Genomic DNA, 288,358 nt, shown 5'->3' with positions numbered 1-288,358 from the left:
GGACTCTCCGGAGAGTGCCTGATGTATGACCTGGAAAGTATGGTTTATGGTTGCATATCGGGGCTATACCTGTTTGCCCTTATTTTGGGTCTATAGGTCATACGAATTTCACCGTGCTATATTTATAACAGGTGTTATTCGGGTATTACCATATATACCTCTAGGTATTTCTGTTATAGTTGCTATGACGGTCTATCTGTTAGTGGTTTTGGGCCGTCTTGCGCGGGCCTTACACATGTATCATCTATATACACACATTTACTGAGGTTGGAAGTGGTATCCTGCCTTATCTTTGGCGGTTGGGTCTTCTGCGGCGTTACCACTGGCACAGCCGTGTTTAGATTTTTACATCTTTACATGGGCGCTCTCTCTCCCCCTTTTTTTTCCCCCCTTTCCCCCCCCCCTTTTTGTGGGTGGAGTTATGCTGATATACCAGCTCCGGATGCACATTATGTGTTCCATCTTGGTTTCCATGGCGCCGTATCTGGCGTCTGTGCAGTTTACTATTGGGTCTGCACAGGCGCACTTGTTTTCTGTCCTCCTCATGGGGGGGTGGAGTTTTATCTGTGTACGCCGTCTTGTCCTATCAGCGCATCTGTAGTTCTGCGGCTGCGTGAGTCTCCTGCTCCTTCCGGTCGGCCGTGCATTCCACACCGGTATGGCATTGATGATTACGCTGTATGTATATAAGTCACATCTATACGTCTTCCTGCACATTCCCTGAGGAAGCCCGGTTCGCCGGGCGATACGCGTGGGATATTAGGGTCACATCAGGTTGTATGCTCATTTGAATCTTACTATGAGCTTTTTCTGTGCCGTGTTATGGGTGATTACTTTTACCTTATGTCCTGTTTATTACTAGGACCTTGGTCACCTATCTAGCTATGGCCTTCTATTTGTGGTGATATATTTATTCAGCCTTTTTTCCTTCATTTGGATCTGTACTAGTGGCTGGCTGACTTTGTTATAACCACATGGAACAATATATATGAGCCAGTTAGGTTAGATATTGGTGCTTACCCTATTACTAGCTGTACGGCTATTTAACCTGTGATGCATTGTTTTTGATGTTTTTTAAGTATGTTTTATATTGTTGGTGTGTTTTAGATGTGTTAATAAACTATATATATATTTTTTCTATATATTTGTTATTATTTGGATGGTGTGCATGTGATGCAGTGATGCTTTTTTCTATATATATTTTTTCTTACAATAGTGGTGTAGCACTGCTGGAAACCAGTAGCCGAAGGAGTACGAGCATGAACAGCAAGATGTTCTTGAAGACAGCAAAAGGTTGTAGGAAACAATCCGGAGATAAATGAGAACAGTTTAGGTAAGAAAGTTCGGGAGCTGAAGCTGGGAACTAGACTAACAGACACAATACTCAAGCAATGAGTGAGGGATCCTTGTGGCTTTAAGTAGGCCCAAACAGGAAACAAGAAGGATTCCACTAGTTCAGAATCTGCCATCTTAGTAAAGGACAATTGCAGAATACAACAGCTGCGTCCAGTGGTAAGGAGTGAAACTGGAAAAACAAAATCCAGCTCACCATACCGACATTCCCAGGAGCTCGGAGCACGGAACCGCTGTGTCAGGGCGTGGACGAACAGGAAAGAGAAGGAGATCCAGCTCAACGAAATAGTGAAAAATCCATAATTTATTTCACTCAAAATACAGTGAAAGGACAAAACATCAGCATACAGAAAAAATTATAAAAACAAGGTCAACGCGTTACCGGTGACTAAGCACCCTTAATCATCAGGAGTGAAACTGCAACACAATTATTAAGATGAACAAGCCACTAGTGGTCAAACTGTAGAAGGACAACAGGAAATCTGACAGTGGGGGTGATCTTACTGCCAGACTCCCTTTAAAAAAATTGGAAGATCCAGTTTTTCAATCACAAAACACTAAATTCATACCAGTAAAACATATACCGTAAATATTATTCTTAGTATTATGTCATTGTTTTAATCCCTCAGATTTAACTAATTGATGCTGTTCTGCACAAAATGTGATGTGTCTGCTGGCTGAGCATAGAGTTTTCCTAGAATACTTAAGACTATTACACTCTTCATTTTTATAAGATGCCAGCTTGTAGCCTGAGAGTTCCCACCAAGCTCTTACCCTTAAGAAAGGACACAAGTGGATCTCATCAGTGTTTCCAAATAAAAAGTAGTATGCAACTTTACTGTCAATGGCATTTTATAAGCGTGTCTGTTAGTAGTTTTAACTGCTAAGTGCTGGTAATAGTGCTAGATAGAGGACACGCAGAGGAGAGTAAATATACAGTAGCTGAGGTGGTAGTCTTGCAGGTATTTTAACACCCTGGCATTATGATTGCAAGTACCTATGAGACAGTGCTTTTATGTGCCCTGGAATCTCCCCTTTGCTCTGAGTAGCAGAGTCTTGTGTTTAAAGAGCACCTTCCACCAAATTTTTCATGTTGAACTGAACACATGATGTAATAAGCGTTGCATGCGGTGACGGCACTGGTCTCAATTTGTTGTACAATGTGTGTAACACCCCAGGGTCCTGGTTGTTACAGTGGCGTTGCTTTCCTCACGGGGAGATTGATGTCACGCTTGGAAGCTAGGGAAGATCTTCTTTAACAGGTAAACACAAACATGCAACATGTTCACACTCCAGGCCAGAAGGGGAAGCTCCGATCCAGCTTATGGGTGGCTCCCCTATATATATATTCCAGTCTGGAGGGAAAATCAGTGAGTTCCAGTCAGTGAGAGGAAGGAGTGAGTGCCAGACAGCAGACTGGAGCAGTCTGAGGCAGAGAGGAAAGCAGAGGGGCCGTGCAGCCAAGAGGGTGCTGCAGCTCGTGGACAGAGATAATATATCTAGAGAAACCCCATATCTAGAGAAACTAGAAAACCCCAAAGATCGACAGATCCTGAGCCGGTACAGACTGGGCGCCCACAGCCTACTCATCGAATCCGGGCGGCACCAACAGAACTACAAGCCCCGAGAGAGCAGACTCTGCCAGCAGTGCCACCAGGAGGCCATGGAGGATGAGGCCCACTTCCTGCTGAGGTGCCGCAAATACTCCGCAGTGAGGGACACTCACTTCAAGAGACTGTCTGATCTCCTCCCAGACTTCACCTCCATGGAGGAGGTAGAGAAACTGCCGATCATAATGGGGGAAGAGGAAAGTGCAGTGGCCGTAGCAGCGGAATATGTCAGTGCCTGCCACAGACTAAGAGGAGCCTGATATGTCATGGACTCCTGTACCCCAACACTGGACATATCCCTATCCCCCGACTATAGAGCCTGATATGTCATGGACTCTTATACCCCACCCTGGAAACATCCCCTATCCTCTAAAAGGAGTCAGATATACCCTGGACCTCTATATGCCTCCCTCCCCTACCCCCATATTTTTACCATATGCTTTGGCAATGCTAACGTGTACTTAGTCCTGCCAATAAAGCTCATTTGAATTGAATTGATAATACAGAAGAAGAACAGCTTGTAGTGAGCGTGGAGGAGAGCGGAGCACAGGAGAGTGAGACCTGGGGAGAATAGCCGCGACTGAGCTACCCCTTGGCAGAGCGCAGTCACCGGTAGCCGGAAGACTGGGATAGTGTCGAACTCCAAGTGGCACAGCAGAAACCGGCAGGACAGATGGACTACACATCATCTGTTCGCTCTAACACCTGGAGACACAGTGGCGCATAGAGCTCGGGTCGTGATAGAGTCCCTGTAAAAAGGCTCGAGCCACCTGTCATACGGGTTAGTGTCCTACCTTTTCAGGAGGACAGAGAGAACAGTGAGGACCTTGACAGAAGCCACAGGCAGCAAGGAACTACACCACTGCTCTAGTAGGAAGGCTTCTAATTCCACCTGGTAAAGTGGACTCCCAACTCGCTTCCAAGCCAGCTGGACCCTGCCTGTACCCGTGATCTGGAGCCCTGGACTGTGGTTGCCTGAAGTCTTCAGTAAACCAGGTAAAGAGACTGCAAACCTGTGCCCTCCGTTTCTTTCTACACTACCCACCATCTCCATCTACATACCGGGAGCCCTGTGGACCCAGCTTCACCCATGGGAAGTTATACCATCTTAGCTGCCATAACATCACCCCAGTGGACCCCTTTAAACAGCGTCGGTCACCTCTTTCTGAGAACCACAGGTGGCATCACGAACACAAACTTTATTCAAAACCCCTTTACGAACATTCCCTTTTACTTGGGTGCCCAGGGCCACGGACTGGGTCACGCCACCATGACATTCCCTTTAAGTACCAGACCCAGTACCGAGCCCCCACGGCCCTGGCAGGCATTCCATGTGCACTGACAGTGCGCTCTGTTGCCAGCTTGTTACTACTGATCTGCACCAGCGAGAGAGTGCACTGTCATTATGCACATCGCACAGTGACAGAGTAGGGACTAGCCCAGCCTCTGAAACAAAGGTCACTGATGAAGCTTTATTTTGAGAAGAGGGTAGGGGCTGTGGCAGTGACTGTAGTCTTGTCCCCGATGAAGCTTTGAGTATCCCAGCATGCACTGGGATTCCCAAGCAAAACATCATCAAAAAAAGAAGTTGTAAAAAAGAAAAACAGTTAGACAGTGTGGTTAGGAAAGGAGAGGGATTTTTTTTAAGTTAAGTTTAGTAGAAAATAGATTTGATTATTGCATGAAATAGATAGCCATTTAGGATTAAAGTAATTTGTATTTCGGACCACTCCTTTAATAATGATGTGATGACTATACTAGTGTGCATGTGTTTCAAAGCATATGAAATATGTGAAATGTTCATGCAAGGTGGAGTACAGAAGGGAATGTATAGATCTGACTCTATTAATCTCTGTAGTTAACAGCGCAATGAAGAGGTTGTGGCGCTCCTGCAAATGCCCTTTCTTTTTACAGACACGGTTGTTTGTCCATGCTAATGGTTTTGTCTGGAACTGAACTCTTATCAGTCACCTCAATGGTTCCGAGAGGTATGGACAAGCAATGATGTAAACCAAGAGGTCGATGTGTTGTGTTCCTCTCATTGTGCTAATTGTCTGGCATTCTGGAGGTCAAACCTCCACCAATCAGCCATTGCTGGACTATCCTAAGAATAGATGATCAATATTTAATGAGGATCTGCCACTAGAGTTTACAATACAATATTTCTACATTATTAATTTACTTTTACAAAGTTTTCTGGTCTAATGTTAAAATAAGTATTTTATGAGTCCAGCTAGAGACAGAAAGTTTATGACTCCAGCTTATTTCTGAACTAAACTCAATCTCCAATGATCCAGCCACTCAGACTGACAGCTCAGTCTTTACTGATAAGTGTGAGATCTCAGCAAAAGCCAAACAGGAGAGACACCGAGGAGCTATCAATCAAGGTGAATGGAGGCTGAGTTTAGCTCATGCTTACACCAGACTCACTGATTTTCTGGACTCACAAAATGCTCATTTTAATTTCAGATGGTTACATTTTCCAAAAGGATTATATATGGATTTTGAAACTTTTTATTATAAGGACATAAAGATCTATTTAATAATGTCTGCAGTTTGTATTTTAAAATGTAATGACAGATCCTCTTTAAAGGGAATCCTCTTTAAAGGGAATCCCCCTTCCCTTTCCCCCTCTTTATACCCCCCTCCATTCCCCCTTGCGCCGCCTCCGTGCGCACATTTAGCAGACGCCGAGCATTGATTGATGATGCAGTTCACCGATCAACACTCGTGATCACTTTCCTTTCTCACCCCCTTTGCGCCAACTCTGTGAGCACATCCAGCGGCCGCCGAACTTTGATAAGTGACGCAGTTCACTTATCAGAGCTCGTGCCTGCTGTTTTCCATTTTTCTTTCTCACCCCCCCCCCTTGCACCACCCCGCTTGCACAACCAGCAGCTGCCAGAGTTTGATAAGTTACGCAGTTCACTTATCAGAGCTCGTGCCTGCTGTTTCCCTTTTTCTTTCTCACCTCCCTTGCATCACCTCCGTGCGCACATCCAGCAGCCACCGAACTTTGATAAGTGAAACAGTTCAGTTATCAGAGCTCGTGCCTACTGTTTTAGACACTTTTATTTTCGCCACCTCTGTGCGCATATCCAGCAGCCACCTATCTTTGAATAGTGAAACAGATCACTTATCAGAGCTCGTGCCTGCTGTTTTAGACACTTTTCTTTTTCGCCACCTCGTGCGCACATCCAGCAGCGGCTAAACTTTGATAAGTGACGCAGTTTCTTTTCACAGGCATTTTTTTCTCACTGGTTGTGCTCTTTTTCTTTTAGCTTTTTCTTTTCAGATAAAACTTTACACCAAACAATATCCCCCCCCTCACACACACACAAACAGTGAAAAATAAAGTACTTGACACAAGCATGATATTCATAAAAAAAGTCGTCCTGCCAGTCACGTTCGTCCCAACAGCACTATTCAGTGGAGGAGGCACATGCTTTCCTTGCCTCCGACAATGATAGGGAGGGAGAGGATCCCACATTTCTTAGCTTTTCAGATTCTTCATCCTCATCCTCTTCCTCATCTTCCTCCTCGGGCCCACGCAGACGTCCCATTCCAGAAGATGAAGCAGCGCCGACCATTCCTGAAGATGAACCAGCGCACCCCATTGCGGACCCTTTATGGACCTCGCCCCTTGAAAATTACGAGCCACTGATTCCTGATTTTGTAGCAGAATCAGGAATCAAGTTTGACAACACCGGCCTTACAGAAATAGACTTTTTTAAAGTCTTTCTCTTTCTGCCATCTCGCGTATCCGCCGTACCTGATCTATCTATTATGGTAAAATGGCATCACGCTCTCTCCCGCACCTTTAATCTGCTGCCCCGGGGAAACTTTTGACTCTGCCCTGTCCTTCAAACCGAACGTCCAAACGCTTGCCACCTCCTGTTCCTAAAACTCAAAAATATTGCCAGAATCCATCCCTTCCTCAGCCCACAATTTACTAAAACTCTTGTGCGTGCCCTCGTCATCTCCCGCCTCGATTACTGCAACACCCTCCTCTGTGGCCTACCCGCTAACTCTCTTGCACCACTCCAGTCTGTCCTCAACTCTGCTGCCCGGCTAATCCACCTCTCTCCTCGCTACTCCCGTTTCTCCCCTCTGCAAATCCCTCCACTGGCTCCCAATTCCCCAACGAATCCAGTACAAACAAATAACACTGATCTACCAAGCCATCCACAACCTGTCCCCTACCTATATCTCTGAACTAATCTCCCAATATCTTCCCTCACGTAATCTTCAATCCTCCCAAGTAGAGTTGGGAGACTTTTACTTTTTTCGGATCGAGTCGGGTTTCGCGAAACCCAACTTTGTCAAAAGTCGGGTCGGGAGAAATCGGCCGATTATTGCGAAAAGTCGGGGGCCGACTGAAACACGAAACCCAATGCAAGTCAATGGGGAATCAAAGTCGGCAATGAGTGGAGGACAGGAAAACACCTACAGTGCCCATTTTAATGCCAAAAACATCAATTCTTATTACTTAAGCTTGTCAATCTTAATTTACTTTATAATAATAGTTAGGCATTGAAAACTGGGGGTCATTTCGCTAAAGTTGTGGGTGGGTGGGGCTGGATCAAGATTTTCGTGGGCCCAGGAAACGCGGAATACGTCACGGCAGTGGAGCAGGGAGAGGTAAGTATTTCAACTTTGCAAGTGCTGTGATCCTGAGCAAGCAGGGGGGGCCTACTCGTTGGCACAGGCACAGGGCCCCTCATAGTACAGCGGTGTGTTTGACGGCGGGTGGCGTCTCCCATTGGCAGAGACACTTTTGCGTACTATGAGGGGCCCTGTGCCAGTGATGTCGCCAACGAGTATGCCCCCCCACCTGATGAAGTAACCTGCACTTTCATCTGCATCTTCCTCTTTGTCCCCGTGTAAGGTGGTATACTATGCGGGAAGGGGAACCTGACTTTCAGCAGGGTCAGATTCTGGCTGTGTAGAGTGCAAGGGGAATGTAGTGGTCTGGGTCAATGTACCAGCAGACTCATCTAGCAGTGGCTGGGAAATGGGCAGGATGAGGAGGAAACACAGATATAGGCCCAAATAATAAAGTAGGCTAAATGCAGTTCAAAATTGGTAACAGGACTAAACAGGTGGCATTGCTTTGTTCAGTGGAGGACAACTGTAATGAGTGGCAGACACAGTTAGTAGGCCCAAATAATAAAGTAGGCTAAATGCAGTTCAAAATTGGTAACAGGACTAAACAGCCGGCATTGCTTTGTTCAGTGCAGGACAACTGTAATGAGTGGCAGACACAGTTAGTAGGCCCAAATAATAAAGTAGGCTAAATGCAGTTTAAAATTGGTAACAGGACTAAACAGACGGCATTGCTTTGTTCAGTGGAGGACAACTGTAATGAGTGGCAGACACAGTTAGTAGGCCCAATAATAAAGTAGGCTAAATGCAGTTCAAAATTGGTAACAGGACTTAACAGGCGGCATTGCTTTGTTCAGTGGAGGACAACTGTAATGAGTGGCAGACACAGTTAGTAGGCCCAAATAATAAAGTAGGCTAAAGGCAGTTCAAAATTGGTAACAGGACTAAACAGGTGGCATAGCTAGGTGTTGTGAATTCCGCTCTTGGGCTCCCTCCGGTGGTTGTAAGTGGCACTTTTGTGAGTTCTGCTCTTGGGCTCCCTCTTGTGGTTTCAAGTGGTATGGCTGCTCCTTGGAGTTAGCTGTCATCAGCTGCCTCCACTTATCGTCTCTTCTGCTCGGCTATTTAGGCCTGGCTCTTTCCTTCAGCCAGTGCCACTTGTAAATGGTTCCTGGTTGGATTCACATCTCTTTGGATTCCCCTGTTATCCTGATCAGTTCAGCAAAGCTAAGTTTTTGCTTGCTCTTTTCTGTCCATAGATTGTGGACTTATCCGTTCTGTGCTTTTTATGTTTGTCCAGCTTATCAGTATGAATTAATTCTGTCTTGCTGGAAGCTCTGGGAAGCAGATTTACCCTCCACACCTTTAGTCAGGTGTGGAGATTTTTGTAAACTCTGCGTGGATTTTTTGTAGTGTTTTATACTGACCGCACAGTATTCCATCCTGTCCTATCTATTTAGCTAGACTGGCCTCCTGTGCTCATCCTGGTTTCATTCTGTGTATGTCTTTTCCCTCTCCACTCACAGTCATTATTTGTGGGGGCTAATCTATCCTTTGGGGATTTTCTCTGAGGCAAGATAGCTTTCCTGCTTCTATCTTTAGGGGTAGTTAGCTCTCAGGCTGTGACGAGGTGCATAGGGAGAGTTAGGAGCATCCCACGGCTACTTCTAGTGTTGTGTTGAGCTTAGGGACTGCGGTCAGTACAGTTACCACTTCCTTCAGAGCTCGTTCCATGTTGCTCCTACACCACCGCATCATAACAGCTAGGTACAGGGGTGGGCTCCTCTTCTGAGCAGCAGACAGTGGTATTAGGCGCAAAGTATTAACTGGTCTAAATGGAGGCCAGGGCCCCTGTATATTTTAACTATCATCTATCATTTCAACAAATTTGTATTGGCAGTGCCATTGAAGGATTTAACAGCACAGACTACACAGTGGTGGAGCAGGGAGAGGTAAGTATTGCAATTGGTAGAGCACTGTTCGAGCTGAGGGGAACACTCTCTCATGGGTGGCGGTACTGGTACAGGGCCCCTCATATTACGACGATATGTCTGACATTGGTTGTGCACCACCACCGTCAGAGACATTTCATTGTACTATGAGAGACCCTGTGCCAGTGCCGTTGCCCAAGAGTGGGCCCACCCACCTGTCTAGGTAAACGGGACTCGCACGGGTGCTTGCGCCAGGTGGTAACCACGGCCCTGTGGGGGGAGTCAGCCCATTTAGCGATGGCCTATGGTGGACATTCAGCAGCTGCATATGGAGGAACTGGAGAAGTCAGTAAGAGGAGGCCAAAAGCAAGACATTTTTCTGGCAAGCTACGGGTCAGCAGGGGAAGATGGGGCAAAATAACTTGAAATCCATGATTGGTTCATTTTAATGAAGGTTAGATCATCAACATTCTGGGTAGACAGACGTGTCCTTTTTTCGGTCAGTATTGAACCAGCAGCACTGAAGACTCTTTCTGATAGCACACTAGCAGCAGGGCAAGCGAGCTCCTGTAATGCACATTCTGCCAATTCAGGCCAGGTGTCTATTTTAGATGCCCAGTAATCAAAGGGGAATGACCTGTGAGGGAAAACATCAATAAGGGAGGAAAAGTAGCTCGTAACTAGGGTTGAGCGACCTTCACTTTTATAGGATCGGGTCGGGTTTCACGAAACCCGACTTTTGGAAAAGTCGGGTCGAGTGAAATCGGCCGATCCTGTAAAAAAGTCGGGGTCGGGGTCGGCCGAAACTCGAAACCCAATGCAGTGCATTGGGTTTCCATGGTTCCCAGGGTCTGAAGGAGCGGAAACTCTCCTTCAGGCCCTGGGATCCATATTTAAGTGTAAAATATAGAATTAAAATAAAAAATATCCTTATACTTACCCTCTGACGCGCCCTGGTACTAACCGGGAACCTTCCTTCCTTAGAATCAGCCTTCCAGGACCTTCGGTGACGTCGCGGGTGACGTCGCGGCTTGTGATTGGCCGCGCGAGCGGTCACATGGGCGGCCGTGCGGCCAATCACAAGCCGCGACGTCACCGCGACGTCACGGCAAGGTCCTAGAAGCGCGGATTCGAAGGAGGAAGGCTGCCGGTTAGTACCAGGGCGCGTCAGAGGGTAAGTATTGCAATATTTTTTATTTTAATTCTATATTTTACACTTTAATCTGAATTCCGATACCAATTCCCGATATCTTAAACATATTCAAAAGATCGCCGACTTCATGGCCGACCCCCCACTGGGGTCGGGTCGGGTTTCATGAAACCCGACCTTGCCAAAAGTCGGCGACTTTTGAACAATTTCGACCCGTTTCGCTCAACCCTACTCGTAACCATACTGGACAAATAGTTACATAGTTACATAGTTATTAAGGTTGAAGGAAGACTATAAAGCCATCTAGTTCAAGCCATAGCCTAACCTAACATGCCCTAACATGTTGATCCAGAGGAAGGCAACAAAAAAAACCATGTGGCAAAGAGTAAGCTCCACATTGGGGAAAAAAATTCCTTCCCGACTCCACATACGGCAATCAGACTAGTTCCCTGGATCAACGCCCTATCGAGGAATCTAGTATATATACCCTGTAACATTATACTTTTCCAGAAATGTATCCAGTCCCCTCTTAAATTTAAGTAATGAATCACTCATTACAACATCATACGGCAGAGAGTTCCATAGTCTCACTGCTCTTACAGTAAAGAATCCGCGTCTGTTATTATGCTTAAACCTTTTTTCCTCCAAACGCAGAGGATGCCCTTGTCCCTGTTTCAGGTCTATGATTAAAAAGATCATCAGAAAGGTCTTTGTACTGTCCCCTCATATATTTATACATTAAAATAAGATCACCCCTTAGTCTTCGTTTTTCCAAACTAAATAGCCCCAAGTGTAATAACCTATTTTGGTATTGCAGACCCCCCAGTCCTCTAATAACCTTGGTCGCTCTTCTCTGCACCCGCTCTAGTTCAGCTATGTCTTTCTTATACACTGGAGACAAGAACTGTGCACAGTATTCTAAGTGTGGTCGAACTAGTGACTTGTATAGAGGTAAAATTATGTTCTCCTCATGAGCATCTATGCCTCTTTAAATGCATCCCATTATTTTATTTGCCTTTGTAGCAGCTGCCTGACACTGGCCACTGAATATGAGTTTGTCATCCACCCATACACCCAGGTCTTTTTCACTGATGGTTTTGCCCAGAGTTTTAGAATTAAGCACATAATTATACATCTTATTACTTCTACCCAAGGGCATGACCTTACATTTATCCCCATTAAAGCTCATTTGCCATTTATCAGCCCAAGCTTCTAGTTTACATAAATCTTCCTGTAATATAAAATTGTCCTCCTCTGTATTGATTACCCTGCAGAGTTTAGTGTCATCTGCAAATATTGAATTTCTACTCTGAATGCCCCCTACAAGGTCATTAATAAATATATTAAAAAGAAGAGGGCCCAATACTGACCCCTGCGGTACCCCACTGCTAACCGCTACCCAGTCCGAGTGTGCTCCATTAATAACCACCCTTTGTTTTCTATCCCTGAGCCAGCTCTCAACCCACTTGCACATATTTTCCCCTATCCCCATTATTCTCATTTTATATATCAACCTTTTGTGTGGCACCGTATCAAAAGCTTTTGAAAAGTCCACATACACTACATCCACTGGGTTCCCTTGGTCCAATTCGGAACTTACCTCTTCATAGAAACTGATCAAATTAGTCTGACATGAACGGTCCCTAGTAAACCCGTGCTGATACTGTGTCATGAGGTTATTCCTCTTCAGATACTCCAGTATAGCATCCCTTAGAATGCCCTCCAGGATTTTACCCACAGTAGAGGTTAAGCTTGCTGGCCTACAATTTCCGAGTTCAGTTTTTGTCCCCTTTTTGAATATTGGCACCACATTTGCTATACGTCAGTCCTGTGGTACAGACCCTGTTATTATGGAGTCTTTAAAGATTAAAAATAATGGTCTATCAATGACTGTACTTAATTCCTGCAGTACTCGAGGGTGTATCCCATCCGGGCCCGGAGATTTGTCAATTTTAGTGATTTTTAGACGCCGCCGCACTTCCTGCTGGGTTAGCAGGTGACATTTAATTGGGAATTTTTATCACTAGTCATTTTGTCTGCCCTGGGATGTTCTTTTGTAAATACTGATGAAAAAAAGTCATTTAGCATATTGGCTTTTTCCTCATCCTCATCCACCATTTCACCCAGACTATTTTTAAGGGGGCCAACACTATCATTTTTTATTTTCTTACTATTTATGTAGTTAAAGAATATTTTAGGATTATTTTTACTCTCTCTGGCAATGAGTCTCTCTGTCTCAATCTTTGCTGCCTTGATTTGCTTTTTACAGAATTTATTAAATTTTTTGTATTTATTTAATGCCTCCTCACTACCTACTTCCTTTAATTCTCTAAGTGCTTTCTTTTTGTCACTTATTGCGCCCCTTACAGCTCTATTTAGCCATATTGGTTTCCTCCTATTCCTAGTATGTTTATTCCCATACGGTATATACTGTGCACAGGTCCTATCCAGGATGCTAATAAACGTCTCCCATTTTCTTTGTGTATTTTTATGTCTCAGGATATCGTCCCAGTTAATTGCACCAAGATCCTCTCTCATCCGTTGGAAATTTGCCCTCCTGAAGTTTAGTGTCCTTGTAACCCCTCTATTACACATCTTTTTAAAGGATACATGAAAACTTATTATTTTGTGATCGCTATTTCCCAAGTGACCCCCAACCCTTACATTTGCTATGCGGTCTGGCCTGTTGGTTAATATTAGGTCTAGCAGTGCCCCCCTTCTTGTTGGGTCCTGAACCAGTTGTGAAAGGTAATTGTCTCTTATAGTTGTCAAAAATCGATTACCTTTGCTGGAACTGCAGGTTTCTGTTCCCCAATCTATTTCAGGGTAGTTGAAGTCCCCCATAATAATGACTTCCCCTTGAGTTGCAGCTTCATCTATTTGCTTTACGAGGATATTCTCCATTGCTTCCATTATTTTTGGAGATTTATAACAAACCCCTATCAGTAATTTATTATTTTTTCCCCCTCCCCTTATCTCCACCCACAGGGATTCTACATTTTCATTACATTCACCTATATTATCACGCAGGATGGGTTTTAAGGATGATTTTACATATAAACACATACCTCCCCCTCGCTTATCTGTACGGTCATTTCTGAACAGGCTATAGCCCTGCAAGTTAACAGCCCAGTCATGGCTTTCATCCAGCCATGTTTCAGATATCCCCACCATGTCATAATTATGCTCCAACAACATTAGTTCTAATTCGTCCATTTTGTTGGCGAGGCTTCTGGCATTAGTATACATGCACTTGATGTTCCTCTCTGTACCTCTATTTCTTAAATTATTATCTTTTCTAACCCTACCCCCCATGCCACCGCTACCCCCAACTTCCTTATTTGTGCCCAGGTCTCTATCTGCACTATCTTCCCCTTCTATAAAATGAATACCCTCCCCCCCAATTCCTAGTTTAAACACTCCTCCAACCTTCTAGCCATTTTCTCCCCAGCACAGCTTCACCTTCCCCATTGAGATGCAGCCCGTCCCTAGCGTAGAGCCTGTAGCCAACTGAGAAGTCGGCCCAGTTCTGAAGGAACCCAAACCCCTCCTTCCTACACCAATTCTTGAGCCACTTATTAACCTCCCTAATCTCCCGTTGCCTCTCTGGCGTGGCACGTGGTACAGGCAGTATTTCGGAAAATACCACGTTGGAGGTCCTTGCTTTCAGCTTGCGGCCTAAGTCCCTGAAATTATCTTTAAGGACCTTCCACCTACCTCTAACTTTGTCATTTGTGCCAATGTGCACCATGACTGCTGGGTCATCACCAGCCCCTCCCAATAATCTTTCTACCCGATCAGCGATGTGTCAGACTCGAGCGCCAGGTAGGCAGCACACCGTTTGACGATCCCTGTCTTTGTGACAGATTGCCCTATCTGTTCCCCTAATAATTGAGTCACCCACTACCAGCACCTGTCTGGCCTGCCCTGCGCTCCTATTTCCCTCCTTACTGGAGCAGTCACTCCTCCGGCTTTCAGAGGACATGCCTGGCTGCAGCAGTGCTACCCCTGTACTGGCACCCCCCTCATCTGCCAACTTAGCAAACTTATTGGGGTGTTCCAGATCAGGACTAGCCTCCCTGGCACTCTTCCCTCTACCCCGCTTCCTAACTGTCACCCAGCTTCCTACTTCACCATCCTGCAGCTCCATCCTACCATCCCCCCCTTCATCTATCCCATTGAGCGTCTGCTCCGTGAGCAGAAGACTCCTCTCCATATTGTCTATGGATCTCAGTGTTGCCAGCTGCACATTTAGATTCAGAATCTGGTATTCCAAATGTACAACGTGCTCACATCTCGCACAGCAGTATGCACCCTCTACCGGCTGCTCAAGGATTGCATACATGTGGCAAGATGTGCACTGGATGGCATTAACAAGAGTGGAGCACATTTCCTAATGGGGATTGCACCAGACAGAAAAGTTAAATAATAAAAAATAAATACAAAGTATTAATAAAAAACAGACAGCAATTCAGTAATTCCTCCCTTAGAAAATCCCTGAATCCAAAGTCACTGAATCACAAGTCACACTTACCGCCATTCACACTTACACTGAGCTCACACTCAGCTCGCTCACACTCGCTATGCTGAAGATTTATAGATTTTTTTTTCTCTAGTTCCCTTAACAGCAATCCACCTTGCTGTTCAAATGCACTTCCAAAATGCTGTCTCCTGTCACTTTGAATCGATGCAGCAGTACCTGTCGTGTCAGCGGTCATTGCGAAATCACTCCACAAACTGGTCATAAAACCCCTCTGTCCAACGCCACTTCGGATTTGTGCACCTCTAACACCTCTGCCATGTTTCCCCCTACGGCTCGTGTGAGAACCATCACCACTGCTCTGTGCTGGGAATGCCTGAACCAAACGGTCTACAAGAGTTGCTTGTTTGGTAGCCAATATTTGCTCAAAGTTCTCATGTGGCATGATATTTTGTAATTTTCCTTTATATCGTGGATCCAGGAGGTAGGCCAACCAGTAATCATCGGTCATCATTTTGATAATGCGGGGGTCCCTTTTTAGGATACGCAAGGCATACTCAGCCATGTGGGCCCATGTTCCTGGTGTCAATTCACTGCTTGTGCTGGGTTGAGGAGCATTTTCTTGCAAATCAACATCACTTGTGTCCCACAAAAACCCTGTACCTGACCTTGCAACGCCACCAGTTTGTATTGCCCCCTGAGAAGCATCCTCCTCCCATAAATATTCCTCCCCATCCTCCTCCTCCTCCTCCTTTTCGTCCTCCACCTCGTCCAGGATAGTTCCCTGAGCAGACAATGGCTGACTGTCATCAAGGCTTCCCTCCTCCTCGACAGCAGATGCCAGCTCCTTAATGTGCGTCAAACTTTGCATCAGCAGACGCATTAGTGGGATGCTCATGCTTATGAAGGCGTTGTCTGCACTTACCAGCCGTGTGCATTTCTCAAAACACTGAAGGACTTGACAGAGGTCTTGTAGCTTCGACCACTGCACACCAGACAACTCCATGTCTGCCATCCAAGTGCCTGCCCGTGTATGTGTATCCTCCCACAAATAAATTACAGCACGCCTCTGTTCGCACAGCCTCTGAGCCACGTGCAGTGGGGAGTTCCACCTTGTTGCAACGTCGATGATTAGGCGGTGCTGGGGAAGATTCAGCGATCACTGATGGTTCAGCATACGGCTGGAGTGTACGGGGGACCGGCGGATGTGCGAGCAAAGTCTTCGCATCTTCAGGAGCAGGGCTGGTAACTCCGGATAATTTTTGAGGAAGCACTGCACCACCAGGTTCAAGGTGTGAGCCAGGCAAGGTATGTGTTTAAGTTCTGAAAGGGCTATGGCAGCCATAAAATTCCTTCCGTTATCACTGACTACCTTGCCTGCCTCAAGATGTACACTGCCCAGCCATGACTGAGTTTGTTGCTGCAAGTACTCGGCCAGTACTTTCGCGGTGTGTCTGTTGTCGCCCAAACACTTCATTTCTAACACGGCCTGCTGACGCTTACCACTAGCTGTTCGATAATGGGACACCTCGTGTGCAACACTGGCAGCTGCGGATGGAGTGGTCGTGCGACTGCGCTCTGTGGATGAGCTTTCGCTTCTGGAGGAGGAGGAGGAGGGGTTGCGAACGCCTACAGCCAACTGTTTTCTAGACCGTAGGCTAGGCAGAACTGTCCCACTATGGGTGTCCCCTGTGGACCCTGCATCCACCACATTAACCCAGTGTGCCGTGATGGACACGTAACGTCCCTGGCCATGCCTACTGGTCCATGCATCTGTTGTGAGGTGCACCTTTCTACTGACTGACTGCCTCAGTGCATGGACAATGCGGTCTTTGACATGCTGGTGGAGGGCTGGGATGGCTTTTCTCGCAAAGAAGTGTCGACTGGGTAGGTCATAGCGTGTTACTGCGCAGGCCATCAGGGCTTTGAAAGCTTCGCTTTCAACAAACCGGTAGGGCATCATCTCTAACGAGATTAGTCTATCAATGTGGGCGTTCAAATCCTGTGTACGCGGATGAGAGGATGAGTACTTTCTTTTCCTAATGAGAGTCTCTTGTAGGGTGAGCTGGACTGGAGAGGTATATATGGTGGAACTAGCGGTGGTGGTGGATATGGCGGATTGAGAGAGGGTTGGTGATGTTATTCTCGATGTTGGCCTACATACAATGTTTCCTACCAATAACCTTGTGATTGCCTGACTGCTTTGGCCTTGCGACGATACCTCCACATTTGCTGCTGGTTGTGTCCTAACCGGTGGGCTTACAGTGAGGGAAGCAATGTAGCGTTGCTGACTACCTTCATTCTGAGCAGGTGCACCAATGATACGGGATGTTTGGTAGTTAGTCCAGGCTTGCAAGTGCATGCTGGTTAAATGTCTAAGCATGCACGTTGTATTTAAATTTTGAAGATTCTTCCCTCTGCTAAAGGTCTTTGAGCATTTCATACAGATAACTTTTGACTGATCATTCAGATCTTGGTTAAAAAATTGCCACACTGCACTCTTCCTACTATGGAATACCTTTTCAGGCATTGCACGCTGTGCTACTTTCACCGGATGGCGACGCTGTCCTAAAACTGTTTTTGTTTTTGACAAACGGTTTTGGCCTGATACGGGCCTGCCAGATGGCAGCTGTTGCGATGTAGATGGCTGCTGCGGATCATCCTCCTCCACTTCAGAGTTACTGGCAGCGGCACCCTCTTCCCCAATGGCTGCCAATCTGGGTCAACAACTGGATCATCTATCACCTCCTCTTCAATGTCATGTGCACCTTCCTCTGTGTCACCGTGTAAGGTACTAAAGCGTTCGGGACAGGGCACCATAGTCTCATCAGGGTCAGATTCTGGCTCAGTACACTGCGAGGGCAATGTAGTGATCTGAGTCAATGGAACAGCATTATAATCTAGCTGTGGCTGTGTATCAGTGCACTCCATGTCCGATTCATCTTGTAATGGGCAGTTAACAATTTCCCGTTCTAACCCAGGCACGGTATGTGTAAAGAGCTCCATGGAGTAACCTGTTGTGTCGCCTGACGCATGCTTCACTTTTGGTTTGGGTGAAGGACACAAGGAAACGTCTTGTTACTGACCGGGAGCATCCACTAACGACTCGCTGCTTTTATATTTGGAACTTTCTGAAGAGGAGGCGAAAGAGCTAGAGGCTGAGTCAGCAATGAAACCAAAACTTTTACCTGCTGCTCCGGCTTTAAAGGGAACCTGTCACCTGAATTTGGCGGGACTGGTTTTGGGTCATATGGGCGGAGTTTTCGGGTGTTTGATTCACCCTTTCCTTACTCGCTGGCTGCATGCTGGCTGCAATATTGGATTGAAGTTCATTCTCTGTCCTCCGTAGTACATGCCTGCACAAGGCAAGATTGCTTTGCGCAGGCATGTACTACGGAGGACATAGAATGAACTTCAATCCAATATTGCAGCCAGCATGCAGCCAGCAGGTAAGGAAAGGGTGAATCAAACACCCGAAAACTCCGCCCATATGACCCAAAACCAGTCCCGCCAAATTCAGGTGACAGAGTCCCTTTAAAAGCTGTTTTCCTACTCCCAGAAAAGGGAGCCTTTGAGGCCATGTGTAGCCAGACGATGACGCTGGCTCAACACCTCCAGCCTTAGGTGCTATTGTGCTTTTGCCACTACCACCAGATGCACCACCACCACCACCATCAATACCAGCTGGCAACCACCGCCCATGGCCTCTTCCACGAGACTTCCTCATTTTTTGGAAAATCTAACCAAAATAACAACCGTTATATGGTACTGTAAAACAAGGTAGAAGGTGTATATAAACTTGTTGAGACTGCAGTAGATCCACTTTGTGAGAATTTGAAACTCCCTTTTTTGGGGGGAGACTGACCCAAAACTCAGGTCCAGTGTATAAAACAACGCAATCTAAGTGGCAGAAAGTGACTGGCTGACATACACCAAACTAACAGGACTGCAGTAGATCCACTTTGTGAGAATTTGAAACTCCCTTTTTTGGGGGGAGAATGACCCAAAACTCAGGCCCAATGTATAAAACAACGCAATCTAAGTGGCAGAAAGTGGCTGGCTGACATACACCAAACTAACAGGACTGCAGTAGATCCACTTTGTGAGAATTTGAAACTCCCTTTTTTGGGGGGAGACTGACCCAAAACTCAGGCCCAGTGTATAAAACAACGCAATCTACGTGGCAGAAAGTGGCTGGCTGACATACACCAAACTAACAGGACTGCAGTAGATCCACTTTGTGAGAATTTGAAACTCCCTTTTTTGGGGGGAGACTGACTCAAAACTCAGGCCCAGTGTATAAAACAACGCAATCTAAGTGGCAGAAAGTGGCTGGCTGACATACACCAAACTAACAGGACTGCAGTAGATCCACTTTGTGAGAATTTGAAACTCCCTTTTTTGGGGGGAGACTGACCCAAAACTCAGGCCTAGTGTATAAAACAACGCAATCTAAGTGGCAGAAAGTGACTGGCTGACATACACCAAACTAACAGGACTGCAGTAGATCCACTTTGTGAGAATTTGAAACTCCCTTTTTGGGGGGGAGACTGACCCAAAACTCAGGCCTAGTGTATAAAACAATGCAATTTAAGTGGCAGAAAGTGGCTGGCTGACATACACCAAACTAACAGGACTGCAGTAGATCCACTTTGTGAGAATTTGAAACTCCCTTTTTTGGGGGGAGACTGACCCAAAACTGAGGCCCAGTGTATAAAACAATGCAATGTAAGTGGCAGAAAGTGACTGGCTGACATGCACCAAACTAACAGGACTGCAGTAGATCCACTTTGTGAGAATTTGAATCTCCCCTTTTTTGGGGGGAGACTGACCCAAAACTCAGGCCCAGTGTATAAAACAACGCAATCTAAGTGGCAGAAAGTGGCTGGAAGATATATGAAAAAAATACAAGGACTGTAGTACAATTTCAATCTCCCTACAATGATCTCAGGAAAAGTATGGCAGCAATAAAAAGGACTGTTGCACACAAAAGTGTGGACAAATAAACTAGAAAACTGTGCAGAAAGGAGCAACAGGATTTTTGCTTTTAAAAAAGCAGTTGGTTTGCACAGCAGCGTGCAAACAGCAATGCAGCTATCAGGGAGCCTTTTAAGGCAGCCTAATAAGCTACAGAGCTGATGCACAAAAATATAGCCTTCACTGTCCCTGCAAACAAATGGTGGTGTTGGACAGTGGAAATCGCTACAGCACAAGCAGTTTCGGGGGTTAATCTTCCCTCCCTAACTATATCCCTTCTTCTGATGAAGCTGCGGCAACCTCTCCCTATGCTACGATCGGCAGAAGTAAGATGCCGGTCGGCGTGTACGCCCCTTTACAGCCCCTGTGACGCCGCAGAAAGCAAGCCAATCACTGTCATGCCCTTCTCTAAGATGGTGGGGACAAAGACCTATGTCATCACGCTGCCCACACTCTGCTTCCTCCTTCATTGGCTGAAAAATGGCGCTGAAAGCATCCTACGAAACGCGACTTTGGCGCGAAGATCGCCGACCTCATGGCCGATCCCACACTAGGATCGGGTCAAGTTTCATGAAACCCGACTTTGCCGAAAGTCGGCGATTTTTGAATTTGTCTGATCCGTTTTGCTCAACCCTAGTGCTAACTATGTACATGATAGTTCTGACCAATCACTGTCCATGGCCTCAATGTCCTTTTGAACAAGTTAATTCTTTAGACAGGAACCTTGCCAAGTTAATTAAACTTTAACTGCTTACAGTCATAGTTTTATTTATAGTTTTATTAAGCTTGTTGTTTCCAAGATAATGCCTGGACATTGCATTCTCCTTGCTGGGAGTTCAGTCTTATCCCAGGTAAGGCGAAAAGCTGATTTGTTCCCACTATGGGGGTCTGAGAGCTCCAAGACTGCATTTCCACAATGGTCTGCGTAGCCCTGGAGCATACCACAGTCAGAGTTTTTTTTAGTTGCAGATACTGATGCTACCCTCCCAGGTAGTGGGACTGCACTGGTTTCAGGTGGATTGAGTACTGCTGTGAGTTGCAGCTCAGGATCACGTGTGGGTGGCCCGGGTGCTGCCCCTTTTGGTGTAGACTTATGGACAAGCAGAGCATACCACCGCTTTTCACCCCATTGTCGAGTGTAGGTGACACTGCCTCCTGGGTAGAGGTCCCTATCCGGGTGTCCCTCTAAAATGTGGGATTCTACGTCACTTTGGGTGCCAAAGACTTCTTCCAGCACCCCGGCTTCCTTAATGAACCCCCAGCCTGCCTTTATATGGAAAACCACCACTGTGCCTTGTCTCCGTGGGCCCCGTTCTTCATATTTGACCTTACGGGTCTGGGCCTTAGCTCGCAGGTTCCGTTCTTCTATGGCCCTGCGCCGGAGGTCCCGCTCTCTGTCCTTCTACTCCCACTTGAGCGTTTGATGATGGTAATACTCCTCCTTGCTAATGACCTCTTCCTCAGCCTGGGTCCCCCCGGGGAACCCCATCAGATCGGTGCCGGAGTGCTCCCACCAGAATGTCACCCATTCTCCACTCACTTCCTGTCAATATTCCAGGTTTTCCAAGTCACCTTGTGAATGATCATGCCCTTTGTTAAGATGGAGTTTGCTGTTTTTGTCTGCCCTACTTCCTGCTCATTTGTTTAAAACCCGGCTCGGGTGTCAGCTTCCTTGCTGGAGTATACTGCTTCCGTTCACCTTCAGCTCAGCTGCTTGTTCTTAGTTGCTTCTACCCATGGCTCCGGACATTCTCTGCATGTTATCTTTAGTCTGTTGACTTTGGAACTTAACCTTTGGTTCACTCCTCCTGGTAAGAAGTGTGTTTTTGAACTATGTTTCTGAACTGTGTCTCTGGACTGTGTGTTGCTACTTAATCCTTCATCACTGCTCCCGGTGGGAGCTGCTGTAACCAACACCAGTATAATACTTTATTGTGAATCTGTTTCTAGACTTACCCGTGTTCATGCCACATCTGGCATCAACTTGTGAACTAGTTTCTGGACTTACCCGTGTTCTTGTCATGCCTGGGATTAACCTGAGGACTTGTTCTGGACTTCCCTGTGTTTATTACATACCTGGATTTGACTCTTTCTGCACCGCCAGTGTTTTGATCCGCACCATGTCACCGTTCACACTCACCTTTGATTACCTTGCTGAGGACTCTGTCTTCAGAACTCCGCCGTTTTGCTGTATAAGTTTCAAAGACTTGTTTCATTGCAGGTCACTGCGGGTTATCAGTATATTGTTTTGGGTGTTATTTGCTGTTGTACAAATACACTATTTGCACTAAAGAAACCCGTCTCTGTCTGTTTATTGCCCCACGCTACCAGAATCCTTGAGTTCCTACAATACTATTACACTTCCGGGAGCTCCTTCCTCGGCTGAAACGGGGCTGTTAAGGAGTCTATTATGCCTGAGGATTGCTCCCAATCAAGGTGTCTATATATAACCGGCCGGGTGGTGGGGGTGTCGGAGCGCCAAAGGGTCGTATGAGGGTGTCCTCGGCTACCGGGGCAGGGTCGGTCTCCTTACCTCCCACTGCTGTGTCTCCGGTGCCAGACTCCTTCGTAGTGGGCTGAGATACTGGAAGCTTGGTCTTCTGCTAAACCATGACCACCGGAGCTGACAACATAGCTCCTCCATATCGGCTCCAAGTACCTCCGGGTTCGATGCTGATGGCCGGTCATCGCTTTCTCCCATTGGCTGGGGCAGCTTCCTGCTTCCTCCCCATCCTCCGTATGACCTCCACTCGCCATCTTGCCGGATGGGTTCTGAGCCACCCTTTCCTGTTGTTCCCACATTCTCTTCCATGGGCGGTCCCTTCTTCTCCACTTCCTGCCATCCCAGACCAGGAGGCGGATCTTTTTAGGCGACGAACAGATCTCTTTGACATAGTAGTATTGGTGAGGGGTGGTCATAACTTTTGCTCCATTCCTCCAAGCTCCACCTACAAAAACACACCCTGCTCTTCCTGAACGCCACATGGTGCTGCAATGGCGGCAGTTGTGCAGTTAAATGTTTTGTTAAACACAGTCTTTGAGGTGCACAAGACCCAGTTTGCTGGGTCGTCCATCTGGTTCGTGACGCCAAAAATGGAGCGCCTGCTAGGACCATGGGATACTCGGTACCAGATCCGGTGGTCCTTAAAGGGGTGGTCACGGTAGCGGTGACCCGATCCGTGGCCCTGGGCATCCAGTAAAAGGGGTATTAATGGGAATGTGAATAAAGTCTAATGTAGTAGTGTTCGTGACACCACCTGTGGTACTCGGCAAGGGATGGCTGACGCTGCTAAAAGGGGTCCACTGGGGATGATGGTATTGCAGCAGAGGTGGTATAGCTTTCCACAGATAGAGCTTAGTCCCCAGGGCTTCCAGTGCAGTTTGTAAGGATGATAGATGGTGAAGTGCAGTAAAGAATTGGAGGACACAGGGTTGCAGTCTTTTCACCTTTTACTGGTGAAGTTCAGGTACAGGTTACAGGTGATCTTTGGAATCCGGGCAGCCTGGAAGCAATTCAGAATCCCCTAGCCAGGTGGAGTTGGAAGCTTTCCCTACTGCGCTGTATTCTCAGTCCCTTGCTGCCTGAGGCTTCACACAAGGTCCTCTCTCAATCTGTCCTTTTAGGTGGACACTACCCGCATGGCAGGCAACTCGAGCCTTTTTCCAGGTGTCCCTTTCTCAGGGTGACTCCAGGCTCTAATCTGCTGCAGTGTCTTCGGGTGTTATTGTGACCAGGAGACTTGGAATATCCTGCCCGCCAGTTTCTGCTGTGGGACATACAGTTCCCCCACAATCTCGGACTAGACTAGAGCTCCCCCTTCTGGCCTGGAATCAGAAAAGTGTTGTATGTAAGTGTTACCTGTTAAGGGGATCCTTCTCGCTTCCAGGCATGGCATTACCCTCCCCGTGGCAACCGAATTCCTGGGGTGTCACAGTTGCCTTAAGGACAACTTTATTATCAGAAATGTCCTTGCCTGCAAGCCCTTTGAATGCAAACAATGATGACTGCACGTTTTTCTTTGGAGGTAACCATGGTTAACGGACGAAGACAAAGATTTCATGCACAATACCCCATTAACCCCTTTCTACCATTGGACGTACTATTCCGTCCATATGGGGTGGGCCCTACTTCCCAAGGATGGAATAGTACGTCCAGAGCGATCAGCCGCGTTCACGATCGCGGCCGGGCGTCAGCTGACTATCATAGCTGACATCCGGCACTATTAACCCCCAGCACACTGCGATCAAACATGATCGCAGTGTTCCGGCGGTATAGGGAAGCATCGCGCAGGGAGGGGGCTCCCTGTGTGCTTCCCTGAGACCCTCGGTACAAGGCGATGTGCTCACCTTGTACTGAGCGTCTCCTCCCTCCAGGCCTCAGATCCAAAATGGCCACGGGGCTGCATCCGGGTCCTGCAGGGAGGTGGCTTACCAGCGCCTGCTCAGAGCAGGCGCCGGGATGCCTCCCTGCTGTGCATGTCAAATCGCTGATCTGACACAGTGCACAGCAAAGTGTCAGATCAGCGATCTGTCACTTTACTGTGATGTCCCCCCTGGGGCAAAGTAAAAAAGTGAAAAAAAAAAAAAATTACATGTGTTGAAAAAAAAAAATTTCCTAAATAAATAATAATGATTAAAAAAATATATTGTTCCAATAAATACATTCCTTTATCTAAATAATAAAAAAACTAAAAAAGTACACATATTTAGTATTGCCGCGTCCGTAACGACCCGACCTATAAAACTGTTGCACTAGTTAACCTCTTCAGTGAACACCGTAATAAAAAAAAAAAAGGCAAAAAACAACGCTTTATTATCATACCGCTGAACAAAAAGTGGAATAACACGCGATCAAAAAGACGGATATAAATAACCATGGTACCGCTGAAAACGTCATCTTGTCCCGCAAAAAATGAGCCATGACACAGCATCATCAGCAAAAAAATAAAAAAGTTAAAGTCCTCAGAATAAAGCAATGCAAAAATAATTATTTTTCTATAAAATAGTTTGTATCGTATAAAAGCGCCAAAACATAAAAAAATGATATAAATGAGGTATCGCTGTAATCGTACTGACCCAAAGAATAAAACTGCTTTATCCATTTTACCAAATGTGGAATGGTATAAACGCCCCCCCCAAAAGAAATTCATGAATGACAAATTGGCACAAATGACAAAGTTAGAGGTAGGTGGAAGGTCCTTAAAGATGATTTCAGGGAATTAGGCTGCAAGCTGAAAGCAAGGACCTCCAACGTGGTATTTTCCGAAATACTGCCTGTACCACGTGCCACGCCAGAGAGGCAACGGGAGATTAGGGAGGTTAGTAAGTGGCTCAAGAATTGGTGTAGGAAGGAGGGGTTTGGGTTCCTGCAGAACTGGGCTGACTTCTCAGTTGGCTACAGGCTCTACGCTAGGGACGGGCTGCATCTCAATGGAGAAGGTGCAGCTGTGCTAGGGGAGAAAATGGCTAGAAGGTTGGAGGAGTGTTTAAACTAGGGATTGGGGGGAGGGTATTCAATTTATAGGAGGGGAAGATAGTGCAGACAGAGACCTGGGCACAAATAAGGAAGTTGGGGGTGGCGGTGGCATGGGGGGTGGGGTTAGAACAGTTAATTTAAGAAAGAATAGAGGTACAGAGAGGAACATCAAGTGCATGTATACTAATGCCAGAAGCCTCGCCAACAAAATGGACGAATTAGAACTAATGTTGTTGGAGCATAATTATAACATGGTGGGGATATCTGAAACATGGCTGGATAAGAGCCATGACTGGGCTGATAACTTGCAGGGCTATAGCCTGTTCAGAAATGACCGAATGGATAAGCGAGGGGGTGGGGTGTGTCTATATGTAAAATCGTCCTTAAAAGCCATCCTGCGTAATAATATACAAAAATACACAAAGAAAATGGGAGACGTTTATTAGCATCCTGGATAGGACCTGTGCACAGTATATACCGTATGGTAATAAACATACTAGAAATAGGAGGAAAATAATATGGCTAAATAGAGCTGTAAGGGGCGCAATAAGTGACAAAAAGAAAGCATTTAGAGAATTAAAGGAAGTAGGTAGTGAGGAGGCATTAAATAAATATAAAAAATTAAATAAATTCTGTAAAAAGCAAATCAAGGCAGCAAAGATTGAGACAAAGAGACTCATTGCCAGAGAGAGTAAAAATAATCCCAAAATATTCTTTAACTACATAAATAGTAAGAAACTAAAAAATGATAGTGTTGGCCCCCTTAAAAATAGTCTGGGTGAAATAGTGGATGAGGATGAGGAAAAAGCCAATATGCTAAATGAATTTTTTTCATCAGTATTTGCAAAAGAACATCCCAGGGCAGACAAAATAACTAGTGATAAAAATTCCCAATTAAATGTCACCTGCTAACCCAGCAGGAATTGCGGCGGCGTCTAAAAATCACTAAAATTGACAAATCTCCGGGCCCGGATGGGATACGCCCTCGAGTACTGCAGGAATTAAGTACAGTCATTGATAGACCATTATTTTTAATCTTTAAAGACTCCATAATAACAGGGTCTGTACCACAGGACTGGCGTATAGCAAATGTGGTGCCAATATTCAAAAAGGGGACAAAAACTGAACTCGGAAATTGTAGGCCAGCAAGCTTAACCTCTACTGTGGGTAAAATCCTGGAGGGCATTCTAAGGGATGCTATACTGGAGTATCTGAAGAGGAATAACCTCATGACCCAGTATCAGCACGGGTTTACTAGGGACCGTTCATGTCAGACTAATCTGATCAGCTTCTATGAAGAGGTAAGTTCCGGACTGGACCAAGGGAACCCAGTGGACGTAGTGTATATGGACTTTACAAAAGCTTTTGATACGGTGCCACACAAAAGGTTGATACATAAAATTAGAATAATGGGGATAGGGGAAAATATGTGCAAGTGGGTTGAGAGCTGGCTCAGGGATAGGAAACAAAGGGTGGTTATTAATGGAGTACACTCGGACTGGGTAGCGGTTAGCAGTGGGGTACCACAGGGGTCAGTATTGGGCCCCCTTCTTTTTAACATATTTATTAATGACCTTGTAGTGGGCATTCAGAGTAGAATTTCAATATTTGCAGATGACACTAAACTCTGCAGGGTAATCAATACAGGGGAGGACAATTTTATATTACAGGATGATTTATGTAAACTAGAAGCTTGGGCTGATAAATGGCAAATGAGCTTTAATGGGGATAAATGTAAGGTCATGCACTTGGGTAGAAGTAATAAGATGTATAATTATGTGCTTAATTCTAAAACTCTGGGCAAAACCGTCAATGAAAAAGACCTGGGTGTATGGGTGGATGACAAACTCATATTCAGTGGCCAGTGTCAGGCAGCTGCTACTAAGGCAAATAAAATAATGGGATGCATTAAAAGAGGCATAGATGCACATGAGGAGAATATAATTTTACCTCTATACAAGTAACTAGATCGACCACACTTAGAATACTGTGCACAGTTCTGGTCTCCGGTGTATAAGAAAGACATAGCTGAATTGGAGCGGGTGCAGAGAAGAGCGACCAAGGTTATTAGAGGACTGGGGGGTCTGCAATACCAAGATAGGTTATCACACTTGGGACTATTTAGTTTGGAAAAACGAAGACTGAGGGGTGATCTTACTTTAATGTATAAATATATGAGGGAACAGTACAAAGACCTTTCTGATGATCTTTTTAATCATAGACCTGAAACAGGGACAAGGGGGCATTCTCTACGTTTGGAGGAAAAAAGGTTTAAGCATAATAACAGACGCGGATTCTTTACTGTAAGAGCAGTGAGACTATGGAACTTTCTGCCGTATGATGTTGTAATGAGTGATTCATTACTTAAAATTAAGAGGGGACTGGATACATTTCTGGAAAAGTATTATGTTACAGGGTATATACACTAGATTACTTGATAGGGCGTTGATCCAGGGAAATAGTCTGATTGCCGTATGTGGAGTCGGGAAGGAATTTTTTTCCCCAAGGTGGAGCTTACTCTTTGCCACATAGGTTTTTTTTGCCTTTCTCTGGATCAACATGTTAGGGCATGTTAGGTTAGGCTATGGGTTGAACTAGATGGACTTATAGTTTTCCTTCAACCTTAATAACTATGTAAATATGTAACTATGAATAGCTGTTTTTGGTCATTCTGCCTAACAAAAATCGGAGAAAAAAGCGATCAAAAATGTCACGTGCCCGAAAATTTTACCAATAAAAACGTCAACTCGTCCCGCAAAAAACAAGACCTCAGATGACTTTATGGACAAAAATATGGAAAAATTATAGCTCGCAAAATGTGGTAACGCATTTGCAATAGAAAGCGTCTTTTAGTGTGTGACGGCTGCCAATCATAAAAATCCACTAAAAAACCCGCTATAAATAGTAAATCAAACCCCACTTCATCACCCCCTTAGTTAGGGAAAAATAAAAAAAGGATTTATTTCCATTTTTCCATTAGGTTAGGGCTAGGGTTAGGGCTAGGGTTAGGGCTAGGGTTAGGTGTTATGAACTGGTGGTTTAGAAACACAATGGACCTGGTGGTTAAGAGCACACAAAGTGACCTGATAGTTACTAATAACATAGGACGAGCTCTGAGACGTGGGAATTATCTTCCTGACCATAACCCTTCCACTTAACCAGGTACTGGAGTTTCCGTCTCGAAATACGAGAATCCAAAATCTTCTCCACTATATACTCCAACTCCCCCTCAACCAAAACCGGGGCAGGAGGATCAACGGATGGAACCACAGGTGCCACGTATCTCCGCAACAATGACCTATGGAATACATTATGGATGGAAAAAGAAGCTGGAAGGGTCAAACGAAAAGACACAGGATTAAGAACCTCAGAAATCCTATACGGACCAATGAAACGAGGCTTAAACTTAGGAGAGGAAATTTTCATAGGAATATAACGAGACGACAACCAAACCAAATCCCCAACACGAAGTCGGGGACCCACACAGCGCCTGCGGTTAGCGAAACGTTGAGCCTTCTCCTGGGACAATGTCAAATTGTCCACTACATGAGTCCAAATCTGCTGCAACCTATCCACCACAGTATCCACACCAGGACAGTCCGAAGACTCAACCTGCCCTGAAGAGAAACGAGGATGGAAACCAGAATTGCAGAAAAATGGGGAAACCAAAGTAGCCGAGCTGGCCCGATTATTAAGGGCGAACTCATCCAAAGGCAAAAAGGACACCCAATCATCCTGATCAGCAGAAACAAAACATCTCAGATATGTTTCCAAGGTCTGATTAGTTCGTTCAGTTTGGCCATTTGTCTGAGGATGGAAAGCCGAGGAAAAAGACAAATCAATGCCCATCCTAGCACAAAAGGCTCGCCAAAACCTCGAAACAAACTGGGAACCTCTGTCAGAAACGATGTTCTCCGGAATGCCATGTAAACGAACCACATGATGGAAAAACAATGGCACCAAATCAGAGGAGGAAGGCAATTTAGCGATCACAAACCACCCAAATGACCGACATCTTTTGAGAGACAGGGAGATCCGAAATAAAATCCATAGAGATATGTGTCCAGGGCCTCTTCGGGACCGGCAAGGGCAAAAGCAACCCACTGGCACGAGAACAGCAGGGCTTAGCCTGAGCACAAGTCCCACAGGACTGCACAAACGAACGCACATCCCGCGACAGAGACGGCCACCAAAAGGATCTAGCCACCAAATCTCTGGTACCAAAGATTCCAGGATGACCAGCCAACACCGAACAATGAACCTCAGAGATAACTCTACTCGTCCATTTATCAGGGACAAACAGTTTCTCCGCTGGGCAACGGTCAGGTCTATTAGCCTGAAATTTTTGCAGCACCCGCTGCAAATCAGGGGAGATGGCAGACAAAATTACCCACTCTTTGAGAATACCCGCCGGCTCAGGCAAACCCGGAGAGTCGGGCACAAAACTCCTAGACAGGGCATCCGCCTTCACATTCTTAGAGCCCGGAAGGTACGAAACCACAAAGTCAAAACGGGAGAAAAACAGCGACTAACGAGCCTGTCTAGGATTCAACCGTTTGGCAGACTTGAGATAAGTCAAGTTCTTGTGATCAGTCAAGACCACCACGCGATGCTTAGCTCCTTCAAGCCAATGACGCCACTCCTCGAATGCCCACTTCATGGCCAGCAACTCTCGATTGCCAACATCATAATTACGCTTCGCAGGCGAAAACTTCCTGGAAAAGAAGGCACATGGTTTCATCACCGAGCCATCAGAACTTCTTTGCGACAAAACAGCCCCTGCTCCAATCTCAGAAGCATCAACCTCGACCTGGAACGGGAGCGAAACATCTGGCTGGCACAACACAGGGGCAGAAGAAAAACGACGCTTCAACTCCTGAAAAGCTTCCACAGCAGCAGAAGACCAATTGACCACATCAGCACCCTTCTTGGTTAAATCAGTCAACGGTTTAGCAATACTAGAAAAATTATTGATGAAGCGACGATAAAAATTAGCAAAGCCCAGGAACTTTTGCAGACTCTTCAGAGATGTCGGCTGAGTCCAATCATAAATGGCCTGACCTTTAACAGGGTCCATCTCGATAGTAGAAGGGGAAAAAATGAAACCCAAAAATGAAACCTTCTGAACACCAAAGAGACACTTTGACCCCTTCACAAACAAAGAATTCGCACGCAGGACCTGGAACACCATTCTAACCTGCTTCACGTGAGACTCCCAATCATCCGAGAAGACCAAAATATCATCCAAATACACAATCAGGAATTTATCCAGGTACTCTCGGAAGATGTCATGCATAAAGTACTAAAATACTGATGGAGCATTGGAAAGCCCGAATGGCAAAACCAGGTACTTAAAATGGCCCTCGGGCGTATTAAATGCTGTTTTCCATTCATCGCCCTGTTTAATACGCACAAGATTATACGCACCACGAAGATCTATCTTGGTGAACCAACTAGCCCCCTTAATCCGAGCAAACAAATCAGACAGCAGCGGCAAGGGGTACTGAAATTTGACTGTGATTTTATTTAGAAGGCGGTAATCAATACAAGGTCTCAACGAACCATCCTTCTTGGCCACAAAAAAGAACCCTGTTCCCAATGGCGACGACGACGGGCGAATATGACCCTTCTCCAAGGATTCCTTTACGTAACTCCGCATAGCGGCGTGCTCAGGCACAGACAAATTAAACAGTCGACCTTTAGGAAACTTACTACCAGGAATCAAATCGATAGCACAATCGCAATCCCTATGCGGAGGTAGGGCACTGGACTTGGGCTCATCAAATACATCCCGGTAATCCGACAAAAACTCTGGGACCTCAGAAGGGGTGGATGATGAAATAGACAGAAATGGAACATCACCATGTACCCCCTGACAACCCCAGCTGGACACAGACATAGATTTCCAATCCAATACTGGGTTATGGACTTGTAGCCATGGCAACCCCAACACGACCACATCATGCAGATTATGCAACACCAAAAAGCGAATATCCTCCTGATGCGCAGGAGCCATGCACATGGTCAGTTGGGTCCAGTACTGAGGCTTATTCTTGGCCAAAGGCGTAGCATCAATTCCTCTCAATGGAATAGGATACTGCAAGGGCTCCAAGAAAAACCCACAGCGCCTAGCAAACTCCAAGTCCATCAAATTCAGGGCAGCGCCTGAATCCACAAATGCCATGACAGAATAGGATGACAAAGAGCAGATCAAAGTAACGGATAAAAGAAATTTCGACTGTACCGTACCAATGGTGGCAGACCTAGCGAACCGCTTAGTGCGCTTAGGACAATCGGAGATAGCATGAGTGGAATCACCACAGTAAAAACACAGTCCATTCCGACATCTGTGTTCTTGCCGTTCAGCTCTGGTCAAAGTCCTATCACATTGCATAGGTTCAGGTTTATGCTCAGATAATACCGCCAAATGGTGCACAGTTTTACGCTCACGTAAGCGTCGATCGATCTGAATGGTCAAAGACATAGACTCATTCAGACCAGCAGGCATAGGAAATCCCACCATGACATCCTTAAGGGCTTCAGAGAGACCCTTTCTGAAAATTGCTGCCAGCGCACATTCATTCCATTGAGTGAGCACAGACCACTTCCTAAACTTCTGACAATATATCTCTACCTCATCCTGACCCTGACACAGAGCCAGCAAATTTTTCTCTGCCTGATCCACTGAATTAGGTTCATCATAAAGCAATCCGAGCGCCAGAAAAAACGCATCAATATCACATAATGCAGGATCTCCTGGCGCAAGGGAAAATGCCCAGTCTTGAGGGTCGCCACGTAATAAAGAAATAATGATCGTAACTTGTTGAACTGGGTCACCAGAGGAGCGGGGTTTCAAAGCCAGAAACAGTTTACAATTATTTTTTGAAACTCAGAAACTTAGCTCTATCTCCAGAAAACAAATCAGGAATAGGAATTCTAGGTTCTAACATAGAATTCTGAACCACAAAGTCTTGAATATTTTGTACTCTTGCAGTGAGATGATCCACACAAGAAGACAGACCTTTAATGTCCATCACTACACCTGTGTCCTGAACCACCCAAATGTCTAGGGGAAAAGAAAGACAAAACACAGTGCAGAGAAAAAAAAATGGTCTCAGAACTTCTCTTTTCCCTCTATTGAGAAGCATTAGTACTTTGGGCCTCCAGTACTGTTATGAACTGGTGGTTTAGAAACACAATGGACCTGGTGGTTAAGAGCACACAAAGTGACCTGATAGTTTCTAATAACATAGGACGAGCTCTGAGACGTGGGAACTCTGCTGACCGCAATCCCTAATCCTATCACACCACACTATAAGTAGCCGTGGAGCGCTCCTGACCAGACCTAGGCGCCTCGGCACAGCCTAAGAAACTAGCTAGCCCTGAAGATAGAAAAATAAGCCTAACTTGCCTCAGAGAAATTCCCCAAAGGAAAAGGCAGCCCCCCACATATAATGACTGTGAGTAAAGATGAAAATACAAACACAGAGATGAAATAGATTTTAGCAAAGCGAGGCCCGACTTACTGAATAGACCGAGGATAGGAAAGATAGCTTTGCGGTCAGCAGAAAAACCTACAAACAACCACGCAGAGGGCGCAAAAAGACCCTCCGCACCGACTAACGGTACGGAGGTGCTTCCTCTGCGTCCCAGAGCTTCCAGCAAGCAAGACAAACCAAAATAGCAAGCTGGACAGGAAAAATAGCAAACCAAGAAACACAAGCAGAACTTAGCTTATGCAGGGAAGACAGGCCACAAGAACGATCCAGGAGAGAGCAAGACCAATACTGGAACATTGACTGGAGGCAAGGAACAAAGAACTAGGTGGAGTTAAATAGAGCAGCACCTAACGACTTAACCTTGTCACCTGAGGAAGGAAACTCAGAAGCCGCAGCCCCACTCACATCCACCAGAGGAAGCTCATGGACAGAACCAGCCGAAGTACCACTCATGACCACAGGAGGGAGCTTGACCACAGAATTCACAACAGTTAGGGTTAGGGTTAGGGCTATTGTTGTGAATTCTGTTGTCAAGCTCCCTCCTGTGGTCATGAATGGTACTTCGGCTGGTTCTGTCCATGGGCTTCCTCTGGTGGTTGTGAGTGGGGCTGCGGCTTCTGAGTTTCCTTCCACAGGTGACGAGGTTAATTCATTAGCTGGCTGCTCTATTTAACTCCACTTAGATCATTGCTCCATGCCACCTGTCAATGTTCCAGTATTGGTCTAGTTCACTCCTGGATTGTTCTTGTGACCTGTCTTCCCAGCAGAAGCCAAGTTCCTGCTTGTTTTTCTATTGTTTGCTATTTTTCTGTCCAGCTTGCTATTTTGATTTTTGTCTTGCTTGCTGGAAGCTCTGGGACGCAGAGGGAGCGCCTCCGCACTGTGAGTCGGTGCGGAGGGTCTTTTTGCGCTCTCTGCGTGGTCTTTTTGTAGTTTTTTGTGCTGACCGCAAAGTTAACTTTCCTATCCTCAGTCTGTTCAGTAAGTCGGGCCTCACTTTGCTAAATCTATTTCATCTCTGTGTTTGTAATTTTCATCTTTACTCACAGTCATTATATGTGTGGGGCTGCCTTTTCCTTTGGGGAATTTCTCTGAGGCAAGGTAGGCTTTATTTTTCTATCTTCAGGGCTAGCTAGTTCCTTAGGCTGTGACGAGTTGCATAGGGAGCGTTAGGAGCAATCCACGGCTATTTCTAGTGTGTGTGATAGGATTAGGGATTGCGGTCAGCAGAGTTCCCACGTCTCAGAGCTCGTCCTATATTATTAGTAACTATCAGGTCATTCTGTGTGCTCTTAACCACCAGGTCCATTATTGTCCTAACCACCAGGTCATAACAGGCTATGGTTAGGGCTAGGGTTAGGGTTATGGTTGGGACTAGGGTTACGGCTACAGTTTGGGTTGGGACTACAGTTAGGGTTGGGGCTAAAGTTAGGGTTAGGTTTGGGGCTAAAGTTAGGGTTAGGATTACATTTACGGTTGGGAATATGGTTGGGATTAGGGTTAGGGGTGTGTCAGGGTTAGGGGTGTGGTTAGGGTTACCATTGAGATTACGGTTAGGGGTGTGTTTGGATTAGGGTTTCAGTTAGAATTGGAGTTTTTTTCACTGTTTAGGCACATCAGGGGCTCTCCAAATGCAACATGGCGTCCGATCTCAATTCCAGCCAATTCTGCGTTGAAAAAGTAAAATAGTGCTCCTTCCCTTCCGAGCTCTCCTGTGCACCCAAACAGGCAATTACCCCAACATATGGGGTATCAGCGTACTCAGGACACATTGGACAACAACTTTTTATGTCAAATTTCTCCTGTTACCCTTGGGAAAATACAAACTGGGGGCTACAAAATAATTTTTGTGGAAAAAAAAAGATTTTTTATTTTCACGGCTCTGCGTTATAAACTGTAGTGAAACACTTGGGGGTTCAAAGTTCTCACAACACATCTAGATAAGTTCCTTGGGGGATCTAGTTTCCAATATGGGGTCACTTGTGGGGGCTTTCTACTGTTTAGGTACATTAGGGGCTCTGCAAATGCAATGTGACGCATGCAGACCATTCCATCTAAGTCTGCATTCCAAATGGCGCTCCTTCCCTTCTGAGCTCTCCCATGCGCCCAAACGGTGGTTCCCCCAACATATGGGGTATCAGCGTACTCAGGACAAATTGGACAACAACTTTTGGGGTCCAATTTCTCCTGTTACCCTTAAGAAATACAAAACTGGGGGCTAAAAAATAATTTTTGTGGGAAAAAAAATATTTTTATTTTCAAGGCTCTGCGTTATAAACTGTAGTGAAACACTTATGGGTTCAAAGCTCTCACAACACATCTAGATGAGTTCCTTAGGGGGTCTACTTTACATGGTGTCACTTGTGGGGAGTTTCAATGTTTAGGCACATCAGTGGCTCTCCAAACATGGCGTCCAATTTCAATTCCAGTCAATTTTGCATTGAAAAGTCAAATGGCGCTCCTTCCATTCCGAGCTCTGCCATGCGCCCAAACAGTGGTTTACCCCCACATATGGGGTATCAGCGTACTCAGGACAAATTGTACAACACCTTTTGGGGTCCAATTTCTTCTTTTACCCTTGGGAAAATAAAAAATTGGGGGCGAAAATCTCATTTTTGTGAAAAAATATGATTTTTTATTTTTACGTCTCTGCATTATAAACTTCTGTGAATCACTTAATGGGTCAATGTGCTCACCACGGGGGTCTAGTTTCCAAAATGGTGTCACTTGTGAGGGGTTTCAATGTTTAGGCACATCAGGGGCTTTCCAAACGCAACATGGCGTCCCATCTCAATTCCAGTAATTTTGCATTGAATAGTCAAATGGCGCTCCTTCCCTTCCGAGCTCTGCCATGCGCCCAAACAGTGGTTTACCCCCACATATGGGGTATTGTCGTACTCAGGACAAATTGTTCAACAACTTTTGGGGTCCATTTTCTCCTGTTACCCTTGGTAAAATAAAAGAAATTGGAGCTGAAGTAAATTTTTTGTGAAAAAAAGTTAAATGTTCAATTTTATTTAAGCATTCCAAAAATTCCTGTGAAACACCTGAAGGGTTAATAAACTTATTGAATGTGGTTTTGAGCACCTTGAGGGGTAAAGTTTTTAGAATGGTGCCACACTTGGTTTTTTCTATCATATAGACCCCTAAAAATGACTTCAAATGATACGTGGTCCCTAAAAAAATGGTGTTGTAAAAATGAGAAATTGCTGGTCAACTTTTAACCCTTATAACTCCCTAATAAAAAAAAATGTTGGTTCCAAAATTGTGCTGATGTAAAGTAGACATGTGGGAAATGTTACTTATTAAATATTTTGTGTGACATATCTCTGCAATTTAATTGCATAAAAATTCAAAGTTGGAAAATTGCGAAATTTTCAAAATTTTCGCCAAATTTCCGTTTGTTTCACAAATAAACGCAGGGAATATCAAATATTTTTTACCACTATCATGAAGTACAATATGTCATGAGAACACAATGTCAGAATCACCAGGATCTGTTGAAGCGTTCCAGAGTTACAACCTCATAAAGGGACAGCGGTCAGAATTGTAAAAATTGGCCCGGTCATTAACATGCAAACCACCCTTGGGGCTAAAGGGGTTAAAAGAAACCAGTCTGCTGTTACAATTCAGTCAGCAGAGTGATATCAGCTGCATTGTCCTTGTTAATACTTTAACCTAAGTTAATGAGAAGATCACTGAAATGATATAAGCAAGACATTTTTTTAGCAAGGTAGAAAATCAGTGGAAATTGTTTTTTTTGTGTTGAAGTTAATTTCACAGAAAAGAACAATTTTGCAATGTTTGCAAGTCACATGTTCTCTACTCATAACAATCTAAAGTTAATGCAAATTGCCAGTATAAAAACTAAAGTGGCAAACTTTATAAAAAAAATAGATTTTTGGTTCAAACGTTTTGGCCACTGCTACACATACAGGTGCTTTTCACAAAATTAGAATATCATCAAAAAGTTAATTTATTTCAGTTCTTCAATACAAAAAGTGAAACTCAAAAATTATATAGAGTCATTACAAACAGAGTGATCTATTTCAAGTGTTTATTTCTGTTAGTGTTGATGATTATGGCTTACAGCCAATGAAAACCCAAAAGTAATTACCGTATATACTCGAGTATAAGCCGACCCGAGTATAAGCCGACCCCCCTAATTTTGCCACAAAAAACTGGGAAAACTTATTGACTCGAGTATAAGCCTAGGGTAGAAAATGCAGCAGCTACCGGTGAATTTCAAAAATAAAAATAGATGCTCCATACCGTTCATTATTGCCCCATAGATGCTCCATATACAACTGTGCTATATAGAATGCTCTGCACCGTTGATTATGGCCCCATAGATGCTCCTTATAATGCTGTGCCATATATAATGCTCTGCACCTTTGATTATGGCCCCATAAATGCTCCTTATAATGTTGTGCCATATAGAATGCTCTGCACCGTTCATTATGGCCCCATAGATGCTCCTTATAATGTTGTGCCATATATGCTCTGCACCTTTGATTATTGCCCCATAAATGCTCCTTAGAATGCTGTGCCCCATATATGCTCTGCACCTTTGATTATGGCCCCATAGATGCTCCTTATAATGTTGTGCCATATATGCTCTGCACCTTTGATTATGGCCCCATAGGTGCTCCTTATAATGCTGTGCCCCATATATGCTCTGCACCTTTGATTATGGCCCCATAGGTGCTCCTTAGAATGCTGTGCCCCATATATGCTCTGCACCTTTATGGCCCCATAGGTGCTCCTTAGAATGCTGTGCCCCATATATGCTCTGCACCTTTGATTATGGCCCCATAGGTGCTCCTTAGAATGCTGCCCCATATATGCTCTGCACCTTTCATTATGGCCCCATAGGTGCTCCTTAGAATGCTGCTGGTGCTGCCATAAAAAAAAAAAAAATCACATACTCACCTCTCTTGCTCAGGACGCCGGCGCTTTCAATAATTACCTGCTCCTCGTGCGGCTCCGTCTCCAGCACTGACGCTCAGCAGAGGGCGCACACTGACTACGTCACAGCGCCCTCTCACCTGAGCGTCACTGCTAGAGGACGCTGCAGACGGAGCCGCACCGGAGCGAGGAGCAGGTAATTATAGTGCTGCGCTCCCCTTACCTGCTGCGGCGCGGTCCCTGCAGTCCCTGGCTTCTCCGGCGCTGCAGCTTCTTCCTGTAATTGAGCGGTCACATGGCACCGATCATTTACAGCAATGAATATGCGGCTCCTCCCCTATGGGGGTGGAGCCGCCTATTCATTTCTGTAATGAGCGGTGCCATGTGACCGCTCAGTACAGGAAGAATCTGCAGCGCCGGAGAAGCCAGGGACTGCAGGGACCGCGCCGCAGCAGGTAAGTATGACTACACAGCCCCCGCTCTTCCTCACCTGCCGACCCCCGGGTATATGACTCGAGTATAAGCCGAGAGGGGGACTTTCAGCCCAAAAAAATGGGCTGAAAATCTCGGCTTATACTCGAGTACATACGGTATCTCAGTAAATTAGAATAATTAACAAAAAAACACCTGCAATGGCTTCCTAAGCGGTTATAAGGCAGTCATTGACATACTCCATATGGAAAGTAAATTTTTCCTTTCATTTGGAAATCAAGGTCCCAGAGTCTGGAAGAAGAGTGGAGAGGCACACAAAGCAAGCTGCTTGAGGTCTAGTGTGAAGTTTCCACAATCAGTGATGGTTTGGGGAGCCATGTCATCTGCTGGTGTAGATCCACTGTGTTTTATCAAGACCAAATTCAGCGCAGCTGTCTACTACTAAATTCTAGATCACTTCATGCTTCCCTCTGCCGACAAGCTTTTTGGAGATGGAAATTTCATTCTCCAGCAGGACTTGTCACCAGCCACACTGCAAAAAGTACCAATACTTGGTCTAAAAACAACAGGATCACTGTGCTTGAGTGGCCAGCAAACCCATCTGACCTTAACCCCTGTAAGGAGGCTAACGGCCGTGTAGTCCATTGCAGGTATGTGTCACAGAGATGGCTGCTCTCTGTGATGTAACCCGGAGTATTTTCTCGAGTGCATCTGGGACAGAGTTGCGGGTAGGTATGAGAGATGGGCAGGTCTGGCTACCCACATACCTCACATCTGGGTGTGGTTAACAGCCTATATTATGGAGGCTGTTGTTTGGCACATGGTCTGTGACTGGAGGCGTGGAGGCCTCCATTGTGTGTTTGCTAAGACACTTACCTGAATGGGCGGACCCGCAGTGCTGTATGGACTGTTTGTTTTTCTGTTTGCTTTCACTTTGTGCCGCAGAAGGCCATCTTTTGTTTGCTTAAACTTAAGCAGGTTTATGGAGCAAAAATAAACCTGACTGGACATTTTATGAAAACTCCTTCCTGTACTTACCTCAACCTGCAGTGAGTAAAAGCTTTTGTCAAGAGGAAGGTATTGTCAAGAGGAAGATGACATGCCAGACCCAACAATGCAGACGAGTTGAAGGTTGCTATCAAAGCATCCTGGGCTTCCATAACACCTCAGCAGTGCCACAGACTGATCGCCTCCGTGCCACGCTGCATTGATGCAGTAACTTATGCAAAAGGAGCCCCGACCAAGTATTGAGAGCATTTACTGAACATACATTTCAGTAGGCCAACATTTCGGATTTTAAAATCATTTTTGAAACTGATGTTATGAAGTATTCTAATTTACTGAGATAACGACTTTTGGGTTTTCATTGGCTGTAAGCCATTATCATCAATATTAACAGAAATAAACACTTGAAATAGATCACTCTGTTTGTAAAGACTCTATATAATATATGAGTTTCACTTTTTGTATTGAAGAACTGAAATAAATTAACTTTTTGATGATGTTCTAATTTTGTAGAATACAGTTGGAGTATATCTCAATGTGTGCATTATTTCACATTAGTTTACAGCATATACTGTCACAAGAGCACCATCTAGCGTCAGTCTATGATACCTACACCAAAGTCATTAGGTAAAATATCCATTATCATAACAACACTTGTGTTGATACTGAGATTCAGATGCTGTCGGAGTAATGCTGCAGACTCTGCTGTTGCTTTTCTTGCTGTTAAAACACATGACAAACAAAATATCAGAGGGTGCCATCATATATGAAATTAGTTTTCTTGTTTTTTTAATGTCATTAAAAATTTACATTATACTCAGTCATTTGATCAGCAAGGTTGATGTTGATGCATGGTACAACTATTCTTCTTTAACTACATCTAATCTTGCTTTTATGATTTTCTGAAATATAATTACTTTAATATCGACTTTAAAGGGACTTTAAAGGGACTTTAAAGGGACTCTGTCACCTGAATTTGGCGGGACTGGTTTTGGGTCATATGGGCGGAGTTTTCAGGTGTTTGATTCACCCTTTCCTTACCCGCTGGCTGCATGCTGGCTGCAATATTGGATTGAAGTTCATTCTCTGTCCTCCATAGTACATGCCTGTGCAAAGCAATCTTGCCTTGTGCAGGTGTGTACTATGGAGGACAGAGAATGAACTTCAATCCAATATTGCAGCCAGCATGCAGCCAGCGGGTAAGGAAAGGGTGAATCAAACACCTGAAAACTCCGCCCATATGACCCAAAACCAGTCCCGCCAAATTCAGGTGACAGGTTCCCTTTAAATCATATAATAATGGCACTCTAATATATATTATACTAATATATGTTATGGTACATTTTCACAGAGGGGACTATATCCCTAAGGACATCTACAGAGGGTGCTTTACTTGATGCTGGACCGCACATATGTAAGGAGATGAACATACTGCCCACATTCCCCCTTAAAGACACATGTATTGCTGCAGAGCATTTTGATGTGTAATGTGTTTAATAAAGTTCATTATTAGTCATAGATTGTGCTCTGTCCAGCTGGAGGGAGTTAACAGGGATGGGCAGGGTTAATATATGGGACTAGCCCAGAGTGGGAGGGGCTAAAGTGAATGGACAGAGTGAGTTTAGGAAGTAACGAAACAATATGTGTAAAGATGTTCCGTGTGTTAAGAGAAATATCCATGAAGATTTGCATACCCTATCCTTTGTACATACTCTTCCCTGTGTTATGGTTCAGTAAAAGAGTTTATTTTTAAGTGGTGGTCTCCCTCATTGAACTCGATAACATCCTGTCCAGATCACCGACACCTTACAGCCTGCAAGGGCAAAGAGCCCTGTAGTTAAAGTCCACACACCCAGCCAGGACCTCCATTTTCATGTAGCGTGCCGGGGTGTGAAACAGAAGGACCTCGCCCACAGCTACCGGGCAGCGCTAAATTATACATGGCTGATACTTCATTCTGCTTGATCCATTGGTGAGACTGATAGGTGTTCTTTGGATTCAGAAAAACATAGAGGACTTGAAGTAGATGCAGCCTGTTGTCATAACATGAGCTGTTCATACTTGCATTATTGCAGAATAAAGGGGTATTCTCAAGTAGTTTCTTCAGCAGTTAAGAGCTATGCAGTTTTCTAATTTCCTTGTTGCTTGGTCGGGCAGGCACTGCTACAGCATATTAACACATTAATGAACTGTCAGTATTTGTTTTGAAGTCTACACTTATTACTATATCTACATATAGAGATAGAAGTTCATTTGAATAAGCACAAGGCTCAGGAAAGTGAGAGCTGTAATTTGGAGAGCTGGTCTGGAAACTGTCCATGCTGGGTAGTGGGGGTTTGTGATTATGCAGGACTGATAAGAGCTCTGTCAGGAGTTGCGAAGGAGGTGAGCAGCTATCTGCTCTATAGAAATCAAAGGGCTGGAGAGCGCTGACTGGGATGCTAGAAGATCTCTCCTGTACAGTAACTTCTACACATTCTCAGTCAGGCTCTGGTGGCCAAGCTTCATGGAAACAAGCTGTACACTATGTAAGGTAAAAGTTCTTATTGGAGGAGAATGAAAGCAGATTGAAAAAGCAAGTCAATTTTATATTTGCTTATTTTCATACTGTCAAATGACAACAATTTAATTCCATGAAAATATTTCTTTAAGTTTGCTATTGAAATGCCTTTAAAGGTGTTGTTTAGCGCTGGTGGGATTTTCAGCAAGTACTGCAGCTTGCCAAGTCCTAGCCGTGTGCATTATACAAACTTCTAGGATTTGGCTCTGTGATGAGGGAACAGTCGCCATCAGGGGCGGATTATAAGAGGGTCAATCTGTGTGGTAGCCCAGGGCCCAGTGGTGTGGGGGCCGCCGCCATCAGGGCATTACTGCACGTGCAGCAGGGGTGGGCAGGGCCGGGTTGCAGGAATGCATATGCCCCCCAGGCCGGTGTGTAAGCAGCTGCTGAGGGCCGCTGGAGGACCTGTACTGCAGTGCGTGATGAGCAGGAACAGGAGGGCGGTACACGCAGCCTGCACCTGTGGCTGGAGGCTGAAGCCCTGGCCAGCTTCAGTAATGTGCAGGCTGCGGTGAGTGGGGGCAGCTCCTGGCACACAGAAGAGGAGGATGGGTGCAATACTTACATAGTGATCGCACGCAGCCTCCTCCTCTTCTGTGTGCACTGTGCAGATCTGTCTCTGATGTCCGATCTGCCAGGACCTGGAGGGGGAGGAGCTACAGTGTGCAGAGCAGCAGCACAGGACAGGAGGGCAGGTGAAGATGAGAGGTAGGCAGCTCTGTGTGCCCACTGCCCAGCACATTCCAGCTAATCTCTCCAGCTGCTCATCTCAAGGTTTGCTGTGCTAAGTAGCAAGGGGGAGGGGGAGTATGTGTGGTTTCCTATGTGTGTTTTCCTGTGTGTGTGTGTGTGCAGGAGTGTAACTACACACTGACTGGGGCAATGCTGGAGACACTGGGGCAGATTGCTGGACACACTGGGGGCAATGCTGGAGGACACACTGGGGCAGATGATTGCTGGACACACTGGAGCAATGCTGGACAATTGGACATACTGGGGCAGATTGTTGAACACACTGTCTGGGGCAATGCTGGAGACACTGGGGCAATGCTGGAGACACTGGGGCAATGCTGGACACTGGGGAAGATTGCTGGACACACTGTGGGCAATGCTGGACAATTGTACATACTGGGGCAGATTGCTGGACACACTGTCTGGGGGCAATGCTGGACACACTTGAGCAGATTGCTGGACACACTGGGGGCAATATGCTGGAGTCAGACACGGGGCAGATTGCTGGACACACTGGGGCAATGCTGGACACACTGGGGCAGATTGCTGGACACTGGGGCTATATGGTGGACATACTGGACAGATTGCTGGGCACACTGGGGGTAATATGCTGGACACACTGGGGCAGATTGCTGGACACACTGGGGGCAGGACTGGAGGCATGGGCAGAATGTAGATACGGGGCATGATTGGAGACACGGGGCAGAATGAAAGACATGGGGCAGGATTGGATCATGGGGCAGGATGGATACGATGGAGACAGATGGGGCAGGATGGGGAGATCATATGGGGTAGAATGGATACTCATGAGGGCAGGATGCGAGAACATATGGCTGGAGCCAGGAATGAGATAAACGTGGCCAGGATGGGGAATATTATTACCATAGGGGCTAATTAAGGGATATTATTACTGCAGTGATGTATTTATTTTATTTTTTGAGTATACTGTTTTAAATGGGGGGGGCGGTCCTGTTACTGTGTAGAGTGACACTATATCGCCTTTTTTCTTCATGTGGTGTAATGTAGAAGTTGTGAAAAATTAATGTGTTCTGCAAGCGGAGCTTGAGATAACTGTGTTATTTCCTGCAGAAACGAGTCCTGGCTGGAAGAAATGATGGCGGTTTGTGCTGGATGAAAGATGAAGGACTTCACCTAGAGACGTCACTAGTGAGTCAGTGTTACCTATACACTGACACTATACACTGTATACTATATACAGAGGTCCTGTGTACAAAGTCACCAGTGATCACTGTATTACCTACACATTATATACAGAGGTCCTGTGTATAATGTCACCGGTGATCACTGTATTACCTGTACACAGACACTGCATACTAAGTACAAATCTCCTGTGAATACTGGCACTTATGGTGATAGTATTGTGTTTTTGTTTTTATTACTGATCAGTATTGTAGTATTCAGTCACTATGTGGTGGTAATATGTTGTCTGGAAATGGTGTTGTGGTATTTGTCCCTTGTATGTGCTATTTGGTCACCAAGAGGTGGTAATATGTGGTCTTGACATGGTGCGGTCGTATTTGTTCCTTGTATGTGATATTATTCGATCACTGTGGTTGTAAGTTGTGGTCTGGTCATGGTACGGTGGTATTTGTTCCTTGTATGTGATATTGGTCAAAATATACCTAAATTGTATTGCATATTTTAACAAATATTTAAAAGGTTACAGTAGAGTAGGGCCCGGCCATTTTTCTGGAATAATCTGGTTCAGGTATAACATGACCACCGTCACATGACCCCCCTCACATCACCCCTGTCACATGACCCCCGTCACATGACCCCCGTCACATGACTGGGGGGCCCACAGTGTCTGAACAGCCCGGGGCCCTGGCTACCCTTAATCCACCCCTGGCCGCCATCTTTGATATGGAGCATAATGCTGGCCTCCTATCTGAGATTGGCCTGACGCCATTTTGTCTCCTATCAGAATTCCCCTTGTCACATGTCTGCAGGGACATGAGCACTCCTAGTCCACACCTTTTTCCTACCTGAATGAAGACCCATTAGTATGGTAATGGACAAGGCAAGTGTAGCAGGCAGATGGCACTTCAAAGATTGAATGAGGAAGCCACGCCAGCAGGGTGCATGTAGGTCCCTGGGGGCTCAATTAAAGCCTACATGTCAGGTGGCTACAGGATACATGTCTATTGTCTTCCCAACCGGACCGTCTACAGCATGAAATTATGAATTATGGATGCATTGTCTGAGGTACAGGCTCATAAAAAATATCCTCATAGCCCTGAAGAAATTATGCATCTCACAGTGCAACTCCCGAGTCCGTAAGAGTTCTGGAACCTGAGATATAGAGATCAGCCTCCCACAGCGATCTAATGGGTCCAGGTTTGATCCCTGTGCGACCGGCAGAACAAACCACATGCGCTGGTACCGCCCGTGTACTGATCCGATTATCCTGAGAGAAGTTATTCCATTTATTAGATATTGGGAATAGATCCTGCAGGGAAGCTAGAGGGTGGAGATTATTAGCCCACCCAGGTGCAGGGCGGAGGTCACAGAAGGATTAAGAGCTGAGGACACATGGAGAGTGGACACACAACATGAGAAGATGATGATGAAATAAGGAACAGGGTATGCCAGCCAGAGGGGAGCAAGCACATGCTTTTTGGGGGCTGCCCGGCAACTAAAAGTCTTGTACCTGTGGAACGCAGATCTCACCAGCCTCCACAAGCGACCTTCAACCTGGTAAATTGACCTCCAGCTTTATACCTCTAAGCCTTGTACTATTATTGTTATATTTTACTCTGACTGTAACTCTTGGTATATTTTTCTGTATATTTCTTGTAATTACCTAGTGCGCAATAAGGCAATTAAACCATAATTTAATTTTGGGCTGATCCTTTTATTCTGATTGTGAATCTTAGAATACCCAGCGTGGGTAACAGGGCAGTCTCCCCGGCGGCCATTTGCTCTAGGTGCAGTTCCCTTATTGACCTGAGAGACAAAGGGGGCGCCGGAGAGCTGTGCCTGGTAGTTACGTCACGGATTGGTGATGTGGGAGGAAACAGTTTCCTTCACAGTGGTGGCAGCGTGGTGGGATCAGAATAATAGTGTGTGTGGGACCCCTACTCCCAAACACTAAAGACTACCAGCGGTAACTTCCACTGCTAGGGTCTTAAGGTCAGCCCAGCACTAAACGGTCACAGTGTAGATATAATAAGTCGTGTGCAAGGTCAGGGTTACAGCTGTGTCAGTAACCAGAGGTTCCAAAGACGGCGGAGAGCACCAGGAGTGCGGAGAGGGCGCAGGCCATGGCTATGGTCTATGAGGAGGTTGTGGTGGATGGTACCATTCAAGGCGAGGGGGAGCTCAGCCAGGACTCCCCAAGGAGCCAGCCACCAGTGCTTAGTCCCGCAAGAGACTACCCACCACATACCACCCTGTCTACATCAGCGGCCTTGGTGCAGCGGCAGTGGCACGTCTTGACGCAGGTAACGACGACGCCTATGTGAAACTCATGGCCGCTGCAGAGAAAGCAGTGGAAGCAGAGAGTGCAGAACGCTGTGAAGCAGAGGAGCGGGCAGAGAAAGCTACAGAGCGGGCAGCCAAGCAAGCAGGGGCAGAGAGAGCAGCAGAGCTGCAGAGGTACCCGTAGGCGGTAGCTTTGTCATCCATTCGGGCTGACAAAGTGGCCACTGCCTTACTGAATATCTTCTCCAGAGTGGGGTTTCCCCAGGAAATGCTCATCGACCGAGAGACCCAGTTCATGTCACAGCTGATGGAGTCTCTCTGTAAGCAGGTACAGGTGCAACATCTGGTAGCCAGCCTGTATCACCCTCAGACCAATGGCCTGTGTGAGCGGTTCAATGGCACCTTAAAGCAGATGCTCAAGATGTTGGTTGACTCCCACAGGAGAGACTTGGAGCGGTATCTCCCACACCTTCTGTTTGCCTACCGGGAGGTTCCACAGGCCTCAACGGGGTTTTCCCCCTTTGAGCTCCTGTACAGGCGACGTGTACGGGGGCCCCGTGCTCTGGTGAAGGAAGCATGGGAAGGAGATTTGGCCACCCCTGAAGTGTCGGTCATTGAGCATGTTGTGCGCTTCCACGACAGAATGACGGCCTTGACACGGCTGGTGCATGACAATATGGCCAAGGCCCAAGCTGACCAGAAGGGGTGGTACGACCAGAATGCTTGTGAGAGGACCTACCAGGTGGGTCAAAAGGTGTGGGTACTTGTCCCTGTACCACAAAACAAACTTCAGGCGGCCTGGAAAGGTCCATACCTCGGGCACCAGCAGCTCAATGCCGTCACCTATCTGGTCACCCTGGACCATGCCCGTGGAAGGTGGAAGGCCTTCCACGTGAACATGATGAAGGCACATCATGAGCGGGAGGCTTGTGCCCACCCAGTGTGCAACCATCCCGAGGAAGGTGAAGTAGAAACCTCCTGGAACTGCTCACCCAAGCCAAGGTGGGTGGATCCATCGAGGATGTGGGGGTTGGTCACCAGCTCTCAGAGGACCAACGTTCCCAGCTGGGGGTCACCCTACACCCCTTTTGGGAGCTGTTCAGCAGCCTGCCCGGAAGGACTGAGGCAGCCGTCCATGATGTGGATACCGGCATTCATCCCCCGATGCAGCGTTCAGCATATCGGGTCTATCTCGAGGTACAGCAGCACATGCGCCAAGAGATAGATGAGATGCTGAAGCTGGGGGTGATCCAAGCGTCCAACAGCGCGTGGGCTTCGCCTGTAGTCCTCATCCCTAGAAAGGACTGAACTACGCGGTTCTGCGTGGACTACCAGGGACTCAACGCTGTGACGGTCACCGATGCGTACCTAATGCCGTGCATCGATGACCTGCTCGATCAGCTTGGCAAGGCCAAATACCTTACCATCATGGATCTGAGCAGGGGATATTGGCAGATTCCCCTGACCCCTAAGGTACAGGAACGCTCTGCCTTTATCACCCCATTTGGACTGTACGAGTCCACGGTGATGCCCTTCGGCATGAAGAATGCCCCTGTCACCTTTCAGTGGATGGTCAACACGCTGCTCGAGGGACTGGAAGGGTATGCGACTGCATACCTGGATGACATTGCCATCTTTAGTCCCACCTGGGAGGATCACCTACAGCACCTGGCACAGGTGCTATGGCAGATACAGCGAGCAGCCTTGACCATTAAGCTGGAAAAATGCCAGCTGGGTATGAGTGAGGTCCACTACCTGGGACACCGGGTAGGTGGGGGAGCTCTGAAGCCAGAGCCCGGGAAGGTGGATGCCATCACATCCTGGCCCACCCCCAGGTCCACGAAGCAGGTGATGTCCTTCTTGGGGACTATAGGAGGTTTGTTCCACACTACAGTACCTTGGCCAAGCCCCTGACGGAACTCACCAAGAAGAAGCTGCCCGTCGCAGTCGACTGGACAGTCACCTGCAAGACAGCTTTCTGGATGCTCAAAACCGCCCTTTCTAGCTCTCCTGTACTACAGGCAGCTGACTTCACACAGCCGTTCGTAGTACAGACCGACGCCAGTGACTTTGGCCTCAATGCTGTGCTCAGCCAGGTCGACACTACGGGTCATGAACACCCCGTTTTGTACCTGAGCTGGAAGCTCCTGCTGAGGGAAGTGGCCTATTCCACGATGGAGAAGGAATGTCTGGCAATTGTAGGGACCCTGCAGCGTCTGCAGCCATACTTGTACGGACGCCAATTCATCGTGGAAACAGACCACAACCCCCTTAGTTGGTTACACACGGTCTCTGGGACGAATGGGAGACTGCTACGCTGGAGCCTTGCTCTCCAGCAGTATCACTTCACTATTCGCCACCGAAGAGGAAGAGACCATGGTAATGCTGATGGGTTGTCCCTGCAAGGAGAAGGTGCGGACGGGTGCATGGGGGAACACAGGAATGTGATACCCTTAGCGCCCTCTAAAGCAGGGAGGTGTGATGAGGGTACAGCCGCCATCTTTGATATGGGGCATAATGCTGGCCTCCTGAGATTGGCCTGATGCCATTTTGTCTCCTATCATAATTCCCCTTGTCACATGTCAGCAGAGACATGAGCACTCCTAGCCCCACCTTTTTCCTACCTGAATAAAGACCCTTTAGTATGGTAATGGACTAGGCCAGTGTAGCAGGCAGATGGCACTTCAAAGATTGAATGAGTTAGCCACGCCAGCAGGGTGCATGTAGGTCCCTGGGGGCTCAATTAAAGCGTACATGTCAGGTGGCTACAGGATACACGTCTATTGTCTTCCCAGCCAGACCATCTACAACATGAAATTATAAATTATGGACGCATCATCCAAGGTACAGGATCATAAAAAATATCCTTATAGCCCTGAAGAAATTGTGCATCTCACAGTGCAACTCCTGAGTCCGTGAGAGTTCTGGAACCTGAGATAAAGAGATCAGCCTCCCACAGTGATCGAATGGGTCCAGGTTTGATCCCTGTGTGACCGGCAGAAGAAACCACATGCACTGGTCTCACCAGTGTACTGATCCGATCATCCTGAGAGAAGTTATTCCATTTATTAGATATTGGGAATAGATCCTGCAGGGAAGCTAGAGGGTGGAGATTATTAGCCCACCCAGGTGCAGGGCGGAGGTCACAGAAGGATTAAGAGCTGAGGACACATGGAGAGTGGACACACAACATGAGAAGATGATGATGAAATAAGGAACAGGGTATGCCAGCCAGAGGGGGAGCAAGCACATGCTTTTTGGGAGCTGCCCAGCAACTAGAAGTATTGTACCTGTGGAACGCAGAGCTCCCCGGCCTCCACAAGCAACCTTCAACCTGGTAAATTGACCTCCAGCTTTATACCTCTAAGCCTTGTACTATTATTGTTATATTTTACTCTGACTGTAACTCTTGGTATATTTTTCTATATATTTCTTGTAATTACCTAGTGCGCCCTTAAGGCAATTAAACCATAAATTAATTTTGGGCTGATCCTTTTTTTCTGATTGTGAATCTTAGAATACCCAGCGTGGGTAACAGGGCAGTCTCCCCAGCAGCCATTTGCTCTAGGTGCGGTTCCCTTATTGACCTGAGAGACAAAGGTGCCGGAGAGCTGTGCCTGGTAGTTAAATCATGGATTGGTGATGTGGGAGGAACCAGTTTCCTTCACAGGCTCTGCTTGCCAATTCCAGCTATTCCAGTGCTATCTACTTTCTCACTTCTAAATGGTCTATTGAGAGAAGAAGCAGTCAAATCTCATACTTGCAGTCAGGTGATGATGACCATTGGAACCAGCAAGCTGAGGCAAGTCCTAAGGCAGGCGTCACACATAACATATGAAAATTGGTCGGTTTTTCACGGCCGAGAATCGCAGAAATGTTCCCTGAACAGTGATCCGTATGTCATCCGTGTGCAATGCGAGGATGCGATTTTCTCACATCTAAGCATCCGTGTGACATCCGTATGGTGAGATTTTCTCGCCAGCCTGCAAAATAGACATATATAGACATGGATCCCATCCCAGAGAATGAGGGCTTTGCTTGGATTGGGAGTGTAATAAAGATGGAAAACCTGTGTGTTAAATTATTTCATTAAAAGACTTTATTCTTAATGTGTGTATTTTTTTAACCTTTTCATACTATTGGATTAATAATGGATAGGTGTCTTACTGACACCTCTCCATTATTAACTGGGCTTAATGTCACCTTACAATAGCAAGGTGATATTAACCCATAATTACCCCATATGCCACCACTACAGAGCAATGGGAAGAGAGAGGCTAAGTGCCAGAATTGGCGCATCTTACAGATGCACCTTTTCTTGGGTGGCTGGGGGCAGATGTTTTTTTTTGCCAGGGTGGGCCAATAACAATGGTCCCTTTCTAGGCTATTAATATCAGCCCTCAGTCACTGGCTTTCCCTCTCTGGCCAAGAAAATTGCACGGGAGCCCACGCAATTTTTTTCCATGAAAAAATTTGTTAATTTAATACCTACATCTCCAAAACTTAGCACACATAGTACTAACATTATTAGTCAGGTACATATATGAATCTAACTGATATACAATGGCGAATTCAGTCGAGGGGTTCAAGAGAGGCCTGGATGTCTTCCTGGAGCAGAACAATATTGTATCATACAATTAGGTTCTGTAGAAGGACGTAGATCTGGGGATTTATTATGATGGAATATAGGCTGAACTGGATGGACAAATGTCTTTTTTCGGCCTTACTAACTATGTTAATATGTTATGTTACTATGTTACTGTATGTAAACCATTTGTCATATCCTGTTGGCTTCTGCAATGTTTTTACAGAAGCTGACAATTGAATTATCAGTTTTTCTGCTACCTAACTCGCTATGAAATATATATATATATATATATATATATATGTGTGTGTCAATGACATATATATATATATATATATATATATATATATATATATATATACTAGATTGTGGCCCAATTCTAATGCATCGGGTATTCTAGAATAGGCATGTCCCCGTAGTATATGGACAATGATGATTCCAGAATTCGCGGCAGACTGTGCCCGTCGCTGATTGGTCGAGGCAACCTTTATGACATCATCGTCGCCATGGCAACCATTATGACATCTACGTCGATACTGTGCCCATCGCTGAATCAGAAACGTGAGATGTCTACGTCCTTTATGACATCATCGTCGCTGTGCCCGTTGCTGATTGGTCGAGGACGCATCGGGTATTCTAGAATATGCATGTCCCTGTAGTATATGGACAATGATGATTCCAGAATTCGCGGCAGACTGTGCCCGTCGCTGATTGGTCGAGGCAACCATTATGACATCATCGTCGCCATGGCAACCATTATGACATCTACGTCGATACTGTGCCTGTCGCTGATTGGTCGTGGCGGCCTCGACCAATCAGCATCGTCGCTGTGCCCGTTGCTGATTGGTCGAGGCCTGGCGGCCTCGACCAATCAGAGACGCGGGATGTCTACGTCCTTTTTATTATTATTATACATTTTTATAGCGCCATTTATTCCATGGCGCTTTACATGTGAATACGGGGCAAATATAGACAAATACATTAAACATGAGCAGATAACAAGGCACACGAGTACATAAGGAGGGAGGACCCTGCCCGCGAGGGCTCACAGTCTGCAGGGGGTGGGTGAGGATACACTAGGAGAGGGAAAAGCTGGCTGTGCGGTTGTTCAGTAGGTTGAGGATCACTGCAGGCTGTAGGCTTGTCGGAAGAGATGAGTCTTCAGGTTCTTTTTGAAGGTTTCTATGGTAGGAGCAAGTCTGATGTGTTGGGGTAGAGAGTTCCAGAGTATGGGGGAAGCACGGGAGAAGTCGTGGATGCGGTTATGGGAAGAAGAGATGAGAGGGGAGTAGAGAAGGAGGTCTTGGGAGGATCGGAGGTCGCGTGTAGGTAGGTACCGGGAGACCATGTCACAGATGTATGGAGGAGACAGGTTGTGGATGGCTTTCTATGTCAGTGTGAGGGTTTTGAACTGGAGTCTCTGGGCGATAGGAAGCCAGTGAAGGGCTTGACACAGGGGAGAGGCTGGGGAATAGCGGGGGGACAGGTGGATTAGTCGGGCAGCAGAGTGTAGGATGGATTGGAGTGGTGCCAGAGTGCTAGAGGGGAGTCCAGAGAGTAGGAGGTTGCAGTAGTCGAGGCGGGAGATGATAAGGGCATGCACTAGCGTTTTTGCAGTGTTGCGGTCAAGGAAAGCACGGATCCGGGAAATATTTTTGAGTTTGAGACGACAGGAGGAGGCAAGGGCTTGGATATGTGGCTTGAAAGAGAGGGCAGAGTCGAGGATCACCCCGAGACACCGGGCGTGTGGGACTGGGGATAGTGAGCAGCCATTGACATTGATGGATAGATGTGGTGGAGGGGAAGAGTGAGATGGGGGAAAGATGATGAATTCTGTTTTGTCCATGTTCAGTTGTAGAAAGCGAGCAGAAAAGAAGGCTGAAATGGCAGACAGACAGTGCGGGATTTTGGTAAGCAAGGAGGAGAGGTCCGGTCCGGAGAGGTAGATCTGCGTGTCGTCAGCGTAGAGATGGTACTGCATACCGTGGGATTCTATGAGCTGTCCCAGGCCGAAAGTGTAGATGGAGAAGAGTAGGGGTCCTAGAACAGAGCCTTGAGGAACACCGACTGACAAGGGGCGAAGTGAGGAGGTGGTGTGGGGGAGGGAGACACTGAATGTTCGGTCTGTCAGATATGACGAGATCCAGGAAAGGGCCAAGTCTGTGATGCCAAGGGATGAGAGGATTTGTAGCAAAAGGGAGTGGTCAACAGTGTCAAAGGCAGAAGACAAGTCCAGGAGAAGGAGGACAGAGTAGTGTCGCTTGCTCCTGGCAGTTAGTAGGTCATTGGTGACTTTAGTTAGGGCAGTTTCAGTTGAGTGATGGGAACGGAAGCCTGATTGTAACCGATCAAAGAAGGAGCAGGAGGAGAAGTGGGAGGACAGTTCAAGATGGACGTGTTGCTCCAGCAATTTGGAGGCATAAGGGAGAAGAGATATTGGGCGATAGCTAGACACAGAGGATGGGTCGAGGGAGGGCTTTTTGAGGATGGGTGTGATCTTGGCATGCTTGAAGGATGAGGGAAAGACACCTGTTGTGAGTGAGAGGTTGAAGAGGTGCGTTAGGGTTGGGATGAAGACCGTGGAAAGGTTAGGGATGAGGTGGGATGGGAGCGGGTCAAGCGTGCAGGTGGTGAGGTGTGATCTTGACAGGAGGGTGGAGAGCTGATCTTCTGTCATGGTGGAGAAGCTGGTTTTGGAGGAGCAGGGTTGAGCAGCTAAGAGGGGCAGTGGGCGCTGTGGGCCAAAGCTTTCTCTGATCGTATCGATCTTCTGTTTAAAGAAAGAGGCGAAGTCATCAGCAGAAATGAGGGGGGAGGGAGGAGGTGCGGGGGGACGGAGTAGAGAATTGAAAGTGTTGAAAAGCTGTTTAGGGTTGTGGGACAGGGAGGATATGAGGGATGAGAAGTAAGTTTGTTTTGCGGCAGTGAGCGCAGACTTGAAGCTGGCGAGGGACTGCTTGTATGCAGTGAAGTGGTCAGCAGAGTGGGATCGCTTCCATCTCCGCTCGGCAATCCTGGAAGCCCGTCTCAATTCTTTGGTCAGGCTGGTCAGCCAGGGCTGCCTGTTAATTGTACGAGTTTTACTATGCATGAGTGGGGCGGCCGAATCGAGTGTTGTTGTTATTGTGGTGTTATAAAAAGTGGCAGCAGCATCTGTGTCATGAAGGGAGGCTATGTCTGTGAGAGGGAGAAGGGACTCCGAGAGTGATTGTAAGTTGAGATGTTTGAGATTTCTGCGAGGGTGAGTGAGTTTGTGGAGTGGGGGTTGCACACTAGGAGAGGAGAGGGACGAGAATGTCAGTAGGTTGTGGTCAGACAGGGGGAGGGGTGTGTTAGTGAGATTAGTAAGGGAGCAGAGGCGGGTGAAGATGAGGTCCAGCGTGTGGCCATCTTTGTGAGTGGCCTCAGAGGACCATTGAGTGAGGCCAAAGGAGGCAGTCAGTGATAAAAGTTTAGAGGTAGCTGAGGTGAAAGTGTCAATGGGGACATTGAAATCACCCATGATGATAGTGGGGATGTCAACAGAGAGGAAATGAAGTAGCCAGGTGGTGAAGTGGTCGAGAAAGGTGGAGATGGCTAGTTCTGGGGGGCGGTAGATGACAGCCAGCTGGAGGTTGGAGGGGGAATAGATGCGGACAGAGTGCACCTCAAACGAGGGAAGAGTAGCGGAGGGTGGTAGCGGGATTGGAGTGAAGGAGCAGGTGTCGGACAGGAGCAAGCCAACTCCTCCACCGCGTTTGTTGCTGGGGCGAGGGGTGTGAGAGAGGTGGAATCCGCCATAGGAGAGCGCAGCTGGAGAGGCCGAGTCAGAGGGGGTGAGCCAGGTTTCAGTGAGGCCGAGGAAGGAGAGTTTGTTGGTGATGAAGAGGTCGTGGATAAATGTCAGTTTGTTGCAGATGGAGCGTGCGTTCCATAGTGCTCCAAGTAGGGGGAGCTGGGGAGTGGGGGCTGGATGAATGGGTGAGGTTGTCGTGGTTGGGAAAACGTGCGGAGGATCGTGGCAGGGGGTTAGAAACGAGTGTGGGGATGAATTGAGGAGGGCCGGGATTTGGGGATATGTCACCAGCAATGAGGAGTAACAGACAGATCATTAGAAGGTGGGAGCAGGATAGGACATGATGCGGCCGTGTGTGTCTGGATAAAAAAGATTGTATGTGGAGGAACAGTTCTGAGGAGAAGGTGAGATGGCTGGGGAGTATGGAGGAAGAAATGACTAGTTCCTTACTAGGTGGAGGGATTGCAGGAGATTGTAAGAAGGAAAGTAGTATGGGGGTGAAAGAGAAAAGAAACCAAAACATTGTAGTGGTCGGTGTTCTGTTACCTTCCAGTCAATTCCAGTCCAATTCAGTCTAATTCAGAATCATAATTAAAAAGATGTAATTCAGTCTAATTCAGAATCATAATTAAAAAGATGTAATTTAAAAGATGGAAGTTAAAAGATGATTTGCAGCAGACTGAGTCTATAGCAGACTCCTGCATGTGAATATATCCCCAGTTAAGGGCAATCAGGTGTGAATGAGGGGGTGGCTGGGTATGGGAGACCAGATGTAGAGAGTTAAGCAAAGGTCATAAAGTGAGGGAGGGGTAAGACTGACCACTCAAAGAGATGCCAGGATCACACAATGAGATACATGAAAACAGGTCATGGAAAACAAACTGATAGGTAAGAAAGCATACTAAAAGGATTATATGTGCTGCACCAAGACACTCAGATCCAGGGGAAGCATAGAAAAGCCAGTGCAATATACAGAGACATTCAGAAGCCAGGGAGAGCTGGGTAAAGTCAGTGCATACCATGGAAAATCAATGCAGTATACAGAGACATTCAGAAGCCAGGGAGAGCTGGGTAAAGTCTGTGCATACCATGGAAAATCAATGCAGTATACAGAGACATTCAGAAGCCAGGGAGAGCTGGGTAAAGTCTGTGCATACCATGGAAAATCAATGCAGTATACAGAGACATTCAGAAGCCAGGGAGAGCTGGGTAAAGTCAGTGCATACCATGGAAAATCAATGCAGTATACAGAGACATTCAGAAGCCAGGGAGAGCTGGGTAAAGTCTGTGCATACCATGGAAAATCAATGCAGTATACAGAGACATTCAGAAGCCAGGGAGAGCTGGGTAAAGTCAGTGCATACCATGGAAAATCAATGCAGTATACAGAGACATTCAGAAGCCAGGGAGAGCTGGGTAAAGTCAGTGCATACCATGGAAAATCAATGCAGTATACAGAGACATTCAGAAGCCAGGGAGAGCTGGGTAAAGTCTGTGCATACCATGGAAAATCAATGACATCATCGTCACTGTGCCCGTTGCTGATTGGTCGAGGCCGCCAGGCCTCGACCAATCAGAGACGCGGGATTTCCAGGACAGACAGACAGACAGACAGAAAGACAGACAGACAGACAGACAGACGGAAAAACCCTTAGACAATTATATATATAGATGGGGGCTGCATTATATTCTATGGGGGGCTACATTATATACTATGGGGAGGTGGGCTGTTTTATATTCTATGGGGGGCTGTATTAGATTTTATGAGGGAGGATTGCATCATACTCTTTGATGGGGCTACATTATATTCTACTAGATTGTGGCCCGATTCTAACGCATCGGGTATTCTAGAATATGCATGTCCCCGTAGTATATGGACAATGATGATTCCAGAATTCGCGGCAGACTGTGCCCGTCGCTGATTGGTCAAGGCAACCTTTATGACATCGTCGCCATGGCAACCATTATGACATCTACGTCGATACTGTGCCCGTCGCTGAATCAGAAACGTGGGATTTCTACGTCCTTTATGACATCATCGTCGCTGTGCGCGTTGCTGATTGGTCGAGGCCTGGCGGCCTCGACCAATCAGACGCGGGATGTCTACGTCCTTTATGACATCATCGTCGCTGTGCTCGTCACTGATTGGTCGAGGCATTGCTGACTCGACCAATCAGAGACGTGGGATTTCTACGTCGATGCTCTGCCGGTCTCTGATTGGTCGAGGCCTGGCGGCCTCGACCAATCAGAGAGCCGGGATTTCCAGGACAGACAGACAGACAGACGGAAAAACCCTTAGACAATTATATATATAGATATATATACACTGCTCAAAAAAGAAAGGGAACACTAAAATCCCACATCCTAGATATCACTGAATGAAATATTCCAGTTGTAAATCTTTATTCATTATATAGTGGAATGTGTTGAGAACAATAAAACCTAAAAATTATCAACGTACATCACAACTCCCACGGAGGTCTGGAGTTGGAATGATGCTCAAAATCAAAGTGGAATGAAGTTACATGCTGATCCAACTTCAGTGGAAATGCCTCAAGACAAGGAAATGATGCTCAGTAGTGTGTGTGGCCTCCACATGCCTGTATGATCTTCCTACAATGCCTAGGCATGTTCCTAATGAGGCGGTGGATGTTATCCTGAGGGATCTCCTTTCAGACCAGCATCAGTCAACTCCTGGACAGTCTGTGGTGCAACGTGGCTTTGGTGGATGGAACGAGACATGATGTCCCAGATGTGCTAGATTGGATTCAGGTGTGGAAAATGGGCAGGTCAGTCCATAGCATCAATGCCTTCATCCTGAAGTAACTGCTGACACACTTCAGCCACATGAGGCCTAGCATTGTCATGCATCAGAAGGAACCCAGGGCCTACTGCACCTGCATATGGTCTCACAAGGGGTCTGAGGATCTCATCTCGGTACCTAATAGCAGTCAGGCTACCCCTGGCGAGCACATGGAAGGCTGTGCGGCCCTCCAAAGAAATGCCACCCCACACCATTACTGACCCACTGCAAAACCGGTCATGCTGAAGGATGTTGCAGGCAGCAGATCGCTCTCCACGGCGTCTCCAGACTCTGTCACGTCTGTCACATATGCTCAGTGTGAACCTGCTTTCATCTGTGAAGAGCACAGGATGCCAGTGGTGAATTTGCCAATCCTGGTGTTCTGTAGCAAATGCCAAGCGTCCTGCACAGTGTTGGGGTGTGAGCACAACCCCCACCTGTGGAGTCGGTTTCTAACCGTTTGTGCAGACACATGCACATTTGTGGCCTGCTGGAGGTCATTTTGCAGGGCTCTGGCAGTGCTCCTCCTGTTCCTCCTTGCACAAAGGCTAAGGTAGCAGTCCTGCTGCTGGGTTGTTGCCATCCTATGGCCCTCTCCACATCTCCTGGTGTACTGGCCTGTCTCCTAGTAGCGCCTCCAGCCTCTGGACACTGACAGACACCACAAACCTTCTTGCCACAGCTCGCATTGATGTGCCATCCTGGATGAGCTGCACTACCTGAGCCACTTGTGTGGGTTGTAGAGTCTGTCTCATGCTACCACGAGTGTGAAAGCACAACCAACATTCAAATGTGACCAAAACATCAGCCAGAAAGCATTGGTACTGAGATGTGGTCTGTTGTCCCCACCTGCAGAACCACTCCTTTATTGAGTGTGTCTTGATAATTGCCAATAATTTCTATCTGTTGTCTATTCCATTTGCACAACAGTATGTGAAATTGATTGTCAAACAGTGTTGCTTCCTAAGTGGACAGTTTGATTTCACAGAAGTTTGATTTACTTGGAGTTATATTCTGTTGTTTAAGGGTTCCCTTTATTTTTTTAGCAGTGTATATACCTATACTATGTGTATACATTTATTTTATCAGTTATATTCAAGTGATAACAATGACAGCAGGCGGCAGCAGATGGGACTATTACTCAGTTCAAGCTCAGTGACTTCACCGCAGATCACAAGGAGAAATTCTCACTGTGATCTGCGGTGAAGTCACTGAGCTTGAACTGCGGCAACCTCATCACTGGATTTTTCCCATGGTGCTGCAGTCACCGCAGTTTAGCCCTGCTGGGAATGCAGCCTCACTGACCGGCGGTAACCATTCACCAGTGGTTCTCAGCCTGGACTTTCACATCTTGACACCGTCCAGGTTGAAAGGTATTTATCCCCCAGACATAGATTACAGAGTGGGACAAAATGATGGACAGGTGAGGGATATTATTGTTTTTTTTATTTTTGCTTAATTACAGGATACGAGGGCTTTGGTGGAATTAGGCATTAGGTGAGTACAACTGTGTTTGTTATTTTTAAATAAAATGGAAATCTGTGTTTTGTTTTATTTCTTATAAAAGACTTTATTCTGGCTGTGTCTTTATTTACCAGATAACTATGGGATTAGTAATGGATAGGTGTCGTATAGATGCGTCTCTCCATTACTAAGCCGTGGGCTTGATGTCACCTAATTATACAAAGGTGACATCAACCCCACAAATATGAACCCCACTTGCCACCACTACAGGGCAAGTGGGAAGAGCTGGCAAATCTCCAGAATTGGCACATCTAAGAGACCCATCTTTTCTGGGCAGCTACGGGCTGATATTTTTAAGCTGGGGGGCCTATATCACTGGCCCCTCACCAGCCTGAGAATACTAGCCCCAGCTGTCAGCTTTAGTAAGGCTGGTTGTTAAAAATGGGGGGGACCCCATGCCAGGTTTTTTAATTATTTATTTAAATAATTAAAAAAAAAACAGCATGAGAACTCCTCTACTCTTGATAACCCACCTTGCTGAAGCTGAGGGTTGCAGCCCCAGTTGTGAGTTTTGCTTGGCTGCTTATAGAAAATAGAGGGGAACCCACGTGTTTCATGTATTTATTTATTTACATCACAGGAGCCGGCTGATGAATATTTTTATCAGCTGCTCCTGCTGTCACTGTTATTAGCGGCAGCAGGTGTCAGCTGATAGGAGTAATAGTCCCATCATCCACCGCATGCTGTCATTGTTCTCACTTGAATACTTGAATATAACTCATCATTCTCCCCTGCTCGCGCTGATCACCAACAGAGCAGGGGAGAATGATGAGTGTCGTCTTCAGCACCCGGCACCAGGGAACAGAGCTTACCATAGCGCTGCTACTCAGGCACCTAGACGTGTCACACATCCTAGTAGTGTGTCATCCATGTGCACATGTGCGGGACGTTTTGCGGCCGTGCTGCCGGTAAAAAAATGGACATGTCTACATCACACGGTTCGAGGAAACACACTGATATGTGCACAGCAACGTAGATTTCAATGTGTCTATGTGTGTTAGTGTCTCTGGTACATGTGAAAACTGTCACCACATGTACTGGAGACAGGGACGTGTGAACTGTTCATTTAAAACACTTCTTACGGTTGTTGATTTCAATTGTTTGTATCAGTGAGACTTTTCCAATAAAAATCTTTTATTTTATAATATATTCAGATATAGAATATCTAGCTGAACTTTTTTCTGGCATATGAATGTGATAGAATATATTGATATCAGCTATCAGGTGTATAGAGTCATTACACAATGTTAATAAATACATCCATTGCTTCTCATGCAATTTTACAAAAACACAAGAAACCAAAACTAGAGGTTGCCATACAGGAATTAAATATGACTTTATTGGCATGTTAATTATACACACATTTTCTAACATTATCATTAAAAAAAGCTATTGAAAAAGCAGAATGATGTTACATGTGTTTCAAGTTACAGAATTTAGCAGAAGATGTCAAAAAGGCCCAGATTGTCACTCAGAGCTCTAAGACAACAGCCAGACTTCACCGTGCAGGGGACTGAAAAAGTATAGTGACGGGAAGTAATGCAAATGCTGTGGAGCAATCCTAAATAACCATTATTGGTCATTAAACAAGATTCATGCACAGATATTTTGCTATGACTATAATTATTATCCATGCTCAGCTAAAGAAGAAACAGATCAATTAAATTGGATTTCCTTTGAAATAGAATTTCAGTTACAGATGAAAGCAAGGGCTCATGAACACAACTTACAAGTTGTACCCTTTGAGATTTTGGTTTTGGCTTTTATCCTTAGTCATATTACAAGGCTCGTTGGAGAGTCGATATTGACTTTGTTGATTGCTACTTCCAGTAGTTGGCACTAGAGGTCTAGTCCTCTTCCTCTCTTAAGAAACAATTTGCATATTTCCCAGAGGAGCATTGCAGCTTAAAAGTTTCTTCAACTTGGCATGTTTGACATGTCACTCTACGCAATGAGAAACGTAACCCCTGAATCCAAGTTGTACCCATAGAAGTCGATATTCGGTTGCTTCACTTGTCTCTGATTTCACATTGAGACATGAACATCTTCTTGTCCCTTAAATGCTGTATTACAGGGGGTTTTATCTTAGGGACATCGCTGCTAAAGTAAAATTTATCTGCAATATTCTTGGAGACACCGTACTGATGCACATAGAGTGCCGATGGCTTTTTAGTTTTTCGCTGCAGGGACTTGTTATGCTCCACGAGGCCTCAGGATGGTCTTTATACCATTAACATTTTTAGCACATTAGCAAATTTTCTATGATAAATTGTTGAAGACCACTTTATGTAGCCGCTGATGCAAACATAAGTACAGTTACAATTATGAAGACTGTGATGTTATAAAATAATCCTAATGCACATGGACGGTAGTCTGGGGTGTTGTGGGGCACAGTGACAGGTAGGAGCCTCTTTGTCATATTTGGCTTGTTTTGTGTAATACATAAACACGTTACCAAAAGTATACAATGCCCCAGGCCCCAAATAGCATAGCGTATATTAACATCGAAATTTGCTCAAAATGCTTACAAACTTCATTTGGCAAGTCCACTTTTTAAGAAATTACTGGAGAACTCCAAAACACTGAATTCTTTTCAGAAATATATATATGAAATCTTTCCAAAAGATAGCATTCACAAACTTTTTTTTAAAGCTTATGAAAAATTGCTTAATCAGCTTAGTTGCATATAAAAAGAAAGATAAGTGCTTGTGTTCTGTAGCAGCATTGGGCATATTGTTTTATCTTTTTTGAAGGAGGAACATTTTCATAGAATAGCACCAGTAATTTTATGAATTATGTAAAAATATATTTATGGCTGCAAATCTAAACATCTTGTAGAATAAGATGATGTTTTTCCATTAATTCATCAATGTGCTAAATCTTGAAACATTGTATGGCCACATGCACTAGAAGTAATAAGACGTAACAGAAAGCACGCAAAAAAGATAATGTTTATGTCTATGGTGAATGTTGGTGCCATGATTTAAGGAATTTCGAGAAAAAACTATTTAATTTCAAACAGACTATTATGGAAATTTAAGATAGATTCCACCATTTAAAGCTTTACCGATCAGCGATCATATCATGCTGCCGGTCACTCTATGTAAACGGATTTTCACGCAACAGCAATATTTATAACCAAAAACATATGTGCAATTTGCTTTCACACAACTATTTTAGATCTGTGATTTTGCAGTTAAAAGCAGCTAAATCACAAAAACGTTGCATACAAGTCGCAGTCACATGCATCTTGCAATCAAAGTGTATAGCATTTGCAACAGGAAATCCATCACATTTCAAACTGTCGCTGTAAATCACAGGTTTCGCAGGTTGTTTTTTCTTGATCACATTTATAAAAAAAGGTAGATTATTATATTATCTATACAAGAGATTTCAATACATCAGAACATTACTATGTGTTATAATAGACAAGGACGCAACTCGTAATCCAATATCTAATTTGCTATTTGACCATTTAAACCTGCAACATGTTATGCGTAAAATCAAGAGACGATGAGTACCTTTGTAATTACTGTGGTTTAGTTATTTTGCACTTATCACAAGCAAGGATTTTCTTCTGCATTAATAACTAATCTAAATTGACAGTTCTGTGGATCGCATGTTATACATGCCGTGTTGATGCGTGATAAATCAGGAACGCTTAATGGGAGCCTGACAGCAGATACACTGCCTTGTCCACAGGCAGCATGTAGCAGATGTTCGGCCATTTTTGACTCTCCAACGCTGCTGCATTTCAGAGAAGCACATACTTTAGAAAGTGCCAGTGACCAATCCAGAAGGGACACTAGACAGACAAACGGGTCCCCGGCGGCTTCTCCCTGTCTGCTGCAATGACTAAAAGGTATTTCCCTATTAGGTATTTCACACTCTATGGAAGTAATGGGCTTTGAAATTGTATCCCAACACTGAAGGAGGGGGAATTTTATTAAAACAATGTCCCCAGTTGAAAGCAAGTGGATTTTTACTTTGGATACCCTGATCCCTAGGGGACTAAATAGTGAACTTGAATTCCTTGGCATTTATTTATATTGACACTAATTGATTGATACTGGTTCTATAAAAATGACTCAGTCCTTCAGAGAGACCATCCCTGAAGAAGGAAACCGAGTTTTCAAAATGCGTAGGTTTTTGGTCGTCTCTGCCACCCATACCTCCATCCAGCAGCAGTCACGCTGCACCATGTGATCCATCGCGTCACACGTGGCCTGCTCCTTCAACACACCGAGACGCAGCCACCGACCAGAGTGACCGGATCCCCGCTGACCGCAGGAGCACTAGTCTCACGCTACATCATGGTACATCACTGCATCCTTCAGGCCTGACTCCAGGACGCAGTTACCAGATCCCACGCAGATCATTGGAGGCACTGTGAGTAGCTAAACCCGCACACAGCTACACATGGTGGATCCACCCTGTACTGTCTAGCGCGCATTTGGGCACGAGCCCTCTATTACTTGGAGAAAGTAATTGGAGTAGCTGTCACCGACAGGGGCAGCTGTCCCCACGACTATAAGCATCGAACTATCCTAATGAATATAGGTTTATATCACCATTAACCACGAACTAAAGGACACTATTGGATCTTTGATGCCAGGACTTATTGCTTATGACTATATTATATTATATTTAATCCACTTGTGTGCCTTTTATGTGCATTAACGCTATACTTCCTGCTGCCTCCTTTTGCAGCATCCAGGAGTACTCCATTTGGTTACATGTTTTCTCTCCCTGGTTGAATTGTTTTACTTACTATTTTAACTTATGCACTAAATATCTTTTTTTCACAGCCTTGCACCGGTCTTTAGCAGCTTTTAAATAGTTTTTTTCTCTGAAACGTCTCAGCACTTTAGAGCCAAAAATACTTGGCAGAAATCATGTAGCTAGTGTCTGATACACTCTTGTTTGTGGGTTGGGCAGCTTGTATCAGCTGCCAGGTTCCCTTTAACCCATTATCTACCAATGTCCTTTTTTTGGGACGCCTAATCTTTTGCTTCTAGCAACTAAGATTTTATAATTTTTATAATTAGGTCCAATTTTTTGTGTTGTGTTTGTAAAATGAAGGTTTTCAAAATAGGAAATCATGTCATTGTCATTTTTAATTGAATATTGGGACGCCCTTTTCCGAAAAATCCGTAAAATGAAAATTTCTAATTTGGCAAGTAATGGGTTAAAAACAATAACAGGTCACACCGAAGTAGAAATGTTGATAAATGAGTTGCGACTCTGATATCCTGCCTTTTATTTACCAGCCTATTAGTATAAGACAGGAAAAAGTGCCCCATAAATATTACGTAAAATTTGATAGTTACCTGTATAAATGTTTGTTTCCTTTTTAATACAATCTGCATTTATTTTGGCAATGCTGGAGTTACATCAGAAGAAAAGACAAGTACATTTTGTTCTCCCATGTATTACTTGTCATCTTAATTTACTCACTTCTTAATGTGCCTACTATTATAGATCTTCAGTTTTATGTCATTATTAAAAAGACAAATATAATAATGTCTTGTGAGATAGTTAGATGGGCCAATATAGATAGTATGTTGCAGCAGTGGCAAAGATGAGCCTATGGAACTCCGAAACTGACTTGTAGCTATGCGGTGTTGTAAACATTTAAGTCCCCTTTACCTGTATCTGTCTCCTGTACATGTAGCATCCGTTTTTACACGTATCCACATGTACCCATTATAACTTAAGAAGCTGCACATATGTACATGTTTTCACACAGACCATGCGTCTGTGTGATCCACACGTAGACATGTCCGTTATTTATGCCAGCACGGATGACAAGGGCCAATACAAGTCAATAGGTCCATGTAGATACATACCGGAATAGACTGCAGAATAGAAACTACAGATTTTTATATGTTAAAGATGTGCAAAGATAATAGATACACAGATAATGGATTGATAGATAGATAATAGATAGATAGATATATCTATCTATAATATAACGGTAGGAGCGTCACTCTGTCCGAAGCCTTTATAGACTGCGCAAGTGCGACGCTCCTAGCGTTAGATTATAGACACGGTGTCCGTTTTCAAGAAAAAATGGTGCCGGAAAGCACAGACTGCGCTGGCGCCGAAATCTGTGTCACAATCCCGCCCATATCACTTAGTTTCGACCCCACAGTGTCCCCACGCCCCCTGATTCCGTCCCATAAATGTCCCCCTGCTCCCGGAATCAGGGGGCATGGGGACACGGTGGACACGATCCCGCCTTCATGACGTTGCAGCAGATCATGCCACAGCAATTACTTAGGCCCCCTGATTCTAGCGCATGAATGTCCCCCTGCTCCCGGAATCGGCGCCTGCGCAGCCCGCGCTTTCTGGCGCCATTTTCTTGAATACATACTACAGTGTGTCTTCTAGAAAATGGCGCTGGAAAGCGCGGACTGCGCATGCGCTGATTCTGGGAGCAGGGGGACATTTATGAGCCGGAATCAGGGGGCATGGGGACACGGTGGACACGATCCCTCCCTTATGACGTTGTGGCAGTTCATGCCACAGCAATTACTTAGGCCCTTTGATTCCAGGGCATGAGTGTCCCCCTGCTCCTGGTATCGGCGCCTTCGCAGTCCGCGCTTTCTGGCGCCATTTTCTTGGATACTGCAGTGTGTCTTCAAGAAAATGGCGCCGGAAAGCGCAGACTGCGCAGGCACCAATTCAGGGAGCAGGGGGACATTTATGGGCTGGAATCAGGGGCCGTGGGGACACGGCGGACACGATCCCGCCCTCATGACGTTACTTACATCCATCTGAAGAGACACTGCTGCGCGGACTGCGCAGGCGCCAATTACTGCGTCACAATCCCGCCCTCTCATGATGTGGCATTTCCGCTTACATTAATGATTTCGTTACAGATATCAGGAGCATGTGTAAGAATATCTACACTATACAATACGTCAGCAAAGCTACCAAGTAACTTTCTAAAGAATATATAACACACGTCTGTGGAGCAAGGCAGCCACTTTCGACTCAATACCACCACAGTGTTGCCATCACTGATTAAAACGGGGGCGCAGGATGGGAGCAGCACATGACAGGATGGGAACCATATACCAATATAAATGCTCGCCACCCGGGTGTAGAACGGGTTCAATAGCTAAGATATATATACATATATATATATATATATATATATATATATATATATATACTAGATTGTGGCCCGATTCTAACGCATCGGGTATTCTAGAATATGCATGTCCCCGTAGTATATGGACAATGATGATTCCAGAATTCGCGGCAGACTGTGCCCGTCGCTGATTGGTCGAGGCAACCTTTATGACATCATCGTCGCCATGGCAACCATTATGACATCTACGTCGATACTGTGCCCGTCGCTGATTGGTCAAGGCAAATTCGCGGCAGACTGTGCCCGTCGCTGATTGGTCGAGGCAACCTTTATGACATCATAGTCACCATGCCTGGCGGCCTTGACCAATCAGAGATGCGGGATTTCCAGGACAGACAGACAGACAGAAAGACAGACAGACAGACGGAAAAACCCTTAGACAATTATATATATAGATATATATATACAGTATATAGATATATATATATATATACTAGATTGTGGCCAGATTCTATCGCATCGGGTATTCTAGAATATACATGTCCCCGTAGTATATGGACAATGATGATTCCAGAATTCGCGGCAGACTGTGCCCGTCGCTGATTGGTCGAGGCAACCTTTATGACATCGCAGCCATGGCAACCATTATGACATCTACGTCGATACTGTGCCCGTCGCTGAATCAGAGACGCGGGATGTCTACGTCCTTTATGACATCATCGTCGCTGTGCCCGTCGCTGATTGGTCGAGGCCTGGTGGCCTCGACCAATCAGAGACGCGGAATTTCTACGTCGATACTGTGCCCGTCGCTGATTGGTCGAGGCCGCCAGGCCTCGACCAATCAGAGGCGCGGGATTTCCAGGACAGACAGACAGACAGACGGAAAAACCCTTAGACAATTATATATATATATAGATAGATAGATATTGGATAGATAGATAGATAGATAGATAGATAGATAGATAGATAGATAGATAGATAAAAACATTGCCATTTAGGTTTAAAGTTCTTTTTTCCAAATTTATTTTTGGATTGGAGTGCTGCCTTCTTTCTATGATTTATATTAAGCAACAAATTGAACAATTTTTCTGAAGGCCTGGCACCCGCTGTGAGTAGACACTAAGTGGTGCTGCTCCATAATCTTGTCTAGATAGATAGATAATAATCCATGAAATAAATATATTATGCCTTGCATGTGTAGCTTACTGTACATCTTTTAATCTAATAAATAAATAAATTAAAACAATGACGTCGGGTCCTCCCATTTATGGTAAACAGGAAAGGTAAAGTACACAGCTGTGGGCTTATATTATATTTTATTAAGTCCTTCCCAGCCTAAAAATACCAGCCCATAGCTGCTCCAGAAGTGGAATGTAACATGAGATGCTCCAATTCTTGGACTTCTATTTAGCTCGTCCTGATGCCCTGGTGCATTGGCAATTGGGGTAATGGTGCTTGGTGTTGATGTCACCTGTGAAGTGTCCACTAACTAGGACTATGTCGGATCCACGTGCAATTTTTTTTTCTTTTTTTAATAATATAGTAAACTAGGGAAAGTGTTGGGGAGAATTTATTTAAATAAAGTATTTATTGTGTGTGTATTTCCCTTTTATTACTGGATTAGTAGTGAGGGTGTCTCTCCATTACTAACACCAGAGCTGGTATTTTTAGGCTGGAAAGGGCATAATAACCAGGAACCTTCCCAGCCTGGTAATATAAGTTACAGCTGTCTGCTTTACCTTTGCTGGTTGCCAAAAATGGGAGAACTCCATGCCATTTTTTTCATTCATTTACTTATTATTTATCAGATTAAAAGATGTATAGTAAGCTGCACAAGGGGCACATTATATATCTCAGATATCTATTATCTATCTATCTATCTATCTATCTATCTATCTATCTATCTATCTATCTATCTATCTAAAAAATCAGAAAAAAACAGGCAGCACTCCAAAAATCAAAGTGAAAAACCGTGGTTTTACTGATACATTAGCGGTAAGGTTTCAGCAGATTTTTCTGCCTTTCTCAAGCCTATCTATCTATTATCTTTGCACATCTGTAATACATAAAAATCTGTCATTTCTATTCTGCATTCTATTCTGGTATGTGCCACACGTACAGCACATGGATGTCACACAGACGGCACATGGATGGTACACATGAATGGTACACACAGATGGCCAACAGAAAACCACATGGATAGTAAAAATGGACAGACTCATGTGTACGTTTTTTAAGCAGAAGTGTAAAGGCGTCTTAAGGGAGATTTGTGAAAATTTGCACTCAATAAAAGTGAAGTAGTATCCATAGCAACCATTTTGGCCACTGCTTTCTTTATCCAAAAAGCCTTTACATAACATAATGTTGGAATTTGTGGTGTTGTTGCCATTTGCAACTAATAATAAATAGTTTTATTTTTCTAGCGGCAACAAATTCCGCAGCACTTAAAAATTCAGAATTGAACATGCACAAACAATATTAGATATTATAAAATAACACAGAATCCAGCAATACAAACAAGAGGAGTGAGAGTCCTGCTTGCAAGCTCGCAACCTATAAGCAAATAGGGATAACACAAAAGGTACAAAGTGCTTGTAGTGTGTGGTCTATCCATCATTATAATAAATAGGAGTATTCAAATACAGCTGCATGAATCAGCCACTATCTATGTAAGTACAGATACAAATAGCTATTAAGGGCATGAAGGGTGTGGAAAAAGATAATATGTATATAGTATACAAAATTAGGAAGGAGAACAGGAAATAGATTAGTGAGGTGAAGTGATAAGCCTGTCTAAAGAGATGTGTTTTTAGAGCAAGCTTTAAACTGTGCATACTGGGAATTGACTGGACTGTCTGGGGTAGTGTATTAAAGACAACTGATGCCGCACGAGAGAAGTCTTGGAGACAGGAGAAGGAGGATCAGGTTATAAGGGATGTTTTAGTCTTAGATCCTTAATATAACGGAGAGCACAGGAGGTAGGTAGTTACACAAACATCATGGGAAAGATTTAGGGTGGTGCCGAACTGTGGAGTGCTTTGTGGGTGACAGTGATAAGTTTACATTTTACTCTATAGCAAATGGGCAACCATTGCAATGACTGGCATAGGGTGAAGGCATCAGTGTAGAGAATGGACAGAACTATGATCTTGGATACCATATTCAGGATCAATTGGAGAGAAGAGTTTAGTATAAGGGAGACCAATTGATAGAGGCAGTAGTCGAGACAAGAATTAATCAGGCCAATAGTACGAGTTTTTGTAATGTCAGAAAGGTAAGAAAAAGTTGAATTCTGGAGATTCTTTGAAATGCATGTGGCATAATCAAGTGAGTGATTGGATATAGGGAGTGAAGGAAAGCTTTGACTCAAATATCACTGCTAGACAGCTGGTATGCTTCACGAGAGTAATAGTAGAACCACCCACAGAAATGACAATATTAGATTTAGGTAGGTTAGCAAACAGAGGAAACAGAAGTTCATTTTGGAAAGATTTGTTTCACATAGAGGGAGAACATGATGTTAGAGACAGCAGATAGTCACTGATTTTTAAGGTAATGCAGGATTGATGTCAGGAGAACACCTATTGGAAGTAGCAATCCAAGACACTTTAATGAGCCTTGAAATATGACTTAGGATAAAAGAATAATCAGAATCTCAATTTCTAGACACAGTGTTTCGGGAATTACTTCTTCCAATAGGTGGCACAAGAGTTTAAGGCCTCTTTCTCTCTGAAGAGACAATTTACATATTTAGAGTTATCTAGGGCAGCACGGTGGCTCAGTGGATAGCACTGCAACCTTGCAGCGCTGGGGTCCTAGGTTTCTAATCCCACCTTGGACAACATCTGCAAGGAGTTTGTATGTTCTCCCTGTGTTTGCATGAGTTTCCTCCCACATTCCAAAGACATACTGATAGGGAATTTAGATTGTGAGCCCTGTCGGGGACAGTGATGATAATGTGTGCAAAACTGTAAAGTGCTGCGGAATGTGTTAGCGCTATATAAAGATTATTATTATTTATCATATTTAATTTCCCAGAGGAGCATGCAAGGCATTTAAGTCTTCTTACACTGGAATGCCAAACCTGGCATGTCACTCTCCACAAGGAGAACCTTTAGATCCCAGTCTTAGTCTCTCACCTAGCCAAATCATATCTCATACTCTGTACTGATGAGGGGCAAATCCCCCCAAACACCGAGTCTACAAACTGATATTCTGATTTGGCTTTATCCTCAGTCAAATTTCAAGGTTTGTTAAAGGGTCGATAATGACCTGTAGGAATTCCTACTTCAAATTGGTGGCACTAGTGTTCAAGTCCTCTTCCTCTCTGAAGAGACAATTTGCATATTTGGTTCAAATGAGGAAAGTGAAATTGATGAAATGTGGAAGGGAAGGGGATTCATGCTGTTAGGGAATTGGGAGAACATTTCTCATCGGATATGGTTAATTTTTCTGTGAATTTAGTGACCAAATTGTCAGTGCTAAAGTTGGTGTTTAGGGCATGCAATTTAAGCATGAGGACGGAGTAAAAAGTGGTATTTAGGATTGTTGTGATAATGAGGTGATGAGGGTTGTGAAGTAGGCTTGTTTGGTGAAGTGAAGGGCAGAGTTATATGTTTTAAGTATAAACTTGTAATGGATTAAATCTTTGACCAAAAGGGATTTTCTCCATAGATATTTGGCATACCTAGAGCACTCTCTTAGAATACGTGTTTGCAGCATGTGTCATGGTTCCATCATCTGTGCTAAGGTGTTCAGTATGTACAGTAGGTGATGTGGCTTTATTGATACCACTTTGCAGTGTCTCATTATAATGTTGCAAAGCTAAGTTAGCACATGCATGAGATGGAGGAGATTGAGGTCAATGATAACTATAAATATTCCATAAGTCGCTGGATACTGATGGCATGCAGATGCAAGTGTGTCCTGAGTAGGTCGACAAATCTTGAGAGAGAAGGTTGTAGTCAGAGAGCGGTAGAGGGAAGTGAGTAAATTCATACACTAATGAAAGTTGGAGGAAGGCAAGGTCCAGTTTATTCCCATTTGTATGTATAGGATAGTTAGCAAAGTGTGACAGGCCTACAGAGTTAGCGATAGAAGACAATTGACAGATGGAGAGTGCATTTTCAATGGGGATGTTAAAGTCTCCATAAAGAGGATGAGAATGTCACATGATAGAAAGTGTGGAAGCCAAATGTCAAAGTGATCCAGGAAATGGTAGAATTGGTCCAGAGTGTGGTACACATCCGTCACTTCCAGAGAGAAGGTGGAAAAGACTGAACCTGTGCACCTTAAAAGAGGTGAACATAAGTGGTGGGATGACTGGAAAAGCACATTTTGATAAAAGAAGCATACTAACACCTTCAATTTGTCTGTTCTCAGGTTAGAAGATATGAGAAAAATGTAGTCCACCATACAAAAGAGTAACAGTGAAGGTAGAAGATTAAGAGAATTTGGAAGGAAGAAGTCATGAATGCAGGGAAGTTTGTTGCACCTTTACTGGGATTTCCAGAAAACACAGTGAAATGAGATAAGGGAAGGCATGAAATTATTGTTAATGAGATTAGCAGGGTTTCTGTGTTCAGCAGAAAAGGAGTTAAATGTACTAGTGCAAGGAGGGCAAGAATTAGGGGAGATATCTCCTGTTGCCAGGAGAAGGAGACTAAAGAGAGTAAGAAAATCATTCAGTGATATATGAGAGTGGATAGTGTTGAGTGTTGAATGAAGAATGAAGAATGTGATAAAGAGCATGTGAGCTATTCATGGGTAGAGGGGAGGAGAAAGGGACTGATGGGAATGCAATGTATTCAATGTATGAAATGGCAGTAAAATTACACAAAAGCAATGGCTAGAACATAGATGAAGTTAATAGGCAAGGAAAAGGCATTTTGCAACACAACTGAGCTAGAGACACATTTCTGTATTTTTCTTGTTTCACCTGTCTACTGCCCTGTCTAAACGCCATGTTCAATTGCAATGCACTTTTACCCCCAATGGGCCCACTTTTCATTTGCACCAACAAGCCATGTCATATTGTTTTCAGCACTTTACCTGCCACAATGGCATATTAGATGGCCCGACTTAGTTCACAAACCTGCTCCTGTATGTTTATTCAGAGACTGCAAAATCACTAAACTTAACTAGTATGCAAATTACCAGTTATGAGTGGTCATCCAGACATTGCAGCTTGTGGGAAAAGTGAAATATTCTGTCTAACTTCTTCCCTTCAATCTTGATTAAACTCCCCTACTACACTACCACACTACAACTCTGCACTCCTGGTCATCCATAGTGCAGTAAGGTTTACTGTGCATGGCTTCACTGCTGTACTGCACATGCAGGAATCCTCTACTAACAGACCGAACATATACTCATAAAAATGCTGCAGAATTTGCTGCAATGTGCTAGTTTTGAAAGTATAAGGCTATGGGGCTTGAGCAGAATTTTGAAGGAGGCAGGTAGTGATATAAGGATCAAGCTTTTCACTTCCTTAGGATTATCTACAAAAAACTTTTTTTCTGCAGACTAGCACAGTGCACTATGCCAATATGCTACAAGCACCAGATCACTAAGGTGTAAATCTTATTTTTTTGGTACTTTATCAAATGTACCCCATTAAGCAGAAAGCAGAGGATGAAATTAATATGTAACTAATACTATTGTGCTGATACGACATGTCTGCAAAGATCCTCAGTAAAATGTAATTCTGCATTAGCCTGTGAGCTGCATAATCAATATACATGCTCTACATTCTGCCATGTCCATAATCTACCATTAAAATTTGTAAAATAGCGAAATGACTTGTGCATTGTATATAAAAGCAATACTGCAAAACATTACCTTATCATTTAAGGTTGATGTTTGCCTTTTACTAAACTGTTCTTCATAGCTTTGCATTGTCAATCCAAGTCCCAATAACAATTTTCTATTGAAATAAGAAGCAAACACTTTTGCAACTTTTACAAAAGTTTTGACCATGTTTAACTTAGAAATAAATAGGTGATATACATGTATATGTGAGAGTTGACAGGAATTTTTATATACTCCTTGATGTAATGGATCATGGTCTATAGCAGCGACTATGGATTAAATGTTTTTTCTGGTCCAAATCGATAAGTCTACAGTCACTCTGTGTGCTGTACGCTGTGAGGACTCGCTAGTTTCTGAGTGGGGATCGGAGGGTGTGTATGAGTTTAAGGTTTTCAGATGTTTTTGCCTGATCCATCACTTGCTACTTTACAAAAAGTGGCAAAATTTATTGCAAATGTACTCCTGCTCCCCACTGGATTGATTTTATGTACGCCAGGAATTCTTCAGCAGTTTTTGCAACTTTTTGCTGTAAGAATCGCAAAAATGGTTAAAGACAGATAAAAGACCATTTTTGACTTTGGGCAAAATTCATGAACCATTGATGAATTTAGCAAAATAAATGTCAGTGAGTACAACAAGATAGAAAAAGAAAAGTTACTTTTAAAAAAAACGCAAATGATGATTCGGGCCCATGGCGTCTTCTTCTTTAATAATTATACACATTTACTCATAGAGGCTAAAGAATGATACAGGGGGATAAAAAGACTCTACCAAAAACCTGATCGTATCCCATTACCCTTTGACACTTGATTGAACATGTACAAACAACAATAATTTGCCCCATGAACTGAGAAATACAGATAATACAAGGACTAAAGAAACAAGGACTTGGACAAAATCTAGTTCGTATTCTGGGGGTTAGATTGTACCCTCAAGGGAGTGAAAGAAACTCAAATCTGCTGGGATTTACAGTACGAACATTATGCATGAAGTTTTCAGAAAGAACACGCTACAGAAAATATAGGCAGTGTAACGTGAGCAGCTGATTTGCAACAAGGAGGATGAAGTGTGCGGTATTTTAGCGATAATGTTTCTGCAATGTGGGAACATACTTCAAGTAAATGGAAATACCTGAGGGTATGTTCACCGATTCAGCTCGATTTTAGGGTCAAAAATCTGCAGAGTAATATAGCACCAGTTAAGCAGATGAGATTCTAACAAACCTCATCTATGCGTTGCACAACATTTATAGACAGTCGTTGAGATCCGTTGAATTTTTGAATATCAGCAGTAGGTCAGTTCTCTATGCAAAATCATTGCTCGTTTCATGCTTTGCAATGGAAAGGGAAAACTCTGCAGCAATTCTGCTATGTGTGAAAATCAGTAGTGATGAGTGAGTGTACTCATTGCTCAGGTTTGTGGACTCCGAGTATTTGTTAGTGTTCAGAGATTTAGTTTTTGTTGACACAGCTGCATGATTTGCGACTGTTAGCCAGCTTGATTACATGTGGGGATTCCCTAGCAATCAGGCAACCCCCACATGTACTCAGGCAGGCTAGTAGCTGTAAATTATACAGCTGAGTCAACAAAAACTAAATCTCCGAGCAGTCATAAATACTCGGAGACCACCAGGGCGTGCTCGGGAAAACCCGAGCAACTAGTATACTCACTCATCACTAAAAATCAGTGCTGGGTGCTGCAATGTCACGTGCTATGAAAATATAAAAAGTGTCAGCCAATTGTGTGACTTTTATTCCATGACGAAACAATTTTTTTTGCTTTGATGCAGGGAAAAGCTGTATTGTCACAAACCACTAAATTGCTGAGCAGCCGCAATATAATACCTAATGCCCACATTTCATTATTGTGCTTTCATCAGTGTTCTGCCATAAAACACCTTTAAAAGTCACATTTTTGCACGACGAGAAGTTGCACAAAAATTTAGCGACTTTTGGTGTTTTCATGCCAGTTCTGGCCAGCTTCACCAAAATTGGAACTGGGGCCTAAGTTTTTGCCTCTTTGTTTTATTGGTTACTTTGTTGCAAGGATCGTGATGGTCTTACCATATTACAGCAAGTCTATCCCCCCACAAAGTACGGGTTGCGGCAGGCAGAACATGTTCAGCTTGGCATGTAGTGCTTAATTCGATAGTGAACAGATTATTACGCTGAGTTTTCCTTATTAATGACACTTTTTGAACATGTTATATCTGCAGGTAAATTTATAAAGAAGAAATGCTGGTTTCCATTGGCCTTCTCAACCCTACGTACTCACCTGTCATCCATACTATTCATTAGAACCAGGTACAGGACACAGGGGAGATGACACATTTAAAGGGACCCTGTCACCTGAATTTGGCGGGACCGGTTTTGGGTCATATGGGCGGAGTTTTCGGGTGTTTGATTCACCCTTTCCTTACCCGCTGGCTGCATGCTGGCCGAAATATTGGATTGAAGTTCATTCTCTGTCCTCCGTAGAAAACTCCGCCCATATGACCCAAAACCGGTCCCGCCAAATTCAGGTGACAGGTTCCCTTTAATTGGCCTTTGCCTTAAATGGTTTAGTAGTTAGGTTTGGAAACACTCAACTAACATGTTTCATCCTTAGCAACAACGAAACTGAAAAATCTGGACCATTATATTTTCATCACTGATGTGTTATGTCTATGTGATATAATGGTCAGTATAGAAAGTGAATGTTAGTGTGAAAAACGAAATGACTTACGGTAATCTTGGTAAGTATCTACATTTTATATCCACTGAACTCTAACATTATTATTTTGGAAGCACTAATTATGGCTTTATTCACCAACTATGAAGTTATGCATAAATCTGAGAAGATTCAAAGTGCACAAATGCTGCAAGCTTCATAAATGTTATCTTTCTATCAGTATCAAAAGTATCATCAATTGCTCAGGTTTATAAAAATTGTGTGCAGACTTCATACCAACCCTGTCATACTAATCTGGGTATTTTCTGGCCAGACCTACATGGGTAACCAGCCTGGTGCAGATATCAAATATACACTATTCACAGCTAATATTGCCTCTAGGGTGAGTATCCTAGAATGGGAAGAGTTAATGGTCTCTCGCTGTCTATCATTAATTCAATGTTCTTTATGCTTACACTAAACAAAGGTAACTTTTACATGTCCAATGACAAAAGCACAGCTATTATCAACCCCAAAAACACTAAGATACACAATGATGAACTTCTTTTGGGTTTAAAACTGTACAACTTGATTTTAGTCATTATGATGGTGACATGTAAAGGTGTTATCCAGACCCTCTTATTTACATCGTGAGCTAAGAAGCGCTATTGGCATGACGTCTGTGGGCCACTTGCCAGGCTTGATACACAACCAGCAGGTAACGGGGACTTGTCTTATTATTGAACAGACTTTTTTTTAAAGGTGTTGTATCACAAAGATAACCCCTTCTCTAACAACGTTTAGGTGTAACTGCAATTTGGGCTTTTGTAAAGCATAGCACAACATTTTCCCTGCAGCATGTGCAGGATGGGCAATATAGTATAATACTGCCTCAGTTCGTATGAATAAATGACCACTATGGTGAACATAGAAGAACACAGCAAGGATCAAAACAGCTTCCCATAATATTGCCTAGTTGTGCCACCTGCAACTAAAGAATAACACAAATTACTTAGTTTGTTAATAACACAGAGCTTCTGTCCTGGGAAATATACTCCTGATTTCCACCACCTAATAGCAAAGGGGATGGAGCCAACTGCATAGGCTGAGGATATAATATGTACACCCTTCGTAGTTCATGTAATACATGTCCACTAGAGATGATCAAATAAATTCAATGTAAATCAAATTTGAGTCGAATTTTATAACATTGACAGGGAATTGAACAAGATGAGAGTAGTAGTCTGTGAATAGTTGGTAGACAGACAGAGATAGGAGAAGTGCTAGCAGAAACAGCAGTGCCCAAGTATCATTGATCAGCGATATGGTGCAGCTGGCATTTGTCCATCTGTATGTGAATTTCAATTACACTTTTTTCATAATTCTTAATGCACTGGAAAGCAAAAGCAAGATAGAACAATTGCTTAACAGAGAAATTCTGCAGCCTTCTGCCACATTTTGCTTTCTGTACATATACTTACCTAACATTTATTACGTCCTTTTTCAGCAAGGTGGAATAATTGGGATTGAAATGATTGGCAAAAGTTAATTTTAGTGTTGTTCAAAATGTATGGTAAAAGAAAAAGTGTCAATGGCAAAGGACATGCTAGTGTAACAAAAAAAACAAAACAGGCTAAGAGTGTGGGCGTCAGTAGCAGAAGCACCACCATTAGCACTACCAAACAGAGTCCACAATTTAACTTTGCCTCCAGTAAGTGTATTACTGCGGAGGAATTGGAGGGATTATGGAATATACGGTATATCAATTGACACCGTAGGATGATATTACCTCAAACAGCAATACCGTCAGTATGAGTCAGTGTTGTGTGAACAGTCTGCCTGATCACAAATATCTAAAAGGGCTAATTTTTTAGCCCAATTTTATTTAAAATGAATATTTTCTTAGTATAGTCTTTTAATACATTTGTTGTTGGTTAATATTGGGTTACCATCCATTTCTATGTTGAGAATAATTTGACATTATTTACGCTATGTTTACATTAAAGTGAGTGAAAGGGGTTGTATACAATTCTAAGAGGCCTCAGTGTGTTAAACACATTTTTTTCAGCTCAATTGGAGTACCCACAAAATGAGGGGCATTTCATTCCGGTGAATCAATTTTTTTTTAAAAATTGCCGGACTTGGTGAATTCGAATTTCATAAGATTTGATCCTCTCTAATGTCCACCATAGTGTAAGGCAGTCTTGCAAAGTGGCTCAGGCTAATAGATGGGGAGATCCCTAATACGGCCCAATAGGGCTTATGGGCAAAAGGATTCTTCATTAAACAACTGCAATTACATTGGAGACATACTACAATTGACTTTACAAATATGTCATATTTGTGATAATATCCAGTATTTACAATTTTAGTACTTTTTTTTAGTTTCCAACTTACTAGTATTAAGACTCTGAAGATGATACAGATTGTGGAAATTGGTAGTTCCCCAGGAAGTTGGAAAAGCACATTTTTTGCTCTGAAAAAGGAAACAATTGGCAATAGCCTCACTTGGGCTGTTAAGTCTTCTTCTGGATCAACACCATACGTATTTTTTCAAGTTTACTACGCAACACAGAAATATAACAGTCAGAGCAATCATTAGCTAAAAAGTTGCTTTCATTTTGTTTTGTTTCCAAAACAATAGCATGTTAAATGGCTTCTCTGCTATCTATATTTTATAGCTATATACAGTATAAGCAATAATGATGTATACTATGAGTTAACACTGTAAGATAAAAAATTGGTTCTAAAAAGTGTAGGGTTAAATACCATATGCTATAAAAGTAGCTTCATTTAAAACGATAGTCTTGCCAAAGACAGCAAAAGCATAGCACCCATATAACACAAACTAAACTTATTAATAAAACCGGCACCCATAAGGTCAAACGCTTAATGTGAGTGTGCCGCCCTCTAACTAAAGTAGATGTAACATCATTGAAAGCATTTCATTTCTACCACTGAATCCATGAATGTATCAGGATATGAAAGAACTGAAGAGGGAAATGAAACCCAAAAGTGGTCTACATGGTAAAACGGGCCAGAGCTTCGCACCATTGAGACAGAGCACCTAGGGAACACAGAGCCTGTTGCTACTGCTAAAAGTATTTATGCACAGAGATAGTCACCTCAAAATCTAGACTAATAAACAATACTGTATAACTACTCACAAAAGTGTCCGTGTACAAGATAATGTCAGGGGGACACGAAGTTTTACAACTCCAAAAAGAGAATATTTAAAATTCTAAACTCTACTTCGTAAATATAAGAAAGCTCATGTTTCAGCACAATCGTCATATGAGTGAGTCGTGCAGAATGTGGAGTCTTAAACATCGCTGTAATCTATACGTACTTTGTCATGCTGAGTAGAATGATTGATGAGCACAATACGGTAAGCATTGGTCAGAAACAGTCTACTGGCCAACTTCGCAATATGGAGACGAATGCACTAGGCACAAAATGTTGGATGTTCTGTAGATTCAGGAGGAACTGTGCTATGTTCATACTTGTGTGTCATGTGAGTTGTGCAGATAGCGTGTTGTGCCTCATTGTGGTGATGTTAGTTTGCGTATAACTATGGCATCATGTATATATGGCGCTCTGCATCTTGAAGAATTTCTGTGCTGTGTCACTGCAGTCCACAATCAGTCAGGGCCTCTCCTCAAACTCGGACACAGTAATACCACAGCGGCCGCCATGGCCAGGAGAAGGAGTGGATTCCATAAAGCACCCTGGGAAAAGGAGAAAAAAAATGGGACATTGAAAACAATTTACAGTGAAAGTGATTAAGGTTTTCTATTACTTTCCTTCACATTCATAATACAGCGGGTGAAATAAGTATTGAACTCGTCACCAATTTTGTAAGTTAATATATTTGTAAAGGTGCTATTAACATGAAATTCTCAGCAGAGGTAGGTAACAACCCATTCAATCCACACAGGCAAAGGAATCAATACAAAGATATCCATAAATTAAGTTATGTGTATGGTCATCTATGGTTGATTTCTCTGAGTGTGTGGATTGGATGGGTTGCATCATGTCAATAGCACCTTTAGAAATATATTTACTTAGATAATTGGTGTAGAGTTCAATTATTATTTCACCCGGTGTATGTGTGAGCTTAGATGAATTTTCTAGCATCAGATAATTTTAAAAGTAACAGAATGGCATTTGTACAGTTGTCATCATCAGTTGTCATCGTCATTTGAGTTTTACTGCACTGAAAGTATAAGGCTAAATTCGCATTGTAAAACCTACAAAAACCCAGCACAGGACCAATGTGAATGATTAAAATAATCTTTATTATATACAAGGTGGACAAGACACATTGATTAAAACCATATATGATAGGACAAACAAGATGTATAAAATGAATGCCCTGACTCCCTGAGGAAGGGATGTGAAACGTACGTTGGAGAATGAGAGGACAAGCAGTGCATTCTGGCAATATGGGTTTGTAGCCCTTTATTATTCTTACATTGATGTGAACCTTGATCCATTATTTTTATATATATTTAGGTTATTTATTCTTTCTATTCCATGATATATTATTTATTTAATAATTAAATAAGATCTGTGTTATTTATTGTGCACTGGCCCTATTTGTTTTAAATATGCATACATATTTTTACATGGTGTATATGGTTTTATTTTATGTATTATTGCACTTTGCACTTTTCGTGACTATTTATAGCTAGGGATTTTAAGCACCAAGCACTTTGGATCAAAAATGAGGATTATTGAGTTTTTATCTGATTATTTATCCTGTCCTTTTAATCGGGTCTTGTTTGTCCTATCGTTAATGGTCTTAATCAATACGTCTTGTCCACTTTGTATATACTTAATATTATTTTAATAATTCACCATTGGTCCTGTGCTGGATTGGTGTAGGATCTATTATGCTTCTATTTATTTCCAGTTGACTAACTTATTAGTCCTCAATATATATTACTACCCTCTTCATTAGTTGTTAATAAATTCACATTGTATTCGATGTTTGTTTTCCTAGTGCATACAATAATAGATAGCAAATACCTGCTATCGTAATGAATTGGAGATTGGGGCAAGTTTTTATAGTGTGCATTGTATTCTAGATAAAGAGACTCATGTACTGATTACTTGTCCCTACATTACATATTAAGAAAGATGTCCCTCTTAGGGTAATTGCCCCAGAAAAGAATCACTATCTGTTAATACGTATGAAGTGATGCTGTAAAGACCTGCTCCTGGTTTAGAAGACTAGATTAAATTGTTTATTGCATATGGGACAACCACAGTATGGCTAAATACACACATCCATGTTTTGTGGTCTGAGTATAGATCCCAATGAAGGGTCCAGATGTGGGTCTCCTTACCTGGACTTGTGTTCTTAATAGGCATATAAGAGGCTGTCAAGTTCAAATCGTGAGACCCACAGCTGGTCTGTGTATGAAACATGGATGTGTGAATCAGGCATAACAAAAATCTGTCACCTGATAGACCTCTTTATTAAAGACTGCCTACAAGGCCCATTCAGAGGTCCCTGTGTTTCACGTCCTTTAGTGCCTACCAGCACTAAAGGCATTCAGATGCCACTGTTAAAGATTTACAGTGGCATTTAAGTGATTAAACTACAGTGATCGGAGAAAGCTCAGATTGCTGTAGTTGCAAGTAGATGATAGCTATGTAACGCAGCTGGAATTTATCTGGTATGAAGTAGGTTTAGCTCCTGAGCCAGCTTTTGTACCTTTGTTATTGACTTATGATGAAAATTAATGTAATAGATTGTTAATGGGTGAAAGCCTACCTATCGCTAATCTTGTTGTTACTAAAGAAAAAATTTGGCAATCTCAGATGGATGATTTTTCTAAATATCACATATTAACCCCCTTCATGACGTGGCCAATTTCCGTTTTTGTGTATTCATGTTTTCCTCCCCTGCTTCCCAGAGCCATAATATTTTTATTTTTTTGTCCACATAGGGCTTGATTTTTGCAGGATGAGTTGTAGTTTTCAATTCATTTTACCCCATAGTGTACTGGAAAACAGAAAAAAATAATCTAAGTAGGGAGAAATTGTGGAAAAAAACACAATTCTGACATTGTGTTTTGGGAATTGTTTTATTGTGTACATTCAGTGGCAAAAAATGAACTTACATTCTGATTCTGCTCATCGGTACGATTATGGCGATATCAAACGTCCAATTTTTAAAAAATTATTTAGTGGTTTAAAAAATCATACGTTTGCAAAAGAAAAAAAATTGGGGGGATTGCGACGCTATTTTCCGAGACCCGTAAAGTTTTCATTTTGTTTTTGATGGAGCTACGTAACAGCTTATTTTTTTCAGGGCGGGACAATGTTTTTATTGATACCATTTTGGGATTGATATGACTTTTTCATATTTTGTTTCTGCTTTTTATGTGGTATTGCAGCTACCAAAAAAAACTTAATTTTGAGGTTCTTGAACTTTTTTCATGTATGCTGTTTACTGATTGGGTTAATTATTTTTATATTTTGATAGATCAGACTTTTCTGAATGCGGTAATACCTCATATGTATTATTTATTATCTTTATTTTTAATGGGGAAAAAGGGGGGTGATTTAAACTTTTATTTTTTTCATATTTTTTAAAAGTTTTTTTTATTTTTCACTGTTCTTAATAGTCCCTTTAGGGGACTTGAAGTTTGATTGTCTGATCGCTTGTGCTATATACAAAAATGCCACAGCATTGCTGCTTATAGTGAAAATCACAGTCTCCTTTGAAGCTCGGCCACAGGCTAGGTTTCAGGGTATGTGCACACGTTCAGGTTTTTTCGCGTTTTTTTCACGTTGTTTCAAAGGAGTGCTGTAATGAGAAGCCCGGAGGTCTTCAATAGACCCCCTGCTGTCAAAGCAACCCATCAGCAACCCACAATCATGTCATGAGTGAACCGATGGATGCATGGAGTCGGGCACACATGGTAAATGTCAGAGTTTGCCCGCAACATTTAACAGACTAAGCGATTCTTAGAGGCAGGTCATGGCTGTGCAAGACAGCCGTCACCTGCCAGCTATGGGGCGGGCTCAGTCCGTAAGCCTGCGCCATACACTGGCTTCCGACTTGTGCCATACATGTATTGCGTATGTCGTAAAAGGATTAATAAGAGTTCCTAAATGTCACTAATGTGGCCTGTAGGACTCAGCTTTATAAGAAAAGTCAAGTCCGAACTTACAGGTTGTGTGATCTAGGCATGCGGATCTCACAACTCACCATGACCCTTCTAAATGTGAAAGCATGAGATCATGTGTGTTCTCACAAGATTTTACTCCGTGCTGCTGCAACTTTTACTAAGCGGTTACCAAACAGTAACTGCTCTAATAGTGTTATGCCCAGCTAAGGATACATCAGCACTGAATAAGTGCAAAGTGTGTGATCTCGCGATAACATGTGAGAGCTTACAGCTTCACAGCAAAGAGGGCAGCAGTGTCTTGAGCAGTCCCGCACTGCCTACTGGGATCAAACAATTTTTGCAAGAAAGTTGGGTAGTTTATCGGGTGGGGGTGGTGGAAGAGGAGTCATTAGATACCCGTATGACACTTTAGAAAAGTCACCTGACTGAGTTTGCCAACTCTTTTCTTTATCAGTTCCCTCCAAAGTCAATTTTTGCTTTTGCATTTTCATTGCTTCCTGTCCTTTTTCAAATTTAATTTTGCACTGACATAGAAATATCAGGACCTGTTTTTTTTTAGGGATGGTTTGCAGTTTTTATTGTGATTTACTCCACTTTTCAGTAAGTTAAAATAGAAAAAAATTCTAAGTTCTTTGAAATGGTGAAAAAAAACCACAATCCTACTATTGTTTTTCAAGATTTATTTTTACAATGTAAGTTGTGCAATAACAATTACTTGGAAAAATGATTTGCCAGGTCAGTTTACAATTATGGAGGCACTGAATATGTATGTTTTTATATATATTTTACAGACAATTTTATTTTTGTTTTGTAAAAGAAAAAAAAGTCTTGTGTCTCCATTTTCCAAGACCCATACCTTTTTTTTAATACCATCAAAGGGACTGTTTATATTTTGTGTCTGCTGAGCTTGAGGAAGATACTGTCAATAGATTAACAGATGTGGACTCCAATTCACCTGTGGCTGTTAGACACAGATACTGGCTGTAGCTCACAGCCATTATCTGTCTGCTGGGTATAAGGCCGACTCAGCCTGTTAGCCCACCCCATACACCCATTCCCATCTACGGCGTGTTTCAGGAAGTGATTTAGAGGCTTATAACAGAACACTGTGATGGCTACTCCAGGATCTTACAGGACTTCATCTGAAACCAAGCTTTGATTCATTGTTCTCTTGTAAGGTCCAATGACACCAAACTTTTAGTTTCCTCACAGTGGGCATGATGTTTTCTCCTTGGATTTCCTAATACTTGATTGAAATCATTTTGCCCTTCACACACTGCAAGTTTTTCAATGCCAGAGGAAGCAAAACAACTCTAAAATGTCACCAACCACCTCCATGCTTCACTGTAGGCAGGGTGTCCTTTTCAGATTATTCTTCATTTTTCCTCCTCCTGACATACCACTGATCCATAGACCCAAAATGTTTCAGATGGGTTTTTTTCACTCCACATAACAGAATTCAAAAACGTACAGTATGTGGCTTTACTGTATCTCAAGATCATTCTATGCCTTTTAATCTCTTTGAATTCCATTTTCTTGTTTGTGCAAGGTGATGATCTCTTCTCTTAGCCTTTCAAATCACTCTCTTGCCATATTTCCGACATTTTATAAAAACTTAAAGTCAATGAACCTCCAGCCAGTCCAGGTATTTGATGTTTTATCTCAGGTAGACCTGATGCAACTAATGAAGCCCTTAATTATTAGCAGCAGGTGTTATTGAAACAACGCGTATTATGAGAGGTTCTATTCAGGGAGTTAATTCAGAGACTGCAGTAGTCATTAAAAGTGGAATTTTGCACTAAATTTGGAAAAACCACTTGATACATTAGTTGTGTTGAGGTAATTGATTTTATTTTATTAGTTTATTACACAACAAATTGCTAATTTTGCTAATAAATCTAATTTGCAATGGGGTTGAATAATTTTGATTACAACTGTAAAAAGAAATGACTCATCCATATTCTTTGTATTGTCACAATATGAAATATTGATATAAACTTCTATTCATGTGTTTATTAATATTTTTACATCTCATGTATGGATTTTATATATCTGATAGAATGTATACATTTTAATTGCATTAGCATTACATGATTTACTGTATAAATGTTGTTAACTCTTCTGATTGGCTGCATATCCAACGTGAATATATGGAAATTCACAATATTTTGTTCCACTGCTTAATACAAAGAAAGTATTTTAGTGTATTTTGACTTATAATAAATTGTAAGCTTTCGATGTGGCTTTACACAAAATGTGCTCTTTTTGACAATTCGTATAAAGTTCCAAATATAGGCATTGTGAGATCATATATTTCATATAAACAACATGGAGTTCCCCCAACGTTTCAAAGGTATGTATAATGGTACTTATTATGTGATTATGTTCATATGGAAACTGTATAGATCTGTATATGCAAAAAATTCACTCAAGTTGATGCTGCAGATAACGAATATAACAGTGTCTATGCAATTTGTAAGTTCAGGTCCAGTACAGCAAATAGTGGTCAACCTATCCTATATGCAGTTTTCAATAACCAACGTGTAAGCAAAAATAAAGTAGACATAAATGTTAAAAATGCTTTAGTCTACCCTTCTGGATATTCAGAGTGGCATTGACATGCCCCTGGTTGAGTAGGTGCATTAGCTTTAGATTGGAGAAATACATTTTCACCCAAATATAAAGTTTAGCTATTAATGGGATAAAAATTAACAGACTAAAAAAAAAGTGACTACAGCAGTAGAGAAGAAATAAGGAATAGCCAGTGCAATGCAAACAATAAACATGCAGTGCAATATGACTCTGCGTACCGATATTGCATGCCAGGAAAAAAATTACATGGCAGAGCAGAGGATGGAAATGTTTACTTTGGGGGAAGGACTATTACTTATAAGTAATTAAGGTAAATGTAAAATATGTAAATATCATGAAAAGACATGCCATCAGAAAGGCATTGAGCGTACTTGGAGCCATCATATTTGCAGACACATTTATGCGTGAGTATTAGTGTTAAGCATTCCGATACTGCAAATATCGGGTATTGGCCGATATTCACTGTATCGGAATTCAGATACTGAGTTCCGATATTTTTGCGATATCGAATACCGGAATCGGAAGTTTCCATAGTGCAATGATGTATTATAATGGAGTGTGGGCAGTGCGTGGGCGGAGACTGCGTGTGTGTGTGTGGGCGGGGTATGTGCGTGACCGTGGGGGCTCTGTGCGTGCCTGCCAGTGCTCTGTGTGTGCCTGCCGGGCTCTGTGCATGCCTGCCGGGGCTCTGTGCGGGCCTGCCGGGGCTCTGTGTGGCCTGTCGGGGCTCTGTGCAGGCTGCCGGGGCTCTGTGCAGCCTACCGGGGCTCTGTGCGGCCTGCTGGGGCTCTGTGCGGGCTTGCCGGGGCTCTGTGTGGGCTGCCGGGGCTCTGTGCGGGCTGCTGGGGCTCTGTGCAGGCTGCCGGGGGTCTGTGTAGGCATCGTCCGATGGGACTACGAGTCCCATCGGACGATGCCTGCAACAGTGACGGTGATTGACACATTAGCCAATGATGGGACAGTAGTAGTCCCATCATCCGGCTAATGTGTTGAATGTAAAAAAAAAAATACTACATACATACTACATACATACAACATACTACATACATACTACATACATACATACTACATACATGCTACATACTACATACATACTACATACATACATACTACATACATACTACATACATACTACATACTACATACATACTACATACATACATACTACTTACATACTACATACATAATACATACATACTACATACTACATACATACTGCATACATACATACATACATACTACATACAGTGGGGCAAGAAAGTATTTAGTCAGTCAGCAATAGTGCAAGTTCCACCACTTAAAAAGATGAGAGGCGTCTGTAATTTTCATCATAGGTAGACCTCAACTATGGGAGACAAACTGAGAAAAAAAAATCCAGAAAATCACATTGTCTGTTTTTTTAACATTTTATTTGCATATTATGGTGGAAAATAAGTATTTGGTCAGAAAAAAAATTTCATCTCAATACTTTGTAATATATCCTTTGTTGGCAATGACAGAGGTCAAACGTTTTCTGTAAGTCTTTACAAGGTTGCCACACACTGTTGTTGGTATGTTGGCCCATTCCTCCATGCAGATCTCCTCTAGAGCAGTGATGTTTTTGGCTTTTCGCTTGGCAACACGGACTTTCAACTCCCTCCAAAGGTTTTCTATAGGGTTGAGATCTGGAGACTGGCTAGGCCACTCCAGGACCTTGAAATGCTTCTTACGAAGCCACTCCTTCGTTGCCCTGGCGGTGTGCTTTGGATCATTGTCATGTTGAAAAACCCAGCCACATTTCATCTTCAATGCCCTTGCTGATGGAAGGAGGTTTGCACTCAAAATCTCACGATAAATGGCCCCATTCATTCTTTCATGTACCCGGATCAGTCGTCCTGGCCCCTTTGCAGAGAAACAGCCCCAAAGCATGATGTTTCCACCACCATGCTTTACAGTAGGTATGGTGTTTGATGGATGCAACTCAGTATTCTTTTTCCTCCAAACAAGTTGTGTTTCTACCAAACAGTTGCAGTTTGGTTTCATCAGACCATAGGACATTCTCCCAAAACTCCTCTGGATCATCCAAATGCTCTCTAGCAAACTTCAGACGGGCCCGGACATGTACTGGTTTAAGCAGTGGGACACGTCTGGCACTGCAGGATCTGAGTCCATGGTGGCGTAGTGTGTTACTTATGGTAGGCCTTGTTACATTGGTCCCAGCTCTCTGCAGTTCATTCACTAGGTCCCCCCGCGTGGTTCTGGGATTTTTGCTCACCGTTCTTGTGATCATTCTGACCCCACGGGGTGGGATTTTGCGTGGAGCCCCAGATCAAGGGAGATTATCAGTGGTCTTGTGTTGAGGAGAGCCATAAGATCAAATACTTAATTAACCCCAAGACATAAGAGGTTGAGAGAAGCGACCCATAACGTGTATTGTTTAACCTTACAAGCTTTCTTAGATTAAAAGTAAGACACTAAAGATGGCTGCCATTTCCTGTATCAGAGAGCCATGTGGCTGCCTGGCTGGTATCCAAGATGACGCCCACCCTGATGACCTCATGGATCCACCCACAGTGACAACCACCTTGATGACCTCATGGACCAACCCACCCTGATGACCTCATGGATCCACCCATGGACTTGCTCATTGCCCAACCCAACCCAATGGAATGCATCCGATCACTCCCATTTTAGAGCTAACCGAGCCCCCTTACAGGGGATATATAAATCTGTGTCTTGCCTGAATAAAGTCTTTTTTTTCCCTTGCAGCTGGGCCATAGATTGATCATGGAGAGTTTACATATGACTGTGTGTTGTTATATGTTTATTTCTTTGGTGCGCACCTGATCAATATCCATTAGGCCAGGAGTAGGCAACTTAAGTGAAGTGAACATTTTATTAAATTGTTAAACCTAACAATTGTATGTCTTCCATTTTCTAATTATTGCTCCCACTGTTGATTTCTTCACTCCAAGCTGGTTGGCTATTGCAGATTCAGTCTTCCCAGCCTGGTGCAGGGCTACAATTTTGTTTCTGGTGTCCTTTGACAGCTCTTTGGTCTTCACCATAGTGGAGTTTAGAGTCAGACTGTTTGAGGGTGTGCACAGGTGTCTTTTTATACTGATAACAAGTTTAAACAGGTGCCATTACTACAGGTAATGAGTGGAGGAAAGAGGAGACTCTTAAAGAAGAAGTTACAGGTCTGTGAGAGCCAGAAATCTTGATTGTTTGTTTCTGACCAAATACTTATTTTCCACCATAATATGCAAAAAAAATGATAAAAAAACAGACAATGTGATTTTCTGGATTTTTTTTTCTCAGTTTGTCTCCCATAGTTGATGGGAGATGTAAATTATGATGTAAATTACAGACGCCTCTCATCTTTTTAAGTGGTGGAACTTGCACTATTGCTGACTGACTAAATACTTTTTTGCCCCACTGTACTTACTACATACAACATACATACTACATACATACTACTTACATACTAACATAGTAACATAGTAACATAGTTAGTAAGGCCGAAAAAAGACATTTGTCCATCCAGTTCAGCCTATATTCCATCATAATAAATCCCCAGATCTACGTCCTTCTACAGAACCTAATAATTGTATGATACAATATTGTTCTGCTCCAGGAAGACATCCAGGCCTCTCTTGAACCCCTCGACTGAGTTCGCCATCACCACCTCCTCAGGCAAGCAATTCCAGATTCTCACTGCCCTAACAGTAAAGAATCCTCTTCTATGTTGGTGGAAAAACCTTCTCTCCTCCAGACGCAAAGAATGCCCCCTTGTGCCCGTCACCTTCCTTGGTATAAACAGATCCTCAGCGAGATATTTGTATTGACCCCTTATATACTTATACATGGTTATTAGATCGCCCCTCAGTCGTCTTTTTTCTCGACTAAATAATCCTAATTTCGCTAATCTATCTGGGTACATACATACTACATACATACTACATACATACATACTACATACATACTACATACATACTACATACATACATACTACATGCATACTACATACATACATACATACATACTACATACAATACATTCATACATTACATACAATACATACATACAGACATACAGTACATTAAACATAGATTACATACTCACCATTACTTGTCACTTTGTTCCCCGAAGCCAGAGTCATCTGTAAAAAAGATTAAAATATCAAACAACCAATATACTCCCTGTCCGCAGAAATCCATGAGTGTCCCACGACGATCTCCCGTGGAGAACGGCAGCATCAGCTGATGCGACCGCTCTCTAGGGGCTCCAGGAGTGCAATAATGGGAGGTAGGTATTTTTCCGCACTGTATTCCTCTGCCGCTGTAAAATAATAATCCCTAGTCTCACTTTTGGCATTGCTGTGTGAGAAATTTTCCCATGCAGCAATTCCCGTAAAGTGAGACTTTGAACTCTAGTAACCTCAGTGATGCACTGCAGGAGCCATTGACTCCTGTCAGTGTGTCACTGAGGGTCCTATAGAGCAGTGACATCACCCGATGTCACTGTTCTATAGGGGAGATCGTCGTGGGACACTCGTTATTAATTGGACTATGGCGGACAGGTAGTATACGGTTTATTATTTTACGTTTTTTGCAGGCGCTGAAGTATGGTAAGTATGGTTAAATGAAGAGAATATTACAATACTTTTTTCATAATGTGTGCGTGTTTTATTAATCCTTTCCTACTAGTGGATTAATATTGAATAGGCTTCTTATTGACGCCTCTCTGTTATTAACCAGGCTTAATGTCACCTTACAATAGCAAGGTGACATTAACCCCTTATTACCTCATATCCCACCGCTACAAGGGAGTGGGAAGAGGGGCTAAGTGCCGGAATTGGCGCATCTCACAGATGCGCCATTTCTGGGGTGGCTGCGGACTGGTATTTGTAGCCAGGGGGCCAATATCCATGGCCCCTCTCTAGGCTATGAATATCAGCCCACAGCTGTCTGCGTAGCCTTTCTGGCTATAAAATATAGGGGGACCCCACGTCATTTTTTTGGACTTGTAGTCCCATCAGACGATGCCTGCACAGACCCCCGGCAGCTCGCACAGAGCCCCGGCAGGCAGCACAGAGACCCGGCAAGCCCGCACAGAGCCCCGGCAGCCCGCACAGAGCCTCGGCAAGCCCGCAGAGAGCCCCGGCTGGTCGCACAGAGCCCCGGCAAGCCCGCACAGAGCCTCGGCAAGCCCGCACAGAGCCCCAGCAAGCCCGCACAGAGCCCCGGCAGGCTGTACAGAGCCCCGGCAGCCCGCACAGAGCCCTGGCAAGCCCGCACAGAGCCCCGGTAGCCCGCACAGAGCCCCGGCAAGCCCGCACAGAGCCCCGGCAGGCCGCACACAAAGCCCCGGCAGGCTGCACAGAGCCACCGCAATCCCTCACAGAGCCCCGGCATGCCGCAGCGGGCCCCGGCAGGCATGAACAGAGCCCCGGCAGACACACACAGAGCCCCGGCAGGCCGCACAGACACCCGAGACGTTCGTACAGATACCCGGCAGGCCCGCACAGACCCCGCCCGCACACATAGACATGCATAGTGTCCGCCCATGCACCGCCCACACTTTTCCCCCCTCCGGAACAGGATGTAGAAGGACAGAAAAGGCTTTTTTACATTCTGATATTTGTGTCCCATTGACTTGCATTGGTATCGGGTATCGGTATCGGCGATATCCGATATTTTTTGGATATCGGCCGATCTAATCCGATACCGATACTTCTTGATATCGGAAGGTATCACTCAACACTAGTGAGTATAGAAGTTTATTAGTGATCATGCCATATTTCTCAACATGGGGCACGCAGCTTGAGGTTATTGGTGCCTCCACTGTACAGTAAAGTGGTAGAGGTGCTTTATAAATCAGCTATACCATGTGAACCAGAAACATATTTTCTATCAGTTGCAGAAATAAATTCTAAATGTCAGAAAAAGTAGTGGAAGGGATAGGTATATAAAGAATTCACTTTGGGGGCCATTTTTATCACAAGAGAATTTCAATAGAAAGCTTGAGTAAATGCAGTGATAATTTTGCCTCGGTTCCAGGGTCAATGTAAATTTATCTATAGATAGCCTACATTTATCTTTTTTATCTCTGAAAATTAGTACCTAAAATTTCATAGAACAAGGGAAATTTCAAAGACGATTTCCAAAAACATGTACATTTTGCCAGAAGTAAATAAGAATATTGTATGCATAATTCATACATTTTTTAAAGGAGCCATTCCAAATAAACAGCTTAAGTCCACATGGCTTTAACCGGAGCTATTCTTAGATTATATCATGGGTGCGCAACCTATGGCCCGAGGGCCACATGTGACCCTTGATGCTTTCCTATGCGGCCATCAACTATCTGGTTGTAAACATGCTTTATATGTCTGTTGCCTGATCATATGTATTTTCCATGTTGGGGAGTAAAGGAGTGGCAGGCAACAATGTGGGGATGGGTAACTATTAATGGTGCATTGCGTGGCCATGTCTGTGGCAAAATCTTCCTATTGGTAAGGAGTAGATGAAGTAAAGAAGTGGCCATGAATGAGTGCTGCCATAATCATTTGTCTTCCTTTCTCGACTGCAAATGGGCAAGTAGAGGACATCAATCATCCTGGAAGGTGGGAGTCCTATTAATGGAATCAGCAGATATTTATGTTGTGCTGTTTATAATGTCATATTACTGTCCATGAGATTGAAGCAATCTGACAATGTGGTGTCGCCCTTGGATTAAAAAAAGTTTGTGCACTCTTGGATTAAATGGTGCTGATGTTCTCCATGTGATGATGTGCAGAGCTCTCCGTCCTCTCTATTTATGTATCTTGCATGCTCCATCATCTTACTGGTATTAGCTCCAGTACACGTAGCATATCTCTATCCAGGTATCATCACCCCCTCCACTTATCTGACACTTCTAAGGCGGCGCCCAGCATGCAGAGGCCATGAGTGATGGCTGGGAGGCGTCTGGATTAGGGTGGAAAAACCTGCCTCCCTGGCGATTTCGAGGTATGAGGGACAAATTTCAAAAACGATTATTGCAGCAGTGCCAGGGACCCGAACTAAAAGAGCCACCTTGCAGCATTAGTGCTTCACAAGGTGGCTCTTTTAGTTACAAATGCCTGGGGGGGGGGGTGACAGGTTCCCTTTAAAGTGTTTGGAAGCTTTATTGCACTATGTTCATATTTGTCTTGTTTTTATTAGTTCCCAAATAGTATATATTAACTGTTTTATCTGGAGTGTAAATAAAAAATACTACTTGTTTTTTGAACTTTAAAAAAACTTTTGAAGAAACTTTACACTTTTCTTATTGTTGCAAACAAAATCGTTTTAATAATTGTATGTGACTGGACCTATTTTATGTTTATAGAGGGTTTTTTTCACTATTCAGCCTTCTCCTTTTATTTATTTGTCTCAAGTCCTTGATTTGGACGAGCTACAATACATGAGAACATGCTCAGAATTCATTGTACTAATAAGTGGGAAAACAGCTTGTACTTCTTTGAAGAGGCTGTTGCACATCTCTGTAACATATTTTTAGTTTATTGGCAGTTATTTGTATTAAATTGCCTTCATCTCTCAGACTCATAGTAGACTGATGAGACAAAAAATAATATTTTTTCTATCTGGCTATTTCAAACCATAATTAAACCCATAAATGAAGATGCTTTAAATACTCAAATAAGTCCATAGCACAAATTTTATATATGAGACTACAGGTGCATCTCACAAAATTAGAATATCATCAAAAAGTTAATTTATTTCAGTTCTTCAATACAAAAAGTGAAACTCATATATTATATTGAGTCAGTACAAACATGTTGATGATTACGACTTACAGCCAATGAAAACCCAAAAGTCATTATGTCAGTAAATTAAAATGCTTTATAGTGCCAGCTTGAAAAATGATTTCAAAATCTGAAATGTTGGCCTACTGAATTGTATGTTCAGTACAGACACTCAATACTGTACTGGGTTGCGGCTCCTTTGGCATCAATTACTGCATCAGTGCGGTATGGCATGGAGACGATCAGCCTGTGGCACTGCTGAGGTGTTATGGAAGCCCAGGTTGCTTTGATAGCAGTCTTCATCTCATCTGCATTGTTGGGTCTGGTGTCACTCATCTTCCTCTTGACAATACCCCATAGATTCTCTCTATGGGGTTAAGGTCAGGCGAGTTTGCTGGCCAATCAAGCACAGTGATACTGTTGTGTTTAAACCAGGAATTGGTACTTTTGGCAGTGTGGACAGGTGCCAAGTCCTGCTTGAGAATTAAATTTCCATCTCCAAAAAGCTTGTCGGCAGAGGGAAGCATGAAGTGCTCTAAAATTTCCTGGTAGACGACTGCGCTAACTTTGATCTTGATAAAGCACAATGGACCTACACCAGCAGATGACATGGCTCCCCAAATCACCATTGATTGTGGAAACTTCACACTATACCTCAAGCAGCTTGGATTGTGTGCCTCTCCACTCTTCCTCCAGACTCTGGGACCTAGATTTCCAAGGTCTACTGTGAAGTATCCACAATCAATGATGGTTTTGGGAGACATGTCAACTTCTGGTGTTGGTCCACTGTGTTTTATCAAGACCAAAGTCAGCCCAGCCATCTACCAGGAAATTTTAGAGCACTTCATGCTTCCCTTTGCTGACAAGCTTTTTGGAGATGGAAATTTAATTCTCCAGCAGGACTTGAACACCTGTCCACACTGCCAAAGGTACCAAGTCCTGATTTAAAAACAACAGTATCACAGTGCTTGATTGTCCATCATACTCACCTGACCTTATCCCCAGAGAGAATCTATGAGGTATTGTCAAGAGGAAGATGAGACACCAGTCTCAACAATGCAGATGAGCTGAATGCTGCTATAGATGCAACCTGAGCTTCCATAACACCTCAGCAGTGCCACAGGCTGATTGCCTTCATGCCATGCCACATTGATGCAGTAATTGATGCAAAAAAAGCAAGAACTAAGCACTGAGTGCAGTTACTGAACATACATTTCAATTGGCCAACAATTCGGATTTTAAAATCATTTTTCAAGCTGGCACTATAAAGTATTCTAATTTACTGACATAATAACTTTTGGGTTTTCATTGGCTGTAAGCCATAATCATTAACATGTTTGTACTGACTCAATATAATAAATGAGTTTCACTTTTTGTATTGAAGAACTGAAATAAATTAACTTTTGATGATATTCTAATTTTGTGAGACGCATTTGTATATCAGTATCATCGCAATGTTGTCTGTATAACCATGTTATAAGAATCTTTGAGTAATTCAGCTTTCGGCCTATAGCCTCAAGAGATAGTGCCTGCTGATAAACACATCTTTTCTGACGGGCCTTGTTTGAGCATTTACAAATGCATACGCTATTAAAGGGTATAAAAAATAATAAAATAATGGACACAACTGTATATGCCTTTTAAATAGCCGAGTTATGTAGATAAGACCCATTAGAGTACTAAACAGAATATCTCTGTATACTGCATTGATTTTCCATGGTATGCACTGACTTTACCCAGCTCTCCCTGGCTTCTGAATGTCTCTGTATATTGCACTGGCTTTTCTATGCTTCCCCTGGATCTGAGTGTCTTGGTGCAGCACATACAATCCTTTTAGTATGCTTTCTCACCTATGAGCTTGTTTCCACGACCTGTTTTCATGTCTCTCATTGTGTGATCCTGGCATCTCTTTGAGTGGTCAGTCTTACCCCTCCCTCACTTTATGACCTTTGCTTAACTCTCTACATCTGGTCTCCCATACCCAGCCACCCCCTCATTCACACCTGATTGCCCTTAACTGGGGATATATTCACATGCAGGAGTCTGCTATAGACTCAGTCTGCTGAAAATCATCTTTTAACTTCCATCTTTTAAATTACATCTTTTTAATTATGATTCTGAATTAGACTGAATTACATCTTTTTAATTATGATTCTGAATTAGACTGAATTACATCTTTTTAATTATGATTCTGAATTAGACTGAATTACATCTTTTTAATTATGATTCTGAATTAGACTGAATTGGACTGGAATTGACTGGAAGGTAACAGACTACTAACCACTACAATGTTTCGGTTTCTTTTCTCTTTCACCCCCATACTACTTTCCTTCTTACAATCTCCTGCAATCCCTCCTCCTAGTAAGGAACTAGTCATTTCTTCCTCCATACTCCCCAGCCATCTCACCTTCTCCTCAGAACTGTTCCTCCACATACAATCCTTTTTCTCCAGACACACACGGCCACATCATGTCCTATCCTGCTCCCACCTTCTAATGATCTGTCTGTTACTCCTCATTGCTGGTGACATATCCCCAAATCCCGGCCCTCCCCAATTCATCCCCACACTCGTTTCTAACCCCCTGCCACGATCCTCCGCACGTTTTCCCAACCACGACAACCTCATACCCATTCATCCAGCCCCCACTCCCCAGCTCCCCCTACTTGGAGCACTATGGAACGCACGCTCCATCTGCAACAAACTGACATTTATCCATGACCTCTTCATCACCAACAAACTCTCCTTCCTCGGCCTCACTGAAACCTGGCTCACCCCCTCTGACTCGGCCTCTCCAGCTGCGCTCTCCTATGGCGGATTCCACCTCTCTCACACCCCTCGCCCCAGCAACAAACGCGGTGGAGGAGTTGGCTTGCTCCTGTCCGACACCTGCTCCTTTACTCCAATCCCGCTACCACCCTCCGCTACTCTTCCCTCGTTTGAGGTGCACTCTGTCCGCATCTATACCCCCTCCAACCTCCAGCTGGCTGTCATCTACCGCCCCCCAGAACTAGCCATCTCCACCTTTCTCGACCACTTCACCACCTGGCTACTTCATTTCCTCTCTGTTGACATCCCCACTATCATCATGGGTGATTTCAATGTCCCCATTGACACTTTCACCTCAGCTACCTCTAAACTTTTATCACTGACTGCCTCCTTTGGCCTCACTCAATGGTCCTCTGAGGCCACTCACAAAGATGGCCACACGCTGGACCTCATCTTCACCCACCTCTGCTCCCTTACTAACCTCACTAACACACCCCTCCCCCTGTCTGACCACAACCTACTGACATTCTCGTCCCTCTCCTCTCCTAGTGTGCAACCCCCACTCCACAAACTCACTCACCCTCGCCGAAATCTCAAACATCTCAACTTACAATCACTCTCTGAGTCCCTTCTCCCTCTCACAGACATAGCTTCCCTTCATGACACAGATGCTGCTGCCACTTTTTATAACACCACAATAACAACAACACTCGATTCGGCCGCCCCACTCATGCATAGTAAAACTCGTACAATTAACAGGCAGCCCTGGCTGACCAGCCTGACCAAAGAATTGAGACGGGCTTCCAGGATTGCTGAGCGGAGATGGAAGCGATCCCACTCTGCCGACCACTTCACTGCATACAAGCAGTCCCTCGCCAGCTTCAAGTCTGCGCTCACTGCCGCAAAACAAACTTACTTCTCATCCCTCATATCCTCCCTGTCTCACAACCCTAAACAGCTTTTCAACACTTTCAATTCTCTACTCCGTCCCCCCGCACCTCCTCCTTCCCCCCTCATTTCTGCTGATGACTTCGCCTCTTTCTTTAAACAGAAGATCGATACGATCAGAGAAAGCTTTGGCCCACAGCGCCCACTGCCCCTCTTAGCTGCTCAACCCTGCTCCTCCAAAACCAGCTTCTCCACCATGACAGAAGATCAGCTCTCCACCCTCCTGTCAAGATCACACCTCACCACCTGCACGCTTGACCCGCTCCCATCCCACCTCATCCCTAACCTTTCCACGGTCTTCATCCCAACCCTAACGCACCTCTTCAACCTCTCACTCACAACAGGTGTCTTTCCCTCATCCTTCAAGCATGCCAAGATCACACCCATCCTCAAAAAGCCCTCCCTCGACCCATCCTCTGTGTCTAGCTATCGCCCGATATCTCTTCTCCCTTATGCCTCCAAATTGCTGGAGCAACACGTCCATCTTGAACTGTCCTCCCACTTCTCCTCCTGCTCCCTCTTTGATCGGTTACAATCAGGCTTCCGTTCCCATCACTCAACTGAAACTGCCCTAACTAAAGTCACCAATGACCTACTAACTGCCAGGAGCAAGTGACACTACTCTGTCCTCCTTCTCCTGGACTTGTCTTCTGCCTTTGACACTGTAGACCACTCCCTTTTGCTACAAATCCTCTCATCCCTTGGCATCACAGACTTGGCCCTTTCCTGGATCTCGTCATATCTGACAGACCGAACATTCAGTGTCTCCCTCCCCCACACCACCTCCTCACTTCGCCCCTTGTCAGTCGGTGTTCCTCAAGGCTCTGTTCTAGGACCCCTACTCTTCTCCATCTACACTTTCGGCCTGGGACAGCTCATAGAATCCCACGGTATGCAGTACCATCTCTACGCTGACGACACGCAGATCTACCTCTCCGGACCTGACCTCTCCTCCTTGCTTACCAAAATCCCGCACTGTCTGTCTGCCATTTCAGCCTTCTTTTCTGCTCGCTTTCTACAACTGAACATGGACAAAACAGAATTCATCATCTTTCCCCCATCTCACTCTACCCCTCCACCAGACCTATCCATCAATGTCAATGGCTGCTCACTATCCCCAGTCCCACACGCCCGGTGCCTCGGGGTGATCCTCGACTCTGCCCTCTCTTTCAAGCCACATATCCAAGCCCTTGCCTCCTCCTGTCGTCTCAAACTCAAAAATATTTCCCGGATCCGTGCTTTCCTTGACCGCAACACTGCAAAAACGCTAGTGCATGCCCTTATCATCTCCCGCCTCGACTACTGCAACCTCCTACTCTCTGGACTCCCCTCTAGCACTCTGGCACCGCTCCAATCCATCCTACACTCTGCTGCCCGACTAATCCACCTGTCCCCCCGCTATTCCCCAGCCTCTCCCCTGTGTCAAGCCCTTCACTGGCTTCCTATCGCCCAGAGACTCCAGTTCAAAACCCTCACACTGACATACAAAGCCATCCACAACCTGTCTCCTCCATACATCTGTGACATGGTCTCCCGGTACCTACCTACACGCGACCTCCGGTCCTCCCAAGACCTCCTTCTCTACTCCCCTCTCATCTCTTCTTCCCATAACCGCATCCAAGACTTCTCCCGTGCTTCCCCCATACTCTGGAACTCTCTACCCCAACACATCAGACTTGCGCCTACCATAGAAACCTTCAAAAAGAACCTGAAGACTCATCTCTTCCGACAAGCCTACAGCCTGCAGTGATCCTCAACCTACTGAACAGCCGCACAGCCAGCTCTTCCCTCTCCTAGTGTATCCTCACCCACCCCCTGCAGACTGTGAGCCCTCGCGGGCAGGGTCCTCCCTCCTTATGTACTCGTGTGCCTTGTTATCTGCTCATGTTTAATGTATTTGTCTATATTTGCCCCGTATTCACATGTAAAGCGCCATGGAATAAATGGCGCTATAAAAATGTATAATAATAATAAAATAATAAATAATAAACAATATTCCTTGATTTAGCAACACCTTTAGTTTTTCCTTGCATTAATACATCATGAAGATGTTTGACTTTGAAAAGCAAAATCCTTAGTACTTATGAAATTTGCCTCACATAGTTTTTATTTTATACTTTGTGATGTTTTCAACTTTAACAGCGCTTTACATGAATTTTAACGGGATTGCTTGTTTTCTGAAAACATTTAACATACGGTAGATCTCCATGGATGTAAACAGATAAAACAAGATTTAGTAAAAATGGTACAGCAATGTATAACAATAGCATAAAATGTAAAATGGTTTATCAAACACAAGTTGTGGACTGATAATGCCAAGAAGAACTTTACAATGTGTTACATTTTACCGACCTCCATCTATGACCAATGACACACTGACAATGAGACAGAATAAAAATGAATATTTACTTAGCCATAAATTGTACAGAATTAAACCAAATATTGGATTTTAGGGTGTTTGATAATTCTTAAACCATACCATATAAATAATAAATTACTGGTGAATAAAGGTTCAAATGAAAAGGAAGACAAGAGTTTGGAAGGACAGAAGCGGCATCAGGCATGGAAGCAGAGACAGCAAGATACTCCTAGCCGTGCAAAGCAAAGCATGCAGAGCACGAGGAGTTACATGGAAACCAGTACCTGATGTGCACTAGGACGTCTCAGCCCACCAGCACCAGAGTGTCCCCACTACAACAATAAGTCCTAGGAGGGGAAGGGAGAGAACAGGAGGGTCAGATCCACAGGGGGCCTGAGAGACGAAGAGGAGGGAGAAAAAGCAGGAAAGAAAAGTAAGAAAAAAAAGTGATGAATGGTGAAATGTGGAAGAGAATCCATGTTGTATTGAATCAGAGTGACGTGATACAACACAAATGTAGCCAGCAAAATAATAAAGGAAGGCATTTGATATGATTGTTTATCATACAATTAAAGAATATGGTTTTGCGTAGAAGAATGTAACAGGAATGTCAAATACAATGGAATAGACATAAACCGATATGGGACGATATTATACATCAAAGTGGTTGGTTCACAGGAAAATATGGATATGAGCAGAGTTTGATGTATTAAACATAATTAGTAATGGAGTATAGCCACAACATTCATAATTCCGATATAAAAGTTAATATTTGTACATTAAGTATGTGAATTTTAGATGTAATAAAGAAAAGTTTCCATATAAATCACATTACGAAATGTTTAGAAATGGTAAATTCAACCAGGACATGGACAGATGAGTGATTGGACAAAAATATTGTGATAGTGGCATGAGGCACATATGTGAAAGTACAAAATACACGACATATTTACGATGATAGCAGAATTATGTAAAGTCAGGAGAGTAATAGAAGCAGAAGACAGGTAGAATTAGTCATTAAAGAAGCAGCCAAATAAGATGAAGAAGAGAAAAGTATAATAGAGAGAATGAGATGGGAAGTGAGAGGAAAAAGAAAGATGGAGAGAGAAAGAAAAATACATTGGTTACACAGGTGTCAGCAGAACGGTTAGTCCGCTCAAGTTTATCATTCGATCCAAAATAACACCCAGAATTAACAATTGCATTTTTGGCATTAGAAGTCAAATAATAAGCAGCAAATTAAAGCATTAATGTATATAAGATGTCGCTTTAGTGGTCACTGCAAGGTCTGCAAAGTCATGACTTCGGGAATCTTTTTAACCTTCAGGAATATGCTGTTGTAAGTTTCTTATCCCATCTCCTGTACTCCATGATAATTTATATTAAGCAACATAGAATGCTTAAAAATATTGAATGATAACATTAAGTGCAGCCATGCTGTTACTGACTAAACATGCTAAGTAACAAATGACCAAGATTGTCAAAAGTTTCCAAGATACTAGTTAAAGAGAAACAACCAATACAAGTGCACTTACTGTAACCCCATCCCAAATGTAGTAAAGATTTATGCTTTGAAGCTGATGCACTAGTGAGACCAGCAACTGATAAATATTGAAAGGTATTTTCCAAGAATTAAGTACACGGACAACCCTTTCCCAATCCCTATGTTTCCCCTTTGTAAAATAATGACACCTATTCTCACCTCCATGGCTGTGCGATTCCAGTGGTGTCGGTACTGGCTCTCACGGGAAAGGTAATTTCACGCAATTCCTGCAGCCAATCAGCGCTGACTTCATTTTGCCCACCTGCAGACAAATCCTGGAAATCCGGATGAAGTGAGATCTGCTCCCTGAAAGAACCAGTGCCGACATCTCTGGATTGGCTGGGAGGTGAAAATAAGTGTTATTATTTTACTGGGGGGGGGCAAACACAGAGATTTGGAAAGGGTTGTCCATGTAGTGGACAACCTCTTTAGCTTTTTTTCTCTGAAAGCTCTCAATGAGTGAAAATACAGATTCTTCTATGAAAGAAAGACCCTCAATTGTCACTGAAATAACTTGAAACTGACAAAAGTACTTTAAATTTAATGAATGGCAACTAATGAAAATCAGACATTGCTTTTGAATTTTGGTTCAACAGAAGATTAAAAATAACAAAGTAATGAAAATGGCCTGGACAAAATGCTACATTTAACTTAAAAATTTGTTACACAAGCTTTGGAGACAATCACTGTAAACAAACGATATTTCTGTAACTTCTGACACTTCTGCACCTGTCCATAAGTATTTTGGCCCACTCCTCCAGAGCACACTGGCCCAGCTGTCTCAGACGTGAAGGGTGCCTTCTCCAGACTGCATATTTCAACTCCTTCCATAAATAGTTGAGGGCTCATAGAAGGCCACTTCAGAATAATCCAATGCTTTGGTCTTATCCATTCTAGGATGTTTTTAGCTGTTGCCAATTTTTATTCTGTTGGAGGACCCATGACCTGTGACTTAGACCAATCTTTCTGACACTGGGCAGCACATTTCACTCCAGAATGCCTTTATAGTCTTGAGGTTTCATTGTACCCTGCACAGATTCCAGACACCCTGTGTCAGATACAGCAAAGCAGCTCCCAAACATAACTGAGCCTTCTATATGTTTCACAGAAAATACAATGAACTTTTCTTTGTATGCTTCATTTTTGCATGTGTGAACATGCATGTGAGAACTAATGTAACTTGCCAAAGAACTCAAGTTTTCTCCCATCTGTCCAAAGGACATTCTCCCAAAATCTTTATGGCTTATCAATATGCATTTTGGCCAATTCCATTCCTATGTTTTGTGATTTGTTTTCAGTAGCGGTTTTTACTTTGAGCATGACCGCGACAGATAATTGTCAGATCGCACTATGTACCTTGACCTCGAAGTTCATTTCTAATCTCTTTGGAAGTTGCTCTGGGCTCTTTGCTTACTATTTGTATTATACATCTTTTCAATTTTCCTTTGCAATCACGACCAGAAAGGTTGGCTAGAGTCCCATAAACCTTTAACTTCTGAATAATATGTGTAATTGTAGTAACAGGAACATCAAGCTGTTTGAAGATGGTTTCATAGCCTTTACCTTTCCCTTGTTTGCCAAAAATTTTCTTTCTTATCTCCTTAGACAACTCTCTCCTTAGCTTTCTTTGGTCCATGTTCAGTGTTGTACATACCAAGGCTACAGCAACCAAGGCCGCAGCAACCAAGGCCGCAGTGACCAACGACTCAGCTGCGGTACTAGCTGCGGTACTAGTGGCCACAAAGCTCAGAAAAAATCATCAAATGAGGCTAAGAGGACTGTCTTCCCTATCCTGATCTCCCCCATCTCAACCCCCTTCACCAAGGCTACTACTGAGGATTCCACTTCCAGCTCCTTCCCCTACTCCTCAGAAGGTTCCTTTTCCCTACTCTGAAGGCCACTCTCCCTCCCCAGACCATGGATGCAATAGACCTTAAACTTTCTCCATTCATTACCAAGGCGGACTTTTCAGATCTTGTCTCCTCAGTTCCAACACAAAGGAAAGTGAAGGACAGGTTCATTGCTGAAGCCTCCAAGAAAATCATCATTGAAGTCATGGAGAGCAGAGAGAAAGAGACCATCCTCCAAGAGCCAGAAGAGCTGGAGCAGATAGTGGAATCCATGGTGGCCGAACCAGAGGAACTGGAAGTCGCTGAGACCCCAACTTTGCTGCTCAATCGGCTAGAAGACGAGAACCTGCTAGAGATCACGTCACCAGCATTTGACAAAGATGCAACTGACTGGAGTGGTAACTGAGACATTTCATCTGCCCTAACTTCTATTTTTGTCCCAATGATGGCTAACTTAAACATTTTTTCCATCAATGTATAGAGCATCAAAAACAAGTTCAGATATCAGACCTTTTCTGTTATGCCTATCTCACAGTTCAGTTGTGTTATGTTTATACACTGATGAGCAAAGGGGTTACAATGTTTTGAACTTTTGAATTTCAAGCTCCAAATCTTACCATCCACTACTGCTTAGAATGTGAGACTACCTACATTTTAAAGACAATCATCCTGATTAGGGGAGGTGCTTTCATGCTTGATTCCATTCAAGAGCTTGTACGGCAGGCTACTGCTTGCAGATGGCTCCTGGGCATGGGAACATGTCATGGTCATAAATGTATACCGTATGTATCTCCTGTAAAGGATGAGTGCCTGAAGCTCCTCTAGGTCACGTGTCCTCAGTTTGCCACCACCAGGACCATAATGCCAGTCGGGGATTTTAGCTGCTCGATCAAGGAGGACGGACGAAGTTCCAGCACATGTGTTAAGTTGGATGTCAGATCCAAGCTGCTCCTCGAGATGGTGACAAGGTCTCTCTTCTAGACATTGCCGGATCCATGGGGAGAGGCTCCACAAACTATTTGTGGAGCCGATGCAATGGCTTTCTCCACTCCAGGATTGACTTTGTGTTCACATGTAGGGCAGAGTAGGCACTCTATGGTCCTATGCTTTTCCTCTGACCACAGAGCCATTCAGTTTCGAAGTGTCATCGGCCATGAATTTCCCTCTGGCTCCAGCTCCTGGAAGTTGAATTACTCTCTGCTGGAACAAGTTGCTGTCGTGGAGGAACTTAGAGTTGCCTAAGCCACATGGTGGTCCCACAAGGGGAGCTTTCAAACCGTTTGAGGCTGGTGGGAGTGTGTTAAACTTGAGTTTCATTGTTTCTTTCAAACAAGTGTTGACAACAGGCTTGTGAATAGAGGCACTTCAAATGACTGCAGCATGAGCTGCTGTCGCTGCAAGACTTTCTTCACTGCAACTGGGATGTGAGGGAAGAGCTGGAGGTGACCCAGAAAAGCATAAAAAGTCACTTTGAGGAGGAGCCCAAACAATTTGTCTTCCGTTCTCAAGTGGAGAACCAGGAGAAGGGTGAGAAATGTAACTCCTTCTATTTCAGGAAACTCCAAGCCGGCCACACACCCCTGAATGAGATGCGAGATGAGAGCGGAAACATGTGACGTGGAAAGGAAGACATGATGAAGATTGTCAGCTACTTCTACAGCGACTTCTACTCCCACAAGACTACTGATCCCGAAGCCGCCAATAAGATCCTGTCATGTATCACTAGCCATCTTAATCTTGTAGGCGCAGCGTTCATACACTCCTAGACATCCCTGTGGCGGTGAGCGAATTGCTCTCTGCTGTTAAAACCTTTAGGACTCACAGAACTCCAGACAGTGACGGATTTCCAGCGGAGCTCTATCTAGCACTGGGAGACCTTATCTGTCTGGACCTGTTGGAACTGCACGAGGAGATAGTTGTGGAGGGCAGGTTATGGAGGTCCCTTGTTTTTGAGGGAAGAAATGGTCACGATTCTATCTGTGACTTACAGCTTTCTTTGTATAAGTGTGCAAATAGAGATAGCTGTCAGTCACTGATATACCTGTCTACTGGATAAAAAATCCCAGCAATGAAAAAAATATAGGTTATACTTTAGCTTTTCTCACAAAACTATATATCAACCTACTCAGCTCTCCCTAGTCTATAACATGATGCCTGCAGGTTGGTTGGAATTTCATTATGATGGTTTCTCTTTAAATAGGCAGACTGACCGATTACAAGTTTGTAGACACCTGTGCTGCTAATTACAGAAAACACATTTGTTTAACATATTCTTATAGACAAATTATCTTTTCAATCTTTTCTATTGGTCCATAATTTTTGTCCATGTCATTTTCAATAGTTCATTATTTTATTTTGCTTTTTTTAAATTTCTTTTGAACCATAATTCGAAAGCAATGTCTAATTTTCATTAGTTGATATTCAGTAAATTTATCTGAAAATTACCTTTGTCAGTTTCAATTTATTTCAGTGACTTTTGTGGGCTTTTCTTAATTTAACAAAAGAGTACCAACAATTTTGTCCATGTGTGTATCAAACTGATGACGCAGCCAACATGGGCTACTGAGCTCAGTGATTGGCTGCAGAGTGATATGTGGTATATTCATGCTGTCACCAATGGAGCCTGTAAACAATCATTGGGAGTGAAGAGGAATTATTTTCGCCAAGTGAAAAAAAAAAATCATTTTTGGAAAACACCCTTAATTATAGGCTACCAAAAGTAAAGAATGCAATAAGGATTTACTGAATTTGCTTACCTGGTTTTAAAAAAAGAACTGGCATAAGTTAACATTCTATAAACAAATACAACTTTTACTAAAAAACAGGAAGGACTAGCTCACAACAATGTGGTAAAAAAAGATGGAAGACTTTATACTGGATATAAAGATGGACCTAACAATTGCTTATATAACAAACAATCATGCATTCTAATGTGATCTTCATTGGGATAATATTTAAATGATATCTAAAATTATAGAAGTTAGAAAAAATAATTTTCGCAATTGACTTCTCAATCCCTACGTTTCACCCCTTGCAAAATACTCACACCTCTGATGCCTGCGCCATTCCAGTGGTGTCATTGGTGCTACTGGCTTTTCCAGGGATTATGTGACATTGTTATATGCCAATCAATGATTGCTATTGGGCAAACAGCAGCAGATATCACTTCCACCGAATGTCAGTTACATCAAAGAAGGGGAGAGGGAATCCAGGCACAAGAGGTGAGTGTAGGTGTTATTATTTCAAGGGTGGAAACAGGGATTAAGCCCCCCCACAGCCCCGCTCTGGGGTAGGAGCATTTCATTTACTCAAAACTGAAAATAAAGATTAAACAACAACCACAAGACAGATTTCATTAACCAAGATATCATTGTAATCAGTATAAGGGTGCCGACCTGACACTGTTTGTAGGTTGTGCACAATCCTGCCGACAGGTCCCCTTTAAAACCTAATATCCCTGCATGAAGTCAGCCTAGTAATAGTAAAAGAAATAGCAAGATGATTACAGCCCTATTCATACTGAACATTGTACTCTGTGTGGCCAAGGTATTTGAATGTTTCAATAACTAAGCAAATGTTCAGCTTTCATATTGTTACTGATCTTTATTATTACATAGTAATAACATAATAACATGTAGTAAAGACATGTGACTGGGGATAAAAGCAATAAATTATGTTTGGTGATATTTGGGCAATCTCTAAAATCAGCTCTGAATATGTACCGTTTATGTATTTTATAGTGTGCAAGGACTGAAAAACAAATATCAAAAGGAAATTCCACTAAATAAAAAAATAGATTAAGGTTAAAAGCTGCAAAATTTTGCTTATAATAAACTCTCAGTAGCTCAGACTGATAAAGTTCTTTAGTTCCAGTCAGATTTTATTTCACATACATTTTAAATAGGACCTGTCAACAGATTTCACATTACAAACTGCATACATTATTACATGAATGTCTTAGTCCTAATGAGTCCCTTTCTGGGCAAATTATATGACCTATCTGTAGAATAGATCAATTAATATCAGATCCATGGGGGTACTACCGGTACTGTAGATCATCTCCTATTCTATTGAGTAGAAGCTGATGTGCAGTACTTGGCAATACAGGTCCTTCTCAAAAAATTAGCATATAGTGTTAAATTTCATTATTTACCATAATGTAATGATTACAATTAAACTTTCATACAGTGGGGCAAAAAAGTATTTAGTCAGTCAGCAATAGTGCAAGTTCCACCACTTAAAAAGATGAGAGGCGTCTGTAATTTACATCATAGGTAGACCTCAACAATGAGAGACAAACTGAGAAAAAAAAATCCAGAAAATCACATTGTCTGTTTTTTTAACATTTTATTTGCATATTATGGTAGAAAATAAGTATTTGGTCAGAAACAAACAATCAAGATTTCTGGCTCTGACAGACCTGTAACTTCTTCTTTAAGAGTCTCCTCTTTCCTCCACTCATTACCTGTAGTAATGGCACCTGTTTAAACTTGTTATCAGTATAAAAAGACACCTGTGCACACCCTCAAACAGTCTGACTCCAAACTCCACTATGGTGAAGACCAAAGAGCTGTCAAAGGACACCAGAAACAAAATTGTAGCCCTGCACCAGGCTGGGAAGACTGAATCTGCAATAGCCAACCAGCTTGGAGTGAAGAAATCAACAGTGGGAGCAATAATTAGAAAATGGAAGACATACAAGACCACTGATAATCTCCCTCGATCTGGGGCTCCACGCAAAATCCCACCCCGTGGGGTCAGAATGATCACAAGAACGGTGAGCAAAAATCCCAGAACCACGCGGGGGGACCTATTGAATGAACTGCAGAGAGCTAGGACCAATGTAACAAGGCCTACCATAAGTAACACACTACGCCACCATGGACTCAGATCCTGCAGTGCCAGACGTGTCCCACTGCTTCAGCCAGTACATGTCCGGGCCCGTCTGAAGTTTGCTAGAGAGCATTTGGATGTTCCAGAGGAGTTTTGGGAGAATGTCCTATGGTCTGATGAAACGAAACTGGAACTGTTTGGTAGAAACACAACTTGTCGTGTTTGGAGGAAAAAGAATACTGAGTTGCATCCATCAAACACCATACCTACTGTAAAGCATGGTGGTGGAAACATCCTGCTTTGGGGCTGTTTCTCTGCAAAGGGGCCAGGACGACTGATCCGGGTACATGAAAGAATGAATGGGGCCATGTATCGTGAGATTTTGAGTGCAAACCTCCTTCCATCAGCAAGGGCATTGAAGATGAAACGCGGCTGGGTCTTTCAACATGACAATGATCCAAAGCACACCGCCAGGGCAATGAAGGAGTGGCTTCGTAAGAAGCATTTCAAGGTCCTGGAGTGGCCTAGCCAGTCTCCAGATCTCAACCCTATAGAAAACTTTTGGAGGGAGTTGAAAGTCCGTGTTGCCAAGCGAAAAGCCAAAAACATCACTGCTCTAGAGGAGATCTGCATGGAGGAATGGGCCAACATACCAACAACAGTGTGTGGCAACCTTGTGAAGACTTACAGAAAACGTTTGACCTCTGTCATTGCCAACAAAGGATATATTACAAAGTATTGAGATGAAATTTTGTTTCTGACCAAATACTTATTTTCCACCATAATATGCAAATAAAATGTTAAAAAAACAGACAATGTGATTTTCTGGATTTTTTTTTCTCAGTTTGTCTCCCATAGTTGAGGTCTACCTATGATGTAAATTACAGACGCCTCTCATCTTTTTAAGTGGTGGAACTTGCACTATTGCTGACTGACTAAATACTTTTTTGCCCCACTGTATATTATAGATTCATTATCCACCAACTGAAATTTGTCAGGTCTTTTATTGTTTTAATACTGATGATTTTGGCATACAACTCCTGATAACCCAAAAAACCTGTCTCAATAAATTAGCATATCAAGAAAAGGTTCTCTAAACGACCTATTACCCTAATCTTCTGAATCAACTAATTAACTCTAAACACATGCAAAAGATACCTGAGGCTTTTATAAACTCCCTGCCTGGTTCATTACTCAAAACCCCCATCATGGGTAAGACTAGCGACCTGACAGATGTCAAGAAGGCCATCATTGACACCCTCAAGCAAGAGGGTAAGACCCAGAAAGAAATTTCTCAACAAATAGGCTGTTCCCAGAGTGCTGTATCAAGGCACCTCAATGGTAAGTCTGTTGGAAGGAAACAATGTGGCAGAAAACGCTGTACAACGAGAAGAGGAGACCGGACCCTGAGGAAGATTGTGGAGAAGGACCGATTCCAGACCTTGGGGAACCTGAGGAAGCAGTGGACTGAGTCTGGTGTGGAAACATCCAGAGCCACCGTGCACAGGCGTGTGCAGGAAATGGGCTACAGAGAAGCAGCACTGGACTGTTGCTAAGTGGTCCCAAGTACTTTTTTCTGATGAAAGCAAATTTTGCATGTCATTCGGAAATCAAGGTGCCAGAGTCTGGAGGAAGACTGGGGAGAAGGAAATGCCAAAATGCCTGAAGTCCAGTGTCAAGTACCCACAGTCTGTGATGGTGTGGGGTGCCATGTCAGCTGCTGGTGTTGGTCCACTGTGTTTCATCAAGGGCAGGGTCAATGCAGCTAGCTATCAGGAGATTTTGGAGCACTTCATGCTTCCATCGGCTGAAATGCTTTATAGAGATGAAGATTTCATTTTTCAGCACGACCTGGCACCTGCTCACAGTGCCAAAACCACTGGTAAATGGTTTACTGACCATGGTATTACTGTGCTCAATTGGCCTGCCAACTCTCCTGACCTGAACCCCATAGAGAATCTGTGGGATATTGTGAAGAGAAAGTTGAGAGACGCAAGACCCAACACTCTGGATGAGCTTAAGGCCGCTATTGAAGCATCCTGGGCCTCCATAACATCTCAGCAGTGTCACAGGCTGATTGCCTCCATGCCACGCCGCATTGAAGCAGTCATTTCTGCCAAAGGATTCCCGACCAAGTATTGAGTGCATAACTGAACATTATTATTTGTTGGTTTTTTTGTTTGATATTAAAAAACACTTTTATTTGATTGGATGGGTGAAATATGCTAATTTATTGAGACAGGTTTTTTGGGTTATCAGGAGTTGTATGCCAAAATCATCAGTATTAAAACAATAAAAGACCTGACAAATTTCAGTTGGTGGATAATGAATCTATAATATATGAAAGTTTAATTGTAATCATTACATTATGGTAAATAATGAAATTTAACACTATATGCTAATTTTTTGAGAAGGACCTGTATTGCCAAGTACTGCACATCAGCTTCTACTCAATAGAATAGGAGATGATCTACAGTACCGGTAGTACCCCCATGGATCTGATATTAATTGATCTATTCTACAGATAGGTCATATAATTTGCCCAGAAAGGGACTCATTAGGACTAAGACATTCATGTAATAATGTATGCAGTTTGTAATGTGAAATCTGTTGACAGGTCCTATTTAAAATGTATGTGAAATAAAATCTGACTGGAACTAAAGAACTTTATCAGTCTGAGCTACTGAGAGTTTATTATAAGCAAAATTTTGCAGCTTTTAACCTTAATCTATTTTTTTATTTAGTGGAATTTCCTTTTGATATTTGTTTTTCAGTCCTTGCACACTATAAAATACATAAACGGTACATATTCAGAGCTGATTTTAGAGATTGCCCAAATATCACCAAACATAATTTATTGCTTTTATCCCCAGTCACATGTCTTTACTACATGTTATTATGTTATTACTATGTAATAATAAAGATCAGTAACAATATGAAAGCTGAACATTTGCTTAGTTATTGAAACATTCAAATACCTTGGCCACACAGAGTACAATGTTCAGTATGAATAGGGCTGTAATCATCTTGCTATTTCTTTTACTATTACTAGGCTGACTTCATGCAGGGATATTAGGTTTTAAAGGGGACCTGTCGGCAGGATTGTGCACAACCTACAAACAGTGTCAGGTCGGCACCCTTATACTGATTACAATGATATCTTGGTTAATGAAATCTGTCTTGTGGTTGTTGTTTAATCTTTATTTTCAGTTTTGAGTAAATGAAATGCTCCTACCCCAGAGCGGGGCTGTGGGGGGGCTTAATCCCTGTTTCCACCCTTGAAATAATAACACCTACACTCACCTCTTGTGCCTGGATTCCCTCTCCCCTTCTTTGATGTAACTGACATTCGGTGGAAGTGATATCTGCTGCTGTTTGCCCAATAGCAATCATTGATTGGCATATAACAATGTCACATAATCCCTGGAAAAGCCAGTAGCACCAATGACACCACTGGAATGGCGCAGGCATCAGAGGTGTGAGTATTTTGCAAGGGGTGAAACGTAGGGATTGAGAAGTCAATTGCGAAAATTATTTTTTCTAACTTCTATAATTTTAGATATCATTTAAATATTATCCCAATGAAGATCACATTAGAATGCATGATTGTTTGTTATATAAGCAATTGTTAGGAGACTCATAGTTTATAACAGCCCACGTAGCATATGACAGCTCACGTAGTATATAACAGCCCACGCATGCAGTATATAACACAGCCCATGTAGTATATAGCACAGCCCATGTAGTAGATCGCACAGCCATGTAATATATTGCACAGCCCACGTAGTATATTGCACAGCCCACGTAGTATATTGCACAGCCCATGTAGTATATAACACACCCCACGTAGTATATAACACAGCCCACGTAGTATATAGCACAGCCCACGTAGTATATAACAGCCCATGTAGTGTATAACACAGCCACGTAGTATATAGCACATCCCAAGTAGTAGATCGCACAGCCATGTAGTATATTGCACAGCCCACGTAGTACATTGCACAGCCCACATAGTACTGTATATTGCACAGCCACGTAGTATATTGCACAGCCCACATAGTATATTGCACAGCCTGCGTAGTATATTGCACAGCCCACATAGTATATTGCACAGCCTACTTAGTCTATTGCACAGCCCACGTAGTATATTGCACAGCCCACGTAGTATATTGCACAGCCACGTAGTATATTGCACAGCCCACATAGTAGATTGCACAGCCCACGTGGTATATTGCACAGCCACGTAGTATATTGCACAGCCCCGTAGTACATTGCACAACCCACGTAGTATATTGCACAGCCCACGTAGTATATTGTACAGCCACATAGTATATTGCACAGCCCACGTAGTATATTGCACAGCCCACGTAGTATATTGCACAGCCCACATAGTATATTGCACAGCCCATGTAGTATATTGCACAGCCCACATAGGATATTGCACAGCCCACGTAGTATATAGCAATGTGGGCATCATATCCCTGTTAAAAAAAAGAATTAAAATAAAAAATTTGTGATATACTCACCTTTCGTCGGCCCCTCGGATCCAGAACAAGCCTTTGCCACTCCTCGTGACGCTCGGTTGACCGCTCCATGCATTACGGTCTCGCGAGATGATGACGTAGCGGCCTCGCGAGACCGCTACGTCATCATCTCGCGAGATCTCAATGCATGGAGCGGTCACCGGAGCATCGCGAGGAGTGGGAAAGGCCTGTTGTGGATCCGAGGGTCCAACGGAGGGTGAGTATATAACAATTGTTTCTTTTTTTTATTATTTTTAATATTAGATCTTTTTACTATTGATGCCGCATAGGTAGCATTAATAGTAAAAAGTTGGTCACACAGGGTTAATAGCAGCATTAACAGAGTGCGTTACACCACGGCCTAACGCGGTTCGTTAACGCTGCCATTAACCCTGTGTGAGCGCTGAGGTGAGTATGGAGCGGGCACTGACTGCGGGGAGGAAGAAGCGGCCATTTTGCCGCTGGACTGTGCCCGTCGCTGATTGGTCGTGGCTGTTTTGCCGTGACCAATCAGCGACTTGGGATTTCCGTGACAGAAAGACAGACGGAAGTGACCCTTAGACAATTATATAGTACATAATCGTCGAAAGTCCATTTCCGTCTGCTTGTCTGTAACGGAAATCCCGCGTCGCTGATTGGTCGCGCTAGCCGGCTGCGACCAATCAGCGATATTGGCACGGGATTTGAACCACGATTCGCAGATTGGTGACGCCCGGCCGGCCAATCAGCGAAGCGGTGTTTAAATCCCGCGCCAATATCGCTGATTGGCCATGGCCGGCTGGCGCGACAAATCAGCGACGCGGGATTTCCGTTACAGACAAACAGACTGTAACGTAAATCCCGCGTCACTGATTGGTCACACCCGGCCGGCCGTGACCAATCAGCACAGGCTTTGCTATTGATGCTGCCTGTGCAGCATCGATAGTGAAAAGATATAATGTTAAAAATAAAAAAAATAAACATTTTTGCTATTCTCACCTTCCGGCGGCCCCCGAAGCCTTCCCCATCCTCGCGATGCTCTCGGCAGTTCCGTTCCCAGTAATGCTTTGCGAAATGTTCTGCTACGTCATCATGGGTTATTGCCGCAAAGCATCACTGAGAACGGACCAGGCGAGAGCTTTGCTAACTCCTGGGCTGGATGCGGGGGCCGCTGGAAGGTGAGTATATAACTATTTTTTATTTTAACCATTTTTTTAACAGGGATATGGTGCCCATACTGCTATATGCTACGTGGGCTGTGCTATATACTACGTGGGCTGTGTTACATACTCCGTGGCTGTGCTATATACTACGTGGCTGTTATGTACTACGTGGCTGTGCTATACACTACGTGGGCTGTGCCTGTGCTATATACTATGTGGCTATGCTATATACTATGTGGCTGTGCTATATACTACATGGACTGTGCTATATACTACGTGGATTGTGCTATATACTATGTGGACTGTGCTATATACTACATGGGCTGTTTTATATACTACGTGGCTGCTATATACTACGTGGTTGTGTTATACACTACGTGGGCTGTGCCTGTGCTATATACTACATGGCTGTGCTATATACTATGTGGATGTGCTATATAATACGTGGACTGTGCTATATACTATGTGGACTGTACTATATACTATGTGGATTGTACTACATACTATGTGGACTGTGCTATATACTACGTGGGCTGTGTTATATACTACGTGGCTGCTATATACTATGTGGCTGTGCTATACACTACAAGGGCTGTGCTATATACTAAGTGGCTGTGCTATATACTACGTGGACTGTACTATATACTATGTGGATTGTGCTATATACTACGTGCACTGTGCTATATACTACGTGGGCTGTGTTATATACTATGTGGACTGTACTATATACTACGCGGATTGTGCTATATACTATGTGGTCTGTGCTTTATACTACGTGGCTGTGTTATATACTACGTGGACTGTACTATATACTATGTGGACTGTACTATATGCTACATGGATTGTGCTATATACTACGTGGACTGTACTATGTACTACGTGGGCTGTGCTATAAACTACGTGGACTGTACTATATACTATGTGGGCTGTGTTATATGCTATGTGGGCTGTGATATATGCTACATGGGCTGTGTTATATGCTACGTGACTGTGCTATATACTACATGGGCTGTTATATGCTACATGGCTGTGCTATATGCTACGTGGCTGTGCTATATGCTACGTGGCTGTGCTATATACTATGTGGGCTGTTATATGCTACGTGGGTTGTGTTATATACTATGTGGCTGTGCTATATGCTATGTGGCTGTGCTATATACTATGTGGCTGTGCTATATACTATATGGGCTGTGTTATATGCTACGTGGCTGTGCTATATACTACATGGCTGTGTTATATACTATGTGGCTGTGCTATATACTACGTGGGCTGTTATGTGCTATGTTGCTGTGCTATATGCTATGTGGCTGTGTTATATACTATGTGGCTGTGCTATATGCTACATGGGCTGTGTTATATGCTACGTGGCTGTGCTATATGCTACATGGGCTGTGCTATATGCTACGTGGGCTGTTATATGCTACGTTTACGTTTACTGAACAAGTTGTGTCATACATATTCTAGAATACCCTATGCGTTAGAATCGGGCCACGATCTAGTTATTAATATTTGCCAAATTCCAGAATGATGAGAGAATGTTTTAAGGCATTTTTATTACTTACTTCAAAGATTACTATGTCTTTAAACAATTCTGGACTGCCCATATGATGATGTAATGTGTTTGGCAGCTTCTGAGTTAATTAGAGACACACCTGTGGATGTATTTAATGCACACCTGAAACACACTGCTTCTTTGTGTAGCATCATGGGAAAGTCTCAAAAATCAGCCAAGATCTCAGGAAGAGAATTGTGGACATGCACAAGTATGACTCATCCTTAGGTTCATTTTCAAGATACCTGAAGGGGTCCCCTTTGATCTGTACAAACACTTATACTCAAGTACAAACAAGATGGGAATGTCCAGTCATCATACCATTCAGGAAGGAGACGGGTTCTGTGTCCTAGAGATGAACGTGCTTCGGTCTGACATGTGCATATCAACCCAAGGACAGGGCCTAAAGACATTGTGAAGATGATGGCAGAAGTTGGTAAGATTGTGTCAATATCCACAATGAAACGAGTACTGTATTGATATGGGCTGAAAGACCACTCTGCCAGGATGAAGCAATTACTCAAAAAAAAAAAAAAAAACATAAAAAAGCCAAATTAATGTTTGCAAATGCACACAGGAACAAAGACTTTAATTTTAGAGACATGTCCTGTGGTCTGCTGAAAATAAAATTGAACTTTTTGTTCATAATGACCATCGTCACATTTGGAGGAAAAAGGGAGAAGCTTGGAAGTCTAAGAACACCATCCCAACTGTGAATCACAGGGGGGCATCCTCATGTTGTGGGGTTATTTTGCTCCAGGAGCGACTGGTGCACTTCAAAAAATAGATGTCATCATGAGAAAAGATGATTATGTGGCAATACTGAATCATCATCTCGAGACATCAACCAGGAAGTTTAAGTGTGAGCAGAAATGGGTCTTCCAAATGGACAATGACCAGAAGCATACTGCCAAAATGATAACAATGTGGCTTAAAGGGAACCTGTCACCCCAAAATTCGTGGGTGAGGTAAGCCCACCGGCATCAGGGGCTTATCTACAGCATTCTGTAATGCTGTAGATAAGCCCCCGATGTTACCTGAAAGAGGAGAAAAAGACGTTATATTATACTCACCCAGGGGCGGTCCCACTGCTGGTCAGGTCAAACAGGCGTCTCCGGTCCGCTGCGGCACCTCCCATCTTCATTACAAGGCGTCCTCTTCTGATCTTCAGCCACGGCTCCGGCGCAGGCGTACTTTGCTCTGCCCTGTTGAGGGCAGACAAAGTACTGCAGTGCGCAGGCGCCGGGCCTCTGACCTTTCCGGCACCTGCGCACTGCAGTACTATCCTCTGCCCTCAACAGGGCAGAGCAAAGTACGCCTGCACCGGAGCCGTGGCTGAAGATCAGAAGAGGACGTCTTGTAATGAAGATGGGAGGCGCCGCAGCGGACCGGAGACACCTGTTTGACCTGACCAGCAGCGGGACCGCCCCTGGGTGAGTATAATCTAACCTCTTTTTCTCCTCTTTCAGGTAACATCGGGGGCTTATCTACAGCATTACAGAATGCTGCAGATAAGCCCCTGATGCCGGTGGGCTTACCTCACCCGCGATTTTCGGGGTGACAGGTTCCCTTTAAGGATAACAATGAAAATTTATTGGCAAAGCTGAAAAGGCAGGTGCGAGCAAGGCGACCTACAAACCTGGATCAGTTACTCCAGTTTTGTCAGGAGGAATAGGCCCAAATTCTGACCAACTATTGTGAGAAGCTTGTGGAAGGAGATCCTAAACGTTTGACCCAAGTCATTGAGTTTAAGGGCAATGGAATCACATACTAATGAAAGGTATGCAAACTTTTGACTTTGCAGTAAGTAATAAAAATGCCTTAAAATATTCTTGTTCTCTCATTATTTTGGCATTTGGAAAATATTAATAATTATGGTAATCCCAATTGACCTAAAATAGGAAAGGTTTATTCTGATTTCATGTCAGATATTGAGAAAAACATGCATATGTGTCTTTTTATATAGTATATTTAAAATTCTAGTTTTAACTGTAGCGTTCTAATTCCGATCAAGACATACGTGTTTATCCTCTATGTCACAATGTCCTCCATTCTGTAATAGTGTCCCCGATCTTTGCCCCTTCCTATAATAATGTCCCCATCCTGTAATAATGTTCCTACCCTGGCCCATTCCTTTAATAATGTCCTTTGTGCTGGCTCATTACTTTAATTATGTCACCCATTATGGGCTCCTTCCTGTAACAATGTCCTCTTCCTGGTATAATGTCCCCCATCATAGGCCCCTTTCAGTAATAATGTCCCCTGTTCCACAACAGGTTTAAAACACAAACAAATAATTCTTATTACCTTTACCCTCGACGACGATGTGAGGTGTCCTCTTCCATAGCTGGTGCAGAGTCCATCAGCTGACTTTGGAGTGCCTGCAGTGGGCAGTGCATGACGGTACTGACATATGCAGCCCATTACAAACATGCAGATGTCAAATGCTGGCTTCTAATTGGCCAGTGGCATGTATTGCAGAGCAGGAAGCAGCCAGGTTTTTGCACTGCAATACATTTCAATTGAATTTGCTTCCTCTGACACATATCTCACTGAAATAGGCACTGGCTTCAGCAGGCCCTCCTCCCAGATGGGCACAGTTATAGTTAGTGCACTCTCTGTGTTCGCTAAGCCCCTAGGGCACGGTTGCTGGATGTCAGTTCTGAGCCAATCCAATATTGTTTAGCTATCCTAAAGATTGAACATTAACATAATCTGACTGGACAACTCCTTACAGTAAGTACCCCAGACTCATCAGGTTGAGGAGATGTATTTCGCAATACATATATTTTATATTAGGAAAAGAGTCAGTAGATACTGCTAAACCCTGCAGTTCACGCCTGTTATTTTTCAGAGAGGAAACTGACAAATCTATACTCATGTAGACAATCTAAATTTTCTCAAATATAACACAGTTCTGCTCACCATTATTGGCACCGCTTCATTTTTTTTTTTTTCTTAGACTGTACAATATCTTTAGAAATAAATGGAAATGTATCAAACATAGTAACATAGTTAGTAAGGCCGAAAAAAGACATTTGTCCATCCAGTTCAGCCTATATTCCATCATAATAAATCCCCAGATCTACGTCCTTCTACAGAACCTAATTGTATGATACAATATTGTTCTGCTCCAGGAAGACATCCAGGCCTCTCTTGAACCCCTCGACTGAGTTCGCCATCACCACCTCCTCAGGCAAGCAATTCCAGATTCTCACTGCCCTAACAGTAAAGAATCCTCTTCTATGTTGGTGGAAAAACCTTCTCTCCTCCAGACGCAAAGAATGCCCCCTTGTGCCCGTCACCTTCCTTGGTATAAACAGATCCTCAGCGAGATATTTGTATTGTCCCCTTATATACTTATACATGGTTATTAGATCGCCCCTCAGTCGTCTTTTTTCTAGACTAAATAATCCTAATTTCGCTAATCTATCTGGGTATTGTAGTTCTCCCATCCCCTTTATTAATTTTGTTGCCCTCCTTTGTACTCTCTCTAGTTCCATTATATCCTTCCTGAGCACCGGTGCCCAAAACTGGACACAGTACTCCATGTGCGGTCTAACTAGGGATTTGTACAGAGGCAGTATAATGCTCTCATCATGTGTATCCAGACCTCTTTTAATGCACCCCATGATCCTGTTTGCCTTGGCAGCTGCTGCCTGGCACTGGCTGCTCCAGGTAAGTTTATCATTAACTAGGATCCCCAAGTCCTTCTCCCTGTCAGATTTACCCAGTGGTTTCCCATTCAGTGTGTAATGGTGATATTGATTCCTTCTTCCCATGTGTATAACCTTACATTTATCATTGTTAAACCTCATCTGCCACCTTTCAGCCCAAGTTTCCAACTTATCCAGATCCATCTGTAGCAGAATACTATCTTCTCTTGTATTAACTGCTTTACATAGTTTTGTATCATCTGCAAATATCAAAGTTACGGGATTTTTCAGTTAGTTAGTGGTCCAAAATAATACAACAATAAAACATTGTTTTTCAACTTACATGTTACAATTTCAAAGAATAAACAGCATGTGATGCAATAAAGGCACCCGTAATTAATACGTGGTTGCACACCCTTTGGCATTGATGACAGCCTCCAAACGTTTCTTGTAGCTTCTTGCACTGCGCAGCTGGTAATTTTCTTCCACTCTTCCTTTGCAGTTTGTTCAAGCTCTTGAATGTTTGCAGGGTCCTTTTTGCTAATGGCAGATTTCAGCTCAAAATTTTCAATCGGACTGTGGTCAAGACTTATTGCTGGCCATTTTAAAACAGTCCATTATTTCTTCTTCAACCACGCCTGTGTACTTTTGGATGTGTGCTGTGTGCTTTGGGTCATTGTCCATGTCCATGTCCTGAAATATGGAATAAAAGGACTTCATTTTCATCGAAATAGTGAGTGCTGCTTTCTTTATTCTTCTGCCCACAGTGACATGTGATTGTTTATAGCTGAACACTTATCGATAAGCCTGCTGTAGTTTTCAGTTTTGATATCTGGCTGGTTTACTAAGGGAAAGCACTGCCAGCACAGGTGCCGTGTTATCTTTTTTCATTCCTGTGATTAGGTCAAGGCCTCCAGTACCAGATGCAGCTAAGCAACATCAACCATGGTGGAGGATCTATAATGCCGTAACTATTGGTAGGGTGTTTTTTTTCTTTATAAGCTTCATTGCACTGTATGTAAACAAACTGCTGCTTTGCATTGCTAAAAGCTCTATTTTTGTTTCATCTGTCCACAGAACATTTTCCCAGATGGATTGAGGTTTGTCAAGGTACTCTTGGGCAAAGATCAGTAGTTCCTATTTATGTCTTTTCTTCAGCAATGGTTTCTTCTTGGCCTTTGCCCATAAAGCTCTGCTTGGTTTAGTGTGCGGCATATAATACTTATTGAAACCATGACCCCGGACAGTTCCAGGTTGGCCTTCAGGTCTTTGGATGTTTGACATGGTGTTGTTGTGAATTCTGTTGTCGGGCTCCCTCCTGTGGTCATGAATGGTACTTCGGCTGGTTCTGTCCATGGACTTCCTCTGGTGGGTGTTTCTGAGTTTCCTTCCACAGGTGACGAGGTTAATTTGTTAGCTGGCTGCTCTATTTAGCTCCTCTTGGATCTTTGCTCCATGCCACCTGTCAATGTTCCAGTATTGGTCTTGTTCACTCCTGGACCGTTCTTGTGACCTGTCTTCCCAGCAGAAGTTAAGTTCCTGCTTGTTTTTCTTTGGTTTGCTATTTTTCTGTCCAGCTTGCTATTTTTATTGTTGTCTTGCTTGCTGGAAGCTCTGGGACGCAGAGGGAGCGCCTCCGCACCGTGAGTCGGTGCGGAGGGTCTTTTTGCGCCCTCTGCGTGGTCTTTTTGTAGGTTTTTGTGCTGACCGCAAAGCAACCTTTCCTATCCTCAGTCTGTTCAGTTAGTCGGGCCTCACTTTGCTAAATCTATTTCATCTCTGTGTTTGTATTTTCATCTTTACTTACAGTCATTATATGTGGGGGGCTGCCTTTTCCTTTGGTGAATTTCTCTGAGGCAAGGTAGGCTTTATTTTTCTATTTTCAGGGCTAGCTAGTTTCTTAGGCTGTGCCGAGTTGCATAGGGAGCGTTAGGAGCAATCCACGGCTATTTCTAGTGTGCGTGATAGGATTAGGGATTGCGGTCAGCAGAGTTCCCACGTCCCAGAGCTCGTCCTATATTATCAGTAACTATCAGGTCATTCCGTGTGCTCTTAACCACCAGGTCCATTATTGTCCTGACCACCAGGTCATAACAGGTGTTTTTTCACCAACCTTCAAAAGACATCTCTTGTCAATTTTCCTCTTTCTCCCATGTCCTTGGAGATTCTTGATGGTACCATGCTTGGCAAAATTCTTAATAAAATTGCGCACTGTTGAAACCAAGGTCTTTTGTAGATGGCCTTATGTCCTTTTGAAGTCTTGGGTTTGCTTATAATAGCAGTTCTAATGTCCTCAGACAGTTCCTTTGTCTTCACCATTGTGACAAAGGAGCAGGGCCTACCATGTGGCTTTTTAAAACACTGAAGTCATTATTCATTGGCCTATTCATGTCACATGGACACTGACAATTAATCACAGTTGATTCTCATTTGTGATTTGCCACAGGCGAGTCAAAATGTGTTTCCATACTACCGTAATTTAATGTAAAGGGTGCCAATACCAGTGTCACAGCAAGCTTTAGGTTTTTCCATTTTCCACTCCATTGTTTTTCGTTTTAAATTATTGCTTATCATTTGCACTATTGTATTTAACACGAGTGCTCTATACAAAAAAAGTTCACTTGATTAATTTCTTTCAGGAGATATTCCAGATTATGTACTTACACTTCATGGGTGCCAATAACGATGAGCAAGACTGTATGTATTGCATGTACCACTCTGTATGAAAACTGCTGATGAGAAGTAAATAATAATTTTAAAGAAAACATAAAAAGGGAGACAATCGGGAGATTTATCAATGTAGTCTCAAGGAAAAATATAAAAAAAATAGAAAAGTTGTCCATAACATCTAATCAGATTCAAGCTACAAAAAATGTACTTACCTAAACCTCACCATATCTGCACTGGAGTCCAGTCTATCTGAGATCATCTCTTTAATAAATTCCAGGAGGCAAAATTTCAACAGGGTACAAAACCAGACCAGGTCTAGATGCCGGTCTCCAAAAACAGTGTGGAGATTCAGAGTGGCCACCTTTGTGTTAACTTAACTCATCTAAGCAGTAATTGACAAGTTCTGCATTTGTACATGTTATACATTTCAGAATCTGAAAGAAGACCCACTTATGAATAAATACAATAGGAATCTGTCATAAAATAAATTGCCATGTTTGTAAAGAAGTGAGGAATAACGTTTTTCAGTATGTTAAAGTAAAAAAAAAAGCAAGGTGACTCTGCAGCATGCGTATGCACAGAATACTGATCAGTGACGCAGGATTCATACAGTGTGGAACAACAAAACGTTATATTTGCTAGAAGAAGAATATATTGTACTTTAAATATCACTACGTTTTAGAAAAAGAAACATTAGTTACCTGCAAGCCACTCTCCTTCAGCCTATGGATCTCCTCTCTGCACAACCTCAGCTCTTCCTGTAACTTCTCCTGTTCCTCCTGGCTGAGGCGGTGACGTTGTTGCAGTTCCTCAATCTCAGTAATAAGACCAGCACACTGTTTGAGTAAGCAACAAGAAGGAGTGAGTGCGGTGAGAGATGGCATGTAAAGAGAAAGAAATACGGACTGTGTTATGTGAAGGTTGTGGGAAATTCATATAAAACTATATTATCACATTATTACATTTACAGATTAACACAATTTCTTATATCCAACACCACCCTTGACCCTTTACACCTGTTATTTCCCACCTATTCTACTGAAACAGCACCAACAAAAGCGACCAATTACCTTCTTGGTGGTTAATCAAAGAGCCTCATTTTTCTAGATTTGTTCTCTGGAATTGACATAATTGACACTAATAATGTCATATCTCCTCTTTAAAATGAACCTGACAGGTTCCCCATAACCGTTTGCAATATGCTAATTAGGGGGGTATTGATTTCCCCTGAATTGTTATCACACTATTCAACTAATCACACCCCTGTGTCGAAGCTGGATCTTTGCAAATATCACTCACATATGTGACTTTTGGAAATGTTTCTGTGTGAAAAACAAAGACTAGGCTTCATTGTGCAGTAACATGAAAAGACGAAAGTCGTGAGCATGCACAAGATTTGTAAAGGGTTGACAGTGATTGTCATGGTAACAAAATGACTAGTGTGGGGACACCTACACCCCCTCGAATAGTCTAAGGCTAATTAGTATATTGTAAATGGATTTATGAAATGTTTGTTTGCCATATAGTGTAATCAAATATACAGTACAATGTGCTTGTTAGGAATAGTATTAGTATAAGGGTATTAATTGTAAGAATATTAATTATAATTAAGGGTATTAATATAAGAATAAATACATGATGGCAGTTTGAAGAGCATGGTGGAGCTGTCAGGTTCTCTTTATCTTTAAAGAGAATTCCTAGTTGGTAGAAAGGTGCCTTGATAACAAGGTTCCCCCAGTGATTAGATGTAATCTGTGAGGAAATCTCTTATTCAGTTTCTTTGCAGCACCACCACAGGGTAAATGAAGTATTACTCAGTGCCCAGTTGGATCAATTGGCTACTTGTGTAAAGCAGGTCATGACCAGATTTAGAGAAGCTCTTTGCAGCTGCTGTCCACCATGGGCAAGAGATGGAAAAGAGGACCTCTTCTTTTAACTCAATTGCTGAATAGAATACATGAAAATGGTTTGTCTGAACTGGAAAACTTCTCTAAAGTCTATTTCCATGGCTTCATCCCATGTCCCACAACATGTTGATTATGCCAAGATAGAGTCCCTAATTTTTACTTTCTCCCAGGGCAATTTCACAAAAATCAAACTCATTATCTTTCCTCTCTCACCCTCATGTCAAAATCTTTACAGTTAGGAACCTCCATATCTGCTCCTATTAAAATGGGTGAATTGCCTTTCTTGCTGGGTTTTGTGCTCTCAGTCATTAATTATTACACTAAATAACCTCACTGACCTCACTTTGTGCTATCTGCACTTTCTCTTCAGCACTCTGTAGCTGGACATTCAGTCTGTTCTTGTCCTCTTCACGAGATGTTTTCTGTTTCTCAGGCTCGCACATGCTCTTTGTCTCAATAACTCCGCTCAAGGCAAAGATGTTTTCAGCATCATATTGTGGGAGTTTTTCCAGTGTCAGACTGTCATTCTCTTCTCCATGATCTTGATGTGACTCTTCTGTGCCATCCTCAGGATTTGTGTCCGCCACTCTGCATAGTAATATATAGATTTATCATAATTCATTACGGTAAAGTAAAGTTTAGGTAATTATACCATTTCCATTAACCATATCATTTGTTTAATCAGATAGCCAAAATAAGTGAATTGCAGCCTCATAGTATCGACACTACGCTGTTGTTCTAAAATTAAACTACTCAACCAAGAGCTGTGTATCTGAGAAAGGAGAATTGACACAAGTACTTTGTCTCTCAATAAAATTCTGAATGGCTTGTAAAACTTTTAAAACAGCTTTTTGTAATAGTTGTTCCACTTGTCTATCGCCATTTTCCTTGTAATCAGTGAAATCCTTTATCTTGCATAATTCTGGTGAGAGAAGATTGTTCCATTGGTATACATTTGGTGCAACTGGTAACTCTCAACAGACTCTTGCACATATCCTTTTACATCACTGCCAAGATAGAATACAGGAACTGCCACCTGATGACATCAATGCCTCCAGTATATGCAGTGCGAAGAGACATGTAAGAGTCTGTAAAATCAACCTACAAACCAGACTAGTGATGAGCGAATATACTCGTTACTCGAGGTTTCTTGAGCATGCTCGGGTGTCCTCCGAGTATTTTTTAGTGCTCGGAGATTTCATTTTTCTTGCTGCAGCTGAATGATTTACATCTTTTAGTCAACATAAGTAAATGTGGGGGTTGCCTGGTTGCTAGGGAATCCCCACATGTACTTAAGCTGGCTAACAGATGTAAATCATTCAGCTGTGGCAAGAAAACTAAATCTCCGAGCACTAAAAAATACTGGAAGGACCCCCAAGCATGCTCGATAAATCTCGAGTAACGAGTATATTCACTCATCACTAAACCAGACCAATGTCCCTCCTTGACTCCAGCCATGAAAAAGCTGCATATGAGAAGTAATATAGTATATCCACCAGTCTAGGATGGTCAGATCTCCCATGTCTTTGTCACACTTGAGCATTTCTAGTTTAATTATTGCCTGATATTTTTGCTATAAAGGCTCCATAAATAGAGCCTGAATTTCGGGAAAAAACAACACGGGGATCCATACTTGGGAATACATGGAGATTTCCTCCACCAATGACTAAGAGAGGGAGGTGTCACATTGCATTAATTTTGGTTCTAAAACAATCCAGTAACGGGGTCAAATTTAGAAATCCCATTTTGAAGTTGTCTACAATTTGAATTTGAATTGTCTTTATATGAGAAGACAGCAGTAAGGGATCGGCAGCAAGACCGATTTATCACAATCTAACAGAAGGCACAACTCTCTACCAAACTCTACATTAATATTCATTGTGGGGACAATAAATGACTCAACATCACCCAGGAAGAGTTGCATGTCATCTGCATAAAGAGACATGTTCTTCTCCACAAGACCACATCTAAACATCGTGAAGAGGAGAAGCTACAGAAGACATCCCTGTTTGTTTCCCAATCAAACAGAAACTTCCACAAAAGAGTCCCATTTGCCGGCAGTCTGGCTATCGCAAAGCCATACAATAATCTCACAAGAGAAACTAAATTAGGGCCAAATTCCAGGCGTCTCCTCCATCACTGCCCATAAATAGTTCCAACTGAATCACTCTGTATCCAGTATCTGCAGAAGTATCTGCAGATTAAGAAATAGCTTCTGAAGTTTACAAGGGATGAGACTTATTGGGCATAAAATGTGATTGTCCCTCATGGATTAGTAAAGCAACAGCTTTTATGCATGGGTGAACATCTCATTAGTGTAACCTGTGCAGTTGGGGCTCAATAGCTTAGTGGACCATTATCATCTTAAAGGGACTCTTTCACATAAAATGACTATTGAGACCAAGTATAGGCGCTTGGTGCATCATGTAATGGCTGGACATTTATACAGCTCTGGCAAAAATTAAGAGACCACCACATCAAACCCTGCCATGGGCAGCCCAATCTCCAGACCTGAACCCCATTGAAAACCTCTGGAATGTAATCAAGAGGATGATGGATAGTCACAAGCCATCAAACAAAGAAGAACTGCTTACATTTTTGCATCAAAAGCAGTGTGAAAGACTGGTGGAAAGCATGCCAAGACGCATGAAAGCTGTGATTAAAAGTCATGGTTATTCCACAAAATATTGAATTCCAAACTCTTCCGGAGTTAAAACATTAGGATTGTTGTTTCTAAATGATTATGAACTTGTTTTCTTTGCATTAATTGAGGTCTGAAAACACTGAGTTATTTTAATTTTGACCATTTTTCTTTGTCAGAAAAAAATACAAAAATTATTGCTTGGAAATTGTGAGACATGGTGTCAGAAGTTTATAGAACAAAATAACATTTTACTCAAAAATATACCTATAAAGAGAAAAAATAAGACAAGCTGAACAGTTTTCAGTGGTCTCTTAATTTTGCCCTAGCTGTATACACCTATCTGCCTGCTTGTTTTGATTGACAGCTCTGGCTTCATGAAGCCAGAGAAGGGTGGAGAAACCAAGCAGGTGGGGAAGTGTATATAAAGCCACATTCACATGTTCAGTATTTCACATCAGTATTTGTTCCATTCCTGATTTTGGCTTTCAATCAGAGGAAAAGTATAATAGAAACACATCACCAGTTCTGTATTTCTCACCCACTCCTGGTTTTGACTTACAGATACTGAGGCAAAATACTGACCAAATACTGAACGTGTGAACGAGGCCTAAATGTTTGGCCCTGCCATGATGCACCAAGTGTCTGTACTTGGTTTAACCAGTTATTCTGCGCTGAGAGAGTCCCTACTATAAGTTTCCTTCTATAAATTGTTTTGCTTCAGCATTCACAATTACTGGTAGATTGTTATAGGGAAAAAATGAGGTAATTTAAGAAGAGCTATAAGGTGAAAGGGGCACACACACAGTTCTGGCACAGGGGTCCTCTGCTGTATGTGTCCATCCCTGCTTTCATTAACCAATTGGTAAGCATCTTAGTCACTAATTTAATATTACTGGCAGCAAGGATATTAAGCGATAGGAGTACATGCTTGCTTGCATGCTGCAGTACATCTCCATAGCATGGGTGGACATACCACCGGTTCAACCGATGCGGCTGCACCAGGGCCCGGAGGCTCTGGGGGGCTCCTGCAGGCAAACACCCCGAAACAGCTGTCTGTGGATGGATACCATGCTTGGCATAGGTGGCTTTCCTTCATAGGATGCTGCCCTTCCCGTGGTTGTTCCTTCCCGGGGAAAGGCCTGGCTATTCACTGCTTGCGTCGAGAAACACGTGATGGTGTCTCCGCAGCTTCTTTACCTGCATCTGCATATTTCCCATAAGGGATGGGGGCAGTGTTCTGGAATCACTGCGTTGAGAAACACGTGATGGTGTCTCCGCAGTGTTGGATGTTTTGGTCTCCCCGAGGCCAATCATCTGTGCCTTTATAGCCTTTTTACTAGGCACTGCTCCTAATAGCCAGATTCCTACTCCACACTGATGAGGGGCAAACACCCCGAAACAGCTGTCTGTGGATGGATACCATGCTTGGCATAGGTGGCTTTCCTTCATAGGATGCTGCCCTTCCCGTGGTTGTTCCTTCCCGGGGAAAGGCCTGGCTATTCACTGCTTGCGTCGAGAAACACGTGATGGTGTCTCCGCAGCTTCTTTACCTGCATCTGCATATTTCCCATAAGGGATGGGGGCAGTGTTCTGGAATCACTGCGTTGAGAAACACGTGATGGTGTCTCCGCAGTGTTGGATGTTTTGGTCTCCCCGAGGCCAATCATCTGTGCCTTTATAGCCTTTTTACTAGGCACTGCTCCTAATAGCCAGATTCCTACTCCACACTGATGAGGGGCAAACACCCCGAAACAGCTGTCTGTGGATGGATACCATGCTTGGCATAGGTGGCTTTCCTTCATAGGATGCTGCCCTTCCCGTGGTTGTTCCTTCCCGGGGAAAGGCCTGGCTATTCACTGCTTGCGTCGAGAAACACGTGATGGTGTCTCCGCAGCTTCTTTACCTGCATCTGCATATTTCCCATAAGGGATGGGGGCAGTGTTCTGGAATCACTGCGTTGAGAAACACGTGATGGTGTCTCCGCAGTGTTGGATGTTTTGGTCTCCCCGAGGCCAATCATCTGTGCCTTTATAGCCTTTTTACTAGGCACTGCTCCTAATAGCCAGATTCCTACTCCACACTGATGAGGGGCAAACACCCCGAAACAGCTGTCTGTGGATGGATACCATGCTTGGCATAGGTGGCTTTCCTTCATAGGATGCTGCCCTTCCCGTGGTTGTTCCTTCCCGGGGAAAGGCCTGGCTATTCACTGCTTGCGTCGAGAAACACGTGATTGTGTCTCCGCAGCTTCTTTACCTGCATCTGCATATTTCCCATAAGGGATGGGGGCAGTGTTCTGGAATCACTGCGTTGAGAAACACGTGATGGTGTCTCCGCAGTGTTGGATGTTTTGGTCTCCCCGAGGCCAATCATCTGTGCCTTTATAGCCTTTTTACTAGGCACTGCTCCTAATAGCCAGATTCCTACTCCACACTGATGAGGGGCAAACACCCCGAAACAGCTGTCTGTGGATGGATACCATGCTTGGCATAGGTGGCTTTCCTTCATAGGATGCTGCCCTTCCCGTGGTTGTTCCTTCCCGGGGAAAGGCCTGGCTATTCACTGCTTGCGTCGAGAAACACGTGATGGTGTCTCCGCAGCTTCTTTACCTGCATCTGCATATTTCCCATAAGGGATGGGGGCAGTGTTCTGGAATCACTGCGTTGAGAAACACGTGATGGTGTCTCCGCAGTGTTGGATGTTTTGGTCTCCCCGAGGCCAATCATCTGTGCCTTTATAGCCTTTTTACTAGGCACTGCTCCTAATAGCCAGATTCCTACTCCACACTGATGAGGGGCAAACACCCCGAAACAGCTGTCTGTGGATGGATACCATGCTTGGCATAGGTGGCTTTCCTTCATAGGATGCTGCCCTTCCCGTGGTTGTTCCTTCCCGGGGAAAGGCCTGGCTATTCACTGCTTGCGTCGAGAAACACGTGATGGTGTCTCCGCAGCTTCTTTACCTGCATCTGCATATTTCCCATAAGGGATGGGGGCAGTGTTCTGGAATCACTGCGTTGAGAAACACGTGATGGTGTCTCCGCAGTGTTGGATGTTTTGGTCTCCCCGAGGCCAATCATCTGTGCCTTTATAGCCTTTTTACTAGGCACTGCTCCTAATAGCCAGATTCCTACTCCACACTGATGAGGGGCAAACACCCCGAAACAGCTGTCTGTGGATGGATACCATGCTTGGCATAGGTGGCTTTCCTTCATAGGATGCTGCCCTTCCCGTTGTTGTTCCTTCCCGGGGAAAGGCCTGGCTATTCACTGCTTGCGTCGAGAAACACGTGATGGTGTCTCCGCAGCTTCTTTACCTGCATGATGCACCAAGTGTCTGTACTTGGTTTAACCAGTTATTCTGCGCTGAGAGAGTCCCTACTATAAGTTTCCTTCTATAAATTGTTTTGCTTCAGCATTCACAATTACTGGTAGATTGTTATAGGGAAAAAATGAGGTAATTTAAGAAGAGCTATAAGGTGAAAGGGGCACACACACAGTTCTGGCACAGGGGTCCTCTGCTGTATGTGTCCATCCCTGCTTTCATTAACCAATTGGTAAGCATCTTAGTCACTAATTTAATATTACTGGCAGCAAGGATATTAAGCGATAGGAGTACATGCTTGCTTGCATGCTGCAGTACATCTCCATAGCATGGGTGGACATACCACCGGTTCAACCGATGCGGCTGCACCAGGGCCCGGAGGCTCTGGGGGGCTCCTGCAGGCAGAGCCGACATTAGGGGCAGGCAGCTGCCTAGGGCCACCGCTCCCCAGGGGCCCTCAGCTAGCGGCACATCACGCAGCCGCTATGGGGCCCCTTTGAGGCAGGGTGGCCCGCCTGCTGCCAGCACCGACTCCCCCGCTGCATTGAACTATACCGGCGTCTGTCGGTACAGTTCAAAGCAATGATGGAGGAGAGCGTCAGATGACGCTCCCTGTCCCATCATTCCCCGCTCTGCCTCTGACACTGCGGGTGCGTGAAGACGTCATCGCGCACTCACTTTGCACCAGCCGGCAGTGCAGCCACCAAGACAGGAGCAGGGAGCAGCGTGGGCATGAGGAGAGGTGAGGAGTGTCTTTTTTTTATACTATAACAGTGAGTACTGGACTGTGGGGCCATTCTGGGGGGGATGAGAGATGCGGGCTGTGTTATATACTATGTGGTCTGTGCTATATACTACGTGGGCTGTGTTATATACTACGTGGGCTGTGTTATATACTACGTGGGCTGTGCAATATACTATGTGGGCTATGCTGTATACTACGCAGCTGTGCTATATACTATGTGGCTGTGCTATATACTACATGGCTGTGCTATATACTATGTGACTGTGCTATATGCTACGTGGGCTGTGCTATATATTACATATCTGTGCTATATACTACATGGGCTGTGTTATATACTACCTGAGCTGTGCTATATACTACGTGGCTGTGCTATATACTATGTGGGCTGTGCTGTATACTACATGGCTGTTCTATATAATACGTGGGCTGTGCTGTATACTACGTGTGGTGTGCTGTATACTACATGGCTGTTCTATTTACTACATGGGTTGTGCTATATACCACGTGGGCTGTGCTATATACCATGAGGGCTGTGCTGTGTACCACATGGCTGTTCTATATACTATGTGGGCTGTGCTGTATACTACATGGCTGTTCTATATACTACATGGCTGTTCTATATACTACATGGGCTGTGCTATATACTACATGGCTGTGCTATATGCTACGTGGGCTGTGCTGTATACTACATGGCTGTGCTATGTACTACATAGGCTGCGTTATATACTACGTGGTTGTGCTATATACTACGTGGCTGTGCTATATACTACGTGGCTGTGCTATATGCTACGTGGCTGTGCTAAATACTACGTGGGCAGTGTTATATGCTACGTGGCTGTGCTATATGATATGTGGCTGTGCTATATGCTATGTGGCTGTGCTATATGCTATGTGGCTGTGTTATATACTATGCCGGCTGTGTTATATACTATGCTGGCTGTGTTATATACTATGTGGGCTGTGTTATATACTACGTGGGCTGTGCTATATACTACGTGGCTGTGTTATATACTATGCCACCTGTGTTATATACTATGTGTGCTGTGTTACATACTACGTAGGCTGTGTTATATACTACGTGGGCTGTGCAATATACTACATGGGCTGTGTTATATACTACGTGGCTGTGTTATATACTATGTGGGCTGTGCTATATACTATGCGGGCTGTGCTATATACTACGTGGGCTGTGCTATATACTACTCGGGCTGTGCTATATACTATGCGGGCTGTGCTATATATACTATGGGGGGTATATTATATTCTATGGGGGTATATTATATTCTATGGGGGGCTGTGTTATATACTATGTGGCTGTGTTATATACTATTGGGGGTATATGATATTCTTTGGGGAGGTTGTGTTATATATTATGGGGGGTATATTATATTCTATGGGGGGCTGTGTTATTTACTATGTGGCTGTGTTATATACTATGAGGGCACATTATACATTATATTCTATGGGGGAGGCTGTGTTATATAATATGGGGTACTGTTGTGAATTCTGTTGTCAAGCTCCCTCCTGTGGTCATGAATGGTACTTCGGCTGGTTCTGTCCATGGGCTTCCTCTGGTGGATGTGAGTGGGGCTGCGGCTTCTGAGTTTCCTTCCACAGGTGACGAGGTTAATTCGTTAGCTGGCTGCTCTATTTAACTCCACTTAGATCATTGCTCCATGCCACCTGTCAATGTTCCAGTATTGGTCTGGTTCGCTCCTGGATCGTTCTGGTGACCTGTCTTATCCTGCTTGTTTTTCTCTTGTTTGCTATTTTTCTGTCCAGCTTGCTATTTTGATTTTTGTCTTGCTTGCTGGAAGCTCTGGAAGGCAGAGGGGCGCCTCCGCACCGTGAGTTGGTGCGGAGGGTCTTTTTGCGCCCTCTGCATGGTTTTTTGTAGTTTTTGTGCTGACCACAAAGTTACCTTTCCTATCCTCTGTCTGTTCAGTAAGTTGGGCCTCTCTTTGCTAAAATCTATTTCATCTCTGTGTTTGTGATTTTCATCTTAACTCACAGTCATTATATGTGGGGGGCTGCCTTTTCCTTTGGGGAATTTCTCTGAGGCAAGGTAGGTTTCATTTTTCTATCTTTAGGGCTAGCTAGTTCTTAGGCTGTGACGAGTTGCATAGGGAGCGTTAGGAGCAATCCACGGCTATTTCTAGTGTGTGTGATAGGATTAGGGATTGCGGTCAGCAGAGTTCCCACGTCCCAGAGCTTGTCCTGTATTATTAATAACTATCAGGTCTTTCCGTGCGCTCTTAACCACCAGGTCCATTATTGTCCTAACCACCAGGTCATAACAGGGTACATTATATTCTATGGGGGAGTCTGTGTTATACTATGGGGGTACATTATATTCTATGGGGAGGCTGTTATATACTATGGGGACTGCATTATATTCTATGGGGGCTACATTATATACTATGGGGAGGTGGGCTGTTTTATATTCTATGGGGGGCTGTATTAGATTTTATGAGGGAGGATTGCATCATACTCTTTGATGGGGCTACATTATATTCTATGGGGAGGTGGGCTGTATTCTATTCGGGGCTATATTATATTCTAAGGGGGCTGTATTATATTTATATTCTATGAGGCGTTATTGCATCATACTCTATGAGGGGCTACATTATACTATATGAGGGGGGGTTGCATTATATTCATTATATTCTATGGGGGTTACATTATACTCTGTGGGGTGGTTGCATTATGCTCTATGGGGTGGCTGCATTATACTATTTGTGGGCTGCATTATACTGTATCGATGACTATGGGGAATACATTATCCTATATGAAGAACTATGGGATGCATTATACTATGGGAAGTGAATTGTACGACACGGATGATGATGGCGGTGCATTATACTATATGGAACACTATGAGGAGTGTATTATACTATGTGGAGGACTGATCAGTGTATTTTAATATATGGCGTACTATAGGTAGTGTAGTAAACTATATGGAGGACTATGTGAAGTGTATAATACTATATGGAGGACTGAGGAGTGTATTATACTATATGGAGGACTATAGGGCATATTATATTATATGGAGGACTATGCAGTGTGCATTTTACAATATGGAGGACTGTGGTGCACATTATAATATATGGAGAACTATGGGGTGTATTATCCTAAACAAGCAAAATGCTGCTTATTCTTCGAATGATTGGATTGTTTGTGCTGAAACAGAAATCATTGTTCTCAGCAGCACATCACCGGTGTAAACTGTAGATGTGCTGCTGATACCATGATCCTGTATGATGATCTGTTAGTGATCTATTAGTGATCATTCTTTCTCAGACGGTGGAAAGAGGCCAGGAAACAAGCGTTGAACGACTTCAATATTGTCGATCACACTCATTTAGTGGCCTGAACGCAGCGCATGTAAGTACAACCGTAATGCTTCTGTGTGATGTGAAATATGTTAGCATTTGGGGCCCCATTTTAAACTTTGCCTAAAACCGGCCCTGCCTGAAGGGCAACTAATATTGAGGCCAATCTGGCCAGTTTATCCGGCCCCGTAGGCTCCGGGGGGCCCCTTGCCAGATTGCCCTCTTGTGCGGTGGGCAGGGAGCAAGCAGGAGAAAATGGCAGCAGAGCGGAGCTGCAGGGAATGCTTACTGCCAGCGCTTCCTGTCCCACACAGCAGAGGCTGAATGAAATCATCATTCAGCGCAGTGGCTGTGCGATACAGGAAGCTGCCGGCGATGGTGAAGCTTCAGGATACTGTGCACAGAGGTGAGGTGAGGCGAGTGTGTGTGTATGCAGAGAGGTGAATGGTGCTGTGTGTGTGTAGGTGGAGGAGAGGGCAATGATGGGGCGGAAGGCAATGATTGGGTTGACTGAGAGGGCAATGATAGGGGTGGTGGGGGAGGAAGAAATGATGGAGGTGGTGAATGTGCAATAATGGGGTGGTGGGGATAAAGCAATAATGAAGGTGGTGAAGGGGGCAATCCTGTGGGTGGGGGAGAGGGCAATAATGGGTGCGGGGGGAGGAGGACAATGAGGGGGATTGGGATGGGAGGAAAGGGTATTTATAATGGATTTAGGAACGGGGAGGTGGAGGAAGACGTTATTATCGATTATTATGTCTAACAGTCCCTTAGTATATGCTGTAGTGTACGCACTTATGTATAGCACACTCCATTAGTATGTATGTGTGTATATATATATATAGCTTTGTCGCTTTAAAAGTAGGGGGGCCCAGACACATTTCCTGCAGCAGGCAGCTGTCTGTGTCCGCGCCTGCTCCATAGATGTTGTTTGCAGCAACATTTATAATGATGGTCCTCACTTGCAGGAGTAGAACAATGTATTGTGAATGTGTCATTGGGGATGGACTGCAATGCGTAAATGTGAATTATTGATTGAGGTCAGAGAAGTGCATGGTGGATTTTTATGAAGGAGAGACACATAGGAGATAAGTAATCAAATGGCATTTCCAATAGAGTAAGACTGGCCAAATTCATTAGAGGTGCTCACTTACCTATATAATTGGCTCCTTTTTTTGAAGTGCTAATTAAATGTATGTCAGTTATGAGCTTGAATAGATTTCCACTATAATTTATGATAATTTCTTGTATGATTTATAGGGATACTGTTAGACTTTGATTGCCAGCTACTCTAGTATTAAGCCCTAATTTTTTTTATTTTTTTTAGTAAAATGTCAGGACCAGCATAAAAAAGTAAAAATAATATACCGGTAATATATCTACAGTTACACAGAAAACTAGTGTCAATACTATATTGTAAATAACGGCACCGCGCTCGGGTTATAAAAGAAATGTCATTACCCTAATGCTCCTGGATATGCTGATGAACACATATGTCCTGCTGACAACAAGATATGGGCTGGTGTACTAAAGTCAGGGGCTGCACTGCTATGTGCTTACAATGAGCCCCTTCTAGAAAACAATACTAAGGGGCTAAATAGAAAAGAAGGAGGAAAGGAAGAGGTTCCTTACCATGAATGACAATACTGGGCACACTCCGCTGCTGATGGGCGTATGGACGGATGAGGCACAGTCATGAACGCTGGCAATGATCAGAGGGTGGGCACGCAGGAGCGTGTGCGGTCGGGCGGCACGGATGCAGCACAATCCGTGCCAGCTGGCGATGACCGGAGGGTGGGCACACAAGAGCGTGTGCGGACGAGCGGTATACAGTGCCGCTACTGAGTGCAGAGCCAGGGAATGTCCCGGCCGGAGGCGTCCCTGGTTGCACTAGGAAACCAAGATGGCCGACGCTGACAAGCAGCGTGTGACGTCACAGGCCTATGGAGGCTCCCGAGGACCAAAAGGATTACCGGTAATCCTTTTGGTCCTCGGGAGCCTCCATAGGCCTGTGACGTCACACGCTGCTTGTCAGCGTCGGCCATCTTGGTTTCCTAGTGCAACCAGGGACGCCTCCGGCCGGGACATTCCCTGGCTCTGCACTCAGTAGCGGCACTGTATACCGCTCGTCCGCACACGCTCTTGTGTGCCCACCCTCCGGTCATCGCCAGCTGGCACGGATTGTGCTGCATCCGTGCCGCCCGACCGCACACGCTCCTGCGTGCCCACCCTCTGATCATTGCCAGCGTTCATGACTGTGCCTCATCCGTCCATACGCCCATCAGCAGCGGAGTGTGCCCAGTATTGTCATTCATGGTAAGGAACCTCTTCCTTTCCTCCTTCTTTTCTATTTAGCCCCTTAGTATTGTTTTCTAGAAGGGGCTCATTGTAAGCACATAGCAGTGCAGCCCCTGACTTTAGTACACCAGCCCATATCTTGTTGTCAGCAGGACATATGTGTTCATCAGCATATCCAGGAGCATTAGGGTAATGACATTTCTTTTATAACCCGAGCGCGGTGCCGTTATTTACAATATATTTTTTTGGTTCTTTCAGAAAGTGGCACATGTTCTGTGGCCACCAGCAGCTGGGTTATTGTGTCAGGTTATCCCCATTTATATAGTGGGTTGAGGTGTAGAGCGCCGGTGATAGTGTTTTGTACTTTTAGTGTCAATACTAGTTCCTCCATATGTTTATCTATCAGACTTCTTTTTTTAAGGTGAGTTTGTTATAAATCGTTTATTTGTTATAATAGATATCTCAAGGTCATTCAAACTAGTAAATGATATGAACCTCAAAATTATCAATTTTTTTTAGATATGTTTAAAAAAAATGGACATAACACATTAAACATTAAATTTTTATCTCCCTAGTGGGATGGATACATTTATTCACACCAGGCAACACCAAATATATCCTGTTGTACTCTATAGTGTTATCCTATTAAAATAAACTTCCCAGCCACTGAGGTTGGCACCTTACAATAAAGCGATATATGGCACCCCCACTCACTGGTGGCTGTCTCTAGATGACCTTAGTTCATCCTAAACTATTACTTATCTTGTTGTGCAAGGCATTATTAAAGGTCATATAAGAGGGGTATACAGGGTGGATACACAAGTTTTACAAAAGGATAAAGGAAGGTGAATCTATAGTGATAGATACTGGTTGTATATAACCACCTGACAGTCATAGTTGAGGAGGCTCAGATACATCCTTTCTCAGCTCCTATATGAACAATATGCAATCAGCATTTCTAATTATTAAATCTGATTACTGATTACCGGTAACTTATCTTTTGCCTTTCATGCCTTGATGCTTTTCCCCGTATCTTTGTTCATCAGGAGGCCCGGATAGTAGGTTGAAAAGTGGATAAGACTTCCAGCATGAAAGGCGAAAGATAAGTAACTGATGATCAGCAACTGGATTTACTAATTAGAAATACTGACAATATATTGTTCATTAAATATAAGAGCTGAAAAGGGGATATAGGGGATGTGGCAGAACCTATAATACTCCACCCCCTTCTCTTGTGAAAAACTGATTATAGCTGCTATGTGTCTAATGTATATAATGTTATATTGCATGTACTTGTTAAATAGGGAAAGTGTAGTGTTGAAGTTTGGACACTAGATGGGGGACAACAATGCAAATAGTCATGATTGGAGGGGTCAGCTGCAGTTAAGACAGGGAAGACTTCCTGATTAGGTTCAGATGGGCCAAGGCGCCCAGACAGTCCACACGGGCTTAAGTGCCCAGGACAATAGCAGCTTCCACGCAACGTTTTAGCAAGAGAAAAAGCCCAGCCATCCACAGCATTGGGCCAGAATAGCAGAGGCCAGTACAGCAGTGGGAAGGAGAAACAAACCAGTTTGGGGACACAGGTAGCTCCAGGATGTGGCAGCTTATAGCTTGGGCAGATGCCCTCAGTACCGGGGTGAAGCGATTGCAGGGGGAACACCCAGATGCAGTGAGCTTGGAATAGAAGGATGTTGGATCACCACAAGGCACAGTACTGAAGGGCAGGTCGCTCACCAAGTGGCAACTAGCTTCGGAGATGGAAATTCTATTGTCTGGTGCGAAACAGACTAAGGAAGATCTAACCATAGCAAAGCTGAATTGAGAGGATGCTGAGGAACCATGCGGCACGGTCCGACCCTGGTATGTGCTGTGTGACAGGAATGAAGGTCCAGGGCAAGAAGAGGAGATGTGTAATGCAAATCCTGTTGTAAATGCTGTGAGAAATCTGGATGTGCTGCGTAAAGCTAACAACAAAGTTGTTTATTTGAAAGTTGAACAGGACTGTGTCTCAATCTTTATTACACCAACTGATGGGAACCTACAGCAAAATAGAGGTGCAGAAAGTGGAGCCACAGGTACGCAAAGTGATGGACAATAGAGTTGAGCGACTTTTACTTTTTTAGGATCGAGTCAGGTTTCACGAAACCTGACTTTGTCAAAAGTCGGGTCAGGTAAAATCGGCCAATTATTTCGAAAAGTCGGGGGCCGAGCTAAACACAAAACCCAATGCAAGTCAATGGTGAATCAAAGTCGGCAGTGAGTGGAGGACAGGAAAACACCTACAGTACCCAATTTAAGCTGGTCAATCTTAATTTACTTTATAACAATAGTTAGGCATTGAAAACAGGGGGTCATTTGGCTAAAGTTGTGGGGGGGTAGGGCTGGCTCAAGGTTTTCATGGGCCCAGGAAGCATGGAATACGTCACAGTGGTGGAGCAGGGAGAGGTAAGTATTTCAACTTAGCAAGTGCTGTGATCCTGAGCAAGCAGGGGGGCCCACTCGTTGGCACTTGGCACTGGCACAGGGCCCCTCATAGTACGGCGGTGTGTTTGACGGCGGGTGGCACCTCCCACTGCCAGAGACACTTTTGCGTACTATGAGGGGCCCTGTGCCAGTGACGTCGCCAACGAATATGCCCCCCACCTGATGAAGGAACCTGCACTTTCATCTGCACCTTCCTCTATGTCCCCATGTAAGGTGGTATAGTATGCGGGAAGGGGAACCTGACTTTCAGCAGGGTCAGATTCAGGCTGTGTAGAGTGCAAGGGGAATGTAGTGGTCTGGGTCAATGTACCAGCAGACTCATCTAGCAAAGGCTGGGCAATGGGCAGGATCAGGAGGAAACACAGATATAGGCCCAAATAATAAAGTAGGCTAAATGCAGTTCAAAATTGGTAACAGGACTAAACAGGCGGCATAGCTTTGTTCAGTGGAGGACAGCTGTAATGAGTGGCGCAGACACAGTTAGTAGGCCCAAATACAAAAGTAGGCTAAAAGCAGTTCAAAATTGGTAACAAGACTAAACAGGCGGCATAGCTAGGTACTGGGGTGGGCTCCTCTGCTGAGTAGCAGACAGTGGTAGTAGGCGCAAAGTATTAACTGGTCAAAATGGAGGCCAGGACCCTTGTATATTTTAACTATCATCTATCATTTCAACAAATTTATATTGGCAGTGCCATTGAAGGATTTAGCAGCACAGACTACACAGTGGTGGAGCAGGGAGAGGTAAGTATTGCAAGTGGTAGAGCACTGTTCGAGCTGGGGGGGAACACTCTCTCGTGGGTGGCGGTACTGGCACAGGGCCTCTCATATTACGACGGTGTGTCTGATGTTGGTTGTGCACCACCACTGTCAGAGACACTTCATTGTACTATGAGGGACCCTGTGCCAGTGCTGTCACCCAAGAGTGGGCGCACTCACCCGGCACTGGCACGGGTGCTTGCGCTAGGTGGTGACCACGGCTCTGTGGGGGGAGTCAGCCCATTTAGGGAGGTATAAAAATGGCCTATGGTGGACATTCAGCAGCTGCAAATGGCGGAATTGGAGAAGTCAGTAAGAGGAGGCCAAAAGCCAGACATTTTTCAGGCAAGCTATGTGTGAGCAGGAGAAGGTGGGGCAAAATAAATTGAAATCCATGATTGGTTGATTTTAATGAAGGTTAGATCATCAACATTCTGGGTAGCCAGACGTGTCCTTTTTTCGGTCAGTATTGAAGCAGCAACACTGAAGACTCTTTCTGATAGCACACTAGAAGCCGGGCAAGCGAGCTGCTGTAATGCATATTCTGCCAATTCAGGCCAGGTGTCTATTTTAGATGAACAGTAATCAAAGGAGAATGACCTGTGAGGGAGAACATCGATAAGGGAGGACCGAAAGTCGGCGATTTTTGAATTTGTCCGATCCTTTTCGCTCAACCCTAATGGACAATGTTTTCATGTATTGGGAGGCCAGGGCACAGCTATACCACAGTGTTTGGCCATGACTATGGCCCTGGTCATGCCCCTTACAAGGAGATAAAAAATGTTTGTATTTTTTGTGCTGTATCTGTTTTTTCTTTTAATGCATATCTAATAAAATTGACAATTTTAAGATTTATATGATCTACTACTTTAAAGTGTGTTTGGTAATAATATATTTTATGAAGAATGCATGGTGATATCTATAATAAAATGTTTTTAACTTCATTGTTGCTTTTTATTACCAGACATAACCGAACTGAATGAGCAAGTGATATCGAGGCAAATACATCAAGATTTACCTTTCTCCGCCCATTAGCAAGAGATGACTCTTCAGTTGACTGTTGCTCTCTTGCAGAATACTGCGTTCCATCTGGAGGTGCTGACACTGGTCTCGCAGGAACTGCAGCTCCCCTGTCATAGGGGCATAAAATATGAATGTAATTTCGAACTCAGAGCAGACATGATAAAAAATCATTGGAACTCAGGGGACTAGTTAAGGAGACATATAAATGTAACAGTAATACATAGTTGTATTGGTTTTCATAGCTGTATTTGGAAAGTGGACAATCATTTTGACAATCATCAACATTTTGAGCCTTATGTACATTTATTTTTGTGATGATTAAAATAAATGCATTGTCAGTCTAAATGTTCAAGAGGTTGTGTCCTTTTGGCTTGTTCTTAAATTTTCCCAGGATGAAGGCTGCTGACACCCAGTAATCAGCTGTTAACTTTGAGGAAACTCAACAGTAAGTGCTCAATATTCATACCTCAACAATGCAGAGTAGTAATGGAACAATTGCTGGTGAAATAAACTATCTAACAAAGGTTAAAATGACTCAACTAACACAGCAAGGTCATGGTAATCTTTGCAATGTGATGCTATTTGAAGGTACATGTTGTTAAAGGCGCTAGACTGGGGAACGTCCCATTGTCTAAGGGTGCTTTCACATTGCGATGGTGACGGCAGAGCGAATGTGCACTCTGACATGCATCATTTTCTAGAGTGTAAGCCAACAGGAGACAGACCTTCAGACGCAGTCTGCTACGTCTGAGTGTCCACATTCTGTAGGCGTACACTCCCGAAGATGATGCACGGCAAAGCGCGGGTTTTGCTGGGGGTTCGGACGTAAACTTCGGCCACTGATAACCAGAGGGCAGACAAACTGCATGTGCAGCCAGTTCATCTGCACAGGGGCCTGTGTAGGATGATGGACTCAGTTGCATGGCATATATCTCAGATACTGGTATGATTGTTTCATTTTCTCCCAGTGTAAAAGAAAGAAACCCCTGCTTTAGCAATGAGCCACAGCTGCTCTTCTAAGTATAAGATGATTTTCTCAGTGAAAAAACACCGTCCATAATCTAAACTAATCTCCCGATATCTTTCCATACACAACCTTGGTCCTTCCCGTCATATGGGTGAGTTCTAGCCATAACATACCTGGGGGATGAGAAACTAGAAACATCTAGAACGAAAGAGAAAGAATTAGAAAGAATTAGAAAGAACAAACGAACGAGAACAGAAGTTGTGAGGACTATTCCGAATGCTCAGCAGGGTAGCACTACAACCCACAGGCGCTATTGGTAGGCAACGATTTCCACCTGTAAAGGGAACTCTGGATTTGATCGGACCGGCCGGTCTCAGACAGCCCTATTAACTGTGCTCTGGATTGAGGATCCTGAAGTCTTCAGTAAAGAGGTAAAGACACTGCAACCCTGTGTCCTCGTTATTGTCTGCACCTCACACCATCACCATCCACCTAGTCGGGAAGCCCTGGGGACATACTTTGCCTGTGGGAAGGTATACCATTTAGCTGCCATTCCATCACCCCAGCGGACCCCAAGCAGCGTCGGTCACCCTGACCGAACACCACAGGTGGCGTCACGAAACCTTGACAGACTCCTATCACCTTTCATTGGACGCCCCTTAGCAGGGTCACGGACCGGGTGCAGCCACCGTGACAACCCCAGAACTGAGACAGAAAGGACCGGTACTAAGAAACCTGTGGCCATGCATCTGGGGGCACTCCAACTTGGCGTCACGAACAGGATCGTACTTAAGCCTGAAGAAGCAGGTCATGTGTGCCTTGGAACTATGATTGAATTGTGTTTGAACCGTGATTTATTGCAAGGACTGTGTATTGCTGATTGCCGCAAGATTCCCGCCAAAACCGCCGCCATTACAGCGCCACGAGGAGCGCAGGAGAAGAAGAAGGGCGTGGAAGTGGGCGTGGACAAGCTGAAGAGCGCGAACGACAATGGCCGCCCAGTCTAAATATTTCTGTACCTTGAGGACGTGTCCGTCATCGGCTGAGATCCGCCTCCTGATCCTCAGTGGAGGGCGGAGACAAAGGAAACGAAACCGCCCACGAAGGAGAGAGCGGGAAAAGGACAAGGAGGGAGAAGAAGTGAGCCACGTGGGAGACGCCATGACCAGCCGCCCGGGATCGGACCGTGGGGTCGGAGCCGAGGACTCCCCCAGCTACCCAGAGAGATACCACGGCCAGGCATCACCTGTTGGCCCCGACTTCCTGCAGGCCGGAGAGGACGAGCTCAGCGATCAACTCCGGCGGATGCAGCTGAACACTGAGGCCGGGTGGAAGGGGCCTCACCAGACGTCTGTCGGCAGCCTCGTCTGGTCCGGAGCAAGAAAGAAGCTCCAGAGCTCCGAAGCCAGAAAGCAAGGCCCTGCCGGAAAGCGAGATACTGCAAAGGGAACTCTGGATGTGCCATCGGACCGGCCGGTCTCAGACAGCCCTGTTAACTGTGCTCTAGATTGAGGATCCTGAAGTCTTCAGTAAAGAGGTAAAGAGACTGCAACCCTGTGTCCTCGTTATTGTCTGCACCTCACACCATCACCATCCACCTAGTCGGGAAGCCCTGGGGACATACTTCGCCTGTGGGAAGGTATACCATCTAGCTGCCATTCCATCACCCCAGCGGACCCCAAGCAGCGTCGGTCACCCTGACCGAACACCACAGGTGGCGTCACGAAACCTTGACAGACTCCTATCACCTTTCATTGGACGCCCCTTAGCAGAGTCACGGACCGGGTGCAGCCACCGTGACAACCCCAGAACTGAGACAGAAAGGACCGGTACTGAGTAACCTGTAGCCCTGCGTCTGGGGGCGCTCCACATACATCCTGCAATGACCCGCTGCCATCTCACCACCTCTGAAGCCGCCGCAGTACCCTAATCTATTGTCTCCTTCTCCATTATTCAGTAGACTGTAAGCCCACAAAGGCAGGGTCCTCTCCCCTCTGTACCCATCTGTCACTATTGTTTTTTTCATTGTAATTTCTATTTGTGTTTTGTATGTAACCCCTTCTCATGTACAGCACCATGGAATAAATGGTGCTATACAAATAAATAATAATAAAAGTAGTATTCATACATTCTATATACTAGTAAATCACTGTAGACCAGACCCATATATTTGGGTAAAATAAAAGTAAGACTTTTTGTTCCTACAAAATTACTAATAAAATAATGAAAGACAATCATTTTGTTTATGAATATGTTATGATTGCATATTTTATATATGCTTTGCGCTTATATGTGCTATGTGGAAAAGCAGATGTTTTATGAATTAGCATGTTCATATTTTATTACACTATGCCTAATATGCATGTAGATGTACAGTATGTGTGTTTACGCCTGACACATGCACAGTCCAGACACTAATGACTAGTGACTGGAGTACATTTGTGAAAAAATATAGCAACTTTTTAACAAGTTGTAATTGACGAATTGGGCAAAAACATCTGAAAAGCTCAAACCATGCCCATGGTAGCGAACATTAAAAAAACACAGGCAAACACAGAAAATACATTTTTTTAAAAAAAAAGTGCAAATTGAAGAATAAGGCACAACTGAAAATCATGCAAAAACACCAAAAACTAGAAACTAAAGGGAAAAAATGGAAAAATGGAATTAAAAAAACACTCTCATGAAATTCCTTATGGCCTAAACCCGTGTAATGTATATTTGTTCTAGTGACAGTGTGTTAATATATTTGCCGATCAATATCAATCAATATTATATTCGCTGATCAACATCTTTAATAATAATAATCTTTATTTTTATATAGCGCTAACATATTCTGCAGCGCTTTACAGACATTATCATCACTATCCCCATTGGGGCTCACAATCACAATTCCCTGTGTGACTTTGGGATGTGGGAGGAAACCGGAGAACCCGGAGGAAACCCATGAAAACATGGGGAGAATATACAAACTCCTTGCAGATGTTGTCCTTGGTGGGATTTGAACCCAGGACTCCAGCGCTGCAAGGCTGCTGTGCTAACGACTACGTGCTAACGACACGCCACACCTTTCCCAATTCCCAATTCCCACACAGTTTCCATCTGTTTCTGGATCACATGACTTACGGGTGTGGACCCGTAGAAGCGCCGGTTTGGCGTGAAACGGCCGTCGTCCTTTCCTCGCTCACCTCCTTTGCTCCTCCACTCCCCTGTGCCGTGAAGATGTTTCTACATGCTTTCTAATAAAGACAAGACTTGATCACAGGTTCGGTGAGTGTTGCCGCGTTTTTTCTACTAGTGCTATATGGTGTTATGCTAGGCAATTCAGTAACACAATGTACATAGCGATCAGAGCACATACAGTGATCTGACAATAACCCAAAATAATAGAACGAGCTCTGAGACGTGGAAACTCTGTAGACCGCAATTCCTGATCCTCTCCAAACACAACTAGAGGCAGCTGTGGATTGCGCCTAAAGCTCCCTATGCAACTCGGCACAGCCTGAGAAACTAACTAGCCTGAAGATAGAAAAATAAGCCTACCTTGCCTCAGAGAAATACCCCAAAGGAAAAGGCAGCCCCCCACATATAATGACTGTGAGTAAGATGAAAAGACAAACGTAGGGATGAAATAGATTCAGCAAAGTGAGGCCCGATATTCTAGACAGAACGAGGATAGGAAAGATAACTTTGCGGTCTACACAAAACCCTAAAGAAAACCACGCAAAGGGGGCAAAAAGACCCTCCGTACCGAACTAACGGCACGGAGGTACACCCTTTGCGTCCCAGAGCTTCCAGCAAAACAAATAGACAAGCTGGACAGAAAAAATAGCAACAAATAGCAAAGAAGCACTTAGCTATGCAGAGCAGCAGGCCACAGGAATGATCCAGAGAAACACAAGTCCAACACTGGAACATTGACAGGAAGCATGGATCAAAGCATCAGGTGGAGTTAAGTAGAGAAGCAGCTAACGACCTCACCAGATCACCTGAGGGAGGAAACTCAGAAGCTGCAGTACCACTTTTCTCCACAAACGGAAGCTCCCAGAGAGAATCAGCCGAAGTACCACTTGTGACCACAGGAGTGAACTCTGCCACAGAATTCACAACAGTACCCCCCCCCCTTGAGGAGGGGTCACCGAACCCTCACCAGAGCCCCCAGGCCGACCAGGATGAGCCACATGAAAGGCACGAACAAGATCGGGAGCATGGACATCAGAGGCAAAAACCCAGGAATCTTATCTTACCCAATTATCTTCCTGAGCATAACCCTTCCATTTAACCAGATACTGGAGTTTCCGTCTTGAAACACGAGAATCCAAAATCTTCTCCACAATATACTCCAATTCCCCCTCCACCAAAACCGGGGCAGGAGGATCAACAGATGGGACCATAGGTGCCACGTATCTCCGCAACAATGACCTATGGAATACATTATGTATGAAAAAAGAATCTGGAAGGGTCAGACGAAAAGACACAGGATTAAGAACCTCAGAAATCCTATACGGACCAATAAAACGAGGTTTAAACTTAGGAGAGGAAACCTTCATAGGAATATGACGAGAAGATAACCAAACCAGATCCCCAACACGAAGTCGGGGACCCACACGGCGTCTGCGATTAGCGAAAAGTTGAGCCTTCTCCTGGGACAAGGTCAAATTGTCCACTACCTGAGTCCAAATCTGCTGCAACCTTTCCACCACAGTATCCACACCAGGACAGTCCGAAGACTCAACCTGTCCTGAAGAGAAACGAGGATGGAACCCAGAATTGCAGAAAAACGGCGAAACCAAGGTAGCCGAGCTGGCCCGATTATTAAGGGCGAACTCAGCCAAAGGCAAAAAGGACACCCAGTCATCCTGTTCAGCAGAAACAAAGCATCTCAGATATGTTTCCAAGGTCTGATTGGTTCGTTCGGTCTGGCCATTAGTCTGAGGATGGAAAGCCGAGGAAAAAGACAAGTCAATGCCCATCCTACCACAAAAGGCTCGCCAAAACCTCGAAACAAACTGGGAACCTCTGTCAGAAACAATATTCTCTGGAATGCCATGCAAACAAACCACATGCTGGAAGAATAAAGGCACCAAATCAGAAGAGGAAGGCAATTTAGACAAGGGTACCAGATGGACCATCTTAGAAAAGCGATCACAGACCACCCAAATGACTGACATCCTTTGAGAAATGGGAAGGTCAGAAATAAAATCCATAGAGATATGTGTCCAAGGCCTCTTCGGGACCGGCAAGGGCAAAAGCAACCCACTGGCACGAGAACAGCAGGGCTTAGCCCGAGCACAAATCCCACAGGACTGCACAAAAGTACGCACATCCCGCGACAGAGAGGGCCACCAAAAGGATCTAGCCACTAACTCTCTGGTACCAAAGATTCCAGGATGACCAGCCAACACCGAACAATGAAGTTCAGAGATAACTCTATTCGTCCACCTATCAGGGACAAACAGTTTCTCCGCTGGGCAACGATCAGGTTTATTAGCCTGAAATTTTTGCAGCACCCGCCGCAAATCAGGGGAGATGGCAGACACAATTACTCCTTCCTTGAGGATACCCGCCGGCTCAGACAAACCCGGAGAGTCGGGCACAAAACTCCTAGACAGAGCATCCGCCTTCACATTTTTAGAGCCCGGAAGGTACGAAATCACAAAGTCAAAACGGGCAAAAAACAACGACCAACGAGCTTGTCTAGGATTCAAGCGCTTGGCAGACTCGAGATAAGTCAAGTTCTTATGATCAGTCAATACCACCACGCGATGCTTAGCTCCTTCAAGCCAATGACGCCACTCCTCGAATGCCCACTTCATGGCCAGCAACTCTCAGTTGCCCACATCATAATTTCGCTCAGCAGGCGAAAACTTCCTGGAAAAGAAAGCGCATGGTTTCATCACTGAGCAACCAGAACTTCTCTGTGACAAAACAGCCCCTGCTCCAATCTCAGAAGCATCAACCTCGACCTGGAACGGAAGAGAAACATCTGGTTGACACAACACAGGGGCAGAAGAAAAACGACGCTTCAACTCTTGAAAAGCTTCCACAGCAGCAGTAGACCAATTGACCAAATCAGCACCCTTCTTGGTCAAATTGGTCAATGGTTTGGCAACACTAGAAAAATTGCAGATGAAGCGACGATAAAAATTAGCAAAGCCCAGGAACTTTTGCAGACTTTTCAGAGATGTCGGCTGAGTCCAATCATGGATGGCTTGGACCTTAACCGGATCCATCTTGATAGTAGAAGGGGAAAAGATGAACCCCAAAAATGAAACCTTCTGCACACCAAAGAGACACTTTGATCCCTTCACAAACAAAGAATTAGCACGCAGGACCTGAAAAACCGTTCTGACCTGCTTCACATGAGACTCCCAATCATCCGAGAAGATCAAAATGTCATCCAAGTACACAATCAGGAATTTATCCAGGTACTCACGGAAGATGTCATGCATAAAGGATTGAAACACTGATGGAGCATTGGCAAGTCCGAACGGCATCACTAGATACTCAAAATGACCCTCGGGCGTATTAAATGCAGTTTTCCATTCATCGCCTTGCCTGATTCTCACCAGATTATACGCACCACGAAGATCTATCTTAGTGAACCAACTAGCCCCCTTAATCCGAGCAAACAAATCAGATAACAATGGCAAGGGGTACTGAAATTTAACAGTGATCTTATTAAGAAGGCGGTAATCTATACACGGTCTCAGCGAACCATCCTTCTTGGCCACAAAAAAGAACCCTGCTCCCAATGGCGACGACGACGGGCGAATATGCCCCTTCTCCAGGGATTCCTTCACATAACTGCGCATAGCGGTGTGCTCAGGCACGGATAAATTAAACAGTCGACCTTTTGGGAATTTACTACCAGGAATCAAATTGATAGCACAATCACAATCCCTATGCGGAGGCAGGGCATCGGACTTGGGCTCATCAAATACATCCCGGTAATCAGACAAGAACTCTGGAACCTCAGAAGGGGTGGATGACGAAATTGACAGAAATGGAACATCACCATGTACCCCCTGACAACCCCAGCTGGACACCAACATGGAATTCCAATCCAATACTGGATTATGGGCTTGTAGCCATGGCAACCCCAACACGACCACATCATGCAGATTATGCAACACCAGAAAGCAAATAACCTCCTGATGTGCAGGAGCCATGCACATGGTCAGCTGGGTCCAGTATTGAGGCTTATTCTTGGCCAAAGGTGTAGCATCAATTCCTCTCAATGGAGTAGGACACTGCAAGGGCTCCAATAAAAACCCACAACGTTTAGCATAATCCAAGTCCATCAAATTCAGGGCAGCGCCTGAATCCACAAACGCCATGACAGAATACGACGACAAGGAGCATATCAAGGTAACGGACAGAAGAAATTTTGACTGTACAGTACCAATGGTAGCAGACCTAGCGAACCGCTTAGTGCACTTAGGACAATCAGAGATAGCATGAGTGGAATCACCACAGTAGAAACACAGCCCATTCAGACGTCTGTGTTCTTGCCGTTCAACTCTGGTCATAGTCCTATCGCACTGCATAGGCTCAGGTTTAATCTCAGGTAATCCCGCCAAATGGTACACAGATTTACGCTCACGCAAGCGTCGACCGATCTGAATGGCCAAAGACATAGACTCATTCAAACCAGCGGGCATAGGAAATCCCACCATGACATCCTTAATGGCTTCAGAGAGACCCTTTCTGAAAATGGCTGCAAGCGCAGATTCATTCCATTGAGTGAGCACGGACCATTTTCTAAATTTCTGGCAATATAGCTCTATCTCATCCTGAGCCTGACAAAGAGCCAGCAAATTTTTTTCTGCCTGATCTACTGAATTAGGCTCATCGTACAGCAATCCAAGCGCCAGGAAAAACGCATCGATATCACTCAATGCAGGATCTCCTGACGCAAGAGAAAATGCCCAGTCCTGAGGGTCGCCACGCAAAAAAGAAATGACGATCCTAACCTGTTGCGCTGGGTCACCAGAGGAACGAGGTTTCAAAGCCAGAAACAGTTTACAATTATTCTTGAAACTCAGAAATTTAGTTCTATCTCTAAAAAACAAATCTGGAATAGGAATTCTCGGTTCTAACAAAGAATTCTGAACCACAAAATTTTGTATATCTTGAACTCTTGCCGTGAGCTGATCTACACATGAAGACAGACCTTTAATGTCCATTGTAACACCTGTGTCCTGAACCACTCAAATGTCTAGGGGAAAAAAAAGGCAAAACACAGTGCAAAGAAAAAAAAATGGTCTCAGAACTTCTTTTTTCCCTCTATTGAGAATCATTAGTACTTGTGGCTTCCTGTACTGTTATGCTAGGCAATTCAGTAACACAATGTACATAGCGATCAGAGCACATACAGTGATCTGACAATAACCCAAAATAATAGAACGAGCTCTGAGACGTGGAAACTCTGTAGACCGCAATTCCTGATCCTCTCCAAACACAACTAGAGGCAGCTGTGGATTGCGCCTAAAGCTCCCTATGCAACTCGGCACAGCCTGAGAAACTAACTAGCCTGAAGATAGAAAAATAAGCCTACCTTGCCTCAGAGAAATACCCCAAAGGAAAAGGCAGCCCCCCACATATAATGACTGTGAGTAAGATGAAAAGACAAACGTAGGGATGAAATAGATTCAGCAAAGTGAGGCCCGATATTCTAGACAGAACGAGGATAGGAAAGATAACTTTGCGGTCTACACAAAACCCTAAAGAAAACCACGCAAAGGGGGCAAAAAGACCCTCCGTACCGAACTAACGGCACGGAGGTACACCCTTTGCGTCCCAGAGCTTCCAGCAAAACAAATAGACAAGCTGGACAGAAAAAATAGCAACAAATAGCAAAGAAGCACTTAGCTATGCAGAGCAGCAGGCCACAGGAATGATCCAGAGAAACACAAGTCCAACACTGGAACATTGACAGGAAGCATGGATCAAAGCATCAGGTGGAGTTAAGTAGAGAAGCAGCTAACGACCTCACCAGATCACCTGAGGGAGGAAACTCAGAAGCTGCAGTACCACTTTTCTCCACAAACGGAAGCTCCCAGAGAGAATCAGCCGAAGTACCACTTGTGACCACAGGAGTGAACTCTGCCACAGAATTCACAACAATATGGTATGTTCCTGTTTTTCTACGCGAGCACCTCCCGAGACTGTCAGTGTTCCATTATTAAGGACTGAGTGTGTACCGAACCTCGCTTCAGGCTGTGCTGCTGCATTTTTCTTTTTTCTTCCTTGGTGGGATTTGAACCCAGGACTCCAGCGCTGCAAGGCTGCTGTGCTAACGACTAAGCCACCGTGTTGCCACACCTTTCCCAATTCCCACACAGTTTCCGTCTGTTTCTGGATCACATGACTTCTACTCCATATTGGCAGATCCCCCTGGGGTCTATGTGTTAGCCTGAAGTCACTTTTACAAAGTATGTCTTTGTAAGATTATAGGTTGACATTGTAAGAGAGACTTCCGGCTCACACATAGACCCCAGTGTGATCTGGCAAGTCAGAATTGCAGTCATGTGAGTGAGAAGAGGACCAGAGCATCGCTGGAGACCTGCAGAAGAAGCTGACTAGTGAGTACATTAACACACTGACACTAAAACACATACGGTTTAAGGCGTACAAAGTTTCATTGGAATGCTTCTGCAATGAATGGGACCCTTTGTGTTGTGCATACATCATGATAGACAGTTGTTGTGCTTACCCTGCAGGGTCCCTGGCTCCTGGCCTGAGTGGCCACTACAGCTTTTCATGCTGATCTCTGCTCTAAGAGTGGTTATTTCCATTTCATACTCCTGTCTTGTCTCCTGCAATTCATGCAGCTCTGCTCTCAGTCTGCACAGCTCCTCCTGCAAGGAAGCAATGTCACTCTCCCTCTCAGCTGCCGCTTCCTCCGCAGCTTGCCTCAGAGACATAATCTCCTCCTGAGCGCAGCGTAACTCTTGGGTCACCTCCAGCAGCTCACACTCCTTCTCCTGCTCCAAGCTGTCAACTTCTTCCTGCACAGAACGCAGCTGAGCTTCAAAGAGGAGAAAAGAACATGTTATTCTGATGGAAAACCAACATTAAAACATTTGGACCTAAATAGTTTAATTTGAACACTACATAGGCACAAAATTTCTTGGGCGACTAAGTGTATATAGATAACATCCCTGCTAGATCTAGAGTGGCTTGTAGCTAACAGTGATTGAGCGAACGTGATGGAATAAGGTGTTATCCGAGCATGCACAGGTGATGAGTGTCTTAGGCGTACTCGAATAATATGTTCATGTCCGAGCAGTTGCATGTCTCATGGCTGTTTGACAACTGCAACACATGCAAGGATTGCCTAAAAAACAGGAAATTCATGCATATGTTCCGGGTATTGAATTGCCGCGAGACATGCAGATGCAGAGACTCGAACATATTATTCGAGCATGCCAAAGACACTCAGCACCTGGGCATGTATGGATAACACCTTATCCGAGCACCTTCATTCATCACTGGTAGCTAACACACATGCAAAAATGTTTTGGCCTATGATGATCAATTTTGGGTGAAAATAATCATTGAGGAGTTATTGGTAATTGGTAAGATTCCTATCCCCCCTTCTTCCAGGTCAGCCTCTCCTCCTTGCACATAGACCAGTGGAGTGGAAGCTAAACCATACATGGGAGTGATTGCCAATCCAGAAAGAGACTTGCAGAATTAATTTAATAGATAAAAATACTTTTACAACTTAATAACAAATGAACAAAAAGAGAGAATGGGCTCTGTTTATTTGGTATTGATTTATAAAAGTATTTTTATCCATTAAATTAATTCCTTGAGTCTTTTGCTGGATTGGCAATTACTCCAGTATATGGTTTAACTTACACTGCATTTGTCTATGTGTTAAATATTAATTATCAATTTAATTATTCTCAATCCTGTACTGAGCACATTGCCTCTCGCTGACATTACAAAAAGCTATTTCTGTGTACAGTCATGGCCAAAAGTATTGACACCCCTGCAATTCTGTCAGATAATACTCATTTTCTTCCTGAAAATGATTGCAATCACAAATTCTTTGGTATTATTATCTTCATTTAATTTGTCTTAAATGAAAAAAAACACAAAAAGCATTGTCCTAAAGCCAAATTGGATATAATTCCACACCAAACATAAAAAAGGGGGTGGACAAAAGTATTGGCACTGTTCGAAAAATCATGTGATGCTTCTCTAACTTGTGTAATTAACAGCACCTGTAACTTACTTGTGGCACCTAACAGGTGTTGGCAATAACTAAATCACACTTGCAGCCAGTTGACATGGATTAAAGTTGACTTAACCTCTGTCCTGTGTCCTTGTCTGTACCACATTTAGCATGGAGAAAAGAAAGAAGACCAAAGAACTGTCTGAGGACTTGAGAAACCAAATTGTGAGGAAGCATGAGCAATCTCAAGGCTACAAGTTCATCTCCAAAGACCTGAATGTTCCTGTGTCTACCGTGCGCAGTGTCATCAAGAAGTTTAAAGCCCATGGCACTGTGGCTAACCTCCCTAGATGTGGACGGAAAAGAAAAATTGACAAGAGATTTCAACGCAAGTTTGTGCAGATGTTGGATAAAGAACCTCGACTAACATCCAAACAAGTTCAAGCTGCCCTGCAGTGCGAGGGTACAACAGTGTCAACCTGTACTGTCCGTCGGCGTCTGAATGAAAAGGGACTGTATGGTAGGAGACCCAGGAAGACCCCACTTCTTACCCCGAGACATAAAAAAGCCAGGCTGGAGTTTGCCAAGACTTACCTGAAGAAGCGGTTGGTCGCAGTTATTTTGGCTAAAGGTTGTGCAACCAAATATTAGGCTGAGGGTGCCAATACTTTTGTCTGGCCCATTTTTGGAGTTTTGTGTGAAATGATCAATGTTTTGCTTTTTGCTTCATTTTCTTGTGTTTTTTCATTTAAGACAAAGTGAATGAAGATAATAATACCAAATAATTTGTGTTTGCAATCATTTTCAGGAAGAAAATTAGTATTATCTGACAGAATTTCAGGAGTGTCAATACTTTTGGCCATGACTGTATGTAGCTCAGAGTATAAGTTAACACCATGTAGAGAGAACACGTGGAGTGTGGGACACATTTATATTCACAGCTCTTAGGAGGAGGAAGGGGCTGTCACATGGGGGTCATTATTATTATTATACATTTTTATAGCGCTATTTATTCCATGGCGCTTTACATGAGAATACGGGGCAAATATAGACAAATACATTAAACATGAGCAAAAAAACAAGGCACACGGGTACATAAGGAGGGAGGACCCTGCCCGCGAGGGCTCACAGTCTGCAGGGGATGGGTGATGAAACACTAGGAGAGGGTAGGGCAGGTTGTGCGGTGGTTCAGTAAGTTCAGGATCACTGCAGGCAGTAGGCTTGTCAGTTGGAGATAATATTAAGGTAGCATGGCCGAGCGGTCTAAGGCGCTGGAGTAAGGCTCCAGTCTACAGAGGCGTAGCTTCATATCCCACTGCTGTAAGCATTACGAGGTCTTGATACTGAATAAATCAAGATGTTTAAAAAATTTTGATTCAATTTTTTAAACATTTGCACATCAGTTACATGTCTATTGATCCTGCGATTTCCAAAATTCCACAACTCTTCCTTGATGGTGCTGCAACTTCAATGTTGACAAGTGAATTAACATGGAAATTAAAAGAAATAAAAAGCTAGTCAGGGGCATTCACATTAACCCCTTCGTGACCTTGGGATTTTTCGTTTTTCCGTGTTCGTTTTTCACTCCCCTCCTTCCCAGAGCCATAACTTTTTTATTTTTCTGTCAATTTGGCCATGTGAGGGCTTATTTTTTGCGGGACGAGTTGTACTTTTGAACGACATCATTGGTTTTAGCATGTCATGTACTAGAAAACGGGAAAAAAAATCCAAGTGCGGTGAAATTGAAAAAAAGTGCAATCCCACACTTGTTTTTTGTTTGGCTTTTTTGCTAGGTTCACTAAATGCTAAAACTGACCTGACATTATGATTCTCCAGGTCAGTACGAGTTCATAGACACCTAACATGACTATGTTATTTTTTACCTAAGTGGTGAAAAAAAATTCCAAACTTTGCTAAAAAGAAAAAAAAAATTGTGCCATTTTCCGATACTCGTAGCATCTCCATTTTTCATGATCTCGGGTCGGTTGATGGCTTATTTTTTTCGTGCCGAGATGACGTTTTAATGATAGCATTTTGGTGCAGATACGTTCTTTCGATCGCCCGTTATTGCATTTTAATGCAATGTCGCGGCGACCAAAAAAACGTAATTCTGGCGATTCGAATTTTTTTCTCGCTACGCCGTTTAGCAATCAGGTTAATGCTTTTTTTTTTAATTGATAGATCGGGCGATTCTGAACGTGGCGATACCAAATATGTGTAGATTTGATTTTTTTATTGATTTATTTTGATTGGGGCGAAAGGGGGGTGATTTAAACTTTTATATTTTTTTTTTATGTTTCCTGCTATGTAGCAGAAAATCTGGTGTGCTGTGAGCGCCGACCACAGGGTGGCGCTCACAGCTACCGGCGATCAGTAACCATAGAGGTCTCAAGAACCTCTATGGTTACCATTCTGAAGCATCGCTGACCTCCGATCATGTGACGGGGTCGGCGATGACGTCATTTCCGGCCGCCTGGCCAGATGCGGTAGTTAAATGCTGCTGTCTGCGTTTGACAGCGGCATTTAACTAGTTAATAGGCGTGGTCAGATCGTGATCCTGCCCGCGCCTATTACGGGCACATGTCAGCTGTTCAAAACAGCTGACATGTCCCGGCTTTGATGCGGGCTCACCGCCGGAGCCCGCATCAAAGCGGGGCTTCTGACCTCGGATGTACTATCCCGTCCAAGGTCAGAAAGGGGTTAAGGATTGTCAGTGAGCCATGTAAACACATCTTAAAAATAATTGAAAATTCTTAAAATTTAGGCTGACATTTATGCAATGTTGACAGAAGACTTATCACATTGGCTATGTGCACACATTGCAGATTTTGATGCGTTTCCGCAGAGTTTTGGACACGCGGAATTGCATTAGATCCACAGTGTAGTACAGTAGCAATGATAGTCAACGGGAATTTGAGAATTGCTGTACACATGCTGCGGAAAAATCCGCACGGATTTGCTGCGTTTTTTTCGGCAGAATGTCAATTCTTTGTGCGGAAACGCAGCGCTTCTGCACCCATTGACTATGCATTGAGTAAGGCAAATCCGCACATCAAAAAACGCATTACAATCCGCAACAAATCCGCAAGCAATCGGCATCAATTCCGCATTAAATCCGCAAGCATTTTGGCATGCGTTTTCTGCCAAGAGATGCAGATTCTGTGGGGCACTTCTCCATCATTCTCCATGGACTTCAGACAACACAGAAGGAACGAACAACAGGTAGCCATGATTACTTTTATTCCATAACAGAAAGACAGACGCTTTTTACCATCTCAGGAAAGATGAGGAACAAATGGACAATCTGTTCATAACTATTTCACCTAGTTTATGTTTTGTTGCAATGTGGTTTTTCTGTGGACAATTCAATAAACCACTAAAATTTTTATGAAAATATCATGACATTTTTTCTTTAAGAGTAACGCACCTTATAAAGAGTCCTGATTAAATAAATGTGCAAAATGTTAGGGCTAGCGGAACGCACCGAGTAAATATAGATGTTATTATTAGTGCGTTCGCAGCCCGGAGTCCACTGTGCAGGAGGTACCTGCTGCTAGCAAATGACAGCACTATATGGTGGTATAAGCGAACTCTGTTACTTCACAGAGTCGCACAGAAAGAAGACGCTGTGCCCTGTTAACGTCACAGGGGAGCACAGGTAACTGCTGAGCTGATGGCAGTCAGTGGTCACACACTCAGAGAAGCACACAAAACACTTCTCTCTGGTGGAACCGGAATTCTAAAGGCTATGAGCCAGCCCTGAATACATTCATACAAAACTCCTCACCGGAGGTGCCGTATTCTAGGGGCTTATTTCAGCCACACCCTGACCACATACAGCTGTGACCACAATAGCAAAGCTCATACACATGTTGATACTAGTGCATGGCCACGCGACCATGCGAACCTTTTATAGCTGCAGCAACTTCAGGACCTTACTAGAGGATCAATGGGAGCTGCCACAGTACCTGAGCAACTTCAGGACCTTCCTAGGGGACCAATGGGAGCTGCTGCAGTACCTGAGCATGTGACCCTTGACCTCCAATGAGAGGTCTTACCTTGGGCATGCTCAGAAGGGGAAAAGCAGGACTTAGTCCCAGAGACGTCTGCTCGCCACTGACCAGTACTGGCTATAATGGCAGAACCTGGAAGAACAGTAGTAACCAGGTGCAGAGTATCTGCCTGAGCCAGATGCTGGGACCGACGTCTCCGTTGAGCAGGCTCCACTGTGGCTGGAGAAGGATGGGAGACCGCAGCAGAGATGGCTTGAGATTCCCCCTGTGCAGAGGCAGGAACTCGATACCTAACATTACCCCCCTCCTAGGGCCCCCCTCCTTGGAACTTGCTACGTTCGAAGGCAGCAACGAGCTGCAGAGCTTGAATATGCTCAGCAGGCTCCCAGGACCTGTCCTCTGGGCCATAACCCTTCCAATCCACCAAATAAAATTTTTTGCCATGTACCACCTTGCACCCCAAGATAGCGTTCACCTCGTAATCGTCCAAAGATGAACCCGATGTCCTGGCAGATGACTCAGAAAACCAAACATGTATACGGGTTTTAAGAGGGACACATGAAAGGTGTCGGTGATACCTAGGCGTGGAGGAAGGGCCAGACGGTTGACCACAGGGTTAACCTGTTCGAGGACCTTGAATGGACCCTAGTAGCAAGGTGCAAACTTAGTGGACTCAACTCGCAGCCTGATGTTACGGGCGGAGAGCCGCACTAAGTCGCCAGGAGCAAAGGTCGGAGCAGGGCGCCGATGTGCATCGGCGGAAGACCTCATTCTCTCCTTGAAGGCCCAGATGGCCTTCTGAGTGAGGTTCCAAATGTCCCATGCCTCCACAGCCCAGTCTGCCACCCTGGAGTCGGCGGAAGACACAGGCATAGGCACAGGATCTCACGGATGCTGGCCGTAATTAAGGAGGAATGGAGTCTGACCAGTGGAGTCGGCTATGGGAGCGTTAGCAAAGTGGGACTTAATAGAGAGGAAGGCCTTGGAGACCTCCTCCGACCACAATTTGGGATTTTCTCCCTTTTTGGTGAGGGCAACCAAAGGAGCTACCAAAGTTGAGAAGTGGGGAATTAACTGGCGATAGTAATTAATGAACCCTATAAAGCGCTGCAACGCTTTGAGAGAATGGGGTTCCTGTCAGTCCATCACAGCCTGTAGCTTGGCAGGATCCATAGCCAATCCTTGGGCCGAGATGATATACGAAAAGGCAAAGACTCCTGCTCAAACATACACTTCTCCAACTTGGCATAGAGGGAATTTGCCCGTAGGAGATTGAAGACTTTGCAAACATCTCTCCGGTGGGAGAATATATCTGGAGAGTAGATGAGAATATCATCCAGGTAGACTACAACCGAGGTGGAGAGCATATCCCAGAAGATATCATTTACAAAGTCTTGGAAAACGGCGGGGGCATTGCAGAGCCCAAAGGGCATCACCAGATATTCATAGTGCCCATCCCTGGTGTTAAAAGCCACCTTCCATTCGTCCCGTCACTGATGTGAATCAGGTTTTAAGCACTCCGCACATCTAGTTTAGTAAACACTCTTGCTCCCCGAAGCCTGTCAAAAAGCTCAGATATCAGGGGCAATGGGTACTTGTTCTTAACGGTGATGGCGTTAAGACCCCTATAATCTATGCATGGACGTAATTCTCCATTCTTCTTCTGCACGAAGAAGAACCCAGCCCCTGTAGGTGACACAGACTTCTAATGAATCCCCTTGCCAAATTCTCCTGCATGTACTGAGAAATTGCCTCCGTCTCTGGGAGAGACAATGGGTAGACTCGACCCCGGGGAGGCTCAGCACCAGGCAAGAGGTCAATCGGACAGTCATAGGGGCGGTGAGGCGGAAGGGTCTCCGCAGACCTTTTGGAGAACACGTCCGCATAGGGCCAATATTGCTTGGGGAGAAATGAGAGATCTGAGGGTACCTCTGTAGTAGCAACCTGAATGCATTCCCTCTGACATCTACCCCCACAAGATTCACTCCATCCCAAAATCCTGCCTGTGGACCACTCAATATGAGGAGAGTGGTACCGTAGCCAAGGTATCCCTAACACGACCTCATCAATTCCCTCAGGAATGATGAGCAGAGATATTATCACCTGATGAGATGGCGACATGGATAGAGTAAATGGGATGGTCTGGTGTGTAATCTGTGAGGGCAGTGTCGACACATTCACCACTCGTACGGTCGCTGGTTGGGTGAGTGCGGCACCCCAGGGTCCTGGTCGTCGCAGTGGTATTGCTTTCCTCTCAGGGAGAGTGATGCTACGTTTGGAGGCAAAGAAGGATAACTGCATCCAGGTCTCACAAACATGCAACACATTTCACACTCCAGGCACCAGGGGGAACTTCTGCTCCTATTTACTAGGTCACTCCCCACATAGGTAAAACTGGTTGCCTGTAGGGAAAGTTAGTTAGTTGCTGGCTGAGCTCAGCTCAGTTAGTTGGTTCCTGACAGGGGTGGGATCCTGTCAGTGAATGAAGGAGAAAGGACAAGAGAGCTGTGCATGTCCTCAGAGCTGCAGCTCCCAGAAAGAGACACACAGAAGGCAGAACTGTATTGCAGCGAGCATGAAAGGAGTCGCAGCAATAAGAGGATACCAGAAGGGGACCAGCCCTACACAGGCTGCCTCCTTCTGAGGCGCAGAAGCCCGGTAGCCGGAACACCAATGGAGTAAGGACCTTTATGCTTTGCTCCAGAGACCGGCAGGACAGCTAATTGCAAGTTACCTATCCGCCCTACACCCAGGAGCCACGGTGGCAACCTTTGGAGGCCGGGGTGTGCTAGAGTCCCAATAAACAGCCTCAAGCCACCAGTCATACGTGTTTGTCCTAGTCTATATGGGGGACAGAGAGAAAGACATTACATCTGTGAGGACCTTATGTGAAGCCTTAGGCAGTAAGGAACTACAACACTGCAGCGCAAGGGAAGGCAACTGATTTCCACCTGGACAAGGGGACTCTGGACTTGCCTCCAAACCGGCCGGACTCTGCCTGCCCTGTGATCTGGTGCCCTGGACTGCGGATGCTGAAGTCTTCAGTAAAGGTAAAGAGACTGCAACCTTGTATCCTCGTTCTTCGCTGTGCCTCTCACCATCCACCATCTACACACTGGGAAGCCCTGGGGACATATGTCACCTGTGGGAAGGTATACCATCTAGCTGCCATAACATCACCCCAGGAGTCCCCTTAAAGCAGCGTCGGTCACCCTGACCGAATACCACAGGTGGCGTCACAAACACAAACTTTATCCCTTGAAAGACCTTTCCCTTTTACACTGAGGTCCCGGGGCCACGGACCAGGTCAGCCACCGTGACATCCCCCTGTGAACCGCTGGACCCTGTACCCATGGGGGTGCTCCACAAGCATCACCAGACGTACTGCGTGTCGTTGGGCGGAGGCAGAAAACATAAAATTGCCCTCCGCCCCGGAATCCACGCAACGCTCTACCGAATGAGTGGATGGGCCAATGGTAATTGTCCCCTTAAAGGACAATTTTGAGGCAAATGTAGCCATGTCTTGTGAACCTCCACCCACTACCACTAGATGCTGACATTTCCCCGACCGCTGGGGACATCTGGTGGCAAGATGTCCTGACTGCCGGCAAACATAACAGACCCTAAGTGCACGAGCGGTCCAGGACTTAGATCCCGCTCATGACACCTCCATGGCCTCATGTGACTCGGGCGCCTGTACCGGAGATTCCAAAGGTTTGGTGAAGGTGGGAGCCAGCCGAAACCTCTGCCTACATTGGGCTCGCTCTAACCTCTGCTCGTCAAAACAGAGGTCAATATGAGTAGATACAGCTATTAGCTCCTCCAGTGTGGCGGGAATCTCCCTAGTGGCCAGACTTAACATGGTCAGCCAGCCCCCTCCAAAATATAGGGATGAGGGCTTTATCCAACCACTCCAGCTCAGGTGCTAAGGTGCGGCAAAATGGCTGCCGAAGGACGAGCCCTGAATCAATGCCAACAGTTGGAGCGCCATATCATGGGTGACTAGAGGTCCTAAAAAGACCTGTTTCAGAGTGCTTAGGAATAGCTGAGCACTCTGCACCACATGATCGCCACGCTCCCACAGCGGCGTAGCCCACTCCAGCGCCCTGTCCGACAGGAGAGACATAATGAATCCCACCTTTGCCCACTCTGTAGGGAAACGTGCAGCCAGGAGCTTGAGGTGTATAGAGCACTGGCTCACGAAACCCCTACAAGATTTGCCATCACCAGAAAATTTTTCTGGCAGCGGGAGGCGAGATAGGGTCGGAACAGGGGTGGCAGTGGCCAAATTTGCTGCAGCCACGCTAGCAGCCTGAACAGCTACTGCGGTAACATCCACAGCTGAGGTTGTGCGCTCAAGAGCCGCCAACCTGACCTCCAGCTGCTGGATGTACCGCAAAGATTGCTGTTTGTCCGCCATTGCTAGCCAGACCCTGGCGCTAGTATTATGTTAGGGCTAGCGGAATGCACCGAGTAAATATAGATGTTATTATTGGTGCGTTCGCAGCCCGGGGTCCACCGTGCAGGAGGAACCTGCTGCTAGCAAATGAAGGCACTATATTGTGGTATAAGCGAACTCTGTTACTTCACAGAGTCGCACAGAAAGAAGACGCTGTGCCCTGTTATCGTCACAGCGGTACACAGGTAACTGCTGAGCTGATGGCAGTCAGTGGTCACGCACTCAGAGAAGCACACAAAACATTCCTCTCCGGTGGAACCAGAATTCTAGAGGCTATGAGCCAGCCCTGAATACATTCATACAAAACTCCTCACCGGAGGTGCTGGTATTCTAGGGGCTTATTTCAGCCAAACCCTGACCACATACAGCCACGACCACAATAGCAAAGCTCATACACATGTTGATACTAGCGCATGGCCATGCGAACGTTTTATAGCTGCAACAACTTTAGGACCTTGCTAGAGGATCAATGGGAGCTGCCACAGTATCTGAGCAACTTCAGGACCTTCCTAGAGGACCAATGGGAGCTGCTGCAGTACCTGAGCATGTGACCCTTGACCTCCAATGAGAGGTCTTACCTTGGGCATGCTCAGAAGGGGAAAAGCAGGACTTAGTCCCAGAGACGTTTGCTCGCCGCTGACCAGTACTGGCTATAATGGCAGAACCTGGAAGAACAGCAGTAACCAGGTGTAGAGTATCTGCCTGAGCCAGAAGCTGGGACCAACGTCTCCGCTGAGCAGGCTCCACTGCGGCTGGAGAAGGATGGGCGACCACAGTGGAGATGGCTCGAGATTCCACCTGTGCAGAGGCGGGAACTCGACACCTAACACAAAATAAGCATATTTAACACTATGTGCAAGGAGGAGAGGCTGACCTAAAGGAAGGGGGATAAGAATCTTTCTACCCCTACAAAGTAAGTGGAGCTCAATCCTTCAACTCCCCATCTCCCCGTGTGGACTCACTGTGCTCTTCGGCTGACGCTCTTTTTTGTGTTTGTTTGTTTTGTCAGTAGCAACTATCTCAGACAGATGTCTGTCAAGCCTCTGTTTACATAGTAACATAGTTAGTAAGGCCGAAAAAAGACATTTGTCCATCCAGTTCAGCCTATATTCCATCATAATAAATACCCAGATCTACGTCCTTCTACAGAACCTAATAATTGTATGATACAATATTGTTCTGCTCCAGGAAGACATCCAGGCCTCTCTTGAACCCTCGACTGAGTTCGCCATCACCACCTCCTCAGGCAAGCAATTCCAGATTCTCACTGCCCTAACAGTAAAGAATCCTCTTCTATGTTGGTGGAAAAACCTTCTCTCCTCCAGACGCAAAGAATGCCCCCTTGTGCCCGTCACCTTCCTTGGTATAAACAGATCCTCAGCGAGATATTTGTATTGTCCCCTTATATACTTATACATGGTTATTAGATCGCCCCTCAGTCGTCTTTTTTCTAGACTAAATAATCCTAATTTCGCTAATCTATCTGGGTATTGTAGTTCTCCCATCCCCTTTATTAATTTTGTTGCCCTCCTTTGTACTCTCTCTAGTTCCATTATATCCTTCCTGAGCACCGGTGCCCAAAACTGGACACAGTACTCCATGTGCGGTCTAACTAGGGATTTGTACAGAGGCAGTATAATGCTCTCATCATGTGTATCCAGACCTCTTTTAATGCACCCCATGATCCTGTTTGCCTTGGCAGCTGCTGCCTGGCACTGGCTGCTCCAGGTAAGTTTATCATTAACTAGGATCCCCAAGTCCTTCTCCCTGTCAGATTTACCCAGTGGTTTCCCGTTCAGTGTGTAATGGTGATATTGATTCCCTCTTCCCATGTGTATAACCTTACATTTATCATTGTTAAACCTCATCTGCCACCTTTCAGCCCAAGTTTCCAACTTATCCAGATCCATCTGTAGCAGAATACTATCTTCTCTTGTATTAACTGCTTTACATAGTTTTGTATCATCTGCAAATATCGATATTTTACTGTGTAAACCTTCTACCAGATCATTAATGAATATGTTGAAGAGAACAGGTCCCAATACTGACCCCTGCGGTACCCCACTGGTCACAGCAACCCAGTTAGAGACTATACCATTTATAACCACCCTCTGCTTTCTATCACTAAGCCAGTTACTAACCCATTTACACACATTTTCCCCCAGACCAAGCATTCTCATTTTGTGTACCAACCTCTTGTGCGGCACGGTATCAAACGCTTTGGAAAAATCGAGATATACCACGTCCAATGACTCACCGTGGTCCAGTCTATAGCTTACCTCTTCATAAAAACTGATTAGATTGGTTTGACAGGAGCGATTTCTCATAAACCCATGCTGATATGGAGTTAAACAGTTATTCTCATTGAGATAATCCAGAATAACATCCCTCAGAAACCCTTCAAATATTTTACCAACAATAGAGGTTAGACTTACTGGCCTATAATTTCCAGGTTCACTTTTAGAGCCCTTTTTGAATATTGGCACCACATTTGCTATGCGCCAATCCTGCGGAACAGACCCTGTCTCTATAGAGTCCCTAAAAATAAGAAATAATGGTTTATCTATTACATTACTTAGTTCTCTTAGTACTCGTGGGTGTATGCCATCCGGACCCGAAGATTTATCTATTTTAATCTTATTTAGCCGGTTTCGCACCTCTTCTTGGGTTAGATTGGTGACCCTTAATATAGGGTTTTCATTGTTTCTTGGGATTTCACCTAGCATTTCATTTTCCACCGTGAATACCGTGGAGAAGAAGGTGTTTAATATGTTAGCTTTTTCCTCGTCATCTACAACCATTCTTTCCTCACTATTTTTTAAGGGGCCTACATTTTCAGTTTTTATTCTTTTACTATTGATATAGTTGAAGAACAGTTTGGGATTAGTTTTACTCTCCTTAGCAATGTGCTTCTCTGTTTCCTTTTTGGCAGCTTTAATTAGTTTTTTAGATAAAGTATTTTTCTCCCTATAGTTTTTTAGAGCTTCAATGGTGCCATCCTGCTTTAGTAGTGCAAATGCTTTCTTTTTACTGTTAATTGCCTGTCTTACTTCTTTGTTTAGCCACATTGGGTTTTTCCTATTTCTAGTCCTTTTATTCCCACAAGGTATAAACCGCTTACACTGCCTATTTAGGATGTTTGAAAACTTCCATTGAAGGAGAAATCACTGCCTCTCGTGGCAGCCTGTTCCACTCATTGATCACGCTCACTGTCAAAAAGTTTTTTCTAATATATAATCTGTATCTTCTCCCATTCAGTTTTATTCCATTGTTTCTTGTATTTCCCTGTGCAAATGAGATTAAGGATGATCCCTCTACCCTGTGACTTCCCTTCAAATATTTGTAGACAGCTATTAAGTCTCCTCTTAGCTTTCTTTTATGCAAGCTAAACACTGCCAGATCCTTTAGCTGTTTCTCATAGGACATACTTTTCAATCTGCTCACCATCCTAGTAGCTCTTCTCTGAACTTGCTCAAGTTTTTCAATCTCTTTTTATAAAATGTGGTGCCCAAAACTGGACACAGTATTCCAGATGAGGTCTGACCAAGGAGGAGTAGAGGGGGAAAATTACTTTACATGATCTAGACTCTATGATTTTCTTAATACATCCCAAAACTGAGTTTGCCTTTTTTCTTGTTGCATCACACTGTTGACTCATGTGCAGTCTGTGATTTATTAGTATACCCAAGTCTTTTTCACACCTGCTGTTGCTTAGTTCTATTCCTCTTTTTCTGTAATGGTGATGATGATGGAATTTTTGTTTTTCTTGCCCAGATGTAGATTGTTGCATTTCTTTCTGTTAATTAACTATAATTTTATTAGTCGCTGCATATTGTTCAAGCTTATCTAGATCCTTCTGAATTTTTTCTCTGTAACACAAGTTTTGCCCAAATTAACATGGCCAAAATAAAGAAGAGATCCATGCCACTGGAAGAAGCAGGAGTCAAAACATGCATCGGGCTGTGGAGACGCTGCATTGGTCATCATTATTCCTAATTCCTGGGTATCCACTCCTCGGTGCTACAAAGTATGGTAAATAGTGATGAGCGAGTGTACTCGTTTCTCAAGATTTTCGGAGCACGCTCGGGTGTCCTCCGAGTATTTGTAAGTGCTCGGAGATTTAGTTTTCTTCGCCGCAGCTAAATGATTTACAGCTATTAGCCAGCATAAGTACATGTGGGGTTTGCCTGGTTGATAGGGAATCCCCACATGTACTTATGCTGGCTAACAGATGTAAATCATTCAGCTGCGGCGAAGAATGACAGAGCCTTGTGATACCCCACTTGAAACACTCTTCCAATTGGATGTGCAACCATTTATTACCACTCTTTGAGTATGATTTCTGAGTCAGTTATGAATCCACCTAACCGTAGTCTTGTCAATCCCATGCTTGGACATTTTTTCAACATGAATAGCATGAGATACTTTATCGAATGTTTTGCTGAAGTCAAAATATACTATCTATACTGCATTTCCTACACATTGAACAGACCTGTGCTGTTCAGCCCTATTCAATCTTTACAGCCAGCCGCAGTTGCAGTTAAAGGGAACCTGTCACCCCCCCTGGGCATTTTTAAGTAAAAGAGTCACCTTCTGCAACACTAAGGCTGCATTCTGTGAAGGTGGCTCTTCTTTTTTTGCTCCCTACTAATGCTACAATATTAAGTTTTATAATTTTCACGCCATACCTGTATTCTGTCCGGGGGGCACGTCTTTTCCCCCGAACTCAACTGCCTCCCAGCCATCAGTCAGTGTGCCGGGCGCCGCCTCCTCTGTTTGTATAAACGTACCTGGCGCCTGAGCTGTGCTCTCTTATTTTTCTGTCATGCGCCGTGCGCGCTGCCCTGCAAGACCCATCAGCTGATCTAGTGATCCCGCCCCGCAGTGTGTTCTGATGTATTCACACTGCGGGGTTAAGAATCTGGCACATGCGCAGTTAGTATCTGCGGCTGTCCCCAGCTCCCTCTGCCTCTTTCCTCCAGCGTGATATGACTCGTCTGCACTTCAGCGTCAGAGTGATCGCAAGCTAAGTAGGGAGCAAAAAAAGAAGAGCCACCTTCACAGAATGCAGCCTTAGTGCTGAAAAAGGTGGCTCTTTTACCTAAAAACGCCTTGAGGGGTGACAGGTTCCCTTTAATAACAGCTGATCAGTGAGAGTGTGGGATGTCAGACCACTACAGATCTGAATATTATACCACTATTCCACTTTAATGTGCGTCATATGATAGAAAATAAAAATATTTCTTAAAAGGATTGCCTTATTATTTTTAATGGATTACATGGCATAGTGCTTGTAAAAACAAACACCTTTGCAATTTACCTCTTATTAAAAATTCTTTCCAGTCTCAAGAACAAAGGGATCTTTATTTCTAAAGTTACTGCTCATTGCTTAGGTTAGTGGCTAACTTTGCAGTCTGTGGTGGCCAGTCTGATTTTCAGGGAGCATTGAGATTACAAGCTTTTTGCTATATAGCTTGCAAATGTTGCACAATAGCTTGCTGGATCACTGGATCCATCCAGGTTCAGTGCGCCTGCGCTCCTCCTATGCTGCAGACACCAAACTGCCTCAGCCTGCAACATGGGAGAGCACACAGTTCAGGCCATGTCACTGGTCCAAATATCAGTTATCAGGAGTGCACTGCCCCCCGACAAGCAAGAAGCTCGGAAGCAGGAAACGGTTGGCTCATGAAGACAGAAGGCAAGAAAAATCCTTTAAATAGATACCATGGTGATTGTTTATGCCATGATGAATTTACACTTAAAAGGTGACAGATTTTGCAAATCAGTGAGATTTGTGCCACTGTGTAACCCACCTTGCAGTCTTTGAATTTGCTTGGTAAAGATTTCGGCTTGTTGAGCACTTGCCAATCGTTCTTCCTCCAAAATACCTGTAAAAACAATAACAGCAGGTGGCATAACCAATGTCAAATCACTTTATTAAATTGACATATTTAGGTTGTTTTATATTAATATAAGCAAGATCAGGTACATTTGAAGCCAGAGGGATGAGATGTGATGCTAGAGGAAATGTTCTGCTACAGAAATAGATATACTGCCATGCTAAGGATATGGTGCCAGTAGAGCACAGATGTAATGCCAGAAGGGAAAAAGGGTGTAAAGAAGAATGTTAACTCAAAAACGAGAAAAAAATAAATCAGAATTGTTTTGTGAAACTGTGAATGTTATGAAAATCAAACATAATGTAACAGTGCAGTGCTGCACTGAAAACATTCAATGCTTTGGAGTATTTACCCTGCATCTCCAAAAAGCTGTCTTCATGTTTTAGTGCCAGGTCCCGAGTTTCTTCCAGCTCTGTGAGCAACTGTATGATCTGGGTTCTTAAATCTTGGCTTTCCAAGAGCATGCTACTAGGGCCACTTTCTGAACCACTTTGAACATCTCCAGACTCTGATTCAAGGTCTGGTGGCTCTTCATCTTCTGAATCTGCAGTAAAGAAAGTCAGAGTTCCATATAGTTACATAGTTAATGCGGTTGAAAAAGACAAATGTTCATCACGTTCAGTCAAGGATTGGAAAGTGAGGATGGGCATACGCACTATCATAATGCATGATCCAATCAGACTTAAAAGAGGTAATCTTTTCCTATTGATCCCAGTTGACAATCCACGGGACCAAACATCCAGAAAAGCTTTACACATTTACACAGGATTTTATTATATTTTTCTCTATAAAAGAAACCAAGACTCTTTTGAAATAATCAATGATTCCAACTATGCCCATCTCTAGACTATTCTGCATATTATTAGTTCTTATGATAAAGAAGGCTGGTCTCCTCTGGAGATTTAACCTTTCTTTCTCTCTATGGAGGGAGTATCCCGTGTCATTTGAGTGGGTTCTGTACTGTACGTGTTGTTTATGTACTTGTTAACATTCTGTCCCCCCTTAGGCATCTCTTCTCAAGACTAAATAAATGTTATTCTTTTAGTCTTTCCACATAACTAAGATCCTCCATTCCCCTTAACAGTTTTGTGGCTCTTCTTTGTACCTGAACTGACTCCAGGGCAGCCTTACACTGGTTCCCAGAACTGAACTTCTTATTCCAGATGGGGTAGCACTAATGCTTTCTAAATCCAGACTTAATGTATCTGGTTTTCAGTTTTTAAGTTGGTGCCACTCAAAAAAGTCAACCCTTGGCATACCAACAACATGAGTCCAAAATAGGTATATATGGAATGTCATTTTATAGAATTGTATGACATTGTAACAATATCTTGGCTAAGGCCATTTCTGCTCTATCAGGACAAGTAGCAGTCCATGTTCCCTTTCTTTTAGGCCTCTTTCACACTTCCGTCTGTTGTCTCACGTCGAAATCCGTTGAGTTTTGAAAAAACAGGATCCTGCAAATTTTTCTGCAGGATCCTGTTTTTTCCCATAGACTTGTATTAGCGACGGATTGTGATGGATGGCCATCCGTTTCATCTGTCGTGCACTGGATCCGTCGGAAAATAGCAGTCCGTCGTGCAGAGAAAACGTTCAGAGGAACGTTTTTTGTGCACATCAAAAATATCTCTCTCTCTCTCTCCCTCTCTCTCATGTTATATTATAAAATTCGGCCAAGAACGCATCCGTCATAATACTGAATGCGTCACACACGTTTTCCTCTATTTTCACAACGTCCGTCGACGCGTCATTTCACTGCACTATGACGCCCAGCCAAAGACGGAAGTGTGAAAGAGGCCTTAGCCTTCTGTAACTCACCCTATCCTGCAATCTTTACATATTTTGTTGCAAAAAACTAAAAGATAATTTAGAAGAAGATTTTACAAAACATGTGGGGAATAACTTGACTGATATTCACTGAGCACTGACATTTAGCATGAATTGAAAAGTTAGCTCTAAACCTTGTTGTCCAATATCAGTGACCGGCCGCAATATTCTTGTGAATTAACGGGCTGTGGAAATCTAGTAAAAAGTGGAAAAGGGGCAGCCCCATAATAATGTACATGCTTTCAGAATGAGGTGCTCAGCAACTGCTTGTGGATGTGGTATTTAAGTGCAAAACTTTTAGCCTCATAATTTATACTGTATAAAGGCATAGCACAAAGACACACTAAATATGTTAGATATGAGTAAAAAAAAACTAAGATTATTTCCACTGATTAAATTAGCACCGTCTTGCATCTTATAAACTAGGACCTTTCTTTATTTTAATCATTCTCTTTTTTATGTATTACTTTATTCTTTGATTTCTTTTATTATTATTATTATTACTATTATTATTAATTTTCTCATGTTATATATTTGACTTGGAAAAATTACAGACTTTGCATGTCTTTAGGTTTATTTTGCACATACATATACATTTATTATAGAACTAGATTACTCAAAATCCTTATATATTATTTCTAAACACTCTTTTTCGGTGATTACTTTGTATCTCCGTTCATACTGCAACCACACACAAATGATACACCATTTGAAAGATAAGCTTGCCCCCTTCAGCAAGAAAATAGCCAAACGAACCACACATCCACGATGTGATCACAAAATACAGTTTAAACATTAATTTTCATAAACCTGCAGTAAGGAAAAATGACCTGCAGGTGGCACCACACTACCTCTAAGCTGTTTACAGACATCACAAATAAATCCAAACAGATTGCACACTTCACTGCAGGTGAGTCACATACGCAAACACATGTGGAAACATGCACTGTTTTTCAATTGGAAACATGCACTGCCTATTGTACATTTCAAGCTGCATTTGGAGCGCAGACCTGACATTGTTTGGGTTTGGAATTACTTTGCAGGATCAACTAGAAAGAGGTGTATAAAAAGCAGACCTCTAGGCAGGCCAACATGAACGAGATGTCCCAGACCTCTTCAGACACCATTTCATCGAACATCAAACAGGCTACAACCTCATGAACAAAGAAAACAAAGACTTGTATACCATAGACAGGCTCAACAGAAGCACAGACAACAGATAGTGAATCAGTGTAGAACACTACTGCAAAAGCACTGTATTGATTTAGTTCCACCTGATTACTTCCTGCGTCTACAACAAGACATCTGTGCAAGGAGGTGCCAACATTCACTTCCAAATACATACTGTTGTGCTTGCTTATTACTTCCAGACAATGAAGTTAAAACCCACAGTGTTGGGAATATGGATAAAGTATGTCCACATTGCTCAGCAAAGCTCTATTTAGGTGAAGTCGTGTGCTGCCACCTGCAGGTCATTTTTCCTTACTGCAGGTTTATGAAAATTAATGTTTAAACTGTATTTTGTGATCACATCGTGGATGTGTGGTTTGTTTCGCTATTTTCTTGTGGAAGGGGGCAAGTTTACCTTTCAAATGGTGTATCATTTTTGTGTGTGGGTGCAGTATAAACGAAGATTCAAAGTAATCGCCGAAAAAGAGTGTTTAGAAATAATATATAAGGATAAATACCTGTCTGTGTTCATCATGTCATCAAATACATTTATATTTGACCAGCTTGCTTTTTTCGTAAATTGCCTGCGCCCCAACGACCAATGTGCGAAAATTTCACACGGGCCAACTAGTATTTATATATTCAAATTTTACCTGGCCGTACAATACTCTATTTTTTATTCTGTTAATTTTTTATCATTTTTTATCTTAACTTAAATTACAAAACATTGTTCAAGACATGTTTAAAGCATATATAGTTTTACTTACACTCACCATTCAGCAACTCTCTAGGGTAAGAATGATTCCTTCTAGTGAGAGGCTGAGGAAGCCAGCGAACAGAAGAACCTGAGCCTGGGCTCGATCCTGTAATAGAAAGTCAGATACATTTATAGTACAAAGTAACAAACAGAATGTTACATAATCATTAGCAGAGCAAAACAAATTGAGGCCCCAGCCACCACAAAGAAAACAGCTAAAAACAGCTGATTGATAAGGTGTAAGTTGTCAGACCCCCCTCCAATCAGATACTGATATCTTATTCCATGGAGTAGGGTCATCAATATTATAAGTCTGGTCAACCCCTTTAAAGGGGAATCTGTCACCAGGTTTGTGCTACCCAGCTTTATTTAGGGGCAAACAACCTTATTCCAGCGATGTGTTACTTGTCAACAAAAAAAGACAATGGAAAAGAAGGCAGATCATGGATGGTGACCTGTCAGGAATCTACTATAGATAATCCTCATTTATGTTGGTAAGATGCTGAAGATACTTCTAGTGCAGAAGGATACAGTTACCCATGGTGCCCAAATAACAATGCAAGACAGTTCACTAAATAACACAGTTCAATCTCTAAATTAAAAAATCAAGAAGTACCCCAAGCTTCCTTTCCATTTGTACAGATTCCAAGTTCAGGTGCCCAAAATATCAAGGTGAGTGGAGCACCTTCAGCAACAATGTAAATCGCACACACTTAAAGGCCATATACAGCTCTGGAAAAAATTAAGAGACCACTGCAAAATTTTCAGTTTGTCTGATTTTTCTCTTTATAGGTATATTTTTGAGTAAAATGTAAATTGTTCTTTTATTCTATAAACTACTGACAACATGTCTGCAAAGTTCCAAGCAATACATTTTGTATTTATTTTCTGAAAATGAGAAATGGTTAAAATAACAAAAAAATGCATTGCTTGCAGACCTCAAATAATGCAAAAAAAGTTCATAATCATTTAGAAACAACAATACTAATGTTTTAACTCAGGAAGAGTTTAGAAATCAATATTTTGTGGAAGAACCATGATTTTTAATGACAGTTTTCATGCGTCTTGGCATGCTTTCCACCAGTCTTTCACACTGATTTTGGGTGACCTTATTTCACTCCTGGTACAAAAATTCAAGCAGTTCTTCTTTGATGGTTTGTGACTATCCATCTTCCTCTTAATTACATTCCAGAGGTTTTCAATGGGGTTCAGGTCTGGAGATTGGGCTGGACATGACATGGATTTGATGTGGTGGTTCTTCATCCACACCTACCTTGATTGACCTAGCTGTGTGGCATGGCCCATTGTCTTGCTGGAAAAACCAGTCCTCAGAGTTGGGGAACATTGCCTGAGCAGAAAGAATCATCTGTTTTTCCTGGATAACCTTGTATGTGGCTTGATTCATAAGTCCATCTCAAAGATTAGCCGGCCCAATTCCAGCATTGCTGAAGCATCCCCAGATCATCACCGAACCTCCACCAAATTTCACAGTGGGTGCAAGACACTGTGGCTTGTATGCCTCTCCAGGTCTCCGTCTAACCATTAGATGACCAGGTGTTGGGCAAAGCTGAAAATTAGGCTCATGAGAGAAGATAACCATACTCCTGTCCTCTATGGTCCAATCCTTATGGTCTTTGGCAAACTTCAGCCTGTCTCTCCTTTGTTTCTCATTGATGAAAGGCTTTTTTCTAGCTTTACATGACTTGAGTCCTGCCTCTAGGAGCCTGTTACGAACTGTTCTTGCCGTGCACTTCACCCCAGCTGCCATTTGCCATTCCTTCTGTAGGTCACTTGATGTCATCCTGCCGTTGCTGAGTTACATTCGAATAAGATAACGGTCATCCTGGTCAGTGGAGAGTCATTTTCGCCCTCTGCTGGTCTGTAGCTTTGTTGTCCCCAATGTCTGCTGCTTGACCTTGTTGCAATGGACTGCCGTCTTAGAAATTTTAAGGATGGAGGCAACATGACGCTCACTGTATTCAATTGCTAGAAAAGCCATTACTTTTCCTCACTCAAGACTTTTCTTTTGAACTCCTTTGGCATGGTTAAAAGTAATTTTTTCATTCCTATTACTTTTGGGATAATGCTAGCACTTGTTTTGCCATTCAGCTTGTCCAATTGCAAGAGGATTGTGAACACCACAGCAGTGTTTTTTTATACTTTCCTTCGTTAAATAAGATTTGGTTCAGGTGATCACCTAATCAGGAGCACATTAAGTAGAATGAGGTGTACTCTGGTCAGAATTCAACTAACTCTGAAATGGAATGGCTGTCAGACATGTAGAGAAGCTGATTTTTTATAAAACTGTGCAGTGGTTTCTTAATTTTTGCCAGAGCTGTATATATGTGTATGTGTATGTGTATGTATATATGTGTCCCATCCCAAGTTTGTCCTGTAATAATCTTTCTTATAAAATAAAATTTGATATTTGTCCATTATCTTGTACTTTTCACCATAGTTTCTTCTTTTTGTGCATGCTTGAAGCAAAGTTGCCAACAATTTTATCTGGCCCATTTTGGGGATTTTGTGTGAAATTATGTCCAATTTGCCTTGTTTTCTGAGATTTTTCCAAATTGTTGCATACAGTATATCACAAAAGTGAGTACACCACTCACATTTTTCTAAACATTTTATTATATCTTTTCATGGGACAACACTGAAGATATGACAATTTGATACAATGTGAAGTAGTTAGTGTACAGCTCCTATAACAGTGTAAATGTGTTGCGTCCTCTAAACTAAATAACCCAACACACATTAATCTCTAAACCGCTGGCAATAAAAGTGAGTACTCCTGTTCCGAACCAATATGGTTAAATTTAGCGGACGACACAAGGTACACCAAACAACGGGATGGAATGGGGAGAGGAAGGCCTTCACCATAGTGAACAAGGGATGGGGCACCTCCTGAGCCTCAATCTGTGCCTGTCCCTAAACTCCCTTAATGCCCTAAGCGGGTCCTTCCCCCCACCGCCGTCTCGCACCTAAATGCTGTTTGTCTCCTCGCTATTCCCTGGCTAGTGCAATGGCCGGCAAAGATGCTAGGCTCACCACTGCCGATTGTGAACAACACAGGGAGAGGGACAACAACAAGACAGACAGTACAAGGGGAACTTAACTTAACAACTGTCTCTGCTGCAAAGCACCGGACAGAAGAGGAAAGGCACCAGGACCATGAACAACACAAAACCAGCAGATTCACCACTGCAATCAGAGAGCTCCTTACTCCAGGCTTGGTCAACATAGATTGCTCTATCACCGACAGTCAGCTGAAGTGTCATGTGACTTTTTAAAGGATGATGGAAGTGGTCCCACCCACATCAGCTGACTAGCAATCAAAGCAGCTGTCAGCAAGGAAACTGACATTAACTCTTACTGTCCCGAAAGGAAAAAAAACACATTTTAATTATAGTGGAGCCACAGCTGCCATGAATCCAAGATGACGCGTGTTATGAACTGGTGGTTTAGGAGCAACATGGGACGAGCTCTGAAGGAGGTGGTACCTGTACTGACCGCAGTCCCTAAGCTAAACACAACACTAGAAGTAGCCGTGGGATGCTCCTGTCACTCCCTAGGCACCTTGTCACAGCCTGAGAATTAACTCAGCTGCAGACTGCTAAATCCAAGGAGCAGCCATTCCACTTAAAACCACCGGAGGGAGCCCAAGAGCACAACTCACAAAAGTGCCACTTACAACCACCGGAGGGAGCCCAAGAGCGGAATTCACAACAGTACCCCCCCCCCTTGAGGAGGGGTCACCGAACCCTCACCAGATCCCCCAGGCCGATCAGGGCGAGCCAAGTGAAAAGCACGAACCAAATCGGCGGCATGGACATCGGAGGCAACAACCCAAGAATTATCATCCTGGCCATAGCCCTTCCACTTGACAAGATACTGAAGCCTCCGCCTCGAAAAACGAGAATCCAAAATTTTCTCAACCTCATATTCCAACTCTCCCTCAACCAACACCGGGGCAGGAGGATCAACCGAGGGAACAAGGGGCACCACATATCTCTGCAACAAAGATCTATGGAAAACATTATGAATGGCAAAAGAGGCTGGAAGAGCCAAACGAAAAGACACCAGATTGATAATTTCAGAAATCTTATAAGGACCAATAAACCGAGGCTTAAACTTAGGGGAAGAAACCTTCATAGGAACATGATGAGAAGACAACCAAACCAAATCCCCCACACGAAGCCGGGGACCAACACACCGACGGCGGTTAGCAAAATGTTGAGCCTTTTCCTGAGACAACGTCAAATTGTCCACCACATGAGTCCAAATCTGCTGCAGCCTGTCCACCACAGAATCCACACCAGGACAATCAGAAGGCTCAACCTGCCCCGAAGAAAAACGAGGATGAAAACCAAAATTACAAAAGAAAGGTGAAACCAAAGTAGCCGAACTAGCCCTATTATTAAGGGCAAACTCGGCCAACGGCAAGAAAGCCACCCAATCATCCTGATCAGCAGACACAAAGCATCTAAAATAGGTTTCCAAGGTCTGATTAGTTCGCTCAGTTTGGCCATTAGTCTGAGGATGAAACGCCGAAGAAAAAGACAAATCAATGCCCATCCTAGCACAAAAGGCCCGCCAAAACCTAGAGACAAACTGAGAACCTCTGTCAGACACAATATTCTCCGGAATGCCATGCAAACGAACCACATGCTGAAAAAACAATGGAACCAAATCTGAGGAGGAAGGCAACTTAGGCAAAGGTACCAGATGGACCATTTTAGAGAACCGGTCACAAACAACCCAGATAACAGACATCTTCTGGGAAACAGGAAGATCCGAAATAAAATCCATGGAAATATGCATCCAAGGCCTCTCAGGGACCGGCAAAGGCAAAAGCAACCCACAAGCGCGGGAACAGCAAGGCTTGGCCCGGGCGCAAGTCCCACAGGACTGCACAAAAGCACGCACATCCCGCGACAAAGAAGGCCACCAAAAGGACCTAGCAACCAAATCTCTGGTACCAAAAATCCCAGGATGACCAACACTGAATAATAATAATAATAATTTTTATTTATATAGCGCCAACATATTCCGCAGCGCTTTACAAATTATAGAGGGGACTTGTACAGACAATAGACATTACAGCATAACAGAAATACAGTTCAAAACAGATACCAGGAGGAATGAGGGCCCTGCTCGCAAGCTTACAAACTATGAGGAAAAGGGGAGACACGAGAGGTGGATGGTAACAATTGCTTTAGTTATTCGGACCGGCCATAGTGTAAGGCTCGGGTGTTCATGTAAAGCTGCACGAACCAATTAACTGCCTAAGTATGTAGCAGTACAGACACAGAGGGCTATTAACTGCATAAAGTGAATGAGAACATAATGCGAGGAACCTGATTTTTTTTTTTTTTAAATAGGCCACACAGGGATCGTTAGGTTAATGCATTGAGGCGGTAGGCCAGTCTGAACAAATGAGTTTTTAGGGTACGCTTAAAACTGTGGGGATTGGGGATTATTCGTATTAACCTAGGTAGTGCATTCCAAAGAATCGGCGCAGCACGTGTAAAGTCTTGGAGACGGGAGTGGGAGGTTCTGATTATTGAGGATGGAGACCTGAGGTCATTAGCGGAGCGGAGGGCACGGGTAGGGTGGTAGACTGAGACCAGAGAGGAGATGTAGGGTGGTGCTGAGCCATGGAGTGCTGAACAATTGAACAATGAACTGAACTGAACTGAACAATGAACCTCAGAAATTACCTTACTTGTCCATCTATCAGGAACAAACAGCTTCCCCACTGGACAGCGGTCAGGCTTATCAGCCTGAAATTCCCAAAGCACCCGCCGCAAATCAGGGGAGATAGCAGAAAGAATCACCCCTTCCTTAAGAATGCCGACCGGCTCAAGGACCCCAAGAGAATCAGGCAAAAAACTCCTAGAGAGGGCATCAGCCTTAACATTCTTAGATCCCGGAAGATACGAGACCACAAAATCAAAACGGGAGAAAAACGGGGACCATCGAGCCTGTCTAGGATTCAGCCGCTTGGCCGACTTGAGGTAAATCAGATTCTTATGATCAATCAAGACCACAACGCGGTGCTTAGCTCCCTCAAGCCAATGTCGCCACTCCTCAAACGCCCACTTCATAGCCAACAACTCCCGATTGCCGACATCATAATTGCGTTCCGCAGGCGAAAACTTTCTGGAAAAAAAAGCACACGGTTTCATCAAAGAACCATCAGAATCCCTCTGAGACAAAACGGCCCCTGCCCCAATCTCAGAAGCGTCAACCTCAACCTGAAAAGGAAGAGAAACATCCGGCTGACGCAACACAGGGGCAGAAGTAAATCGGCGTTTAAGCTCCTGAAAGGCCTCAACAGCCGCAGAAGACCAATTCGTCACATCAGCGCCTTTCTTCGTCAAATCAGTAAGGGGCTTAACCACACTGGAAAAGTTGGCAATGAAACGGCGATAGAAATTAGCAAAGCCCAAAAATTTTTGAAGACTCTTCACAGATGTGGGTTGAATCCAGTCATGAATAGCTTGGACCTTAACAGGATCCATTTCCATAGACGAGGGAGAAAAAATAAAACCCAAAAAAGAGACCTTCTGAACTCCGAATAGGCACTTAGACCCCTTCACAAATAAAGCATTATCACGAAGGATCTGGAATACCATCCTGACCTGCTTCACATGAGACTCCCAATCATCGGAAAAAATCAAAATATCATCCAAATATACAACCATGAATTTATCAAGATAATTGCGGAAAATATCATGCATGAAAGATTGGAACACAGATGGAGCATTAGAGAGCCCGAATGGCATCACGAGGTATTCAAAATGGCCTTCGGGCGTATTAAATGCAGTTTTCCATTCGTCACCCTGTTTAATACGAACAAGATTATATGCCCCTCGAAGGTCAATCTTAATAAACCAACTAGCCCCCTTAATCTGAGCAAACAAATCAGAAAGCAAAGGCAAGGGGTATTGGAATTTGACCGTGATCTTATTAAGAAGACGATAATCTATACAGGGTCTCAAGGAGCCATCCTTCTTAGCAACAAAAAAGAAACCCGCTCCCAATGGTGACTAAGATGGCCGAATATGCCCCTTCTCCAAAGACTCCTTAACATAACTCCGCATGGCGGCATGCTCTGGCACAGACAGATTGAAAAGTCGGCCCTTAGGGAACTTACACCCTGGAATCAAGTTAATAGCACAATCACAGTCCCTATGTGGAGGAAGGGAACTGGACTTGGGCTCATCAAATACATCCTGGAAATCCGACAAAAACTCAGGGACCTCAGAAGAGGGGGAAGAGGAAATTGACATCAAAGGAACGTCACTATGTACCCCTTGACAACCCCAACTAGTCACATACATAGTTTTCCAATCCAGCACCGGATTATCTTCCTGTAACCATGGAAAACCCAGTACAACAACATCATGCAGGTTATGCAACACCAGAAAACGGCAATCTTCCTGATGTGCTGGAGCCATGTACATGGTCATCTGCGTCCAGTACTGAGGTTTATCCTTGGCCAATGGTGTAGCATCAATGCTCCTCAAAGGAATAGGGCTCTGCAAAGGCTGCAAGGAAAAACCACAGCGCCTGGCGAATTCTAAGTCCATTAAGTTCAGGGCAGCGCCTGAATCCACAAATGCCATGACAGAAAAGGACGACAATGAGCAAATCAGGGTCACAGATAAAAAAAATTTAGGCTGTACAGTACTGATGGTAACAGACCTAGCGACCCTCCTAGTACGCTTAGGGCAATCAGAAATAACATGAGCAGAATCACCACAGTAAAAACACAGCCTATTCTGACATCTGAATTCCTGCCGTTCTGTTCTAGTCAAAATCCTATCACATTGCATAGGCTCAGGACTCTGCTCAGAGGACACTGCCATATGGTGCACAGCTTTGCGCTCGCGCAGACGCCGATCAATCTGAATGGCTAGAGACATAGATTCGCTCAAACCAGCAGGCGTAGGGAAGCCCACCATAACATCTTTAAGGGCTTCAGAAAGACCTTTTCTGAAAATAGCAGCCAGACCATCCTCATTCCATTTAGTGAGCACAGACCATTTCCTAAATTTCTGGCAGTATAATTCTGCCGCTTCCTGACCTTGACACAGGGCCAACAGGGTTTTTTCTGCATGATGCACAGAATTAGGTTCGTCATACAATAATCCGAGTGCTTGAAAAAATGCGTCTACATTCAGCAATGCCGGATCCCCTGATTCAAGGGAGAATGCCCAGTCCTGAGGGTCACCACGCAGCAAGGATATGATGATTTTAACTTGCTGAATGGGATCACCAGAAGAACGGGGTTTCAAAGCAAAAAACAATTTGCAGTTATTTTTAAAGTTCAAAAAATTGGATCTGTCCCCAAAAAACAAATCAGGAGTAGGAATTTTAGGCTCCAAAGCCGGAGTCTGGACAACATAATCTTGGATACTCTGTACTCTTGCAGCAAGTTGATCCACACGAGAAAACAAACCCTGAACATCCATGCCAGATCATAAATCCTGAACCACCCAGAGATCAAGAGGAAAAAAAGACAAAACAGAGCACAGAAAAAAAAATGGCTCAGAATTTTTTTTTCCTTCTTTTGAGATGCATTTAATTCATTTTTGGGCCACTTGTACTGTTATGAACTGGTGGTTTAGGAGCAACAAGGGACGAGCTCTGAAGGAGGTGGTACCTGTACTGACCGCAGTCCCTAAGCTAAACACAACACTAGAAGTAGCCGTGGGATGCTCCTGTCACTCCCTAGGCACCTCGTCACAGCCTGAGAATTAACTACCCCTAAAGATAGAAACAGGAAAACTATCTTGCCTCAGAGAAAATCCCCAAAGGATAGATAGCCCCCCACAAGTAATGACTATGAGTGGAGAGGGAAAAGACATACGTAGAATGAAACCAGGATGTAGCACATGAGGCCAGTCTAGCTAGATAGATAGGACAGGACGGAATACTGTGCGGTCAGTATTAAAAAAGACAAAAATCCACACAGAGTTTACAAAAATCTCCACACCTGACTAAAGGTGTGGCGGGTAAATCTGCTTCCCAGAGCTTCCAGCTTAGCTGAATTAATCCATACTGACAAGCTGGACAAAACATAGAATGCACAGAACGAATAAGTCCACAACATGTGGACAGAAAAGAGCAAAGAAAGGACTTATCTTTGCTGAACTGGTCAGGAGATCAGGGAAATCCAAGAGAGATATGAATCCAACCAGGAACCATTGACAAGTGGCACTGGCTGAAGGGAAGAGCCAGGCATAAATAGCCGAGCAGAAAGACAATCAGTGGAAGCAGCTGCAGACTGCTAAATCCAAGGAGCAGCCATTCCACTTAAAACCACCAGAGGGAGCCCAAGAGCAGAACTCACAAAAGTGCCACTTACAACCACCGGAGGGAGCCCAAGAGCGGAATTCACAACAGACGCGTGACAACACCCCTAAACGAAAATGGACATCTTGTGCCCAATTTGCCATTTTCCCTCTCCAATGTCATGTGACTCATTAGTGTTAAAAGGTCTCAAGTGTGAATGGGGAGCAGATATTTTAAATGTGGTGTTATTGCTCTCACACTCTCTCATACTGGTCACTGAAAGTTCAGTGTGGCTCTTCATGGCAAAGAACTCTCTGAGGATCTGAAAAAAAGAATTGTTACTCTACATAAAGATGGTCTAGGCTATAAGATGATTGCCAACACTCTGAAACTGGGCTGCAGCACGGTGGCCAAGACCATACAGAAGTTTAGCAAGACAGGTTCCACTCAGAACTGGCCTCACCATGGTCGACCAAAGAATTTGAGTACATGTACTCAGCATCATATCCAGAGGATTTCTTTTGAAAATAGATGTATAAGTGCTGGCAGCATTGCTGCAGAGGTTGAAGGGGTGGGGGGGTCAGCTTGTCAGTGCTCAGACCATACGCTGCACTCTGCATCAAATTGGTCTGCATGGCTGTCATGCCAGAAAGAAGTGCTTCTAAACATATTGCACAAGAAAGACCTCAAACAGTTTGCTGAATACAAAAATACTAAGGACATGGATTACTGGAACCATGTTCTGTGGTCTGATGAGACCAAGAAAAGCGTATTTGGTTCAGATGGTGTTGAGCGTGTGTGGTGGCAAATAGGTGAGGAGTACAAAGGTAAGTGTGTCCTGCCTACAGTCAAGAATAGTGGTGGGCATGTCATGGTTTCGGGTTGTATGAGTGCTGCTGGATTTGGGGAGCTACAGTTCATTTAGGAAACCATGAATGCCAAGATGTACTGTGACACACTGAAGCAGAGCATGATCTCCTCCCTTTATAACAACCCCAAACACACCTCCAAGATTACCACTGTCTTGCTAAAGAAACTGAGGGTAAAGGTGCTGGCCTGGCCAAGCATGTCTCCAGATGACTACTGCAATCTCCTGCTCTGTGGCCTCCCCTCTAACACTCTTGCACCCCTCTAATCTATTCTAAACTCTGCTGCCCGACTAATCCACCTGTCCCCCCGCTATTCCCCGGCCTCTCCCCTCTGTCAATCCCTTCACTGGCTCCCCATTTCACAGAGACTCCAGTACAAAACCCTAACCATGACGTACAAAGCCATCCACAACCTGTCTCCTCCATACTTCTGTGACCTCGTCTCCCGGTACTTACCTACACGCAACCTCCGATCCTCACAAGATCTCCTTCTCTACTCCCCTCTTATCTCCTCTTCCCACAATCGTATACAAGATTTCTCTCTCGTATCACCCCTACTCTGGAACCCTCTATCACAACACATCAGACTCTCGCCTACCATCGAAACCTTCAAAAAGAACCTGAAGACCCACCTCTTCCGACTAGCCTACAACCTGCAGTAACCACCAATCGACCAAACCGCTGCATGACCAGCTCTATCCTCACCTACTGTATTCTCACTCATCCCTTGTAGATTGTGAGCCCTCGCGGGCAGGGTCCTCCCTCCTCCTGTACCAGTTATGACTTGTATTGTTTAAGATTATTGTACTTGTTTTTATTATGTATACCCCTCCTCACATGTAAACCGCCATGGAATAAATGGCGCTATAACAATAAATAATAATAATAATAAATAATAATCTAAATCCTATTAAGCATCTGTGGGGCATCCTCCAACTGAAGTTGGAGGAGTGCAAGGTCTCCAACATCCACCAGCTCTGGATTATATGAAAGACTATTCCAGTGTGAACCTGTAAAGCTCTAGTGAACTGCATGCCCAATAGAGTTAAGGCAGTGCATGTAAATAATGGTGGCCACACAAGATATTGACATTTTGAGAAAAATGTGGCCATTTTGAAGCACTGAGGAGTGTACTCACTATTGTTGCCAACGGTTTAGACATTAATTGGCGTGTTTTCAGATATTTAGACGGCACCAAATTTACACTGTTACACAAGCTGTACACTAACTACTTTACATTGAATCAAAGGGTTAAACTTTCAGTGTTGTCCCATGAAAAGATAAAATAAAATGTTTCAAAAATTTGAGAGGTGTACTCACTTTTGTGATATACTGCTTGTATGTGTATATCATATTATATTTTGAATGATTTGCAGGATTTAAACATATATATTTTTATTACGTACGTTTGATTAGGATTTGCACATCTTTGGCATACCCACCACTAGACTCATCTGTGGTGTTCCATTTTATATTTGTTCTTATATGTATTGGTTTTATTTATGACTAGCTGAAGAGCCCGGTGTTGCCTGGGCATAGTAAATATCTGTGGTTAGTTATAGCACCTCACTTCTCTTATTTTCCCATCACGCCTCTCATTTTCCCCATCACATCTTTCATTTTCCCCCTCACATCTCTCATTTTCTCCCTCAAACCTCTCATTTTCCCCCTCACTCTTATTTTCCCCCTCACTTCTCTCATTCCCCCCTAACACTTGTCATTTCGACCTCACATCTGTCATTTTCCGATCACTCCACTATTTTCCCTCCCTCCTCTCATTTTGTACTCACACCTTTTCATTTTCACCTCACACCTCTCATTTTCACCTCAGTATATACATGTTTGTCATCTCCCTTATATATAGTATACACCTGTATGTCATCTCCTGTATATAGTATATACCTGTATGTTATCTCCCCTGTATATAGTATATACATGCTGTGTGTCATCTCCCCTGTATATAGTATATACCTGTATGTCATCTCCTCCTATATATAGTATATACCTGTATGTCATCTCCCCTGTATATAGTATATATGTGTGTGTCATCTCCTCCTGTATATAGCATATACCTGTATGTCATCTCCTCCTGTATATAGTATATACCTGCAGGTCATCTGCTCCTGTATATAGTATATACCTGTGTGTCATCTCCTCCTGTATATTGTATGTAGCTGTATGTCATCTCCTCCTGTATATAGTATATACCTGTGTGTCATCTCCCCTGTACATAGTATATATCTGTATGTCATCTCCTCCTGTATTAGACCTCGTTCACACGTTATTTGGCCAGTATTTTTACCTCAGTATTTGTAAGCTAAATTGGCAGGCTGATAAATCCCCAGCCAACAGGAAGCCCTCCCCCTGGCAGTATATATTAGCTCACACATACACATAATAGACAGGTCATGTGACTGACAGCTGCTGTATTTCCTATATGGTACATTTGTTGCTCTTGTAGTTTGTCTGCTTATTAATCAGATTTTTATTTTTGAAGGAAAATACCAGACTTGTGTGTGTTTTGGGGCGAGTTTCGTGTGTCAAGTTGTGTGTGTTGAGCTGCGTGTGGCGACATGCATGTAGCGACTGTTGTGAGATGAGTTTTGTGTGGTGACTTGCGTGTAGCAACTTTTTGTGTGTCGAGTTGCATGTGACAGGTTAGTGTAGCAAGTTGTGTGCAGCAAGTTTTGTGCATGGCGAGTTTTGCGTGTGGCGAGTTTTATGTGTGGTGCCTTTTGAGTATGTGCAAGTTTTGTGTGAGGCAACTTTTGCATGTGTTGCAACTTTTGTGCATGTGGCAATTTTTCCGCGTGTGCAAGTTTTGCGTGTGGCGAGTTTTCCATGAGGTGAGTTTTGCACGTGTGGCGAGTTTTGAGCGGCGACTTTTGTGTTTCGACTTTTATGTAGCGAGGTTGGTGTATGTGTGGTGAAATGTGTGCTGAGGGTGGTATATGTGTTCAAGCACGTGGTAGTGTGTGGCGCATTTTGTGTGTGTGTTCATATCCCCGTGTGTGGTGAGTATCCCATGTCGGGGCCCCACCTTAGCAACTATACGGTATATACTCTTTGGCGCCATCGCTCTCACTCTTTAAGTCCCTCTTGTTCACATCTGGCAGCTGTCAATTTGCCTCCAACACTTTTCCTTTCACTTTTTCCCCATTATGTAGATAGGGGCAAAATTGTTTTGTGAATTGGAAAGCGCGGGGTTAATATTTCACCTCACAACATAGCCTATGATGCTCTCGGGGTCCAGACGTGTGACTGTGCAAAATTTTGTGGCTGTAGCTGCGACGGTGCAGATGCCAATCCCGGACCCACCTCTTCAGACAAGCCTACAACCTGCAGCTACCACCGATCGACCAAACCGCTGCATGACCATCTCTACCCTCACCTACTGTATTCTCACCCATCCCTTGTAGATTGTGAGCCCTCGCGGGCAGGGTCCTCATTCCTCCTGTACCAGTTATGACTTGTATTGTTTAAGATTATTGTACTTGTTTTCATTATGTATACCCCTCCTCACATGTAAAGCGCCATGGAATAAATGGCGCTATAACAATAAATAATAATAATAATAATAATAATAATAATAATAATAATAATAATATACACACATTCAGCTTTATATATTAGATTGTCAAAATAAAGTTATTGAATTTTACTTGATCTCTGTATAAAGCTTCTTTTTTGGCATGTATGTGTGTGACCATGGAGATAAACCTCTGTAATGACATGACTAATTGGAGGTTATACCCCATCAAAAGATACCTTCTTCGTAATTGTGATCCATACTAAAGGGATTGTCCCTTTTCAGAAAACTTTTCCTAATATGCACAATGCATTGTAAAAAAAACCCCATTAAATAATTTTAGCTACCATCCAAGGGTCCAGCGCTATGTTTCCACCACTGCCACAGAGTTCGTTACTTGACTATAGCAGTGATGTCATATCGATCAATTATTGGGCTCATCAGCTCCGAGATTTCCTGAAGAGATTTCAATAGGACAGTACAACTACAGCCAAGTAGCATAGACCATGGCAGCAGCGAAGACCTTTCTGAGCACCCCAGGAGGGTAAGTAAAGCATAGTTGTTGTTTTTTTACAACAGACTGTAAATAACAGAAAACGTTTTCTTAAATGTAATAATACTTTTAAGCTGACAGGTGTCACAGTGTTGGCAAAATAAGGTTCTGAGCTCTGATACTGGTGTGAACTGGGCAGCCACTGACAATCCATCCCTAATGGATTGTAACTTTGCCTAATTCAGAGGATGGCACTCTTGTACATGAAGGAAGGACGTTCAGTGTAGGGGTAGAGCCGGTGTGGCATTGTGACCTGTTCTACCCAGGGCCGCCATTAGGGCACTACTGCCCTGACTGGCGTATGGGGTCCGATCAGCAGAGGGGGCCCACATCGGACCCCGTCTCCTCTGCTGATCGGGCCCCAGCGACAGGCTTCTGCCGCTGCAGTAACTGAACCTGCGTCCGAGATGCAGGTTCAGTTACTCTATTGCTGTGAGGGCCCGCACGGCAATAGTTAAATCCGCCAGCCAGTCAGAGGCTGGCAGCTGACATCAGCACGCAACGTTGCCGGCGTATGACGTCATTGTCATTCGCCGGCAAGTGCATGCTTGAAATGACGCAGGAGCGCCTCAGGTAAGAAGAAAGGTTTTTTTTTATTGATAGCGGCCCGGGGCAGAATGGAGACATGGGGGCAGGATGGGAGACACGGGTGCAGGATGTGAGACACAGGGGCAGGATGAAGACACAGGGGCAGAATAGAGACATAGGGGCAGGATGGGAGACACGGGGGCAAGATGGGAGACACAGGGGCAGGAAGGAGACAGAGAGAAGGATTGGAGACGGTGCAGGCTTGGAGACAGGGGGCAGGATGGGAGACAGGGGGCAGGATGGGAGACACAGGGGGCAGGATTGGAGACACGTGGCAGGATTGGAGACACAGGAGGCAGGATGAAGACAGATGGGGCAGGAATATGGGGCAGGATGGAGACAGATGGGGCAGGATCATGGGGCAGATGGGGCAGGATCATAGGACAGATGGGGTAGGATCATGGGACAGATGGGGCAGGATCATGAGGCAGGATTTATTTTTTGAGGACACTGTTTTAAATGGGAGAAGCGGTTCTATCACTGTGCAGAGCAACACTGTCGCCTTTTTTTCTTCATCTGGTGTAGTTTAGAATTTTGGGCAAAAATACCGTATATACTCGAGTATAAGCCGACCCGAGTTTAAGCCGACCCCCCTAATTTTGCCACAATAAACTGGGAAAACTTAATGACTCGAATATAAGCCTAGGGTGGAAAATGCAGCAGCTACCGGTAAATTTCAAAAGTAAAAATAGATACCAATAAAAGTAAAATTAATTGAGACATCAGTAGGTTAAGTGTTTTTGAATATCCATATTGAATCAGGAGCCCCATATAATGCTCCACAAAGTTTGATGGGCCCCATTAGATGCTCCATATTAAAATATGCCCCATATAATCCTGCATAAAGGGTGATAAGGGCCCCATAAGATGCTCCATAGAGATATTTGCCCTATATAATGCTGCACAAGTGTTATGGCCCCATAAGATGCTCCGTACAGCCACTAGCCCCATATAGTGCTGCACAAGCGTTATGACCCCATAAGATGCTCCAAACAGTCACTTGCCCCTTATAGTGCTGCACAAGGGTTATAGCCCCATAAGATGCTCCGTACAGCCACTTGCCCCTTATAATGCTGCACAAGCATTGTGGCCCCATAAGATGCTCCGTACAGCCACTTGCCCCTTAGAGTGCTGCACAAGCATTATGGCCCCATAAGATGCTCCGTACAGCCACTTGCCCCTTATGGTGCTGCACAAGCCTTATGGCCCCATAAGATGCTCCGTACAGTCACTTGCCCCTTATAGTGCTGCACAAGTGTTATAGCCTCATAAGATGCTCCGTACAGTCACTGCCCCTTATAGTGCTGCACAAGCATTATGGCCCCATAGATGCTCTATACAAACACTTGCCCCTTATAATGCTGCACAAGCGTTATAGCCCCATAAGATGCTCCGCACAGTCACTTGTCCCATATAGTGCTGCACAAGCGTTATGGCCCCATAAGATGCTGCGTACAGCCACTTGCCCCTGATAGTGCTGCACAAGTGTTATAGCCCGATAAGATGCTCCGTACAGCCATTTGCCCCATTTGTTGCTGCACAAGCGTTATGGCCCCAAAGATGCTCCGTACAGCCACTTGCCCCTTATAGTGCTGCACAAGTGTTATAGCCCCATAAAATGCTCTGTACAGCCACTTGCCCCTTATAGTGCTGCACAAGCGTTATGGCCCCATAAGATGCTCCGTACAGCCACTTGCCCCTTATAGTGCTGCACAAGTGTTATAGCCCCATAAGATGCTCCGTACAGCCACTTGCCCCATATAGTGCTGCACAAGTGTTATGGCTGTTGTGAATTCAGCTTTTGGGCTCCCTCCGGTGGTTGTAGAGGGTAATGCAGTTGTGCCTGGACTGCAGGAGTGGACAGGTGTATCTACTGATTGCAAAACTGACTGGGGTATATAGCTTTGCAGGATCCTTCAGTCAGTGCCAGTTGTCCATTGTTCTGGAAGGATTCACTTCCCTGCTGGTCTCTCCAGTTTGCTGTGCTTTTCTACAAAGATGAGTCCTGGCTTTGTTTTTGCTGTCCACCTGCAGTGGACCTTATAGTTCTGTGCTTTTTCATGTTTTTGTCTTTCCCTCTCCTCTCACAGTCAATATTTGTGGGGGGCTATCTATCCTTTGGGGATTTTCTCTGAGGCAAGATAGGTTTCCTGTTTCTGTCTTTAGGGGTAGTTAGATCTTAGGCTGTGCCGAGGGGTCTAGGGAGAGTTAGGTACCCCCCACGGCTACTTCTAGTTGCGCTGCTAGGTTCAGGGTTTGCGGTCAGTACAGGGACTACCTTCTCCAGAGTCCGTCTCATGCTGCTCCTAGGCCACCAGATCATAACATATGGCCCCATAAGATGCTCCGTACAGCCACTTGCCCCTTATAGTGCTGCACAAGTGTTATGGCCCCATAAGATGCTCCGCACAGCCACTTGTCCCATATAGTGCTGCACAAGTGTTATGGCCCCATAAGATGCTCCGCACAGCCACTTGCCCCATATAGTCCTGCACAAGTGTTATGGCCCCATAAGATGCTCCGTATAGCCACTTGCCCCATATAGTGCTGCACAAGTTTTATGGCCCCATAAGATGCTCCGTACAGAAACTTGCCCCTTATAGTGCTGCACAAGTGTTATGGCCCCATAAGATGCTCCGTATAGCCACTTGCCCCTTATAGTGCTGCACAAGTGTTATGGCCCCATAAGATGCTCCGCACAGCCACTTGCCCCTTATAGTGCTGCACAAGTGTTATGGCCCCATAAGACGCTCCGTACAGCCACTTGCCCCTTATAGTGCTGCACAAGTGTTATGGCCCCATAAGATGCTCCATATAGTGACTTACCCCTTATGATGCTGCACAAGTGTTATGGCCCCATAAGATGCTCCGTACAGTCACTTGCCCCTTATAGTGCTGCACAAGTGTTATGGCCCCATAAGATGCTCTGTATAGCCACTTGCCCCATATAGTGCTGCACAAGTGTTATGGCCCCATAAGATGCTCCATACAGTCACTTGCCCCATATAGTGCTGCACAAGTGTTATGGCCCCATAAGATGCTCCATACAGACACTTGCCCCATATAGTGCTGCACAAGTGTTATGGCCCCATAAGATGCTCCGTACAGCCACTTGACCCATATGCTTTTCTTGCCATAAAAAAAAAATCACATACTCACCTCTCTTCGCTCAGGACCCCCGGCACTTTCAATATTTACCTGCTCCTCGTGCGGCTCCGTCTTCAGCACTGACGTTCAGCAGAGGGCGCGCACTGACTACGTCACCGCGCCCTCTGACCTGAGCGTCACTGCCAGAGGATGCTGAAGACGGAGCCTGTTGTGAATTCTGTGGCAGAGCTCCCTCCTGTGGTCACAAGTGGTACTTCGGCTGATTCTCTCTATGAGCTTCCGTTGGTGGAGGAGAGTGGTACTGCGGCTTCTGAGTTTCCTTCCTCAGGTGATGTGGTGAAGTCGTTAGGTGCGGCTCTATTTAACTCCACCTAGTGCTTTGATCCTGGCCTCCAGTCAATGTTCTAGTATTGGACTTGCTTCCTCCTGGATCGTTCCTGTGGCCTGCTGCTCTGCATAGCTAAGTTCCGCTTTTGTTATTTTGTTTGCTGTTTTTTTCTGTCCAGCTTGCTTATTTGGTTTTTCTTGCTTGCTGGAAGCTCTGGGACGCAGAGGGTGTACCTCCGTGCCGTTAGACGGTACGGAGGGTCTTTTTGCCCCCTTTGCGTGGTTGTTTGTAGGGTTTTGTGTTGACTGCAAAGTTACCTTTCCTATCCTCGCTCTGTTCAGAAAGTCGGGCCTCACTTTGCTAAATCTATTTCATCTCTACGTTTGTCTTTTCATCTTAACTCACAGTCATTATATGTGGGGGCTGCCTTTTCCTTTGGGGTATTTCTCTGAGGCAAGGTAGGCTTATTTTCTATCTTCAGGCTAGCTAGTTTCTCAGGCTGTGCCGAGTTGCATAGGGAGCGTTAGGCGCAATCCACGGCTGCCTCTAGTGTGGTTGGAGAGGATTAGGGATTGCGGTCAGCAGAGTTTCCACGTCTCAGATCTCGTTCTATGTTTTTGGGTTATTGTCATGTCACTGTATGTGCTCTGACTTCTATGTCCATTGTGGTACTGAATTACCTCATCATAACAGTACTGGAGGCCAAAAGTACTAATGATTCTCAATAGAGGGAAAAAAGAAGTTCTGAGACAATTTTTTTTTCTCTGCACTGTGTTTTGCCTTTTTTTTCCCCTAGACATTTGGGTGGTTCAGGACACAGGTGTAGCGATGGACATTAAAGGTCTGTCTTCATGTGTGGATCAGCTCACGGCAAGAGTACAAAATATTCAAGACTTTGTGGTTCAAAATTCTATGTTAGAACCAAGAATTCCTATTCCTGATTTGTTTTTTGGAGATAGAACTAAATTTCTGAGTTTCAAAAATAATTATAAACTATTTCTGGCTTTGAAACCTCGCTCCTCTGGTGACCCAGTTCAACAAGTTAGGATCATTATTTCTTTTTTACGAGGCGACCCTCAGGACTGGGCATTTTCTCTTGCGCCAGGGGATTCTGCATTAAGTAATATTGATGCGTTTTTCCTGGCGCTCGGATTGCTGTACGATGAACCTAATTCAGTGAATCAGGCAGAAAAAAATTTGCTGGCTCTGTGTCAGGGTCAGGATGAGATAGAGGTATATTGTCAGAAATTTAGAAAGTGGTCCGTACTCACTCAATGGAATGAAGGTGCGCTCGCAGCTAGTTTCAGAAAGGGTCTCTCTGAAGGCCTTAAGGATGTCATGGTGGGATTTCCTATGCCTGCTGGTCTGAATGAGTCTATGTCTTTGGCCATTCAGATCGGTCGACGCTTGCGTGATCGTAAATCTGTGCACCATTTGGCGGTATTATCTGAGCATAAACCTGAGCCTATGCAGTGCGATAGGACTTTGACCAGAGTTGAACGGCATGAACACAGACGTCAGAATGGGCTGTGTTTCTACTGTGGTGATTCCACTCATGCTATCTCTGATTGTCCTAAGCGCACTAAGCGGTTCGCTAGGTCTGCCACCATTGGTACGGTACAGTCAAAATTTCTTTTGTCCATTACCTTGATCTGCTCTTTGTCATCTTATTCTGTCATGGCATTTGTGGATTCAGGCGCTGCCCTGAATTTGATGGACTTGGAGTATGCTAGGCGTTGTGGTTTTTTTTTGGAGCCCTTGCAGTGTCCTATTCCATTGAGAGGAATTGATGCTACGCCTTTGGCCAAGAATAAGCCTCAGTACTGGACCCAGCTTACCATGTGCATGGCTCCTGCACATCAGGAGGTTATTCGCTTTCTGGTGTTGCGTAATCTGCATGATGTGGTCGTGTTGGGGTTGCCATGGCTACAAGTCCATAATCCAGTATTAGATTGGAAATCCATGTCTGTGTCCAGCTGGGGTTGTCAGGGGGTACATGGTGATGTCCCATTTCTGTCTATTTCGTCATCCACCCCTTCTGAGGTTCCAGAGTTCTTGTCTGATTACCGGGATGTATTTGATGAGCCCAAGTCCAATACCCTGCCTCCGCATAGGGATTGTGATTGTGCTATCGATTTGATTCCTGGTAGTAAGTTCCCAAAAGGTCGACTGTTTAATTTATCTGTGCCTGAGCACGCCGCTATGCGGAGTTACGTGAAGGAGTCCTTGGAGAAGGGGCATATTCGCCCGTCATCGTCGCCATTAGGAGCAGGGTTCTTTTTTGTGGCCAAGAAGGATGGTTCGCTGAGACCTTGTATAGATTACCGCCTTCTAAATAAGATCACGGTCAAATTTCAGTACCCCTTGCCGCTGTTATCTGATTTGTTTGCTCGGATTAAGGGGGCTAGTTGGTTCACCAAGATAGATCTTCGTGGTGCGTATAATCTTGTGCGTATTAAGCGAGGCGATGAATGGAAAACTGCATTTAATACGCCCGAGGGCCATTTTGAGTATCTAGTAATGCCATTCGGACTTTCCAATGCTCCATCAGTGTTTCAGTCCTTTATGCATGACATCTTCCGAGAGTACCTGGATAAATTCCTGATTGTATACTTGGATGATATTTTGATCATCTCGGATGATTGGGAGTCTCATGTGAAGGTCAGAACGGTGTTTCAGGTCCTGCGTGCTAATTCTTTGTTTGTGAAGGGATCAAAGTGTCTCTTTGGTGTTCAGAAGGTTTCATTTTTGGGGTTCATTTTTTCCCCTTCTACTATCGAGATGGACCCTGTTAAGGTCCAAGCCATCCATGATTGGACTCAGCCGACATCTCTGAAAAGTCTGCAAAAGTTCCTGGGCCTTGCTAATTTTTATCGTCGCTTCATCTGCAATTTTTCTAGTATTGCTAAACCATTGACCGATTTGACCAAGAAGGGTGCTGATGTGGTCAATTGGTCTTCTGCTGCTGTGGAAGCTTTTCAAGAGTTGAAGCGTCGTTTTTCTTCTGCCCCTGTGTTGTGTCAACCAGATGTTTCTCTTCCGTTCCAGGTCGAGGTTGATGCTTCTGAAATTGGAGCGGGGGCTGTTTTGTCGCAGAGAAGTTTTGATTGCTCGGTGATGAAACCATGCGCCTTCTTTTCCAGGAAGTTTTCGCCTGCGGAGCGAAATTATGATGTTGGCAATCGAGAGTTGCTGGCCATGAAGTGGGCATTCGAGGAGTGGCGCCATTGGCTTGAAGGAGCTAAGCATCGCGTGGTGGTCTTGACTGATCATAAGAACTTGACTTATCTCGAGTCTGCCAAGCGGTTGAATCCTAGACAGGCTCATTGGTCGCTGTTTTTTGCCCGTTTTGACTTTGTGGTTTCGTACCTTCCGGGCTCTAAAAATGTGAAGGCGGATGCCCTGTCTAGGAGTTTTGTGCCCGACTCTCCGGGTTAATCTGAGCCGGCGGGTATTCTCAAAGAGGGAGTAATTGTGTCTGCCATCTCCCCTGATTTGCGGCGAGTGCTGCAAAAATTTCAGGCTAATAAACCTGATCGTTGCCCAGCGGAGAAACTGTTTGTCCCTGATAGGTGGACGAATAAAGTTATCTCTGAGGTTCATTGTTCGGTGTTGGCTGGTCATCCTGGAATCTTTGGTACCAGAGAGTTAGTGGCTAGATCCTTTTGGTGGCCATCTCTGTCGCGGGATGTGCGTTCTTTTGTGCAGTCCTGTGGGATTTGTGCTCGGGCTAAGCCCTGCTGTTCTCGTGCCAGTGGGTTGCTTTTACCCTTGCCGGTCCCGAAGAGGCCTTGGACACATATCTCTATGGATTTTATTTCAGATCTTCCCGTCTCTCAAAAAATGTCAGTCATTTGGGTGGTTTGTGATCGTTTCTCTAAGATGGTCCATTTGGTACCCTTGTCTAAATTACCTTCCTCCTCTGATTTGGTGCCATTGTTCTTCCAGCATGTGGTTCGTTTACATGGCATTCCAGAGAATATCGTTTCTGACAGAGGTTCCCAGTTTGTTTCGAGGTTTTGGCGAGCCTTTTGTGCTAGGATGGGCATTGACTTGTCTTTTTCCTCGGCTTTCCATCCTCAGACTAATGGCCAGACCGAACGAACCAATCAGACCTTGGAAACATATCTGAGATGCTTTGTTTCTGCTGATCAGGATGACCTTTTTGCCTTTGGCTGAGTTCGCCCTTAATAATCGGGCCAGCTCGGCTACCTTGGTTTCGCCGTTTTTCTGCAACTCTGGGTTCAATCCTTGTTTCTCTTCAGGGCAGGTTGAGTCTTCGGACTGTCCTGGTGTGGATACTGTGGTGGACAGGTTGCAGCAGATCTGGACTCATGTAGTGGACAATTTGACCTTGTCCCAGGAGAAGGCTCAACGTTTTGCTCATCGCAGACGCTGTGTGGGTCCCCGACTTCGTGTTGGGGATTTGGTTTGGTTGTCATCTCGTCATATTCCTATGAAGGTTTCCTCTCCTAAATTTAAGCCTCGTTTCATTGGTCCATATAGGATTTCTGAGGTTCTTAATCCTGTGTCTTTTCGTTTGACCCTTCCAGATTCTTTTTCCATCCATAACGTATTCCATAGGTCATTGTTGCGGAGATACGTGGCACCTATGGTTCCATCTATTGATCCTCCTGCCCCGGTTTTGGTGGAGGGGGAGTTGGAGTATATTGTGGAGAAGATTTTGGATTCTCGTGTTTCGAGACGGAAACTCCAGTATCTGGTTAAGTGGAAGGGTTATGCTCAGGAAGATAATTCCTGGGTCTTTGCCTCTGATGTCCATGCTCCCGATCTTGTTCGTGCCTTTCATATGGCTCATCCTGGTCGTCCTGGGGGCTCTGGTGAGGGTTCGGTGACCCCTCCTCATGGGGGGGGTACTGTTGTGAATTCTGTGGCAGAGCTCCCTCCTGTGGTCACAAGTGGTACTTCGGCTGATTCTGTCTGTGAGCTTCCGTTGGTGGAGGAGAGTGGTACTGCGGCTTCTGAGTTTCCTTCCTCAGGTGATGTGGTGAAGTCGTTAGGTGCTGCTCTATTTAACTCCACCTGGTGCTCTGATCCTGGCCTCCAGTCAATGTTCTAGTATAGGACTTGCTTCCTCCTGGATCGTTCCTGTGGCCTGCTGCTCTGCATAGCTAAGTTCCGCTTTTGTTATTTTGTTTGCTGTTTTTTTCTGTCCAGCTTGCTTTTTTGATTTTTCTTGCTTGCTGGAAGCTCTGGGACGCAGAGGGTGTACCTCCGTGCCGTTAGTCGGTACGGAGGGTCTTTTTGCCCCCTTTGCGTGGTTGTTTGTAGGGTTTTGTGTTGACCGCAAAGTTACCTTTCCTATCTTCGCTCTGTTCAGAAAGTCGGGCCTCACTTTGCTAAATCTATTTAATCTCTACCTTTGTCTTTTCATCTTAACTCACAGTCATTATATGTGGGGGGCTGCCTTTTCCTTTGGGGTATTTCTCTGAGGCAAGGTAGGCTTATTTTCTATCTTCAGGCTAGCTAGTTTCTCAGGCTGTGCAGAGTTGCATAGGGAGCGTTAGGCGCAATCCACAGCTGCCTCTAGTGTGGTTGGAGAGGATTAGGGATTGCGGTCAGCAGAGTTCCCACGTCTCAGAGCTCTTTCTATGTTTTTGGGTTATTGTCAGATCACTGTATGTGCTCTGACTTCTATGTCCATTGTGGTACTGAATTACCTTATCATAACAGAGATGTCACTGGTGAGTCAGTGTGTTACCTGTACACTGACACTATATACTGTATACTATATACAGCGGTCCTGTGTACAATGTCACCAGTGATCACTGTATTACCTTTACACTATATACAGCGCTCCTGTGTATAATGTCACCAGTGATCACTGTATTACCTGTACACAGACACTGCATACTAAGTACAGATCTCCTGAGTATAATGGCACTTATGGTGATATTAAGTATTGTTTTTTTTTTATTACTGATCAGTATTTTAGTATTCAGTAACTATGTGGTGGTAATATATTGTCCGGCCATGGTGTGGCGGTATTTGTTCCTTGTATGTGCTATTATTTGGTCACTATGTGGTGGTAATATGTGGTCTGGACATGGTGCGGTGGTATTTGTCCCTTGTATGTGATATTATTCAGTCACTGTGGTGGTAATGTGTGGTCTGGACATGGTGTGGTGGAATTTGTTCCTTGTGTGTGGTATTATAGGTCACTATGTGGTGGTAATATGGTGTCTGGTCATGGTGCGGTGGTATTTGTCCCCTGTATGTGATATTATTGGTCATTTTAAAATTTAAAAAATAAATAAAAATATACCTAAATTGTATTGGATATTTTAACAAATATTTAATAGGTTAGAGTAGGGCCGGGCCAAAAGAGTCTACCTTTTCGTGTTGGCGGCTTAAAAAATCTTTTGACTGTGGACAGTTTGAGGGAGGCGGGGCTGGGGTGGAGCCTGGGCAGAGTCTTAAGGGGGCCCCGAAAATTTTGCCAGTATGGGGCCCCGAAATTCCTAGTGGCAGCCCTAGTTCTACCAATAGAACAAAGGGATTTCTACACCAAAAAAATGGTTTTCATGCTTGACAACTGGGCAGAACAGAATATGCCGGATTGTGGCCTCTCAGGGACAAAGATCAGTATACCGTAGGACAGGCCGCAAGCTGACAGTCACTTTGGTAAGAAAGGACCATTCCCAAAGGTTGTGCCTCTACTATTACATCCAGTGTATCAGTGGATGAGTTATGCATGTATAGAACTCTATATACAAAGGCATAACGATAATCGATACAAGGGTTGCAAGCATACCTGGGACCTGGAGCCTGTGAGGGCCCAAAAGATCCATTTGGCCCATATGGAAAGAATATTACCATTAAAGATCTGATAGTTGGGGGCCCCCATTGGAGATTTTGCATTGGGGCCCACAAGCTTCAAGTTACGTCACCTGGACAATTCCCTACAGTTGTAGAATCTGACACTTACACTGAGGGACCCAGGAGTAGAATCTATGTTATAAAGCAGCTAGATTATAGAGGACCTACATTGTAAATTAACAACATTATAAATCAGCTCCATCATACAGGGCCTCAGCTATAAGGAGCTACAATATAAAACAACATTATAAATTATTGATGTTATTAATGACCTACTTTGTAAAACACCTACAACATAAAGGAACTACATAATAAAAGAACTATGTTATAAATGAGCTTCATTACTAAGGCCCTACATTAGAAAGGAGTGACATTATAGCTCAGAGCTGACCTATGCTATAAAGGGCCTATGTTTTAAAGAATCAACCTTATAATAGTGCTGTCATATAAGAGCTGTGCAATGAAGGAGGAGCATTGTAAAGGATGTATGGTTTATAGAAGCTACATTATACAGTGGTGGCCAAAAGTATTGACACCACTGCAATTCTGACAGATAATACTCAGTTTCTTCCTGAAAATGATTGCAAACACAAATTCTTTGTTATTATCTTCATTTAATTTGTCTTAATTGAAAAAACACAAAAAGAATTGTCCTAAAGCCGAATTTGATATAATTCCACACCAAATATAAAAAAGGGTGTGGAGACCCAGGAAGACCCCACCTCTTACCCCGAGACATAAAAAAGCCAGGCTGGAGTTTCCCAAAACTTACCTGAAAATGCCTAAAACGTTTTGGAAGAATGTTCTCTGGTCAGATGAGACAAAAGTAGAGCTTTTTGGGCAAAGGCATCAACATACAGTTTACAGGAGAAAAAAAAGAGGCATTCAAAGAAAAGAACACGGTCCCTACAGTCAAACATGGCGGAGGTTCCCTGATGTTTTGGGGTTGCTTTGCTGCCTCTGGCACTGGACTGCTTGACTGTGTGCATGGCATTATGAAGTATGAAGACTACCAACAAATTTTGCAGCATAATGTAGGGCCCAGTGTGAGAAAGCTGGGTCTCCCTCAGAGGTCATGGGTCTTCCAGCAGGACAATGACCCAAAACACACTTCAAAAAGCACTAGAAAATGGTTTGAGAGAAAGCACTGGAGACTTCTAAGGTGGCCAGCAATGAGTCCAGACCTGAATCCCATAGAACACCTGTGGAGAGATCTAAAAATCGCAGTTTGGAGAAGGCACCCTTCAAATATGAGGGACCTGGAGCAGTTTGCCAAAGAAAAATGGTCTAAAATTCCAGCAGAGCATTGTAAGAAACTCATTGATGGTTACCGGAAGCGGTTGGTCGCAGTTATTTTGGCTAAAGGTTGTGCAACCAAGTATTAGGCTGAGGGTGCCAATTTTTTTTGTCTGGCCCATTTTTGGAGTTTTGTGTGAAATGATCAATGTTTTGCTTATTGCTTCATTCTCTTTTGTGTTTTTTCATTTAAAACAAATTAAATGAAGATAATAATACCAAAGAATTTGTGATTGCAATCATTTTCAGGAAGAAACTGAGTATTATTTGACAGAATTGCAGGAGTGTCAATACTTTTGGCCACAACTGTAGGACCTACAATAAAAAGGACCTTTATTACAAAGGAGCTAGTGCATTACATCAGGGGTGTCAAACTGCATTCCTCGAGGGCTGCAAACCATGCGTGTTTTCAAGATTTCCTTAGCTTTGCACAAGGTGCTGTAATCATTATGTGTGTAGGTGATTAAATTATCACCTGTGCAGTACAAGGAAATCCTGAAAACATGACCTGTTTGCAGCCCTCGAGGAATGCAGTTTGACACCCCTGCATTACATTATAAAGTAGTTATGTTATAAAGCAGTTATATTGAGTAGTGATGAACTAACGAGTTGGTTTAAAGTGTTATCTGAGCATGCTCAGGTGCTAACCGAGTGACTTCGATATGCTCGAATAATATGTTCAAGTCTCCGCGCCTTCATGTCTGTTCGACAGCAGCAACACATGCAGGGATTGCCTAACAAACAGGCCATCCCTGTATGTGTTTCATCTATCTAACAGCAGCAAGACATGCAGCTGAGGGGACTTGAACATATTTTTCGAGCATATCGAAGTCACTCGGTTAGCACCTGAGCATGCTCAGATAACACTTTATACCAGCTCGTTTGCTCATCAGTAATATTGAGTATTTGTTCTGATAAATTATTATAAATAAAAAAATAAATGAGAAAGCAAGAGAACAATTCTGTGATGGAAAATATATAATAACTGGTTATTAAAGCATTTCTTCCCCACAAAGTAAAAAAATATAATTTATATACTTTATTTACATACACTACCATTTAATTTGTAAGTATATACAAACATTAAAAGCAGTATTAGAAAACTGCATATCTGATTAGATAAGTGCTCAACGTACAGTTATATGAAAAAGTTTGGGCACCCCTATTAATCTTAAGCTTAATGTTTTATAAAAATTGTTTTTTTGCAACAGCTATTTCAGTTTCATATATCTAATAACTGTTGGACACAGTAATGTTTCTGCCTTGAAATGAGGTTTATTGTACTAACAGAAAATGTGTAATCTGCATTCAAAAAAATTTGACAGGTGCATAAGTATGGGCACCTTTATCATTTTCTTGCTTTAAATACCCCTACCTACTTATTACTGACTCACTAAAGCACTTTTTTTGGTTTTCTAACCTCATTGAGCTTTGAACTTCATAGCCAGGTGTATGCAATCATGAGAAAAGATACTTAAAGTGGCCACTTGCAAGTTGTTCTCCTGTTTGAATCTCCTCTGAAGAGTGGCATCATGGGCTCCTCAAAACAACTGTCTAATGATCTGAAAACAAAGATTATTCAACATAGTTGTTCAGGGGAAGGATACAAAAAGCTGTCTCAGAGATTTAACCTGTCAATTTCCACTGTGAGGAACATAGTAAGGAAATGGAAGAACACAGGTACAGTTCTTGTTAAGGCCAGAAGTGGCAGGCCAAGAAAAACATCAGAAAGGCAGAGAAGAAGAATGGTCAGATCAGTCAAGGACAATCCTCAGACCACCTCCAGAGAGCTGCAGCATAAACTTGCTGCAGATGGTGTCACTGTGCATCGGTCAACTATACAACGCACTTTGCACAAGGAGAAGCTGTATTGGAGAGTGATGTGAAAAAAGCAGTTTCTGCAAGCATGCCACAAACAGAGTCGGCTGAGGTATGCAAAAGCACATTTGGAGAAGCCAATTTCTTTTTGGAAGAAGGTCCTGTGGACTGATGAAACCAAGATTGAGTTGTTTGGTCATACAAAAAGGCGTTATGCATGGCGGCCAAAAAACACAGCATTCCAAGAAAAACACTTGCTACCCACAGTAAAATTTGGTGGAGGTTCCATCATGCTTTGGGGCTGTGTGGCCAATGCCGGCACCGGGAATCTTGTTAAAGTTGAGGGACGCATGGATTCCTCTCAGTATCAGCAGATTCTTGACAATAATGTTCATGAATCAGTGACAAAGTTGAAGTTACGCAGGGGATGGATCTTTCAGCAAGACAATGATCCAAAACACCGCTCCAAATCTACTCAGGCATTCATGCAGAGGAACAATTACACTGTTCTGGAATGGCCATCCCAGTCCCCAGACCTGAATATCATTGAACATCTGTGGGATCATTTGAAGAGGGCTGTCCATGCTCGGCGACCATCAAACTTAACTGAACTGGAATTGTTTTGTAAAGAGGAATGGTAAAAAATACCTTCATCCAGGATCCAGGAACTCCTTAAAAGCTACAGGAAGCGACTAGAGGCTGTTATTTTTGCAAAAGGAGGATCTACTAAATATTAATGTCACTTTTCTGGTGTGGTGCCCATACTTATGCACCTGTCAAATTTTGTTTGAATGCAGATTGCCCATTTTCTGTTAGTACAATAAACCTCATTTCAAGGCAGAAACATTACTGTGTCCAATAGTTATTAGATATATGAAACTGAAACAGCTGTTGCAAAAAAAAACAATTTTTATAAAACATTAAGCTTAAGATTAATAGGGGTGCCCAAACTTTTTCATATAACTGTAATTGTTATAGAGCTGGCACTCAGACGTGCTAATATCTCCTGCTTCTGATCATAGGAGCTCTATTAAAGGGGTTGTCTGGTTTCAGGGGAAAAGTCTGTAGTCACTCATAATGACTGCAGACTGCTGAACGGTAACAATGTGCGATGCCCCGATGTCACGACTCTCCTGTATTCTCATGCTGGTGGGCGACCACGTGATCTCACGTATGTGATTTGCATGCCGGTGGTCACGTGCTGACTAGACTCCTGCGCTTCTCTCAGTTCTCTTCTATTGAGAGCCGGGCGAGACCGTCACGATTCTGCATCGTGCAGGCACAGAGCGTGACTGCAGACTTTTCTTCTGAGACCACTTATCCCCCTTTGATTTGTAAGCAGCCATAAGCTCCTCTGTGGCAGCAGCAGGCAGCCTGAATTGCATCCTTTAGATGTAAGAGAAGATGTGCAGCCATTATGCTCCATGTCTATGGTAGCAAGGGATTAGACATTAACTCTTATGTCTCCGACCAGATTTATGTATTCACGCATTGGACCGACATAAAGCACAGTCCTAGAATATGATTATTAGTCACTGCGTAAACCAGTATGACATCTGCTGCAGTAACAAGGCATATTACAAGGTCATCCACAGTCACCGACGGCAGAAGCCATATACACGTGATATAAAAACATTAGTCATACACTTATAATATGATATTAAATAAAACCTAAAGCATGTGATACAGAGCCGCATCGCTGCATAGACTTCTGACACATGGCATAAAGTCAAATCTCAGACTACATCTTCTGCAGCGGCTCTCGGGCTACGATCGAGAATGGCAGTATATGCCCCATGCATGGTGATGCGGACTAACGCCAGCAGCACCTGGTGCAGTGCATGCAGCGACGTCGTGTGATCCCCATATAACATATGTGATCACTGTATGAAGGAGACAGGCTGTTACATAACGGTGCCTCGTATGATGAGCAATGGAGAAATCAGAGATGTGAGATGCATGACACTACGGTGAGACACATGATCCAGAACATCGTCACCTGTCATCTGCTGGGCTCTGGCTGAGCTCTGACCGTCCACATCCTCCATACTGCAGCTGTGTGACCGAGGATGGGAGATGCAGCGGGGATGGGGGATTTACAGCACGATGATGATGCAGTGTGATGTGTCCGACTAATGCATACACAATGGATAGACAGACAGCAGGGGGTTATGATGGAGCGACACAAGCGCAGGGAAGACAAATGATGACACACAGCATCTAATAGACAGACTCGGTAAAAAAAAGAGACTGGAGGAAAAGAGCAGATGTAGGGAGGAGTCATGGATCTGGGAGGCGAGACGCAGGTGATGAATGCTGCCTCTCACTCTATGCAAATTGCTTCCAGAGATAAAGAGGACTTGAGCTCTATAGCGCCACCCTATGGAAGCAGCGATTCTATAAGTCACTATCGACCCTTTAACGAGGCTTGCAATATAACTTAGGATAAAAGCCAAATCAAATCAGAATCTCAATTTGCAGACACTGTATTTCGGGCGCAGTGTAAAGTATGAGAACTGATTTTGTTGTGACATACATAGAGTGACATGCCAAGGTAAGGAGGCTTATTCGCCGTGCAATGCTGGGATTGTTGCTTCCAACAGGTGGCGCTATAGAGACACTTTGCATACTAGATTTCCCAGAGGAGCATTAATAAGAGAAAGGTTCTGCGATAGGGCCAAAACGTCGCCGCATGGGCTGATAAAGTCCACACTTTTTGCTTATTAATAGAGGGTTGTTTATTTTTTTATTTATATATCTGACAGATTATGGGATTGTTGGTCCCGGAGGCTAGTACTGTGAGTTTTTCTGATTTTTTTCATTTTATTGCATGTTGTGCTGCTTCATTTTTCTCTATTTATATTGAATTCTGGAAGCATGCATACTTTTTTGATTAAGTGATTTCAGCCATTTTGTCTGATTTTCTTAATTGCTGGTGGACCATGGATATATCTATATATGCCCGATGTGTTTATTTATACCAGGGAGGATGAGGAGCAGATCTTTGGAGCAGTGGAGGGAGATGCAACCTTTCTGGGTACCCCATCTACATGGGATAATATATACAAATATGAGGATGAAAAAGAAAGACTGACTACATTGCAGTAGCATTTAACCCCTTCATGACATACGCCGTACTAGTACAGCGCATGTCGTGTCTCCCCCTTTGATGTGGGCTCCAGCGCTGAACCCACATCTTTTCTGGCACATCAGCTGTTTTGAGCAGCTGACATGTGCCCCGGAACAGCCACGTTTGGAATCGCGATCCACCCGCGGCTATTAACCCATTAAATGCCACTGTCAAACTCTGACAGCGGCATTTCACATGCGCTTCCTGCAATCACGTCGGAAATTCACCCATCGGTGACCCCCTGTCACGTGATCGCGGGTCACCAATGGGTTGGCATAACAACTAGAGGTCTCCTGCAGACCGCTATGGTTATCAATGCTGGACTGCTATGAGTGCCCCCCAGTGGTCGGCGCTCATAGCAAGTGTGTAAATCTGCTACTTACAGCCGATTTGATCATCGCCTGTATGTAGCATAGTCGATTGGTTTAGGTCAGCTTCTAGTCTCCCATGAAGACTATTGAAGCATGCAAAAAGTAAAAAAAAATGCTTTTTAAAAAAATTGAAAAATCTAAAAGTTCAAATCACCCCCCTTTTGCCCCATTCAAAATAAAACAATTTAAAAAAAAATCAAACATACACATATTTTGTATCGCCGCTTTCAGAATCGCCCGATCTATCAATGTAAAAAATTTCATTAACAGGCGATCAAAAGATCGTATCTACACTAAGGCCTCTTTCACATGTCAGTGTCTCCGGTACGTGTACTGACAGTTTTCTCACGTACCGGAGACACTGACACACGTAGACCCATTCAAATGAATGGGTCTATGCACATGTCTCCATGTTTTCACGGGCCGTGTGTCCGTGTGCAAAACATGGAGACATGTCCGCTTTTCTCCGGCAGCACGTACCGCAATACGTCCCACACACGTTCACACGGAGAACAGTGTGCACTCTGCTCCGTGTGCACATACCGCCCGCAGGAGAGACTGCGCTACAGTAAGCGCTGTCCCCTGCTTTTGGTGCTGAAGCCGGCATTCATTCCTTCTCCCCAGCAGCGTTCGCTGGAGAAAAGGAATGAAAAATCAAGGTTTTTTTTAATTTTTTTAGCTAAAAACAAAGTTTGTGGGTCACCTCCTGCCTCCCATCCCCGTGCGCCCGCCGGCTTGCAGAGAAATACTCTCCCAGCTCCCTCGATGTCTCCTCTCAGCGGCCGCCGGCAGTTTGTCCTGTGTGAGCGGTCACGTGGTACCGCTCATTACAGTGATGAATATGCACATATTCATCTCTATAATGAGCGGTACCACGTGACCGTTCACACAGGACAAGCTGCCGGCGCTGAGAGGAGACATCGCGGGAGCTGGGTGAGTATTTCTTTGCAAGCCAGCAGGAGCACAGGGGATGGGAGGCGGGTGGTGACCCACAAACTTTATTTTTAACTAAAAAAATAAAAAATCCTTGATTTTTTATTCCTTCTCATCAGCGAACGCTGCTGGGGAGAAGGAATGAATGCTGGCTTCAGCACCAAAAGCAGGGGACAGAGCTTAATTGTAGCGCTGTCTCCTGCATGGTCTGTGTGGTCCTCAGGCGGTACACGGGCGACACACGGCTGCCGCAAGTGTGCCACGTGAGCACACGGACACACGGATAACTCCGGTACCGATTTTTCCGGTATCGGAATTATCTGGACGTGTGAAACCGACCTAAAATGGTATCATTAAAAACGTCAGCTTGGCACGCAAAAAATAAGCCCTCACCCAACCAGAGATCACGAACAATGGAGATACTACAGGTCTCGGAAAATGATGCAATATTTTCTTTTTTTTTTCTAAAAAACTTTTTATTTTTTTCATCACTTAAATGAAAAGGAACCTAGGCATGTTTGGTGTCTATGAACTCGTAATCACCTGGAGAATCATAATGGTAGGTCAGTTTTAGAATTTGGTGAACATGGTAAAAAAAAATGAAAAAACCTTTGTGGAATTGCACTTTTTTTTGCAATTTCACCGCACTTGGAACATTTTTCCCATTTTTGAGTACATGATATGATAAAACCAATGGTGTAGTTCAAAAGTAGAACTTGTCCCGCAAAAACAAGCCCTCACATGGCCATATTGATGGAAAAATAAAAAAAATAAAAACGTTCTGGCGCTGAGAAGACGGGGAGCAAAAAACGGAAACGCAAAAACGAAAAAAGGGCTCTGTCTCAAAGGGGTTAATAACACTTTGTCAATATTACAAAGTGAGGAAAAATTATTCCAGGGTATGTGCAATCAATTGTGAGTTCAATCCTTTTTTTTTTTTAACGATCAAGTGACTGCACATGCTTTTCAACAATATGCAATGGACATTATGAAAAATGTATATGAAAATTTAAAGAGACAAAGTCCGAATATTCAAGGAAAAAGAACTGGAATGTATTCACAAACTTATTACTTTTAAAACCAATGGTTTGAATGTGGAATTTAAAATCAATGCCATACTACAGATGGGTATGCGTGCCCTTACCTGTAAGGGGGCAGACGAGACCATGGGTACCAGTGTGCCGGGTCCAGAACTGAAAGGGCTGCATCCTCTGTTTCCGGGGGGAAGCTTTAGAGAGGCGGACCTTCCACTGTTCACAAGGGGAAGCCAGAGCAGAGCCGAGGCGGGTGTTGCAGCAGCCACAGAGAATAGTGCTCCGGTCAAGAGCACCAGCGCCAAGCATATCAGCATTGCCCGCTGCCAACAGCGGGGACCAGGGAGAGCAGGTCGTGCGGTGTGTGTCCAGTGACCACCAGAGAGAACCAGGTGCCGTACACTACGTGACCGTGAGTATTTCACACGCGCTGCCCTAAGAGAGACCACACAGGGGACTGACACTTGCGCCCTGACGTGGGCAGAGAATAGTTGTCCTGACCCTTGGTACCTGACTACTCCAGTTAATATAGTTAGGGTATGTGTCCACATTCAGGATTGCGTCAGGATTTGGTCAGGATTTTACTCAGGTAAAATCCTGACCAAATCTGCACCTGAGGTCACTGGCAGGTCACCTGCACTGTCCTTGCGTTGTTTCAGCATTGTAAGGACATGCAGCACTCTTAAAAGACGCGCCGCATGTCCGTGTCCGCGGGTCTGCCGCATGCGTCTTTTAATGCATAGTGGAGACGCGATTTCATGAAATCCCCTCCACTATGCTGTAACATCTGGACGCTGCGTGTTTGACGCTGCGGCTCAACACAGCGTCAAACACGCAGCGTTTCCTGAACATGGACACATACCCTTAAGGAGCCACGTTGGGCTCGTACAGGACTATGGCCCGTGCTTTTGTTAGCCACATCAGTATATGTACAAGGAGCAGTGGAAGGTACTGGAGACAGACCACTACTGTCAGAAGACGGGCCAACGACTACAGTACCATCCTGGAAAAGACACTACACCCACCATTGCTGGCGCTATTGAGTTTGCAGCAGGAACTGCAATGTTAGGACTTCCTGATACGCTTGCTACCTAAGTGTCATTATTTGAACCGTTGTACTTCACTTTGCCATTCATACTGTTTAACTCCTTATCTTCCTGTGTGGAGAATTCCCCTGTAAATAAACCTGTTAACCCTTGCTCTGCCTTCCATCTGTCACTGCATCCTGCGTTCCTGCGATTTCTACACCTGTACTTGGCAGGATGCAGTATACGGTGCAGGGGTCGCAGACCAAGCGGTCAGGGGTGCCCCAAGGGCCAGTTTACCGCTGGGGGCAGTATGGAGCAACCTCTCGATGCTTACTGGAAGTAACACCATGTTGTGGAGCTGGACTGAGCGAGTCAGGGGAATGTTGATCTTATGGCTCTCCTCAACAGGGTCATTTTAATAGCTACAGTAAAAACATTGTGAGAGGTTTACTTTAAACACTATTTTGAGGTTGCTACCACAAGCTATATGGTCACCACAATGAGGTAATCAATATTCATTGGTTGCAATTACTATCAGGGGATGGGGTAGAAAGAAGGAACCAAGGGGATCTAGATTTAATCTTGAAAAAAGGGAAATATTATGATTTCATGGCTATTGCTCCATTCACTGTATCTTTTCTTACACTCAGTCAGCTGAAGTTCACCATTGGCCCAACTGCAGTAGCCTTACCACAACCCTGATAGATATGCTCATGTCTCTTATCTGCATGAAATGTAAAAATCAATAAGTGTACATAAAATATGTGAAAATACATTAGTGTTTGTGTTAAATACAGGCTATAAGAAATTCATTAACATATGTACAATTTTTATAAAGCATGTGCACTTTGGTCATACACACAAAGGCCCCAGGATATAATAAACTGAATAAAAATGCTAGTGTGTGTTTGACATATGTGCGCAGTATGGGCTAATGGTAAATTGAAAAGTAGTCGAAATTGTCTGGATGTTTGAAAGAGCCTAAGAGATGGAGATTTTCTAAAAAAAAAAAAAAAAATTATATATATATATATATATATATATATATATATACAGTGGGGCAAAAAAGTATTTAGTCAGTCAGCAATAGTGCAAGTTCCACCACTTAAAAAGATGAGAGGCGTCTGTAATTTACATCATAGGTAGACCTCAACTATGGGAGACAAACTGAGAAAAAAAAATCCAGAAAATCACATTGTCTGTTTTTTTAACATTTTATTTGCATATTATGGTGGAAAATAAGTATTTGGTCAGAAACAAAATTTCATCTCAATACTTTGTAATATATCCTTTGTTGGCAATGACAGAGGTCAAACGTTTTCTGTAAGTCTTCACAAGGTTGCCACACACTGTTGTTGGTATGTTGGCCCATTCTTCCATGCAGATCTCCTCTAGAGCAGTGATGTTTTTGGCTTTTTGCTTGGCAACATGGACTTTCAACTCACTCCAAAGGTTTTCTATAGGGTTGAGATCTGGAGACTGGCTAGGCCACTCCAGGACCTTGAAATGCTTCTTACGAAGCCACTCCTTCGTTGCCCTGGCGGCGTGCTTTGGATCATTGTCATGTTGAAAGACCCAGCCACGTTTCATCTTCAATGCCCTTGCTGATGGAAGGAGGTTTGCACTCAAAATCTCACGATACATGGCCCCATCCATTCTTTCATGTACCCGGATCAGTCGTGCTGGCCCCTTTGCAGAGAAACAGCCCCAAAGCATGATGTTTCCACCACCATGCTTTACAGTAGGTATGGTGTTTGATGGATGCAACTCAGTATTCTTTTTCCTCCAAACACGACAAGTTGTGTTTCTACCAAACAGTTCCAGTTTGGTTTCATCAGACCATAGGACATTCTCCCAAAACTCCTCTGGATCATCCAAATGCTCTCTAGCAAACTTCAGACGGGCCCGGACATGTACTGGCTTAAGCAGTGGGACACGTCTGGCACTGCAGAATCTGAGTCCATGGTGGCGTAGTGTGTTACTTATGGTAGGCCTTGTTACATTGGTCCCAGCTCTCTGCAGTTCATTCACTAGGTCCCCCCGCATGGTTCTGGGATTTTTGCTCACCGTTCTTGTGATCATTCTGACCCCACGGGGTGGGATTTTGCGTGGAGCCCCAGATCGAGGGAGATTATCAGTGGTCTTGTATGTCTTCCATTTTCTAATTATTGCTCCCACTGTTGATTTCTTCACTCCAAGCTGGTTGGCTATTGCAGATTCAGTCTTCCCAGCCTGGTGCAGGGCTACAATTTTGTTTCTGGTGTCCTTTGACAGCTCTTTGGTCTTCACCATAGTGGAGTTTGGAGTCAGACTGTTTGAGGGTGTGCACAGGTGTCTTTTTATACTGATAACAAGTTTAAACAGGTGCCATTACTACAGGTAATGAGTGGAGGAAAGAGGAGACTCTTAAAGAAGAAGTTACAGGTCTGTGAGAGCCAGAAATCTTGATTGTTTGTTTCTGACCAAATACTTATTTTCCACCATAATATGCAAAAAAATGATAAAAAAACAGACAATGTGATTTTCTGGATTTTTTTTTCTCAGTTTGTCTCCCATAGTTGAGGTCTACCTATGATGTAAATTACAGACGCCTCTCATCTTTTTAAGTGGTGGAACTTGCACTATTGCTGACTGACTAAATACTTTTTTGCCCCACTGTATATATATATATATATATATATATATATATATATATATATATATATATACATATATATATATATATATATATATATATATATATATATATATATATATATATATTATTTTGTATTTCTGTTAATAACATGGAAGAAAAAGGCCAAGGAAATAAGATGAAGTCACAAATGAGTCAAAAGAGCTTTATTTGTGCAGACAGAGAAAAAAAATCACTTTTTTGACCATAAATCTTTAAAGGATTTTACTTTTACCTTCATACTGTTAGACTGAATTAAATACATCATCTATAAAAAAAAATCTTCCCAAAAATTTTAGCTCAAAGCAAGTTGAGTTTGATCTTAAAATAAACTAGTGGTAATGTAATAAGATTGTGATTAAACAACCCAACTAGATGCCTGTACTTGTCGAAAGTGTAGAGTCTGAACATTTCAATAGTCTCAGAAAGCTGATTATAGCCAACAGATTCATCTCATAAATTTAGATATAATAATTAAAATATAGTAGATGAAAATGAGTAAAGTTTACATGTATGTCTACATTTACAAAAGCTTTATCATCTTAAAATAGTTTTAATATAAAAAAAAATGCAGTATTTGGTGTTTAAAGAAGTAATTTGAGAATACATTTTTTAAGTGTAAAGATATGCAAATGTTGAGCATAAACATGTCACTACCACAATTAAAGTATGCAGTTTTACTTTCTTGACCTGACAATCAACAACCAACTAGCAGTCAACAAACACTTTAACAAATGTCCTACTAGCTGCCAAGAGCTGTTAAATCTCTACAGTTCCAGAATGTAAGATTTTTCTTTTCTATTCTTTTTGTACTTTTTTAATCTCTTGAACCAGGTTGTCCACTCTCTCCCAGGTGATTTGGGGGTCCTTATTGCAGTCCTGTTTCTCCAAATCCTTTAAAACAGCTACAAGCAGTGTGTCAAGATATTTTTGATCGTAGCTCTTCCATGTTTGGTTCAGGCCCCTAATTTTGTTCTCCACATACTCAAAAAGCTCCAAATTCTCTGCAATCTGCAGAACAACATCTAGTTTTTTCTTGGTGTCTTTAAGCTTCAGTATGTTTATGAGACCATCATCACCAAAAGTATTTCCACAAAGACTGAAAATATATATTAAATATAGGCATTTATTAGTAGTTTCAGTATTACGTTGGCAAGCGATGGTTAAGAGATATAAAATTTTGCGTCATCATCAGGCTTCTCTACTAAATGTGACTTAGGATGGCCAGGGTAAAGTACGGTAAATGAATGGATAAGATGCCACACACTTATATTGTCTATGGGCCGTACATAATTTGTTTTCAAACTGTTTTAGCATTTGTAAAAATAAAAAAAGAATATTACAGTGATGTGATTATGAGAACATGGGCATCGCAGCACGAGAGTGATGTCACTGTGATAAAAGGGCATCACAGGAGAAGAGGTTTATGGCACTATGAGAGCAGAAGGATCACAGGAGGTAAAAGTGTTGTTATTATGAGAACAGGGCATCAAATGAGAAGTCTCAGAAACGGGATTCAGAGAGAGAAAAGAGGAAGGTAACTATAAGCCATTTTTGGAGAAGGAAAAAGATATATAGGGAAATCAGAAATTGGGCAAAAAAATTAGAAATTTCGCAATTTTAAAACTTTTCATTCTCATCCCTTAAACTAGAGAGTTATGTCACACAAAATAGTTCATAAATAACATTTTCCATATGTCTACTTTACATCTGCATCTTTTTAAACACATTTTTTTTGTTATAAAGTTAGAAGGGTTAAAGGCTGATCAGCAAATTCTCATTTTTCCAACAAAATTTACAAAACCATTTTTTTAGAGACCACATCACATTTGAAGTGACTTTGGGGGGCCAAAGCCCCTGTCAAAGTATGACAGAACATACCCAAAAGTGACACCATTTTAAAAACTGCATCTCTCAAAGTGCTCAAAACCACTGGTACTTCACAGGAATTAAAGCAATGTAGAAGGAAGAAATGGAAATGTAACTTTTTCCAACAAAAATTTTGCTTTAGGAGGAAATGGACCCCCAAATTTGTTGTGCAATTTTTACAGAGTACACTGATGCCCCATATGTAGTGAAAAACTACTGTTTGGGTGCACAGTAGGGCTCAGAATTGAAGGAGTACCATTTGACATTTGAAACACAAAATTGGCTGGAATCAATAGAGCCATGTCATATTTGCAGTGTCCCTGATGTGGCTAAAGAGTGGAACCCCCCCCCCCCCACATACAAATTACCCCATTTTGGAAACTACACCCCTGAAAGAATTTATCTAGACATGTGGTGATCACTTTGAACCCCATGTGATTTACAGAATTTTATAACGCTGAGCAGAGAAAATTTAAAAATATAAAATACTCATAAAAATTTTGTTTTAGGCCCAGATTTTTTATTTTTACAAGAGAAACAGGAGAACGTGAACTCCAACATTTCTTGTGCAACTTCTCCTGAGTGAGTCGATACCCCATATGTGATGGAAAACTACTGTTTGGGTGTACGGAGGTGCTTGCAACGGAAGGAACACCACTTGACTTTAGGAACACAAAATTGGCTGGAATAGAGAGTGGATGCCATGTCATGTTTGCAGAGTCCCTGATGTGTCTAAACAGCGAAAAACTGTCACAAGTTAGCCCAGTTTGGAAACTACACCTCTTGAGTAATTCATCTGCTGGTGTGATGACAATCTTCATACCTCACAGAATTTTAAAATATTAGGAAGTAAAAGTTATTTTTCACAAAAAAGTTGATTTAGCCTCAAATTTTTCATATTCGCAAGGGTAGAGGAGGAGAAAATGAACACTACAATCAATTGTGCAAATTTTCCTTAGTATGCCAATATGTGGTCAGAAACTATATTTCAGCCACAATGCAAAGCTTAGAAGGGAAGGATCGACATATTGGACAGCAGATTTTGCTGCAATGGTTTGTGGGTGACATGTCACATTAGCAGAACCCCTGAGGTGCCAGAACAGCAGAACCCCCCTTAAGTGACCCCATTTTACACCCTACTACCCTGAATTAATTCATATAATGGTGCAATGAGCATACTAACACCACAGCTATCTCATATAATTTTATACCATTCAGCAGTGAAAAAAAAATACGGTAATTACATTTTTACCACTAAAATGTTGTTTTTGCCCCAGATTTTGCATGGGAAAATAGGTAAACGTGGCCCCTTAATTTGTATCAAAATGTTTGCAATACCCTATATTTGGCTGTGCAGTGCTGTTTGGCAAGGAGCGCTATTTGACTATTGGCGCACATATTTTCCTAAATAGCTTGTGGACTCCATTTGCAGTCTCTATGTGCCAGAACAGCAGAATCCCTCTGAAGTGACCCCATTTTGGAAATAAGATCCCTCTGGTAATTCATCCATATGACTAATTGATGAACGCAACCAAATGATTAACATAACTAATAGATTAATGTAACTGATTAACATAACTGAGTAACGTAACTTTTTGATGTAACCATTGTAACTGATTAATCAAATAATTGATAGAACTACTAATAATTGATCAGTAAAACATTTGCGATGAACTCTAACCCTAATTATTTTTTTTAGTTTTAATAATATTATCAATAATCTAATTTTTTTTAATCAACTTATAATATACTATACAACTACTCTACCTAACCCTATATCCTAACTAATAAATTGATGGGCTAAGGCTACGCTCACATTAGCGTTTTGCGGGGCTGCGTCGGGCGCAGCCGCGGCGACGCATGCGTCATGTGCCCCTATATTTAACATGGGGGCGCATGGACGTGCGTTGTCTTGCGTTTTGTGACGCATGCGTCTTTTTTGGCGCAAGCAAGTTGCATTTTTTTGCGTCCAAAATCATGCCAAAAAAGGACGCATGCGTCACAAAACAATGCGTTTTGCATGCGTTTTTGTTTGCGTTGTGCGTTGCGTCGCCGACGCAGCACCACACAACGCCAATGTGAATGTAGCCTAACTGGGAAAGGAAGGAAATTATTGATTTGTGTGGTTTGTGGGTGTTTTTATGATATGACAAGATTGCTCATTGACAAAGCTCTTGTCAGAAGCACTTGTCACACTATTTATCCTCTGATCTTTCACTGAAAGGAGATCAGAGGACAAACAGTGTTTTATATGAGGTAATGTTTTACATTTTTGGTCCATGGGGCTGTATGCGGGATTATTTTTTGTGCCTTGTCAAAGTTGCTCCAGATCCTTATGCTTGCCCACTTTTCCTGCTTTCAATACATCAAATTCAAGAGCTGTTTAATAAAGGAACTGTATAATAAAACACTCAATAGGTGCCTTTGTCATTAAATAATCAATGTTATATATAGCTCTGGCAAAAATTAAGAGACAACTGCAAAATGTTTAGTTTGTCTGATTTTTCTCTTTATAGGTATATTTTTGAGTAGAATGTAAATTGTTCTTTTAGTCTATAAACTACTGACAACATGTCTCCGAATTTCCAAGCAATAAATTTTGTATTTTTTTCTGACAAAGAAAAATGGTCAAAATTAAAAAAAAAAAAACAACAGTGCTTTCAGACCTCAAATAATACAAAGAAAACAAGTTCATAATCATTTAGAAACAACAATACTAATGTTTTAACTCAGGAAGAGGTCGGAAATCAATATTTTGTGGAATAACCATGATTTTTAATCACAGCTTTCATGCGTCTTGGCATGCTTTCCACCAGTCTTTCACACTGCTTCTGGCGCAAATTTTTAAGCAGTTCTTCTTTGTTTGATGGCTTGTAACTATCCATCATCCTCTTGATTACATTCCAGAGGTTTTCAATGGGGTTCAGGTCTGGAGATTGGCCTGCCCATGACAGGGTTCTGATGTGGTCATCTCTTAATTTTTGCCAGAGCTGCATGTGCTACATTATATAGTCATGGCCAAACATGTTGGCACCATTGAAATTGATTTAGAAAAAGAAGTATTCCTTCCAGAAACTTATTGGAATTACAATTTTTTGTTACACATGTTCATTTCTTTTTGTGTTTATTGGAACAACACAAAATGTGAAAAAAGGCAAATTGAGCATATCTTCACACAAAACTCCAAAAATAGGCCAGACAAAATTGTTGCCACCTTCCCAAAATTGTGGGTTAACAATTTGTTGCAGGCATGGGATGTTCATTAAAACACTCATATGGCAAGTAACAAGTATGGGCAATAAGAAAAGCCCACCTGAAACCAGATAAAATGAAGAGAAGTTGACTTCTTTGCATTGTGTGTCTGTGTGTGCCTCACTAAGCATGGAGAACAGAATGAGAAGAGAACTGTCTGATTACTTGAGAACCAAAATTGTTGAACAATATCTACAATCTCAAGGTTGCAAGTCCATCTCCAGAAATCTTTATGTTCCTTCGTTTATGGTCTGCAACATAAATCAAGAAGTTTACAACCCATGGCACTGTAGCTAATCTGCCTGGACGTGAACGGCAATGAAAAATTGATGAGAGGTTGCAGCGCAGGATAGTCCAGATGGTGGATAACCAGCCTCAATCAAGTTTCATAGAAATTCAAGCTGTCCTGCAGGTACAGGGTGCATCGGTGTTAACACAAACTATCCATCGACATTTAAATGAAAAGAAATGCTATGGCAGCAGACCCAGGAGGACCCCATTGCTGACACAGAGACATAAAAAAGATTGACTACAGTTTTCCAAATGTTCGTGAGTAAGCCAAAATCCTTCTGGGAAATTGTCTTGTGGACAGATGAGACACAGATAGAGCTTCTTTTGTAAAGCACATCATTCTACTGTTTGCCGAAAATGAAATGAGGCTTACAAAGAAAATAACACAGTACCTACAGTACAGTTACATATGCTGGAAGTGTTTTGCTGCCTCTGGCACTGGGTGCCTTGACTATGTGCAAGGCATCATGAAATCTGAAAATTACCAAAGGATTTTGGGTCACAATGTAGTGCCCAGTCTCAAAAAAGGTGTGTTTGTGTCCAAGGTCATGGGTCTTTCAGCAGGACAATGACCCTAAACATACATCAAGAAGCACCCAGACATGGACGGAAACAAAGCACTGGATAGTTCTAAAGTGCCTAACACCTGTGGAGGGATCTTAAAATTGCTGTTGAGAGAAGGCACCCTTCAAATATGAGAGACCTGGAGCAGTTTGCAAAAGAAGAGTGGTCCAAAATTCCAGTTGAGAGATGTAAAAAGCTTGTTGATCGTTATAGGAAGCGATTGATCGCAGCTATTTATTCCAACGGGTGTGCAACCAAATATTAGGTTGAGGGTGCCAACACAACAATTTTGTCTGGCACCTTTTGGGGGTTTTGGGGGTGAAATTATGTTTAATTTGCCCTTTTTTCTGTTTTTTTGTTTTGTTCCAATACACACAAAGAAAATAAACGTGTGTATAGCAAAAACTGTACTTGCAATAATTTTCTGGAAGAAATATTTCATTTTCTGGAACAATTTCAAGGGTTCCAATATTTTCAGCCATGACTGTATGTCAAAAGAAAAGAGTAGAAGTATGGCTGAAACCAAAAGAAAAACATAATAAACTGGCATACTGTAGTTCCTGAAGTGACAGATTTTCCTGCAGGTGTTCGACCATCCCATGTGTTCCTCCATCTGTAATTTTGTTATCATACACATACAGACCAGTTAGAGTTTTATTATGTTTTACAGCTTTCCAAAGTTCTTGAGCGCCATGATCACCCAACTGATTGGTTCCCAACCTGCAAAAATAAAATTTTACTTAATAGTATGCAATAGTTGAAATTTGTTTTATTGAGTATATAGTCTAAGGAGTAAATTGTGTTTCTGTGTCCAGCTGATGGAACATGAAGAGGTGCTTAAGTCATACAACTTTTTGTCCAGCTGAATTGCACATCTACAAAGAAGTATCTACCTACCCCTGAAGATTTATTTCAATAGGGTACCTAATGTTTTTTTGTTCTTTGTGATACCCTATTTTTCAGATTATAAGACACAATTTTTTTCCTCCGAATTTGGGAGGAAAATGGGGGCGCATCTTGTAATCCAAAGTGAGTTTACTGAGGGGCAGCGGCAGTGGAGCAAGGTCACAGGAGGCCGGCTGGCAGCAGAAGCTCTCGTCTCCTGAGATCTCAAACTGCACATGCACCCCTTCTGGTGGCCATTGTCCTGAAGCCCACCACAGGTATATCATTGGAAAACTGGACTCCGCTCACCAGCGCCAACAACTTCTGAGATCCCAGGCATCACAGCATCACCTCACTCCTGCCAGCCGGCCTCTTGAAGAAGCAACCCTGCCTCTTGTCACCCCGCTCCCCCGTAGCCATCCCCGAGGTAAGCGACCATTAAAAGGTAATATAAGCCCAGCACCATTTTATTTAAAAATGTTTTTCCTATTTTGCGCCCCAAAATTTGGAAAGCGTCTTATGGTCCACAAAATACTGTGAATATATACCTGAATCAAAAATATATTGATTTAAATATGAACATGTATAAAATATGAAGACTTCTATACTTACGAAAGCCTTTCAATAATACAGCCAGGTTCTACTAGAATTTCTCCTAGTAGTTTTCCAGCTTCTTTGGTCAAGTGGTTAGAAGACAGCCTGAAACAAATAAAATCAATCCACATTTAAAGGCAGCAGAAATAAATATTTTATGTAACATAGCTATTTATGTACAGTGAGTGTTTATGTATGGGTATTTATGTATAGATATCAATGGCCAATAAATTGTATCTATATTCCTAAACTTGTATACTTTTGGGATCACATATTATTTGATGTTCTCGAGAGCTGTGCCATTCTATGAAGCCTGATACCAAATACTTTTCCAATTTAAATAAATCCCAATTTTTATTTTATCTAGTTGGTGACAATACTAAACTGGATGAACCTATATTTTATTGTTAGGATTCAAATTATTCCTACAGGTAAGATATTTTATCCTGGGTATGTTTAAATACATGGCAACAGTGCTGCAATCAGTTGTCAGGCCTATCATTAGAACTATCTGACCTCCATAAGGGCAAATTGTCAAGCCCCAATAGTGAATATTATGTGAATACTATTCCTTCTTGAACATGCATTAAAATTGATGTTAAAGAAAATGCACTATGTCAGATAAAAGGTTTGTACCTCATTTCCCAATTAAAAGGTCTCTCTAACTTTATAATGGAAACTTTATAACTCCCGTACAACAATTGTTGGATAAGGAGCTGGTGAGTGTTTGCCCACGGTTTGCCTGGGCTGCGTTTTTGCTACTTTTTTTTTTACCTGCATTTTTGAAGGGTAAACAATGCTGCAGTTTACAGTGCCAGCAAAGTGAATGAAACAAACATGTTGCTTACTTTTTTCCTTGTGGATTTGAACTATCAAAAAGATTTTTCAAATCTGCAGCAAGTCGACTCTTTTAGCATTTTTGTAGTGTTTTCTCACCCATTCAAATGAATGGGGAAAAAACACAAGTTAAAATACATTAAAAACTTATGTAAAAATGTATTAAAAAACTTGTGAATTCTGCAACATTTAGGCCATGTTCACACAGTGCGTTTTTTACTGCGGAACCGCAGCGGTTTTGCCGCTGCGGTTCCGCAGCTGTTTTCCATGCAGGGTACATAACAATGTAACCCTATGGAAAACAGTCACTGCTGTGCACATGATCCGTAATTTCGTTTAAAAAGCCGCGCAGAATAGCTGCGGCAAAAAAGAAGGAGCATGTCACTTCTTTTTCCTGAACCGCAGCGGTTCTGCACCCATAGACCTCCATTGTGAGGTCAAAATCGCAGTAAAACCCGCAGATCAAAAATATATCTGCGGGTTTTACTGCGATTTGATGTGCAGAACCGCTGCAGCAGGAAGTGCGGGGGAGCGGGCGGAAGTGCGTGGGCGGAGTGTGGCTGCCCCCCCGTGCTCCGATCCCGCCCCCCGTGCTCCGATGCCCCCCCCGTGCTCCGATGCCCCCCCCCCAGTGCTCCGATGCCCCCCCCCGTGCCCTAATCTCCCCCCCTTATACTTACCCGGCGTCCCGGTGTCCGTCCGGCCGTCTTCTCCCTGGGCGCCGCCATCTTGCAAAATGGCGGGCGCATGCGCAGTGCGCCCGCCGAATCTGCCGGCCGGCAGATTCGCTCCAAAGTGCATTTTGATCACTGAGATATAACCTATCTCAGTGATCAAAATAAAAAAATAGTAAATGACACCCCCCCCACTTTGTCACCCCCATTGGTAGGGACAATAAAAAAATTAAGAATTTTTTTTTTTTTTTTCACTAAGGTTAGAATAGGGGTAGGGGTAGGGTTAGGGGTAGGGTTAGGGGTAGGGTTAGGGTTAGGGTTAGGGTTAGGGTTAGGGGTAGGGTTAGGGTATTTTCAGCCATTTTAGCCCTAAAAAGCTTCCTAGGAAACACACAGTCTCTGCATAGAAAACTGCATAAAAAAAGGATAAAAAACGCATCAAAAAACGCATCAAAAAACGACAAAAAAAGGACCAAAAAAAGGACCTGCGTTTTCTGCCAAGAGCTGCAGTTTTTAAAAAAAACTGTCCTGAAAAAAAAAGGATGGAAATCCTGAACGTGTGAACATACCCTTATCCTGCTATGGTTTTATTTTTGTGCAGAAAAATCAGCTGTAATTACTCAATGTGTGCACGTACCCCAATGGTGACCCTGTCCATAATGCCAACCAATCTATGGTAAATAAAGATAATATGATCTGCGCATTGCATTGGTATCTTTTACTGGTATGACTCTACAATTATATTGGAACAGACAGACATATTAGCTTACATAACATTTTTGGTGTTCTTAATCACACTTCTTAGTCGTTTAACACTTTTGTCCTCAAGAGCACAAAGCCTCAAGTCCAGCTCTTCCAATTCAATGTCTTTGAAGCAGTAATCCAAGGCCTGGATGTCTTTAAAGTTCAAAGGAGTGTTAAAGAGCTCTAACTTTTTCAAGTTAGACACAACGTCTCTTGTCACCATCTCATCATGAAGTTCAAAAATGCAATGAATGAGTTTCAGCTTTTCAGAAGGTCTACATTTGCAAATGTTCTCCTTGAACCAGTCTGAAAGCAAGTCTTCCAAACGACTGTTCTTCATGGGCGTGTTATTACACAGACTCTCACAATCTGGATACTCGAGAAGTCTCATGAAGAATCTTATGAAGTGATAATATTTTGCATTGTGCTCATCTGCAACAGATTTTAGCAACTCGGTATTCCTATGTATATTGCTTCCAAACACCCAGAAATTCAGGCACTCTTTTAAGCCTCCTGTACGGTGTATTTCCCATACACAATGTGCAGCTGCCAACATGTCTCTCAGAATATTGCGCTGGTACTTGCTTTGTTTTGGGCAGTTATAATAAATTAGAAATGTGTCCCAGGACTCCATGGTCTTTGCGTTGTTTGGTTCACCTTTAATAAGGTTTTCATATGATTGACTTGCCATATTAATAAAAATATTCTGCATTATGCTTTCTCCTATGACATTTGTAGTCCACTCCAACAAAGTATCAGTAAGAATCGTATATGGACTAGAATCTCCAATTATTTCAAGGTGGTGGTTATTGCTGAAATGACTCATCATTACAACAAAAGCAGGCATATGTGTGATATCTGATATTTTTTTACATCTCTTGTCTGATTTTTGCTCTTTTACAGTAATTGTATTATAGACATTCTCAGTCTCTTGCTCAGTAAAGTCTAGAAGAATAAAAGCTGAGTTGCATTCCTTCTGCAAGTCAATCAAAGAGTCGTTTCGACATACAATTAAAACATCCATGTCAGGGACAAGTATTTTTTTCATGATTTTTTTCAACAAGGGGTATACATTTAAAGAAGAATTCATTTCACTTTCCTGAGTTGAATCTGAGGTTCTGTTTCCACACACAAAGTCATCAAGTCCATCAAAAATGAGCAGGATATTATCCATGCTGAGAACTGAAGAAATGTTAGCATATACGTCATCACATACAGCCTCCAGGCTCATGTTATTCTTAATTTTTTGGATGGATATGTATAAAATACATTTATACATTGTAAGTTTTTCTTGTATCCATTCAGTTTGAAGCCATTTACAGAAATAGCTTTTTCCACTCCCGGCATCCCCCAGTAAAAGCATTCTTCTGGTTATAAGTTGCTGGTTTTCTGGTGTAAAAAGTTCTTCTGCATTTATAGTCTCAGACTTGTCCTGTGTATATTCTTTCATTTTTCCAGAAGATTCAAGAAAACTACATTTTTTCACAAGTAAATGTCTTTGTGATAGAGAATAATCTTTATGTTGCATATTGTCGGCCATACTTTTTTTATAACCTTGTATTATAGATTCTATAAAATGACAAAGAAAATGTTTAGAAAATCATGTTTAAAATGAGGCACTTTTCACACATATACACGGTACTATAAGTGGAGAGATTGCTCAATAGTCACATTATGAATATCGTCAACACACTAGACACCATAAAATACTTTTTTCTTTCCCACCCCTCCTCTTAGATCAAGTACACTGCTCAAAAAAATAAAGGGAACACTTAAACAACACAATGTAACTGCAAGTTAATCACACTTCTGTAAAACCAACCTGTCCAGTTATGAAGCAACACTGATTGTGAATCAACTTCTCCTGCTGTTGTGCAAATGGAACAGACAACAGGTAGAAATGATAGGCAATTAGCAAGATAACCCCTATAAAGGAGTGGTTCTGCAGGGTGTGACTACAGACCATTTCTCTGTTCTCATCCTTTTTGGCTGTTGTTTTTTTCAGTGTTCTCACCCCTAGACGTACTGTAGCATAAGGCAGTGTCTACAATGCACAGAAGTTGCTCAGTTAATGCAGCTCATTGAGGATGGTACATCAATGCGAGCTGTGGAAAAAAAGGTAGCTGTGTCTGTCAGCACATTGTCCAGATACCAGAAGATAGGCCAGTACAACAGGAGACGTGGAGGGGGCCGTAGACGGGCAACAATCCAGCAGCAGGACTGCTACCTTCTCCTTTGTGCAAGGAGGAACCGGAGGAGTGGTGCCAGAGCCCTGCAAAATGACTTCTAGTAGACCACTAACATTCATGTTTCTGCTCAAACTGTCAGAAACAGACTCCATGAAGGTGGCATGAGGGCCCGACGTCCACAAGTGGGTGTTGTGCTTACAGCTCAACACTGTGCTGGGCGATTGCCATTTGACAGGGAACACCAAGATTGGCATATCAGACATTTGCACCTTGTGCTCTTCACGGATGAGAGCAGATTCATACTGAGCACATGTGAGACATCATGTCTTGTTTCAACCACCACGTTAGGGCTAGGGTTAGGGTTAGGGCTAGGGTTAGGGTTGGGGCTAGGGTTAAGGCTACAGTTAGGGTTGGGGCTAAAGTTAGGGTTATGGTTTGGATTACATTTACGGTTGGGAATAGGGTTGGGATTAGGGTTAGGGGTGTGTCTGGGTTAGAGGTGTGGTTAGGGTTACCGTTGGGATTAGGGTTAGGGGTGTGTTTGAATTAGGGTTTCAGTTATAATTGGGGGGTTTCCACTGTTTAGGCACATCAGGGACTCGCCAAACGCGACATGGCGTCCGATCTCAATTCCAGCCAATTCTGCATTGAAAAAGTAAAACAGTGCTCCTTCCCTTCCGAGCTCTCCCGTGTGCCCAAACAGGAGTTTACCCCAACATATGGGGTATCAGCGTACTCAGGACAAATTGCACAACAACTTTTGGGGTCCAATTTCTCCTGTTACCCTTGGGAAAATACAAAACTGGGAGCTAAAAAATAATTTTTGTGGGGAAAAAAAGGATTTTTTATTTTCACGGCTCTGCGTTATAAACTGTAGTGAAACACTTGGGGGCTCACAACACATCTAGATAAGTTCCTTGGGGGGCGTAGTTTCCAATATGGGGTCACTTGTGGGGGGTTTCTACTGTTTAGGTACATTAGGGGCTCTGCAAACGCAATGTGACGCCTGCAGACCATTCCATCTAAGTCTGCATTCCAAATGGCGCTCCTTCCCTTCCGAGCCCTCCCACGCGCATAAACGGTGGTTCCCCCCCACATATGGGGTATCAGCGCACTCAGGACAAATTGGACAACAACTTTTGGGGTCCAATTTCTCCTGTTACCCTCGGAAAAATACAAAACTGGGGGCTAAAAAATAATTTTTGTGGGAAAAAATTTTTGTTTTATTTTTACGGCTCTGCATTATAAACTTCTGTGAAGCTCTTGGTGGGTCAAAGTGCTCACCACACCTCTAGATAAGTTCCTTAGGGGGTATACTTTCCAAAATGGTGTCACTTGTGGGGGGTTTCAATGTTTAGGCACATTAGTGGCTCTCCAAACGCAACATGGCGTCCCATCTCAATTCCAGTCAATTTTGCATTGAAAAGTCAAACGGCGCTCCTTCCCTTCCGAGCTCTCCCATGCGCCCAAACAGTGGTTTACTCCCACATATGGAGTATCAGCGTACTCAGGACAAATTGTACAACAACTTTTGTGGTCCAATTTCTTCTCTTACCATTGGGAAAATAAAAAATTGGGGGTGAAAAGATAATTTTTGTGAAAAAAAAAAAAAGGATTTTTTATTTTTACGGTTCTGCATTATAAACTTCTGTGAAGCACTTGGTGGGTCAAAGTGCTCACCACACCTCTAGATAAGTTCCTTAGGGGGTCTACTTTCCAAAATGGTGTCACTTGTGGGGGGTTTAAATGTTTAGGCACATCAGTGGCTCTCCAAACGCAACATGGCGTCCCATCTCAATTCCAGTCAATTTAGCATTGAAAAGTCAAATGGCGCTCCTTCGCTTCCGAGCTCTGTCATGCGCCCAAACAGTGGTCTACCCCCACATATGGGGTATCGGCGTACTCGGGACGAATTGTACAACAAGGTTTGGGGTCCATTTTCTCCTATTACCCTTGGTAAAATAAAAAAAATTGGAGCTGAAGTAAATTTTTTGTGAAAAAAGTTAAATGTTAATTTTTATTTAAACATTCCAAAAATTCCTGTAAAACACCTGAAGGGTTAATAAATTTCTTGAATGTGGTTTTGAGCACCTTGTGGGGTGCAGTTTTTAGAATGGTGTCACACTTGGGTATTTTCTATCATATAGACCCCTCAAAATGACTTCAAATGAGATGTGGTCCCTAAAATAAAATGGTGTTGGAAAAATGAGAAATTGCTGGTCAACTTTTAACCCTTATAACTCCCTAACAAAAAAAATTTTGGTTCCAAAATTGTGCTGATGTAAAGTAGACATGTGGGAAATGTTACTTATTAAGTATTTTGTGTGACATATCTCTGTGATTTAATTGCATAAAAATTCAAAGTTGGAAAATTTCAAAATTTACAAAATTTTCGCCAAATTTCTGTTTTTTTCACAAATAAACGCAGGTAATGTCAAAGAAATTTTACCACTATCATGAAGTACAATATGTCACGAGAAAACAATGTCAGAATCACCGGGATTCGTTGAAGCGTTCCAGAGTTATAACCTCATAAAGGGACAGTGGTCAGAATTGTAAAAATTGGCCCGGTCCATAACGTGCAAACCACCCTTGGAGGTAAAGGGGTTAACAGTCGTGGGCGGAGCTTGACTCCACCCGCTACTGCTAGACGCAGATCCTAGCTGTGACATGCAGCCATTATATCCCGCTTATGGTGCAAGAACGGCCCGTGAGTCCACTCCATACACCTGCTCCCAATGTGCGCAGTACATGTACGGCAGATGTCGGGAAGGGGTTAAATATATTTCAAGAATTAAAATATCTGCAACATACAATTAGATACCTTGTGGCTTTGCATCAATGAGGGCCTTATTTTCTGGAAGGAAAAGATAAGTACATCTTGTTACTAACAATGTGTAACAATAGAATCCTGCATTACTGTTCTTCAGACAAAAAATGCATTTATTTCCCAACTTACAGTGTACATTTGCCTGTAAAATGTTACCACTTTGCTATTTTCCCAAATGCCAAAACCATACCGCAAACTTAACTCACTCAAAAGTACCCTGAGTGAGACAATTCAAGAATTACAGCCGCACAGGTTATTCCCATTTGAAATCACAACATATTGGTCCTGGTCACCTGTGCAGGGAACTGCAACAAGGTCCATTCTCTTAAAGAGGACCTGTCACCAGTATTCCTTTTTTTTGCTTTTTTATAAATCCACGCTATGCTTCCAGAGATATGACAGATTTTACTTAGTTTGTAGTGAGCCACGCCCACTTTTAAAAAAAACATAAAAATTAATACGAAGTAAAAAGACTCATATTTCTGTAATTGTATGTCAGATTTATAGTTAAAATAAAATATGGAATACTCAAGGAAGCGGTAAGGTAGAGCAAAAACTGGCCATTTATGTCCTTAAGTGCTCCTGCCCATTTAAAGGGAACCTGTCAGCAGGATTGTGCACAGTAACCTACAGACAGTGTCAGCTCGGCGCTGTTATACTGATTAAAATGATATCTGGGTTGATGAAATTTGTCTTGTGGTTTTGGTATTTGTAGTTTTCAGTTAGGCTACCTTCACACATCAGTTTTTTGCTGTCAGGCACAATCTGGCGTATTTAAAAAAAAAAAAACGGATCTGGCAAAAGTTGCCACCGGATCCGTTTTTTTCTCATAGACTTGTATTAGCGCCGGATTGCGACGGATGGCCTCACATTTCATCTGTTTTTTTCTTGGATCTGTCGAAAATTCGTTTTCCGGCCTGGAGAAAACGTACAAAGGAATGTTTTTTCTGTCCGGAGAAAAAACGGCCAGCGATGGATCTGATGAAAAACGTATGAAACGTGAGGTGAAATGATGAATTCTGGCGACCGAATCCGTCTTTTTTTTACACAAATCATGCATTTTCCATTCTCTCGCTCTCTCTCATCTGTTTTTTTCAAAATTTGCCGGATTGTGCCTGACGGCAAAAAAACTCATGTGTGAAAGTAGCCTAAAGCTTAATGAGATTCTCATGCTCCGGGGTGGCCTGTGGGGGGGAGAATGGGGGACTTTATGTGATGCTCTGCTTACATATTCATCTGTATGGGATAATCCTTCAGTGATCTGCCTTCTATTTTGAATATAAGTATATGTATTGGAAAAAAAAAAATCACATTCGCTGGGAGGAGACAATATTTTTCCTCTAGCAAAATGGCGTCGGCGGCGCCTGCGCCGTAGCATATATCAGATCACCAATAGATGCTACTGAACAGGTGCAGCCGGCGCCATTTTGAGAAATAATTGTTTTTTTTTTCAGAATAAATGTATATGACTAAACAAAATAAACAATGTAAGGCATATTATAGATGCGATCATGCTGCAGCGCCTGTGCCTGCCTGCTGAATGTGAATTTTTTTTCACTACATATAATAACCAGCATATAAAATAGGTGGCAGGTCAGTGAGGGATCAGTGACCTGTCAGAAGCCATACACATGAATATATACAGTAAGTAGAGCACCACATGAAACCATCCCCTCCCACAGACCGCCCCAGAGCACGAGAATCTCATTAACTGAAAATAAAGATTGAACAATAACCACAAGACGGATTTCATCACCCCAGGTATCATATTAATCAGTATAATGCAGAGGATCAATGTCCTTTGGATGAGACTGCTCTGTTTGGCAAAACTTTACAAACCTGGGGCTACACATCTGAACAGATAAGCTCGTTTTTAACTTTATATCTTTGGCATCACATTCCTGCCTTGTGCAGGCCATGTAAATTATCTATATGTGCTCTGGGATATTTCAGGTGCTCATGCTTTATTGCATGAAATCTTTTGTCATATACATATAATGCCAGGGTAAAACGGTTTACTTTGCTGTTTATCATGCTTTATGCATGATCTGCTCTGACGGTTTTTCAGTATGTTTTCAGGTGTGCCTGCTCTGTCTACCACTTTTTACCCATATATCTCTAAATCCTCTCCTGTTATTTGTGTATAACCCCCCTCAGCATCATCCTAGGAACCATATTTGACAGCCAAGAGGATTGTTATGAGCTAATACAGGCCAACTCGCCCTCTCTTTCCTATTTAATGTCTATTATAGGGTCTGCAGCAGGAGCATAGGGTGAGCCGTCGCACGAGCGGGGGTGCCAATTCTCGCAATTTTAGGGTGCCAACCTTGCAAACAGGTAGGGGCTCATAAGGGCGCTACAGTAGGGCTAGTGCACCCCTTCTTCACCTCGGCTTGATGTGAATGGTGAAGTTATAGCACACATCTTTGATCTGGTAAGTAAGAGGCTCCAATATATGATCTATCCATAGTCATAGCAGATTGTGTATGATTTCGATATTCCCTAGGCAATTAATTACATCACTTATATAGTTGAGGCTTTGCAGATAGGGCTGAAGTCGCCTACTGTCAGTTATTTGACTGTCTATGTTTTAATCGTGTTTGGGCGACAAATTATTATAGCACAGTAGATTGTATCAAGTGGACTACTGCAGTGCTCAGGAATCTTTAGGGCTTTTCGTATATATATTAGCCGACCTCCTGTTCACACCAGCCCTTCTTGATATTTTCTGCACGTTGTACTTTCACCTATATGTTGGGTAGAGGCATATTTTATTTTAATACTTAGTAAAAGTTATATTTTAAAAGGGTTTTTAGTTAGGATAAGAGGGAGGCAGCGTTACCCCATGCGATTGCTTTACCATAATGTTGTTACAATTCCGCTCCAAACACAAAAAGACAGAAGTACAACATGCTATCTGAATTCTACATTTCTCACAATCCCTTCCTCAATGTATCAATCTACTGGTACCATACTCTACTGATAACACAATGACACATTTGTTATTGGGATTTTTTTTGTCATGATCATCAACATAATGGCAGTTTTTAGCACAAAATAAAAGTATATTAAATATAAACCAGATAGGAAAATACACAACCTTAATGAAAATTACCAACTAAGCAGCAGCTTTTATGCAGCAAGCTTGATTTCAATTACGGTACTCCTCCTACCTTCATCATCTTTTCCACGACTATTTTGTTTACTTAGAAAGTAAACGAGACACAAGGTCAAATTGAAAAAAATGAAAAGTAAGGTGGTTGTGATGATCAAATGATGTCTTCGGGATTTATCTCCAGTTGTATGAATTTGGTCCTCACTTCTTCCTTTAAGACAGATGTGGTTAAAATTATATTAAATGACAATTTCATGGCTGAGTACTGACATACAAAGCATCACTATTTATCTAGATTAATTAACCACAATCTTTGCCGTTTAGAATACAATCATATTTCAATATGTAACAAAAGACTGCAATTTTTTTATACAGTATTTTTACTATGAATTTAGAATGTTCTGTATTTTCAATATAGAAAAAAGTTTACCGATTAATTTAAAGAAGCAACGTAATAAAAAAGTTTACAATCTATGGTTATGCTCACTCATATACAATAGTGACAGTTAGTCAGCTAGTTGTTAGTGGTCGTAACCATGGATACCTAAGCTACTGTAATGTATAAATATATGTGTGGTCAACAAAAAGGACTGGCACATGACTTATTCCTTTCAAAGACCATACTAAGGACCGGAGGGCACAAATTATGGGTGGAAGAAAGGCTATTCTGGCAGCTAAATAGGAAAGGGTCCTTTACAGTTAGAGCAGTCAGAATGTGGAATTCCGACCACAAGAGGTAGTAATGGCAGACACTATAACAGATTTTAAAAAAGGGCTGGTTAAAATTCTAAATACACATAACAGTATGGTTTATAGTTAATTTAGTGATATAATGTACAATTGGTGGAGAAAGGTTGAACATCATATGTCATGTCCCTGACTTTGAAGCTGGCTGGCACGTCAAGTCCGCACCTTTCCTGTCAGATGATGGCTGATTTAACTAGCTATCATCTGCCTTTAACAGCTGCGGGTGGAGCAGAACTCGGGCCATGGCTGTTAAACTGTTAAATGCCGATGTCAGTCTCTGACAGTAGCATTTAACACGCAATGGCAGGGAGGCACATCAAGTGTCGTGATCACAGGGAACCAATGGATTGCTATGACAAACAGAGGTCTGCAGAGGACCTCCATGCATGTCATGATGATTCCCCTGTGAATGCCAGCCTGTAGCTGGCGTTCATAGGAGTTGTGATTTTCACTATACATAGAAATGCTGATGCACTTCTTCAAGTCCCCTTTAGGGATTATTAGATACAATAATGAAAAAAACTATATATGTTTTGTATCTGCTTTCTCATACTAACCTGGAGAATCATATTGCCAGCTCAGTATTACAGTATACTGAACATTGAATTTGGTGAAAAGAAATCTATTTTTAACCAAACAGATTTTTTTATTTACAACCAGGAAAGAGGGACACTATGTTGTCCAAACAGTCATGAATGACTTAACAACTATATAATCTACTATTTTTTGTAAAGATAACTAAACAAATATTACCTTCAAGTGTTAGGTTCACATATTGAATAGTGATCCCTGATGTCTCTTTTAGTACACTGTGACAAGTGTAAATCCCAGCATCTGATTTAGAGAGGTTCCTGAGAAGCAATGACAGATTACCAAAAGGTAATAACTCATAAAACATCTCTGTTCTACCTCGATATTGAACTGATTGATATTCAGGTTGGCTTGAGCCATAATAGAAGGTATGGACCACAACATCATTCTCTGGTCGCTGCCAGTGAACTACAAGCAAATTATAATCAAATTCATCCTTGTAGATGTTGGTACATGGCAGGAGAACATCTTCATGTAGTTGTCCTTTAACATCTAAAGGGGCAAAGTTGCAAACTGTCAAAAGAAAAGGAACATATTTAGAAAATTTGAGGAAATTATAAAGTGCTATTATATATATTATAAATATTGTTTTATAGAGTTAACATCCAGTGCACCATACGAGATTCAGAGGGGTTTAAATACACTGCTCCAAAAAATAAAGAGAACACTAAAATACAACATCCTGGATATCACTGAATGAAATATTCCAGTTGCAAATCTTTAATCATAGAATCATAGAATGTTAGAGTTGGAAGGGACCTCAAGGGTCATTGTGTCCAACGCCATGATCAATGCAGCAAAGGATTCACTAAACCATCCCAGACAAATGTCTGACCAGCCTCTGTTTGAAGACTTCCATTGAAGGAGAACTTGCCACCTCTCGTGGCAGCGTTTTCCACTCACTGATCACCCTCACTGTCAAAATGTTTTTTATAATATCATATCTGTATCTTCTCCCTTTCAGTTTTATTCCACTGCTTTTCTTTTTTCCATGTGCAAATGAAAATAAGGATGATCCCTCTACCCTGTGACATTACTTCAAATATTTGTAGACAGCTATTAAGACTCCTCTTAGCCTTCTTTTTTGCAAGCTAAGCATTCCAAGATCCTTTAACGATTCCTCATAGGACATACTTTGCAGTCCCTCGCCATCCTTGTAGCTCTTCTCTGAACTTGCTCCAGTTTTTCAATGTCTTTTTTAAAATGTGGTGTCCAGAACTGAACACAGTTGTAGAGGGGGATAATTACTTTACATCATCTAGACTCTATGTTTCTCTTACTACATCCTATAACTGTGCTTGACTTTTTGCTGCTGCATCACACTGTTGACTCCTATGCAGCCTATTTGTATACCTAGGTCTTTTTCAAACGTGATTTTGTTTAGTTCTATTTCTCCCATTCTGTAGATGTAATTTTCGTTTTTCTTTCCCAGATCTACAATTTTGCATTTCTCCCTGTCATTCTATTAGTCACTGCCCATCGTTTAAGCTTATCTAGATACTTCTGAATTGTTTCTCTATCTTCTCCAGTGTCAGCTATCCCTCCTCGTATAATCTGCAAATCTGATTATTAAACCTTCAATTCCCTTATCTAGATAATTTATAAAAATGTTGAACAACACTAGGGTCAAGACAGAGACTTGTGGTACCCCACTTGAAATACTCTTCCAATTGGATGTGCACTCTTTGAGTACAGTTATGAATCTACCTAACCGTAGCCTTGTCAATCCCATTCTTGGTCATTTTTTCAATAAGGATATTATGAGACATTTGATCAAATTCTTTGCTGAAGTCGAGATATACTATATCTACCACATTTCCCTGATCCACCCAGTCAATGATTCCATCATAGAAGGAAATTACATTAGTCTGGCATGACTTGCTTTCCATAAACCCATGCTGGCTAATGTTAATTACTGTATTCTCATCCAAGTACTTGCATACATGCTGTTTAATAATTTGTTCAAAGATCTTTCCTGGTATAGAAGTAAGGCTCACTGGCCTGTAATTTCCTGGCACCATCTTCTTTCCTTTTTTGAAGTTAGGGACAACAGTTGCCCTTCTCCAATCTTCTGGGACTTCTCCTGTTCTCCAGGATTTTTCAAACATTCTGGCTAGTGATTCTGAACCTTCGTCTGCTAATTATTTCAGTACCCTAGGATGTAATTCATCTGGAACAGGAGATTTAAATTAATTTAAATTATGTAAGTGTTCACTCACCATCTCTCTATTTATAGGTAGTGTGGATTATTTTATTCCTTCCATGGCACTGTGAAAATCAGTCGAAGTTACAATTGCTTTCTTAGAGAACACAGATGCTTAATAGGAATTTAAAAGTTCGGCCTTCTCAACATCATTTTTGACCACTTCACCCCTTTCATTCTGTAAAGGTTCTATAGCATCTTTGACTTTTCTTTTGCTTTTGACATACCCCCGAAATCCTTTTTTACTGTTTTTGGTTTCCCTTGCAGACCTCACTTCATTCTTTAAATGCTTCCAATTCTTCCTTCTTTTCAGGATTGTTACAGATTGTGCAGTCAGAATTTAATTTAGCAAAATTTCCCACCCTTCTTGGACATTTCTGCCCTTTAGAACATTCAGCTATTGGACCTTTCCTACACTCTTTCTGAGTTTGGCTGTGCGGCCCTTCAAACAAATGCCTCACCACACCATTACTTACCCACTGTAATTCTGGTCATGCTGGAGGATGCTGCAGGCAGAACTTTCTCCGTGTCGTCTTCAGACCCTGTCACTTCTGTCACATGTGGTCAGTGTGAACCTGCTCTTATTCATGAGCACAGGGCGCCAATGTCGAATCTGTCAATCTTGGTGTTTTCTTGCAAATGCCAATCGCCCTGCACAGGGCTGTAAGCACAACACCCACTTGTGGATGTAAGGCCCTCATACTACCCTCATGAAGTCTGTTTCTGACAGTTTTAGCAGTCACATGGATGTTAGTGGCCTGCTGGAGGAGGTAGCGGTCCTGCTGCTGGGTTGTTGCCCTCCAACGGAACACTCCACGTCACCTATTGTACTGGCATGTCTCCTGGCATCTGCTCTATGCTCTGGACACTGTGCAGACATACACAGCTACCCGTCTTGCCACAACTCGCATTGATGTGCCATCCTGGATGAGATGCCCTACCTGAGCAACTTGTGTGGATTGTACAGTAGACATCGCCTCATGTTACAGTACCTCTATGGGTGAGAGCAAAGACAAAATGCAAAAGTTACCAAAACAAAAGCCAAAAAGGATGAGAACCAAGAAATGGTCTGTGGTCACCACATGCAGAACCACTCCTTTATAGGGGTTGTCTTGCTAATTGCTTATCATTTCTACCTGTTGTCTGTTCCATTTGCACAACAGCAGAAGAAATTTATTCACAATCGGTGTTGCTTCATAACTGGACAGGTTGATTTCACAGAAGTGTGATTGACTTGGAGTTACATTATGTTGTTTAAGTGTTCCCTTTATTTTTTGAGCAGTGTACCTTATGTATAATCAATAAAAACATGTATGGTATAGTAGACCTCTTTTCTTCCCTATATATGGTGGCAATCCTCAACCTCTCTATGCAGTAGTGGTACTCTCATATAGGTGGGCTGGTCTTCCTTACCTGGAACATGCTCTATGTCCAAAAAAGGCTGCCAAGCACAAAATACTGATCACACAGAAACCCAATGTGTGTGCATGCGACTTCTGAAATCTCATAGGCTTTGCTGGTACTATAAAAAGCAGTTGAAAATTTGCATAAAAAACGCAGCAAAAACGCCCTGTGTGAACTTACCCTAATGAGTTACGCTGGAAGTCTCAACTGCTAATAGTAGCATCCTGTCGGGCACTATCTGTCAGGGGCATTTCTCCTATTCACATACATCACTCAAGTAATGCATCTTCTAATTGTTACACATCTACTGCATATATTTGTAGTACTACACATCACAATCGTAATAATAACCGTTATGGTATACATTAGGCATAGGAAAATACAAAATTTAGTGCATGCCTACAGTAACTACTAGGCATAATGCTAAGTTTCAGTAGCACTTAGCACTTCAGTAGCACTATGCAGCAGGGGAATACACAACATAAAATAACATAACACAGCCCAGTGGCTCAGTGGTTAGCATTGCAGTGTTGGGGTCCTGGGTTCAAATCCCACCAAGGACAACATCTGCCAGTAGTTTGTATGTTCTCCACATGTTTGCGTGGGTTTCCTCCGGGTACTCCGGTTTCCTCTCACACTCCAAAGACATACTGATAGGGAATCTAGACTGTGAGCCCCATTGGGGACAGTGATGATGATTTATGTTAAGTAGTGTGGAATTAATGGTGCTATATAAGTTTGTAAAATAAATAAATAAGACATACCATAGCATGTGTACAGATATGACATTTGCATAAAAATTAGGTATACTGAGTTCAGTTGGTTGTTTCATCACTGCAATTGAGTCCATAATAACCATTGCAACAGCTATTTGTGAGCCCAGAACATGACAGTGGGGTTGTTGGGGCACAAGTTCACACATTTTATAAGATGGTGGAAGATGCACATTTATGTATTAATCCTACCTTTGTAATGGCTTATCTTGTACTCATCCTCATTATAACCCATAATCTGAACTACACCCACAAGTCTGCAGATTTTAGCCCCACATTACTATAGGAGCACAGTAAAGTCGGTGTTCACATTGTGACACTATATTTTACTTATACCATTGGAAAAGAATGTCTTTTTGTTATTTGTTTGATCCACATTTGTATATCCTTACCTTAAATATATTAAAAAGTTTAGTTGACTGCAATTTTAAAAATAATATATGCCTGAAGTATATAGGTTTTTTTAGAGGTCAATGACAAATGAAGTTAACTAAGCTTTTAGGTAAACCAAGGGACAGGCTGCAGTTTTCACTGGTACTATTTCTTGGTACATATGACTTTAAAATCGCATTATAATTCTTTTTGTGGTAGTAGGCATGGACAAAAAAAAAGTTCTACAATTTTATTTTTTATGGAGTTCATTGTGCAAGTGAGTACAACTGACCTAATTCTGAGTATCAATGTGATTATGGTGATACCAAATGTATATATTTTAATGTTTTACTACTTTTGTACAAGTAAATAACTTTTTTAAAAATATATACAGTATATTTTTAGACTGTCCTATTGTGAGAGCCATAACTCTTACATTTTTCAGTATAGTACAGAGCTATGTGAGGACATGTAATTTTCTGTAAAGATCTGTAGTTTTTATTGGTACCACTTTGAGATATGTACGATTGATTTTTTATCGCTTTTTATTTACTGTAACCTTTTTTGTGAGGCAAGATGAAGAAAAACAGTAATTCTGGCATAATTGTTCATGTTTTGGTATTGCGATCACCATGCAAATTAACGCTGTGGGTCAACGATGAAGTTTTGAAGCTGCTTATTTTCACTGAGTAGAAAACACGGCGTCTTCCAATTACAGCAAAATGGATGGGACTTATAGAAATCTCCTACCCACTGTGCTTCTTTCTTAGGCTGCTTTCACACATCAGTTTTGTGAGGTCAGTCACAATCCGTCGGCTCGACGGATCCGTCGTAATTTGTAAAAAACTGATGCGATGGATCCATTTTTTCATCCGTTTCTTCCTTTTTCGACGGATTATGATGGGTTTTTTTTTAAAACGCCCATGGGAGGCTCCCAAACGTTATTGGCTACTGAAAACCTATATAACAGTGTTTTTACAGCCCATCTTTGACAGGTTGTAGAGCAAGTGGCAAAAATGGAAGGTGTGATGGCAAACAATCTGAAGATTTATGTGGATTTCATTTTTGAGGCGAATCGTCTGGAAGCGATTGTTCTGGAGAAGGAGCGAGAAAGACAGCGCATCATGCGTCTGCGCCGATGTCGTTATTGGGTCCACCCAATCACCTCACAGAGAATGACACGTGGGGTGTCTTCTACAGACGTTTTTCAGCTATGCGCGTATGAAAGCGGAGAACTTCGATTTTTTTGGTGGAACGGATTGGACACCTCATAGCAAGAAGTGACACATATTGCCGCTTCTCAGCCTCGGGATTTCCACCATATCGGGTATTGTTAAGCACACCTGCCGTGCATTTTGGGACTGTTTACATGACGAATTTATCCCACATCCCACAACGGAGAGTTAGCTGGACATTGCAGAAAACTTCCAGAAAATTTGTCAGTATCCCAATTGCTTGGGTGCAGTGTATGGGAAACATATTCGTATCGTGAAACCTGCTGCATCTGGATCTGAATATTTCAACTACAAGAAATATTTCTCCATCGTGCTCATTGCAGACGCCCAATACAAGTTTATAGTGGTCGATATTGGGGCCTATGGCCGCTCCAATGATTCGCAAGCTTTTAAAGTGTCTGCAATGGGGCGTCATTTATATGGAAATACTTTTGAATTTCCACCACCAAGACCGCTTCTTGATACCTCTGGGCCACCAATGCCATTTGAATGTGTTGGAGATGAAGCATTCCAACTCTTGGAACACCTGCTGAAGTCATATTCAAGTAGTGGATTGACGCCAACTAAAAGAGCTTTTAATTACCGGCTAACACGAGCGCAAAGAATGGTGGAATGTGCATTTGGCATTCTAACATCCAAATGGCATGTTCTGTTGACCGCTATCAACCTGAAGACTGACACTGTGGATGAGGTGGTGAAAGCTTGTGTGGTCCTGCACAATTTCATAATATGCAAGGAACAGATTGCCATGGATGACAACTTCAATGAAACAACCTTGAATGATTATCACAACATTACTTTTAGAACTCCTGCGTCAGTTTCCAGAATGAGGGACAAAATTGCAGAATACTTTATTTCACCTCAAGGAAGAGTAGACTGGCAGGATGAGCTAGTTTGAAAGCTTTGTCTTGGATCTTGTTACCCAAAGTATTGGACCTTGTTTTACCAAAAGTATTATACCTGGTTGGGTTGTACCCAAAGTATTGCACCTGTTTTATACAAAGTATTGTACCTGGTTGAGTTGTACCCAAAGTATTGCACCTGTTTTACACAAAGTATTGTACCTGGTTGGGTTTTACCCAAAGTATTGTACCTGATTTTACCCTAAGTATTTTGCCTTATAATTAAAAAAATGAAAGAAAGCTTTTTAAAAGCTTTTAAAAGATTTTTCCAAAGCGTTTGATACTGTGCCGCACAAGAGGTTGGTACACAAAATGAGAATGCTTGGTCTGGGGGAAAATGTGTGTAAATGGGTTAGTAACTGGCTTAGTGATCGAAAGCAGAGGGTGGTTATAAATGGTATAGTCTCTAACTGGGCCGCTGTGACCAGTGGGGTACCGCAGGGGTCAGTATTGGGACCTGTTCTCTTCAACATATTCATTAATGATCTGGTAGAAGGTTTACACAGTAAAATATCGATATTTGCAGATGATACAAAACTATGTAAAGCAGTTAATACAAGAGAAGATAGTATTCTGCTACAGATGGATCTGGATAAGTTGGAAACTTGGGCTGAAAGGTGGCAGATGAGGTTTAACAATGATAAATGTAAGGTTATACACATGGGAAGAAGGAATCAATATCACCATTACACACTGAATGGGAAACCACTGGGTAAATCTGACAGGGAGAAGGACTTGGGGATCCTAGTTAATGATAAACTTACCTGGAGCAGCCAGTGCCAGGCACCAGCTGCCAAGGCAAACAGGATCATGGGGTGCATTAAGAGAGGTCTGGATACACATGATGAGAGCATTATACTGCCTCTGTACAAATCCCTAGTTAGACCGCACATGGAGTACTGTGTCCAGTTTTGGGCACCGGTGCTCATGAAGGATATAATGGAACTAGAGAGAGTACAAAGGAGGGCAACAAAATTAATAAAGGGGATGGGAGAACTACAATACCCAGATAGATTAGCGAAATTAGGATTATTTAGTCTAGAAAAAAGACGACTGAGGGGCGATCTAATAACCATGTATAAGTATATAAGGGGACAATACAAATATCTCGCTGAGGATCTGTTTATACCAAGGAAGGTGACGGGCACAAGGGGGCATTCTTTGCGTCTGGAGGAGAGAAGGTTTTTCCACCAACATAGAAGAGGATTCTTTACTGTTAGGGCAGTGAGAATCTGGAATTGCTTGCCTGAGGAGGTGGTGATGGCGAACTCAGTCGAGGGGTTCAAGAGAGGCCTGGATGTCTTCCTGGAGCAGAACAATAATGTATCATACAATTATTAGGTTCTGTAGAAGGACGTAGATCTGGGGATTTATTATGATGGAATATAGGCTGAACTGGATGGACAAATGTCTTTTTTCGGCCTTACTAACTATGTTACTATGTAAAAAATAAAATAAATGTATTTATTCTGTGCCCGGGGCCTGTGGCTGCAAATATGGCTCTGTGAGATGCTGGATCCCTTCACCTTACTTACAATTGGTGACGGTCGCAGATAGCTTAACTCAGCTGCATGCACACATATTATGAAGAATCCAGAAGAGACTTTGATTTCTTTAAGAATTCTTGTTGAATGCATACAAACACGAGCAGGTAAAAAAGACTTTCTTCAGACAAGCTGAAAGCACATATGCCTCTAATGAAGCCAAGATGGAGACTGAGAAACAGGGAGAAGAAGAAGGAAGTGACATGACACCCAGCAGAGGGAGACAGAAGGGACAAACTTCATGGAAAGGGAGGATTTAAGCTATGCAAAATTACAGGAACACATAGCAACAATAAACAATATGAGAGACTGCAATACAGCATGTAAATATACAGGACAGTCTGTAAAATGTCTCATTCATGGGACATAACAGTATTATTTACAAATTTTGTTTATTCATTTTTAAATCATTTATAAATTTAGGTAGTGTGGGGTGGAGATAGCACCGGAGGGGCTGACAGATAGGACCACTTCGACAGTGAGAGTGTGGAGAGAGTACTGTGGTGGTGACGGATTAGAAGGTAAGACAGAAGGTGAAGGGGTGGAGAAAGAAAGAACTGGAGGACAAAAAAACAGGATTAGGAATGGGATTTTGTAAGGTTTGAGGGATGGAGTGGAGGGATTCGGAGGCAGAAGAGGTGATGGGTGGAGAAGAGGGTTGTGTTTAGGGCATGATGGGTGTGGAAGGAGACTGGTGGTAGTGGGCAGGGAGTGCAGGCTGAGCAGGGCGTGGAGGCACAGATGATGTGGTTGGGAACTGGTATGGGGCAGGAAGCTGGTAGGGGCAGGAAGATGGTACGGGCAGGAAGCTGGTATTGTATAGGAGGGAGAGGAGGGACAGTGGCTGGAGGGGGGCAGGTGCGGGAGGAACTACCGGGGTGGGTGGAGGGGCTTTGGAACAAACCTGCGCTAGAGCAAACTGGCAGGTTTGCATTACATGCATCTGCTGGTCAGGAGATAGCTTGTCTATGCGCTCGACTACTGCCTGGAAAAATGAGTGATTTGGCAATATACTTGCATCCAAATGCATCCTATCCAGACTTTTGCTCAAATCAAGCAAACTGTTGTTCATGAGGTTTAAACCAGCAGTAATTTGCTCTGACAACAGTTTGAGTGACATAGTAACATAGTAACATAGTTAGTAAGGCCGAAAAAAGACATTTGTCCATCCAGTTCAGCCTATATTCCATCATAATAAATCCCCAGATCTACGTCCTTCTACAGAACCTAATAATTGTATGATACAATATTGTTCTGCTCCAGGAAGACATCCAGGCCTCTCTTGAACCCCTCGACTGAGTTCGCCATCACCACCTCCTCAGGCAAGCAATTCCAGATTCTCACTGCCCTAACAGTAAAGAATCCTCTTCTATGTTGGTGGAAAAACCTTCTCTCCTCCAGACGCAAAGAATGCCCCCTTGTGCCCGTCACCTTCCTTGGTATAAACAGATCCTCAGTGAGTTCTGGAAGGATTCATTTAGATGCAAGTACTCGGTCGCACAGCTCTTTTCCTGACCCCTTTGGCGCTACCGCCCAGAACCCAAAGGTGTTCTAGAGGTGGCAGCAGTGTCAGAGGGGTGGGGTACAGGAAAAGCTACATCCTCACCAGCAGCTTCATGTAACAAAGTCTGCCATGATGCTCCAGCGGTGGTGGATGGGACCGAGGGACCAGATGTGAAAGGGAAGGTGCAGATGGGTCGGGTCTGTCGAATTGGTCCCTGGTGGCGGACTCCTGAGGGATCACTCCAGAAGGGTTCAACTCTGCAGGCTACCGAGTGTTGCAGACGGTGCTGTGGAAAAAAGAAAAAACAAAGTAATTAATATATTGTTATTGCTTGGCCCTGGCTGAAACAAAAAAAAGGATAGACATATAAACATTTTTACACTTAGTAAATGGGGTGGGGAATATTTACCTTCTGCTCACCATCGTCGACAGGAGGAACGACAGGGCCGTAGCATATTTGTATTTGCTCCTGCGTCCTCTCGATCCACTCGGGGCCTGCATCTCCTTGTTGAACTCCTTCTTGAAGCGATCCCTGAGTGACCGCCACCGCTTCATAACTCTGTCCCCTGTGAAGTGAAAGCACAAATTGGTTACTATACAACACATTACATCCAGCAACATAAGTTACTGAACTGTGAATACTTACGGGCTTGATTCTGGACCCGAACCTCAAGGTCCTCCCAATTGTCCACAACGTGAGATACTTCCTCCCAAAGCTGTTGGGTAACAACAGCATCATCAGTGTGGCGGCGGTTCCCCATGTTCCACAGCGGCTCCCGCTCTCGAACTAGATCGATGAGGAAATCGACATTTAGACCGGCCTCCTCACTGTTAGAGACCAGAGTATGCTGTGAGACCTGTTAAAAAAGACAAAAAACAAAACCATTAGACTCAAATCATCAACATGAAGTGGAAAAATACAAAAAAATAAAAAAGGTACTTACTCGTTGGTGACTGCCCCGATGCTCACGCTGACGACCCTGGGAGGCGCTTTGAGAACCTCTACGTCAAGCCCTAGAATCAGAAGACTAAAAAAAAAACATTATGTGCTTGGATGCAGGCTTATGTGTTGTGTGTGCTGTGATGTCTGTGATGATATGCTTTTTATGTGTTGTGTGTACTGTGATGCATGTAATGATCTGTTTCTGTGATGCATGTAAGAAACTTATTAAACGCGAGCTCGCTCCAGGTATTTCTCCACCCTGTTAGTCTCCTTCTGTTAGCACCTCTGATGCTGCAGCTTCCTGTTAAACAAGAATTATATATTAATCATCTATATATAATGTGAACATCACCAAAAAGAAAAAGATATATATATATATATTTATTTACCTCACAGCGCTGACGATGCGAGGAAGGGCTCCCAGAAGAAGACATGCTGTGGCTGGCAGCTGGCCTGGATAGGCTGTGGCTGGCTGCTGGCCTGGATAAGCTGTGGCTGGCTGCTGGCCTGGTAGTCTGTGGCTGGCTGCTGGCCTGGTAGGCTGTGGCTGGCTGCTGGCCTGGTAGGCTGTGGCTGGCTGCTAGCCTGGTAGGCTGTGGCTGCCTTCTGGCCTGGATAGGCTGTGGCTGGCTGCTGGCCTGGTAAGCTGTTGCTGGCTGCTGGCTTGGTAGGCTGTTGCTGGCTTCTGGCCTGGTAGACTGTGGCTGGCTGCTGGCCTGGATAGGCTGTTGCTGGCCTGGATAGGCTGTGGCTGGCTGCCGGCCTTGGAGGCTGTGGCTGGCTGCTGTTCTGAGAGGCTGTGGCTGGCTGCTGTCCTGGACAGGCTGTGGCTGGCTACTGTCTTGGATAGGCTGTGGCTGGATGCTGGCCTTGGAGGCTGTGGCTGGCTGCTGTTCTGAGAGGCTGTGGCTGGCTGCTGTCCTGGATAGGATGTGGCTGGCTGCTGTCTTGGATAGGCTGTGGCTGGATGCTGGCCTGGTAAGGCTGTGGCTGGCTGCTGGCCTGGATAGGCTGTGGCTGGCTGCTGGCCTGGATAGGCTGTGGCTGGCTGCTGGCCTGGATAGGCTGTGGCTGGCTGCTGGCCTGGATAGGCTGTGGCTGGCTGCTGGCCTGGATAGGCTGTGGCTGGCTGCTGGCCTGGATAGGCTGTGGCTGGCTGCTGGCCTGGATAGGCTGTGGCTGGCTGCTGGCCTGGATAGGCTGTGGCTGGCTGCTGGCCTGGATAGGCTGTGGCTGGCTGCTGGCCTGGATAGGCTGTGGCTGGCTGCTGGCCTGGATAGGCTGTGGCTGGCTGCTGGCCTGGCTAGGCTGTGGCTGGCTGCTGGCCTGGCTAGGCTGTGGCTGGCTGCTGGCCTGGATAGGCTGTTGCTGGCTGCTGGCCTGGATAGGCTGTTGCTGGCTGCTGGCCTGGTAGGCTGTGGCTGGCTGCTGGCCTGGTAGGCTGTTGCTGGCTGCTGGCCTGGTAGGCTGTGGCTGGCTGCTGGCCTGGTAGGCTGTGGCTGGTTTTAGCTCTGGTGGCAGGTTTTAGCTCTGGCGGCAGGTTTTAGCTCAGGCAGCAGGTAGCTCTGTGTCGTGTCTTGCTGGCTGGTTGGTAAATGGATGAGTGAAGCCCTACTTGGCAGGCTTTATATACCTTTCCTAAATGAGGGCTGGCCAATTGTATCCAAATTAAATCTGAGCATGTGAAGTTAAAAAAAAACGGAATCCGGCTTTGGATTCAGTCATTTGCCGGATCCGGTGCCATCCGACGCCCATAGGTGTCCATTCTAGGAAAAGCTGGACGGCGCCGGATCCGTCGCTGTCCAATTTTTCGCCGAAGACAAAAAATGTTACTATGTGCGTCGTCTCCGGCCGCTGGACAAACAATTTTCAACAGGGCCGGCGAACAACAGATGAAACTTGAGGCCATCCATCGCAATCCGTCGCTAATACAAGTCTATGAGAAAAAAACTGATCCGGCGGCATTAGTCGCCGAATCTGTTTTTTAAATTCGACAGATTGCGACTGATGGAAAAAAACTGATGTGTGAAAGGGGCCTTACTCAGCATAAACGGACCGTTTGTATTCACGCTGATGGGTATGAATCCTAACTATGAATGATAGCAGCATCCCTCTGATGCAGCTGTACTTCGGATTGTGGGAAATCAACTGCAAGGTGGACATAAAGTTAGATCATTTTGCGAAAAGGAGTTAATTGGCTAAAACGAAGGATCAGTGCAAGATAAGAAATATGCAAAATTCACTCATTTATAATTGGATTGGATATACACATTGAAAGGCATTTACCTAATTGCCTAACTATGCTTTTTTTGTTAAAGTCAATGAGATGTTATGCTGTTTGGTGTTCTGTTGTTTTATTATGACACTTTGTATCAAAAACGGTTTTTTATTACAGTAAAAAAAACAATAAACCCACTTACCAGGCAAGAAGATAATAGAACCAAATAACTTGATATATAGATTTTTAAGAGTAAATGAGTTCTGGTTTCTTCTGATAGTCTATTGAAAATGTCAAGATAAGACAAATGTTAATACAATTTCTATGTACGCATTGCAAACATGTATATACATTGTTAGTGTATACAAATTAATTATTGGCAAGTATTCACAAGCACTTATTATTCACATAGAGATGTTCAAAACTAAAGTCTCAATCATGGTACAGATAGAAAACAGGTTTTGCATGAACTGAATTCCATGTGTGTTCATACAGTAATTTCGCTAAGGAACAAGTCTTCTGTAAGACTATATTCACACATCTGTGTGCCATGGTTTGTGACTCACCGACCGGTCTTGGGTCTCTCTTCCTGAACTCAATAGTCTCATAGGTATAGATCAGGCTGTCACGTGTGGGTCAGGAAACCAACGTCCAGTCCATATATCATGGTCCGTATTTGAATAGCGAAACATGGATTTGTAAATCTGGCCTAAATCTAACACCAGCCTCCCTTTTACAGGGTCACTAATCCCAAAAGGCCCAACAACTAAAAAAAATATACAGAACCTAAAGTTGTGTGTATAAATATTATTCATAGGGTTGCCCAATAGCTCAAAAGCATGTTTTACTTGGTATAAAATGTTATATAATTGAACTTTCTCATGTACATTACCAGCATCTCCACCTCCAGGGATGTTAGGACACAGGAAGGGACATTTTACCCTTTTCTGTGTCGAGATTCATGTGAAAGTGAAGCCCCCATAAATAAGATTAGAGCGCTTAAAAACATGACATCAAGTCAAGCAGTGAAGTAAATTATTAACTGTAATTACATAGCAAGTCATACACAACAGAACATATCTGTATGCTGCTGTACAATCTCTTCAAAGGTGAGAAAAAAAAGAAAATCTCAATCATTTACAGGGATAAACAACCAAAACATGTTGGCAACCCTTCCCTTGAAAGGTATTCTGGAAATTAGTGGATCACACCCTCCAATATGTCAGAGTCTCTACATGAGAAATGCTGTATTCCAAGTTGCCGATTGAATGCAATGGGCTATCCATGTGGAGATGAGACAGGTCCTCCAGAGAGAGTTGCACTTTGTTTCGGTTCTTTCTACCTAATAGCCAGGGATCCCAAGCTGTGGACACCACTCTATGGCATTTATGCTCTAATGCATAAATGTCACAGTCAGGCCCACGGCCTGAGAGAAAATACCAAATGTCTACTAGAGCTGGCCCGCCAGTAGACAACGTACGGACCGCTAATACTACTCCCTAGTTACTACAAGGTCGTTTTCAACTTGCTGCGTAGCTCCCCTGCTATGACACACAAGTTCTCTCCTCTGCTCCCTACATCAGCGCGCACTTCCCTTGTGCTCTCCCATACATCTCAGTGCACATAACACAACCAGCCTCTATCTCCTCCATAGACTGGGCACCGATATGCTATTGAGCCAGTGCGCTCTCGCCATGATTTATCTTATTGCTCTAGTATGTAGTATATAGCACAGCCCACGTAGTATATAGCACAGCCCACATAGTATATAGCACAGGCCACGTAGTACAGTATATAGCACAGCAAACGCAGTTTATAACACAGGCCACATAGTATATCACACAGCCACATGGTATATTGCACAGCCACATAGTATATTGCCCAGCCACGTATATTGCACAGCTACGTAGTATATAGCACAGCCCATGTAGTATATAACACAGCCACTTAGTATATAGCACAGCCCACGTAGTATATAGTACAGCTCACGCAGTATATAGCAGAGACGTAGTATATAACACAGCCCACGCAGTATATAACACAGCGCATGCAGTATATAACACAGCCCTCATAGTATCTAAGACAGCCCACGTAGTATATAGCAATGTGGGCACCATATCCCTGTTAAAAAAAGAATTAAAATAAAAAATAGTTATATACTCACCTTCTGGCGGCCCCCGGATCCAGGCCAGGCATTTAGCAATGCTCCTCGTGATGCTCCAGTCCAAAGAATGCATTGCGGTCTCACAAAAGGATGACGTAGCGGTCTAGCTAGACCGCTATGTCATCATCTCGCGAGACGGCAATGCATTCTTCAGACCGGAGCGTCGTGAGGAGCTGGAAAGGCGCCAGAAGGTGACTATATAATGATTTTTTATTTTTTTGATTATTTTTAACATTAGATCTTTTTACAATTGAGGCTGCATAGGCGCATAACGCGGTGTAACGCAGCCATTAACTCTGTATGAGCGCTGACTGGAAGGGAGTATGGAGAGGGCACTGACGGAGAATAGGAAGGGGCGAATTCGCGGCCGGACTGTGCCTACAACTAATCAGCGACAAGGGATTTCCGTGACAGACAGACAAACAGACGGAAGTGACTCTTAGACGATTATATAAATAGATGTTCTATACTTCCCTATATTTCCTAATTGAGAGTCACCACACCCTTTGTATACTGCTATCTACCATCCTTACAATCCTCATTTTGCAGTATTGGGCTTCTCCCTATCCTAGGCAAATTCCCCCAACCCATTAATCCCCATCCCCTGTTATGTATGCTAATGACAGGTGTTATGAAGGCAATCCAGAAACACAGTGTGCTTAGCGATCAGAGCTCACACAGTGATCTGACAAATACCCAAAAATACAAGAACGAGCTCTGAGACGTGGAAACTCTGTAGACTCCACACCTGATCCTATCCTAAACACAACTAAAAGCGGCTGTGGATTGCGCCTAACAACTACCTAGGCAACTCGGCACAGCCTAAGAAACTAGCTAGCCTGAAGATAGAAAAATAGGCCTGACTTGCCCCAGAGAAATTCCCCAAAGGAAAAGGCAGCCCCCCACATATAATGACTGTGAGTAAGATGAAAAGACAAAACGTAGGGATGAAATAGATTCAGCAAAGTGGGGCCCGATATTCTAGGACAGAGCGAGGACAGTAAAGCGAACTTTGCAGTCTACAAAAAACCCTAAAGCAAAACCACGCAAAGGGGGCAAAAAAAACCACCGTGCCGAACTAACGGCACGGCGGTACACCCTTTGCGTCTCAGAGCTTCCAGCAAAAACAAAAGACAAGCTGGACAGAAAAAAAGCAACAAAAAAGCAAAAAGCACTTAGCTATACAGAGCAGCAGGTCACAGGAACAATCAGGAGAAGCTCAAATCCAACACTGAAACATTGACAAGGAGCAAGGATAGCAGCATCAGGCGGAGTTAAGTAATGAAGCAGTTAACGAGCTCACCAGAACACCTGAGGGAGGAAGCTCAGAAGCTGCAGTACCACTTGTGACCACAGGAGTGAATTCAGCCACAGAATTCACAACACTCCCCCTTAACTTTTTCTGCTGCAATTAATTTTAGAAATATCAAGGTTGGCCCACGACTTTGGACAAGTTTTGATTTTGGCCCACTGTGTATCTGAGTTTGACATCCCTGCACTAATGACATTATTTCACAGCACCTCATATTTGCTTACCTCTGATAAAAGTTTTGTTGTAACTAGTCTCTCATTGGCGCTCTGTGAATCCATGATTAAAATCAATTAAGATTTCTAAGAACAAAGGAAAATGCACAGTTTGAATAGCAGTATAATATATTACATTCATTTAAGAATGGCCAATGGTGAAGTTATTACAATTATACTAGTATTGTCACCATAAGGGCAGGTTCACACAAGTGCATAGAAATCGTCAGAGTTTCAAAAAGAAAAGTTGGACATTTTTTTTCTCACTTGTCTTCCGTGTGATGCCCATATACAATCTGTTTTTTTAATTGCAGTAGCTATTAATAATTTACAGGACCATTTACAGTTTCCCATGTTACTGAAATGCAATGTATCCGTAAAAATCTTATGCTATACTGTGGCTCCGTATGGCACCTAATTATTTTTGTGCACCTATAGACTTGAATAAGCGAGTCTCATCCAATTTACAGAAAAAAATGAGTGCATGCTGCAATTCTTTTCACACGTAGATTCAGGCAGTGAAATAAAATCACTCATCTACACTGCCCCATTGAATAACATTCAACATTTGGACCAAAATACGATCCTGTGAACGAGCCATCATTATCAGATCTGTGACATAGTGTTTAATATACAAAACGTTTACTAACTCTCACAGTACAGGCCAGAGATGCTCAGGGTGTGTGAGTACTGTCTCTTCTGGGAAGATTAGTACTTACTTACTAAAGGTCTTTAAACTGATTTTTTCCTTTATACATACCGGTAGGACTGTGGATTTCTGTAGGTCCCATGGAGCTCAAATGAAGAATTATGATGAGCTGTTCAAAATCTCTAGAACACCTCTAGAAAAAATATAAACAAAATATTGTAAAATGTGTAGTAAGAAGTATGTATAGATTATCACTATAGTTTACTAAAACTGACTGCTTAGGGTCTTTAGTTTGGATTGATCATCAGGCCACATAAAAGCAATTGGTATTTGTGTTCACAAATTGCAAAATATATAAAAGGTTATTCCCAAAATTCAAAGGTTCGATTGCCTCCACTCCATTAATTATCTATGGGACTGAACACGAAAGTCATGTACAATTTTCCATCAATTTTGGCAGTCCCCTAATGAATGGAGTGTCAGTGGAGCCAGCACACCCCTGTTCCATTTGAGATGGGACTGCAGAATTTTTTCAGATCTGATGCAGTTATTTAAGTAATCTTTCAATCAGTTTTGACACAGTTTTTAATGCATTTTTTTCCATGTGGTCTTTTGCAGACTTTTCACTTGATAGTGTCAAGTTTGGTGCGGATTCCACAAGGATGCAACATAGAAAGAATGACATGTCACTTTATAAATAAAACAATAAAAAAACCTTGTTGGGTTTTCCACGGAAGTCAATGTTAATATTACTATTGTTAATATTAATATTAACAAGCATTTGAAGTGCTTTGTGATTTCTATTTTGGAGCAGATCCACTTTGAAATCCTTGTTAAAATGCTGAGTGTAAGCAAACTCTAAGGACTCGCTCACATGATCAGATAGCACTTGGACCAATGTTTTACTATTTGACAGTGCAGATCTACGTTTTTTTCTACAGACCAAATCAGTCTCATGAAAAAAATTGCAGCATGCTGTGATTGGGTCCGCAGATCAGATAACACGTACCCATTCAAGTCTATGGATATGTGTAAAACATTGGACTACACTTGGATGCAGTCTGATTTATGCAGAAACAGACCATGGAGAAGATGGAGAAATTAAGTTCTCCATCTTCTCCGTACATGTGATACAATTCTCTCATTCGAGAATTGCATCACAGTAAACTGACCTTTGGCTCAACTTCTGATCAGAGTTTGATCCGAATGTCATTACCATAATCGATCCAATTCTCTCAGAAGAGAGAATCACTCGTGTGAGTGAGCCCAACGGCACTGACCGATTCATCATTTGTGGGATTACTTTTAAGTCACTTCTTTTTTCTCATGTGATTTTAGCTGCCGCTCTTTGCAATATTTTTCAAAATGAATGAGATTTATTATTATTTTCCAAATAATTCCATAACTATTTTTTACTAGATGGTGGTCCGATTCTAACGCATCGGGTATTCTAGAATATGCATGTCCACGTAGTATATTGCACAGCCCACGTAGTATATTGCCCAGCCACGTAGTATACTGTCCAGCCATGTAGTATATTGCCCAGCCACATAGTATATTGCCCAGCCACGTAGTATAATGCCCAGCCCAGCCACGTAGTATATTGCACAGCCCACGTAGTATATTGCCCAACCACATAGTATATTGCCCAGTGACGTAGTATATTGCCCAGTCACGTAGTATATTGCCCAGTGACATAGTATATTGCCCAGTGACGTAGTATACAGCACAGAGCCACGTAGTATATTGCACAGGGACATAGTATACAGCACAGAGCCACGTAGTATATTGGCCAGTCACGTAGTATATTGCCGAGCTACGTAGTATATTGCCCAGCCACGTATGTCACAGGTTAAAAAATAAAAAATAAACATATACTCACCTTCTGAGGGCCCCTTGTAGTTCGGTCACATGACCGTGACGTCATGGCAGGTCCTTCTTCCATACATGGCACCGGAACCTGCCGCTTGCATGGAGCGGTTAACGGAGCGTCGCGAAAGGTGAGTATATAATGATTTTTTAATTATTTTTAACATTAGATGTTTTTACTATTGACGCTGCATAGGCAGCATCAGTAGTAAAAACTTGGTCACACAGGGTTAATAGCGGCGGTAACGGAGTGAGTTACCCGCGGCATAACGCGGTCGGTTACCGCTGGCATTAACCCTGTGTGAGTGGTGACTGTGGGGAGTATGGAGCGGGCGTCGGGCGCTGACTGCAGGGGAAGGACTAATCGGACTGTGGCCATCGCTGATTGGTCGCGGCAGCCATGACAGGCAGCTGGCGAGACCAATCAGCGACTTGGATTCCATGACAGACAGAGGCCGCGACCAATGAATATCCATGACAGACAGAATGACAGACAGACAGAAAGACGGAAGTGACCCTGAGACAATTATATAGTAGATTTTTCAAAACTGTACATTTCCTTTATTTACAGTGGGTACAGAAAGTATTCAGACCCCTTTAAATTTTTCACTCTTTGTTTCATTGCAGCCATTTGGTAAATTTAAAAACGTTCATTTTTTTCTCATTAATGTACACTCTGCACTGACTGAAAAAAAACACAAAAATGTAGAATTTTTTTGCAAATTTATTAAAAAAGAAAAACTGAAATATCACATGTTCGTAAGTATTCAGACCCTTTGCTCAGTACTGAGTAGAAGAACCCTTTTTGAGCTAGTACAGCCATGAGTCTTCTTGGGAAGTTTTTCACACCTGGATTTGGGGATCCTCTGCCATTCTTCCTTGCACATCCTCTCCAGTTCCGTCAGGTTGGATGGTGAACATTGGTGGACAGCCATTTTCAGGTCTCTCCAGAGATAGAAATTTGATTCCAGCTCACCCAGTTGCTCTATGCTCATCCACCTGGGGCTCAGACACCAGCCTTGGACTCACATCAAGCAAAACAGAAAAAATTGGAGCTGGGCTCCAATTTTTTCTATTTCTCTTCAGAGATCATCAATTGGGTTTAGGTCAGGACTCTGGCTGGGCCAGTCAAGAATGGTCACATAGTTGTTCTGAAGCCACTCCTTTGTTATTCCAGCTGTGTGCTTAGGGTCATTGTCTTGTTGGAAGGAGAACCTTTGGCCAAGTCTGAGGTCCAGAGCTCTGGAAGAGGTTTTCCTCCAGGATATCTCTGTACTTGGCCGCATTCATGTTTCCTTCAATGGCAACCAGTCGTCCTGCCCCTGCATCTGAAAAACACCCCCATAGTATGATGCTGATACCCTTATGTTTCACTGTGGGATTGAATTGGGCAGGTGATGAGCAGTTTCTGGTTTTCTCCAAACATACCGCTTAGAATTATCACCAAAAAGGTCTATCTTCGTCTCATCAGATCAGAGAATCTTATTTCTCATAGTCTGGGAGTCTTTCATGTGTTTTTTAGCAAACTATGAGGGCTTTCATATGTCTTGCACTGAGGAGAGGCTTCCATCAGGCCACTCTGCCATAAAGGCCTGACTGGTGGAGGGCTGCAGTGATAGTTGACTTTGTAGAACGGTTCTCTCATCTCCCTACTGCATCTCTGGAGCTCAGACACAGTGATCTTGGAGTTCTTTTTTACCTCTCTCAACAAGGCTCTTCTCCCACAATTGCTCAGTTTGGCTGGACGGCAAGGTCTAGGAAGACTTCTGGTGGTCCCAAACTTCTATTTAAGGATTATGGAGGCCACTGTGCTCTTGGGAACCTTGAGTACTGCAGAAATTCTTTTGCAACCTTGTCCAGATCTGTGCCTTGCCACAATTCTGTCTCTGAGCTTCTTGGCCAGTTCCTGTGACCTCATGATTCTCATTTGGTCTGACATGCACTGTGAGATGTGAGGTCTTATGTAGACAGGTGTGTGCCTTTCCAAATCAAGTCCTATCAGTTTAATTAAACACAGTGAAGGAGTAGAACCATCTCAAGGAGGATCACAAGGAAATGGATGGCATGTGACTTAAATATGAGTGTCTGAGCAAAGGGTCTGAATACTTATGACCATGTGATATTTCAGTTTTTCTTTTTTAATAAATTTGCAAAAAATTTCTACATTTCTGTTTTTTTCAGTCAAGATGGGGTGCAGAGTGTACATTAATGTTAAAAAAAATTGAATTTACCAAGTGGCTGCAATGAAACAAAGAGTGAAAAATTTTAAGGGGTCTGAATACTTTCCGTACCCACTGTATACAGCTATGTTATAAACATAGCAAAAACCTTTTTATAATTCAGTAATTTTTTTATATCTTGAAAGTATCTGAACAGAAGCGTTGGTTTATCTATGACTCTCAACCATTCCTGTTTATAGCACGGCAGACAAAGCAAAATTGCGTAAGCTAATTATCAATTTATACTTCTCTCCATAGTAGATCAATGTGGGAAAATGAAAAATATATATATACATACATGCTCTATATGCCATCTGTTTGTTCCTTGCGAGCTATCAACTGTTGAATGTAATATCTCAAGCACCATGCCATTGACATTTTGAATCCATCCAGGCTTCCGAAGTATGAACACTAACATGGCAATCCATGTACTGGTTGCAACACTTTAATTACTGAATACTTGTTTAAATATTTTGACTTTTAGGGTAAGTTCACACAGTGCATTTTTGCTGCATTTTTTTTCTGCAGCAAAACCTGATCATCTTGGCAGGAAAGTAGTTTTTGCTGCGATTTTGCCACGTTTTTGGTGCTTTTTTATGCGTTTTTTTTCTCTTTGTGCATGCCAATAAAGTTGAGTGCACACAGAGAAAAAAAAACAAATTCCTGTAGATAGATAGAATGAATAGATATATAGATACATTACCTGCGGTATCCTCTTCCCTAGCATTTTCCCTCGGTGCAGAGGTTACCTCAGGTCAGGCTGTGAGGGAGCGCAGGCTCAGTGATGTTACTAAGCCTGTGCCCGCTCCGTCTGAGGCCGGCCTCACACTCATCGTATAAAAATACGGTCCGTTATTTACGGTCGTAATACGCAGAGAAGTCCCCAAAATAGTGATCCGTATGTCATCCGTAGGCAGGGTGTGTCAGCGTATTTTGCGCATGGTATCCTCCGTATCTAATCCGTATGGCATCCGTACTGCGAGATTTTCTCGCAGGCTTGCAAAACCGACATACGGACATACAATGGATCCATGGGCTCAAATAATTGTAAAAACATATATACTGTCATTATATATATATATATATATATATATATATATATATATATATATATATATATATATATATATATATATATATATATATATATATACCTATATCCATCATTGCCCCAATTCTTCTATACGGTAGTGAGGTCTGGGGCCCAGTCTCATACCCAAACTGGTCAAAGTGGGACGCTGGGCCGACAGAAATATTCCACCTAGAGTTCTGCAAGCATCTTCTCCAAGTCCATCGGAGCACATCAAATAGCGCCTGCCGAGCAGAGCTGGGCAGTTTCCCACTACACATCGCAATAAAGAAGAAGGCGCTGTCATTCAAGGCTCATCTACAAAGTAACAGTCCCAACTCCTACCATCACAAAGCCTTCCTACACCAGGAAGCCTCAGGAAGCCTCCCAAGGAAAAGTACCCAAAGCCAGTCTGACCAACCCATCAACCTCCATGGCCTGACAAAAGGTGAAATCCAGAAAATGGTACACAAAGTCAAAGAGGAATATCTCAGCATCTGGAGGAACGACATAAACAAATCCCAGAAACTGACAATATACCGGAATCTACAGAGGGAGTACAAACTGGCCCCATATCTAGAGAAACTAGAAAACCCCAAAGATCGACAGATCCTGAGCCGGTACAGACTGAGCGCCCACAGCCTACTCATCGAATCCGGGCGGCACCGACAGAACTACAAGCCTCGAGAGAGCAGACTCTGCCAGCAGTGCCCCCAGGAGGCCGTGGAGGATGAGGCCCACTTCCTGCTGAGGTGCTCCAAATACTCCGCAGTGAGGGACACTCACTTCAAGAGACTGTCTGATCTCCTCCCAGACTTCACCTCCAAGGAGGAGGAAGAGAAACTGCCGATAATACTGGGGGAAGAGGAAAGTGCAGTGGCCGTAGCAGCGGAATATGTCAGTGCCTGCCACAGACTAAGAGGAGCCTGATATGTCATGGACTCCCGTACCCCAACACTGGACAAATCCCTATCCCCCGACTAAAGAGCCAGATATGTCATGGACTCCTATACCCCACCCTGGAAACATCCCCTATCCTCTAAAAGGAATTTGATATTCCCTGGACCTCTATATGCCCCCCCCTCCCCCACCCCCGTATTTTTACCATATGCTTTGGCAATGCTAACATGTACTTAGTCTTGCCAATAAAGCTCATTTGAATTGAAATTGAATTAAATATATACAGTGGGGCAAAAAAGTATTTAGTCAGTCAGCAATAGTGCAAGTTCCACCACTTAAAAAGATGAGAGGCGTCTGTAATTTACATCATAGGTAGACCTCAACTATGGGAGACAAACTGAGAAAAAAAAATCCAGAAAATCACATTGTCTGTTTTTTTTAACATTTTATTTGCATATTATGGTGGAAAATAAGTATTTGGTCACAAACAAAATTTCATCTCAATACTTTGTAATATATCCTTTGTTGGCAATGACAGAGGTCAAACGTTTTCTGTAAGTCTTCACAAGGTTGCCACACACTGTAGTTGGTATGTTGGCCCATTCCTCCATGCAGATCTCCTCTAGAGCAGTGATGTTTTTGGCTTTTCGCTTGGCAACACGGACTTTCAACTCCCTCCAAAGGTTTTCTATAGGGTTGAGATCTGGAGACTGGCTAGGCCACTCCAGGACCTTGAGATGCTTCTTACGAAGCCCCTCTTTCGTTGCCCTGGCGGTGTGCTTTGGATCATTGTCATGTTGAAAGACCCAGCCACGTTTCATCTTCAATGCCCTTGCTGATGGAAGGAGGTTTGCACTCAAAATCTCACGATACATGGCCCCATTCATTCTTTCATGTACCCGGATCAGTCGTCCTGGCCCCTTTGCAGAGAAACAGCCCCAAAGCATGATGTTTCCACCACCATGCTTTACAGTAGGTATCGTGTTTGATGGATGCAACTCAGTATTCTTTTTCCTCCAAACACGACAAGTTGTGTTTCTACCAAACAGTTCCAGTTTGGTTTCATCAGACCATAGGACATTCTCCCAAAACTCCTCTGGATCATCCAAATGCTCTCTAGCAAACTTCAGACGGGCCCGGACATGTACTGGCTTAAGCAGTGGGACACGTCTGGCACTGCAGGATCTGAGTCCATGGTGGCATAGTGTGTTACTTATGGTAGGCCTTGTTACATTGGTCCCAGCTCTCTGCAGTTCATTCACTAGGTCCCCCCGCGTGGTTCTGGGATTTTTGCTCACCGTTCTTGTGATCATTCTGACCCCACGGGGTGGGATTTTGCGTGGAGCCCCAGATCGAGGGAGATTATGAGTGGTCTTGTATGTCTTCCATTTTCTAATTATTGCTCCCACTGTTGATTTCTTCACTCCAAGCTGGTTGGCTATTGCAGATTCAGTCTTCCCAGCCTGGTGCAGGGCTACAATTTTGTTACTGGTGTCCTTTGACAGCTCTTTGGTCTTCACCATAGTGGAGTTTGGAGTCAGACTGTTTGAGGGTGTGCACAGGTGTCTTTTTATACTGATAACAAGTTTAAACAGGTGCCATTACTACAGGTAATGAGTGGAGGAAAGAGGAGACTCTTAAAGAAGAAGTTACAGGTCTGTGAGAGCCAGAAATCTTGATTGTTTGTTTCTGACCAAATACTTATGTTCCACCATAATATGCAAATAAAATGTTAAAAAAAACAGACAATGTGATTTTCTGGATTTTTTTTTCTCAGTTTGTCTCCCATAGTTGAGGTCTACCTATGATGTAAATTACAGACGCCTCTCATCTTTTTAAGTGGTGTAACTTGCACTATTGCTGACTGACTAAATACTTTTTTGCCCCACTGTATGTCAGTGAGACACACATTATATTATATATCACACAGCGCTAGATAGCTTAAAAGCCGGTAATTCAATTGCCGGCTTTTCCTATCTCCTTCTCAAACCCGACACGATATGAGACATGGTTTACATACAGTAAACCATCTCATATCCCTTTTTTGGCATATTCCACACTACTAATGTTAGTAGTGTGTATGTGCAAAATTTGGGCGCTCTAGCTATTAAAGGGTTAAATCGCTGAAAAAATTGGCGTGGGCTCCCGTATAATTTTCTCCGCCAGAGTGGTAAAGCCAGTGACTGAGGGCAGATATTAATAGCCTGGAGAGGGTCCATGGTTATTGGCGCCCCCCCCCCCCCCCCCCCCCCCCGGCTAAAAAAAATCTGCCCCCAGCCACCCCAGAAAAGGCACATCTGGAAGATGCGCCTATTCTGGCACTTGGCCACGCTCTTCCCATTCCCATGTAGCAGTGGGATAGGGGGTGATGAAGGGTTAATGTCACCTTGCTATTGTAAGGTGTCATTAAGCCAGATTAATAGTGGAGATGCGTCAATTATGACACCTATCCATTATTAATCCAATAGTATGAAATGTTTAATAAAACACACACACACATTATTACAAAGTATTTTAATGAAATAAATACACAGGTTATTGTAATATTTTATTATACTGGTAATCCACCTGAAGACCCTCGTTCTGTAAAAAAGGAAAAATAAAAAATCAACAATATCCCATACCTTCCGTCGTTCTGTCACGTCCCACGATGTAAATCCATCTGAAGGGGTTAAATCATTTTACACCGAGGAGCTCTGCTAATGCAGCTGTGCTCCTGGCTGTAAAATTCTGTGAATGAATGGAATGCAGGGGAATGACCTGTAGTTACCTTGAGTTGCGGTGATGCGCCCTCTGCTGGATGTCCTCATATGAACTAGAGCGTGGGAACTTTTCAGAATATTTTCCCAGGCTCAAGTTCATACGAGAACATCCAGCAGAGGGCGCATCACCGCAACTCGAGGTAACTACAGGTCATTCACCTACATTCCATTCATTTGCTGGGTTTTTACAGGCAGGGGCGGCTGCATTAGCAAGCTTCTGCTTGTAAAATGATTTAACCCCTTCAGATGGATTTACATCGTGGGACATGACAGAATGACGGAAGGTATGGGATATTGTTGATTTTTTATTTTTCCTTTTTTACAGAACGAGGGTCTTCAGGTGGATTACCAGTATAATAAAATATTACAACAACCTGTGTATTTATTTCATTAAAATACTTTGTAATAATGTGTGTGTGTGTTTTATTAACCATTTCATACTATTGGATTAATAATAGATAGGTGTCATAATTGACACCTCTCCATTATTAATCTGGCTTAATGTCACCTTACAATAGCAAAGTGACATTAACCCTTCATTACCCCACATCCCACTGCTACACGGGAATGGGAAGAGAGTGGCCAAGTGCCAGAATAGGCGCATCTTCCAGATGTGCCTATTCTGGGGTGGCTGGGGGCAGATTTTTTTTAGCCAGGGGGGGGGGCAATAACCATGGACCCTCTCCAGGCTATTAATATCTGCCCTCAGTCACTGGCTTTCCCACTCTGGCGGAGAAAATTGCGCTGGAGCCCACGCCAATTTTTTCCGCGATTTAACCCTTTAATTTAATAGCTAGAGCGCCCAAATTTTGCACATACACACTACTAACATTAGTAGTGTGGAATATGCAAAAAAAAAAGGGATATGAGATGGTTTACTGTATGTAAACCATGTCTCATATGTCGGGATTGAGAAGGAGATAGGAAAAGCCGGCAATTGAATTACCGGCTTCTAAGCTATCTAGCGCTGTGTGAAATATTAATATTATATATATATATATATATATATATATATATATATATATACACAGGTCCTTCTCAAAAAATTAGCATATAGTGTTAAATTTCATTATTTACCATAATGTAATGATTACAATTAAACTTTCATATATTATAGATTCATTATCCACCAACTGAAATTTGTCACGTCTTATTGTTTTAATACTGATGATTTTGGCATACAACTCCTGATAACCCAAAAAACCTGTCTCAATAAATTAGCATATTTCACCCATCCAATCAAATAAAAGTGTTTTTTAATAACAAACAAAAAAACCATCAAATAATAATGTTCAGTTATGCACTCAATACTTGGTCGGGAATCCTTTGGCAGAAATGACTGCTTCAATGCGGCGTGGCATGGAGGCAATCAGCCTGTGACACTGTTGAGATGTTATGGAGACCCAGGATGCTTCATTAGCGGCCTTAAGCTCATCCAGAGTGTTGGGTCTTGCGTCTCTCAACTTTCTCTTCACAATATCCCACAGATTCTCTATGGGGTTCAGGTCAGGAGAGTTGGCAGGCCAATTGAGCACAGTAATACCATGGTCAGTAAACCATTTACCAGTGGTTTTGGCACTGTGAGCAGGTGCCAGGTTGTGCTGAAAAATGAAATCTTCATCTCCATAAAGCATTTCAGCCGATGGAAGCATGAAGTGCTCCAAAATCTCCTGATAGCTAGCTGCATTGACCCTGCCCTTGATGAAACACAGTGGACCAACACCAGCAGCTGACATGGCACCCCACACCATCACTGACTGTGGGTACTTGACACTGGACTTCAGGCATTTTGGCATTTCCTTCTCCCCAGTCTTCCTCCAGACTCTGGCACCTTGATTTCCGAATGACATGCAAAATTTGCTTTCATCAGAAAAAAGTACTTGGGACCACTTAGCAACAGTCCAGTGCTGCTTCTCTGTAGCCCATTTCGGCACCTGTAGCCCATTTCCTGCACACGCCTGTGCACAGTGGCTCTGGATGTTTCCACACCAGACTCAGTCCACTGCTTCCTCAGGTTCCCCAAGGTCTGGAATCGGTCCTTCTCCACAATCTTCCTCAGGGTCCGGTCTCCTCTTCTCGTTGTACAGCGTTTTCTGCCACATTGTTTCCTTCCAACAGACTTACCATTGAGGTGCCTTGATACAGCACTCTGGGAACAGCCTATTTGTTGAGAAATTTCTTTCTGGGTCTTACCCTCTTGCTTGAGGGTGTCAATGATGGCCTTCTTGACATCTGTCAGGTCGCTAGTCTTAAGGTACTGTCACACTAGACGATATCGCTAGCGATCCGTGACGTTGCAGCGTCCTCGCTAGCGATATCGTCCAGTGTGACAGGCAGCAGCGATCAGGCCCCTGCTGGGAGATCGCTGGTCGGGGAAGAAAGTCCAGAACTTTATTTCGTCGCTGGACTCCCCGTAGACATCGCTGAATCGGCGTGTGTGACACCGATTCAGCGATGTCTTCACTGGTAACCAGGGTAAACATCGGGTAACTAAGCGCAGGGCCGCGCTTAGTAACCCGATGTTTACCCTGGTTACCAGCGTAAAAAAACAAACAGTACATACTTACATTCAGCTGTCTGTCCCTTGCCGTCTGGTTCCTGCACTGACTGCTGGCCGTAAAGTGAAAGCAGAGCACAGCCACAGCGGTGAGTCACCGCTGTGTGACTCACTGCTGTGCTTTCACTTTCACTTTACGGCCAGCAGTCAGTGCAGGAACCAGACGGCAAGGGACAGACAGCTGAATGTAAGTATGTACTGTTTGTTTTTTTACGCTGGTAACCAGGGTAAACATCGGGTTACTAAGCGCGGCCCTGCGCTTAGTTACCCGATGTTTACCCTGGTTACCGCGGACCTCGGGATCGTTGGTCGCTGGAGAGCTGTCCGTGTGACAGCTCTCCAGCGACCAAACAGCGACGCTGCAGCGATCCGGATCGTTGTCGGTATCGCTGCAGCGTCGCTAAGTGTGACGGTACCTTTACCCATGATGGGGGTTTTGAGTAATGAACCAGGCAGGGAGTTTATAAAAGCCTCAGGTATCTTTTGCATGTGTTTAGAGTTAATTAGTTGATTCAGAAGATTAGGGTAATAGGTCGTTTAGAGAACCTTTTCTTGATATGCTAATTTATTGAGACAGGTTTTTTGGGTTATCAGGAGTTGTATGCCAAAATCATCAGTATTAAAACAATAAAAGACGTGACAAATTTCAGTTGGTGGATAATGAATCTATAATATATGAAAGTTTAATTGTAATCATTACATTATGGTAAATAATGAAATTTAACACTATACGCTAATTTTTTGAGAAGGACCTGTATATATATATATATATATATATATATATATATATATATATATATATATATATACCCCTATACTATGTGTAGACAATTATCTTAGCTATTCTATTGTAACTTGTCAGTGTGATTTTACTGTACACCGCACTGAATTGCCGGCTTTTCTATAGAACACCGCTGCGTATTTCTCTCAAGTCACACTGTTGGTCCGTGTGTAATCCGTATTTTTCTCCCCCCCATAGACATTCATTGGCATATTTTTGGCGCAATACGGTGACAAACGCAGCATGCTGCGATTTTCTACGGCCGTAGAAGACCGTATAATACGGATCAGTAAAATACGGCAGATAGGAGCTGGGTCATAGAGAATCATTGTACCGTATGCAATCTGTATTTTCTGCACCTCTCATACGTCTGTAAAACTCGCTAGTGTGAGGCCTGCCTCATTCATTCCCCAGTAGCTTACAGCCAGGAGCGGTCGCATTAGCAGCACTCCCGGTTGTAAGCTTTATCTCCCCCAGTTACTGCCTGGGACACTTGTTATATCGGACTACGACTTATCAGAGAGGATACTTTTGCTTTTTTATTTTATTTTTATTACAGAAGATCGATGGCTTAGCTTTGAAATGGCAGAACAATAAAAAGATGGTCAAAACTGTGTGGTGTTTTATTTAATTAAAAGACTTTTTTCTGCATGTGTGTGTTTATTTAACCCTTTCACTGCTATAGGATTAGTAATGGAGAGGTGTCTTATTGACACCTCTCCATTACTAAGCCGACTTAACGTCACCTTACAATAGCAAGGTGACATTAACAACTCATTACCTCGCTTGCCATCCCTACAGGGCAAGTGGAAAGAGCCTGGGAAAGTGCCAGAATTGGCGCATCTAATAGATATGCCTTTTCTGGGCAGCTGTGGGCTGCTATTTTTAGGCTGGGGGCCTATATCAATGGCACCTTACTAGTCGGAGAATATCAGCCCCCAGCTCTGAGCTTTAGCAAGACTGTGCCCGTCACTGATTGGTCGCGGGCCGGACTGAGACAGCCAGAGGACCGGGTGTGGCTCGCAGGCCAAACTTTGCCCAGTTCTGGGCTATGGTGAACTGCTCCACAATTTTTGACAAACTATCCAGGTAACCAGCTTATTTGAAAACATTTGTGAAAAAGGGACATTTAAATGCATTATTATATTTTTTGCATACAATATACATACCGTAGATTTTTTTTTATAAAGAAGATTTCCAGATTAGAAACAGAGGCTCACAAATTATTAGATACCTGTTAAAAAAACAAATACAGTCAATACTCGCTCTTTGCAATTTCAGTTCGGGCGTCCTACTACTGGTCCCATCTCTATGACTTGGCTTTAGAGCAAACGTAACAACTATGCATATCACCACGGCAGCCAATCACTGACCTTAGCAGCTCTGCTGATGTAGATGGTTCAGGCCTCTGTACTCAGTGACTGACAGCAAAGGTGATATGCACTGTAGTCATGACATCACAAAACACAGAATTTGTATTAGTAACAGGGAGTAGCTTTTGCTCGTGCAAATTATGTTATCATGCCCACTGTGGGTGTGGTAACATGGCTGACTAGTCTGGGGCAACTAACACTCTAGCAACTAGTCAAAGCCCACATTAGCATAGAAACGGGGACATTATAAATGCTTTTTTTTAGACCTTGTTTTCACTCAATAACGTTACACAGGCCTGGTTAGGCAGGGGTTTTGCACATAGGTGAATGCTGCTGGGTTGGCGGGAGTGGGGGACCCGACAGGTTCCCTTTAATATTGTGAGATTTTATTACCCACCAGTTAGTAAGGGCAATAGCTATTGGGAACAGGGCTACCACTAGGAATTTCGTGGACCCATACTGGTAAAAATGTTGGGGCTCCTTTAAACTCCGCCCAAGCTCCACCCTAGCCACGCCTCCACCCCTCGAACCTTCCACAGACCCACCACCCTCTATTGGAAAAAATCCTCTTCTGCACCACATCCTCACCAATCACACATATACAGTTTCCATCACCAGATCACTTACATAGCCAGCAGCTTTTGTTTTGGCCAGGCCCTACTCTAACCAATTAAATAAAAATATACCTAAATTATATCGGGTATTTTAAGAAATGTTTATTTTTCAATTTTTTAAATGACCAATATTATCACATACAAGGGATAAATACCACCGCACCATGACCGAATCACATATTACCACCACATGGTGAGCAATAATACCATATACAAGGAACAAATACCACCACACCATGACCAGACTACATTTTACCACCACTTAGTGACCGAATACTACAATACTGATCATTAATATAAAAAAACATAATACTAATGCCATTATACACAGGAGATCTGTTCTTAATATACAATGTTCTTGTACAGGTAATAGTGATCACCGGTGACATACACAGGAGCTCTGTATATAGTGTCAGTGTACAGATAATACAGTGATCACCAGTGACATTATATATAGGAGCAGTTTTTCGACGCATCCGCTGCCCACTCTAAAGTCCGGGGAGGAGGGGGGTGAGTTCCGTCCACGCATGCGTGGAAGGAAATGGCGGATCCGACGTACAAAAAAATGTTACATTGAACGTTTTTTCGTGCCGACGGTCCGCCAAAACACAACGGATCCAGTGCACGACGGATCTTTCATACAGTACATACAACATACAGTACATTCAACATATAACATACAGAACAAACAGTACATGCACCATACAACATGCAACATACACCATGCAACATTCACCATGCAACATACCATGCAATTCCGTGCTGCAAAAACAGCTGCGAATCTGCAATCAAATCCGCAACGTGTGCACACAGCCATAGACTTGCATTGAGTCGGTCCCATCCGCAGCAAAACCGAAGATGTAAAAAAGATCTGCGGTTTAGCTGCAGATGTGGGTCCGAAAAACGCTGCAGTTCGGGAGGAGGGAAGTGGGTGGGCGGAGTGTGGGCAGTGACTGTGTGCGTGTATGTGTGTGCGGGCAAGTTCTGCGGGCTGTTTGGGTGTGTGCAGATGTGTGCTGGGCTGTCTGGGTGTGTGCGGGTCTGTCCGAGTGTGTGCGGTCTTTGGTGTGTGCATGTGTGTGCGTGCGCAGGCATCGTCCGATGGGACTACAAGTCCCAACGGGCTATGCCTGCTACAGTGACAGTGATTTACACATTAGCCAATGATAGGACAGTAGTAGTCCCATCATCCAGCTAATGTGTTGAATGTAAAAAAAAGCATTAAGCTACTTACTGGTAGCAGCATTTTTCGGAGGCCCATGACAGCACTACGAGAGAGGGGATCCGCCCTTCAGGAACAGGAAACCTACAGATACAAAAGGGCGGCACCTCTCCCCCTGCATCAGTTGTATATTAGAGCCTGAGAGGACTACCGCGGTTAGTAGCACACAAACATACATTATATACAGTTTATGTACAAAAATAATCCATCATATTGAACTATATACCACACGTGAGATCTATCTATCTCATTATATACATTATAGGAAGTGCAACCCCCACGTGAATAGGGAGGGAACTAAGGGTGCTGTCATGGGCCTCCGAAAAATGCTGCTACCAGTAAGTAGCTTAATGCTTTATTCGGACTCCCATGACAGCACTACGAGAGAATTACAGAGATGTAAACTACCTTAGGGAGGGACTATAGCCTGTAGCACCCTTAACCCGAAGGTGAGATCAGAAGAGAACCCCAAGTCCAACCTATAGTGCTTGAAAAAGGTGGAAGGGGATGACCACGTAGCCGCCTTACATATCTGGTCGATGGAAACTCCAGATCTTTCAGCCCAGGATGTAGCCATGGCCCGGGTGGAATGTGCCCTCAGATTCTGCGGAACAGGACCTCCACCTGCAGTATAAGCCAGAGAGATAGCCTCCCTAATCCACTTCGCTAACGTGCACTTTGACACTCTAAGACCTTTCCTGGGACCTTGGAAGGATAGAAACAAAGCCTCCTCTCTCTTCCAAGCATCAGTGACTGAAATATATTCTAAGAGACATCTCCTAACATCTAACGTATGGAGTAACTGTTCTTTGGAATTAGAAGGATTAGGGAGAAATGATGGTAGAACTATCTCCTGAGATCTATGAAAATCTGAGACCACTTTAGGTAAATAAGCTGGATCTGGTCTGAGGACTACTCTGTCCTGTAGAAACTCTGTATAGGGGGACAGCCTAGAAAGAGCCTGTATGTCTCCTACCCTACGAGCAGATGTAATTGCCACCAAAAATGCTGTTTTGAGGGATAGTAATTTAAGTGAGGCTGAATGTAAAGGCTCAAACGGTTCTTTAGTCAAAGCAGAGAGGACTAGATTGAGATCCCAAGGCATTGACCTATTCCTGTGTATAGGTCTGGACCTACTAGCTGCTTTGATGAACCTTGATACCCAATAATTACCAGCAATGTTACAAGAAAATAGGGCCCCTAGGGCTGAGACTTGTACTTTTAGCGTACTCGTGGATAGATTTAGCTCTAGCCCTCTCTGCAGGAATTCTAGAATCTGGTTAATTGGTAAACCCTCTTCGATATTAAAATTTGAAGAGGCCAGAAACTTCCTCCAAGTTCTAGAGTAGATCTTAGTTGTTATGAGTTTTCTACTCTTCATAAGGGTATCAATGAGATTTGGAGAAAATCCTCTGTTTTTTAACAGTGACCTCTCAAAGACCATGCCGTCAAATGGAGACCCTTCACTTGTGGATGGTTGATCGGACCTTGATGAAGTAGGTCCGGGATGTCCGGCAGTACCCAGGGGTCTTCCACCGACATGGTCCTGAGCCAGGAGAACCAAGCTCTTCGGGGCCAGAACGGAGCGATCAGTATGATTCTCGCTTGATCCTCCCTTATCTTTCTGACCACCAGAGGCAACAGGTTTAGCGGGGGGAACGCATATGCCAATCGGAAATCCCATCTGATCAGGAAGGCATCCACTGCCAGCGGATATTCCCTGGGATTCAAGGAACAGAATATTTTCGTTTTTCTGTTGTCCTTGCTGGCAAATAAGTCCACCTCTGGATGACCCCACCTGCGGACAATTTGGTTGAAGATTTTTGAGTTCAGAGACCATTCTCCTTGTCTTAAGGTGTTTCGACTTAGAAAGTCCGCCCTTATATTTTCCTTCCCTTTTATATGCACTGCTGTTAAAGATAGAAAATGGTCTTCCGCTATCCGGAGCAGGCGGTCCGCTATTTCCATCAGGAACTCGGAGCGTGTTCCACCTTGGTGATTCACGTAGGCCACTGCCACCTGGTTGTCGGAGAGGATTTTGACATGGTGACCCTGTAGATACACGAGGAGTTCCTTAATTGAGAATTCAATTGCCATCAACTCCTTCTGATTGGAAGAGGCTGACATTTGGGGGTCCCATAGACCCTGGACTACCACGTCACCCATGTGTGCCCCCCACCCCGTGGGGCTGGCGTCTGTTGTGATTACCCGAGTCACCTGAGTCACCCAGGGAACTCCTGCTGACAGATTGTCTTCCTCTAGCCACCATCTAAGAGATGTAAGAACCCCTGGACTCAATGTCATCTGACCCTGCAAGGAACCCTGTAAGACCCTATCATAATGTAGTACGTCAAACTGTAAAGGCCTGGAGTGGAACTGGGCCCAACGGACGGCGGGGATACAGGAAGTTAGGGAACCTAACAAAGACATAGCCTGTCTAAGGGTCATGGATGGTTTATTAATTGCTTTTAACACCTGTTGTTGGATATGAAGCAATTTATCAGGCGGAAGACAGCATTGTTGGGACTCGGAATTTAACAGCAGCCCTAGGAACCTCTGGGTCTTTAGGGGTTGCAATCGGGATTTATCATAATTTATGATCCAGCCCAGATTTTCCAGTTTAAATATAGCTGTTTTAACCTGAGCCAGGCAATGGTCTACTGAGTTCCCCACTATTAGGAAATCATCCAGATAAGGAACAATGAGAATATCGGATTCACGTAAGTGCGCCATAACCTCCGCAACTACTTTAGTAAATACCCGGGGAGACGTTGAGAGGCCGAAGGGAAGGGCTCTAAATTGAAAATGGCGAACAATACCTCCCATAGACACCGCCACACGTAGAAACTTCTGGAAGTTTTCGTGGATAGGAACATGATAGTATGCATCCTTTAAGTCCACAACTACCATGAAGCAGTGTTTAAACAACATCTTTATTGCAGAACTGATTGACTCCATTTTAAACGTGTTATTAACCAGGTATTCATTAAGGGATTTAAGATTGATAATAGTCCTGAACGACTTGTCTGGTTTTTGAATCAAAAAAAGAGGAGAGTAGAATCCTCTTCCTCTCTCTGACTCCGGAACCTCAATCAGTACATTTTTACGGCATAAAGTCATGACCTCTGACTCTAAGGCCGTCTGCTCAATAGTGGAGGAACGCAAGGGGGTTAACATAAACTTATCACGAGGCCAATGAACAAATTCCAATTTTAGGCCTTCCGATACAATACCTCGGACCCAGACACTATTCGTGATGTTAGTCCAAGCGGAAGAGAAGGTTGACAATCTCCCTCCCACAGGGATTGCTAGTCATTGGTCTGGTTTCTTACGTTCTTTTGAGGAACGGCGAAACATGTAACCCGTACCTCTCCTGCGTCTATCCTCCCATCTAAAATTTTCTCTAGAGGGTGAGGATGCGCGCTTCCTTCCACGACCAAATCTCCTTCTGTTAAATGGACGCCGGTAAGAAGCTGATGACAAATTAGGAAATTTCTTCTTATCATCTCCAGCCTTTTCGAGCAGCTCATCCAAGGTTGGCCCAAAGAGATATTCCCCTTTACATGGGATAGCGCATAATTTGGATCTTGACTGGATATCCCCCGACCAACACTTCAACCATAAGGCTCTACGAGCCGCGTTGGAGAGTCCTGCTGCTCTGGCCGCCATTCTGACCGAGTCCACAGACGCGTCCGACCAGAAAGCCGCAGCATCCTGAATCACTGGAAGCGCACCTAGAATAGAATTCCTGGAGGCGCCTTCTTTAAGCTGGGATTCCAACTGTTCCAACCAGACCATTAGGGATCTGGCTGTACAAGTCGCAGCCACTGCTGGCCTCAAGGATCCGGCTGCCATCTCCCACGTACCCTTAAGGAAGATCTCCGCCTTCCTGTCAAGAGGGTCTTTAAGGGACCCCATGTCCTCGAAAGGTAAAGCTGCTTTCTTAGATGCCTTCGCCACCGCCGCATCTAATTTAGGGGCCTTGTCCCAGGTATCCACATCCGTATCTTCAAAGGGATACCTGCGCTTTAAAGCCGGTGGCAAAGAACCTTTCTTCTCCGGTTTTTTCCATTCCCGGAGAATCAGGTCTTGAATCTTATCAATCACCGGGAAGGATCTGCGTTTCTTGTGTTCCAAGCCGCTGAACATTAGCTCCTGACGGGAAAGCTGAGTCTTAGGCTCTTCTAGGCCCATCGTACCTCTGACCGACTTGACTAACTTATCCACCCGGTCCAGAGGCAGACAGAATCGGCCAGATTCCTCTTCTGATGACGAGGAAGAGAGATTTGAGCGATAAGAACCTTCCTCTTTATCTTCCTCTGACGAATCAGAGATCACCGAGGCTCTCTGTTTTGAACTTCCCGCCTGGGACATAGACCGCAGGGATTCCCTTACTTATGTACGGATCATCTCACGCAGATTAGCCATAGAGGCAGATTCTTCCGCTACCTAGGGGAGGACAATAAGGGAGATACCATCTATCTAGCCTGATGTCACTCAACCCTTCCACTCCTGTAAACCTCACCGTCTGTTGTATACAGGAGGCACACAATTTTTTAGGGTAGGAATCTGGTAAGGGAACTTCACATAGGGCACACTCCTTATGTTTCGACTTTGCACTTCTCTTCCCCTAGAATGACAAAGTATAAGGGGCCCGCGTCACTGAGTGAACATTCACGTAGATCACTTACCAGTGTACGTGAAAGAGAAAGGTACCGGAACACGAGGGGGCTCCTTGCCAGTCGAAGCTCTAGATCCTTGCCTGGACGAGCTTTTACGGCTGGACTGGTCACTTCTGATATCCTTTCCCACGGCTTCCTGCCGTACTTTATCCAGAAGTTGAGGCTGCTGCTCACCATCATCTGCCATGATGAAGCTGTGGCCAAAAGCAGGGTTCTATCGCCAACACCTGCTTATATCCCCCTGTATTCCGGTCAGCAGGCCATCTGGCGTGTCCCCATTGGTTCCTGATGATCAGGCTGCAGCTGGGAGGTTAGCGGTGGTAGTACAGAAGAACCGGCGACCGGACCATGGGCGCCGCCATCTTGGAAAGACCGCGCATGCGCAGTCAACCCGCAAACCGGAAGCGCCTGCCGGCTCCACCCCCGGCGCCCCAGCGTTCCGGAAACGCTCAGTGAGCGATGCAGGACGCCGGGAATGCCCAGCAGTGCTCCGGACGGCGCCCACTTCCGACGCCGCAACCACACCACCGCACCTCACTGCCGCCGTCTGCTCAGGGGGGGGAAATGAAACTTACCAACGCCGGCTTCCGGAGACAAGGAATCCTCCGGACCCTGCTCCCTGCTGCCAACGCCACTGACGTGCAGTCCAGCCTGGACCACCGTGGCGTCTCCAGGACTTTCCGCACCGGTCGAGGTAGGAGACCCCCCCGCTACCAGATTCGACCGGCCGGCCTGGGCTCCTTACGAGATGAAATCTGTAGGATCCTGTCCCTCCAGGAACAGGAAACCAACTGATGATGCAGGGGGAGAGGTGCCGCCCTTTTGTATCTGTAGGTTTCCTGTTCCTGAAGGGCGGATCCCCTCTCTCGTAGTGCTGTCATGGGAGTCCGAATAAAACAAACATATATACACATGTACAGTACATACAACATACAGTACATAAACATACAGTACATGCAACACACACCATACATCATGCAACATACAACATACAACATGAAACATACACCAAGGAACATACACCATGCAACATACACCATGCAACATTCAACATGCAACACACACCATGCAACATACACCATACAATATGCAACATACACCATGCAACATACAGAACATACAACATTGTTATGATCCGGTGACCTTGGAGCTGCATGAGAACTTTCACTGGAGAAAGTGGCCACTATACTGACTGCAACCCTGAACTTAACACCGCAACTAGAAGTAACCATGGAGTGTACCTAACACCTAGACACCTCGTCACAGCCGGAGGACTAAATACCCCTAAAGATGGAAATCGGAATACTATCTTGCCTCAGAGAAAATCCCCAAAGGATAGACAGCCCCCCACAAATACTGGTGGTGAGTCGGAGAGGAAAAAACATACACAGGCAGAAAAAACAGGATTTAGCACAGGAGGCCACTCTAGCTAGATAGGACAGAATAGGACAGAGTTCTGTGCGGTCAGTATTAAAACCCTTCAAAAAATCCACAGCAGAATATACAAAAAACTTCCTACATCCAACTAAAGATGTAGGAGCGTATATCTGCAACTCCAGTGAAACCAACCAGACTGAGAAAACACAGACACAGTCTAATCTGGACAAAAGAAAAACAAACGAACAGTACTGAAAATAAGCACACTGCATGTGTGCCACAGGAAAAGAAACAGGCACTTATCTTTGCTGAACTGGCAGATATGCAGGAGAGGCCAGGCAGAGATCCAACACTTCCAAAGAAACATTGACAACTGGCAAGGGCTAAAGGATTCAGCACACCTAAATATCCCAGTCAGAATTGTAATTATCCGATACACCTGGCCAGGACTGCGAGTTAGAGACAACAGCATTCCCACCAACAACCACTGGAGGGAACCCAAGAGCAGAATTCACAACAGTACCCCCCCCCTTGAGGAGGGGTCACCGAACCCTCACCAGGGCCCCCAGGACGAGCCAGATGAAAGGCATGGACCAAATCAGCAGCATGGACATCAGAGGCAAAAACCCAAAAATTATCCTTCTGGCCATAACCCTTCCATTTGACCAGGTACTGAAGCTTCCGCCTCGAAAAACGGGAATCCAAAATCTTCTCAACAGCATTCCCACCAACAACCACTGGAGGGAACCCAAGAGCAGAATTCACAACAGTACCCCCCCCTTGAGGAGGGGTCACCGAACCCTCACCAGGGCCCCCAGGACGAGCCAGATGAAAGGCATGGACCAAATCAGCAGCATGGACATCAGAGGCAAAAACCCAAAAATTATCCTTCTGGCCATAACCCTTCCATTTGACCAGGTACTGAAGCTTCCGCCTCGAAAAACGGGAATCCAAAATCTTCTCAACAGCATTCCCACCAACAACCACTGGAGGGAACCCAAGAGCAGAATTCACAACAGTACCCCTCCCTTGAGGAGGGGTCACCGAACCCTCACCAGGGCCCCCAGGACGATCAGGACGAGCCAGATGAAAGGCATGGACCAAATCAGCAGCATGGACATCAGAGGCAAAAACCCAAAAATTATCCTCCTGGCCATAACCCTTCCATTTGACCAGGTACTGAAGCTTCCGCCTTGAAAAACGGGAATCCAAAATCTTCTCAACAACATATTCCATCTCCCCATCAACCAACACAGGGGCCGGAGGATCAACAGAGGGAACAACGGGCTCCACATATTTCTGCAACAAAGATCTATGGAAGACATTATGGATAGCAAAAGAGGCCGGAAGCGCCAGTCGAAAAGACACCGGATTAATAATCCTATAAGGACCAATAAACCGATGTTTAAACTTAGGAGAAGAAACCTTCATAGGAACATGACGGGAAGACAACCAGACCAGATCCCCAACCCGAAGCCGGGAACCAACACACCGACAACGATTAGCAAAACGTTGAGCCTCCTCTTGAGACAACACCAACTTGTCCACCACATGAGCCCAAATCTGCTGCAACCTGTCCACCACAGAATCCACACCAGGACATTCAGAAGGCTCAACCTGCCCAGAAGAAAAACGAGGATGAAAACCAAAATTACAAAAAAAAAGGTGAAACCAAAGTAGCCGAACTAGCCCGATTATTAAGGGCAAACTCGGCCAATGGCAAGAAGGCCACCCAATCATCCTGATCAGCAGACACAAAGCAACTCAAATAAGTCTCCAAGGTCTGATTAGTTTGCTCGGTCTGGCCATTAGTCTGAGGATGAAACGCAGAAGAAAAAGACAAATCAATGCCCAGCCTAGCACAAAAGGCCCGCCAAAACCTAGAAACAAACTGGGAACCTCTGTTGGAAACAATATTCTCCGGAATACCATGCAAACGAACCACATGCTGAAAGAACAACGGAACCAAATCAGAAGAGGAAGGCAATTTAGGTAAGGGCACCAAATGAACCATCTTAGAGAACCGGTCACAAACAACCCAGATAACAGACATCTTCTGGGAGACCGGAAGGTCAGAAATAAAATCCATCGAAATATGCGTCCAGGGCCTCTCAGGGACTGGCAATGGCAAAAGCAACCCACTAGCACGGGAGCAACAAAGCTTGGCCCGCGCACAAGTCCCACAGGACTGCACAAAAGAACGCACATCACGTGACAATGAAGGCCACCAAAAGGACCTACCAACCAAATCTCTGGTACCAAAAATGCCAGGATGACCAGCCAACACGGAACAGTGAACCTCAGAAATCACTCTACTAGTCCATCTGTCAGGCACAAACAGTTTCCCCACAGGACAGCGGTCAGGTTTGTCAACCTGAAATTCCTGAAGAACCCGTCGTAAATCAGGGGAAATGGCAGAAAGGACCACCCCCTCTTTCAGAATACCGACCGGCTCTTAGACATCAGGAGAATCAGGCAAAAAACTCCTAGAGAGGGCATCAGCCTTAATATTCTTAGAACCCGGAAGGTACGAGACCACGAAATCAAAACGGGAAAAAAACAAGGACCATCGAGCCTGTCTAGGATTCAGCCGTTTAGCAGACTCGAGGAAAATCAAATTCTTATGATCAGTCAAGACCACAATACGGTGCTTAGCTCCCTCAAGCCAATGTCGCCACTCCTCAAACGCCCACTTCATAGCCAACAACTCCCGATTGCCGACATCATAATTGCGTTCAGCAGGCGAAAACTTACGGGAAAAGAAGGCACACGGTTTCATTAAGGAATCAACAGGATCCCTCTGAGACAAAATGGCCCCTGCCCCAATCTCAGAAGCGTCAACCTCAACCTGAAACGGAAGAGAAACATCCTGTTGGCGCAACACTGGAGCAAAAGTAAATCGACGTTTAAGCTCCTGAAAGGCAGAGACAGCCGCAGAGGACCAATTCGCCACATCAGCGCCCTTCTTCGTCAAATCGGTCAAGGGTTTAACCACGCTGGAAAAATCAGCAATGAAACGGCGATAAAAATTTGCAAAACCCAAAAATTTCTGAAGGCTCTTCAAGGATGTGGGCTGACTCCAATCATGAATGGCCTGAACCTTAACCGGATCCATCTCTATAGACGAAGGAGAAAAAATGAAGCCCAAAAAAAGAGACTTTCTGCACCCCAAAGAGACACTCAGACCCTTTCACAAACAGGGCATTGTCACGAAGGATCTGAAATACCATCCTGACCTGTCGCACATGAGACTCCCAATCATCGGAAAAAAATCAAAATATCGTCCAAATATACAATCAAGAATTTATCAAGATAAGTCCGGAAGATATCATGCATGAAGGACTGAAAAACAGATGGAGAATTAGAGAGTCTGAATGGCATCACAAGGTATTCAAAATGGCCTTCGGGCGTGTTAAACGCAGTTTTCCATTCATCACCCTGCTTAATACGAACAAGATTATATGCCCCTCGAAGGTCAATCTTAGTAAACCAACTAGCTCCCTTAATCCTAGCAAACAAATCGGAAAGCAAAGGTAAAGGGTATTGAAACTTGACCGTGATTTTATTCAAGAGGCGATAATCTATAAAGGGTCTCAAGGAACCATCTTTTTTAGCAACAAAAAAGAACCCCGCTCCCAACAGTGAAGAAGATGGCCGAATATGCCCTTTCTCCAAAGACTCCTTAATATAGCTCCGCATGGCTGTATGTTCAGGCACAGATAGATTAAAAAGTCGACCCTTAGGAAACTTACAGCCTGGAATCAAGTCAATAGCACAATCACAGTCCCTGTGCGGTGGAAGGAAACTGGACTTGGGCTCATCGAATACATCCTGAAAATCAGACAAAAACTCTGGAATCTCAGAAGGTGAAGAAGAGGAGATTGACATTAAAGGGAACCTGTCACCCCGTTTTTTCAGATTGAGATAAAAAATACTGTTAAATAGGGCCTGCGCTGTGCGTTACAATAGTGTATGTGTTACGCTCGCGCCCTGACTGGTGGGCGTGAGCTCGGGGGTTTTGTGGCCCCACTGTGCCACAAACCAGATTACCCTGGAAGGGGCGTGACTATGACAGCTGCCTGGGTTTTCACTGGAGCCTCTGATGGTGAGGACAGGCTTGTGCAGCAGGCAGCTGCCAGGTGCTACTCCAGGGTGGTGTCTGGCTGTGGCTGCTGATCCCACTTGGGAGACAGGAACACCAGGATTGGTGCGGGCATTAGGCAGGACTGGCAGAAGAGCACGGCTGGAACACAGACGAGTAGGCTGGCACGGCTGAGACAGGGCTGGCAGAGACACGGCAGAGAACACAGGGCTGGCAGAGACACGGCAGGAAATAGGACTGGCTAGGACAGCAGGAACACAGGACTGGAAGGCAGGGCAGGAACGGCAGGACTGGCAGGAACACAGGATTGGGAGGCACGGCAGAGAACACAGGACTGGTTGATGTGGTATATGAAGGAACAGGTAAGGGCCTGTTCACACTGGACGTGCAGGTACAGATATGTAGTTTGGAACACAGGGCTGGCAGAGACACGGCAGAGAACACAGGGCTTGCTAGGACGGCAGGAGACACAGAACTGACTTAGGACGGCAGGAGACAGGACTGGCTAGGATGGCAGGAAACACAGGACTAGCTGATGAGATATTAGAATCAGGCTGCACTCAGATGACACCCGAGTGCAGTCCAAGTGTGAGTGAGATGAAGGAACAGGTAGGGATATATAGTTTGGAGGAACAGGTAGGGACCTGTTCACACAGGAGAGGAGTGAAAGACTGCAGATAGGAATGGAAAAGCAGCAAGCGGTAGCGTAGCGACAAAAGCTGAGCAGAGCCACAAAGAATGTGGAGAGAAGCTGCAGCAAGAGATACTGCAGAAGCTAGGCAAAGTGGAACCGCAAGGATTGCAGAGGGGAACTGCAGCAAGAGGTTTCTGCAGCAACGGGAGCGGAGCAGAGCAAGACGGAGCAGAACCACAGAAGTGCAGAGCAGCGGCAAAGCCACCAAGATGCAGAGCGGGCAGAGCCGCAAGAGTGCAGAGTGCAAGCAGACCGAGAACACAAGGAAAGACACAGCAGGGAAGGAAGGCACACACAAGGAGACCGAGACAAGACTAAGTACAGACAAGGCAATGGAACAAGACACAGGGACAAAGACACAGGGACCAGGATATTCTGCCTCCTGGAGGGCGGACAAAGATCAAGGCAAATGCACAGAGAAAAGCCTCCAGAGAGGGAGCAACACAGAGCTAGACCTGGCAAACTCAGAAGCAAAACACTAACTGAGCAAACACATTGCACAGGCCCAGACCACAGGGTGGAGCAGCACTATATACAGGAGGCCTCTTGGTAATTGGTCAGGAACTGATTGGACATGTGCACCTGATTCCTATAAGAACCAGAGAGTTCAGGCGCCGGCCCCCTATACACACAGCCATGAGGCATGCACAGAGCAGAGGAACAGACTATGGAGCTGGCCAGAAACAGAAACCACATCATGACCTGGAGCAGTGGGTAAGATTGTGTGAGAGATGTGAGGCCATGCCATGATGCCAGCTGAGTTGTTACAGTACCCCCCCCCTTTACGGCCCCTCCTCTTCAAGCCCGCCAGAACAACCTGTAGAAGAAGGATAGGAGCACACATAGTCATAGCCATCACAACATTCCTCTCGTAGAATGAGGTATTTGAGACATTAGAGATCTCAGGATGCTCAGTCTCTGAGTCCAGTACGATTACCTTCCCACACAGAAGACACAAGGGACAGGACTTCTTTCACCTGGTTAATTGAAAGCAGGGACTTGGAAGCTTGCGATTTGACCACAACATAATGTGATTCCTTGGAAACTGAAGACACGTTCACTGGATCCAACTTAAGCCCATCATTACAAGAAAATTGGACCTTCTCCTTTAGACCGGTGGGAAGCAGAGATGAGAATACTTCTGTCTTGGGATCTTCACCAAATAGCCAGATGGAAACTGGAGGCATACATACAGGAAACATCTTCAGCCTGGTACCCTGAAAAAACTGGACCTCCTCTTCTAGATTAGAGGATGAGTAAGTCTCTGTCTTAGTATCAAGTAGCCACTTGGAAGCAGAAGACATACATTCAGGAAGCCCCATCAGCTTGTTACTCAGACAAAACTGGACCATCTCTTCCTCCGGACTGGTGAAGAACAGAGATGCAAGAGCTTCAGCTTCAACTTCTTCATCCACCTGCCACATGGAATCTGAAGGCATCATTACAGGAAGCATCTTCTTCCCAAAGTTCAGGGAAAAATTTTTAAGTGACAGGGATGTTCCTGGGAACTGGTCACTGGAGGTGTGCGGAGAGGACGCCACTGCTTTCTTTACTTCAGTGAGGTCAGCACACCGTGACTCAATAGCCAGCTGTTTAGGTGGCGAAGATATCAACACTGTAGATTGACCTAGCAGTTTAGGAACAAGAAACTTCTGGAGACTTGATAGTTCCAAACGCAGAACCACGCTGGGTCTTTGGACCGGAACGGACAGCAGAGTATCCGGTTCAGAACGACCGACGGGCGGACGGGTCAACCAGTGGAAAACAAATCTCTCCGCATACAATGCTCCGATTTGGAGCTGTAGTTGTCCCTTCAACACTGGACTGTTCATAAGTAGGACTCGGCAATCACCAAACACCTTCACAGGATTCTGGAGCAGTGGAACAGGAATCACACTTAGACTCCGTCTGGTTAGCAGCTTTAACACATCTGCAGGACCGAAGCTCCCACAAGGCACTGGAACCGACTCAGACTTTAGCGGAAGGGAGTTATTCTCACCAAGGGCAGTCTCTCCTACTGGCCCGAGGTTTTGGAGCTTTAGATCCCCTGGACAGAGGTCTTCCAGGTGTTCCTCACAACAGCAGCAACATAGTAAGCCCTTCTTACGACTGGTCTTAGACTGATGCTTTGCCAATCCACTCTTGACAGTCTTTTTGGGTTCTATTAGAATAGCTGCTTTAACGGGTAGAGGAACTGGAGGATCACAGACGGTCATGGCTTGACGTGGAGGTTTCTTCACGGGTTTCGCCCGTCTGGAGCGCCTCTCGGATCTAGATGGGGAAGACTTCACAGGAGCAGCAGGACGAGGCTTGTCAAAGACTTTACGGAAGGCCACCAGGAAGGCCCCAAGACTCATGATAGGATCCCCTGCTTCCCAGAGGGGACAAATCCATAATAACGCATCTCCTGCTAGGTAGGACATGATGTAGGCCACCTTAATCTGGTCAGAGGGAAAACAAGCTGCATTTTGCAGGATGTAGCGCAAGCACTGTTCCAGGAAGCTTTGGCATTCTTCTGGATTCCCATAGAACCTAGGTGGGTCAGCTGGGTCGTGCTCCTCCTCATAGGCCCGAAGTTGATCGTAGAGGGCGTTAGAAATTATGATTGGGCCCGAGGTCTCCTCAATTGGAACGACACAGCGCGGAACAAATTCTTCAGCTTGCTCACACTGGTAGAAAGAAAGTTCATCATGCTCTGCGAGCGGTAGGACATGGGATACAGCGGAGGCCATGGCCTGTGCAAACTGTTACGCTCGCGCCCTGACTGGTGGGCGTGAGCTCGGGGGTTTTGTGGCCCCACTGTGCCACAAACCAGACTACCCTGGAAAGGGCGTGACTATGACAGCTGCCTGGGTTTTCACTGGAGCCTCTGATGGTGAGGACAGGCTTGTGCAGCAGGCAGCTGCCAGGTGCTACTCCAGGGTGGTGTCTGGCTGTGGCTGCTGATCCCACTTGGGAGACAGGAACACCAGGATTGGTGCGGGCATTAGGCAGGACTGGCAGAAGAGCACGGCTGGAACACAGACGAGTAGGCTGGCACGGCTGAGACAGGGCTGGCAGAGACACGGCAGAGAACACAGGGCTGGCAGAGACACGGCAGGAAATAGGACTGGCTAGGACAGCAGGAACACAGGACTGGAAGGCAGGGCAGGAACGGCAGGAACACAGGATTGGGAGGCACGGCAGAGAACACAGGACTGGTTGATGTGGTATATGAAGGAACAGGTAAGGGCCTGTTCACACTGGACGTGCAGGTACAGATATGTAGTTTGGAACACAGGGCTGGCAGAGACACGGCAGAGAACACAGGGCTTGCTAGGACGGCAGGAGACACAGAACTGACTTAGGACGGCAGGAGACAGGGCTGGCTAGGATGGCAGGAAACACAGGACTTGCTGATGAGATATTAGAATCAGGCTGCACTCAGATGACACCCGAGTGCAGTCCAATTGTGAGTGAGATGAAGGAACAGGTAGGGATATATAGTTTGGAGGAACAGGTAGGGACCTGTTCACACAGGAGAGGAGTGAAAGACTGCAGATAGGAATGGAAAAGCAGCAAGCGGTAGCGTAGCGACAAAAGCTGAGCAGAGCCACAAAGAATGTGGAAGAAGCTGCAGCAAGAGATACTGTAGAAGCTAGGCAAAGTGGAACCGCAAGGATTGCAGAGGGGAACTGCAGCAAGAGGTTTCTGCAGCAACGGGAGCGGAGCAGAGCAAGACGGAGCAGAACCGCAGAGCACCGGCAAAGCCACCAAGATGCAGAGCGGGCAGAGCCGCAAGAGTGCAGAGTGCAAGCAGACCGAGAACACAAGGAAAGACACAGCAGGGAAGGAAGGCACACACAAGGAGACCGAGACAAGACTAAAGGTACCGTCACACATAGCGACGCTGCAGCGATACCGACAACGATCCGGATCGCTGCAGCGTCGCTGTTTGGTCGCTGGAGAGCTGTCACACAGACAGCTCTCCAGCGACCAACGATCCCGAGGTCCCCGGTAACCAGGGTAAACATCGGGTAACTAAGCGCAGGGCCGCGCTTAGTAACCCGATGTTTACCCTGGTTACCATCCTAAAAAGTAAAAAAACAAACGCTACATACTTACCTTCCGCTGTCTGTCCTCGGCGCTCTGCTTCTCTGGTCTGGCTGTGAGCACAGAGGCCGGAAAGCAGAGCGGTGACGTCACCGCTCTGCTTTCCGGCTGACCGACGCTCACAGCCAGAGCAGGAGGAGTGCAGAGCACAGCGCTGGAGGACAGACAGCGGTAGGTAAGTATGTAGTGTTTGTTTTTTTACTTTTAGGATGGTAACCAGGGTAAACATCGGGTTACTAAGCGCGGCCCTGCGCTTAGTTACCCGATGTTTACCCTGGTTACCAGCAAAGACATCGCTGAATCGGTATCACACACGCCGATTCAGCGATGTCTACGGGGAGTCCAGCGACGAAATAAAGTTCTGGACTTTCTTCCCCGACCAGCGATCTCCCAGCAGGGGCCTGATCGCTGCTGCCTGTCACACTGGACGATATCGCTAGCGAGGACGCTGCAACGTCACAGATCGCTAGCGATATCGTCTAGTGTGACAGTACCTTAAGTACAGACAAGGCAATGGAACAAGACACAGGGACAAAGACACAGGGACCAGGATATTCTGCCTCCTGGAGGGCGGACAAAGATCAAGGCAAATGCACAGAGAAAAGCCTCCAGAGAGGGAGCAACACAGAGCTAGACCTGGCAAACTCAGAAGCAAAACACTAACTGAGCAAACACATTGCACAGGCCCAGACCACAGGGTGGAGCAGCACTATATACAGGAGGCCTCTTGGTAATTGGTCAGGAACTGATTGGACATGTGCACCTGATTCCTATAAGAACCAGAGAGTTCAGGCGCCGGCCCCCTATACACACAGCCATGAGGCATGCACAGAGCAGAGGAACAGACTATGGAGCTGGCCAGAAACAGAAACCACATCATGACCTGGAGCAGTGGGTAAGATTGTGTGAGAGATGTGAGGCCATGCCATGATGCCAGCAGAGTTGTTACAGTATGTAGTGTACCCTGATTCCCCACCTGTGCTGCGAAATACATTACCAAAGTCGCCGTTTTCGCCTGTCAATCAGGCTGGTCAGGTGGGCGTGGTGACATCGCTGTTTCTTCCCCAGCTTTCCGTTGGTGGCGTACTGGTGTGCGCATGTCCAAGTGCCGAATCCACTGCGCGCACGTGAAGAAACAGCGCGTGATCTGCCCTATTACCCCTGTCATCGGTGGGGGCGGCCATCTTCCTGGGGCCGCGCGTGCGCAGATGGAGTGCTCTGCTGCACGGGGCTTCAGGAAAATGGCCACGGGATGCCGCGCGTGCGCAGATGGAGATCGCGGCGGCCATTTTCCTGAAGCCCCGTGCAGCAGAGCACTCCATCTGCGCACGCGCGGCCCCAGGAAGATGGCCGCCCCCACCGATGACAGGGGTAATAGCGCAGATCGCGCGCTGTTTCTTCACGTGCGCGCAGTGGATTCGGCACTTGGAGATGCGCACACCACTATGCCACCAACGGAAAGCTGGGGAAGAAAAGAGCGATGTCACCACGCCCACCTGACCTGACCAGCCTGATTGACAGGCGAAAATGGCGACTTTGGTAATGTATTTCGCAGCATAGGTGGGGAATCAGGGTACACTACATACACTATTGTAACGCACAGCGCAGGCCCTATTTAACAGTATTTTTATCTCAATCTGAAAAAACGGGGTGACAGGTTCCCTTTAAAGGAACATCATTATGAACCCCCTGACAACCCCAACTAGTCACAGACATGGACTTCCAGTCCAACACAGGATTATGTACCTGCAACCATGGAAAACCCAGCACGATAACATCATGCAAGTTATGCAACACCAGAAATCGACAATCTTCCTGATGGGCTGGCGCTATGCGCATGGTTACCTGTGTCCAAAACTGGGGCTTATTTCTAGCCAAGGGTGTAGCATCAATGCCCCTCAAAGTAATAGGGTTCTGCAAAGGCTGCAAGGGAAAACCACAACGCTTGGCAAACTCAAAATCCATTAAATTCAAGGCAGCGCCTGAATCCACAAACGCCATGACAGAAAATGATGACAATGAGCAGATCAAGGACACAGATAACAGAAATTTAGGTTGTACAGTACTGATGGTAGTAGAACTGGTGATCCTCTTTGTCCGCTTAGGGCAGACAGAAATGACATGAGAAGCGTCGCCACAATAATAACACAACCTATTTTGACGTCTGAAACCTTGTTGTTCCGTTCTAGACAGAATTCTATCACATTGCATAGGCTCAGAAATTTGCTCTGAGGATAACGCCACAGCGCGCACAGTTCGGCGCTCCCGCAGGCGTCGGTCAATCTGAATGGCCTAGAGACATAGAATCACTCAGACCAGAAGGCGTGGGAAACCCCACCATAACATCTTTAACGGATTCAGAAAGCCCCTTTCTGAAAATTGCCGCCAAAGCATCATTATACCATTTAGTCAATACAGACCATTTTCTGAATTTCTGACAATACAATTCTGCCGCCTCTTGACCCTGAGACAGGGCCAACAAGGTCTTCAAAGCTTGATCCACAGAATTAGGTTCATCATAGAATAGTCCTAAAGGAGTCAATATTAAGCAAAGCCGGATTCCCAGATTCCAGAGAAAACGCCCAATCCTGCGGGTCGCCACGCAGCAGGGAGATTACGATCTTTACCTGCTGAATGGAATCACCAGAGGATCGAGGTCTCAGGTCAAAAAACAGTTTACAGTTGTTTTTAAAACTCAAAAATTTAGACCTGTCACCAGAAAACAAATCAGGAGTAGGAATCTTTGGTTCTAAAGCAGGAGTCTGAACAATATAATCAGAAATACCTTGCACCCTAGCAGCAAGCTGGTCTACACGAGAAGCTAATTCCTGAACATTCATGCTTGCACCAGGCTCCTCAGCCACCCAGATATTAAGAGGGAAGAGAACACAAAACAGACTGGAGAAAAAAAATGGCTCAAGAGCTTCCTTCCCTTCTTCTGAGATGCATTTAACTCATTTTTGGCCAGTTGTACTGTTATGATCCGGTGACCTTGGAGCTGCATGAGAACTTTCACTGGAGAAAGTGGCCACTATACTGACTGCAACCCTGAACTTAACACCGCAACTAGAAGTAGCCATGGAGTGTACCTAACACACCTAGACACCTCGTCACAGCCGGAGGACTAAATACCCCTAAAGATGGAAATTGGAATACTATCTTGCCTCAGAGAAAATCCCCAAAGGATAGACAGCCCCCCACAAATATTGGCGGTGAGTCGGAGAGGAAAAAACATACGCAGGCAGAAAAAACAGGATTTAGCACAGGAGGCCACTCTAGCTAGATAAAACAGAATAGGACAGAGTTCTGTGCGGTCAGTATTAAAACCCTTCAAAAAATCCACAGCAGAATATACAAAAAACTTCCTACATCCAACTAAAGATGTAGGAGCGTATATCTGCAACTCCAGTGAAACCAACCAGACTGAGAAAACACAGACACAGTCTAATCTGGACAAAAGAAAAACAAACGAACAGTACTGAAAATAAGCACACTGCATGTGTGCCACAGGAAAAGAAACAGACACTTATCTTTGCTGAACTGGCAGATACGCAGGAGAGGCCAGGCAGAGATCCAACACTTCCAAAGAAACATTGACAACTGGCAAGGGCTAAAGGATTCAGCACACCTAAATATCCCAGTCAGAATTGTAATTATCCGATACACCTGGCCAGGACTGCGAGTCAGAGACAACAGCATTCCCACCAACAACCACTGGAGGGAACCCAAGAGCAGAATTCACAACACAACATACATTACATACATACAGTACATACAGCACAAACATGTAGACATAAAGTACATACATACAGACATGCAGTACATACAACAGAGTAAATACTCACCATCACCTTGATCCCTGAAGCCATTGCTCACCTGAAAAAATATTAAAATAATAATCAAACATTATACTCCCTGATCCGTAGAAATCCAACTAAAACGATTGTCCCACAACGATCTCATGTGGAGAGCTGCCACATCAGCTGATGTGACCGCTCTCCAGGGGCTCCAGGAATACAATGACGGAAGGTATCCTTCCGCAATGTATTCCTCCACCACTGTGAGAAATAGTCCCTTCTCTCACATGTGGCACTGCTGTGTGGGAAAATCCCCACGCAGCTTTGCCATAAAGTGAGACCCTGAACTCAGGTAACCTCTTCAGTGATGCACTGCAGGAGCCATTGTCTCCTGTCAGTGTGTTACTGGAGGCCCTATAGAGCAGTGACATCACCCGATGTCACTGTTCTATAGGGGAGATCGTCGTGGGACACTCGTTATTAATTGGACTACGGCAGACAGGTAGTATACGGTTGGTTTATTATTTTTAATCTTTTGCAGGTGATCGAGTATGGTACAGTAAGTATGGTGAAATGAAGAATATTAAAATACTTTTTTCTGGCTGTGCTTTTTTTTTTTTTAAAACTTTCACTACTATAGGATTAATAATGGATAGGCATCTTATTTACGCCTCCCCATTATTAACTGGGCTTAATGTCACCTTACATTAGCAAGGTGACATTAACCCCTTATTACCACATATCCCACCGCTACAGGGGAGTGGGAAAAGAGGGGCTAAGTGCCGGAATTGGCGCATCTTACAGATGTGCCATTTCTGGGGCGGTTGGTATTTGTAGCCGGGGGGGCAAATATCCATGGCCCCTCTCTAGGCTATGAATATCAGCCCGCAGCTGTCTGCATAGCCTTTCTGGCTATAAAATGTAGGGGGACCCCACGTCATTTTTTGGGGGCCCCCCTATTTTAATAGCCAGTAAAGGCTACGCAGACAGCTGCGGGCTGATAATCATAGCCTGGGAAGGGGTCATGGGTATTACCCTCTTCCCCGGTTACAAATATTGACCCCCGGCCGTCGGCTTTCCCCCTCTGGCGCAGAAAATGGCGCGGAAGCCCACGCCATTTTTCCCGTTTTTTTTTCTTATTAAATGTTCAGTAATAAACATCGGCCTTGCTATTATATATCTATGGATAATCTATCTATAGATACATAGATATATCTATCCATATATCTATAGCAGTGTTTTTCAACCAGTGTGCCGCGGCACACTAGTGTGCCGCGACACATGGTCGGGTGTGCCGCGGGGAACGGGAGTCAGCTGTTCTCTGTGCCGACTGTCAAGCTGACAGCCGGCACAGAGAAGCTGCAGCGCGCCGGCTCCCGGAGATCAATTGTACTCGCAGACATCTACCAGCTGCGAGTACAATTGAGGCTCTGACCGCTGGGTCAGAGCGACGCCAGCAGCGTGATCAAGTCATGTGATCACGCTGCTGACGTCACTATCCGGCGCGCAGGAGACAGAAGACACTTGGTGGTAAGTGCTCCTGTGCTGTGGAGCTGAAGACACCGAAGATTCAGCGTGGGGTGGGTTTATGGGGAGTATGTGGGGGGATTTATTAAGTGTGTGGGGGGATTTATTAAGTGTGTGGGGGGATTTATTAAGTGTGGGGGGATTTATTCAGTGTGTGGGGGGGATTTATTCAGTGTGTGGGGGGATTTATTAAGTGTGGGGGGATTTATTCAGTGTGTGGGGGGGATTTATTCAGTGTGTGGGGGGATTTATTCAGTGTGGGGGGGGATTTATTCAGTGTGGGGGGGGATTTATTCAGTGTGTGGGGGGATTTATTCTGTGGGGGGGGATTTATTCAGTGTGTGGGGGGGATTTATTCAGTGAGTGGGGGGATTTATTAAGTGTGTGGGGGGATTTATTCAGTGTGTGGGGGGATTTATTCAGTGTGTGGGGGGATTTATTCAGTGTGTGGGGGGATTTATTCAGTGTGTGGGGGGATTTATTCAGTGTGTGGGGGGATTTATTCAGTGTGTGGGGGGGATTTATTCAGTGTGTACGTGGGGGGGGGCTGGAATTTATTTAGCATGTGTGGGGCAGGGTGCATTTATTCTGTGTGGAAGGGGATGGATTTATTCTATCGGAAGGGGAGTGGATATATTCTGTGGGGGTGAGTGGGGAGATGGGGGTGGACACGGTAGCGAGGGGAAAAATGTGTGCTGACAGTACTGGGAGCAACGGTGATGGGATGTGTGAGGACAGTATGGGGAGTCGGGGGAATGTGTGAGGAGGAAATATGGAGAGAGCAAAGGGGTATGTTAGCAGGGGGGGATGTACAGGAGGAGGCTATTAGAAATGTGTGCAGACAGTATGGGGGGATGAAAGTGTGAGTGGACACATAATAGATACTGAATAGTGTGAGGGTAACAGCCAGGAGGAGACAGTATGCCAAGTAGGAGGAGTGTAATGAAGGGGCACAGTAGAGAGACTGGGCTCTCTATGAGGGACACAGTATGAGAAGGCAGTGTGAAGTATGGAAAAGAGAGAGAGGGTAGTGTGGATGGCATGTACCATAAGAGGGACAGTGAGGGTCATATTATGTGCTGGGAATAAAGTGAGGGGCAATTATTTACTCAGGGGCTCAGCCTAGGGCAGATATTTTTATTCCGGAGCATTATAATAACACTGCTATCTTTAGGGGTGTTGTGTCGGGATGTGCTGCAGAAGACAGGAGAAGATGGAAGTCTGCAGAAACGAGCTCTGCCGGTGGATGAGAAGAGTCATCATGGCATCTGGACAGACAAGGTGAAGATGAAAAGAAAGAGGCGACTCCACAAACAACGTCATCTATCAGGTACCTGGATGTAAATGTGTTTTTTTTGTGATACTAATTCTCATTTTTATTTGTTAGGAACATTAAAGTGGATGTCCAAGGTTGTGATGAGTCTGCAGTCATACTATGTGACTGCAGACTTCTGAATTCTCACAGTGCACACTGCTATCATAATTCTCTGATGTTGGTGATTTACATACATGCGGTCACGTGCTGACTAGACATGTGTGGCCTTATTCAATGAAAATGAATTGACTGAGGCCGGACACGTCTAGTTAGAATGTGGCCAGAAGTATCCAAATCACATACTTGTGCTGTCATGACCGTCCACTCTGGCCACCGGCAAGGGAGAATCCTTAAAGTGTGCAGTGCTTGCGCTGTGAGAATTCAGAAGCCTGCAGTCACATAGAATGACTGCAGACTTTCATCTCAAACCTAGACGCACCATTTTGTGCCATTTTGGTTGGTGGTGTGCCTCGGGATTTTTTAAGTATAAAAAGTGTGCCGCGGCTCAAAAAAGGTTGAAAAACACTGATCTATAGGATATCTATAGGGTATGTGTCCACGGGCCGGATTGCCGGCGCTTTGGACGGAACGGAAAACTCGCTCTGCCCAAAGCGCCGCCCCCTTCTGTACGTGAGGTGATTCCGGATGTCTTCATTGCACACATCCGGAATCTCCGCACCCCATACACAGGACCCTGCGATTTACCTTGCAGTGAAGGAGCGTCGCCGCAAGGTAAACAGACATGCTGTATTCTAAAAAGACGCGCCGCCTGTCCGTAAACACAGGACCGCTGTATGCGTGTTCGCACACATAGTGGAGACAGGATTTCATAAAATCCCCTCCACTATGCTGTAACATCTGGATGCTGCGGGTTGAACGCTGCGGTTGTACGCAGCATCCAATCCGCAGCTAATCCGGATGTAATCCGGCCTGTGGAAACATACCCTACACTATCCATACATCTATCCATAGATATATCTATCCAGATATATCTATAGATAGATATATGAATAGATAATGTATGCATCTATAGATCTATCTATCCACCTCATTCCTTCTATCTATCTATAGATCTATCTATCTACATCTATCTATCTCATTCCTTCTATCTATCCTATATCTATCTGTCTGTCTGTCTGTCTATCTGTGTGTGTAATGGAGTGTGGGTTGGACAAATGTAAAAGAGGAGGTTGGACAATAATGACATCACAAATTTTTTTTTTGTTCAATAATACATCTTTATTTAGCTTTCAAAAACGCATACAAAAACGCATTAAAAAACGTACATAAAACGCATCAAAAACGCAGCTGCGTTTTCTGCCAGATGCAGATTTTGTGCAGAAACGCTGCAGTTCCGCATTGACGTGCTGCGGTAAAAAAAAAAAAGCTGCATTTCAGTGCGGCTTTTTCCGCAGCAGGTGCACATCAAGTGTGCGGTTCACATAGACTTACATTGGTGGTGCACTACACTGCGGATTTGATGCAATTCCGTGTGGCAAAAAACGCCGCGGATCTGCAATCAAATCCGCAACGTGTGCGCACAGCCTTAGGCTATGTGCACATGATGCGGATTTAGTGTGGATCCGCAGCGGAGTTTTCCGCGCAGAAACGCTGCAGATCCGCACTGTGATTTACAGTACATTGTAAATCAATGGGTAAAAAAAAGAGCTGTGCACATGGTGCGGAAAAATCAGTGAGGAAACGCTGCGGATTTAAAAGAAGTGCATGTCACTTCTTTTGTGTGGATCTGCAGCGTTTCTGCACCCCTCCATTATAGAAATCCACAGTGGGAAAAACTGCAGAAAATCCGCATAAAAACTGTGGCAAATCCGCAGCTGCGGATTCTGCCAGGAGATGCGGATTTTGTGCAGAAAATTCTGCACCCCATTTCGTACGTGTGCACACAGCCTTATGCTTCTCTGCAGGAGAGGGGGGGAGGGTGACTGCGCTCTGCTCTTATCACAACCTATAGCTGATACAGACGCAGTGAGCGGCTGCTGTGCTGACACTGGCCCGCTGCTCACTGACACTGTGTCTGCTGCAGGGACTGGAGTCTGCACACCGTCACCGTCCACGCTCCTGACTGTGACTGAGGAGATTATTGCTGAGCCCGCACTCAGCAGGGAATCGATGTGGAGTCCCTCCCTCATGTGGCCCCGGCCACCTGTGGCTCAGCACGGCTGTCTGTCACAGTGACGCTCCTCCTCCTGCTCCCTCCTCACCACTCCTTATGAAAACTGAACACTGGGCCCCCCAGCATAGGGGCCACATACACCAGTAAGGAATGCATGCAGAATTTTCCTGAGATAACCCTGAGGTTTTACGCAGGAATTCTGCATGCGTACTTTTTGCGCGGTTTTTTTTTGCGGATTTTATGCAGATTTTTTATGTTTTTTCCCAGACACTCCAAATGCCATAATGGGAAATCCGCAAAAAATCCGCAAAAATAATGAACATGATTGCTTCTTTTTCCGGAATGTGTTTTTTTTTGCGGGAAAAAAACGCATCATGTGCACAAAAATTGCGGAATGCATTCTAAATAATAGGATGCATATGCATGCGTTTTTTATAGCGTTTTTATCACGAAAAAGCGCGCAAAAAACGCGAAAATTCCAGAACGTGTGCACAGACCCTAAGGGTATGTGTCCATGTTCAGGATTGCATCAGGATTTGGTCAGGATTTTTCATCAGTATTTGTAAGCAAAAACCAGGAGTGGAACAATTAGAGGAAGAGTATAATAGAGACATATGCACCACTTCTGCATTTATCACCCACTCCTGGTTTTGGCTTACAAATACTGATGAAAAATCCTGACCAAATCCTGATGCAATCCTGAACGTGGACACATACGCTTAGGGTAATAATGCCCTGATGGCGGCCCTGATTGGGATGTAATAAGAGGATCAGTAGGAGCAGGCAATCTGGCAGACCCCTGAGGCAGGATTAGGCTACGTTCACATTAGCGTTGTGCGCCGCTGCGTCGGCGACGCAACGCACGATGCACGCAAAAACGCACCAAAACGCATGCAAAAACGCTGCGTTTTGCGACACATGCGTCGTTTTTTGCCGAAATTTGGACGCAAGAAAAATGCAACTTGTTGCGTTTTCTTGGTCCGACGCTTGCGGCAAAAAAGACGCATGCGTCGCACAACGCAACAAACAAAAACGCATGCGTCCCCCATGTTAAATATAGGGGCGCATGACGCATGTGTCGCCGCTGCGTCGCCCGACGCAAACCCGACGCAAACTAGCATAACGCTAGTGTGAACGTAGCCTTACAGAGGCATCCCCCTTTGTAACCACTTATCTGAGGTTTCCTGGGGGGTAAAACACGGCAACAACTTCAGTAAATCTGACACAAAACTGCTGAGGTAGACCCGCACATAGACAAACATTAGCAGGAGCAGGTGGAGGGGTGGTGGTGAGCTGACAGGCAGGACCAGGCTGCTTATCAACAGAAAATACCACAGAAATATGTCCTTCCTTATCCTCACTTTTTGCAGTTCAGCTCACTGGTGGATGTCGATCATAACATCCCCCTAATGGGGTTATTTTTAAGCATGCAGCCTAATAAGACTATTACTCACCTTTAGCATTGCACAACTTCCTGAGTTTTCCTTTGACAGTTTTAGTTTCATTTTTCCACAGATAACAATCTACTTTCACTTTACAACCAGTAAACATAGTGTAAGTCCTGTTTGTGCCACTAGATGTCAGAAGAGATCTTGTGTGCAGCATAGATAGAGACTGGAAGACTGGTAGAAGCACAATAGCAATATTTTAAAAATAATGTTTCAGGCGATTCATGCTGCCCAATCTCATACCTCCAATCTTTTGAAGAATAAGAAGAGGGACAGATAACGTGCTGTGCTGTGGCAAATTTTGGTCACGCACCTGGTTACACCCTAATCCACAGCCATTTACCATTTCTTTCTACTCCGTCAGGAGGAGATGTGAGAGGGGCGCTGGCAGTGAGGGACATTCAGCAGACGCCCGAGACTGCAGGGCATAGACCCAAATCCGGAATTATCCGCTGTATCCAGGACAGTTGGGACTAGAGATGAGAAGATCTATTCACAAGTCTGTGGTCCAGCGTCCAGGTCAATGTTACTAGGCGGCTGGGCATGAGGCTGTGAATCTCTAGCTTTCCAGTGTCCCTGGCACTACTTTTGATTAGTCCGGGCAGCACGACGTCATCTGTGCGTCCTGCTCATCTCTAATTGGGGCCTGTGGATTATCTTCATTACCTTCATTCACAGTCGGGGCCGCCAGAACGTTCTCATCTTTATGTAGCTTCACTATACAGTGGAGAAAAAAGTATTTATTCAGCCACCAATTGTGCAAGTTCTCCCACTTAAAAAGATGAGGGAGGCCTGTAATAGACATTATAGGTAGACCACAACTATGAGAGTCCGTGGCCTTGGGTGCCCAAGTAAAAGGGATAGTCTTTAAAGGGATTGTGAAAATAATAAAAGTTTGTGACGCCACCTGTTGTACTTGGTCAGGGGTGACCGACGCTGCAACCCTTCAGGTTCTCTTCTGTTCCTGGAGCTGCAGCACCACACGTGGCTACACGGCCCCACTCTCTGCTCTCACTCCTCTCTCTTCCACTATCTCCACACTGATCTAACTTCTCCTCCAGACCAGAATACTTAATCAGGGTTCAGAGCTCCCCCTTCTGTCCTGGATTCAGAATGTGTTGCATGTAGGTGCATTACACGGTAAAGGGAATCCTCCTTGCCTCCAAGCATGATATAACCCTCCCCGAAAGGAATGCAACTTCACTGTAACAACCGGTTACATGGGGTGTTCCCCCCCCCCCCTTGTTGAATCCTGAACAATACAAGTCACGACTGGTACAGTAGAAGAGAGGACCCTGCCTGCGAGGGCTCACAATCTACCAGGGATGGGTGAGAATACTGTAGGCGAGGGTAGAGCTGGTCGTGCAGTGGTTTGGTCGATCAGTGGTTACTGCAGGTTGTAGGCTTGCCGGAGGAGGTAGGTCTTCGGGTTCTTTTTGAAGGTTTCGATGGTAGGTGAGAGTCTGTTATGTTGTGGTAGAGAGTTTCAGAGCAGGGGTGATGCACGAGAGAAATCTTGTATGTGATTGTGGGAAGAGGAGGTAAGAGGGGAGTAGAGAAGGAGATCTTGTGAGGATCGGAGGTTGCATGCAGGAAAGTACCGGGAGACGAGGTCACAGATGTATGGAGGAGACACGTTGTGGATGGCTTTGTATATCATGGTTAGGCTTTTGTACTGGAGTCTCTGGGTAATGGGAGCCAGTGAAGGGATTGACAGAGGGGAGAGGCTTGGGAATAGCGGGGGGACAGGTGGATTAGTCGGGCAGCTGAGTTTAGAATAGATTGGAGGGGTGCGAGAGTGTTAGAGGGCAGGCCACAGAGCAGGAGGTTGCAGTAGTCGAGGCGGGAGATGATGAGGGCATGGACTAGGGTTTTTGCAGATTCTTGGTTTAGAAATGTATTGGTCCGTGAAATATTTTTGAGTTGAAGGCGGCAGGAAGTGGAAAGGGCTTGGATATGCGGTTTGAAGGAGAGATCAGTGTCAAGGATTACCCCGAGACAGCGAGCTTGTGGGACTGGGGAGAGTGGGCAGCCGTTTACTGTAATGGATAGGTTCTTTGGGGGGGGTCGCGTGAGATGGGGGAAAGATGATGAATTTTGTTTTGTCCATGTTACGTTTTAGAAATCTAGCGGAGAAGAAGGATAAATAGCGGTTAGTAGGGTGGTGATATCTGGTCCAGAGATATAGATCTGTGTGTCATCAGCATAGAGATGATACTGAAAACCGTGAGATTCTATGAGCTGTCCCAGGCCAAAAGTGTAAATGGAGAAGAGCAGGGGCCCTAGAACTGAGCCTTGTGGGACTCTGACAGATAGGTGGGGAGGTGAGGAAGTGGTGTGTGAGTGGGAGACGCTGAATGTCCGGTCAGTTAGGTATGACGAGGATAGCGCCAAGTCTGTGATGCCAAGGGATGAGAGGGTCCGCAGCAACAGGGAATGGTCCACTGTGTCAAAGGCAGAGGACAGGTCCAGGAGGAGGAGGATAGGGTAGTGTCGCTTGCTCTTGGCGGTTAATAGGTCATTGGTGACCTTAGGGCAGTTTCCGTGGAATGGTGTGACCGGAAGCCTGATTGTAAGCGGTCGAAGAGGGAGCAGGAAGATAGATGGGTGGACAGTTCAAGATGGACGTGTTGTTCCAGTAGTTTTGAGGCATAGGGGATAAGTGATATAGGGCGATAGCTCGATACAGAGGATGGGTCAAGAGAGGGCTTTTTGAGGATGAGGTGTGATTGAGGCATGTTTAAAGCTTGAGGGAAAAACACCAGTTGTTAGTGATAGGTTAAAGAGATGGGTTAGGGTTGGGATGAAGACTGTGGCGAGGTTTGGGATGAAGTGGGAAGGGATCGGGTCAAGTGCACAGGTGGTGAGATGCGATCTTGAGAGTAGAGAGGAGAGTCAATCTTCTGTAATGGTGGAGAAGTTGGTTTTGGAGGTGGAGGGCTGGGTAGTTGGGAGGAAGGGCTCTGGGGGTTGTTAACTAAAACTGTCTCTGATGTTCTCAATCTTCTGCTTGAAAAATGAGGCAAAGTCTTCAGCTGAGATGAGTGGGGAGGGAGAAGGTGCTGGGGGACGGAGGAGAGAGTTGAAGGTGTTGAATAACTGTTTAGGGTTGTGAGACCGGGAGGATATGAGAGATGAGAAGTAGGTTTGTTTTGTTGTGGCGAGTGTGGTCTTGAAAGTAGTGAGGGAATATTTGAATGCGATGAAGTGTTCGTTGGAGTGGGATCTTTTCCGTCTCCGCTCAGCAGCCCTGGAAGCTCGCCTCAGTTCTTTGGTCAGGCTGGTGTGCCAGGGCTGTCTGTTAATTTTGCGAGCTTTGGTGTGTGTGAGAAGGGCAAGAGATTCCAAAGCTACAGCTATTGTGGAGTTATATAGAGCGGCAGCGTCATCCGCATTGTGTAGGGAACTTATGTCTGTGAGAGGGAGGAGGGATTCAGAGAGTGAGTGTAGATCAAGGTGCTTAAGATTTCTGCGAGGGTGTGCAAGTTTGTGTGGTGGGGATTGTAGACAAGGAGTGGAGAGGGAAGAGAATGTGAGTAGATTGTGGTCAGAAAGAGGAAGAGGTGAGTTAGAAAGGTTAGATAGGGATCAGAAGCGGGTGAAGATGAGGTCCAGTGTGTGACCATCTTTGTGAGTGGCTGCAGAAGAGCATTGAGTGAGGCCGAAGGAGGAAGTGAGAGATAGAAGTTTAGTGGCAGCTGAGAGGGAAGTGTCAATGGGTATGCTGAAGTCACCCATGATGATAGTGGGGATGTCCGCAGAAAGGAAATCAAGTACCAGGTGGTGGTCAAAGAAGGTGGTGGCTGGCCCTGGGGGGCAGTAAATGACAGCCAGTTGGAGGGGGAGTAGGTTCGCACAGAGTGCACCTCAAACGAAGGGAGAGTAACAGAGAGTGGCAGTGGGATTGGGGTGAAGGAGCAGTTATCTGACAGGAGAAAACCAACTCCTCTGCCATGTTTGCTGCTGGGGCGGGGTGTGTGAGAAAGGTGGAAGCCACCATAAGAAAGTGCAGCAGGAGAGGCTGTGTCAGAAGGGGTGAGCCAGGTTTCAGTGATGGCAAGGAAGGAAAGTTTGTTAGTAATGAAAAGATCATGGATGTAGGAAAGCTTGTTGCAGACAGAGCGAGCATTCCATAGAGCTCCTGTTAGTGGGACTGGGGAAGTGGGGGCTGGGCAAATGGGTATAACGTTAGAGAGGTTACTGTTATGATCAGGTGGCCTTGGAGCAGCATGAAATGACCTTCGCTGG

At 44.0% G+C, this 288,358-nt stretch overlaps 2 protein-coding genes across 6 annotated transcripts; both read right to left on the bottom strand.

The window, feature by feature from the left end:
• Positions 1 to 76,592: 76,592 nt before the first annotated feature.
• CCDC136 (coiled-coil domain containing 136) lies at positions 76,593 to 200,140 on the bottom strand. Of its 5 annotated transcripts, none has more exons than XM_069765422.1 (10): positions 199,789 to 200,140; positions 169,565 to 169,660; positions 166,153 to 166,344; positions 165,714 to 165,788; positions 149,959 to 150,273; positions 139,269 to 139,380; positions 123,004 to 123,253; positions 121,460 to 121,594; positions 99,274 to 99,336; positions 76,593 to 79,135 (listed from the first exon to the last, which is right to left on the bottom strand). In XM_069765422.1, the coding sequence occupies exons 1-9, from the start codon at positions 199,835 to 199,837 to the stop codon at positions 99,322 to 99,324; spliced, it is 1,239 nt and encodes a 412-aa protein (XP_069621523.1). In that variant the 5' UTR covers positions 199,838 to 200,140; the 3' UTR covers positions 76,593 to 79,135; positions 99,274 to 99,321. The 5 variants fall into 5 exon arrangements, with proteins under 5 accessions (XP_069621523.1, XP_069621522.1, XP_069621524.1 ...); XM_069765423.1 differs by having other exon boundaries at positions 77,962 to 79,135; positions 169,571 to 169,660; positions 199,789 to 200,024; XM_069765419.1 differs by having other exon boundaries at positions 79,051 to 79,135; positions 99,274 to 99,382; positions 199,789 to 200,024.
• Positions 200,141 to 207,111: 6,971 nt separating this feature from the next.
• LOC138676277 (NACHT, LRR and PYD domains-containing protein 1 homolog) lies at positions 207,112 to 284,175 on the bottom strand. Its single transcript, XM_069765418.1, has 12 exons — positions 284,117 to 284,175; positions 256,903 to 256,967; positions 243,688 to 243,769; positions 242,940 to 243,014; positions 239,442 to 239,520; positions 226,304 to 226,654; positions 224,862 to 225,014; positions 221,683 to 221,715; positions 216,696 to 218,238; positions 214,433 to 214,519; positions 213,488 to 213,655; positions 207,112 to 208,058 (listed from the first exon to the last, which is right to left on the bottom strand). Exons 4-12 carry the CDS (start codon positions 242,991 to 242,993, stop codon positions 207,758 to 207,760), a joined length of 2,769 nt encoding a protein of 922 aa, XP_069621519.1. The 5' UTR covers positions 242,994 to 243,014; positions 243,688 to 243,769; positions 256,903 to 256,967; positions 284,117 to 284,175; the 3' UTR covers positions 207,112 to 207,757.
• Between the last annotated feature and the right edge of the window lie 4,183 nt (positions 284,176 to 288,358).

The sequence above is a fragment of the Ranitomeya imitator genome, chromosome 4 (genome assembly GCF_032444005.1).
Source record: "Ranitomeya imitator isolate aRanImi1 chromosome 4, aRanImi1.pri, whole genome shotgun sequence".
Classification (NCBI taxonomy): Eukaryota; Metazoa; Chordata; class Amphibia; order Anura; family Dendrobatidae; genus Ranitomeya; species Ranitomeya imitator.
Note: the sequence above shows the minus strand (reverse complement) of the source record. Positions and strands in the feature narration are given on the sequence as shown.

What these genes read in the sequence shown, in the direction of transcription:
- CCDC136 (XM_069765419.1), bottom strand. Translation starts at nt 199,837, where the DNA reads ATGGAGGATGTGGACGGTCAGAGCTCAGCCAGAGCCCAGCAGATGACA. An exon ending in GCAAATTCAAAGACTGCAAG is followed by an intron (nt 150,274 to 165,713) that starts GTGGGTTACACA and finishes TCCTCTTTGAAG; the next exon opens with CTCAGCTGCGTTCTGTGCAG. An exon ending in GGAGCCAGGGACCCTGCAGG is followed by an intron (nt 139,381 to 149,958) that starts GTAAGCACAACA and finishes CCCCTATGACAG; the next exon opens with GGGAGCTGCAGTTCCTGCGA.
- LOC138676277 (XM_069765418.1), bottom strand. Translation starts at nt 242,993, where the DNA reads ATGGATTCACAGAGCGCCAATGAGAGACTAGTTACAACAAAACTTTTA. An exon ending in TTCTATTATCTTCTTGCCTG is followed by an intron (nt 226,655 to 239,441) that starts GTAAGTGGGTTT and finishes TTCTTTTGACAG; the next exon opens with TTTGCAACTTTGCCCCTTTA. An exon ending in CTGTCACTTCAGGAACTACA is followed by an intron (nt 208,059 to 213,487) that starts GTATGCCAGTTT and finishes ATATATTTTCAG; the next exon opens with TCTTTGTGGAAATACTTTTG.